This window comes from Pomacea canaliculata, linkage group LG10 (assembly GCF_003073045.1).
Source record: "Pomacea canaliculata isolate SZHN2017 linkage group LG10, ASM307304v1, whole genome shotgun sequence".
NCBI lineage: Eukaryota > Metazoa > Mollusca > Gastropoda > Architaenioglossa > Ampullariidae > Pomacea > Pomacea canaliculata.
This window is the reverse complement of record NC_037599.1, coordinates 6,703,442-6,991,799: the sequence shown is the minus strand read 5'-3', so window position 1 is coordinate 6,991,799 and position 288,358 is coordinate 6,703,442. Positions and strand designations below refer to the sequence as shown.

The 288,358-nt window shown below is 42.1% G+C and overlaps 12 protein-coding genes and 3 long non-coding RNA genes across 26 annotated transcripts in view; 6 read left to right on the top strand and 9 right to left on the bottom strand.

Moving 5' to 3' along the window:
* Positions 1 to 2,180, bottom strand: part of LOC112573672 (apolipophorins-like) — a 16,437-nt gene extending 14,257 nt beyond the window's left edge. Inside the window, 3 exon segments of the mRNA XM_025254242.1 lie at positions 1 to 433; positions 812 to 987; positions 1,361 to 2,180. The exon segment at positions 1 to 433 is cut by the window's left edge and continues 2,408 nt beyond it. The gene's annotated coding sequence lies outside the window, so the exon portion shown is untranslated.
* A 1,931-nt stretch (positions 2,181 to 4,111) lies between these two features.
* Positions 4,112 to 23,705, bottom strand: LOC112573150 (apolipophorins-like). Its single transcript, XM_025253244.1, has 20 exons — positions 23,315 to 23,705; positions 16,043 to 16,084; positions 13,017 to 13,177; positions 12,552 to 12,796; positions 12,183 to 12,335; positions 11,774 to 11,972; positions 11,402 to 11,535; positions 10,826 to 10,947; positions 10,246 to 10,411; positions 9,644 to 9,823; positions 9,041 to 9,190; positions 8,130 to 8,273; positions 7,757 to 7,983; positions 7,361 to 7,556; positions 6,855 to 7,086; positions 6,505 to 6,637; positions 5,443 to 5,625; positions 4,982 to 5,243; positions 4,582 to 4,729; positions 4,112 to 4,305 (listed from the first exon to the last, which is right to left on the bottom strand). Exons 4-20 carry the CDS (start codon positions 12,585 to 12,587, stop codon positions 4,247 to 4,249), a joined length of 2,724 nt encoding a protein of 907 aa, XP_025109029.1. The 5' UTR covers positions 12,588 to 12,796; positions 13,017 to 13,177; positions 16,043 to 16,084; positions 23,315 to 23,705; the 3' UTR covers positions 4,112 to 4,246.
* Positions 23,706 to 48,792: 25,087 nt separating this feature from the next.
* On the top strand, positions 48,793 to 133,421 carry LOC112573775 (glutamate receptor ionotropic, NMDA 3A-like). Of its 5 annotated transcripts, XM_025254373.1 has the most exons (11): positions 48,793 to 50,328; positions 50,568 to 50,690; positions 57,368 to 57,944; positions 109,387 to 109,985; positions 112,523 to 113,570; positions 117,871 to 118,004; positions 122,016 to 122,166; positions 122,591 to 122,881; positions 126,053 to 126,172; positions 126,408 to 126,484; positions 126,977 to 133,421. In XM_025254373.1, exons 3-11 carry the CDS (start codon positions 57,543 to 57,545, stop codon positions 127,980 to 127,982), a joined length of 3,828 nt encoding a protein of 1,275 aa, XP_025110158.1. In that variant the 5' UTR covers positions 48,793 to 50,328; positions 50,568 to 50,690; positions 57,368 to 57,542; the 3' UTR covers positions 127,983 to 133,421. The 5 variants fall into 5 exon arrangements, with proteins under 5 accessions (XP_025110158.1, XP_025110156.1, XP_025110157.1 ...); XM_025254371.1 differs by having other exon boundaries at positions 48,793 to 50,690; XM_025254372.1 differs by having other exon boundaries at positions 48,793 to 51,229.
* Positions 98,679 to 103,761, bottom strand: LOC112573776 (nucleoside diphosphate-linked moiety X motif 19-like). Its single transcript, XM_025254375.1, is given in 4 exon segments — positions 98,679 to 100,470; positions 101,172 to 101,376; positions 103,008 to 103,706; positions 103,708 to 103,761. Coding segments are annotated over 4 exon segments (1,053 nt in total). The 5' UTR covers positions 103,747 to 103,761; the 3' UTR covers positions 98,679 to 100,360.
* A 21,840-nt stretch (positions 133,422 to 155,261) lies between the features above and the next one.
* LOC112574280 (endochitinase A1-like) lies at positions 155,262 to 162,057 on the bottom strand. Of its 4 annotated transcripts, none has more exons than XM_025255255.1 (2): positions 161,591 to 162,057; positions 155,262 to 159,355 (listed from the first exon to the last, which is right to left on the bottom strand). In XM_025255255.1, the coding sequence occupies exon 2, from the start codon at positions 159,070 to 159,072 to the stop codon at positions 157,618 to 157,620; it is 1,455 nt and encodes a 484-aa protein (XP_025111040.1). In that variant the 5' UTR covers positions 159,073 to 159,355; positions 161,591 to 162,057; the 3' UTR covers positions 155,262 to 157,617. The 4 variants fall into 4 exon arrangements, with proteins under 4 accessions (XP_025111040.1, XP_025111039.1, XP_025111041.1 ...); XM_025255254.1 differs by having other exon boundaries at positions 161,680 to 162,057; XM_025255256.1 differs by having other exon boundaries at positions 161,731 to 162,057.
* Positions 162,058 to 165,297: 3,240 nt separating this feature from the next.
* Positions 165,298 to 171,073, top strand: LOC112573667 (tetratricopeptide repeat protein 4-like). The gene is made up of 12 exons (XM_025254236.1): positions 165,298 to 165,570; positions 165,900 to 166,077; positions 166,182 to 166,290; positions 166,611 to 166,772; positions 166,970 to 167,047; positions 168,154 to 168,221; positions 168,638 to 168,694; positions 169,035 to 169,121; positions 169,370 to 169,572; positions 169,930 to 169,996; positions 170,469 to 170,530; positions 170,926 to 171,073. Exons 2-12 carry the CDS (start codon positions 165,922 to 165,924, stop codon positions 171,008 to 171,010), a joined length of 1,134 nt encoding a protein of 377 aa, XP_025110021.1. The 5' UTR covers positions 165,298 to 165,570; positions 165,900 to 165,921; the 3' UTR covers positions 171,011 to 171,073.
* Positions 171,074 to 172,936: 1,863 nt separating this feature from the next.
* LOC112574198 (digestive cysteine proteinase 2-like) lies at positions 172,937 to 178,539 on the top strand. Its single transcript, XM_025255084.1, has 10 exons — positions 172,937 to 173,096; positions 173,851 to 174,009; positions 174,346 to 174,518; positions 174,789 to 175,026; positions 175,525 to 175,717; positions 176,189 to 176,382; positions 176,880 to 176,971; positions 177,403 to 177,564; positions 177,706 to 177,895; positions 178,186 to 178,539. Exons 1-10 carry the CDS (start codon positions 173,051 to 173,053, stop codon positions 178,371 to 178,373), a joined length of 1,635 nt encoding a protein of 544 aa, XP_025110869.1. The 5' UTR covers positions 172,937 to 173,050; the 3' UTR covers positions 178,374 to 178,539.
* A 1,299-nt stretch (positions 178,540 to 179,838) lies between these two features.
* LOC112573307 (transmembrane protein 59-like) lies at positions 179,839 to 185,635 on the top strand. Its single transcript, XM_025253537.1, has 7 exons — positions 179,839 to 180,012; positions 180,226 to 180,331; positions 180,622 to 180,725; positions 181,194 to 181,377; positions 181,647 to 181,808; positions 182,503 to 182,642; positions 183,216 to 185,635. Exons 1-7 carry the CDS (start codon positions 179,869 to 179,871, stop codon positions 183,345 to 183,347), a joined length of 972 nt encoding a protein of 323 aa, XP_025109322.1. The 5' UTR covers positions 179,839 to 179,868; the 3' UTR covers positions 183,348 to 185,635.
* Positions 185,636 to 185,948: 313 nt separating this feature from the next.
* Positions 185,949 to 190,977, bottom strand: LOC112573310 (protein nanos-like). Of its 2 annotated transcripts, none has more exons than XM_025253540.1 (3): positions 190,856 to 190,977; positions 188,352 to 188,690; positions 185,949 to 187,641 (listed from the first exon to the last, which is right to left on the bottom strand). In XM_025253540.1, exons 1-3 carry the CDS (start codon positions 190,919 to 190,921, stop codon positions 187,462 to 187,464), a joined length of 585 nt encoding a protein of 194 aa, XP_025109325.1. In that variant the 5' UTR covers positions 190,922 to 190,977; the 3' UTR covers positions 185,949 to 187,461. The 2 variants fall into 2 exon arrangements, with proteins under 2 accessions (XP_025109325.1, XP_025109326.1); XM_025253541.1 differs by lacking the exon at positions 190,856 to 190,977 and adding an exon at positions 189,175 to 189,753.
* On the top strand, positions 189,877 to 253,757 carry LOC112573311. Its single transcript, XR_003101207.1, has 3 exons — positions 189,877 to 189,987; positions 196,320 to 197,008; positions 253,638 to 253,757. It is a non-coding gene; the product is annotated as an uncharacterized LOC112573311 (long non-coding RNA).
* LOC112573309 lies at positions 192,955 to 202,895 on the bottom strand. 2 transcript variants are annotated; one of them, XR_003101206.1, is made up of 4 exons: positions 202,143 to 202,895; positions 197,600 to 197,915; positions 196,397 to 196,932; positions 192,955 to 195,921 (listed from the first exon to the last, which is right to left on the bottom strand). XR_003101206.1 is itself a non-coding variant. In XM_025253539.1 (4 exons), exons 2-4 carry the CDS (start codon positions 197,643 to 197,645, stop codon positions 195,901 to 195,903), a joined length of 603 nt encoding a protein of 200 aa, XP_025109324.1. In that variant the 5' UTR covers positions 197,646 to 197,915; positions 198,592 to 199,246; the 3' UTR covers positions 192,955 to 195,900. The 2 variants fall into 2 exon arrangements, 1 of the variants encoding a protein (XP_025109324.1); XM_025253539.1 differs by lacking the exon at positions 202,143 to 202,895 and adding an exon at positions 198,592 to 199,246.
* On the bottom strand, positions 232,331 to 237,490 carry LOC112573312. Its single transcript, XR_003101208.1, has 2 exons — positions 236,546 to 237,490; positions 232,331 to 236,265 (listed from the first exon to the last, which is right to left on the bottom strand). It is a non-coding gene; the product is annotated as an uncharacterized LOC112573312 (long non-coding RNA).
* Positions 253,661 to 259,569, bottom strand: LOC112573308 (alpha-amylase-like). Its single transcript, XM_025253538.1, has 11 exons — positions 259,042 to 259,569; positions 258,571 to 258,694; positions 257,633 to 257,803; positions 257,012 to 257,135; positions 256,471 to 256,608; positions 256,093 to 256,299; positions 255,485 to 255,613; positions 255,069 to 255,178; positions 254,411 to 254,531; positions 254,004 to 254,082; positions 253,661 to 253,801 (listed from the first exon to the last, which is right to left on the bottom strand). Exons 3-9 carry the CDS (start codon positions 257,707 to 257,709, stop codon positions 254,516 to 254,518), a joined length of 801 nt encoding a protein of 266 aa, XP_025109323.1. The 5' UTR covers positions 257,710 to 257,803; positions 258,571 to 258,694; positions 259,042 to 259,569; the 3' UTR covers positions 253,661 to 253,801; positions 254,004 to 254,082; positions 254,411 to 254,515.
* A 4,611-nt stretch (positions 259,570 to 264,180) lies between these two features.
* Positions 264,181 to 275,524, top strand: LOC112573950. Of its 3 annotated transcripts, XM_025254667.1 has the most exons (8): positions 264,182 to 264,385; positions 264,603 to 264,711; positions 264,830 to 264,938; positions 270,016 to 270,647; positions 272,074 to 272,226; positions 272,686 to 272,827; positions 273,247 to 273,337; positions 273,900 to 275,524. In XM_025254667.1, the coding sequence occupies exons 4-8, from the start codon at positions 270,110 to 270,112 to the stop codon at positions 274,167 to 274,169; spliced, it is 1,194 nt and encodes a 397-aa protein (XP_025110452.1). In that variant the 5' UTR covers positions 264,182 to 264,385; positions 264,603 to 264,711; positions 264,830 to 264,938; positions 270,016 to 270,109; the 3' UTR covers positions 274,170 to 275,524. The 3 variants fall into 3 exon arrangements, with proteins under 3 accessions (XP_025110454.1, XP_025110452.1, XP_025110451.1); XM_025254669.1 differs by lacking the exon at positions 264,830 to 264,938 and having other exon boundaries at positions 264,181 to 264,385; XM_025254666.1 differs by lacking the exons at positions 264,182 to 264,385; positions 264,603 to 264,711; positions 264,830 to 264,938 and adding an exon at positions 265,837 to 266,463.
* A 9,500-nt stretch (positions 275,525 to 285,024) lies between these two features.
* On the bottom strand, positions 285,025 to 287,764 carry LOC112573928. Its single transcript, XR_003101303.1, has 3 exons — positions 287,751 to 287,764; positions 287,203 to 287,300; positions 285,025 to 285,529 (listed from the first exon to the last, which is right to left on the bottom strand). It is a non-coding gene; the product is annotated as an uncharacterized LOC112573928 (long non-coding RNA).
* Positions 287,765 to 288,358: the final 594 nt, after the last annotated feature.

Here is a 288,358-nt window from a genome sequence, read left to right as displayed (position 1 = left end):
GACCCTTGTTGTCGTGGTTCGCACGGACAACCACCAGGTGGTTGTCATCGTCATCAAGCGTAAGAGCTAAATTAAGTTGCGAGTTGAAGGTGTCTTCTTTTTCCTTGCGTACTTCGCCCTTGACATCCAGGACCTTGTCTCCGTTGATCTGCGCATGCGCGGTGGCCGACATCGGAAACTTTCCAAATTTGACGTTCATGAAGGTCTGGACTTGAATCTGAGGATTGCTCATGGACAGACTGCTCCTTCGTGTGATGGCAGTCTTGGTCAACTCGTTTTCGTCCGAGAAGGAGTATACTGGTCTTTGTTTAGCATCAGCGACACGGACATTTTCATCATTTCCTTACTCTCTTCTCTGTGGAAGTGAAGTTCAGTCACGTGATTTGTCTCATTCTCTCCCCACGGACCACTGAGTGCTACATCGCAGTCCGCCCTACCGAGGAAATCAAGCAGGGCTGAGTTTCTTTAAAACTATTTCAATCTCATGCATATTACAAGGCATAAACAAAAGAAACCAAATGTCTAGAGAACTGAAAGTAAACATGTAAATATTACAGAGACACCATCACAACATAACTATCCTCCCTCACCCCCAGTCGAAAGAAGAGCTAAGAATCCAAAAGGCAAGGTAGTAAAGAAGATTAATCAGGGTCGTTGTCAAAATTTTGAATCACACAGTGCAAGTCGATACGTAGCTACTATTGCCAGCTGCTCTTGTCTTTCACTGATAGACTGTTGTAAAGACAGATAAAGAGAAGGAAAGCACACTTTCTATGAGAACTACAAATAGCTGAACATGAAGAAGTCTTACGTTTTAGTAACAGCATTGAACAGGCCACCCACACCCAGCTTGACCGTCTGTGACGGGGACACGGTTGCGGTGAGGGTGGTGTTCAGCTCGTGTAGTGAGTTCTTGTGTTTCCATGTCAACGTCGCAGGCCACTCTCTCTGTGGAACTCGAATTGTCACGGAGCCATCTGTGGAAATCTTTGGAAACAAAATATTGAGAATTAACGATAATATGGTAAAGTATTCTCACTACAGAATAGAACGTGAGAATGATGGACGGGATTGCACGACAGCAAGAATATTTAAACCACTCGTTCCACACCCCTGGGAACAAGAAGAAAGCAAAAGCAATCCAATGTCCATAAGAACGACAACAACAAATCACAAAATTACAAGGACATAGACGCATAGACAAGAAGATATGAGCACGCGGGGGGTGGGTAAGGAATGGTTGTCTGAGAGACAATATAACAAAATATAAATCTAATATAGAAAATAATAGGAGAGGTAAAAAACAAAGAGAGAAAAAATGTTTAACAAGACAATATAAATGATATGGTGACATTCTTACCTGAACATGAACTTTTCGTGAACGATGCCTCCATGTTTACGGAATACTGGTCTCCATTGGCGTCCATCAGTGTTTGAGTCAGGTACTTGATTCCATTGTCATAATGGTTGAAGGAAAGCTTGTAGGTCTCAACTTGCGGGATGCTGGAGGCAAACGAAGCAGATCCTTCAAATTGGCGCTGCACAAGATCCCCTTTGCTGGCGCCAGAGAGCTTGACTTCCAGGAAGTGTTGGTTAAAATCTCCTCTCAAAGGACTCCTCTAGTTTCCCAGCTTCGTCAAAGTTGTGCAAAGCCTCGAGTGAGAGAATTCTGACAGGGTCGAATGGAGTTTTGACCCAAGTGGTCAGCCCAAAACTTTTCTTGGTGATAGGTAGTGGGAGGTCGAACTTGACTGAGACCTGGTCGTTGTCGCGCCCCGGTACAAGCTCGGCGATGCACGCTATCCTTCGCGTGCTGTTCTCGAACTGCAACTGCGCTTTCAAGTGCTGGTAGCCCTCCAGTGGTGTGAACATCTCCACCATACCGCCGATGTTCACCTCATCCGGCTGCAGAGTGTCAGCTATCTCCACCGCCACTCCGACCTTCTGCGTAGGATCCGCGTCAGCATCCCACTGCACATCTGCCATTGCCCTCTTCACTGCCTTGGCTCTGTCGCTGCCGCCTTCCAGCCTTCCCGTGATCCTACGTTCTGGACACGTAAAGTCCACGGTCCACTTGCCGTACCGTCCTCGCTGGATGTCCGACGTGTATTCCACGCTGTAGTTTCGTTTTTCCCACTGCACCGACCCTCTGCCGCGCATTCCGCGAAGAGCGTAGTTACCCGCGAGGTCCAGCTTCCCAGTTCCGAGGTTGTGCAGGTTGATGTCGCTGACCATCTCCATGGAGCTTTCGGTTGGGCGTTTGAAAGACACCACCAGTGAGTTTTTTTCCCCCTTCTGAAGCTGTGCGAGTCCTGAGAGAACGTAGTGTTTGGATGCCTGCAACGAGAATAGAATGTTTTGTCCACCTTCTCACCGACGTTTGCTATCAATTATCCACAGCAGAAGAAATAATGAAGAATAGGAGAAATAAAGAAGTAATATGAATGAAAAAATGAAGCAATAAGAAATGGAAGAATGAAAGACAAAAAGAAACATTTTGCAGAAAGCTCATTTAAAAAACTGACCTCGTCCTTGAGGCTGAGGATCGGCGTTCAGTTTGACGTCACGGCCCGGGTAGGTGAGGTCGACGGTGATGTTCCGCTGTTTCTGAGTCTGGGCGAGTCGAGAGTGGTAGACGACGCTGTTACCCTTGCCGTAACGCACCGTGAGGTACTGCTCAGCCATCTGCTTGTTGTGCTCGTGTTTACCGTTCAGGTGGTAGTCGATGTCCTGTGACATAACAGGTGAGCTTCAGTGACGTCACGGACCTGAGTCACACCTACCGATGTTATTTTCTCTCACTGTTTTAAGAACGATGTTGTACAAATTTCGAACATGAAAAGCACTCTCTTCTATTTTGTCTTCTCTTGTTTTCATTACCTGTCGACCGAGTTTGACTGACATTCACAGGCTAACCAGCACAAGCTTGCTTTCATTCACTCCTGCTATCCTCAACACCCGTCTTTACCTTCTCCGGGTAGCTGGCCTGCATAGTCAAGACGACCTGAGCTTCCGACTCCTTGATTTTATGGCTGACGCTGGCGGTGATGGCCATCTCTTTCGTCTGGTCCTTGAGAAGCTTGACGTTCTTTCCGTGACGTAGCTTGACTTCCACCTTGGACAGGCTGGTCTTGTAGCTGCCCTCACCGTTCACCAGCAAACTGGCTTCTGGGAACGACTTGGAATCCATATTCCTACGCAACAAGAGCTTTTACAAGCACATGGTTTAACCCCTCGGCTACCCGCTCCCTCCATTCCCTTTACCTATACACCTAAAAACAGAGTACTTGCTGAATTTTTTTCTAGCCTGGTAGTGAGTTCAATGAGCTTGAACTGGACCCCACAAGAAACAAAAACAATTCATGAACTACAAGGGCAGTAGAGGAGGGGAAAGAGAGAAAGAAGGGAGAGGCAAAGATATTATCTTTTTTCCTTAAGAAATTAAAAATCTTTAGTGAAACTAAATGCCACGATGCTACTGCACTCTGAATGATGCAACTGTTTCATCAGGATGTGGACTAAAGAGTACTCACATGGTGAAGCTGTACTTCTGAAGCGACGTGGTGCTGCGGTCGTGGACCTTCAGACCCAGCTTCAGCTGGTCACGTGGCATGACGGAGATGGCGTGCACAGTGTAGTCCACGTGGGTGCGTGCAGTGACCAGGGCCCCCTTCTTCCTGGCCGGACCGATGTCGGTGGAGATGTGGCTGGAGCTCTTCACCGTGATGAACTGTGACACAAGCTTGTAGTCGACTTTGTAGCGCATCTTCCCTTTGCGATCGCGCATGCTGATGGAGACTGAAACAGGATTCAGCGACAAAATGATGAATCTTTATTTACGAGGGTAACAGAATAAGCAAAAAGTTATGATTACGAATTGCGGGTGTGTCTTGACCTCCTGGTGGGCCAAACCCCTGAGACCGACTCACCGAACCCCTAGGGTTCGATTCGAACCCGGTTAAAAACCACTGGTCTAGTTTTAGTTACTCATTATCGTACTTAGCTCATTGTTAACAAAACCATTTGCTTACAGTCTGTAGCGATGGGTTTTCTGAGAACGTCTTTGATCTCCAGCTCCAGGCCCGCCTTGAGGTGCTTGTTCTGCTTGTAGTCCACGTTTCCCGTGAAGAAGACCACCGTGCCCTCCGGTGACGTCACAGTCAAGGTGGGCGACAGCTTGGCACTCGCCTCGTTCTTCTTCTCGCGCAGCTCCTTGATGAGATGCAGCACCACGCCATACTTCTGGTCAGCCGTGAGAGTGACCTCCCCTGACGCCTTCATCATCTCCTTGGTTTCCTCCAGCCACTAGGGAATTTTGACAGTTTCTGAATGACTCATGTGCGTTTATCCAGTAAAGGAAAATGTGTGAGAAGAAGAAGAAGAAGAAGAAGAATGATGATGATGATGATGATGATGATGATGATGATGAGATGATGATGATGATGAATTGGAATGGTAGTGATGATAAGACAGCTAGTATGCTAGATCGCGTTTTAAACTTTAAATTAGTGAATTGACAGCGAAAGCAAAGACAATTAACGATGTCAAATACTATTTACTATGAAATCAACTGTTTCCTACATTTCAGATTTGCTTTTTTCCATGGTGACAAAAGTCCAGCCTCTAACGTCTTCTCCTTGAAGTTGAGGCTGTAGCTCAGTGACGTAGCACGGTCCATTTTCGCGTTCGGTGTCTCCAGCAATACTTGGGCAATGGAAGATGAGTTTGTCTGTAAGTAATTATTGTACGTAAAAGCGACATAACAATCGAGGTGCATGAATAAAAATAACATTAAAAATAACAACAAAATTATTGCTCATCACAATGCAATCTCATTTTTGTCGAAAGGACCTTTGGTTTTGGTGTTGTTGTCGAGTCCATGAAAAGCTGACGTGCGTCGGTAACGAGATTCCAACTCGAACAGTATTAAAGACACACAGGTATAACCGACTATAATATGCAGCACAGTGCGTCATCTCACCTGTACTTGTTTTGCCAACAGCCTGTGCCCTGAGGGTAGGTCGTTCTTCTTCAGCGTGATAGACGCAGAGATGGCCCCCGTGAAGGGGCAGTATGGGGCATCTAGCACCTGTCCCCAGTCGGGGATGGAGACCGCTGCACACATTTCAATGCCCGTCAGCTCCGAGAAACTCTCACCAGTGCAGGAGCTCGCAGTCTTTGGGTTCTCTGCCAGAAGCGACTCTTCCTTCACGCTTGAGTCATGTATCATGAAAAACTTGGACCTGAACAAAAGGATCACTCATTCAGTTGCTCGTGAAACAGAATGTAAAAGAGAACAGCATCTTTAAGAAATGAAATAAGATCAAATTTTAAACAGAAGTCACACTTTGATTAAGTTAATCATAAGAGTTTGTTGAACGTCTTCGTAACCCAAGGATATCAATGAGAAATTCATCTTCAAATTTCTGTAGCCTCTCTTACTGAAAGTCGAGGATCTCTAGCTGGTCCTTCGGGAAGTCAAAGTTCAGACTGAAAACCTGTCCGCGGGCGAGGTCCATGCGGCCCTGGAACGCCGTGCTGGTGTGAAGACGGGACGTCATTCTAAGGCCAACCTTCGTCAGGAAGGCATCGACGCTCATCGCTGCCACAACCTCTACTGCCCCGCTGTCAGGAAAGAAACCCAAGACCTTAGTCACAGAGGACAGAAAACGTCAGGAAAAAATCCAACCAATATTGTCCGATATCACTTCATGGAGAAAAAGCTTTGAAAGTTATCTCAATTCTGGGTAAATTTACATTCACGATTTCCTAATACAAGGTTACAGATGTTTATCTGACGCGAATAGAAAAAATGATTCTCTGAATTGTATGAGAAAGATTTATATTGGAATTACATAATGTACAAAGCCTCTTTTTCTTGTGAAAACTATATTACTGTATTATCTTTCGAGTGCTGAGTAACATATTTCATATTTAGAACCTGAAATAATAATTTTCCAGTCCAGACAGAACGATTTTGCAATATACCAAGATTAAAATGACATTATACTTAGCGTAAAATCTGGGATATCGGAGACGAATTTCGTTACATTCTAGTATATCACACTACGAAGAATAAAGAAAGAAAAATATTAATTCCTAAATGTATTTTAAACACCCGAATGCAAGTAAATTTAATCGTCTCTTCTGCTGCACAAAAACATGAACTGAGAAAGTTTTTTTTCAATTTATAAAGATTATTTGTGATAGCTTTGATAAGTAATGTTGCTGGTCATGTAAATGCTGTGAACAAGATTATTAACATCTTCGCCATCATTAATATCATTATTAAGGCTTCCTTTTATACATACATATTTACTCTTTTATTTACTTTTATTCAAGCTCTCAGTACATTTATTTATTATGAGGAAATTGAATGGGTCAACTGCTGTTGTGTCCAATGCCAGTTCCTCCTAACCCCTCAAAGAATGACTGAAGAAAATGTGTGATGAAAAGATGACACAAGTGTTTTATGGTAGAGATAAAACTTCATGAAGTCGTTACCTGGGTTGTAGACTAGCGGAGATTTCGAATGCTCTTTGCCTGTCTTTAATCTTAGTAAAGTCCATCTTGCCAGACGCTTTCAGCTCCACCGATGCAGACCCATTCAAGGTGAGGTTGAGGGGCAGTCCCACAGCTGGCCAGACACACAGACACGCATCTTCATCACAACACTCTCTCTTCAACTTGTATTTTTCTGTTTTTCAGTACTTGATCTTCACATACCATCATAATGGGATAAAACAATCAGAGGAATGAAAAAAAATTATTCTGAATGTAATGTAACGATATCTTGATCATGGAAAGTATAAGCTTTACAGCAAGTCTATCGTCACGTGATTACATCCACTCACTTGTGGGAATGACCAGGGTGGAGTCCAGGAACATGGCGCTGTGTGAGAAGGAGAACTGTTCGTTCTTGGCCAGGCGCTGCAGGATCTCCTCGAAGTATTGGTTGCCCCCCGGGCCTCGCATCCGTTCAAGATTGCTGCTGCTGCTCCTGTCCAACATGGTGTACGCCACCTCGTTGCCGAAGACCCGCAGGTACAGCTGCGCGCGCAAGTCCTCTTTCACGCCCCCTCCATACTGCAGGTGAGGGAGGAGAGGTCAATGATCGAAAATAGCTTGGAAGACGTCATCTGTCTGTGTGTGCGTGTTTATGTGTATGAGAATCCCTCTACCATCCACACACACACACTGACTCAAATGTCTTCATCCTCATACTCAACCCACGTCATTACTCCCTTTCATAGCACTGCAGTACAAAGTGTCTACCATTGAGTTGTTGACATCATACCACTGTACTATGTTAGATGTCATACACTGTGCAATGGCAGAAGTCATGACATTATTATATTACCGTAGATTTCACAGTGGCCATTTTCTCCTCATTGACTTCCTTGGAAACGCCATACCCCCCTTCAGGTCTCCAATCCCTGCCTCTGTAGCCCAGGAGGGAATCCAGCAGGTACTGCAGACCCTGCACACGCCCTCCCACCTCCAGAAGGTTCACGGATTGTCCGAAGAGATCAACAGTCAAGTTCATCATGGCTGACCTTAAATAATAATAAAAGGCATAAAATGTTATCAAAAATAAATAAATGCACCGCGTCAGAGTTGGGAATCTTTTGGTACCTTCATGCTAAACTCCATGCCCACTCTCTATTTTGTTTGTGTTTTCATCCCGTCTGTTGAAGGAAGGGAGATGCATGTGTGTTTGTGAGTTAGTTAGACTGGCACTGGTGCACTTTCTCACCGGGGAACAAATGAACTGGGCGACCAGATGATGTTGCTCTCGTAAACGCCTCCGAGGTTGAACTTCTCATTAAAGAACGAGACTTCGTAGTTACGAGAGTATTTCCGCCTGTCCATGCTGAACTCTCGCTGCAAAATCTCGTTCTCCAAAAGGTCTCGGATGGCCTGCTTCGCGGGGCTGCTGGTTTCCAACAGGTTGGTGAGGTGTGTCCACACAAACGAACCCACCTGAAAGTACAAAGATTGTTTTGCCATGGCTCTAGACAATGTAGCAGCCTTAAGTCTTTTTAGCATGTCTACGTTTGTTACATCTCCTAGATTTGGCAAAGGCTGTCTGATTCACACACACACACAGAGGAAACATTTCTACTGACCTGGTTCACCTCCTCAGACAGAAGAGCGTCTCGCACCTGCTGCACGACACCTTCTGTGGGACACTGCATGGCGGCCAGGTAGGCGGCTATACGAAGCTCCGCATCTTCATTCACACGGAGGAACGTCTGCAGCACGTTGTTCCTCTAGCGACAGGAACAGGGGAGTGACATGTTACTGACACGTACACAACACAGGAACACTGGGGAGTGACTGGCTGTCACTGACCGTGGAACAGTTAAGGGAGGAGCATTACGAGTGGTATCAATAGGAGAAACGGTCATTAGGTACAACCTCATAAGATGATACACAGACTGTAATGAATACAAACAACTAACACACACACACACACACATTTATCCCCTCTCATCCCATTGCCACCTACATATTTAACTCTGATGCACACGCAGTGACCACTCCCTAGTGATGATTTCGTGATTTGAAACCCATTTCATATGCAGAGCAGCATCAACACACATGGACAGGGGGCATCAATCATACTTCACATAAAAGAAATTCGCTTATCTCCCTTCTCATCTGAAAACATTTGTGTATAAACTATACTAGTTGTTTGTTCTTCCTGCTTATAAATATAAAATCCATGGACATTTTTGTCAATCGGAGCCAGAATTTGTTAGTTCACATATAACAGGAGTGGATACCGGCCAAGTTCCACATATATCATATCTGATGGTGTACAGATTAAAGATGTCATTTTTTCCCTTTGTCCACAAACTGTTTAGCCCCCTTGAAAGGAACTTGGTTGTCATAAAAGTCAAAACCCAAGTATACGTAGCAGTTGACTACTTCTAGACCGTTTCTCCTATTCTCCCAAATCCCCTTTTCTAAAGACCACTACCTTAGAGCTTTTTATTTACTATTCGCGAGAAGGATGGTGTCTAGAGAATCTCACATCAGCAGTGCAGGGCAACCTTCTGTAAGCATCCACTGCCGCTACTCGTACGTCCATGGGCAGACTGCTCTCGGTGAAGCAACGTTGGAGATGCAGGGCCACCGTCTCTGCTCTCCCGATGTTGCCGAGGGCTCGCAGCGTCAGCAGAACCTGTGATGACGTCAGGTGGCGATGTTGAGGAAGGAAAGGAGAAAGGAACGATGTTAAATAACGAACTGAAGCCAAATTACGAGTATTCGCGTAACCATTGTCACATGCATAATAAGAGAAATGAATACACCCCAACATACCCGAAAATAAGCAAATATACATAAATGAGAGGCATACACCCACAAGCAGAAGAATCACGTGGATACAATAGAAAGCAAGACAACAATTTGGCGAAATAATTTTACGATTTTGTGTGCAATAAAAAATTCTGTAATGTGCATGATTAATCTTATAACTCTGAAAGATCAAGCGAATGAAACAAATCAGTAAGCTATTGCATCTCTAGTGAGCACAAAATTCACACAGCCTTCCCTGCGCCCCACACAATCAACACTACACAAGAATATCAATCAATCAATTAATCAATCAATTAATAACAGTGGCATAAATTACCTCTTTGAAGTTGTCGTCGCTCACTCGACACTCCAAACCTAATGTCCCAGTCAGCGATGCCAGCAGCTGGACCACAGAAGGTTCATCTTGACAGCCGGGATTGTGTTCACAATAATTGTTGACCAACGCCGAGACGGGAAGAAGCGCTTTGGTCTTGACTTTGGTGTCCGAGATGAGAGCCTTCACGTGAGAGACAAACACCAAGTCACGTCAAGAAATAAAAAAAAAAAAATCCCAAGATTTAAAAGAAATGTTGCAACTGTTATTTAATTAACCAAAAATAATGTCACTGCAACTTCAAGCTCAGGCTCATATTTTTTCTTACCTCATTGTCATATTTATTTTTGTAATATTATGACATATTGGGAGTGTTCATATAAAAGAAAGCATTGATATGCTGAGGTTTTACGATCAACGATAACCAGAAGCATCATACATGTGAACCGTTTTGCAACGTCGAAAATAAACTTGGTCGTTGATCTCAAAACACCTTCACTTTTTTCTGTAAAGTCTTTTTTTAATCATGTAAGATTTCCTCCTTCTGAGTGCACAAAGGGTGATCCTGCAGCTGTCTTTGAGCTAACATCCACCCAGTCCTTTACCTGAGCAGCAGTCACGACCTCTAAAGACGGGTTAGGGAGGAAAGCCAGTGACGTCAACCACAGTTTCTCCTGCGCATCCTTGATCTCTTCTGTCCGCAAGATGTCGGCCATGAAGCTGACCGAAGCTGCTGTGCCCGTCGCTGGCAGCGCGTTTAAGAAGAACTTTCTGTAAAATACGAATGCACCGCCGATATTTTACATTTAAAAAATTTGTTTTTGTCATTGACTTGAATTGCATTGAATTGAATTTCTTGAATTGCAGCCATTTCTTGTTCTTTCAAAAGTAAGTATAGTTCGTGAATTTTTTTTCTGGACATGCGGTCAGTCATGAAGTTCACCTTTGTATCAGGCAGATCAAGTTTGAGATCAGTAGCAATACACATGTAGCTGTGAACTTGTTCATGTGAGGGAGGTACGCAGTGTGAGAAGTTTTAATAAGACACTGTAATTACTGTGAAGTACAAATAGCATTTTCTTTAATTACATTTCCAGGTCTTCCTCTTCATTGTTCATTAACACATTCTTTGGCATAAACCTATTGTGAAGTTACAACCATGTCCTTCTGTGCCAGGAACTGTACCTGGCTCTCTCAGAACTGCCTCCGCAGACTTTCTTTCGTTGAAGCAGTCTGTCCACATCCTTGAGGTCCGAATAGCTGAGGTCTCGCATCATATACACGAGCTCTCCGTACAGACCAGGAACCTGTAAACATCGGACAGACAGGGTCAGTGACGATGCTGTGTTAAGAAGGTACGAGTGAACTGACCAGGGACAGGAATAATTCGACAGACAGGTCGGTGACTTGGTTCTGTGCTTCGGAGGTAAGAATAAACATATCAGCCACTTTAAAGTTATTGTACACAGGTCAACATCTTGGTAATGTGTTAATGAAGTAAGAATGTCGACACCCTATTAAAAACGAACCCCTGTACAGTTAAGCCTCATATCCCTTCAAATACAGAATTGCTGTTTGATATGATAAACAGTTAAGACAAACAATGTAGAAATAATCAAGGAGATAATTTTAGAAGACACAAAACACGAGTACATTTCAAAATAAATAAAATAAAAATTAAATGAAAGGCGTGATGAGTATTTAATGTCATAGCATCAAGAGAAGAAATAATAAAGGTCAGAGAACGTGGTGATGCTTGACCTCCGGTCTAATGTCGTCTGCTGTGGCCGAACAGATCTCCTCCAGCTTGGACTTGATGCCCTCAGTACTGGACTCGGGGACGGTTTGTCCGTGTTTGTGCTCAAACAGCAGAGTTGTCTTCTTGCTCACCGGACCTGAAACAACGTCACGGCACACTGACTGTATCATGGTGAGTCAAGAAGGTCAGAATGAAGACACTGAATTAGCTATGTCTTTGTCCAAAGTCAACATTTTGTCCAAAAGTCCTGTGAGGCTACTTTCTTCAGAGGAAAGTAAATACGCAATTTTATGTTCATGCTTGCGTATATTTAAATATAAAAGAAATAAAGAACACGGATGTGCAAAACGTCACTGTAACGGGCACAAGTCTACCTTTGCGAGTAGTGACGCCACTTGTGTCTCGCTGGTACGTCAGCTTCTGGCTGGCCTCCGTCACAGCGCCGCTGGCGCCTTTTGAAAAAGGTCTGAAGACGTGAACCTCCTGGCAGTTGCTGCTGACCAGTCGACCTTCTTTGGAGATGGAGTGACGACACTCATAGGTCGTCTTCATTAGCGGCAGCGACTGGATGGCCTGCGACACGCCACAACATACGCATTTTCTTGTCACTGACTCTCTCAAGCAAAGTGTTTGATTAATACGGCGAAATGTTTTACCCCGAAAAAATTGTCGCTGACCTATTACCCTCAGTTATCCTCCGAATTTTCTCTCTAGTGACTATACTTGTTTGTAATCTACGTCAGTGTGATAACAAGATTCCATGTAAAGATCCCGAATGCTCACATTTGGCGAGGTGAATGGCGTGCTCAGCATGGAGGTTCTTGCAGATTGTCGGTCTTGACAACTAAGGATGTCCTTCACCTTGGTGACGGTCAAGGACTCGTAGCCCTTCTCGGTCACTTTGTACATCGTGAGACATCGCCCTGTGACGTCAACCTGAGGAAAAAACATTCTTGAGAGGCGGTGGACGGAGCGAAACGTCAACGTTCATTGTATCAATGAGGATGTCTTTTATTACCCGTCTCTCTCAATACTGAAGCTTTACACACGGGAAATTGATGTCATCCATAACCTGATGAGTATTCAGAGACCGACCGAGTGTCAAGCAAAGGCTTGAGTCTGTAAATCCCCCACATTGTCCCTCATGCTCACCTCCTCGATTTGTTCGTCTCGATCCAGCACCTGCATGGAGTTCTGGAATGCCGTCAGCACACCTCTCTTGATGTTGAGGGCCCACACGTCATCCTGCTCATCAGGGCAAACCTCACCCACTGCCCATCGTAGAATGCGAATCTAAGCGGCCGTTTCTCTAGTGAACGGCGAGCAGGCGACGAGGCTGCTTCCACCATCCGGTTGGGGTCGTCTTCGTGAGACCTCGTAACTTTGACATCAGTCAGCTGAGGAGCAAGTAGAACAACATCACGGTGTTCATACAGAATATACCCTCGCAGATGCACACACATACAAATTAGCATAACGTGCTACGTCTCGCTTGTGTGAGCACACGAAAGTTTGAAAATAGTGTTGTTGTGACTCACTGACAGCCAACCAACAATGTATTGTTGTAATGTAGCCATGTATTCCTGGCGCATGCAAGATAAATCTGGAGCTCCTTACCCGCAAGGCCATCTCGCAGTTGTCCAACACCTCGATGAGGACATTGGCGTCGATGTGGATGGTGGCGGCGTTGTCGGTGGCACCCGCCATCGTCGTGCGGGTCTCCGCGGCGTAGCGGTACTCGTACGTCCTTCCGGTCTGGTACGAGAACTTGCTGGCTTCTGATAAAGAGTAATATTCCCAGAATGGTAATATAAGTCACAAAGTGTGCATTTACAGAATGATAATGTCAGTCATTGAATAATATTGACAGGATAGTGCGTGACAGTTGATAGTTCTGGCCTTATTAACAGCCTCTCTATTTTGCTGTCCGGCCACTTTCCATTTATCCTTCTATCTGCAAGTGGATAAGTCTGGTCCAGCAAAGCATACAAAAGCTTCTCGGAACTTGACTTGCATCGAGATAAGAGCCTTCAGAGCTGACATCTCGGCCTTGAAATTCTATAGTGACAACATCTGTACAGGTCGTCTTCCGAACGATGTTGACCAGTGTTCTTCCACTGATTCTTCAGTCAGTCCTGAAAGGGCCTCATATCTATTCTTGATTTCACAATTAGTGAATGCCAAGTCAAAAGAACCCACCAAAATAGATAACAAAGAGGTAGAGAAGGCAGTCTAGTAACAACAGATGGAGATACAGAAAACAATGTGAAGAACAGACTTACCAAACTAACTCAAGAATTTGCCATGCTAAAAAGAAATTTGGAAGGTCTAAGCTCTAAGGAAGAATACGAAATTCAGAAAAAAATCAGGCAAAAACTAGAGACCTTTCCAGCTAAATGTTTGAGGAAACTTTTCAATTACTAACGAAGAAATTCTTACAAGAGCCACCTGCACAAAACATGACAACCACTATATCAATTATCACTATAACCACAAAAGAAACATGGCGAAGGTCAGTAGAGAGAAAAAAACTAAAAGACCAGAAACTGTCCTGGAGCAGCATAGCTAAAGTTGCTGCTGAAAGAAAAAAATGGAGATCTCCAGTGGATGACTTCTGTACCACCTTAGGTACAAAGAGGACTAAGTTAGATATGTATATATTTCATGTCCCTTTGGTAACAGAATATGCCTGATGACCATGTTAAGGCATTGTCTGCCATTAAATGGCTGTTGAACAAGATGTTTTGTTTTGTACAAATTGTTTGTATCTCCCCCATGTCAAAATAACCATGAATCACTAGCATTAAAAATGTCATGTTATGTCTCCCTTCCCCCCGCTGTTTTATCTTTCCCATTTCATTCCAGTACCGTGGAGCCAGTGCATCGCACCTGACAACACCTGTGTTAGAGCCAGACAACAACAGCGTGTTTACTACTTCACTGGCATTTTACCAGCACATTAGAAAGACATTTGGAAATTCCCTGGAGCAGATTGACACAAAACCATCACACGCTCTTAACACTATTATTTTTTCCAGACATTGTGTAGCTGTACTTGAGTGCATAGTTAGCTACTGCTACTTCCGCTGAATCTCTCGACCGGATGTGGATGTGTCCTGCTTCCGTTTCGCTAAGACCACGAGACAAGCTGTCAATTGTCTCGAAAGTGCAGAGCTTACGTGGAAGGGCAAGAGTGCAAGGTTCAAAAGTATGCAGCTGTGATGTTTGTACTCTGACCCTTATTTCTCAGTATGACCGGTTGTTTGTTTTCTTTTATTTTGTTTTACAGCCTGATTAATTTTTTTCTTTGTTTTTATTTTAAGGATGAGAAAGATACTTGTGTACTATTGTTTTTTTCTGTGCATATGTGTATGTAAGTATGTGTGTGTGTGGGTGGAGTGTGTGGAAATATATGTGTGTGCGTGCACGCACCTGTTTCACCCTAGAAAAAAACCGACATTCATTTTAAATGGCGATCAGACGATAATCGCTGAGCTGCTAACCGAGCTGCTGATTATTCCAGGAGTGTTTTCCTGATGGCTGCTTGCTTAGAAAAGGAAATGACGAAAAAGAAATTCGTTTATTTTTTTTCCAGAAGATAAAGCCCTTCCACTTTCTTTGTTTAAGTATTTGCATTCAAAAGCACTAAGCCGTGGGTTTGATGACACATTTGTTTGTTTGTTGTTTATGTATTTATTTATTGAACTGGTACGTCGTCTTTGAGGCCTCCTCAACGTGCGACCACGTTCAACAGTCACGTTTCTCTGATGCTGCGATCACGTTGTCTCGCACTTTTGTCTCGCGTGACTTCTTACCCACAGCCCCTACCCTGTCCACCGAGTGCTGACGCCCTACAACTTCTGAGTGACACCCTCTATCAAGGGTGGATAACGCTATCGCCAAATGGAAGAACCAGAGGGAGGTTAATCTCTCGTCCTGGGGCGTACTTATGAAACGATGGTAACTCGCTGTCCCGGGGAAATCAAGTGCAAATGTCTTGTCTCCGTAGTTACAAGGCAACGCCAAGACTTCGAGGGTTGGTAACCCTGGAACCGTGGTTATAAAGCAGTGGAAAAACATTGTTATTATCCTCACTGTTAGGAACGGGGGAGAAGGAATAATTCCTTGTCTAGTATTACCTAGGGGAAGGAAGGACGAATTGAAGTGTATTGTCGCCAGCCAGGTGTGTCAGTCTAGATGACACTCATTGCTCTGGGTTACGGACACTGTTTCGTCGTCAGCCTGGCATGCTGACCTCGTCAACCCCAGAGTTTTTCAAGGGGGATTATCCAAGGAAGTGTATTTGTGTGAATGTGAACGTTTCTGCACTTCACTGACCGTCAGTGAGAATTTAGGAGCTACTGAAGTAACATTGGTTTATCTAGATTGAATGACGGAGAGGTTGAGTCATCAATGACATTGATGTGCTATTTATGGTTTGCAGTCATGTACATGTATTGATATGAGTGACGTCAACTTTGATAAATAAAGACTAGAAATATCTTCTTCTGCTTCTAGAGGTCAATTCTTCACATTCTCTCTTTGACTTTCTCTTTCTTTCTTTTGAAATCCCTATAACTGTCAATATTTCTTTTGTATCTCTTGGCCTCTCTCTTTCTTTCTTTCTTTTATACTGATCGTACCTGGACATCTCGAAGCACAGCTGGACGGCAAATCAACGGACCCTGAAATACAAATAAATGATATAATCTGCTGAACAGTTTTTAGTACAATTCATGCACACTCTTCATGCACTCAGTGCCATTACACCAATGCCAATACATGTTTACACATGACGGCCGCTCTCTCTTTCTCTCTCTTTCTCTCTCTCTCGACTGCTTACTAATCAAAGAAAAAGGAAGTTATTTAATGAGGTTTATAATGAGGTTTATAATGAGGTTAATGAGGATAACAATACTATGCTTAACTGACCATTTCCAGAGGAAGAATTAAGAATCTAATTATCCCTGTCCTCAGAACAACATATGGTCGCATGACATTTAATTACCGTGCATGAAAACAGAAAAACTTTTTTCTTTCCATGTCCCCCACCTACCCACCATACAGTTCTTTAAACGTACACTAAAAGCACACATCTTTTATGAACATCCCTCCTATAAGCGGACCACATAAATACATAATGGTGATTCATCTTCTAACCCTTTCTTTCGCTTTCTCGTCTGTTTACTATTCCCCCTTCTTGTCTTTCTCTGCAGATTCAAGAAACTCTCAACATTTACTATTTGTTACCCGACTTCTCTTTGAGTCTTCTGTGTTTTGTCCGTTATTACCAAGCAGTGATGTTGTTTATCTATGTCTCGTTCTTGTCTCAAGCGCTGAGAGCATGCTCCTTAATGAGCGTAATGATGCGCTATAAAAATCACGCGTCTATTATTATTGTTGTTGTTATTATTATTAAACGTAACATTGTATTATCATCGTTGTCTTTTTCCGCTTTTTGGGGTAAATAGCCCTTTAATAATCAATAGAATGACATCATTACCTCCTACCACTACCACTCTAAGATCTGAAGTGACAGCTACTTCTGTGTCTCCCACCGGTGCCCGTATCTCGACAACGATAACAAAGATGATAAAGTGAGCATTGGATGACGGGAATAAAGGACGGATATGAACCAGAAAGATGAAGCAATAGCTGTTCTGGTACACTGGCCAAAGGAAATAAAAGCACACGTAAGCAAAGCACCTTGCCGGACTACAGCAACTTCAGCAACATCAAACCGACTCCGACCATCCACGAAATAGAACCAAACAAATCATCAAGAACGATAACACAAGGAAGAGCACGTCCTACAGACTCAGTAACTACGCTAATCAGAAATGTGTTGCTGTTAAATCTAATAATGTTTGAACAGAGTATTAGATCCTACCACTTACCCCACACTTACATACGAATTACAGACACACAGCACTTTGACGAGCCTCCGCAGATGAAGATGAAGGAAAGTGGAGACTTGATCTTCATTTGTAGTTAAGATGAGCAACAGAGATTTTTTTTTACCTTCGGCAGGTCAGAGGTAGCAAAGACAGTGGACGTTAGACAGCAAGTCCGGAGAAAGGTCCTTCTCAAGAAGCTGAATGATGACGTCGACAACACAACACGTACAACCAGAATGGTCTTCTTTCGTTGTTCACAGATTTTCCAACCAAAATATTCATGTATTTACTTTTTCAGCTTCACGCAGACATGTTTAAATGCCTCTCCTTATGACGTATTTATTTCTCGATAATGACGTCGTCCAAATGACGCACAAAAAACGTAAAACCAAGGACACAGCACGTACAAGAGACAATAGGAGAGGAGCGACTGTTGTTTTACGCCGAGTCAGCAACTAAGACTATATCACAGCAAGAGAGAGACAATACGAAGAAAACAACAACATAGTGCATTATAGACTGCATGGGAAATTCGTTGGTATTTACTCGGTGGCGATTTTAACGGCTATAATCCTATATCACTTGACTATAAAGTTGATGTTAGCAATGCTATTCTCACAGTGGTGGTGCTAGTGGTTGTTGTTGTTGTTGTTGTTGTTGTTGTTGTTGTTATCGTTATCATCTTATATTATTCGCGGATTTTCACCTATTGCGGGAGTCTCTAGAACGTAACCCTCGCGATTGGTTATGGATTACTCTTTTTATTCTCACACGAATATGTATACACCACTCTCACACATACACAGTATTTCTCTCTCTCTCTCACACACACACACATACACACACAATGTCAGCCATAATAAACTTTACAAATAAAGTTCTCTGCAGTCAACAGGATTACATTACTATTACGAGATCCTCTCATTCAGTACAAACAGTCAAGCACAAAAACATATTTTACCCTTCTCCCTTGAAAGCCTGTAGCAGCTGTTACAAAAGGTCAGAAGGTAACAATGGGAACTGCGCTGTCAAATTAAATATCTAGCTGCAGACAAAAATAATAACATCCAAGCTTGCACTACCCTTTACTCAGCCACGCAACCAATCTGCACATCCGCTCAACTGTGGGAATCAGTGGCAAGTCCCTTCTGTCAGGCTGGCATCTCATTAGACGAATAATCTCTTAATTTTTGATTTTTTTAACATATTTAGTAAAAAGAAATTCATCGTCTGTATATTTTACTCTTGTTTATTGATATATTTCTTTACTTTTGGTTTGTTGTTGATCTCTTTCTTTCTTTACTGTTTTAGTTTTGTTATTTTTATGCTGTGCTAATAAAGTCAGGATTTTTCAAAATGATTTTATATGTTAATCATCCACTCTTGCAGTAAAGAGTGCTGAAAATACGTGACTCACTTAATGTGGTCTATTGTCTCATATACTTTCTATGGAGTCCAGATGTTTTCGGCATTCTGAGCTGCAAGAATACTAGGTAGAGGATATTTGAGGTTATAAGAGAAACGTTTTCAAACAAGAGGTTAAGTGATAATGATTCCTACATAGTTTAAGTTCTGCTGACTCATTGTGCAGCGTCTGTCTTCAGTTATCATATCCCACTTCTTAAAATGCTTTTCTTGGACTAGAGTTGCAGCACTCCATCTGATGTCAGAAGAAGATAAGACTTCTGCATCATGCCTCTGAGGCAGACGATGAGATGTATTCTGATTTACTCGTCTGCCTAAGAAAAAACCCTATGAACTACGAACAAAACCTTCTTTCTCCCTCTGGAGTAGATGGGAAATCCCCCACCCCTTCTCCACCCTCCCAACAGCCTCACAAACACTGGCAGAGCTCACTGCTGACGTCATGCTAGGGCTGCCCCAGTAATTACAGGTCAGTGCACCGCTCACACATTGCAAGCAGCGTCTCAGAAAAGCTGCCATCGCTGTGCCCTAATAACTGATGGAAACAGTTTCACAAAGAAGTTAATATAACGACAGGTTTACAAACTGTATGGCAACAGCAGTGATCTCCTTTTGACAACGGCACGTTTATATTTCATTGTATCACATCATGACTGTAACCATTTGGTGGATACCCTGATGTATATATATATTAGGAGAATATGATGTATTATTACAATAAGAATTGTCCGTTGAATCTAACTATGGCAGCCGAGCGCGAATTACTTTGATGGTCAGTTCCAGCCTCCAGGGGTGGACGCATACAGGAGGGTGTGGGTAAGGAGAGACAGACAACAGAGTATTACGAGCTCTGGCATCCGAACCTAGAGTGGCAGGGGGGTGGCTTGGTGTGATGTGTGGCGCAGAAATGTTTTCTCAGCTGACCCAAAGGTCGGGAGAGGATACCTGACATAGGGGGCAAAGCAAAGGGAGGTAAGTTGTATGGGCATTGTATTACCGAGAAACGCCCTGTATTCAACTCATACAAGTTATCACCCAAAGACTTAAAAGAAAATGGCTAGGGAATAAATAACATAAGTATGTGCCCACAACACTTCTTCTGATAAATAATTTCACCTGTCGTCAAGAATGGTAAGCAAGGAAAAGAAATAAGAAATACTAATCATAATATCCCTCTTTCCTTCGTCACTTTTAACTTCTCCTACAAACCAACATTAAATGCTTTTGATTTATAGCTTACATTCAAAACTGTACAATTTACAGCATGGTCTTCTTGTTCTCATCTCAAAGCTTCATCAAATGTGAATTACTTCTGCGCTAGACATCAGGCGATGCCAAAGGAACGCATTTTCATTGAGAAGTTCTGGTCCTACATTCCAAACAAAATAATAATAAAAAAAAAGGGACAAGAAAAACTGAAAGGCAAAGCTACGATGCTTGCCACTGTACACCCGGTTAGCACGTGATGTGAGCCAGAGAACGGTTCGCAGATTCCGCAGTCTGCTTACTCGCTTTTTTGATGTAAGAATAATAAAATTGTTTGCGCTTGTCGGCTGTGACGCAGATATGGGCCAAGAAAAAAAGAAAAAAGAAATATAAACAAGACGCTTATCTCTTGGCTGCTGCCTCTGTAACTAAAAACAGGGCCGTACTATGTCTTTACTTCACATTTTTCTATTTGGTTTTGTGAGCTTTATTTCGTTAAGTCTACACCCGATCACAAGTTCCGAGGTAAAGGAGTATAATAAACGAATTTACAAAAGAAAAAGAAATGAAAAATAAAGAACGAATAAACAAAGAAATAAAGAGAGGACGAATAAATAATAAACAAGAAAGAAAAAGTAAACAAAAAAAGAAAAAAAGAATAAACAAAAAAATAAAAGAAAGAACAAAAATGAAAACAACAACAACAACAACAACAACAACAACATGGCAACCCACTCGTAACTGCGTGCTTTGATCGCTGTAGCTTGTTTTCTCGTCATATCTTTATAGCTCCTCTCTCTCTCATTTAGATTCCCATAATTCCCTAGAAGCAAGCTACACCAATCGAAGCGCCGCAGTTACGATGTGTTGCCATGTTGCTGCAAGTGCGTTAGCACCGCGTCATGAATGGAGTTGTTGCGAGCACATCGTTAGACGAGAAGTCTCTGGGGTGTGGATGTGTTGATGGAGGGGGGGGGGACCCTCCTGACACTTTACAGTGCACACTTCACGCCCTGCCAGCCTACAAGTCTTTCTGAACTAAGCATGGGTTTCTACGCAACACTGGAATATCAAGCTTCTCCCGCCATGCCACCGAGTCTCTGACAGTGCCTCGTTAGAAAATCATTCACTCTTTTGCATCGTTGTCTCCCTCTCTTTCTCTACACACCCCATCTACAGGCATATCTACACACAGAGCACATGCACTCTCACACACACAGAAAGTAAGGAAAAATGAAAGAGCTGTACAGCGACAATTCATTTAAAAACCAATTGTGTGTGAGTTGAAAGAGGCATGCCTCATGTCTTACTACTCAGACATTTTGTCTTAGACACACTTCCAAACTGTAAGCAGGTGGCCATGGCAATGGTGAGTGTCCGTTCTAACCTCCCTGTTGTTGTTGTTGTCGCTTCAGCTTGCCACTAGGGCTGTGTACTCATCTAATACAGAATTGTCATTATGCTTTTAACTTATTTGCCCACGAGAAGGTGGCGAGGACCATGGGGAAACGAGTTGCCATCTAGAATGTGTCAGGTCAGTGGGCGGCTTTGACTTGTAGTTCACGAAGTAGCATCCGCCATCAGCTCCGACGTAGAAACGTTTGCGGCTGCAATGTCAGGCTGCTCAGAAAGCTTCCCGCTGCAGCCAACCTCTCCTTGGCCCCGAGTAAAAAGTTTTATGATGGAGAAAACAAGAGGAGATAATTAAGCACGAAGTGCAGGGCAGTTCCTCTCTCCTCGTGCATGTGTGAGGGAAAGAGAGAATTGTCATTTCTCCTTCTTCCTAAAATTAGCGGCAGCTACGCACCGTGTGAGCTGTGCCTCTATCTACATCTGTCATCTTATTCCACAGAGTGCGACGGAAGTGAAACATGGCCCTACCGTGACGTCACAGGATGGCGGTGAGAATGGCGAACTCACAAACTTGCATTACTGGACTGCTGGCAGACGATTTTTCTCCAGTTAACTACTAAAACGAGGCATGAGACGACAAAGCTTCCGGTTTAGTCACATTCATTGTTTAGGCTCGCCGAGACTAACAGCGGAGAACTTCGCAAGAGGCTAAGCGTTGGTCTTGGTAATCCTTAGTAATCCACCTATACACGTCCATGGGTGAACTAGTCAGTGACCGACACGCTGCTCTGTTTACCATCTGTCTCTCTCCGTCACTCACACAAACACTCATTGTCGAAGGAGAAAGAAGGAGAAACAAAATCTTTCGTGTGATAATCAGTAAGGTTCGCGGATGCCCAAAAGGACGTGACCCCGATGACTGTAAGATGAGACAAGCAGATGACGCAGCCTGACCACAACACACTGGCTATACCAGGGAGTGATTATCTATATACATAAAGACATAATCCCTATAGCAGGCCAGGACAATGTTAATCACTTCAAAGACTTTACCAGATACGGGGCTGCAAAGGTCATGAAAGGAATGAAAACCGGGTTGAAGGACTGGGCAAGGGTCAACATTCATGTCTGTTTTCATGGGATAAAGCGCTTTTTGAAAATCATTATCACAGTTGCAATGACAACGAACATGTCAAATCAATTGATAAATCGTGATAACGAGAATGGTCAAAGACAGGAAAACTTTTGTGTCGAACCTTATCTTGAGGTGTCTACCCAGGGAAGATTTAAACATAATCAGAGTGTATTACAGGATATAATAGGTGGAAAGCTGAAGGAAATGAATAAAGCGCAGGAAGAAGTCAACGCACGATTCCGTGACAGTGACATCTTGATGCTGACTTATTTCACTTATTTATTAATTACAAAGTTACGAATTAGTAAAAACACAAACTCTTTAGGGGCCCAAGAAACAAAAATTGGAAAAGGTGATTATAGAGTCAATGATATGCATATCGGGTAATTGTTGTTAAGGTTTGAATTAACGAAAACAGGTTATGAAGGAGAAGCAAGTATCAATAAATTTATAGAAATGACGGTCTGACATTTGACGAGCTTTTTGAGTAGCGAAAGAGAGTGTAAACAAACACTAAATAAATTTCCCATAAATATTCTGGTAAACGCACTTTTGTACAAACTTTATTTTTAGATTTTTATTTTTTTCAGAGGATGGTGCCTATACTATGCGATAGGAGAGTGCTAAAATGACTGATAAAGGTGTTGAATGTCGAATTCTTAAAGTAAACAAACGTGTGCAATCTACACCTCAAACTTATTTTTGCTTCTTGTTTGTTTGTTGTTTGTTTGTTTGTTTTCTTGCTAATGGAAGTATTTTTAAACTAAAACATGGCTTCACAGCAAGCAGGTCTTCAGCCAGACACACTCCCACGAATCTGTTAATCAAGTTTTCGTCTGCGCACTCACTTCAAATAGATAAAGATGGAGAAAAAAAAAATTAAAAAAACTGGAACTGACCTGCAAAGACACCTGGCAGGACCAAGAGAAGGAATATTACACTGGCCTCCATGACCCGGGTACACTGAGATGTCACCCGAGGGTAAGCCTGCGATAAATCCTGTGACCTATGCGTTGAACTCACTATTTTATAGGCAGGGGACGAAGTCCAAGCGGTGATCAGCCTCCTTCCTCCGCCACTTGACTGAGCTCTGGAAAGTCGCGCGCTGGCTTCTTCAGACCCACTACACGCACTGGGACGAGGGAGGGAGGGAGCCAGGAGGGATGGAGGGGACTGGGAGCCAGGAGGGAAGGAGGGGATTGTTATGGTCTACTACGTCACAACTTTCAGGCCTGACGATAGATGGCGCTACTATCTAGGACGATGCAAAACTCTAGAAGGTGGCGAGGGTGATGATTGATGATGGTGGCGAGGAAGGTTGGGTTGTTTTTTTTTTTTAAAAAAAGTTTAAAAACCTGAGGCTGATGGATGATGGGATAAGGTCAGCGTGAGGGAGATGTAGGTCGACGAGGAAGCTGCTGGCAGCTTGACTGGGCAGCTCGCGATAGGGTTCGCAGCACGCGAAGGCAAGTATATCAACACGGACGAACATTCGCAATCTCGGGCAGAGTACGGCAGGCCAAACGCTCGCTCACTTTATCGTTCAGCTGAAAGTCTTCGCTTGATAACAGATATCATCATAGAATCAGACCACCAGCTAGTATCTTTATATTTAAAATGTCCCAAAACTAACTCTCTTGAGAAAGAGAGAGTGGAGTGGGTGTGTACGCGCATATGTTCAAACGATGTTTTGCGAACGTTTGTAAACCTTGCCCTGACACAAGTTTAAGTGTTTTCAGCCATGGGTGACGAGGTGTAGTTTTGGCAGAAGACCATTTCTTGGTCCAGCATGTAGGAGACACGTGCACAGGTGGCCTTGAACTACTGATGCACTCTTCCTTCCATGAGGAGGGTAGATGGGGTGGGGGGAATCAATAGTTCATGACCTGAACTCTGGCGTCGCAGCAAAACAAAGAGGAAGAAAGTAGGTTAGTTCTAGACATCTCTTAACTGATACAGTCAGAAAAATGTTTTTTAAAAAAAGTGGTGGGGAGGAAAAAGGAATCGCCAGTGTTAGTGCCAATAATCTGGGCGAACTCGGTCGAGAACTGATATAAACCACTTGTTAGTGAAAAAATATAAATGTATTTATATAGCGATGCTCTCACATAGGCATGCATCCAAAAGCTGTGTGTGTGTGCGAGAAGGAGAGGGGGAGGGGAGAGGGAGCGGGTGGCTGAGGAGCCAAGGAAACAGCTGCTCGTACTGCTTACATCTCGGGGCATCCTGTGCCTATCAGCTGATTCCCAGCTGAGAGCAGCGCCTGGCAAACTGAGAGTATTCCTCCTACACAAGCTTCATGAACACCCTGGCTTTCTGGAAAAAAATAGTTTGTGATGTTGAATGTTCCCCGCATTTATCAACTTGTGGATACATGTACTTCTTTTTTTTAAACTATAAGCCCAAACGCTTGTCTTAAAACTGAGCCGGAATTTTGCAAGAACCAATATGCACAGAGAGAGACCATCAACACAAACATCAACATTGTTTTGGATGATTTACGTCGTTAAGGTTACAGCCAATGGGGAAGCGCGAGCTGGAAATATAATTATGTTATTTATGCATATCTGTAAACAAACGTGATGTCACGAGTTGACCTCTGAAAGGATATTTTCATAAATAATATCTTTGCACTGAACTTTAAGTCAAACGTTTGGATAAATAAACAAAATTGCACGCGGCTTGACCTTTCACATTTCCACTTCGTGTTGTTCAGTGCGCATAACATCATTTTTTAATCATGGCGAGGTACTGATGTCAGTGAGAGACAACTTTGACCTTTTCGGTAGACACTGACGATTTGTCAGGTCTTTGTACTAGCTGTAGATAAAAGGTTTTACTTTAATCGACCTCTGTAAATGTTTCTGATTTGCCATTCTTTAACAAACTCATGTGCGTTTGTGGTCATTGCCAAAATTGGTGGTGGACAAGAAAAACAAGCAAGTGCAAAAAGAAATCCTATTTAAAATCTCCAAAAATTTAACAATCAATCAATGTCTGAATCTTCTGTCGTGTCGAGGCTGTGAACACAATTCTGTAAGGCAAAATGCAGATGAAACGCGGCCCTCGAGTGAACCCGAGAAGTTGTTTCGCTTTATCTGAACTCTTTTGCCAGGAAGACAAATTGAAATGTAAAACATTATCCGCTGAAGAGTGTGGACCATTTCAAAGCCACTTCCACTGAGCGAGTTGAAACAGGGCCAAGAAAATTCGAGTAAAATGGAACAAGGCTGCAAGAAGACTGTCGAAAGTGGGTCAGTATTTCATTTCTTCATCTCGTTTTCTGTCCTCTTCTCAAGTGTGAAATTCACTCCGTGGACGAGAGAAGGAGATGGAGACTTTAGAGAAAGCTTGCACTTAAAGGTCTACTACAGAGCAATTTGTTCCCTAAATATTCCTTGCCCTGAGTTCAGAACAAGGTACTTTTTCTACAATTCTGAGGGAATAACTCTGCTTTGTTTATGAGATACAAGTCTGTAAACATCACCTTATTTCAGAGTCAGATAAACACACTGGTGACATGTATGTCCTCAAACAGGTGAAATTAACGCATGATTTCCTCTCTTCTATTAGTTGTATCTTGTATCCTAATTGACCTAAGTGTATCCGCATCTTTTCGTGACTTTCTCCTCTTTCTTCACATGCTTGTGCTTATAGTCTCGTTTTTCGAGAAGGGAGAGGTGATCACAGAGTTTATTCACTCAAAATTTGCCAAAGATTACCTTGAATTAAACCCTGGTCAGTAACCTGCACTCTCAAACACATGAAAAACACAGAGGCATGCGATGGGGGACACCAATGGTCAGGACCCTCCACTCTACAAGACATTACAGACACTGTGCGTGCGGCGGTAGAGACGATGCGTGCAGGGCAGAAAAAGGGGGAGGAGAAGGGGAAGGGGAAGGGGAATTTAATTACCTCGTGAGAGACGTTATCTCCCTTGATTTAAAGGCGCTAACACACTGCTGTAGCTGCTGTTTGTGTTTGTAAACCCCAGTTGTGAGTGTGTCTTCATATGAATGTTTGTAACTACCATTTGTTTGTCTTGAGTGTTTGTATACAGCATATGGAAAGTTTTATAAAAGTTTGTGCGTAATATATGTCTTTATTTAAATGTTTGTACATATCCGAGGAAAGCGTAAATTATTTCTATATTGGTATATATATATAATGTCACATAATTAGCTTAAGGCATGCATACATACAATAGAAATATACTCTATAATAAAGTAGTATTGTTAGGAAATGTTAGGAATGGCCAGACATTGCAGTCATTACTTAGTCATTCTCCCAACAGTAGTGCCCTTGTTACAGTTCAGACTTTCCTGCAGGATGTCATCTGTGTACATGTATCCTGAACAATGACAACAGTTTAAATAGATTGTGTGTTGGAGACGGGGGGAGAGGGGGCAGGAGGAGGATGAAAGAGGTCATCGTGAATGTTTAATTGTTTATGTACACCTTGTGACTTACTTCTGACAACTGACTCAGTAATGTCACCTGCTAATGTTGACTAGACCCGACGGAGCACGTGGGTGGTGACAACACAGCTCGTCTAATAGCTAACCCCAGGCAGCTGTGTACAGCTGGTCTGTCAGCCTGTACAGAAGACAGACACAGCTGTCTGACACTGTGGCAGTCGTACGAGAAGATGGGTGAGAGTGGTGGGTAGTGTAAGGAGAGGAAGGACTGCTGGGATTAGGGAAAGAACCGAGAGAGAAGATAGTGTTGATAAAAGCAGTGGGGAACGTGAGAGAATGCTGGAGTGTGAGAGGGAGAGAGATGGAGAGAGGATAATGAAACAGAGGGAGGAGAGAGGGATAACAGAGAGAGAGATCACGTTGATAAGGTGCTGGTGCACGTGCCTTGCACACATTGCTCCCTTTTTAACGGGTTTTTTTTTTCTTTCATTGGTCCATTCGATGGCGACAAAAAGCAATCCTTTCAAATTCAAGAAGACATGATGAGACGATTCTAAAAACACTTGTATCATGTGTGCGCGCGCGTTTATGAGTGTGTGATTGAAGAAAGAAAGTCAGAGACAAAAGCAGGAAAGAGTGAAGATGACTCCTGTACACCAAAGCAGATGCAATATAGTTTTCATGCAATGTAGTTTCAGACGATAGCATGCACTCTTACTGTCACTCTTTCTTCTTCTACGGGCTCAAAGTGCAGATCTACACAAACATACGAGAAAGCTGAGGAGTATTCACCCTCAAATGTGCCTTATGGAGTCATCATCCTGGCAACCATCCCCCAACAACTCTAGACACACAGTTTGTTGCTTTCTGCAGGCTGGATGCCTCATGTTGACATTATCTTCATATACATGAATTCTACATCAACATAAAATTTAAACTCTTGTGTGATGATAAAAGTAGCAAGATATTGAAAATCTGCGTAAGCAATCAAAAGGAATCGTTTTGTTATGCTATAAAAGTTTATAATATAAATGAGTGAGAGAAAAACATTATACGAATTGAACTCGCCTAGGAAAGTGCACTTATTATAATAAGTAAATTACACCCACCTCCTTCGTCTCCTTTCACGTAGTGTGTATGTGGAATCTTGTAAAAGATTTAACAACCGTAAAATTGAAGATCTTTTGACACTTAAAAACATATATTAGATTTTAACTGCCCTTGGGGCTGCGAACGCCTTGCTGAAGCATTCCAAGGGACATAATACGTGTACTTCACATAAAACCTCTCAGTTGTTTCCCTTCTTTCTTCCAGCGTTAACTGTCTATGCTTTCTCGTAATTATTTCTTACTTCATTTTTTCACTTTCTTTCTTTCTGTGCACCTTGGTACCTCATTTCTTCCTTTATATTGCAATTTTATGCCTCTCTCTATGTATAAAACATAATAATAGTTACACATGTGTATGACAACAACAAACAAGCTCACCAAATAAACATCATCATCGTCCACAAATACGCACGAAATAATGCCATAATGAAATTAAAATTGTAACAATTACAAACACGTACGTTACAACAGTATAATCAATTAAAAATATTAGGAATTATTTTAATAGCCTTATACATGTTCCTTATACAACCATAGCAGATGATCAAGTTGATGGTCTCCTTCGCATCATATCTGAATCTCCACGAAAGGACAATTCGGGGACCAGCCACAACAAGGATCAGCTTCCACTGAATCCTTCACTTCAAATCTCACTTCAAGAGATTTCTCATCATCTGTAACCATCTTTCAGCATATTAACAATTGGTGCTAATATTCTAGCCTGCATTTACTGCTTAAAATCGCTGACCAAACATCTGATGACGCAGGAGACCATGATAATAAATGGCAACGATACTCGAGAAATTCCGTGGTTTTGGCAGAAGACATTTGGATTATATATGTGTTTATATAGAAAAAAATCTGAAATTTGTAAAAGAAACGGGAAAAAGAACACGACGAGTTGAAAGTAGCCGAGGGCTTGCTGGTGACGTCAGTTCCATTTACTGAAAAACTCGCAGGACACGTTGCGTTACCTGGGTAGGCTTTTTATTCCATTCTCCCTCTCTCCCCAAAAAAACATAAGACAGGAGGTGGTAAAGGTGTGAAGTTTCTTTTTCTTTTAAGTCTCTGAGGCAACTTCCGGTTTCAGATCAACAGCTCTCTCCTCTCGCCGGATGTAATTTCAGCTTAAAATACTCTTTCACTCAGATGTGTATTGGTGTTTGCACTGTACGGCAGCTGGCACCACAATAAGCATACATTATCCTGCATTCTTTATACTTGTCACGTAAATTTACACCAGCTGCTAGCTAGACATTTAGTTACCGGCTCCAGCTTAGCAGACGATGCAATTTATTTTTAGACGCGCGGTGGCCGCTTGGAGCGAGACACGCCTCGCTAAAGAAGACAGATGGCCGACAGTTCTGGGCGGGTGCGCGGTGCCAGACTGCAGGACGTCTCTTCAGGACCGGCTGACCTCTCACTGTATAGTGCCTTTAGTACCCACCCTTGGTCCGTCTACCTTCCCCCATCCTCTACCCCGGGCTAGAGACAAAGGACTGCGTGTCACCTCATCACTTCCAGTAGGGACCATGTTGCCGATGAAATACTAAACTAAACCCAATAGAAGAAAATTCTGCATACAATGTACTAGCAATATGTAAAAATATTAGAAAAAAGGAAAAGAAGAAAGAAATGGAGGAAAAAAGGAAGAGATGTAAGAAGACAAACAGGAAAGAGAAGAAAAAGAAAGACAAAAGAAGAAGAAGTGGTGCAGGGCGAGGCATGTCAACGTATCACAGGATCTGAAGATTAAAGTATTGCTAAAAGTCTGGATGATAGAAAAAACCACTATCAACACACAAATCGCATTAGCTGTGCACTGTGATGTCACCGCTCGAGCAGAACTTGCGACTGTGGGTCGGTGCAACGGTCGGCGGGCCGCCAGAGACAAAGCCGTTGATTTTCGCGGCAATAAACGTCACCGGATCTAGTGGAACGTACAAAACAACACATCAATGACGTCACTGCAAGTTCAGCCTCGCCATAAATAGTTGCAATGGAGCTGTAAACAGCTGGGCCTCCTGCACACCGGAACTAAGTGGGGTTGCGATTCACAAAACACCATGTAGGTCTCCGCCACCGTCTCAAATTGTTGGCCAATTTTTTGTATCCAACTGACCTACAAATCCTCATTCAGTTTGGCCCCAAATGTCTGGAGACTTTACATTTTGCTCCGACACTTGGCCTGCCATCTTTGAAACTGGGATCCCTGCCTGTGTTCTCATATTTGATATCGATAGATCGATGGCGTATGGCGGTCTGCCTGTGACTGGAGTACAGTTATGCCAGTGAGTGACGGGCCCTCAAGCACCCACACAGCTGTTCGCTCGCCATGGCTGCGCCGCCATCTTTCCGTTGACATGAAGTCTCGCAAATTCTCGTTACGATCGCCACCTTCATCTGCAGCTGTAGTCGTATCCAGAAGCAGGGCTAAGCACACCCGGGAGGAGAGGGGAGGAAATGAGGTCAGATACATCATGCCGCAAGCCGAATAATCTGTGGTAATCATCCCCTGAGGGACCCTCCTCCACGTTTGTTGGTGATGACTGCATTAGCTGTTATATATACCTCCCTCCGCTGGTCTGCAGCCTGATTATCTGTGCTCTTGCTCTTTAAGCAGAAGGTTGCCGGTTCGAGACCTGCAAAGGGCAATATATCTGGCGAAGTCTTTTTGTCCTTCCTTCAGAAATGAATTCTCGGTTTATCAGATTTGATTTCAAGATGAAAGATGATAAGAAGGTGACAAGGGTCAAATTACTCTGAAGTAGGGAGTCCTCTCCTGTCTCCACAGTCTGCCAGGTAAGTCTTGTCCTGTAGCATCCTGCTAGCGCCATCCCGCCCTCTGCCCACCTCCTGGCTTCCTTGCTGGTCCTCCACGTGTGCGCGCGCAGCTGCCGGCGACTGTAACCACACTCTGTCTGTCGCTGTCTGTTACAGATGTCCTTTCCAGGATGATTACAGTCTGCAACCTTTCCTGCTCTCCTCCGACCTTGCCTCCCCTGCCCACTGTTTCCTGCTGACCAGCTCTACAGCTACCCACCGTCTCCGAAGAGACAACATTGTTAAGGAGATTGTAAATTTTAATTGTTCAGAGTTCATTGCCAATCACAGCATCAATAATTTTTTCAGTGATAATTACGATGAAAGAAACTGGGAGCATGATGCTCTAGAATGATGACACGCCGAGGACTCTCACAAGAGGAGCGCACAGGACTTTTGTTTTGTACACACACGAGCATTTTTATTTTGTTTTGAAGCACTACCCATGCATTATTATTTGTAATATATCATGCTTGATATGAGCAGTGGATACAATGTTTTTCTAATGTCATATAGAATTGATTGGAAATGTTGAACAACCTGACACTGAATCTTTTATTCCTCTCTCACAGACTCTCTCACTCACGCACGCAAGAAATGGTGAAAGTAGAGAGCTACTTGACTGGACAAAGAACACAGCTGTGAGGATATAAAGGAACATAAGCATTGGGGGACTTAGACATAGTGGTGATTAGTTCACATGATAACATATCACGTGATTAGTACAAGCTGCTGAGAGTATAAATTAATTTGCACGTGCTGCCTCAGTCATGATCATCAACACTTTGTTAACACTTTCTCATGGCTCTCTGACCGCATCCCGATGCCTGCTGTCTCTTTAGGCAAGCCAGACATCATCAGTCAGGGCCGCCTGGACCAGTGGCCTCATTCCATCCTTCAAATCATTCTTTTTGTTTGTTTAACATTAACTCTTCTTTCTTCCTTGCCTGTCTGCCTTCCTGTTGGTCTGTGTGGCTGAATTCAGACACCAGCCTCCAAACAAAGGCGTGCGTGTGTGTTTGCGTGTCTGCTCATGAATAAGTCACATGGCCTACCTTCCCTTCTTCCTTTGACAACTGTAGTTAATCTATGCCAGGTGTGTGATCATAATAAAAAAAAAATTTAGGGAAATGCCGAAGGTAATAGTGGTGAGACAACTTTTCCTCTTTTAAAAAAAAAACCCACAAAGACCAGAGTTAGCCTTAACGTATCTCGCTATTAAAGCCCTACCCCTGAGAAAATTGTTACATACATTCTGTAACCGTTTGTCCACACAAGAGTAAGAGTAGCCTGCACTCTGACATCATCTGGCCTCACGAACACGTGTTGACAGTTTTGTAACATTTTCTTGTTTTACAGCAAGAGGCACATCCTTTCTATTCACACCAGCGGCAAGCAAACAGGGCTTAAACGATTGGATTGCATAAGAGTTATTCAGGCCCCGAGACCCACTAGGCCCACTAATCGTGCCGCTTGATTGTGGAGGAAAGATTTGTTTCCTGTCTCCTCCATGGCCGAGCTGGCGTAATGTAACGAGTAATGGCTTTCTGCCACAACAACAAACTGCGGCACGAAGCATTACATAACCCAAATCCTATTCACCATTCTTGGTAACACAAGTACCTCGGCTGATTTAATATCGACAAGGCAGTTGCTGGAGTATTTATTTATTCAGTTTTAATGTGCTAGTGGGGATCACGGATCCTCGAGGGCCTGTTGCGTGAGATTTATTTTATTTAGGATGCGCGTGTAATCAAAGAAACAGAAAATATTCTTCGCCTTGGACACATGTAACACAGTCTTACCTGGTCTCTCCCTGGTTACAGGAATTTCTGGGTATGTGATGCAAAGACTTACATCATAATCAAGGGTTAAAAGATTCTAAAATCTTGTACGGAAGACAGTTGTTCCACTTTATCTGCCTTCCCCGAGATAAAAGAACTGAAGCATCGTCTGTGGTCCCAAGGGTTGTCTCCTTTGCTTTAAACATAAAATCTGATTAAAGGTTTTATAATAATACACATAATTTTACTTCACAGAATGCAATCTCTACTTCCCTCGTTTTCACGCATTACCGACAAGTCCTACAAGAATAAAGAAAGTCTCTAGCCTCATACCCTGAACCTGAACCGACATGACATCATTGCTAATGGAAGCCCGGATGTGAAGTACTCGACGAGCAAAATCGATCAAAGAAGTCTTCCATTAACTTTTATACTTATCAATGTGGGAGTAGGGGGCGGAGGAGGAAAGAAAACTCGAGGACCGTTTTCTATGAAGCGACCGAATAATAACGAGAAGACGAAGGAAGAAAAAAGGAAAAAAAGAAAATAGTCGATGAACGCCTGATTGAGTGAATCCAAGCGAGCGACCGATCATCATAATCAGCCACAGCAGCGCGGGACGTCCCATCGAGCTGTGCAGCAATGCTGTGCAGCAAGGCATCGTAGGCAAGCTGCGGCAAACACAGCAAACTAATTATGCTCCACAACACGAGCACCAGCCCCTGGCCGCCATCCATGTCAATCTTGCCAGACACACGGCCAGCCATGTTCGCTCCACCAAGTCAACCAAACCCGTGTTTCGCGTCCGCCAAAGGCGTTCCGTCCTCGTTAACTCATTAGGTCTGCGCTCCCAATTCCAGTCCACCTTTTTTTTTCTAGTTGTTAGCTATTACTAGCTTATTCAACATCACTACAGCCAAGCCACTGAACTCAGTGCTGAAAGAAACTAAGAATGTGTTCCTCCCTACCCTCAAGGAGTAAAAAATTCAGCTTTTCACATATCGTCAGCTGCCATGTAGTCTGAGGGAAAATATTGAAAAAATAGATGTTGGACAATGGATCGAACAGTGACAGGATGATACGGCTAATGAATGTCCGTGTTGTGGGTTGTTCGTACTGAAGATATGTTGTATTATATTTATGAGATGCTATGTACAAAATTCTCTTCCATTTTTAGCAAAGCCTGTGGTTCTGCCTTCGGACAACAGACAAAAGATACGTTTGTGAACAGGTCTGATGAAGGTTAATTGAGAAATTTTCATTAGTTAATATGTAATATTTAAGTGTCTGTAAGGTCTTTTATCCTGAAACACTCTCAGGTACAAGTGTTCTGTAAGTTCACATGTAGGAGCCCTGATGCCATGACCACGTGACTCCCTCAGGACCAATCAAAGTCTTACACCAGGCGTCATCATGGTCTATACTTCATTAAGCACTATTGTGGCGTGAAACTCGCCAGTGACAGCCTCCACCTACCGGGAGCTAAGACAGTTATAAAATATAAGTAGTTTAGCTTGACTGCTAGATGTCAGCCGAGAGACAGAGAATCATTGCCAGTGACATGCATGGCACACTGACACCGTGACTTAAAAAAAAAAGACAGATGCACGAACAGCAGATTATCACGTAAATTATCGGAGGAGGGGAACGCGGCAACATCAACTGAGGTCAGAGGTCAGGCAAAAACAAGCCCTCGTGGGGTGGTCGCTGCCTTCGGCGATGGCATGACGCCATCTCAGTTTCGTTCTCAAATCATACAGGAAAACTCCGGGGTTATTCTTTACAAATGCTGCCTCTCTATGAATACATTATCTAGTGAATGCTGCAATCTTCTTGCATGCAACTAGTTTGGAATTCATCTATTCCAAACCCCATCATTATCGCTGATGCGGCGCTTTCTTTCTTTCCTTTTTCCCATCTTTCTTTCTTTAGTTTTCTTTTTCTATTTTCCTTTTCTTTATTTGCTTTTCTGTCTTTCATTTATTTCGTTTGCTCATTTTTTTCCCCCTTTTTCCCTTTTCATCTTTTTTTCGGAAATTTCTCTCATTTTTTTTCTCTTACCTCTTTCTTTACTACTTATTTCTTCTTTGTTGCATGCTATCTTTCCCTCTATTTGATTTATTCACTGTGTATGCGCTTGTGTGTGTGTGTAATATTCTGTTGTTCTATCACTTTGACTCGTTCTTTCAATCTTCTTTATTATTTTATATAAGATTATTTCAAATTGACTGAGGGTATGAACAATGACTAACATAGTAAGATGACTAAGTATTCTCGGCATCAACTTTCCATCATGCAAGCATTTCGATTCATGTACACGGGGGTAAATACCTCGTATAGTTAGCGTCTTGCCACAGGGACCTCCAGGCATTACTTTAGACAACAAAAACAAATGAGTCTGGTACACACAGAACCCCAAAAACCAGAACAAATGGATTTTTGCCTCCGATAATCCTCGGTCGTGTCAAAAGCAGACGATTAAAGACTCACCGAGGAATTTCCCCTCACAGACAAGAAGACTCATCAGAGAATGATGAAGAAGTCGTACTTGGAATTTTTCTTTCTTTCTTTTACGATCAGTGACCAGGTCAACGAAGACAGACGAGAAATTTGCTGACCCCAGGGGAGTGAAAGGTCAGGGTCAATTAAGTAATCCTGGCATTTATGGCAAAGTCCTGACATTGAACACGTCTGACGGGAGCGATCACAGCATTCTTGCTTTGTTTATTCTTACTTTCTCATTTGTTCTTGCTTTCTTTCTTTTTTGTTTACTCCTTCCTGTCTTTCTTTTATTTTTTCCCTCTTTGTTTCGCTTTTCATTTCTCTCTACCGCATGATCCCCAAGAGGCGAGATGGCCCTCAGACACGACATCACTTTGACTCATGGCTGTACTGGCCTCCATCCGGGCTTGTGCTCAGATTTGTTTTCAAGCACGATGCGATCAAATTACAGTTTACAGGAGGTCCGGCGGGCGAGGGCAGTGGGTGCAGGGAGGAGCAGGGCATTAAGCCGCCGTCAGGATCGCGCTTGCAATTGCAGTCTTCAGACCATCTGAGGGTAAACAGGAAGAAAACTGTTGTTGATGTTTAACTTGCACATCGCAATAAACATACGATTTTAGCACAACAGAGGCAGGGAGGAGGAAGAGAGAAGAAAGAAAGAATAAAGTAACATTAATGAATGCTGATCTCCTCCCACCCCGAAAATGAACACTGTTTCAAACAAAATGATTATGGTGAGAGAAATGTAAACATACTCTTACTATAAATCTATGAAGTTTGGCGCAAAAAAATGTTTTTCTCAAATTTCTAAACAGAAACAGAGAGGATTTTCTTCAATGAAAAGTTTTATTTGCTGCTTTAACTAATTTTCACAACGACATCAGGAAAGGCGTCCTCTCTTCGTGTGGAAGCTCATTAGTGATCAGGCCACTAAGGTCGTCTGTGTAACGACAATGAAAGTAGATGATGGTAGACCTTGGCAAGCTGAAGTCCTAGATGACCAAGTCACAGAGGTCTCCATGATCCTATGGTAGGGAGGAGGACGAACTACCTTGCCGAGGATGCTATGATACTTCATTTAGGATAATAATAATAAGGAATGTAGGATTCAAGACCAGAAGTTTTGCCTCTCTGTACAAGAAATAAGGTGTAGCCGTCTGTGAAGAGCAAACCTAACATAAAAAAGCTTATGAAGAAGGACTGACAGAGGAGAGACATTGAAGTAGGTGGGGAGAAATAAGCGTTTTACGACGAGCCAGCAATTAAGACTAAAACATGGCAAGACAGCCAGCCTGTAAACAAAAGCGTGCCCGAGACGAGAGCTGAACCCAGGACAGCTAATCTTCACTGGAGACATAAATAGGAAGGTACATAAGAGAAAAAGGAAAGAGGAAGGAGAATTATAGAAGGAGAGAGAGATGAAAAAGACAGGAGAGAGAGAAGACAGACAGGTAGAGAGTGAGAGGATGAGAGAAGAGAAAAGACAGGAAAGAGATGCTAGGGGCAGCAGATAGCACGGCTCTGTCAGTCATGTGTGTCGTGAATATTAAGGCACGTGTCTGCGGAGAAAGAACGACAGGAGAAGACGACTCGCGGTGGAGCGAACGTGCTGCGAGCTGTGCCTGTCTACCTTTATGTACTCAGCCTAATGGCTTCTCGGGGGAGGAGGAGGAGGAGGAGACGCCCTCGCCTGACCAGTCCCCCACCACGGGAGTGGCCTGCAAGCTGGGAAGCAGTCGCGTGAGGGTGGTAAGGGTGGAACTAGGGGTGGAGGGGAGAATGGCTCGGCAGTGGAGCGCTGGAGATGGAAAAGGGAGGCACAAGAAATTGGGGGACGGGTCGTGTTGCAGGAGTGTATGCCATATAGCTTGGATTCGATAAATCTCCTCTCGCGTCAGCGCAAAGCAGAAAATCGATGTGAAGGAGGAAGGTGTGGGGTCAAACTTTTTGCCAGAAGAGGAAGAAGTCCACCCTCGACACACGCGCGCGCTCGCGAGAGGCAGAGAGAAACACAGAGGAGAGAGAGAGAAGGGGGCAGGTTAATCTCGCATGACGGAAGGGTGCGGGTATTTTCCTGGAGTGGGGTGTACTCCTTGACGGGAATGGTCGAGAGTGCAGGCGGATGAGGGTGGAAGTCGTCAAGAAATGTAGGAAGATGTGTAGAGAACATGCGGAGGTGGAACTGCAGTTTGGAATGGGGAGAGGGAAGGAGTGGATGAAGAAGGGAGGAGGGGAAGGGGAGACCGGGGACTTCACGGTCTGCGTGTTTTAGTGTCCCTGCTCAGAGATGCGGAATATTTGCCATCCGTCTCCAGCGCCTTTCCGATGCTTTTCACCGGCCAGCCGCACACCGCTCCTCGCGCCTGCCAGCCGTCCATCTTGGGCGCGTGTATCGAGCGCCTCGGACTCTTCCTCCCCCACCACACACACACAGACACACAGACACACAGACACACAATCAGATCGGTCGTCAAAACGATTCTACACAGGTACATGTGCTGTCATCACAGATTTTGTCCTCCCAGTCCACTCCATCAGAAGAGTTTTCTCCCCTTTCCCACCTCTCTCTCTCTCTCCATCTGTTGTTGTTTACGCTGCTGTAGTTCCAGCCGCACAGGAGCTACAGAGGAACTCAAATACCGGATTACAAACAGCTCACAAAAAATCTGCCCCAACCCAAGAGCCAGAAAGATAATAAATCTTTAACCTTTGTGTTGACAATTCCAGCACTAAGTGAAAATACATAATTTAATTAAGTGCAGAAGTCATTTATTTCCATGTGACTGAAAACTGTCGTTAAAATGTAAGCGAGCTGGGAATGGGGGCGAGGTGAGGAAGGAGGGAAAGAATCTAATAAGAAGAGATGGAGTGAACGAAAGGACAGGATCCAGAGTTTACCTTGATGTCCTCTACTGCCATCATGACGAGCAGGACAGACGTATTGACGGGTTCGATTCCAGACGGAAACAGTAACATCTTGCTGCTTTAGTCACAGTGTACCACTCCAGTGACATTTACTTTTTGTCTATTAGAAAGAAAACAAATGCTGCAAAGGAAATTTTCCGTTCACCGCAAACCAGACAGGTAAGAAGAAGGCATTAGAAAACAAGAGAGGCAGGGCGGAACAAGAAAAATCAATCAAAAATTAAACTTCGCAGACAACAGACACACAGATATTAAAATATATTAAAGCAACAACATACAACAAAAATAGGCAAAAACCTTCATATGACCAAACAAGTGCAGGAGGGAAGAGAGAGCATACAGGTGATCACTTGAGTGGATGTGTGTGTGTGTGTGTGTCGGTCCCTGTATATGACTGTGTGTGTGCGTGTTTGTGTATTTGTTCACGTTCACACATCGAATGTGTACACACTCACATAGTTGTTCAAGTGAGCTCAAAACCTTTTCCAGATATTTTAACAATGAAGGGAGGTATAAAAAGAGTAGGGTCACCAAAGGACCAGTACAAACGACGACTACGATATCACCACCAGGGATTCAAGTCTCTACCTACGAGTACCCGGCTGTCTGCGAGTGAACGCACGTCACGTGGGTGGGTTGAGCTCTGGCTGCTAAACAACCATCTGGGAGAAATTAATCATTGCCAATTTATTGGCACTGGCTGCCAGTATGTCTGATGCAAAATACTTCTAGAAATATTTAGCTTGAAACACTGGCACGAGCTGTCGACGAGTGGATGGATTTCCCTGGAGAATCAGTAATGAAGGCATGACTACAGGCGCGACTTATGGCTGGTATGGCGAGAACATCACCAGACTAATGTCAACGGGATTTTTTTCTTTTTCTTTTTTTTCTTTCACCATCCGGGCTTTGCATTCCGTAAAGTATGAATTTGGAATTAGCGATTGGCCATTCATGTCTGATGAACCGACTGAATAACTGAAACAGTTCTCTTTCGCGTTTTGATTCCCGTTATTTAGGACAATAAGGTATTAACCAATCCGAAACCGCTGTGATCCTTGTGTCGCCATGGTGCTACCAACTCATGACGTCACTGGGGTGTCACATCATCATTCAGGCTGTAGTCCATGGGAGGGCAAGGGGGCGTCGCTCCTTCGGGATGTGCGTAGAGCACGTGGTGGAGGGTTTTTTTTTTTTTTTTTTTTTTTTGACTTTGCGAAAGAGAATTGCACCCTGGAATTGGTTATCGACAAGTGTGGAATCCAGAAGCGATCAATTTTTGAACGTACTGCCGTCTGTTTGCGCAAAGCTAGGGGCGGACAGAGTGCGGTTACACTCAATTTCAACTGTCTCTGCTGTACCGGCGGTGTAGCCTGACAGCATGCACCCTGCTCAAATTCATTCCCCTCAATCAAATCTGTACTTTTGTGCCACCGCTGTCCTTCCAAATAAATCTAGGATTTTGTTTTACAAGAGTTTTGTAACCTTATCTTTATGTGAATCAAAACAATGTAATCATGGACGTGTAAAGGTGGATTGCTGTCTGTCTGCCAAGACCAAAGCTTAGCCTCTTGTGAAGTTCTCCGCTGTTAGTCTCGGCGAGCCTAAACAATGAATGTGACTAAACCGGAAGCTTTGTAGTCTCATGCCTCGTTTTAGTAGTTAACTGGAAAAAAATGCCATTTTTTCTCAATTCTACCTCTATTGTCTTCTCGCTCTTTCTTTCTATATGCCTCTCTTTTTGTCCACCCTCCAAACTTTTAGTCTCCCTCCCACTCGCCCCCTCACACACTCTACCTCTCTGTCTCACTCTCTCCCTGACAAGAAAACGTCATGTTTTCTTTTTACAGCAACTTAAAACAACCTCTGGTGACAGATGTAGGTCAGCTGACATCGTGTGAGTCTCCTGAGGGCTCTGTCGCTACTAACCCACCTGCTTCTGGCAGCGGAGCAGCTGTTGAGAAGCCCTGCATGCTTAACTAGGGCAACGCTAATGCCAAGGGAGACCATCCAAAGGTAGAGTGGTGATGGTGGGGCGACAACCAGCGCGCTCTCAACTGTCAGCGAGAAACCACTTCTGGTGTCGCACCCTTGAACCGGAAGCATCTCGGGCCTGCCTTGTATAACTCGCTTAACCTCCCTGACTGTACCCTACTGTTGTGAGCCGTTTAGAGGCCGCGGCGTGTCCCTGTGACTCGAAACTTTGAGTAATACCATCTTGGAAGATGAAAATTATGTAAGGGGGGAAAACGGCATGTGTGGTGTAGGAGTATTTGATGAAGTTTTTTTAAAAATAATAATAATATATATTATTGGGACTGATCAAATACAGTAACAGCAAATGAAAAGTCCTAATATCCACGACGTAGGAACCCTCCCGACAGACGACCTACCGTGAAGCTCCAGAGAGACTCCTGCTGGCACCAGCGCCAAAATGTATGAGTCATAAGCTCAGACTAGCGGAACAGCCCAACCTCAAATGCTGCAGCACAAGAGGGCATGGCCAGCAGGCCGGCCCTGTCAGTGACGGGGATGAGAGCAGGATTGAAGAAGACAACCAGAACGTCGGTAGAGGAGGAGCGGGGGGAGGGGAGTGGAGAGAGGGAGGATAGGGATGGGTGTCGCCTTATCTCGCGCCCAGCCAATGCTTCGATTACGAGGCGATGTCGAACGTTTTGGTAAAGGATGTCGCAGAGAATATGGAAGACTTGGTCCACAGCCGTCAGACAGCTGTCAGGATTTTTTTCTTTCTTTTTAGGGAAGTTGAGGGTGGCCGAAAGAAATTAGCTTTTACGCGAGTTCAGTTATATTTGACAGCTGTTGCGATTGAATTTGATCGCTATGCTGTTCGGTTTGGTTTTTCTAGCCCCTATTTGTTGTGTGTGTGTGTTCAGTCCACTTCATTCAAACGTTTATCGCCATCAGCTCTTATCGTTGGCTCACACTTTTCTTGAAAAACCACTGAAACCGAGTTAGAGACAGATTATCCAGTTATACTTTAAAGCTCATCATATGCCTTTACTTCTCACTCTCTGCGATCACAATGAAGATGCGAAGAAATAATTACAACAAGCAAATAAAAACTTATGACGCTCTGTGAGAGAGAGAAAGTAAAAGCATGGACGTGTATAGGTGGACTGCTGTCTGTCGAAACCAACGATTAGTGTCTTGCGAAGTTGTCCTCTGTTAGAAAAACTAGCTATCCTCTGCATATTAATACTAGGGCAAGCTACTTTCGGACACAACAACAACAACAACAACAACAACAAAAAACGCACCAAGTATGGAAGTGTTTGTTATTGGAGACAATTTTACCATCCTGCAATCAATCATAAGAATATAATGACAAAAAAAAATTGCTAGTCACGATCAGTATTTCCTTTTTTTTTTTTGAAAAGATTTAGCAATGAAGCTTTTAATTTGGAGTCTTGTTTTTTTTTGGTTTTTTTTTTTGTTTTGGTTTTTTTTTTTTTTGATTTGTTTGTTTGTTTTTTGTTTTTGTTTGTTTGAGGGTTTTTTCTTTATTTTTCTGTTTGTTTGGTTGTTTTTTTCGGGGGGAGGCGGGGTGGGGTTTGTCAAAGGTGTACGCAGTACTGATGTAGCCGTCTTGTGTTTGTTGTTGTAGTCGCTGCACACCAGTACAGACTAATGGATTAGGAGCAAAAATGAGAAAGTTTACTTACTTCCACCGACATGCACAAATTTGAGCAAAATGAAAAAAATGAAGATGCAGCCGCTCCTACAATTACCAGACGCAATCAACTGCATGAATATTTAAGAGAGAAAAAAAACTTCTTCAAACAGCGGCGACAGTGTAGACAATTAACATGGCTGTGTCCGTGGACTTGTAACAGGAAAATTTGTATGCAACTAATGGCTCCTCCTAGATGACTGGGTGGGATGCGATGATGCTTGTGATGCTTGTTACTATATTTAAACATCGGCAGGACACCCTGACCTGTCAATCAAACTCGAGTCACCCTGATCGTCCTGCTTCCCCACCCCGACCCCTACCCACACCCCTACCCCGATCACAAAAACACCTGAAACCCGTCATATTCACGTTCGTTAAACATTTCACGACATCATAAAGTGAGTTTATACAATTTCACGTGAGTGAGGGAAGAACGAGCACTCTAAAGTAAGTCGTGGAGTGTACTGACAGTTATCGTTCTTGCTATGGCAGGCTGTTCGCATCATGACTCTCGGTTTTCAGGTGCAGTTTATGCGATGCACCGAAGACTATACAGCGATAATTATTCTTTATTTTATAACAAATTTTAACATCTGTTTTTCAATACCTAGTGAGAGCGCAGGGAGGAGGATGCTGTCCATTGTGGCGGTTCCCCCAGTAACTGGCCTATTAGCTGATGCACTTTAATGCCATTAAGCTCCTGTGCTTTTCAATAAGCCTTTATTAGCCAATGGCGTTGATCGCATTAGTGCTGATGGACCGGTGCAGGGTGGAGGGAGGGTGAGGAGAGGTTCTTTTGCACGCAATCAGCACGTGGCAACTGTGCGAGATTTTATTTTTATTATTATTTGGTGGTTTGGAGCCGCTGGTGTGCGCGCTGGTGCACACACGGGGGACACGGAGGAGCATTGATTAATCACAGGAAATAGAAGCGGGGATTTTTTTTTTATTTATTTCTCACTGATTTGACAGCCGAGTAATCTGCACCTTCCGTCTTCACTAATATCATCGACGTCAGGTCTGTGGCGAGCGGTTGAGGGTAAAGACGAGAAGACCTGTGAGTGCGTGTGTGTGCGTGCGTGCGTGCGTGTGTGCGTGCGTGTGTGTGTGTGTGCGTGCGTGTGTGCGTGCGTGTGTGTGTGCGTGCGCGCGCGTGTGTGTGTGTGTGTGTGTGTGTGTGTGTGTGTGTGTGTGTGTGTGTGTGTGTGTGTGTGTGTGTGTGTGTGTGTGTGTGTTTCGGGGGTGTGTGTGTGTTTCGGGTGTGGTAAGTCCAGAAGTCTACAGGGATGGGTAGGGCGCCGGGTCGACCGAAGCGTGTCTCTCGCCACGAAAACATTTTGTTGTTCGCTTCATTATCTCTAAGTTAATTAACCCTCGCCTTTTCTTCGACCTCCGTCTCTGGATTATTTTCTTTAGCCACCCCGAAATGTTGTTACAGCAACAGATTAAATATCTCTATTGACCTCAGGTTTTATACCTCTTTATTCATTTACGTACCTTCACTAGGCAGACAATATCACAAGAAAATGTGAGTGTGTCATTCTAAAGGTCTGATTTGTAACTATTAAACAATCACACCATTTGCTGTCACGTGGGTCATCCCAATAAATAATTCAATTCCTAATGTTAATCATCAAAATGAATAATTACTATTAGCGCTAATGGGTTTTGTCGCGCGTGCCAGCAAGTTCACGTGTAGGATTGCGAGCGCGAGAGGGTTAATTAATCAACAGCGTCTTTGCGCGTCGGCACCAATTGATTCAGTGCTTTGAAGATTTCCTCTCCCTCTGTCTTCACGAACAACTCCCTTCATTAGACTTCGCGACGTGCAGGTGAGATAGACTAGAGACCGGCCTGGAGGGAAGCTCTTTGCGATCTGGCCCCAGGGTAATTCCTTTTTCTTCAGTTTTTCACCTTTCAGGAGCTAAAAAAAAACGAACAAAAAACGAGGTTCATCAATCAAGCATATTGTCTCTTGGAAAGGGAGGGACAGGAATAGCCAGTGCTTTAGAGTTCACGTACCAGCTGATGTGTATGTGAGGTAATGAAAATATATCTGAAGTCGCCTGTCTCAAGACTCATGTCTACTTTGGTAAGTCTGGTCTAAGAAGTCGATTTACTGTTTGCGGAACCAGGTGGTTCGTGCGAACCTGGTCACTGCTTCAGAAATTCCCTACCTCCGATACATCCCTATCTTTTATATTTATAACAAAATGGAAAAGGAGGGAGAAAAAGAAAACTGTACCCCACCTTCCACGTGTCCTAGTCACAGTTAACCACCTACAGCTCGCCTTTCTCGAGGAGCAGCTAACATTTTCATTTCATTTTATTTATTTATTCGTCTGTCGCCGCGTGCCGTCGGCGTACAAACAAAGAGTTGGGGGGATGTGGGGCAGGACCTCGACTCAACAGTCCAGCATCAGGCATCTGAGTGGCAGGCCTCTCATCCCGGGTGCCCAGCTGACGGCTTGATTGATGCGTTAAATATTCATTCGCTCACCACGCAGCTTCCGGTACGTCCTTCCTGAGGTGGGCGAAGCCAGAGGTCAGACACAGGAAGTACAGCGAGTCTCAAGGAGTTGTCGGGAATGTTTTACCTTTATTTATATGTCTCGCTTGATTTGGTGCAACCCATTGACCTTTCTTTCTCTCCGAAGGTATTAAACTGGTTCTTGTTTATGTGTGGAAAGTGAATGCGTAGGAATGTCTATATGTGGAAACTTGGGGATTTTGCACAGACCTTAGTATTCATCATAAATGTTAGTACACCCCTGAATATGTCGAACTATCCAGTTTGATGTCAAAAGATACTTTTTTTTTAGCCCTTTTGTTAAATGGGTATGGTTTGAGGAGTCAAGGCAGAGAGGGATAGATAAGTACCGCAAAAAAGCAGGTCCCGAGTCAAAGTTTGTTATCTTAATTAACACTTCACTCCCCAGCGATTCAAGGGAATACCTTTACCTTTCATAAACGCGAAGTTGAGCAACAGATGGATTGAGAATCAGACAGACTGACAAACGGATGGACAGGCGTAAGAGCAGTGGAAAGGAGAAGGACGCCTGAAGACAAACCAGTATTTTAATTTCTTGCGTTGAGCTAATATCGCACCTTGTCGGGAAAAAGTTCACAGAGGATCTAGCACATGCAGTTTGACAATTGCCAGCTCTTCTGCCACACACAGATTGGCAGACACTATTTTCTGTGGGTCCGTAGATTGCATTCCTGTATTTGGACCTCACGGCCCTCACTAAAGCTCGCTGATGTTTCTTAGTCGGAGCGTCGGCGAAAGGACGAGGCGCTTTCCGGCAATTATCGCAGTCACATTTGGAGAGTGAGGACGAGAAAAATCGAAATTTCCCCAGTTTCTTTCCCTCATATTCCCTAAGTTTGATTGTTTCCCCTGTTTCTTCCCATCATATTCCCCGGGTTTGAATCTTTTTGTTTGTTAATGCTGGCCGAGCGTGCAAATTTGCTGCCTTCAGGTATGTAGCAAGCAAACGTCTATGATGAGAGTTTCTTTTTTTTTTTTACAGAAGTTAAATGACTTACATTAGTACATTTTGCTGTCATTCTGTGTGGGTTTAGTCTACGAACGCTGAAGAGGATAGCGCTGTAGGTGTGCATCTAAAAAACCGGAAGTAGGGTATTCACCCAGATTTGTGGAAATACAATCCTGCGCTGAACTTTACCCAGCTGCTAGAAAAAGAAAATAGTCGTAACCATCTAGTCTCTTCACTTTCTCGAGCAGACAGGTACTTTTCATTCAGCTTCCAACACTTAGAGGCACTTCCGGTGCACTAGATGTCGTAGAGACATGGCGAGCATCCTCCCGGGTGAGAGCGCAGTAGGCTCGGCTTGCACTGTCCACTAGAGGACCAATCGACGACAGCAGCTTCATCTGAACGAGGCTGTGCCTTTACACTCATCGGTTTGCTGCTTGGGAAGGATGTGGGGTCGGGGTGGGGAATCTGTCAAGCACCCGGACACGAGACACCCCGGTTACCGGTATTGGAGATGACGCTGTCCGTAGACTTTGAATGATTCTGTCGACGCCTGATTATGTTACCGTGTGTTTGTCTTCTCGCTTTTTCTCAACAAGTCAATATCCTAGACGGATTCCGAAAATAGTTCGATGCATGAGAGCCGACCCATCTCTTCTTTTTTTTCTCTGGCTCTGTCCTTCTTGTTGCTGTTGGCGTCCGTCCTGGATCCAGACTAGGGGAACGGTCTCTGGGTGAGGGAAGGATGTAGTTTTGGATTTTTGTCGAGAAGCCTGCAGGCGCGTGTGATGTTGTGTGTGTGTGTGTGCGCGCGCGCGAATGGACAGAACAAGTCTTTGATGTTTGTTTGCTCTTCATCCACAAGGTGCATGTTCAAGTACACCCTGAACAGCCTTTACGAACCGATTTTTCACAGGATCTGGAAGACCACACGCCCTGTTGAAATGCCAGGTTCTGGTGCGGGATGGACGTCTGGTCTACAAGCAGAAGACACTTTCCGCCCTTGTTTCACGGGTCACCCTCCCCATCATCCCCCTTCCCCACACTCTAGTACTAGAACTTGTCTCCACATTTCGCTCCATGCAGACACACAGGGGAAACTGAGTGTGAACACACTTCACCTCTAAACCTCCTTAACCGGAACTTCGCCAATATGGCGCGCGCATACATGTTGCGGGTTCGAGACCCACACTTCTCTTGCACAATACGGATTAACTGTTGGAAACACCCCCTTAAAGTCCAGTCGAGCTTCTTTTGCTTTTATGTTTATTCATTGATTTATTTTTTGTTCTGGGAGAAAAGCTGTAATGTTGTACATAAACACCCAGACTGCAGTCACGGATGTAAACATTTAAGAAAGTGGAGAACAGTGAAGTGCAATCGTTATGTCTTTATTCCGTTCCGCAATGGATTCTTCTAGCAACATGCCCTGGGCGCTCTTTGGCATTTGTTCAAACAGTAAAACTTGACCAAATTTGGCGATCTTCTTTCCTTTTTACTCCCATCTGGATCACTCACAGAGATGGAAAGATGCAAACACATCTCTTGCGATGCTGGATGTACAAAATATTTCATTTTTATTTCTCCTACTCTTCTATTTTTACAGATGTGATATCTTAAATAATTGATCAAAATCAGTTTCTTTGCTTCTAGTGAACAAAAACGAAAAAAGGATGCCCACCATCCGCCATTCTTCCTTGCATTCTTCCCTTCATCTTTCCTCGTCCAGCACTCCTGACTGTTTTACACAATCTCGAAAAATATCACTGATCGACTGGAATGCTTTTTTATTTATTGGATATTTCCTCGAGGGTTTTCGTCGCCTTTATTTTGGTTTGGAAAGATCAGCTTAAGATTTATTTACACTTTTAATAAGACTTTTATTTAGGAGACGGATTTAATTTCTTGCTCCCTCGAAAGTCTCCCAGTCAACAGCAGGTCCACTCCTTCACTTCTTTCCCTGTTTGTTACGGGGCTGACCGCCTTCAATAACATCTTCGGCAAGCTGTCATGTTAGACAATATGATCAAATCATTCCAGTTTTGCTGCTTGGCAATGGCGAATAGTAACTCCTTGGAGATTACCAAGCAGGTGACTAGGTTGAGAACGAAGTCGTTCGTCGTTTGCTCTCTACAGGATACATTGAGGAGTGTCCTAAAGCATGTCAATTCGGACACCTGGATTCAATATGATTGGCATTACAAGCGACTTGTAAAGTCTGAATTTAGTGCGAAAGCTGACCTTTCTGTTTTCTCAAATTTTGTTGAGCTGGGTCATTGCTACTGTGACCATGAGACGTAGGACCGCTGGACAACCACCGTCCTTGCAAAGGGTCTCTCACAGATAGTTAGAGGATTGCATTTCCTCCAGATTGACCGTTCATCCGGGTTTCTGTCTTGACCCTACTCTTGTCATGGCTAATTTCCATTCCATACACACCCGAATAGTCCGCGTGCTTGCACGTGAGGGTCTGTAACTAGCTCTTGCTGCCCGCCATCAGATCAATGTCGTCAGCGAAGCGGAGGTTACTAAGTGGTCTCCCCCCGATCGACACGGAGGTGTGATGGCCCTGGAGTGTATCGCTCATCATTTTTCTCCAGGTAGATGTTGAACAGCAGTGGGGCGCAAACCCACAGTCGTGGGAAAGAGCTTACCCACGGTTACTAAAAAGCACCAAGGTCCTGGAGCTGTACAGTGCCTTGATCGTCTGTGCAAAGCCTTCCTCCATACTCCATAGAGCCTTCAGTATCTCTTCTCTACCACCTTTGACCAGCTCCGCTCAGACATTGTCCACCTCGGAAGTCTTGATTCCTCTCAGGCTCTAAATGGCCTACTAGACCTCTTAGGTCCACTAGGTCCTTAGGTCGGCGTTGGTTTCCAGGTTGTCTTGGAGGATGTTCGGGAAGTTGTAAATCTCGGTGCACACTCCGTCCAGCGGTCTAGAACATCTTTGCCACCCAAGCGCAGGCGGCCCTTGCTGGCTTCGCTCACAGAGCATTGTTGCTGGCCCTCGCTGGTGAGGGACTCAAACAGGCGGAAGGCCTTCCGGTTGTCGTCCCAGGCCACACCGTCATCAATCTCACTGCATCTCTCCTCGACCCAGGTCGCCCTGGATGCCTTCATGCTGTTCCCTATCTCGCAGCTCACCTTCCTGTTCCCAGTAACTGTCTCAGGGTGTTCCAGCCCCTTTATCATGCAAACTCCATTTCTTGGATGAGAATTGTTTTCCGAGGAAAGATGGCGATGCTCATGTCACATGAAGAAGGATTGTAAATGCCTACCAAAGATAAAGGTTAGATATAAGTTGTTTGTGGCCAGATGCGCCTCCTGACACGAGTGCTGATCCTTTCTATTTACAAATGTTTGTGAAATGAGGAGGATTCTTATTGCTGGCATTGTGTCGTCTGCGACTTTCACAAAGCATGGACAGAGCTGATGCAAATGTCAGGGGAACCCTTTGTTGTTGAAAATAAAATGCAATATATAGCTATCAGTCTGCGTACATCCGGGCTAGGCCTTTTAGCAAAGTTCAAAGTGCACCAGGAAGACGATAACACTTAGAGGATGGCTTCTCTCTCTCAGATGATGTAAAATTATCGCATGAAAATCTTAGGTCAAGTTGTAGCACCTGGTGGTCAAAGCTACATTCTCGGATTAGAACATCATGAAAATGTCTGTTATTTATTTTGTGTTTGTTTTTATGTGTTGCTTTACTTTCTTAGTACTTTGCTTGAAGTCAACGACATTCAATAAGCATCTCTCTGTCTCTCTCTTTCTCTCTGGTGAACGAATGCTGTACAGGAGGAAAATAAGAGTTCCAATTCAATCTCCAGTAAGGTTTCTTTTGCAGAAAGAAGTCAAGAGTGGTCGGCTGTATTTTTTCTCTCTTTGAAGTGACGTGCATGTTACACAAGAGGAAAGTTTGGTACCTCGTCTTCTCTCACTCCCTCGCTCGCTCTCTCGCCTGCTCTGTCTCTCGCTCGTCACGTAAAGACGTGCAAATCGATTTTCTCCACGTTTGCTCCCGACATGAGCTCATTTAACTAATGGAATAAAAATTTTAACTCACAGACCTACGGGCGCAGTTAGAAAATCCTCCTTTCACTTGCTGAGTTTGTTTGAACGAAAGCCTTCCTCGGCGAACAGACAGACACGCACCCGCGGACACGCACAAGTGAACGACTGAAGGACAGACACCACGGATAGACAATTCATTTACTTGCAGGTACAGACAAACAAGCAAATAGGAATAAGACAGAAAGAGAAAGAAGAATATAGTAACCACACCTTTTTTTTCATATTTCGTAAAGTCGATCGTCTATATTTATAAGTAGGTAGAATTTATAAGTAGTGGCTTCAGCCGTGCCGAACGCTTGAAAAAAAATCTTTAAAAAATCCCTGGAAAAGTTTAGCAGAGTTTAAACAAACAATCGCCGACTCCTTGCATCGCATGCACCAAGACATGGAGGGTCGAATGTAGGGGCGGGGAAGAGAAGACAGACGAAGTGGAATTTGATGAAAAATAAACCCCCGCAAGGACTTCTTCCCCTCCACCCAAAGGACCGCAGAAGCAAGGACCGTACAGCTCAGTAACCATGGTTTCAGTAGACCCAGGGTCTGGACCGCGCGGGTGTAGGAGAAACATGAAGGAGCACGGCTTACTCCACGGAGGAGGAGAGTGGCGGCGCGAGGGAAAGGCATGATCGAACCCCACCTCTACCACCTCCACTACAACCACCTCCACCACCACCACTTCACCACCACCACCATCACCACCACCACCACCACCAGAGAAACGAAGGACACGACGAGACGGAGGTATGAAGGCGGCTTTGAGGCTGCTGCCCCCGTGGCTGGTCCAGCGCTCCGGCGTGCGGGCAGCCCTCCTCCCCTCGGAAGGAGAAGCAGACTTCACGGCACGAGATGCGCCGATATGTGCTGGCTGGCACTCGCACACCGCCATTGATCCCAGGACTAGCGTCGTGGAGAGTGTGAAGGCCGTGTAAGCTCGCTGGCCATCCCCAAGTTCCGACGCAAGACGAGAACGGAAGGGAGTGAGCGAGCGAGCGCGCGCAAGAGAGAGAGAACCCACACACGCGCGTGCGCACTGATAACTATTCACACGAGGAATATTTACATCGACAACCGCTCACAGGTTGAAAAGAAGAATTTATTCGTACTTCTGTGACGTAATCAACGGTTCTTTTTTATTTTTATTTGTTGGCTGTAATATCTGCGCTTAGTGACTCCCATTAGAACCAAATCGCAATTTTATTTATTTTTTCTTTCTTCTTCTTTTTTTTTATTTACTGATTGCGTGTGCGTGGAGTGTTTGGTTTGGAGCTGTGGCTTCTTACAGCCGCTTTGGACATAATTCGACACCTGCTTCTGCAGCTTGTGACGGTTCTTCCAAGAAAGGCAATCGCAGACGTGGAGCAATGTTGCTTGGATTGAGAACCAGGCAGGCCACAGCCAGTGGATTCTGTGGATGCAATGAATCAAAGCCGAAATTTTCAGGTAAGGTGGCAGTTTGTGATGTCACTTTCATGATGGAATATATATTTGTACAATTGTGATAAAATTCTTCTAATCTTTCAAGGTTTTCAAGTGGATGATATTCACGTGTAAGCAAATGCTTTTATCTGTATACAAGTGGGAAGAAGTAAAACATTCTCGTAGTACTCTAACCGAGCAGCGATGCAGACTTATTGGTGAATTGTGAATTTAATTTAAAATTAGTACGAATGCGATAGAGTAATATCCACCCAGTCAGCGACACCAAGTGTTTGTGGAGACCTGGAGTACGTGGGTACGTGGCAAGACGTGACACAACGTCAAAAGCCTTGCGCGTATCTAACCGCTAGGCCATCAGACCATCGGGAGCTCGGAATATGTTCATCGGGGACAACTGTCAAGCTGAAACCTTTTCTGGAGAAGCTTATGATCTGGCGATGAGAGACTGATATCTGTGTGAAGAGCGAGCATCCGAACTTGAGCCACCCTCAGGGAATATGTGTACTTGTAATGGAGACCGACTCGCCCTGATGTGTGCAGAGGTAAGTACACTGAAGCAAGTTGTCCCTTCGGTATACAGGCTTCAGAGAAAAGTCTCGAAGTTTAGGTCGTAATGCAGCTTCAGGAGAGAAACTCTTATTGAATGGTGTTGGAAAAAATTCCATAGATCAGTGTGTGTCTGCTTAGGTAGGGTACTGTACTGTGACCGAGGCCAGCAGACCAGACCGAATCCTGACGGTTGGTTTAGTCTGCAGGCCAAAGTGAAGAGGTGTTTAGAGGTTTGCGGCAGTTGGGTGACGGATAACGGATGTCAAATGTGAAAAAGCTAGCAGCAAGCAATAATTAGCACCAGAGAAGTGAGAAGATGCTATATACGTAATAAAACAATCACCACTCATCAATATTATCCATCTTGTTATATTTTGTTGGACTCTCCTGACTGAAGAAGTAGGTTTTATACCTAATTCATGTCTGTCTTTCTTGCGTCCTCCCATCTTCTTTCTTCCTGGTTTGTTTTTGCCGTGGGTCGTCCTTCTAGAGCTGGTGTGAGTCTGTAATTGCTGGATTAAAGTTGATGTATCCTTTTGATGTCAGAGAGCTACATTCTGCATGCCTGCAAGTCTCCCTGCCTCCTTGTCTCGGTCCTTCGTCTCTCTGTCTGATCTTCTGCCTCGCGGCTCTCTACATATCTTTGCCGTTACTTTTTAGCCAATCTTTACCATTTACACAGAGAAAAATAGAGAGCGAGACAGAGACAGTAAATAATCTCACAGAAATGTTGACAAATTAAATTGATTGATTAACTGATTCTTCATTGAGCTACATGTAGCATCTACATCCTAATATTATATTCCCTGCAGCGCTTGACGAATCCTTAAAATCCCCAAATCGATCCAACGATCGATCGGATGATTGCACGATTGAGAGATGTAGTTCTCGGTTTATACAGGAGTCTCTTCATTTTACTGTCTCTCTGTCTGACGGCCATCACACCTGCCGCTGCCTCCTGGCGGCAAGGGCCACAACTAGCGCATGTTATTAGCGAGTGATATAAACATTTACTGCCAGTCCCCCACACTCTACAAGAACCAATACTGCTGTATGCTGCAGACACACTGCTGGAAACCAAACCATCAACAAAATAATCCCTAATTTGCATTGCGAATTGGTGTAGTTGAGGATCTGGTTTGGCCACGTGAAGACGTGGTGGACAATGTCAGGAGTGATCGTGAATGGGAGGCGGGGCTGACTACTGATAAGTTAACAGGCAACAGAATGCTGGGTGGAGATGTATGGGACTGGTCAGCCTGTCCTCTAATTGCATCTGTAATGAACAACCATTTCTACCGGATGTCTGTAAGGGATGCTGCTTTGTCTGTAACCACTTCCTGTCAGTGCTTGTACTGCGCGATGTCCATGTAAGAAGATTCAGGTGCTTAAAAGTCAACTTATTTATTTATTTATTTATTTATTTATTTATTTATTTATTTATTTATTTATTTATTTATTTATTTATTTATTTAATCATCAAAATGTATGTTTGTTCGTATAATCATTACCTCGTTGAAGACTTTCTGCTGGAGCTATCTGTAAGCAGAAGAACCCAGACCTGCTAGCTCTTAGTCACATCTGAACAACACCCTCTCCATTTTGTTATTCTGAACGATTTTCTTTTCTGTGAGTGTGTTGTTTTTCCAACTTGGTGATTAGAAAGCACACGAGCCGCCTTACTTCTTGCTTGAAAATCAGGAAGCTTGGGAAATGAAATCAATACATTTTTCCTTGGAGCTACGTCCGCGTAGCATAGGCCTGTCGATCAAAACCCATTGGGACACTTCATGTTTCCATTTTTTCTTCTCTTTATTCCTTGTTTCTATGACAACCATTAACACTATTTTTTTAATTTCTTTCATACGTTGCATTCGTGTCGTCAATTTTTGTCCTTCATTCATTCAGTCATTCATTCGATCATTTGACTGGCCATTTTCTTCTGTACCCTTACTGTCTTTCTCTTTTAATTCGTTCGATTTTTGTTTTAATTTGTCGGTCTGCACTGTAATCATTTCTATTTTCTCCCTTCTTCAGTTATTTTTTCTCTTTTTTTTCTGTCTTCTTTCTTATTAGAAACACAGCTAACTCGTTCGTTGATGTGCAGGAGAAACTTACTCCACTATCATTAACTCTGTTGCTAAGAAATTCTTGGATGGAGACAGTCCAGTGATGTCAGATGTAGCTTCCGCAGCAGACCCCCTGTACTGTGTTGCTGGAGGCGGGGGAACAGCTGCTAAACCATCTTTTATTCCTCCCTTTCCCAGTCCAGTGCAGGAGAGATAGCTATATTTAGTCAGACAAACCACAGGTTACCTCAGTCTTGCCATTTGAGTGGCCTCCCTTGTGATGGGTATCATTTGATTCATCCTTACACTCCAGCTTTGGCGGCGGAATTAGCAGTTTGTATCTGTCTGTCTCTTGTTTAGCGGACCACCGTCTGATCGTGGTGCAAAACGAGATAAGCCAGAGGATGGTGAGCTAATGGATAATGGTGACCGGGTGAGAGTAAATCATCCATTCAGTAGATGTTTCCAGGAACGAAAGGGATTTCTGTTCATTTCATTTGTTCAGGTCTTGATATCCCAACTGTCGCTGGTGTTTGTAGAAATTTTCTTTCTTGGACGGAAGGTAGGGGAAGAAGGGTCGCGATTTTTAATCGCGTTTATTGACATGTTTCCCATCATTACCTCAGTCTCCCTGTACCATACCCTTTGCCTCAGTGTCCTTATCTGTCTTAGCATCCCTCATTGCTTTAATCTACATCGTCTTTCAGTCATTATTCTTCCTTCCTCACTCCACCCACGCATCTATATGTACAAATATATTTATGTCCATGAAGTAGCTGGCCAAGGAAATGTTAGTGACGGAGTCGTGATGCTGGTAGTTGTTGCTTGTTGTCTGACCCTAACCCTTCCTTCCTACCCTACATCAGATCCTTGTCCTTGTTGTCCTTCCTGTTGCTTTCAGATGTCAACGCCTACCGCCTCGTTTTGACGGCTCGGTCCTGGAGGGAAAATGAGAATATTTCAGGCAGGAAATAGAGGGGTCATGGCTGACAGAGACCTGCAAGAGAATAGGAGGAGGAGGAAGAGGATGGGAGGGCAGTCGTACGAAGGGAGACAAATAGCGATTGCAGAAATCAATGAACTATTTCCAGTCCCTCCGATGAAATCGCCTTCTTGTAAACTGGCCATTGTCGTTTCTTTTGGTGATGTCTTCGGGGACCTTGCAGGTTTCTGCACGTCTCATCACTTTTCCCTAAGGGAAACAAAGTCAGCGAAAATGTATTTGTTCGTTTTGTTATATCCATCCTTTTTTCCTTTTTTTTCGTTTTGTGAAGTTTACTGTTAAAGTTAAAACTATTAAATGGAATAAAGGTTGTTTAAGCTTGGGAAGTAGGAGTTCCAGAGACTTTTTTGAAGACCAAGAATATTTTTTTCCCAAAAATAACTGTGATCGAAATTTACCAAGCAAATCCATACAAAGTGTGTGTCGATAGAGCTTCGTGTAATCACAACGCCTTCGGAAGAAAATTAGCGCAGTGCACACGCGATGTGCTTCTTTTAAACTGAAAAATAAATCTGTGAGAAATTTGGCCTCGAAGGGATTTCTCAATCTTGCCAGCTTTTTGCCATGCTGTCAAGTGAACACTTTCGGTGCACCTTTTGAAGACTTTCAATCAGAATGATGTCCCTTAGCCTGACCGTTTGAGGTTTGACTCCTCTCTGCGTTCTTGTGGTTGTCTCCGTGGATCTGTTCACTGTTCACTGTTCAAATTTCAGATTGTATATTGTCACTTTGCTTCGTCTGGTGTACGGTTTCATTTCCTCAATGTCCTCTCCCTTGACTTGTTTCTCTCTCGCTGGAACAAAGAGTTTCAAACAATGAAAACAACTCACTAAAGCAATGTCCTGATTGTATGTACTTCCCTACGAGGATTCTGATATTTTCTCTGATTTTATCAAAAGTTTTCTAAGATTTCTGATTTTTTTCTGATTTCTAAGTTCTCTGACTTTTTGTTTTCTTATTCTTCATATCTGATCCATATGATGCGAGCTTTTGGTTTTAACATCCTGGCATCTTTTGTACCCAGCAGTAAGCATGACTTTTGCCTCAAGCTATGCCATCTTCCTGTTCAGTGTCTGAATTTCTTTTTATATAAATTTTCTTGCTGTCTCCTGTCTGTCCTAGAATATGTGTTGATATTGTCAAGCAGCTGAGCCAAGCATCAAATGACAGTGAACAAGTGAGCTGGTTTGTTCCCATAATCCATTTTTTTTTAGTATACTGAGATTCAACACATGTACACTTGGAATATACAGGTGACTGTCACTGTGCCACCTCGGGTCTAGAAACTGTTGATTCTTATATTATGTACACAGCACAAAATAAAAAAAAATGTATATTTTACTTTAAGAGGCATTTATCTTTAAATTCGTCAAAAATATGATAGCAATTTATTGGCGACCGCATGAAATGAATTCGGTTTCATGAAGACAGGTATCAACCCCCGAGTATGGGAGCTTTCTCATCTAACCTCCAGCTTTACATTAAATGCTAACCTCGCCTCTTGTCTATTTCGACACATTTTTTTCTTTTGTCAGACTACAAGGCATTACTTGATCTTTTGTCCATAGCTACCAGGCACATCTTTACCTATAGTCAATAGCTACAGGGTTTTGTCCATACCTACCACGCCATGGTGCTACCTTTTGTTAACGACTAACGAGAATGGACTGTATAGATGTTTTTTGTATAAACAAAACATTATGTAGTTTGGTTTGCACGCCGATTCCTCCAGCTCCTGTTCCTGGCCAAGCATTTCCTCTCTTGATAATGACAGACAGACCACGAAATATTGTCTACTTTATGGGGATCGTACGGCAGACCAATTGCCTATCCTTCTGAGACAACCCCTCGACTGGTCTCCATCCATTTTTTTAATTCCTCCATCCCTTTTGCCGATGTTGCTGCTGCCAGAGAATGAACGCTGGCGTCATGGCAGCGCACTCAGACTTTCACTGCTATTGCACACTACTGTCCTTTGGTTGCGGTTCCTTACTTCCGGTTCCACGGCGCGGGTCCAGGACCAGCAATCTCTGCGCCGGCTGCCCAGACACTGAATCTGTCTTGTAATTCTGCAACTGAGACGTCTGTGTATTCGGATCGCGGAGCTTGAGGAGTTGACAAAAGAGTCTGGAGGGGTAACTACGCATTGAGTGCCCTCTAGGGGTTTCAAAAGGCCTGCTTTTGCTATGATTGATTCGACTTACGCCCTGAAAAAATGGACCAGGTCTTCAGTGGAGAAGTTGAAAGACTGATAGTTAGGGCCTCATTGTCCATGAAGCTGGAAGAACAGGACTGCTAGTGTTGATGTTAAACATGACGGTCTCTCTCTCTCTCCTCCCTCCCTAGAACACCCCCTCTTCCTTTCCTCCCGGTCCCAGCGCATGACATCATGTCCCTGTACTTCCCGATAGGTTTAAAGCGAAAAACTCTAGAGGCCTCTGTTCAAAACCATCCTGTCTCACATCTATTATTCACTTTGACTATGATGCCCGTTGCGTTAAGAGTTTACAGTCACGTGATTTCGTGAATAAATAAATCCCTTTCTCAGGCTCTGTCATTAGTAGATGAATATTTATAGCCTGATGTAAACAACGACTCTGTCAGCCACTTGCTTCTGAACTTACTCCTACAAAGCAGAATGTTCGGTTTGAGAACTAAAGCTGGGAAAGGTATTTTTAACAATTTCGTTTCCAAGGTTAGTCGCTTGAGGCTAGAGCAGATGAAAGAAAATTAAGCAGCATTGTCAAACGGTCCTGTTCTCTTTGTTTTTTCATGAAAAGTAAGGACAGGGAAACGGCCATCAGTTCTCTGTCTTTCTGCTCTTCCGTTGATTTTCCTGTATTTGATGTATTCAAGCACTGAAATCCAATTTTGCTGCTGTCCTTCCTGCAAGCATCTGCCAGATGATTCAATCTTTTAAGCAGAAGAAGCCATGCTTACATGGGTAGAAAGACACAGGATCACACACATATATATATATGCACAAGCATGCAAACACACACCACGAAAACAAGCTTTCCCTGGAAGGGTCACATGTCGTGTCACGTGTCTGTGTCAAGGTCCCGGCCTGCAGCACTTTCTGTGAGAGTCCGGCACCAGCCGCCGCAGCCGCAGACCGCCCAGCGATGTGATGGTGTCCGTCCCAGGAGCTATGAGGCAGCCTGTTCACGTGGAAGCCAGGGCACCGCGCGAAGGGCACGGGGCACGGGCCGGGCGCAGGGCACGGGCAGCAGCATGGCGCAGGTAACAGTGCGCGATCTGCTGCTGGTCGTAGGGGTCGCCCTCATCGTCCTGGGAGTCTGCACCACGATGCGCACAGCCACGGTGGTCAACATCACAGCCGTGTTCGAGGAGGAAGACTTCGAAGACTTCCAGGCCGTCTTCTACCGCACTCTCAACGACTTCAACAACGCCAGCAAGGATATCCGCTGGTTCGGACATGCCGTCGTCGCCAACCAGGATGTGAAGGAGACCATCTCCGCCGTCTGCAACCTCATGGAGGGCCGTCGCAGCTCCTTGCATGTACTCATTGTGTTTGGCAACGTCTCGACCATCCAGACGATGAACATGTTGTCGCAGACCCTAGGGATTCCCATGATGGGCTACATGACCAACAAAGGCGACGGGTACATTCAGGTAAGTTCAAGTTATTTTTCTCTCCTTCATAGTACATTTATTTTTATCGCTTATTCTAAGCATGCAAACATTTTTAAAATAATTACTTCATATGATATTATTTATATATAAAATGATATCATATCTATATATAGTTAGATGGTTGGCATCATCTTTTTAATCGCTTCGACATCTGTCTAAAACATATTTCTCTTTTTTTAATACAGATTTGTTACTGTGAAATGCTGATCTTTAAGTTGTGCCACAGTTCCTTTTGTATCTGTTCTTCAGTCTGTTTCTCTATAGATATATCTATGCACATCAAGAATTATAGTTATTTGTGTCTGTCTTCTGTCTTCTCTTCATCTGTGTTATTATCTTATCTCTCCATTATCCAACTATTTTCAGATGTATGTGGTTGGAAGTTTTTTCTCTTTGTGCCATTAATTGTTGGTTGTGAGCACGTGGGTCTGTAACTTGATTCGGAACGTGTGTTAGATGGACACAAAATGTCAGACTGACCCCGTCCGCCGCCCGACCCCTACATCCCTGAAGTGCTTCCCCTTCTTTGTAAAGTAGGACTCAAAGCTTATGTTTATGTATGACTTGGTCACAACTAACATACAGAGGACTTATTCCTGCATGAACTGTCACTCAGGTGTGTCTTTCTATAAAACTTTCAGCCCCACAGGTACTCTTCTTACGTCACAGAAACTGACCGGTGTTCTGAAGTTGTTTTTTTTAATTTTTGTGCACAGTTAATAATGGTCGCCTGAAGGATATAATGCTACATACATATAGAAAGTTAGTGTTTTATTATTTCTACGTATATATATATTCACCTAGAATATGGGGATCATAATTTTACGAAAGGTGCATAAGTAGGTTATTTTTAATCAGCAAACAACACATGTTCAATTAAGCATTACACATAGTCACACAATCTCTAATGTGATCAATTGAAATCACACACACACACACAATCACACTCTAATCTCATCAATTGAAATCACACACACACTCTAATTTGATCAATTGAAATCACACACACACACACACACACACACACACACACACACACACACACACACACACACACACACACAATCACACTCTAATCACATCAATTGAAATCACAAACACACACACACACAATCACACTCTAATCACATCAATTGAAATCACACACACACACAATCACACTCTAATCACATCAATTGAAATCACAAACACACACACACACACAATCACACTCTAATCACATCAATTGAAATCACACACACACACACAATCACACTGTAATCACATCAATTGAAATCACACACACACGGGGAAGCTCTGTCTTAAGTCAGCATCAGCCCAGCAGACAAACATCTACACTGTGGTCGTCCTACACCAGCAGCCGGGATGCTGCCTCCCGACCCTTGCAGCTTCCTATTGATTATTGGTATCTACAGACTCGCCGGCCGCTACATTATTCATTGACTACCCTCCCTGACACGCCTGTTCGTCTCCCTGTACGTCTTCATCAAAAGAAGTGGAACCTGGACAGGACCAGGACAAACCCGCTTGACATCTGTGAGCCAATTCACCCTTTACCCTAAACTCACACCATGGTCTTCTTCTTCCCTCTCCTCCCTGTCATCCTCGTGCCGAGACATGTCCAGGTGATGTTTGACTTCCGGGGTTCTTGAGCGCATGCGCAGAGGAAACAAGCTAATGAACTGATGCACTAATTTGTGTCTCGTATCGCGATAACCTGTCGTCCGTGATGGCGCTACACGGTCGTCGTTATCTGATGAATTTCCCTCACTTCAGGATGTGTGTCTGACCGAACTATCATTGTTGGGAGAGCCGTTAACATACCCTGAACGCAGATAAATGATCCGTTAACGACCTGTGAGTGTTGTCGACACGTGTGGCCAAAAGGAATGTGTGAAGAAAGAATATTAGACTAGCGACGCCCTGTAAATTAATTTTAAAAAATTTTATTTTTGTAACAAAACTGTCTGACTGTCATATATTTTCTACGCTTGAATAAACGTGCACGTACGCGCGTGCGAACCCACACACACACACACACAGACAGACTCCTGTCGCTCACTCGCGTGCATATTATGTAGACTCATGTTTCATGGAGTTTTCCATACATAAATTGCAGATAAACATGATATTGTAATCTGGGCCTTAATGACATGTTTATACACAGAACAGTAGGTAAGACAAGTCGTACAAACCGTCCTTGGGTAGTTAGGCAGGGTAGAATACCCGATAGTTAACTCTGTCTCTGAGTGACGTGACAGTGTAGGATACCAGATGTGTAAAGAGGTAAAGTGCACAATACCCTGTCTGGTCATGCAACAGTGAGGTGGATGCTGGCTTCATCTGCCAAGAATGCCACAATGTAGACTCCTAGAGAAAGCATACATAATGCTGTTACTGCTACATGAACAAAACAAGAAAACATAGTTGCATTTTATTATGATATTCTGTGTAAATATCGTAAATAAAATGTACATAGCACTTAAGTCGCAAAATCATGTCAGCTGACTGTGCTGGTATTTGTCTTACTTTATTTCAAACCTCCCCTCTATCCAGTATATCTGAAAAGAGAATCTACTGATTCCCGTCCATTAGCCATCTCTCTTTTATTTATTTATTTTTATTTTATTTTATTTTATTGTTTTGTGTATGTAACTTCCTGCCATTTGCAATCTGTCTAGACACCTGGCCATGTATTTTTCTTTCTTGCTCTTCTGCTTCCCTAGCACTGAAAGTGAACCTTTGTCTTGGGTGAGGGACTCGCTTCTGGTCATTGCTCACTGAGGTCCCTCACATCAACAATATCTTTCTTGAGTGAAAATGCGCTTCTTGTCGAGAAATAAGACACCGAAAAAACACTTTTATCTGAAAATGCATATGCAGGTACACAAACACACGCACAATCACCCATCTGCTCCGCCACTAACCTCTGACCTCCTCTCCTCCCACACAAAAGCAGCTTGTTGAGTGTGGATAAACAGGAAGACATAAAGAAGGCGAAAAAGTCTCCATAATTACACTCAGGGTGTGACGGGACAAACATTAGCAATGCATACATTCATGAATGAACCAAAGAGATTTATTACATATCCTCACACAAACATACTTTTTCTGTTAATATGATGTATCAATTAATATTTTATTTATATATTTATATTATTATATTTATAAATTAATATGCTGTGCTTGCATTCCTATATGCAAAGCCCCTTGAGTCTGGCTGATGCTGGAACAAGGCGATATACAAATGTGCTATTTATTTATTTAAACACTTAAATAATACTTGCTATTGGTGCTTCTGCTTCACAATTGTACAACGAAAACAAAACAAAATGTAAAATTTATGCATACTAAGAAGTTTACTATGTATTCGCGAACAAAAAAACTAGTCTATAGTTTATTACTACAAATATAATAATTATTAATATTGTTATCAATAAACTCTATCGAGGTAATCAGAAAAACGTTTAAAAAGATTTGTTCCTAGTGAGTTTTGATGGCATCCACTACACAGAATACGCAGTATAATCAGGGTTTCAAGTTAAGAACATCCGGGCGTGTGAGGTTCTCCTGATTGTTCTCCAACCTTCTTGGAAGCGGTCCATGTTCTTGGCGACCATTGCAATGTCTTGTGAGACGTGAAGTTGCGAAGTTGCACGTTTCCAAGCTGGCGATCCCTGGGGCTACCGATGACATTCTCACTCCCGTCCCTGCCCTCAGCCCCTTTTCTCAATTTGCCGACTGATGCCAGCAACGTTTTGAGCTGCGGACCTCCCTTCCTTCCTCCCTCATGCATTATGCACACTCGAGAGCCGGCAAGCTAGCAGAAGGGGGCAGCCGTGTCAGTGGCCAAAGACGCATAGAAGTTTTGTAATTAAATTGTTTTGGGGGCCAAGTGTTTCTCTGGAGATCTGTATCAGAAGGCATGCACACTAAAACCAACTTAACACGCTACAATGTAGAGGGCAAAGGTTGTTCACGTGCGCTTCCTTGCATGTTGTCTCTTAAAGATCTGGTTGGGTGCAACTTTTGTTTTTGTTTGTTTGTTTTTGTTTTTGTTTGTTTGTTGTTTTATTTTATTATTTTTTTGTTGTTGAATGATTTGGAAAAGTTCAGTACATGAGAGTACTGACCAAAACCTGCAAAAATACCACTTTTCCTTTGTCGAAATACACGCCTACACCCAGAGAAAAAATTAAAACTTCTGGTCAAGTTTGTTTGGGAGACACTGAGACTTACTCATTCCTTAAAAAATGTTACACCCGCAGATGCTAAATATTCTATATTCATAACTTTACTAACATTTCAGGATTGTAAAGACAAGTAACACTAATGTGGCTGCTGGTGTAGGATGGATAAGTGTTGTCTGTTGTTTTGGGGTATCATACAAGCCAGGCAGTGACGGGGGATACCCGAAGCAGCTTTATTTCTCCCTTCTCTTTTCTCTCCTCACCCCTCCCCTTTTAGTGGACTCAAGGATGCTCACACTCTCTCTCTCTCACTCTCTCTCTTACATACACACTCACTTACACGCTTCACTAGCCTACACCATTCACAAAGATTTTATGATCCGATTCGATTACCCCGCAGAGGAACAGTGCCAGACCAATAGAATTGCGAAGGACACTCTTAGGGTCCTAAACATCAGCTTCAAAGCAGCGCCTCATCAAAGGGCACGTGGGTCTCAAGTGCAGAGTAAGTTGCGAGGCGGAAAGGTGGAGAAGATATAAACCATGAGTGTGGTCTAATATTAGAAGTGGACCAGATGAAGACACAGGACAAGACTTCGCGAACGTTCCATGCGTGCGAACGGGGATCTCATTATACCTTGACGCTGACTGATTCATGTCTTTCCAAAACACAGAGCCTAGAAGTTTAACTCAGAAGTGATGGGGACACTGGGGTCATTTGCGTGCAAAGATTCTGACAGAAATTCTGAACGACGCGCCGAGGGATTGAGAGAAAAAGCCTCGCGCTTGACGTCACTTGGGTCGTTAGCTGTGGTTGTTTACGTGCGCTGTGGCCACTGGTTTTTTGAGCGCAAGAAACGCATCAATAAAATTTGAGACAGCACTGAGGCGGTCAGTCTCTAGGGGGATGAAAGGAGGTAGTATGGCTCTCTTAGCTAAAGTCTTACTTAGTCTTAGCTAAATCGTAGAAAAGTTACAGCAGTTTCGTTATTGCGCTGTTTGTCCTCATGAATGACTCGTTTGACGATATGTAGAACTTGCTATTTGACCTCTGTTTATATATATTTGTGTGTGTGTTGTACACAACAAGACTTGCTTGTCCTGATGTGCCACTCACTGTGTGAGGGCCTTGTTTCCCCATGTTGCACAAGGCGGGTGAGCTAATGCTTAGATAAACATACAAAACCTGAGGTTACGCCTAGGGGTGGGTTGAATAAAGGTGACAACTCAGATGCATTGTTGACCTGGGGAATGTCACTGAAGTTATTTTACGGTTCTTGCACTCGTGCGTTTGACCTGACACAACGGAGCCATTCCTACATTTAAACCTTGTATCTTAAATCGTTGAACATTTTCTGTTTTCATCACCAACATCTTCATATCGTTGCTACCAAAAGGAGTAGAAAATAGACTCGATGTTCTCCCCTCCCCCATCAACTACTAGTTGATCCAGGTTTTAAAGGGATAAAGCAACAATAAGAGAAGAAGTTTCTGCTGAGGGATAACACCATCGGTAAAGAAGGCTTGACAAAAAAGAAAAACTTTATAACAGTCATGGGCTCAGAAATGTTAAAAACAAAGAGGATTTTAGAAAACCAGAGCATGACGATGAAGAACGTTTTGTAAATTTTAAGCAGAAAGACCTCAGTGATCCGACACTTGACAGGTTTTAAACATTCTTTTCTTGCAACTGACATCAGCAATGCTGGACTAGGAGTACATTGGACAGAGAAGATATTTAAAAAAAACAACAAAAATATTGCTTCTTTGCAACAAATTATAATAATTATTATTTATAGATGATGATGACGATAATGAGAATGAGGAGGATGAGGAGAAGTAGGAGAAGGAGGAGGATTAGGATGACAATGAAAATGATGGCTTCAATGACGATGATGATGATGAAGGTTTTCCTGAAGACCAGACAGCTACAGAATGGTTGAAAGGAATGGACGGGTATGGACAAGATAAGATGATACATCAAACATGTCAACCAACACCTAAAAAAAAAAAGCTCAATGTTGCTGTAGGACAGTGTCCTGCCAATACATACCATCCTGTCATCGCCATTCCGCCATCATTGTCACCCAATGAAGTGTGTAATGGAGGTGTGGAGGGCGCTGACTGCCGGCTCGGTGTATGTTTGTGCCCAGTGTGTAGTGTATCGATACGTCCTGTTGTATCTGTAGCTCAGTAACGTAATCAGCTGCATCCCGAGTACCGAGCGGGTCCTCCAGAGGTAGAATTAAGTTAACACCACGCGAAATTGTTTCCTGAGAGCCGTAAAGTCCTAATCTGCTGGCAAAGCCCGATTCCTTAAACCTCTAAAGCCAGGAGCCACCAGAAGTTGAAAAGGGTAAAAGGTTAGTTTGGGCACTTCCGGTCGTGTCGCCTAGTAGCCTAGCCATTCATTATTGGTCGTCGAAGGCCTTGTAGCCCTGGAGCAATTATTTCAGATGCACGAGGTGCAGGGGTAATGAGAACTGTATCCACCTTTATCCTCGCTTTTCGTATCATGCACGCTGGCTTTTATCTCAGGTCGTTGGCTATCGCTGGCTTCTTCTGCTGGCCTGATATACAAGCCGGTCGTTGCCCTCACAAGATGGCCATGGGGAACGAGAGTTCAGCATCTGAATATGCTTGGCTTGCTCAATCCTGCGCACTCGGCATGAATGGGCGCCAGTAGTCTGGAATGGTCTTTGATATCAGCAGTCATGCATGGCACAAGTCTTGTAGATCATGGACACCATTATTGTTGAAATCCAGGTTTTGGATGCCTTTGATCTTCAACTCCAATAGTCATAAATGTCATAGTCATTCGTTTCAATACTCTTGAATGCCAGTGTTGTAATTCAATAGTCTTGAATGCAATAGTCTTTGATAGCTCTTAAGATGTGCAAAAACTTCACTTTCTGTTTTTAAAATGTAAATATCACGAAGCCATCATGAAAACAATTTTATTTCTCCATTTTATTTTGTAATAGTGGAACCAGCAAATACACAACCATTATATGAGAATTTCGCTGACGAATCTATTACTGGTCATTGATGTTGATAATGTAACATCCACTTTAACCCATTATGTGTCTCACGTTGATTTTAAGCACTCCATGATAAGATTGAAAATAAATCAGCAGGACTACACAAACAATAAATTTCCATGCAGACGAATATTTTCCGTGCGTCAGTTAAAAAAAAAAAGTATATAATTATTATTTCAACTTCTTATACAGATTTACAGATATTTAAAATATTAAAAGCAAGTATATGTTGTCAACCATCTAAGCAAGGTAGAATATTTTAAAGATACAATCGTGTACCTAAACACGTCTTCAGCTCGCTTTTCTAGAAAACCATTTCTTTAATTTACACGATGAGTAAAAACGCAGAACGCTATCAACAGTCCTTCATTGTGTTCTTATATTTACAAATGAGTACAGTATCTGCAGCTGAGCCCGATCAACCGACTCGTTGACAGAGAAGGAAAGAAAAAAAGAAAAAGAATGGTGGGTATCGATCACGTCAGGTTTCTGCAAGACTTGAGGGCCAAATGGGAGGCCATACTTGTTTCCTCTTTATTCCTCGCCCGCCATTCGTTGGCGTCAAAGAAACAACGGCAAATTTTTTTTTCAACTGAAAAGGCTAAGCAACGTGTTAGAAATGAAAATATTTTCTTCCACCCTTCCACACAACAAAAAATCCAGTTGATCTATCCACCCACCCACCTCTCCTCGTGTGCACACATGCTGTGTTTACTCCCGCGTTTATACAACAATTACTTTCCGAGCTGCTGACTTTTTCTGTTTATTTAATTACAGACTTATGCAATCTCAAAAAAAGGAGTGGAGCCAGCCAGACTTCTTTCGCTCGGATCCTTGCAGCCTCTTATTTTTAACGCTTTTCTCGTTAATGCGTCAGGTTGTCCCAAAGCCCACGATTGGACGGATGTCTCAAAGTTCAGGGAAGACGAAGAACTGATAAAATGAATGTGTTGACTGTTTTCTTCTTCTTCTGTTCCTCTCTGAAAAACTACATGGCCAGTCCACTTCTGATAATGAATGCAGCAATCTTTTTTATGTCTTCCCAGGAGCAATATAACCTTGTTGTCGGGGCGCGATGTGGCAGCTACCCCTATCTCTCCTTTAGTCGTGGGTGTGGACATCATCTTGGTAGCGAACGTCACCCGCCACCACAAAATGAGTCTTAAGTCGGAAATTTGAGATTTTTTTAAACTGTATATTTCAAAAATGTAATGTTTTGACATTTCTTTTGATGATAAAGTTGTTTCTTACTCCTAAAATGGAGTTTGTGAGGGCTTGAAGTGTGCAAGTCTGATGGCACAAAGTTGACCCTAATCACCTCACGGGGTGACTCCTTCGAAACTGTGCGACTTCAGACTTATTTCGTGGTGGGAAGGTTTCAGATGTATTCATTACCCGGTCATACGGTGAGGTGTGAGCAGTGGCACCAATCCCATCTTTTCTACCCAAGTATATCTGATTCTACCCAAGTATAAGCTTCTATATTGTCAACTTGCACAAAAGAGTTTTACAATCTGTGTGACTTGCTTGTCAAGACGCCGATCATTCTTCAAAAATCATTCCACAACATCGACTTCAGTTTCAAAATTATTTCATTAAGTATACCATAAAGTTGCGACTAGGGCGGTCCTCTTGCACAACTGCTAGCACCTGTCGGCGAAAACAGTGAGAATTGACTGTCCTGGGTTCAGATTTCGCTTCAGGCAAGATGTTGTTTATGTGTCACGTGGCTTGTGAAGCAAGTGAGAGACAAGCAAGGAAAGTGTTGGGTCTCACCTGTCCTAGACATGGTGGACAACCTATGTTTAAGTGTCTGCAGCAATATGGCCGTGGGGCTCCTTAGTTTGATTATTTGTTGCTTGCTGCTGCTGCTGCTGCTGCTGCTGCTGCTGCTGCTGCTGCGGCGGCGGCGGCGGCGGCGGCGGAGGCGGCGGAGGCGGCGCGTTTACACCGTCCGCCTTCTCGCATCTTCTCGCATCAACTCGGCACCTCTTCTCACTTCTGACCCGGGCACGCACCCTCGACCTGTGACCGCTGGTACTTGCCGCATAATCAGTGTGCAGGCAAACAGCGTTAATCACTTTATCAGCCGACTAGAGTGCGCGGCGTCACCCGCCTCCCCCCATGGAGGTGTGGGACAAAAATTAATCTTATCGATGGCGCACAGCTCCAGCGGGACGAGTGGCCGGCCCTCCTGCCTCTTGGGCCTGTGAAGTTAATATCCGTTATTTCTTTTGTGTCTGGTGATCATGACCTTTCGAGCCAATCCATCAGTAGCGGTCAATAACACGGCGTCCTTCGGCCAGAAACGTGCTCTCACTTAGCCAGCTCTTACTTAGAAATGATGAGCTTGCGAGGGTTGTGATACAATCAGAAGGGGAGGCGAGGTGGGGATTGAAGGCGTGGGCTCCAATGGCTGCAAGTGTGTGATTAGAATTTGTGCGTGTGTGTGAAAGTGTGTGCGCGTGCGCGCTCGCGCGTGAGTGTGATGCTTTTTTTTCAGTGGATAAGACAACTCACAAAGAGAAAAAGTCTCTTGAAGGGCTCACCGAACCTCAATCAGCTCGGTTGAAGTTAACTGACCATCATTAACCCTACCTTCCAAAATTGCGTACAAGTACGAAAAATGAGAGGAGAGACTGAAGAAAAGTAAAGAAAGAATGTGATAGAAAAAGACGGAGAGAAGAAGGGGAGCAGAGGGAAAGAAGAAAACAGAGAGGAATAGATTTTCAGGTCCTTCATTTTCTTGTAACCAAGAGAACTCTGCTCCGATTACTTCCCCTACTTGGGGTCTCAGCTAATTGATGTTATTTTGCACCCGGCGGCGGGAGGACGCCCCTGGATGTCTTCCATAAAAGGTTTGTCTGTGTTTCCAGTCGTTAGGTGAACGTCACTTACACGTGCATGTGACGTCTGCATGCGCACGTTGTGTGCCTAATATCACCGAGTGTGCGAGATGGACAGCACCCTTCTCCTTCCACACACACACACAGCTTGCAGGAGATCAGGAGACACGGTGGCGATCACAGAAATCGTTTGGTCTACAGTCTTTCAGTCAACTGCACTTGTGGAGCATCTCCTCGTCATGAAATTTACTGATTAACCCTTTTCTCGCCAAAGAAAACATTGAACTCCTCCGATGAAAGGGTACCTGTCCACCCCAGGAGTGAGCGGAACTGAGGAGCTGGACAACGAACGTGAGGGCGTGATTGTCGGTGTATACAAGGTTTGGTCAGGACAGTCAGACCCTTGTGTCTACCCAGGTACCCGCCATGAGCAACACAGGACTGTCGACTGGAATCAGTCAATGAATGATAAATGAATGACAAGTATCGGGGTAACGATGCATTACAACAACGATATCGATACATTACTGACACATCGACACAGCACGGGATATCGATTGAACACCGAGGTATCGATACTGAAGTCTTGATACAACACTTGGAGTCCAAGTGTTGCTAACATTTCCATCGATCTCCATGGAGACCCAGGACAGGCATCTGTGCGTGCACACGACAGTTGGAGGGTGGTGGGCTTACAGTGGGAGGTTTCAATTAAGCTCGCCCTATGCGCGTGCCCTAAACAAACAGCACAACATTCCCTCTTAAGGAGGAAAAGCTGGATTCAGCGCGAGGCCGCCTCCCTGCAGCTCGACTTCCCACATTAAAAACTCTGGAGACAAAGCGCGGCACCGTACGGAATCGATCACACGGTTACTACTCGCCGTGGTTCTTTCTCTCCCCTTGGGAACAGCTGAACAGAAATCAGTCTAACTGGGGATACCTGGCTGATTTAATAATAACAATAATAACAACAATAACATTTCCTCGCTTAGCGATGAACTCAATTCCAAAAAAAAAAAAAAGAAAAAAAACCACCAGGAGACAAGAAATACATTCTCACAGTTGCAAACTGCAACAAAAAACGGATGGAAGAGTTCAGAGAGCTGGGTGGAGGAAAGAAACTACTGGAGGTATTCATTTGTGCTTCTGATTAATAGTCGTGCTCCTGTAAACAAATTTTCCATAAAAGTAATATAACTCCCACTTCCTCAACACATTTTAAAGAACGAGTAGATTTTCTTAAAAGTCTGAAAACCTTGTTGCAAACGGATGTTGTCACACCATGCCGCAACAGTCACTGTAGTTATTGTCCTCTTGGTCTTCAAAACACGAAATGCATTTCCTCCATTCCCAGCGGGCTTCACTTTATGCGCCGAATCCTCTGTTGAGTTAATAGTGAGGATTCCCAGCATGGCGTCTTGAGAAATGTTCCTGGAGTCATCAGACGCCATCTTGGCTACCCAGAGCTGCAAGCAAAAACAAATTGATAGCATCCCAGAGCCAGTGCCTTTTCATCTGCTGGTTAATGCGTGCTAACACTGTAGAACAACATAAAAGTGAGTAAAAAGGTAGTTTTATGATCGGCCATTTCCTGGTACCAGACTTGCAAAAGTCTCCATAAAGACAGACAACACAGGGTTCCTTGAAGATTTTTCAAAAGCAAGTCTGACCTATCCGCACTTCGGGTATTCACTACACATGTAAATGTCTCCCTCTGTTACCTTAGCTAGCAGCAGGTCAGGTGAAATCATCATCAGCATCAGCCGGTCCACTCGTGGGGACCGATCCGCCGGTTCCTGCCGTCGGGGAGACCTGATGTAACGCAGCGAAGGTTTGTCACTGGGTTATACGGAGCTCGGGTGAGCAGATATATCTGGTCTCTCGTTGGGTTGGCCATTGCTTTTTCTGTTTATCTCGATGTCACCCTGTCTCCACTTAACCCTGGAACTTCTTCATCCTTGGAGATCATGGCTCCCAGGTGGTTGAAGTTTTGTACCTATTCTAGATGTACACCTTTCATGACGATCTCTGTTCTGTCGTGTCGGATGGTGTTCACCATGACATTGCTCTTCTCTGTGTTGATCTCCATCCCGTAGGCACTTGAACTTGCTTCTGAGTTTGTAGGCTTCTGTAACTTGCTGTTGCTGCCTACCATCAGATCGATCTCGTCTGCAAAGTGTACTTTACATAGCAGCCTCCCGCCGATGGAGGCTGGATGGTCTAGGAGGGTACTGAGCATGAGACTATCCAGAAACAGCACCGGAGTCAAAGATCAGCCCTGGCGAACGCCATCCGTCGTCGGGAAGAGCTCTCGCATCTGATTTTTGAGGAGTAAAGCTGACCCGAGGAAAGTAAAACTTCCCCCGAACGACCTACAGCACTTAGGGGACGACCTTTACTTGCCCCGTGATAATAATGTTAAATATTTTGAACAAGATTTTTCAGCGTCCAGCAGGAATACAATCTACATTTTCATTATTTACCACATCACTTGTAATTGTCACGTGATCTGTCTCGTGCTAAGATTAATTACTATAAAAAATTGTCGTGGTTATTCATAACCTATGTTATTCCCCAACATTCCGAGCCCTTGTGAAGCAGCTCTTGGCGTGATCGTTGCAATCGTTCAGTTATCTGCCCTTGTCAGTGCCAGATCCTTGTACTCACCCATGACCATGTCTGCTTCCGCTTGTGTGTCATTGACTGAATTTTGACCTACTACTTACATTCCAGCAGCAGTTAGGCCATCTTTATAAGCAAAAAGCGAATGTCTAAGTGAAGAAGAAGAAGGGAGATAACTCATCTTTCCCGTTGGCTCTTCCTGTGGATGCGCGGTGTGTGATGTGGCCAGAAGCTGTGCCGGTAAAATATACCAGGACTGAGTGACTGACAAGAATGTCGTCTCCAGCTCAGCCAGGGTCACATGTTCATTGATTTTCTCAGGGACTGGATGGCACAGCCTGAGTCCCGTATGTAGGGGAGCGACACCATCTGTTGTCTACTTCAGTGTGCGCATGCGCATATGCGCATGTACATGAGCATATATTTGTATATAGGTTGCTGGACCGTACATGCCACGTGGTGATATTGTCACGTGACGACGAAAGAGCCCCCTAGCGGACACCTGTGAGAGAGGAGACCTGGAGGAAGTGTTGAGGACAAGAGAGGATCTGTCGAGCATCCACGTGCACTGACATCCAGTTGCTGACGACAGGGCAGATACTTGCATCTGATGAAGCAGCTGCCGTGACAGTTATCTGCGTCAGGCATTTCACTTCAACGCGGAAATTGTTTCCCGACCAGCAGGTGGCGCTCGCTGTCGGAAAGCCTGACTTAATTAACAGGAAGCTAAGCGAACAACACGGCAAACATGGCGATCAGAAACTCAGGCAAGCACTTATATTGTGGACAGGAAATGAACCTGTAGAACCCAAATCAACCTGTAAGCAGAGAGAAATAAGTTCAGGCCACGACAATGAGCTGTGAAATCTCATCCCCTCCCTGAAGCGTTGCATTCTTATTAGAACTCTAGGGGAGCAAATGGCACATTTTTATTAGTAGAGCTGTTAGTTAGATGGTTATATTAGGTGATTATGAGTCGTTTTGGTGGAACATTTGAATGTGTTGAGGTATTGTTGTTTTGCTGTTGTGCTTCTATATATAGATGTATCAAATTGCCTTAGGGACAAATAAAGTCTTATTTAACACCTGGTAATTATTTTTTGAAGTAGGTCTGTGATTGCTAGGGGAAATAACATTTTGTCTCGCCAAAACAATGAAGTTTAGTTCTCCTGTGTTCAGTTTTCGTCTTCGGGCCTGCACTTCTTTCTCTGCATGTGGAACCTGTTTACAGGTCTGGCTGCTTTGTTATGATATACCCTTAGTTTTGGCTCGTCAATCCTCACTCTTTCACATAAAAGCTTCATTCTGCTATGAAGCTCACTTTGTGCTGTTAAACAACAGGACACATCCGCTTCATGCTACCCAGACATTTAAAACCTTTCTCCTTAGCTATACCCTGATTTCAGGAAGCCAAGTGTGGACACCAACCTGGAAGCAGGGAAGCACACATACTCGTCTCCAGCGCCATGACAGAAATAAAAGCCTGCTTCCCGCTGTGTCAGTCGCTGCCAGCTGAAAGCTGCAGCTGTCTTTGATGCGGCTGCGATCGGTCAGCTGCACGTGACGGCGAAAACGAAGCTGGAAATGTAGTTCTCGGCGTGTGCCTGAGATGACCCTCGGTTGCCTTTGGCTCTTCTCGAAGGTGGCATGACTCGTCGAGAATAGCATCGAGAATTTGGACTGATTGCACTTTCATCGCTGCTTCTAAACAGCAGAAGTAGAAAGAAAAAAAGGGGGATGATGCTTAAAAAAAATTGAATTTTTATGACCAAGGGCTTAAGCCTGATTGATCATAAAACTGAAAGTTCACTGCGCTTTTTTTGCGGGGGGAGTTAGCTGTTTGTTATATTTATATATTATTGTCATGCTATGCCTTTGCATACGTAGGAAGACGACAGACACACAGACAGACAGACAGACAGACAGACTGTGTGCATTCTCTCTCACATGAGGGTGTTTGGGGTCCTGCAAGGTCTTGGAAAGACTCCCATTTCGTCAAGTCGTCGAGTGTCAAAAGCATCTCAGACACAAACACCGACGTCCCCTTCGCACACATCGATTTTGCTGGTGGAAGCCATTACAAAATTAAACAGTCATCCGAGAGCAGATATGGTGCATGCACCAGCTGCAGGGCTCGCTCACAGACGGCCGCTGTTGAAGGAATCAATCAGAAAGGGTTCGCTCCCCAAGTTCTCCACACAACACTTACTTCTTTCTAGGTCCCGTGTCCAGGGATCAATAGCCCTGATGGGGTGGGGAGGGTTTTCGGGGATGGGTGGGTTATGGGAGAAGGTTTGCGAGGGATGCTGTGTGTACTTCCAACGTGTTTACTTTTTTCCCCCAATCACAGTCTCTAAGAGTTGAAGATGTGCAGCATCCGGGATACATTTCCTGATGTTGGTTTTGGCCGTAGGGTCAACGCAGCGCAACACCTATTGACGAGGGAGGGATGTTGGAGGAGTTAAGTTTAGTGTGGCATGACATGAGGCTTTATTTAAACAATAAAAGCGTGGAGTTTCTATTTTATTATTTGTGGGTGTCCGTGTACGGTCGCAGAGTAAAATACATAAATAAATCTAGAAGCATTTTGTAGCAACGCATACAGGCAACAACACCACATGGCAGTCACGTGATGTCCACAATTTAACTCTGTGCTCTATGCCATGACAATCTGTAATCTGACATACAATGACAAATTGCCAAAATGGCAGAGCAGTTGATGACTGGTAAAGGGAACGACGACCTCTGCTTGCACGTGACCACGTAGAAAATACGTCGCGACCGTTGGCACGTGATTGGTCGGTGGTTCCAGAGTGGAAGCGGGTGCAGGAAACCATTTACCTCGCGGATGCAGAACCTTCCATGAATAAAGACCTAGGGCGACACCATCTGCCGTCTGTCTACAGCAGTTTTAGTCAGTCACATGGTCTGAGTTCATCTGAGGGTCGCGTGCACTGTGCATGCCTGTCCTTCAGTTGCTGAAGAAGACAAGAAGAAGGATGCCTGCCTAAAACTCCAGTAACTACTTTTTTTTCTGAAGTGTCGAGGCTTAGTTTTCCTTTTATCTTGTTCACGCAAGCCACACTTTTTCTTTAGTTTCCCATCAGCCTCACCTCCTTCCGTCTTTGGACACTATGAGGTCTCAGAATCCCTTGTCTTAACCACTTTGAGTTTGGTTCAGACATTTTCCCGCTCGTTCCAAGATCTGACATACTCTAACGGGTAGCGGGTAATTTCCGTTTGCCTTCTACTAAAACAGTCTTATTTAATGGACACATGTTGTCGAACGTGGAGTAATGGCACATACACACAACATATGAAGACCATGAGTCCAGAACACGGCTCCCCGTGGGTAGGTGGAGGGGTATCTTCTGTCAAAAGACTGAGTTGCTGTTGAACATAATGCTGCCCAGACTTTAGTCAGAAGGTGGACAAGACCTGGAGAGAAGATCTAAGCTGAGGTGAGTGGGTGTGGGGACATGATGGCGAGGCGAAATAAGAGAGGAACAGCTGGCAGAGATGAGTGATTGAAAAAGAGAAGAAATGATACACCGCTGCCATTAACACGCGACAAGTCTCAAAGGCTCTCCTCTAATCAGAGTTGGATGATGCTGGTAATGATGCGATGTAGAGGAAGAGGAGAAGAAAGAAGAGAACTGGGAAATTTGTGGAGGGGCAGGGTAGAAGAAGAAGCCATTCAGATGTTAAAATACATTATTCCTCTCGACTCTTTTGTCGCGGTGTAATCCCTGTTGGTTCTCTTTTGATGCTGACGACGATGAAGACGAAGGTTGCGATAGGCGGTGTTCTGGATACTAGATACTAGAAACATTTGCCTTTTATCAATTAACCCAAATGGCCGAGCTGCCTGTCTTCCTAACTACACAACTATATTAGGTTTAAATTTACTTTATTGCTTATAAATTTTATATTCCTTGAAGTATTTGTGAGATATCAAGGAAAAGATCGATACAAATCACCTGTAGCACTCGATACGATTTTTTTCGATAGACTAGCATTGACAATAGAAATCTTAAGTTCATTGCTCGACAAGCGGAGGCCTCTGGAGTCATTTCCGATGATATGTTGGTAAGAAGTGTGGACGGGCGTTAACTGAATCCACCGATGGCGAGCCAGCCAATACTACAGGGACCGCGAGGACTTTGGTTTCCCCGCCGTGGCAAAGAGGAAACATCGAGAAGGACTGGAAAGCTCGAGTAAATCCTCTTGGCTCTGTGTAGCCTCCATGTGACAACAACCTGATGCTCCGCTGGCACGGCAAACACGTCAGATGGCGTCAGAGCCACGTACGGCCTCTAACTGATTTGTGACCTCAGGTCCCTTAACTCTGCGTTGACAGCTCCCTCATTCTAAGTGTTGTCTTTGTTGGGGTCATTGACAAACATTTGAAAATTGATATTCATACTGAGTGCAGGGCAGACTGAGCCGACATCAGACCGTGAACTACCACTACCTTCTCCTTGCTCCCTTCAACCACAATCTTGCGCGCGCACACTGTCGCGCATGCGCTCTTCCGCCTGGAGTGAGGGTTGCGCACCACAAAGAGGTTGCGTGCCAGACCACACTTGTCCCTTCAAGCAGCAACTTTCATGTTACTCCTCGGACACTGCAATAATGGCTCCCAAGATACTTGGATGTACTACTTCCTGTTAAGTTAGATACCGTGTTACATCAAAGTAACTCGCCGGCTGCTGTCGGCATTAGTCCCAGAACTTCTTTCTCGAAGAAATTGTATTGCCACTCCTTCTGCCAAAGTCTGGTCCACAACGGCGAAAAAAGAAGGTATGAAGAGATTTACATGAAATAAAACGCTTGGATTGCAATGATCATGTGAACAAAGACATCATGACATAAACAGACGTATGTTCGTTCCCTCTTTCATAAATCAGTTGACAACTTATAGACATACAAAGATCAGTATTCTTTTTCTTATTAAAAGATGTGATTGACTGATTGGTCTACTGACTGAATGACTGATTTAACAGAACAGCTGCGATGATGGAACATTGGACAAATTTTATTCACACGGTTCTGGGATGTGTGGTGCCTTTCCAGAAGTTGTCCCACTAGTGTTCAAACACAAATAGAAACGCACGCAAACACAATTTCCAGTTTTATGACATTTGCCTAGGTTTTCGACAAGCAAAAAATAAACATTCCAAAAGCAAAAGAAAGACAAGACGAAGAAGTCTTTTGCCTGACACGATGTCAGAAGAATATAGATTTTCTGCCCCACATCCCCTTCCTTCAATTTGCCTTCATCTGAAGAGAGTTCATACCAATATTTCATATACGATATTCAAAAGGCTTGTCACTGCTTTGTTTTGTAAAGCTGAAATAACCTGTCAAGTCTTCTATGAAAATATCTTAGTCTTGATCTTCCACTGGCGTCCTGTCTGTTCCTATGGATGTTCTTGGTCCTCTTCTGATCTTTCATCCTAATCGTTTGTTCCTGGACACGATTCCCACGGCATTCTGGGATAAAACAGTAGCTTTCTTTTGTTTCTATCGGCTTTTTTCTTTCTTTCTTTCTTTTGTCTCGTCTTCGATTCTATGTTGTCTTTTATTTGGACAAATGCCTTTACTAGCTTTAAAACAGCGGTGGAGGACATGATTCTTCTGATATCACGTGGAAGAAAGTACGAATAGTTCTTCATCACGGAATCGAAGAGAATGAAGCCCACTTGAGTTAGTAAATGAGTTAGTGAGTTAGTTAGCACATCACAAACTGCAAATACAGGCTGCGAGAGGTCAACTGTATGACCTGCAACACGTAGGAGTAACTCCATTCTCAAATGTTACGGCGAGGCAATAAAGGAAGCTTCCTGCTCATCAGTTTTGATGTTCTCTCTCGTCTTAGCCTGCAATTGCCTCTGCCACAATCTTCGTATGGATCCGATAAAGAAGAACATTCAAAGTGACTGTCGCATGACCCCAAATAAAGGGTTCCAGCAACCCTTAACTTCTTTGCAATGGCTTGGCTGGGGCGAAATTTATGGTTTTGTGAGTGTGTTCAATGATTGATGGCAGGACAACAGAGAAAGTGCACTTGGTAGTAGTGTCATGGCCTTTTGAAGTTAAAGCCGATGAAGTGTCCTGATGACAGGGCACTGCCTCTCAATATGGTCTCCCTCCTAACCCGCCTCTCTCACTCGGTTAACAGGGATCCGACAGTCTTATGACTGAGGCACAGCGGGCGTTCACCCAACCACACATCACCCGATGTGTGAACAATCTGATTTTAAAGCAGGTATGGATGTCATTTTTTCAAGTATTTACTTGCTTATATTAGTTTCTTCAAAATGGCTGACGAGCAACTGCCATTGCTACATCAGGGGTTGAGTAACATAGATAAATTGTATATGTGTCATAGAGAACGAGTCGCCAAGCTCCCTGAGAAAAAGGTTGAACTGAGATGGGAACCAAAGACTTGCAGGCACCTTGCGACCTTAGCTGCAGAGAAAGATGAAGTTAGAGGCATCTCCACTCAACCTCCCTCAGATCACGCACCCGCGCGTGAGACCGCGCGAGAACACGCTTGCGCACGCGCAGTTGCCACCTTCGCAGCGTGATAACCCGAGCGGGGCCGAGAGAGAATGCAATCACGAGCATTAAATGCTTGCGTCACACCAACGTCACAGTCAAATTGCATTTTCAGGGGCCCTAACTGCCTGTAAGCCCCGACGAGACCTGGAGAATGTTAAGCAGCCACAGGAAGCAGGGAGATGGGGGCAAGGGAGTTACCCCTCCTGGTGGTCAGCGAGCTGGCTGGCAGAGTGGTCTCGAGTGGCCGGCCCCTCCTGCAGTTGCTTGCCCTTGTCTGTGGGGTCGTCTTGAGGGGGAAAGGGCAAGGGGGGGGAGTTTCAAATCTTCCCTTGCACGTGCTGCTGGTGCTGAGACAGAAAAGGAAGAAATAAAATCAAGGGTCGGCATGGTCTCCGCGGTAGAGCCGTCTAGCTGACCTTTGGTTTAAATCCACGTGTAATTAAGAGCGAGGCTGCAGCATCCCTGCATGCAGAGGGTCCCTGGCGGCCGGTGGAACCCGCTGCTGGCCTGATCAACCCTCTCCCGCTGTTCTGGCAGTGAAATTACAGCTCCAGCAAATTCTTGCATGCTTTGAATAGTAACTCGAGAACCTCGTTTAGAAGCGGTGTGTTTGTGTGTGCATGCGCGCGCCACACACGCAGACAGAAAGATAGAGATTACAAAATGAAAAAAAATGGAAAAAAGTCCAAAATATACAGTCATACAAACGAAGATAATTTTTTCTCATAGCTCATAGTTTTTACCAGCCACGTAGGTAAACTACACCCAAACCTGTCTGTATCGTATAAAGTGGTCACTCAAAGAAGTTTTCTAACAGACTACGTGCATGTAACGTCTCCAAAACGTAGCAATGATTTTTAAGTACGTTTACTGTTGATAGACAATGAAGGGTGTGTGGTGTGGGAGTGGGGAGGACTTAATGGAAACAAATATCACAGTATGTTTGTGCCTCCTCCCTCCCAACCACCAGCTTCCAATATCATTTATTTCAAAACGTCAGTGCCGGGAGGACAGAGCAGGGCCCTGGAAGTATAAAAGGGTCTGGAGGTAATCTGGCATTCAACCCGCATCCGCACGTCAGCAGAGCGCGTGACAGCTATGAAGAGAACATACCGAGTGCAGCTTTTTCCCGACCTATTATTCACCGCATGATTCACCTGACCTTTGTCAAAGGAGAAAAAAGTATTATTAAAGTGGCTACCAACACCGGCGAATCTCTGTCTTTTCTCGGAAAATTCATCCCCTCCTCTTCCATTCCTTTCCTCCCCTGCCTCCCACAGCTCTCCTCGTGCGCCGTTTCCGTAGTTACCGCAAGTATCCTCTTGCGTGTCTACAACTTTTTTGCACTGACTTTTTTTTCTCCCTTAAAGAAGGACCAGGCTTTCAATTCATGATTTGAGCTGTAGAGTGCTAACGCTAAAGATACGCTAACGACCAATTTGCTACCGATGGAAAAGATCTCTTGTCACGATTTGGATGCTAATCTGGACTAAAAACATTTTGGAGAATAATCTGAAAACCAAAAAAAATCCAACAACCCCGCTAATCTGACGACCACATTCCGACAGCCCAAGGTTCAACATATACATTAAAAACAAGCTGTCCACTTCGACCACTACACAGTCTGGTTGTTTTCCTAGATTATGATTTACTTGTTGGACATGGTAACAACATCAGAACACGATGTCCTGTCAAAGAGTTGGTCTCAGAATGATGACAACATGATTGGTAGCCGGTAACAGTTGGTAACAGAATCAGGTGCTTGAGTTTGTTTGTCAACAGTGTGATGCACGCTTTAGATAAGCTCGCCGATCATCTGAGAGTTGGGTTCAGCCAGTGCATGAGGTCGGACAAATGCATCCGTTACAGTAGGGCTTAGGGATGAATTTCACTAAAATGGCAATAATGGACGATTATTGGCAATGAAAACTAAAAATTATGATAACAAAACAGAAATTAATTTCTGTTCCTTGAGACTCTCCAGTGTATTGAATTCTGTGGTATTTCAGTTTTTGTTTTTTTTTTTTGTTTTGTTTTGTTTGTTTGTTTGTTTGTTTGTTTGTTTGTTTGTTTGTTTGTTTTTGTCTGTTTTGTTTCATTAGGAGTTTTTTTGAATTTTAGCTGCTTTCGAAAAAAAAAATCAGTTTTTTTAAAGCACAGCCAATACAATGATTAGCTATATAGCTAACAATAGTTATCTTCCCTTTCGTCTGCCTTTTTGTCTATGTAATCTCATTTATATTTCTAGCTTTTCGTTTTATTGTGACTGCCAGCATCTCTTGTTCTTTGCTAGAAATAACATTACAGTCTGTCTACCAGACAGTTTACTAGTTCATTGGTTATTTATCGCTAATCCTATTTTTAAAGATTGTATTAGCTTCACTATTTTCCAGAAGACAGATATTGTAAAAGCATCATCAGTTCATTAAACTACTGAACATAACGGCTTGATACAACCCCTGCATAAACAGAAAGTGATTAATTCCTCCAACTTTGTCTACCTTGGAATAGTCAAATGCAGAAGTCGATGAAGAGGAAATGTGCCTGCAGCCTGCATTTCCTCGCGCGGGACATTTATTAAAGCCCATCTTCGCTGAGGCGACGACTTTCCTCCCGTCGTCCCTCTCTCCAGTATTTAGAAGTTCCGGGGATGGACGGCGGGAGGAATCTGTCAATGTCTGCCCAATGCGGTCTTGAGTACTTCTGGGTGGGGAATCGAAGATCTTCCAAATGTTGCCACCGCGGTAGGAAGAATCTCCTGGGGGAAAATATCCTTCAGCTGGCAATAAATGGAATCTTCACTGCATACGGTTGAACTTGCATCCGGGCCACCTTCTTCATCCGAAGTAGTCGAACCATGTAAATCGATCAAGCAATGCCAGAGGGGGAAATCAGAGTTCATTAATAGCTCAAAATTGTGTGGATCATCATCATCATCATCATCATCATCATCATCATCATCATCATCATCATCATCATCCTCATCCTTATCATCATCATCGTCGTCGTCGTCGTCGTTTTTTACCGTCTCTTTTCCCTCCATTTCCTCTGTTTTCTTTACCACACTATCACGGTCAAATAACTCTATCATCGGGTACATGATTTCCTCGGTACACGTTCCCATCCTTGTTAGACGATTGAATAAGCAATTTACAGCATCGCCGAGGAACATTTCAAAGCATAGGTGGTGGTGGAATTAGTAATAAAGATGCTAAAAAATGAAGTTCTAAAGCCAGAGTTCAAAGAAATATGTCTCACGGGAGAGAAGAAAAGTGGTATTATTTCCTTGCAATCCGAGAGCATAAATCATAAAGAAATTAAAGGCAAGACCCACGACACCGTTCGCTCGGTCCCCAAGCTCCACATCGTAAGGCAAGAGTTGAAAAGCTTGGCAGCAGAAGGCACTTCATGTTGGCAGTAAATTTCCCTGCTGTGACACATAACACTTTGATATTCTCACTTTTATCTCCCCCAGCCAGCGATGGCGGTTTGGGAGGAAACAGCAGCTAAAATGGCGAGTCCAGCGGCAATAAACAATGGGGGCAAGCTGCTTTACTGATGTGTTTTGTATGTCGGCCCACTGTTTTGTCTGTGTATTCGGGGCAATTTAGACCTTTGTTGTCTCCAAGAAGAAGAGGAAAGGCAACAACCTCATGTGAGAATAATTTCTGTTCGTGTGTGGAGGGAGTGGGAGTAGGGAGGAGGGATTTGTGTATACGTGTATATTTGTGTATACGGCAAAGGATGGGGGTAACTGTCATCAAAATCACTTATTTTTACGAAGTTCTCGTCAAGCATGTATTTCTCGAGGAAAATATTAGATGTTGGAGAATCTTGGTTACGTTCTACAATCTAATTGAAGAGAGGAAATAGCTAGCCTCATTTTCAAGATGGTTTGGTTAAAAAGCTGTCACTGGTGTAGAGAAACACACCTTCGTGAGAAACTCAATGCGATCAGATCGTGAAAACACCATAAAAATAGAAAAAAAACTCAGAAAAAAAAAAACCAAAAAAAAATCCTTCTGCTTTCTGGGATAAAAATAATTAGACGTAGCAGTGCACATAACACTGAAACACCCAACGGGTGATCACAGATACAGAGAACCTCACCACATGTACATAGACAGCCATGTACAACACACACATATATATAAACAAACAAATATACTCAAGATACACGCCACACGTACATAAACATAACCACACTGATGATACAAGTTACGTATACATAGACAGCAATATGCAGGATACACTTCACACCTACAGACAACCATACACTTCATAAAACATGTACGAGGAGAGAAAGGCACAAGAAGATAAGTTTGGAGTTAAAGTGGGGAGAAAGGGAAAGAGAAACAGAAAGCAGAGGTCAAAGGTCACAAACAGAAATCGTTAGTTGAGAAACTTATCTCCTCAAACTGACATACTATTATGTTCGCTCAGCATCCCAGTGTCTCAAAAAAAAAAACCTGTAATGTGCATTTTGTGGATTTTAAGTTATTTTTTGTTAATCTCCATAAATACTGCAATAACTGTTATGATAAGATTTGTAATACTGAAGTCTTACGTGTTACTAATCTCTTCTCGCTGTAGATGGCGGTATCGCCATTATTTAGAAACAGTCTTCTGCCAGCTTGTCTCTGCTTCGATTTGTCTTCTTGTACTCCTTCCTTTTATCATGGACATCATCAAATCTTCTTACTGGCTTTGTCTTCGACATTTTCGTCTTCAATTATTCGTCCTTTAAAAACAAAAAAGAAATTTTGACCCAAATGCACTCAGAAATTAATATCTGGTTTTCAAGTTGTCTTTCTTTGTCCAAACTCTTAGAAAGGACTGTTATTCACAACGACAGCATTCGTCTGTTAACAGTTCTTCCTTTCAGTCTGTCTATCGACAGTACCATAGAACTGAAACTGTTCTTTGTTCACATTCTAAAAGGACTTCCTGGTCATTCCATTCTTCTCAACACCTGTCATCGTTGGTTTGGCATCACTGAAAAGACTCGCTTTCCTATAGTTCTCTCAGTCCAACCATATTCTAATGAAGTGTTCTTCAGAGTTTGTCCTTGGCCCAGTTCTCCTTACTCTCCACCGGTTTTACTTTTCAAAAAAAATGCAACAACTGTTCATGACAAAGACATACAAGTTGAATTCTTGTTACTTTTGTATAATCGCTAACAGTTAGTAATAAAATCTCATATAATGCATCGTAAAATAATTTTGCATAATAAAATTTTACCTGTGGTTACATTTATAAGACAAGACCATATTTTTCATCATTTTTCAATTGGAAAAAAAGGTTTTGTCTGATAACCCAAAACAAAGTACAAGAGGCCAGCAAAACAATATACATTTAAACAACGCAATATCTTATGCAAATGTAAATAAAATTTAATAAAATTGTGGTAATTCCAAGGAAAAATTGAATGTACATTAATATTTTTTATATCTAAAATGTATTGTCTCCAGAAAAACAAACGTTCCTTTTTGGTAATGTAATGTTGATCATTGGCATTCATCAGACCATGCTAGCAATTATTATTCATTAACCAAATTAAAGATATTTCAATCTCTGTGATTCCTTTGGCATGTTATTTTTAATATCGTAAATATTTTTTTTTTAATAGTTTATTATACACCAAGTCTATATTTGCATTTGATTAGCAGGTTGTTGAGACACAACCCAAAACAGAGCACCAGTTCATGCACGGCAGTCCTTTCTATTATCGGCAACCTGTCATAGTCGATTCCGATAAACTGTTGTGATTTCCCCGGTTAATTACGCCCGAACGATTGCGATGCTAGTCCTGTGCGGTGCGAGCTATTTTGAGATCACGTGACTGCGCGCACTAATCACAACCCTCGTGCTCAGCGTCACGCGTCACAGCCCTTCATTACGAGATCACAGGCCGGTGGAGCCGACCATGTCGGCGTCGGACACGGGACTTGCCTCAGTCAGGAATGTTCAATTAAGACAGCGCCTCCGCGAACATTCCGTGTCCATACTGCCGTGCGGCCATCTTATTCAGGGGGAGATCATTAGCACGCACGGGCGGCGCCACTAGTTACAGTATAATGCGATCAATGGGGTAGCGTGCCACCCCTCACCTCTACCCCTCCTACCCACCCTTGGCCAACTACTAAAGCAAAAGCCAGAACTGAAGTGGGTTTTTTTTTAAGGTGACACGTGGTTTTGCGTTCAGTACAGGTGCGGGGCGTTGTGGTCATTAATTTTTATCCTGAGTAATTCTGAGAGGGAGGAACAGTTTTAGCTCCGTGTAATTAGTTGTCGAAGGCATGACTGGGAAGAGGATTCCATGTAAGCTACTTCGTTAGCATCTTGTTCGTGTCCGCTACACATTTCTCTCTCTTTCTTTTTCTCTCCCTCTCTTCTCTCTCTTTATTTTTCTCTTTCTTTTTCTTTTTTCTCTGTCTTTATTTTCTCTCTCTTTCTTTTCTCTCTCTCATAATATGTGTCAATAGTTCAAACTTTCTCCTGGCGGCATCCTGCTCTCCAACTTCATTACTTTGATCAACGCCCTTGTTTTCTCGATGTGAGATGGCATGTGAACATTTTCTGAATTTATTCTTGCATTACCGGTTTCCTTAGGTCACACGGGCCTCTGGTAACTTGACCTCAGCTACTGACCTATGTTTTGTCCATCTTGTATAACTGTATACAATACTGGGTGAGACCATATTAGGGACTTAAAAAGAAATGCTAAGACTCACATCCTGACTACAATAAATTTGCCTTCTATAATTCTACAGGTAGGGGTCTTTGAAAAAGGACATCCGTTTAGTAGTTTTTATTTATTTATTTATTTATTTGATACAGTTTTTAATTTTTGCCTTTGTCACGCATAAAAGAAGGTAGAATCAGTTCAAATAATTTGTAAAGCAACTGAATCGACCTAGGAAAAAAGCATTGAACAGATGGACAGATCATAACTTTAAAGGTTAGAACATCTGAACGAATGACTGGTTGCAAGATGGATGGATAAACGAGATCTGTGGAGAAAAAAGTAAACATTAAGGCAAAATCAAGAACAATACTTGTTGGTTGGTACGTTGATTGACAGGTTAATTAATAGGTAAGCGACTAAATAAAATAAGACATGAAGACAAATATAAAGGGGGTCAATGTATTTTGGGATGAGATTTAATTTTTAAAATTAACGAATTTCTTCTTTTGATGTCTTCTTTAGAATGTTGATAAAAAATATTTTAAATATGGAATGCAAGTGATTGATCGACAACAAAAAAGTGAAGACGATTTTATTAAATAAATTCTAGAAACATAAAATTCATTTGATTCTTCCCTCTCTGACCAAACTCTCTCTCTGCACATGGAACCCCGCAGCAGGTCTGTAGAAAATGGATTGCTAACTACTTTGGAAGGCAAATGAAGTAATGAATGTGAAATGGAAAGAAATGAACAAGTCGGTGAAGTAAAGCTTTTTCTATTAACAAAATGACAATTTTAAGTCGGAACCTTGTAGTAATACAAGAAGTTTTAAATCTCTTATTTACTTCATGCATCAGGGTTCTTTCTTAGCTCATCATCTCAGCCTCCTCGTCGTTGTTAGCTCTGTTCAAAACAAGAGACTGGCAATCACATATAGATATATTCTTTATATAAACATTTCTACTGCATGAAATACTGATCTATAAGCACTCTATCTATTAATCTTAAAAAGTCTGATGTTCTGACAGAGATATTTGAAAATACTTTTTTTCTGATAAAAGAGGGTTTTTCTAGCATCTTCTGTGTTATTACAAGCACGTAGGTAGATACAATACACACAACTAGCTTTTACAACCCTTTACCCAAGTCTCGTGTCACAACGAGACTGAAATTATTGCGAGAACAGAAACTCTAAATATTCCACCGAGTCGTCGGCAGTTTATTTCTGTGCCTAACGTTGCTATGGTGTCGCCATTGTCGTGCTTAGCAAGGGCAGATAATTTGTACACGGGGGACACCAAAAGACGTTAGCGGCCGGCGGTGGGACCAGTCTAGGGTGTGTCTTGGATTTGATTCAACTAGTTGTTCATCTCTCCATTACGGTACCCAATCGATCCAGGCGCATCCTGGAGGAGCAGGCAATAACCTCGTTCTCACGCATGCTACTGCCGACCTCCGCTACACACAACCCATGACCATCCCAAGCCAATCATTCCACAATGTTATTAGTATTAAATAATTTAAATCGCACTTATGATTTAAGAAAATGAGACTGGAGGAAGTGAAACGATCAACTTCCTCTTCCTTTCCATCATTTCTTTCCGCCGTCTGTTTCTTCCTCCTCCATCTCGTCCAGCTCCTCCCTTAATTTTTTTTCTTATTCTTTATTTCCCCACTCCTAATTTATTCTGTTTTCTTTCTGTCTGACAATCCCCCTTCTGTCCCGGTCCCTCGTCTGTCGTGTTGTCCTTATGTCTGCTGACGTTCCTCTCACGCAGCTGCAAACTCTTCTTATTTCAAGAGAGTAAATTACATTAACAACTGCGCCTGACTCTTATTTCCACGCCGCAAATTGTGTTACACTCAATGCTCACATTTTTATCCTATCTACAGTTGAAATCTGCATGTATATTGCAAGGCTTTTGTCTGGAGATACTAGTCAATTAGGTCCTTTCCTGTTGGCATTTTGTCTGGGGCAGCTGGTCAGGGTACACGAGCTTACAAAATTTCTGTTTTTTTTATGAAATAGTCCCAGTGGAAGTGCTTCTTGTACCTCGGAGCTGCGCTACTTGCACACTAAATGATTACAAAACCTTAGTAAAATTATTATAATTCTGTTCAAGTTGTCCTCGAGGAAAAGGGTGACAGTACTTTGTCTCATACACCCTGTTAAAATATAGACATTGCCTTATGCACCCTGTTAGCTCATGAACCATTGGTCCATAGGGTGGAGCAAGATAACTGAAAACGATGGTAACGACAGTGATTTCTTTTTATATTTATTCTTTATCTATTCTTCCCTCTGTTTCCAATACATTCTTTGATTGCCTCCTTATCCCATCACCTTTAAATATGAAAACTTCATTTCATTGGAAAAATCAACCGTCATGTAAGAATCTCCCAAACCAGATAAAATGTCCCCTCCCATTGTTCCTATTGTGATAACCTCGCAAGCAAATTTGTCCGTTATTTGTCTTTTATGACTTGTTACATGTCTGATACAAGCTTGGGACCAAATTACAACATTGGCTTCCAGAAAATAGCCGCCCTGCACACGTGTTTAGCTTGTCCTCTTTTCAGTCTTGGTCAGTGCCGATGCCCAGCCCGAGCCGATGTGGTTGGCGGCTACAGCAGTCGAGCTAATGAGTTCACTTCCTGTCCACTTTCCGCAGTAATTATTAGATCTCCTGCCAGTCTTTGTCAGTGTTACAGAAATGGATCGGGGCAGGCCGAACGGAGAGTAACGGATCGCAAAAGATGATGGTGTCTACCGCCGGCAGCGGTTTCCCACAACTTACCTCCCCTTCCGCCAACCTTTTGATAGTTAAGCCCCTTTGCGCCCCTTCAGCTGCAGTAAACTACATGGTGTAAGGACATTAAGTGTGGCTCTTAGCAGTGTGGGCAGTAATGGCTTTCGCGCATACAAGCTTAATATGTCTGGTAAAGACCGAGGTGAGCTCGCTCCACGCTTTGCGAGGGTTTGACGCGAGCTGACGCACGTCTGCAGGATGCAGCAACATTCTCTAAACTACCAAATGGTAACCTCTACCTGACACTTGCTATCAACAGTTTAATACGTGTTCAAAGTAACAACAAATAAATAACAGATTTTATTTAATTAGATGTTGGTGGGTCATCATCTTACACACTGGGCTATTTGAGATAGACTGACTGAGAGCGGAAATCGACTCGTAGTTTTATGAACATGTTCGACATAAAATGTGTGAACATATATGCCATAAAGATATTAACTGAACACGACTCTTTTGTGACGCTCTTGGTTGGTTTGTTTGACAATGAGCCACTCCATCTCTCTGTGTAAAGCTCCAGCTTAGCGACTCCATCCACCAGCCTCCAGCTGACGAAGGAAGAATTCTACAGAGCGCAGAATTTGGGGAAAGAGGGTAGATTATTTTCCCAACCGGCAGCCCAAGAAGACGATGCGATCAACAAACATTCTCTGGATCCGACCTTCACAGCCGGCATCAGAGTCAACACAACTTGTCTGGTGCGACCGCACGACGAGCTGAGACAGCGAAATGGATCCCCGTGTACACCGACAGCTCCAAATTCCCAGAAAGTCTCAGACCTAATTCACCTCAAGAGCTCTGTCGGTGCCACTTTTTTGATGACAGACACAAAGTGGCAAAAAAGAAAAAAAAAACTCCCTTAAAACTTAGAAAAGGGGGGTCAAAGGTGAGGTGTGGCCTCATGCTTCGGAGTCTTGCAGGAATTACACTCCAGACGGTGAGAGATCGATACACATCGATAGTTTGATGTATCTGTTGATCACTCCCCGGATGCCTGAGATTATGCTTGTGCTTCAGCTGCGAAAAGATCGACTCGATCTTCCAGCTTCAATTTTATGAGAGCGATGGAAAATGATGGCGTGGCACGAAAGAAAACGAACTTGGGGAAAGAAAACCGCGTCTGTAGAAAAGTGAAGCAACACCGAGTGGGTGCTTCAACATCTTTTCTCGATTTCGTGTCTCGCCTAATGTATAGAATAATGAATGAATTTTCTTCGTGAAATGTTTAAAAATACTGCTGGTAGACTGTCTATTTGATGAAGAATCTTCAGTTCAAGCAACAGAATCAAACATCTGTTTTTCTGTACGTGTGTTTGTGCATGTATTAGTTCCCTTCCCCCACGTCTGTCGCCCCATTCCTCGCACCCTCCCTACCTTCTATCATTCCTTTCTGTTCTTCGCTCCCTTCCCTCACCTCCCCTTCCCTCCATCCCCGTCGTTACTCTTGTCCCTAAACGGTCCCGGGGTCAGTTTGCTTGACGTCAACAAACTTTGGCCTGTCTGTCCGGTCTGTCCGGTCTGTCCTGTCTCTCCTGTCTCTCCTCGTCTGCGTGGTCTTGGAAACACTCTTAACATGTCTTTAGCCCTAGTCCTGCATCATTAAAGGAGTAGTCTGATGGATTAAAAAAGCTAAAATATTCGTATTTCTTTCACCTTAGTCTTTAAATACATCAGTGTCAGAAAAATTATGGCTGCTATTTCTCCTTTCGTTTCTTTTTTCTTTGTCGCTTTCTTCTTTATTTTACTTCCTGGTTTCTTTCTTTAGGTTTTTCTTTTTTGCCCTCTTGTCTGTCTTCTTTTCTTTCATTCTTTTCTATCCTAATATTACACTGTATTTATTTACATACTTTAATTCGAGGTTACCAAATCCTTAAACCTTGAGAGAGACGCAAAATAAATTCTGTTGATCGTATTCTTGAATTCTGGGCTCATTCTTGGATTAAACACCATGGTGATGACAATAGTAATGATTTTAATTATGAAGGTTGACATTATAAAAGCTATATCGTCCATGAATGAGACTCACATGTAGAGATACTCATACTGAAGAAGCACGCACAAGCAGAATGACACACACACACACACACTGAGACATACACAACCCAAAACATCAACATTTACTGTCAGACTCCACTTTAAGATACGATTCAGATGCATGTGTTGATTTACCAGAGATGTAAGTTTTCTGCTTGAGTAGTGCGCGTGAACTCAGAACAAACAAACACACACACACACCACTGTCGATGGTGTCCCAGAATCCCTCTCCCTTCAAGAATATTGCCAGTTGCCGCCCCCCGGTAGAGCTGCGGATTCAGTGAGCCGGAAAACAGACGGAGCAAGTGCGGGCAGATGCCTCCCCACCTTCTCCAATCGCTATCATCCGTCATGCACTAAGGTGCTCACAGTGTATTGACACAGGCCAATCGCCGCGAAGCAGATGGACTTTTCAGGTGGACTTTCAAGCGCGAGACGCCGGGTCCACGACAGAAACTAATCAGAGCTGATTGGTCCTTCTGCTTGGCCGCGCTCTGCGATTACCGGAGATTCCACAGGCTGTTTCCTTCTCAGTTGCTCTTCCTTCCCCTCTCCCCCAATTCAATTTCTTTTCTTTCTTCAGTCTTTCTTTCCTTTCTTCTATATATCGATCTAGTAATCTACTATCATCTATTTTTTTTTCTTCATGAGGTGGAAATAAATGCTCTTCTCGAAGTACGGGCTTGTAGATGTTAACATTGAGTGATGCTGCATTTAGCTTGCAGCCTGCATCTGTGTGGTGATGCGGGATGATGTGTCCACTATCTAGGTGAGGTGGGTGTTTAACGGGTACCAATCAAATTATTATTATTATTAATGGCTCTAGGAGTCACTCCCACTCCCGGCCAACAAGTGGGTCAGTGTATAAACTCTGACATAACTACGACCTACGTTCAAAAATGTAGGACAAGTGAATCGATAAAAGAAGAACGGACAGAAATGTTTTTATTAAATTAAGGAAACAAGGATGAGAACAGAAAAAAGGTTGGAAAATACAAACGAGACAGCAGCTGGGTGCGCTACACAATCCAGTTAGGTGTAATCAAATCGCTTGACAGCTTATTAAATAAAAGACACAATCTGCCAAAAGAAATAGGACGTTACAAAGGGGCAGGAACGAGCAACAAATCCGAAGAGACATAAGAAATCGCTCATAAAATAAAAGAGTAGCCATTACTGCACTCTCCTTTCCTCAGAAACCTCAAAACAACATCCATTCGTCGTGAGTCCAGCCATCTTGCGGTTAATGTTACCGCTAGACACGGCCTGCTTGATGGAAGGTCTCCAGTATCCATTTCACGATGTCCTCGAAAAAACTGCGCAAAGTCCTAAGTCCACTTTTCATTTGTCTAGATTTATTTATTCGTTTATTTATTCGTTTATTTTATTTTTATTTATTTATTTATTTATTTTACTATGGAATCTAGGTTGCCGACAACATCAGTCACACCCACACTTGCTAGAGGGGTAAGCAAGAATACTAATCATAAACCATGAACTTGCTCCAAGTCTTCTCATTGACCTGCTGGTACTGGCAAACGTATCTTACATTCAGTCGGAAGTAAAAGTCACCAACGCACGGACACGGAAGACAGCGCCACGAGTTAACGTTCCTGGGTCATGGGTCAAAGGCATGCGAATGTAAAGTCTTTCAATAAAGGTGTGTGTGTGGCGAGGGCAGGAGGATGTACATCACTGCTTTCAAGCCTCGGCGTATGAAGACCCAGGACCGTGCAGACAAATGGGTGATTCACGAACGGTATTCGGTGGCTGGAGCGTGGAAGGTCGAGACCCCAGGAGTCGGCCATGATGATATTTATGATAAAGTAGCATGCAAACGATTCTATCCTTGACCTAGACGCTTGACCTCTCGATGTGGTGATATTCACACTTTATATTGCACTCGTAACCGCACACCCACGCCAGACTACGAGGCACCCAGACGCAGTAAAAAAACAACCATCATATGTATAGCTATAATATAATGTTTAGAATTCTCGCATGCCCCTCTATCAAGTGTGTGTGTGTTTGTTTGCTTTAACGATCTGATTATGTCTACACCTTTATTGCAATTTTACACAAAGTATGGCAATGTTATTTGTTTTGTTTACTGGAAGATCGTAGGCTGTGGACAGTAGGTGTGCGTTGCTCCGGATCATATTTATTTTAGGTGGTTTTTCCGCGTTTAAAGATGTTACCGTTCCCTCCAGACGAAAAAAGCTACACAAAAGAAGCTGCGAAATAGACAATCAAACGTAAACAACTTCAAAAACTGGGAACATTTTCTGTTAGAGCGAAATACAGAGGGGAAGGAGAGAGGGAGAGGTATGGGAGAGCAAGAAAGTAGGGTGCAATACTCCTTTCATTCAGAATGTCGTGCACCCGGTGGCTAAGATAAGCTAAATGCTGGTCCTTGATGACATAAAGGGTACAAGGTTTCTCTCTTTCACCACACGAACACCGAGGATGGCTCAAGCTTATCTGACGAAGCAATACACTAAAGCTGACGAATGGAATCACAGCGGGAGGAGGAAGCAGCAGATAGCGGGCCGAGAGAAGCCACAATTAATTATGGCTTTGTTTTATGGCTTCTCTCACAAACGAGGCATTTTTCATCTGTTCTCCATCTTGTTGTCCATCCTTCACCTTTCTCGCTGCATTTTCTTATAGAAGTAACACTTAGAAGAAAAAAACAGGAGACATGCCCTTTTCTGCACAAGCAACATGTACAAACTGCTTACAAACTGCCTACCTCTGTTAACTTTTCTTATTTCTCTCCAAACAACATTATGTCGTCTACACCTTGTCCCTGACTCTAGATGTCGGAGACCTTCCCTCGACTTCTCTGGAATTTAATTACGAGGGTGACAGTCTGGGCTGACTGCTAACTCCCTACCGCACCCATTAACACCATCTCCTGCGTCTAAGAACATCTAGATACTGATTATCTCTGCCCATGCTGACTTTACAATGAAAGTCCCAAAAGAGAAATTATGGACGAGACACATCAGCGACTTGCTGTGGCCTCGGCAACCAGGGGCAGTTGGTTTCTTGCAGGCAAGAAGGAAGGCAGTAAAACACCAGAGACCTGTCTCACCAACAGGCCGCCATATCGCGTGCTGTGCGGGACAGCCTGCCAGCTCATTATCTTCGGTAAGTGCCTAGTGTTGCATATTATTGTAAAAGCTATCATCTACAAGGCAACCCGCGCAGCTTCCTTCGTGAGGACTGGCTGCGGTCAACCTTGTCACTCATGAATATGCGCCTCGGACAAGAAGCATCTGCTGGATGAAATGCCCTGCTTTGGGCTTAAATTATCTACTTGCGATTACTGGTATAGATAAACACCGGGCTGATGATTGTACTTTAGGCTCCGTGGGTAGAATATTACCAGCATTTAGTTAGCCGTTGTATGAATAAAATTCCCAGATGATCATTGGTCCAGCATCACAGCTGTTGCCAGATATTATAAACAGGATTAAGACTGAAATAATAACGAAGATCATACTTCTGAAACGCCAAAACGAGAACAGAGTTAAAAATGACTTTTCTTTACTTAGAATAATGTATATCTGTTCACAAAAAAATATAAAGCTCTTGATATTGTGTCTACCCCGTGTGTGCAACTGAACTAATTGCCGTGTCTTCCGAATTTCTTTTAACAGGGGGTAGGTTTAATTCTTAAAACCTGCATGCACTCCGTCCTTCCGTCCGCCCGTCCGTTGGTCAGTCTGTCTGAACGTATATCTGTTTCTCCGTTTCAGTCTGTTGGTTAGATATCTTTCTCTCCGAGCTTTTCAGCTTGTTTGTCTGTCGGCCTGCCTGATTGCCTGCCTGGCTCCTAAACTGCCAAATAGAATATTTGTTTCGCCAATATTCTGTCTGTCTCTTCTTCCCTTCGGAGATATTCTGTCTCCATCTCTGAACCTCTTTCTTTCCTTTTCTCTCTCTCTCTTCCTCTCTTTTTTCCCCGTCTATCCCTCCTCTCTGCCCCTATTCAATGAAGACGTATGAATGCATACGATCAGTCAGCAATAGTAGTAGCTACCATAAACATTCTCACGATTGCAAGTACTGTAGTTCACCGTCGTTTACCAGTAACTACCTTTCTCAGCCCCGGTCTCTGGCGTGTCTTGTTGCCGTAATTGTGAGGTAGGAGGTTTCTAATGGCGACCTCGGGGATGCATAATTGTGAGTATGCGGTCAATAACTGTGAGGCCGAGAGGAGGGGTTCAGTAAATTACGAGGTAGGAGACCGCGAGTTCTGAGCGGTGGGCAGGTCCCATAACTGCGCGGAGGGGAAGACAGACGCGCGCTTCCGGCCCGCCAGCGTCACATCCGCAAGGCTTCAGCGGAATAGCTTGTGCGTAGCCTCCCTTGACGGCCGCCGAGCGTTCCACGAACATCACGCCAGGCTCACCCGGGGTGGAGGTTAACGACGGGAGGCGGGGCCGTTAGAGAGAGATTAAGATTTCGACAACTGTGCAACCTGTTCGTGAGGAGTCGCATGTCACGTGACAGCAAAACGCGATTAAATATCAGCTTCACGATGCATCACTAAAAGCGGGAATAAATTTGTACAGGATAGAAAATCAGTTATCTGCAAAATCGAATGCTAACTTTATTTAGCTTATGTTCGGCTCCATGAACATAGTGAACATCCTCTACATAAAATGGGGAAGACCCAGGAAACGAATGATTGGACAAGATATCGCAGGCGCAAAATAAAACTGATGGAATATGTCAGTTCTGAGAGCAGCAGGTCAGCTGTTATTTTTTTCAGAAGACGGCACGTGACCAGGCACTGTGTTAGAAGATGGCAAACATCAATAAGAGTTCAGTTGCAGCTGAAGTTTCATTTCTGGAATTAAAACTTCCCGACAATATGCTACTTAAAAAAGTAAAAGTCACAGTCATTCTTCTTCTTGTTCATCATCATCTTCACTGGAGCATAGGGTCGCAACTTGTATCACTGTCGAATAAGTCATGGTCATGCTTCTCAGATTTTAACAACCATGAAAAGCAAAGCTTGCTTAAAAACGAATAGCGAAAATAATAAGAGATGTATAGTGTGCGCGTGCGTTGGTATTTGTTCGACGAAGACAGAGAAAAAAAGAGAGGGGAACATGTTGTTAGATAAACAAACCGAAATTAATTCAGGGGTCAAGTAACAATCAGGATAACTCTCCCTGGAGGATTTTTACTGCATTCAGCCTTTTTCCCTGGAGAAAACTTTGAACTGGTTTTATTACTTGCATGATAATTTATGGGTTGTCTTTCTTTACTCTCGTGCACCTCGAGAACTGTGGAACAAGAAACAGATGAATTCGCCAACATCGGAACATGTCGTACACGCAGTGACAGCCGTGAATTTTTTATTTTTAACTGAACATCTCCTGTACACCCTGTCCTCCTCTTCCTTTCCACACCCCCATCTACCCACACTAGCTTAAAACCTTTGTTTTTCTCGCGATTAACTCAAAAGGAAAAGAAAGAAAGATCAGGGGAGGCATTTGGAGGCTGGGCTTTGCAGAAGCAGCAACCCTGGTGGGCGCAGGCCTGCAGCAGTGTAATTGTCAATAATATGACAAATTGCGAGAAAACACGCAGACATAAATCCCCTCTGCAGTGAAATTTTATCTCGTGCGGTTGCTCACATGCGATTCGATGGAGGCAGGGAGTTGATGCTGAAAGTGGCGGCTGTAGTTGGCATCGCATTGATTTGTCTGTCTGTGTGTGTGTGTGTGGTTGTGTAGGTCTGTCTGTCTGTCACTAATATTGCAAATCAATAGCAAACTCCTGACATCCATTGAGCACTGATGTGTGGAGCTTATTGTACACCACATCGCATGTAGCCTGTATTCCACAACAGATACTCTATACAGCGGTTCCGTTTTGTCTCCACACTTTTGCGCCTAGGGAGGTCAGACTGGTTCGAATGGAAATTTTTTTTTCAAGAAAATAACAGGGAAGGTGCGCATATCAGTTATAGTAAAAACATTTCTGCTGTCTGGTACAGATCCACCATAGAAGTCATGTGCAATAAGGTGGTTTAAAAGCTAACTAGCAATGTTTTCAATAGTTTACCGTCTCTGTTTCACGGGTTTGCTTCTCCAGCAGCTTTTTAGTGCCTCAGAAAATAAAAATAAAATAAGAGTGAGAGAGCCACAAACAGAAGTACAAAGCAAGAGACACACAGAATGACTGGGTGAAGGACAGCCTTTGCTCCTTAAACATTTATTTACTTATTTATTTATTTATTTATTTATTAGGAAAAAGAATTCTTAGAAGGTGAAAGGCACTCAGACATTCTTAAATCAAGGTACATTAAATGTATTTGACCAATCAAATTATCTAAAATAATCAAGCTGTTCTAATAAATTACAGAAATATATTTTTTTCATTAGTAGCACGAGATCGAGAGAGAGATTGCGCTTTGCGTGTATGTGTGTGCTCGTGTGTGTGTGTGTGATGCTTTTTTCTTATACTGAACTGAACTACTTATTTGTCTGTAAGAGGAGGATATAACACTAATAATGTGACTTTTAAGATACTTACATGTGTGTGTGTGTGTGTCCATAATAAGCATGTTTTATTCATTAATGTTTCTTAGTACGTAGTAGAGGTATATCCAGAGAAAAAGGCATAAGGAGAGGGTAAGGAGGAACAATCACTTTTTTCGGCGGGTGAGGGAATAGAGGAGATTCGTGGGTGGTGAGGGATTGTTAGAGAGTATTGGATACCAAAAATAAATAAGAAAAACCTTCTATTTTTCTGCGGTGTCGTGGGGTGAGGAGGGAACCGAGAGCGCGCCACGTGCACATCAATGCACTTCAATGTTTCAACCTGCTAGCTGAGGCGCGTGGCCGCGTCTAATGGAATGCTGCTTGCCACAGTCAGCAGTCGGCGAGATTGACCGCCATCGGGTGCCCACACCCACCCTCACCTCCCAACACTCAAAAAAAAAAAAAAACAAAAAACCGTTGCCGCCACGGAGTGAAAGACGTACAACTAAACATTTCTCCCATCGATCTGCCATGGTCTCCACATTTCGGCCAGATTCCGCAGCCCGAGTTCCAGGCTTGCCGTGACCCCGCCCAGTTGTGAGAGGTCTGGTTGCCAGTGGGAGGAGGGGAGGTGAGGGATTGAAAAGTGATGGTGAGGGGGGATTGGTGTCGGGTAATGGGGAGTTGAGGGGAAGGGGGCACGTGTAAGGCATGCGCTTTGAGCCCTCATTCTCCCGCCAGCATGTATCTCTTGTGATGGGACGCACGGTTTTCCTCCGATCAACGATTCCAGCTGTCCTTTTTGACCGTCTTCGCGGTTTCCAAAGCCGAGTCTGGCACGAGTCCAGGCACTGGCTAGGATCGAGGGTCGACAGGTAGAGAGTGGACACGAAGTATGATGGAGTGAGCGAGAAACGGACGTCAAGTGATGGAGAATTGGTTTTTATTAGTAGTAGTAGTGTGCAACACATATCTGCATTCTCACCAACAAAATGCATGTGAATGCGCGAACACAGTCAGAGAGAGTCGAGGAGAGACGGGTTTTTTTTTTTTTTTGTTTTTTTTTTTTTTTTTGTTTTGTTTTTTTTTTTTTTTTTTTTTTGTTTTTTTTTTGGGGGGGGGGAATTTTTTTTTTTTTTTTTTTTCGCTGAGAGTGGTGAGTGAGAGAATTTCCAAAAAAATGGATCTCTGCTTAATCTCTTACTCACTGACATTTCAGGATCCAATAATAATAGGTTAAGAATTGTTATCAACGAGAGAAATACATTATACCAGAAGCAGCATTTTTCGTGAAACAGTTAACAAAGAGTAGATGTGCCATTTCCCTCATGCCAACGGGGTCCTGGCTGTATCACGTGACGAATGTCGGCGATCCAATCCAGCAGAAATGTAAGTCGCGCTATTTGGTGATCCTTCGTAAGCCGGCTATACCGATTTTTTAACGAAAAACTGCTGCAACCAAAAGAAAACAAATGGGCTATCATTTACAACTATCCTAAACTGTGTTTCCAATGGGAAATTGCGAGAAACCAAAAACAACAAAAAACAAATCAATTTCGATGTCAGATAAATTCAGGCAGGCTTCGCGAGTGAATTGATAAGTCGGTGAACAGTAAATGCGATCCAAACAAATAAATACCATATGTCACTGCTTTATTAATATTAATCACAGAGACACTGTCATGCAAAGTACAAAACCGAGCTATTAAAAGAATTAAAGTTGATGGGTTTTGTAGTCGATGTTGTTGGAGGGTGGGATGGTAAAGATGTTTGTTGGTTCGAATCTTTATTAGTTTGTACGCTTCTTCTATGATCGAATAAGAAGGACTAAATACCCCTGAGATTGTGAAAGAATAAAGAATCTCAAATCTTGAAAAAAAAACCACTAATTCGAGGATCAATTTTCAAAAAATTTCTACCTACACGCCTGTCACACATCTATAACTTAAATTTATTTCTTTCTGAATTTTCTCACACAGTTCCTTAAAAATAACAGTTGATAACTCAATGCTTTCTCGACATCAACTACAGTTCAGGGCACCACCCTTTCCTGCCACCATCCCCCTTCCCTACCCACATTTCTACGAATGTATCTTCCATTTATCTCCTTCTGTCCTCCTTTCCAAAATCTATTCAAACACTTCAGGCTTTGTTAACCCCCTTTAACTCATACTTCCATTGCCAGTTGTGTTTTCAAACCTCATATTTTCGTGCTTGAAATACCAGTGTTTCATCATCTTTCCAATCTAATAAGCAGTCTTCGCGTTTTTCATGACTAAATAATATTCAATATCCGAAATAAATAAATAATACATGGAATTGTACATCGTAATATTCCATAGTTCGCTCGTCGTTTCCAGACCTAGCCATTGTCACGAAATTAAGCTGTGAATCTTCTGAGTCAAAGAGAGTGAAAAAAAGAGGTAGACAAACAAAGTCTAGGAATGATATCTGGACGTTTAACGGATGAGGACGTGGGTTGGACGCAATAGTGATAAGGGGAGTGAGGGCGGGTGTTTTACACCGAACCAGCAACTAAAGATATATCACGGCAAAACAGCCAGCCCTCTGAACAGATGCCACATGCAAAGAAAGTGTGCCCGAGACGAGAGCTGAACCCAGACAGCAAACTTTACTGTATGTTTGTCACCTACCACTGAATGACAAAAAAGAATAATATAGCGAAAAGGCAGAGAAAACTTATCTTTAGTTATAATCATAAACCATTCAACAGTTTAAAAATAATTAACTAAGTAAATAAAAGCTCCTCCTTTAAAATAATGCAGCAAAAAAGCCTGGTGGTCGGTAACCGTTTTTTTTTTTTTTTAATGAATAGGAAAAACAGTAGCACTTAGAGAGGGCTAACGATTAAAGTCCCTGTCCTGCAGGTTGATTCCTCTCAGGCACACAGAAGTAGCTGTTGCAGCAGTCAGAGAAACAGGAAAAAGGTCTACCGCGATTATACGGCAGTCGACAGAAAAACGAGGCCATGGTGTGTAAGCCCGAGAGTGGATGGTGGGTCTGTTGAGAGGAGGGGATTAGCAAGAAGGGAGACAAGCGGTGAGGAGTGATTCTCGACAGTCGCAAACAGATCGATCGCACAAATCCATCGACACCCTGCCAGGCCAGCCCACACAACTTCCTCTGCTGCGTTCTCCATCATGATGTCTTCCCTTACCCTATTCTTCCCTCCAAACCTTTACTTTAAAAAAAAAAAGTCAGCCCCCACCCCGCGCCAACCCATCATCAAGGGAGGTCACCACTGCGCTGATGCCAGCGGTCAAGAAGATCATTAAGTGTCACTAGAGCCCTGCCATCATTAAAATCCCGTCGCTTGGTCTGACTTTTGACATCCCTGCTCACACTGCCGCGCGCTCTCTCAAACATGCTGCGTCAGCACGCAAACATTTTTCTCTTTCACATTTTTATATCACAAATATCAAAAAATAATGTAGACAAAATTGACTGCAATGTCAGTAACATTTACACAATATTTGCAATAAAGCATAACAAGAATCCTGCACCCATGCATAGTTTAGTGTGTCATCTTTGCCTTTACACCATAGGTTACATTACAAAGATTAAGCAAACACAGGACAAGCTGTCAGACTTGTAAAATCCTGTGCACTACACTGATCAGCTTTGGATATTTTTGCTTGGATCTTAACAGCTGATTGTGATCTTGGTTGCTGGAAGCCAGTTCCACAATATTCTTTACAAAGAATTCCAGCTGCTGAGCATAAGAGCATACTAACTTGCTTGTCAGAATGAAAGAAACTGGATTTTCATCTCCAGCAATCTGGCATTTCTAAAACATTAGACATTAGGTACATGGTAACTAAGATGCAGGATTAAATGAAATAACAACCATCATATAAAATATTACATTTGTTTTCTTCATGTTAAAAATGTAACTAGAAAGAATAAATTGTTTTTTTCTAACTTAAAAATGGATCAGAAACATTGTCATTTACTAATTTGTAAATATTTTTATATAGAGCAGAAAACCCTTAGTAAATTGTGGGTGCCCGGTAGTGTAGTAGTTAAAACACTTGCTTGTCACCACTGCAGCAAGCAGCTCAGGGTTCAGATCTCATCTATGAATGTGACACCTGTCCACAGGGCTGAGTGTCTGGGGTTTTCTCCGGGTTCCTTCCCCTTTCCTTTCCCCCCATAGTGCGAAATACTAGAAGGTGGAAGCCCTTTTGTACTAAATAAACCAACTGACCTTAGAAAATTTTGTAAACAAAAATATATTTTTTTTAGCTACAAAAAAAAATTAGAATAATAGCTTAGGCAGAGGAGTTATATAATGTTTAGCAATGAAAACCTTTATCTCACTTTTTTATGTTTATCACTCTGCATCTATGATAGTAAATTATTAGACAAGCATTGCAACTAAAACTTATAACAGTAGTTGACCTAAATGCATTTTCCAATAATTGTTTCTAAATAAAGAAGTTCATGAAAACAATTTTTACAATAAGCTAACATGAATAAATAAACAGCTAGGAATAAAAGTCAAGCCACAAAAATTATCTGGGGTTTTACAGAGCACAAAAAACCTGTGCCCTGATGTCATGTTGAAAGACTTTTAAACCTCAAAGGAGGTAAGTTACCTGAGTAAAAATATTTTATGTGTCCTGTGTGATTTCCTTTGAAAACATTTATAAATCACATAAGTGTTGGGATAATAAATGTTATGACATGGAGTCTTTTAGAACACTGACCTCAGGGCCTTACTATCTGAAAGTGATGAATGCAATTTGTTTGTTCCAATTACAGTGTTTAAGATGTGGGGAAATGAAAAATAAATTATTATAATTTCTTTTGCATTTTCATTTTTATAGCATGCTAAACTAAAATATCCCTAAACTAATCATCAATAATTCAACAGTAGAAGTAAACAGAGTAAAAGCAATGATAAACCAATCGACATTTCCCAAACCTCATAACTGTGAAGCTGGTGTTACTGATTCAAGATGTTCAAAGTAAGAGTTGCTGTTCAGTGGGGATACATGGCTGCAAGGCAGTTCAATGTTGCAGAAAATATTAAGTTTTTTCCAAGGTACTTCAGATGGCGTGACTATCACACGGTGTATATTTTGACATGTCTGAAACAGTTCAGATATTGTCTCCTTGTATACACATTTCTCCATCTGACCCTCGGCTTAACATCAGCTGGATACAGACTATCTCCTGTAAAATATCAAAACAAATATAACTAAATAGGAAGACAACTTTATATGGTTTGACAGGATTTGTAGTATTCTATAAATCTGCTTACCTTTATACTACTTCCACAAAATCTAGAAAGTTTAAAAATGTGCTGTCTTAGTCTTCCATTAAATCCTCCTGCCACACAACACTTTTTATCATGATATACAACAAAACTTAAAATTTCAAGTCTATCAAAAAGCCTAATAACTTCTTGGTGAGAAAGACATTTGCTAAAAAAAAGCAGTTTGAAGTTTTATTTGAATTATCTTATGATAGTTTGGTCCTGAATATACTGAAAAAAACAGGAAGATGCAAATACTGTATAACATTGTAAAAAGTACTGTTATATTAAAAGAAAATAATTATTTCAATTGAAATGATGTATATAAGAAGTAATAAAGAAATTGACGATTACCACAAAAAAATTGAGAATTAAAGTTGGGTCTGCTATACACAAAAGATAGAAAAGAAGACAAGAACCTTCACATCTGGTCCTTAATCTGCCTTATGTTCAAACTACAATGCCAAAAAAATTCTTCAGAAGCAGTAGTCAACTGTTTAAGAAAAGAAAATTAAATACTTAAAATCCAAATGAATGCTAACCAACCAAAGTCTATTCAAGCATCAAATAAAGATAGTGAGACTGAACAGTATATAAAGTGTACTCCAAAAATGCATACCTGGCATTAACATCATAGATCCATCAGCACAACTAATAAGCACAGGTAACCATCGTCCCACACGATACTGACTTCTATGCCAAGAAAATTTTAGCAGATCAGAAATGTTGAATCTAATTAGTCGAAAAGACTCATATAGCTGTGGAGGTGCAATGTTTGCTTTACCATCCTTATACTGGCTCAGGAGAAAAGATGGTGAGGTCCACTGCAAACAATGAAAATGCTTGTTTAATGGAATTCAAAGAAAATAAATACTGTTTCCCATCTAAACTTAAAGGATTTTTAGTCCCCCAGATAAGATTATAAAAGGTTTTACTGAAAAGATACACATAAAAAGTACACATCAAAATACAGGTTAACTTTAGCTAAATTATCATTATATTGACATTTCATTTAACTATGAGCGATGTGTTAATGCATGCAAAACTGTACCACTGATGAAATTTCAGCTTTCATTTGTCTGAATTATTATATCTGACAATATCTTACAAGATGAGACCTCAGACCTCTCTCTTTTATGTTGCATAGTCACAAAGCACAGATGCAGCCTAAAAGTTTGTGAAAGAAGAACTGGATACACACAGTAACATAGGGCCATGTACACATCAAGCAACTAGTTGCTAGCTGTAAGTTTATCACAGAGCTGCCAAAGAAATACTTTAAAATATTAAAGCATTTAACTTGAATACTAGGTAGATTTGACTATTAAGCACTGGTTTGAGCCACACCAGGGCCCATGACTAGAACTCCTAACATTCCCCCTGCCCATCCATTATCTGATTTATCAGAGAAGGTACAGTTGCCAATGGATTCTGCCTTCTACATGCCTTTTCCTACACAATGAGCCACATACCACGAACTAATATCCCTGGCCTGCTGGCAGACGATTTTTCCAGTTAACTGCTAAAATGAGGCATGAGACATACTATTTACTGTTGCTATGGCAGCATTTGTTGTTGTTGTTGCTCCTAAGAGTGTTATGCTTTTAAATTAATGTATTATTAAACATCAAAAGTATTATCAAGTGGCCTCATAGTCCTGCATAAATACAATTGTGAGTGGGGTTTGAACTTCAAGCTAACTGAAGATTATGGACCTACAGATCAATTATGAATAATAAATCCAGCTACAACCAAAGAAAGAGCTCACTCTTTTAGATTATCAACTTTCCCTCAAAGCATAAATAATAATAATGAAATTAATTTAAAGCACTTCATCCCACCATCAAAGTTAGCTCAAAGCACTTGATGAAAAAATATAAACACAAAAAGAATAACAATAATAACACATGCACAGATACATGCAACAAAACATGCAAACGTATTAGCTACAGAATGCCATTTGGCAAGATGAAAAATATTGTTTGTATTTGCTCTCAGCCTGTACAGTCTCAAATTATAAATAGATTTCAAAAGATTTTAAAATAATGGCTAATTACTTTCTCTATTTTTATACTCTTTGGCATATTTTGTTTTTAAACATTGTATTTTTTTATATTTCTTTGATCATATGCAGCCCAATTACCAGGCTGCACTTTTCAGCACTGATACTTCCTTCTTTGCAATTTTTTAATTTTACAATTTACATTTATTTCTTGCAGCTTGTGTCATGAAACACAGGTAAAGTTACATTAGGGTTAGCTATGGAACAGAAGCATTGCATGGTACTTAATTGGAAACAGGCACAGACACAGAAGGTTAGCTGGTAATTCATAAGTCCATGAATTATGAAGAGTCCACAGCCACAGTTATGAAGGGAATCCTAGGCTTATAGGAATTGAGTTGAAGTACAGCAAACACAAGACACGGATGCACTTCTGGTTTCTAATCTGAATACCTGTGAATGAACGGTTTCTCCTTCATCTTCTACAGCATGTGGTTTCCCTTGAACACAGCAGATAAAGAAGGCAGTGTCAAATCGCCTTCCCTCAAATGTAGGTGTAAGCCAGTTTGACCATTCATACAAAGACCAAACGTCAGGTACTAATTTAAGCTTCTGACACATTCTTAAAAATTCTTCTGGATCTTTGTCCACTTTGCTACGCCATTCATTGATCACAGACTGGTCTTTGATAAAACCAGCTTCACTAGGTTTGTCCCATAAATTTGGCCACCAGTTATCTCGATTTTTACTCGCATCACGCACTAACAACACGCCAGACTCTTCAAAGGTCTCTCGTATAGCACAGATTCTGAAGGCCACTTCACTTGGAATGTTTGAAAACTTTGGTTCTCTTATACGACTGAACATCGGCGTACCCTCTCCGCCTCTCTGTAGAAAATCGAAAATGTTTTGTCTCTGATCTCGACCCAAGAAATCGAACACTCCGATCCACTCTGAGGAAAAGTCTACGTCTGCAGCCACGCCACCAGGGAAGACATACATGTTTGGCATGAATTTACTTTTAGGACTTCGTTTCAAGAGCAACATTTCATAGTCTGTTCCCTTCAGGAGAGAACGCCTCTGTGAATTGGAGCCGTTGACGAAGACAGGTGAAACAATCTTGCTTGGATGGCATGAAGATATAAGAATTAAGAGTAGATGCTTCTCTCCAATGTTTCATGAGTGCTGCCATTGTTAAGAAGACAAGATAGCAGCCTAGGTAGCCTACCGACCTGCTGTTGTACACATGAACTTTGATCTCGAGGAGTGTAACGAGAGTAGTGTCCCCTGCTAGAAAGTTACTGGAGTTACCTTTCTTGGATTTCTCTTCAGATAAGTGATCTAGCTCTCACCTGAACGAAGCAGCAACAACAACAAATCCAAAACAAAACGAGGACAATTCTGTACCCACAGTTAGAAAAGAAAAAGTGAGAGTATTGCATTTCTACATTTAATGAATTAATAATCATTAATATAATATATTCCATAATAATAAGCAATACGAATGGTCACATTAGCTGCATTTGATCAGATACTTCGATCGATTGCTTAAATTGGATAGATTTTTGTCTTTTCACTATTTGTTTTGTTTTAAGTATAGATAATGGAAAATAAGAATTAAAATAGTGATTGGACAGTGAGACAGCGAGGAGAATCATTTTAAGCCGTCAGTCAGAAAGTACTTCAGTGCTTATTGCACACCAAACCGTACGAAGGCCAGTCTAGTTCGTAAATTATCCTATTTCATTCTCCAGTGCGGATTCATTTGTTTTGTCAGCCCAGGGTATGATATGATTAGTTCAATTACAAACTAGCGGCGTATAGAAATACTGAGTCAGTCTCAGCTGCTTCCTGCTAGACTTGCATTTTGAGACAAATAATTGGGCCTACTTCTAGACTGCCATCTTCATTCGTTCGCTATCGACCTCGTGAATGCCAAGTGTACATACAAGTAGTGGAGCTTGAGACCTCATCAGCGCGCGTTTTATGTAGTTGTCACACATACACACACTGGGGATTTGGCAGAATCCTCAGAACCAATTGCATTTTGGGAGAATTCTGTCGATGTATTACTCAGTTCGATGGGCGCGTAGACAGATGAATACAAACATATTGCTGCATAACTATCTGAGAGAGTGGAGCTGGGTTCATAGATGTGTTCATCAGGCAACTGTCATAGTCTAAAGATCATGTTGTTGTATTTGGCCTTTTCAGCTACATAATCTGCTTGGCACTTAAAACTACTTTTGTTAAAATTTGCTCATGTTAAAAAATAAAACTCAGGCCGAAAGCGTCACAAATTGTATGATAACCTCTCCGTTCTAACAGAATTTTTATTATAGTTCTTTGATGAAGACTGCAATACTTAACAGTAGGAAACTTTAATTGTTGCTTTGGCAGCAGCATTTTAATGATCATGTCTGGAATATCCTTTCTTCCTTTAGACTGAGTGTTTGATCATCTGCCTGCAATATTTTTTTTCCAGCCTCTTTAAAGCTCACACATTCATTGAAGAGAGTGAATTATCAATGGCAGATGAAAAGTTTAAGAATAGGCAGATGAAATAAGGTTAGACAGAAGATCTGTGTGAACAGCAGACTGGTCTGCTTGCTTGGCTGGCCCAGCTCTTTCTTTTGCTTTCTCTGGCGATCGAGCTTTGTCCGTCTATGGCTCTCTCTCTCTCATTTTTCATCTCTCTCTCTCATTTCTTGATATTATATATATACGTGTGCAGTCCCATTAGTGAGAACGTATTATAGTAATGGAGCTGTTTGTTCTAGCCAGTACATAGGCAATATCTTTATTTTTAGACTTGTCACTGGTTAGTCTTCTTTCAGCGGCAGCGTGCCATTACTGACGTGTCACTGTAATGGTTAAGATTGGAGTTACAGCGCCAGAGGGTCATGTCACTCCAGCTTTCAGACCCTCATGTCTCGCTATCGATTCTGCGTCGTCAAAGTATTGTTTCTGTCTTGGAAGTCTCTGTAGATATAAGTCTTTCTATATCTTCTAAACTGGAAACTATTTGGTCAAAGCTATGCTGTGGTCACACTGTGGGGAACAGGTTCTGCGTCTACAACAATCGTACGTGACATGTGCATCTCTCACACACTCTCTCTTCACACACAAACACAATTGGAATGACAGTATTTGAAATCTCAAAGCTCAAAGTTTACGATCTCGGGATCCTTTCTGCTTAAAAAGTTGAACAGTTATAGGCATCTCTGATCTTCCAACAGAAGGAACTTCAAGCTCTGAGGTCTGACACAAGAATCATGGGGAGAAACCGTTATAAAACAGCCCAGAACATAGTTCTTATCCAGCAATATTTTTCTACAATTCTTTTAATACTGCTTTCATATCGTATCAAGTTTTGCTAGCTTGCGTGTCATTGTCATGCAAACGATAGCTTATGACCGGGTGCACGGACTTTCAAGCCTATCAGCCATGAGCTTATTAACAGGCGTTGCCACACCACTCAAACTTCCAACTCAGCTCCTCAGGCTGCCACATAAGCGGAAAAGACGAGTATCAACCGGAAACTAATATTCTGTTTTGTTCGGTTATTTGCTTCAGCTGAACTGTTGCAAACAGGCACTGCATGTCAGACTGCGCACTAGAGGCTCGTGAAGGGACAGCCTCTTAAGCACGGCCTTGGGGTATTCTGGGTTGTCTTTACAAGCAAGGCCTGATCTAAAATCTTCAAGGTTTCGAATGTTCACGAACTTGTATTACTGGACTGCTGGCAGACATTTTTTTCCAGTTGTCTGCTAAAACGAGGCAGTTGTGTCTAAAGCTTCCGCGGTTTATTCTCATTTCAGATTATCTACTAAAACGAGGCATGCTACTATAAAGCTTCCGGTTTAGTCACATTCTTTTTTAGGCTCGCCGAGACTAACAGCGGAGAACTTCGTAAGAGGCTAAGTGTTGGTCTCGGCAGACAGCAATCCACCTATACACGTCCATGGAATGTTGATTGGCTCTGTTTTCATAGGTGGAATAGCAGAGAAAAGTAGTAATACAATGGAGAGCAGTGTATTGGATTTGAAAACAAGAGCTAAATCATTACTAGATTTAGAATTACTGAAGCTCGAGCAATTTTTTCAAACGGAAAGGTCATGGGTGACTATCAATGACATTTCTAGAGAACTATCCGTTTCACTAACTCCTTTTCTGGTCAGATGTGTTTTATCGTGTGACAACGTCCTCATACTATACCCATTTCACACCATCTCATTTCAGAACATTGTGTAAGACTACACCACTAGGATCAGCTCTCATGGGAAAATATAAATGAGATGAGATGGGCTGTTTCAGAGACACCATAGAAGTACCTCATTCTAATGCCGATGTAACTCTTCAACGGGGTTCTTAGACACCACATACTGACCCCTCTGCACCGACATTTGATTTCCGGATAAAGACGTACACTAGCCCAGGAGGTAGTCTGGGTGTTGGGGTAGGGGGAAGGTAAGAGGAGACCATCTCAGTCTATCAGGCTGGCGTTGCAGGCAGTAATGATGATAGCAACCGTTCTGGCGTCTCTCAAAGAAATGCATTTGCTTGACGACTTTTCAAACCTCACGAGGGAGAGAGCTCCTGTAGGCGAATACGGATCGATGGAAGGCGAGGGTGTGCGGGGGCACGACACGGCGGGGGGTCAGGGGGCATGACAGGCAAGGGGTAATCGTGGCAACACGCAACACGTGCTGCTGTCTTGAGCACACTGACAATTAGGTGTCGGGCCAGCTGATGTTGCAGTTCTAGCACATCGTGTAGTTCGTGTTCATGGACCGTCGGACTTCATCTGACCGACAACAGCCCGGCACCTGTCTCACTCGTCAGATCAAAACAAGTTGCCGACAAAATTACTCAGGCGTGCAACGAGAAATATCGGATCAATTTTATGCACAGTTCTTTCTCTTTTTTTTCCCTCCCTCTTTCTTTGGACAACAGAATGTGCAAACCTGAGGTTTCGTTTAACCTCTGTCATGCTAGACAGAAATGGCGGAAGAGTGGGTGGAGTTATGGAAAGCACGTGATGTCACGTGGCCAGTCTAACTCTAACCCTAAGCCCCATGTCATTCATTTTTATAGCGCCGCCCAGTAACCTTTTATACCCGCCTTCACATGATATTTGGTAAAGTCAAATTTGTTCCCAATAGGAAAGGTTCCTGTTACTGTAGAATGTTATACTAGCGCAAACATAATTAATAACAGAGTAATCTACTAATTAAGGAAAGCCGTCTCAGGCACTTTATCATTATGAACTCTCTGAACTTGATTTTAATGACTGTAAGATGCTTTCAAGAGGTTTGTCCAGGATCTGGTCTAAATGGCTTTTGTTTTGGTTTGGTTTGATTTGATGTGCCTGAAAAAGAATATGCCGCCATTGCTTTTCATAACAGGTTTTCTTAAATAGAATTATACATAATTGGTGTGGCGCTAAAAGCCTCAACCGCTCGGCATAAAACAGCAGATTGATGGTTGTATTGCTTGAAGTACTGAGGGTTTACTGGCGTGATTGACTGAACATTGACTTATTAAAATAATTATAAAGGACAAAAGTATTTAACCATGTATACCCGCTGGACGGTGTACTTGTATGCCGAAGTAATTAAAACAGAAATTTCTAATTTGATCAATTTACTCATAATCTGCCTAACTGTGGCAAAAACAAGTGAGAAATAACGCGATACAAGAATCGTATTACGAGCAAGAGTTGGAGAAACAAGGCCAGAGGGTGGTATTCGAATCAAATCATGCTAGTTACAAACTACCAAATTTATTTTAAGCATCTTTATTGCCTGGCCCTCAACACGATTTTCTCAGGTACATCAAAAGAGTTGATCCTCCCTTTTCATTTACGGTTAGTGTGCGTTTATTGCAAGGGTGTAAGGAAATTTGAATACACTTTCCTTTTTTCTGACTAATCTTTTCATTTCTTGCAATTTTAAGAGTCCATCGTGCTGAATGAAATACCTGCTCTTGAACGCTCTGCACGCTTCACGTGCTCATTACTTGGCGTGAGTTCATCCAATCAGCGGCTTGCAACACCTCGCAGTTGTCCTCGGTCACTCATTTGTTCAGGCAATCCAAGAAATCAGTAAAACATAATAATTAGGAAGCACAACGCCTTTTAAAACAAATCAACTATTATGTTAGTGCTTTGTGCATAACTATTCTTATTAGTGATGTTGATATAATATATTTACAATAACGAATGCATTTGATCAAATGAAAAGGTTTGAATGTGATGCCTTTGATGCTGTTTGTCTGTCTCTGTCTGTCTGCCAATTATCTTTTCGTGAAAGTGTGTGGTTTCTGCTTCTTTTACTGGGTTGCAGCTTAAAAATTTATGTCACTGATGTATGCTGCAGCAAAGTGCTTGATCTACTCGAGTTTGAGGTTTATGATGGATTGAATTTTGCCGTTGCTTATACTAGAAATTATTTGTCTTGAAACTTTTTTATTTGCATGTTCTTTATGCAATATAAACTTTATTTTAATAGGCACACACTGAACTGTTTCTTGAAACAAAAGTACATTTTATAATGGTAGTGATGTACTGGGGCACCAAAGAATAAGTTTCTTCATTGTTTATCGTAGAATGCTTGCCTAGTTATGTACTACTTTAGTGTTTCACAGTTTTAACTTACAGAATACAAACTCATAACTTCTGTGAAACTGTTGTTTGTTGTCAGCATGATTGTTACATCAGAAATTCTTTTTTTTAAAAGGACAATAAATAAAAAGGAGAAATTAATTCATTCTGACCTTATAACATTCCTTTGTTTATTTTATTCTATTGAACATGTACTTTTTTCTGCAGGTGCACAACCCCTTCTACCTTAGTCTACAGCCTGCAAACACCCACATGGCCAGGGGACTGGTGAGTCTTCTATCTGTCAACTACTGGTACCGGCTGACCATGGTGGTAGAGAGCGAACTTCGTTATGACGGTTTTCGCGACACTTTCCGCCGTCTGACCAAGACAGACAAGTGGCAGATCGAGGATGAGCTCTTCCTGTCGAGAGGTCTGTCGGACGAGGCCATCAAGCGCTCCCTGCAGGCGCTGAACCCAAACGTGTCCAGGATCTTCGTGTTGCACTCCAGCGCCGCCATGGCGCACAGACTGCTGGCTCTCGCCCCGAGCGTTCTCAACTCACACAAACAGTTTGCGTGGATCGTCACGGGTAACGCCTACACCCGCAACGAGAAATTCCTGCGGAATTTCCCCCTCGGGACCAAAGCCTTCTTGATGAACCAAGACGTCCGGATGGAGGAGCTTCTCAGGGATACTCTGGACTTTATCCTGGCCGCCTTTCAGGAGAACCAGCAGCTGTATCTGTCCAAGGCGACCTGGCTGCAAAGAAGCTGCTGGTCTCTCAACGGGAATCCACCCTTGCCGCATAACAACGAAGTGTACAAGTAAGCTTTCAATTTATGCTTCCCATGCTCGAGATTCGCATTCGTGCGCGTCAGACGAGTCCGAGAACATCAGACCAAGACAGGAAAATCGCCGAGGACACGATACCAACATGTGGCAAACAAGTCTCGCGGGGAGAGTTATGCGACTCACTCTGCTGCTCTAAATTCTATGCAGTTCTATTAGGAGTAACAGCTAATTTCAAATGGTTCAATCTATTATTCTCACAGAGGTTTACCAGATTAGCATATCAAATCGAGCACAGAATTTCAATAGCATTCCGACTACCCATTCAACTTTATACCATCAAGAATACGTGTGGTGTGTGTGTGTGTGTGTGTTAGAGAGAGAAGTGTTTTTGTGTTCTATATGGTTTGCATTCAAATCTTTATAATTTTATTTGATAAGTTTATGTTGATAAATGCAAGTTGATGATTGGAACTGATAAATGAATGGAATGTAACGGCACACTTCCTTGAAAACGGCTGAATGTAATGAACATTTACCTAATGCTCTTACATCTGTAAGACTTACTGACCTAATACTCTTACCTGTAAGACTCACTAAACATTTACCTAATACTCTTACCTGTAAGACTTAATGCTCAGGAGAGTGGATATTAAAGTGTAAAAATCACTGGAGAGCGGCTTGGGTCGCTCTGCTGTCAGATCAGCAAAGGATGGCTGCTTGATCCTCATCAGAAACAACAACTACATTGAACATGCAAAAAACAGCTACGGTGGAACTTTTTTTTATAATTATTATTTTTTATATTTTGGCGGCAGCACAGATCGAAAATCTGCTGGATAGTCTTTCAAACAAACTCGATAGAATGTTGTCAAACCGAGTAACCCACGGAAGCTGGCAGATATAAATGACAGATTGGTCTCCAGGCACATCCAGGATGTCCGGACATAACGATGTATCTGGGCAGGCGCGTGCAGTGTGAAAATGCATTTTAAAAATGTCTCCAGGGTAGGTTGGGAAACTTGTTCAAAATCTAAAACATTTTCGAAAGATTTTCTAGATAAATTGGCATTTTAAGGAAATACAGACCTGGTGCCGCAAAGCACAATCGTGTGTAATCTGTGGTCTGATGGGGTACAATATAATACAATATAATATAAATGGGGTACAATATAATTTGTAAATATACAAATACCAAATACAGAACCTGGCGACGGTCAGTACAGGTGTCGAACACAGTTGTCGAATTGGATGAGTACTTCGACCTACTTTCCAAGGAACCCAGATACCCACCCCTCTGGGTCATGCATGTGGAAAGAACCTGTAGTTCGGAAGTTATGATTTAACTCGAAATTCTGCTGTGCTTCAATTACACTGCACCCTCCAGAGACATCTGGCCTCGGTGCAAAGCTAATGACCACATGTTTGCCCATTATTAACTAATAACATTGTTGATACAAGGCGCGAATGAGCGAGTACACACTTAAAGATTTTTTTATACATAAACCTCGCATGATTACAATCCTCATTCGTCCATCCCTTGTTGTAATACAAAGAGCCTTTACCTCGACCAGACGAGGTTACAACAGATGTCATTCACAAGTTTTACAAGCAGGACAATCAACTTCTGAATGTTCACTAGTACAGAGATTTACTTATTTCTGTGCTTGGTAAATACAATAGTCCCTCGGAGCTCTAGAATGTTCTTTTAACCCTGTGTATTGGCCTAAAGCATACAGTCCTCACCTTATTTAGAACATTATGTAGCATGTAAAATGTGGGTATGAACGGATGGTTCTTGAGATTTAAATTTAAATTAAATGGTTTCTGTTATTAAACAGTTAATCATAAGGACAGCACAATATAGTTTATTTTGCCATTCTTTTAAAGTGAAAAAAATTTAAATATTTCTTTTCCTGATAGCAGAAAAAATTGAACATACCGTCGATGAAGAAGCCTTCTTCAGGGAGACGGCTGTCATGATCAAAATCTGTTTAAACAAAGTTTTCTTTGTCCAGCCAAAAAAGCTTCCAAGCTGTCATATTTAATCGCTGCTTCGCTAGAGAATGTCATTAAACAGTCGAGAGAAAAAAGCGATAACAAATCAAATTCCTGTGTTTTCCAACTTTACCACATTTCCGCCGGATAACAATCTGCTAGCAGCCAAAACTAAGTTTTTGATTCATGTCTTATTTATTTTGTTTAAAGTGAGATTTGCCTCACACTCTTTTTTAGTCACAGAAAATATTATTTCCATTTTGATATATCATTAAATAGCTTCTCCCTACTTCGTTCACTGTCAGGAAAAGTGGTTCATTGGTCGCAGTATCACGTGGTGCGTAGCCTCAACAGTCTTACCAAATCATATACTTGGTTTAGTCTTTTTTTTACATAATTAAGAAGACATAATATGTCCCCCTCCTGGTAATGTTTCATATTAACTAATTGATGATAGTTCTGACCGACGAACGACTAAGGAGAGAACTTACAATCAGACAATCTAACAACCAAAATAACAGATTGTTAAAGAACTCACTGACGACCTTTGATGATGGTATTCTCACTGTTGCAGTGCACTCAGAAAGACAGTCATGCACGGACTTACTGGAGAAATGGAGTTTGACGATGATGGCTACATGAACATCTCCACCTTCAGAGTGCGCAATCTTGTCTTCGACGGCCGCGAGAAGGTGTGGCAGGATGTCGGCTGTGTGCAGGGCCGAGAGGTTCGTCCTTTTGGCATCATCTGGCCCGGAGACGCCAAGAGTCTCAAGTCTCCGACGGAAGGGAGGAAGCGATACCGGGTGGTGACCAACCCCGTGCAACCTTTCGTGATGACCGAGGCGCCGCATAAGGATTATGGCGAGTGCATAACGGATACCCCGTGCCTGAACCTGACCTCCAAGCAGAAGAATCAAGAGCATGTCCTCAGTGCCATCGCAGCGTATGAGAGTGGTTTGGGAAACACCAGTGGTTTGTACAGTATTCAGTGCTGCAGGGGCCTGACGATAGACCTGCTCAACAAGCTGGCCAGCGATCTGGACTTCGACTTCACGCTGTACATTGTACAGGACGAACAGTACGGCCAATGGAAGAATGAGACGTGGACCGGCATCATCAAGGACCTCGTCGACCACACGGCGCACTTTGCTGTGGCTGCCTTCAGCATCACACGCGCACGACAGAAAGTCATAGACTTCACCCACCCTTACTTCTTCTCCGGCTTTTCGGTGCTTTATTCTGACAGAACCCGGGAGACCAGCATGCTGGCTTTTCTTGAACCCTTTGATACTTCTGTGTGGTTCGCCATCTTCGTCAGTGCAAACTTCACAGCCGTGGCGATGGCGTTGTTCGAGTGGAACAGCCCATTCGGCCTTAACCCCTGGGGCCGGAAGCGGAAGCAGAACTACTCCTTGGCTTCTGGTCTCACTATGGTATTCTCGGTGTTGTTCGGTCACACTGTGAAAACGAAATCCCCCAAAGCGTGGCCGAGCAAAGTAATGCAGAATTTTTGGGCTTTCGCGGCCATTTTTATCATCGCTTCCTACACTGCCAATCTGGCGGCTTTCATCGCCGGCAAGCACGCAGGGATCTATTACAACGACATTAAAGATCATAGGGTGAGTAGTCGTCAGAAATATCCGTCATCAAATCGTCGTATGCCTTCTGTCCATGGCAGTAGAAAATACCAGAAAGGAAAAAAATAGTATTGTGATTCTTTGATACACATGTCATTTGTATTTGTTTGTTTTTGAGCTTTTGTGAGGAGTTTACTATCACGTGATCAATAGCTCAGTTTTGACTCCTCTGTCCCATCTGACCCTTTATGAAGGTTTCAACTGCATCCACACACACACGAATGTATATAATTCATATAACTTGTAAAAATCGGGGATGTTAGAACGAGATATGAATACATTGGTCCAACTAGCCAACAGAATCCATTAACTCGAAATTTCTGTTTTAGCTGTTGGTTGCCGCATTAGAACCACTAAATCCATGTCGACAGCATTTGTGTGGAGGCCATGTTTACTCTTCATGTCAGAGTTCATCGTGATTGTCTCTCGTACACGAAGAGTGTATTAACGCCTCCAGAGAAGGCCTTGACCACATGGTGATGATATCAAAGGAGTTTGGCTTGAAGTAATGTTACCAGGGAGGTAGCAATGGAGCCTGAAAGAATTGGATGATCCTCTAGGTGCAAACGAATGTACACCCTAGAGTTTTGCATATGATCTGAGACCCCTGTCTTTCGTCTAGTTCATAGTCTAGCCCGACTGTTTTCTCTGGGAAGTAGTGGACCTTAGGTTGGTGTTTTAGAACTTGAGCTTCAAGCACAGATTTATTTACTCTATAAAGTATAATTCATAACAAAATCAGAACATTTCATGTAAGCTTGCAAAGCGAATCCCTATTGATTAAAACATCTTTATTTAGCTATTGACATTAAAAAATAATTCTTGAAAATAATGCTTTCAATGATGAAGACCAAACAGTTTATTAGATTATTTAGTGGTTCACGGCAACAACAATCAGACTGATTACTGAACTAAACGGTTTGGTTTCGCTCGTGCTAAAATCCAAAACAAAGTTTCTATAAATAACAGTATGATTGCTGGAGCTTTGCTAGTACAGAAAATTAGATGCTCCTGTAAAAACACAAGTTTGAATATTCTATCTTCAGAAGAAAAAAATTCCAAAGTATCTCTCCCTGCACAGCAAACCACAGGAAATGAATTTGAAATGATAACTAGTTGTTAGCGACAAACCAAACAGCAGGCTCTCACATAAATGGTTTACTGCACGGTTTTCTACTGGCTCCGGCCTCTAGCACCGCGCGCTTACCGAGGGACATCCATCTTGTGAGCGACATTGCTATTGATTGTTTCAGCCCATGGGAGACCCCAGTCCCAGCCAAGGGCAAAATATGTCCAACATTTATGCAGTCATATGTACTTTCTCTGAATTTGTACGTTCTTCAATCAGCAGAAAGTAAGTGCAAGCTAGTAACTTGTTCGTGAAGGAAGACAGGAGTGGACGAGTGGGTCAGCCGCAGAAGACTTTCCATTCCTCCCTCCCCCCGTTCCATGCACTTACATCAGTCTGAAGACATTCTCGGCCAAACAGAAAATAAGTTCCTTCCAACAGAGATAAGCGACAATCGATTGGTGTTTTCCTACAAGACACCAGAAAGAACCTCAGAGTTGTATTTCTTTCAAAATGTCCGCTCACTGGTGTCTGCTCCCCGTTCCAATAACAACAATCGTTCTTCTAGGTATCAGACGGGGTTACACAAAAGTATTGAGAGGTTCTAGTGCTTGCTGGAGTTTTTCAGCCCTGTTTCTGCTTTCAAATGCTCTAGACCTTACTAAAGGTGGCGAAGCTTTCAATCAAAACCAAGCTTGCAGCCATGATGGAGACTATTCTGAGCATCACCTGCTCCTCAGCTTCCCAGTAGGTAGTCTGCACACAGGGATGCACTAAGTACTCGAGGGTCCGTCGAGCAGAATTTTACACATGTTATTGGATCTTGAAATAGATTTTTCTCCCCCGGAGTTTGCTTAGACAGCATTTAATTTTCCCATCGATTCAGACGCCAGAAATTCGCCGCGTACTTGACAGATATAAAGAAGGTAAACATAGGGAACTGGTGATCGTTTCAGATAAGTACTACAGTAACGAGCTTCCTTGCTGATCATTCCAGCTAAGGTTCTACACATTGCCTCTCCCTCTCTCCCACCTTTGATACTACTAGATGTAACACTACCAGAATCTTAATGTTTTAGGAAAAGAAAAGGAGTATTGCATAAATTTGTTCGTAAATAATCACATGCAAAGAATAGTACTACTTTTATAAATAATATAAATGAGGCCTTCATACTTAAAGTCATCACAATACGCATCTTCCTATTCGACTGGTGATACAAAAGGTATAAATTTTGAAAGAAAATACCTCTTTTTAAAGTTTCAGATCGTTTGCCATTAAATGAAATATTTGGAGACGTTTATATCACAGAGGCTTTAATAATATAATCTCAGAATTAAACAACAGTGTAATGTTTCCCATTGGATGTCAATGGCAGAGGTGTTAAGCTGCACAAAGTCACCAATATGCACAAAAAAATCAAATTTTGCCTGATGTGGATAAATTATTTTCAGCACATGTTTCTTTTTCTATAATCTAGGTGAGAAAATGTAAAGAAAATATTTCGCACCGATATCAGATGTAAACTGTGTTACGGAAGACTAGGTCTTTGGCACGGCTTTCAGTTGGATGTAGTCGCACCGTGTGAGGCTGATATTAGATGTTATCAGTCCTTTGCTGACGACCCTATTACTACCAGCACAACGTGCCATTTCCCGCTAAATGTCACTGTCGCACACCGGGCACAAAGGGCGGAAGGAGAAACAGGATCTGACCTCTGCCATACAGGAAATGAAGGGCGCTGGGCTTGCATTTCCAGAGCTGAGAGTGGACAGTCGCATTGGTTCGCCTTTACTCGTTCACAGATAGTCTCAATACCTCTCTCTCTTCTTCCCCCTCTCTCATAAAGTAGGTGTGAATGGTGGGAAAGACAGATTGGTGAGTGAAGGATAGTTTAAGTATAAACGCATAAAAGTCTTTGACGAGGACCACTCATCTTGTTTCGTGGCGAGGTCTTCCCTTCAGGTCCTGTCATATGAATAATGGACAACCGTCTGACAAACGTGTTTGGCACAAGAGGACTCCTGTTCAGATGACTGTTTCTGAAATTGTTTTGTTTGCGATGCCACAAGGAAGAATCCTAATCTTTGTGTTAAAAAACTGCGGGATATTTGCCTCCTGCCATTACTGCTCGTGCGACACAAACACGAGGATCGTCATCAGATGTAACACAGTGTTACCTTCTGAAATTTGACTGAAACTGAAGAAATACTTTGCAGTCGAGTCCCGCATTTGACGAGAATTTTCTCTATTTAAAGATAACCATAGATGGATTTGAATTAATTTTTTTTTTTTGTCTGGATATACTAGATTTTCTCAACTTCTAGTGGGTCTGCAAAATTTCAGTTAAGATGTGGAGGGAAGACACGTCAGGCAAAGACCCCAGCGTAGGTGTGGTGTTAGAGGTTTCGTTGAAATTAACCGGCAACACGAGGGGGTGTGTGTGTGAGAGAGAGATAAATCGCAGTAATATAATTTCTTCTCTCGGCCGCTTCAAAATTATTATTATGATGATTGACGATGGATGGTGAGGATGATTGATGGATAGTTAATAGCTGGTTGGCTGGAGGTTTCATGACTGATGGTGATGATGATGGTAGACGCATGTAGATTCAAACGTCCAATATATTCATATTTTGTGAATTACTGACTCCTACGGAATTACTGGCTGACTCCAGACGATGCCGAACTCCGAATGTTGTGTTCTTGTGAATCTCTCTGTGTTACCTAGTTATACAAATTGTCTCTTACTGTGTTGACTCTGTAGCTTACATCCCTTGTGAACGGTCGATGGCCTGAACAAGAGTTCTTTTTCTCTTCTCACTGTCATAAGTCGGTGTCTATTGTTAGCAGACTGGGTTACTATTCTCGTGCAGTATTTTGGGATCCTTTACAGATCATGTGACGGCTTGTGCACGCATTCAATGTCAGATTATGTCACATTAGTGTATGAAGTGCATCACCACATGTTCAGAAGAGAGATGTCAGACTTTCCAAGCTTCCAACCGTAAATGTCCCGGACCTCTTACCCCCTGACACACTGCATCTTTCAATTCCTTTGTCTATCCGCTCCTCCAATTAACCATTTCTAAAATAAATGTGTAAAAAATCTAGTTTACTAAAAATCACCGGTCAGTCATTATTTTTTATATATTTTTTATTGCCATGTGCATTGAAGAACATGGATATTTGTTTGTTTGTGTATCTGTCGGCAGTTACTGTCCATTCGGATTGGCACACTGCAGGGAAGTGCTGTGGACGATTTCTTGAGGCGCCTTCAGTCGAAGCTGTATGATGTCTCCAATAGAAACCTCGTCCCCAAGACAGACGTGGGCATCGACTGGGTCATGTGAGTACATGGTGTTGTCTTCCAGAAAATATTTCAAAATATGTGACTTTATTTCGCGATTGTATGAGTGTGCATGTGTGCGCGCATGCGTAAGTGAAAATAAGAGAGATGTGCTGTTATGTGTGTTTATGTGTTTGTCACATCCACATGGTCTGACACGTAAATAACGGACTTTGTACAGCTTTCCCGACCGGCACAACACAAAAATATCCATTCAAAGTGTGTTTAGACTTTAATGTCATTCTTGAGGTATCATGTAATGTCTTATGAAATACTAGCATAGCAGACAAGTCATTTCCTGAAAATGATTGATAAAACTGTTTTGTATTACCTTGTAAAACTTCCTTATTAAGTCTGAAGAATATTGACGACAAAGGCTTTTTCTAACAATCGAAGAAACATCGATTTAAAAGAAATTCGTGTTATGCCCCATTGTGAAATTTATTTTCCCAATGTGTATTGCAAGGTGGACATTTTTGTTTAGCATGATGATAAGTGAACTTGTTGGAACAGCCCATTGCTCGGTTGATAATATTTAAGGTTAATAGCTACTCCTGTCATCTGAGATCTTTTGAGTCTGGATGGATTGGACCTTGTATTGGGCCGATATGGTAATAATTATGTGAGAGATCGATTTGGTTTGGGCTGAAATAACAGGCGAACCGTAGAACAAGCAGTTTCTTTCAAAATGTTGATATATTTAATTTATTTATGACATTTTGCAATCGTAATGTGTCGTAATAGAGTTCAAACTGTCGGTCGTAAGTCGGGTTGTGAAGTCGTAATAGAGTTGACATTTATGTAGCGAAATATGTCCGTGACAAATATTTGAGTCGTAATCGGGAAGATATTAATAAAGAGGTTTTAGTCTATCACAAACATTTATTCCCAGGCACTCCACATAGGCATGTCCCTAACCTAGTTGACTGTCTAGTCAGGAATGCGATTATTTTGCTCACGCCTTTTAAACTGTGAGATATCTCTTGGGAGTCTCACTAATCCACACGCACCTTACGCTTGGTCATACACACTAGTGCACGCCCTCAGACACGTGACCACGGCCATAGCTTGTGGTATTCCCGACAGGCTACACTAACACTCTTTCGCCAACCGAAGAATTACGAAGGGTGCGGCTGCCCACCCCAGGGTGGCGGAGTCGTGTCTCCCTTCTACCAAACAGCCTGTAGTCGCAGGGTGCTGGTGTCTGTACAGTCAACGCCCTCTATGTCTCTCGAGGTCCTCACAGCCTCCATCTCGACTCTGCCTCAGTCTCAGGGAAGGTGGGGGAGGCGGGTGATCATTTAGTACTATGGCTATCTGACTGACCAGTCGACTGTGTGCCGCATTTTATTTAGACAAACTTTCGCCTTCTGGACACCTAGGACCTTGAAGACAAACTGTACATTACGATAGGGAGTCAAACGAAACGTAGCGGTCATCGAGCAAATGCAAGTTAGGTGTCTGCTATGTTTTATTTGACTGTTTCTTACAGTTTCAAGTCAGCAGTCGGAGAGTACGAGGACACCGGTAACTTTAAGAACAAACCTACACGCGCACAGTTTTACAAGAGGGACAATTAGATATTATATTTTGTGGACCAGCTATGTGTCATATAGGTTAGGGTTAGGGTTAATATTCTGTTATTTTACATCTTTTCTTGAAATTTGCATTTGAAAAATACTTTGGTCGACTCACATTGTGTAGGATAGTATTTTGAGGAAAAGAATAGCCAGCTGCTGTAGCATATGTCTCGTGTTCTGTAATTTTGTTGGCGTTTCTCACCTGCTACTTATTTACGGCTATGGAATCAGGTGTGTGTGTGCCTGTGAGATTGCGAGTGAGCGAGAAAATAGGCGCACGTGCAAATGAGTGTGTGAGAGAGTCTGAGTCAACTATAAATAAATTTGGAGCTGGAAGGGATTTCATTCATGCACTGTTGTACCAGAAGATGAAACGGTAGAGTTCTATTGTTCCTACGCTGTTGCAAGAAAATAAATAATATTTATGATATATATATATAATTTTATTTTTCCTTTTCCCTACTTTCGCTTCTGAATTAATTTTTTCTTACTCCCTGAATAAGAATAAAAAGCATTTATCAAATCTCACACTGACAGCTAAGTAACATCATAAAATTTGATATTCGGGTATCAAGGACGAAGAAAATGAGTATCAGAGAGCTAGAAGCCAGGCAGCAAGTAATTTAATGGAGACAAAACATAGCCATCAACAGTTACAGTGTCAAATAACATTTGGGGCAAAACATTTCCCTCCTTTTACCCTTTCTCAGTGGACTGTGTTCTAGAGGGAACACTAGCCATCTTAATAAAATTACCGATTTATGCAGTATCTATTCATCAAAGAATCACAGTACCCTACTAAAGCTTTCATGCTTACAAGAGCTGGCATTGAGGGTTGTGACAGAGACACCATTCAGTGGTTGTTCATAAAGGCACCCCCGGGGTAGGAGGATACCTACGAGATCACACCATTCATGAACCCTCGGTCGACCGTGACGCTCGTTTTGCTTTCCACCGTCTCATCGCTGAACACCAGTTGATGAAATCATCGCTCTCATTAATCTGATTAAGGTTTGGCAGCTTTCCAAGCCACTGTTGTTGTCTCCCTGACTTTATTCGACTTGCTGACATAAGAGTTCTCCGGGACTGGCTTAGGAGATGGGGAGAGCCTCAGCAATCAATAACTTCTGGTGGTCTAAAAATTATTTCCCTTAATTATACAAAGTTTTGTTTTGTTTTGTTTTTCTTCTCTGTTTCTTTATTCTTCTGTTCTTTGTTCTTTTTCGCACTTTCATCTTCTTCCCTTATTTTTTTTTTTTGATTTCACAGAGAACCAAGAATTCGATGACATAATAGGATCTTGGAGTACTTCTTGTTGTTAGCTTCGCCTGAAATTACTTTTCTTGAATGCTTATCTCGAAAACAACATCGTTTGGCAGTCTTGCATACCACCACCATCTGAATTTTGAACTCACCTTGTCGACAGATATTATTGGACTAAATGTATTTAGTTTTCACACATTTAGGTGAGCTACAGTCTGTGCTCGGTGCCGTTTTCGAGTTCCTCCATTCACAGGGCAGACAACTCTGAACAGGTGCGAGAAACTTGTTTTACTTGATTACCGCACGTGGATCTTCTCATAGCATGAGGTGTACGAAGGGTTGTCTACGCCTAACATGGTCTCTACCATCGGATTCTTGGTCTTCAATGAATCAAGTCTTGTGGTTGTGTTCGCGTTCCTTTGTCATCTTTTCTTCTTCTCCTTCTTCGTTTAGTCGAGTTTTCCATATTTTAGTTTTTCTGTTTTAGTCGCCTATAATTTGAAGTTCATGAGTTTACGTTTCCATGCAACTTAGGGTAAAAAGTTGATCTCTCTTTCTCTTTATTTGTGATGTTTGAGCACGATCGAAAGCGCACTCATGTAAAAGAAAACCTATTTAAGCGGAACGAACAAATGACTGACCTGGGATTGGTGATGGCAGCCATGATGGATGAGGCCGTTATGTCCAGTCACTTAGCATGAAGCACCGCCATGGGTGCTCGGCTTACAAATAGGTGTCCTACTGGATGACTGGGAGTCCTACTTTGCCTCGTGCAACTTGAGACCGAAATTACAACCAATATTTATCTTATAATTTTTGTAATGAATGTAACAGAAGGTTTCGGCGCTCACGTGCACTCACTGTAGTAGGTGAACCGAAGGTTTCAAGTATTGCTTGGTAAGAAACTCTGTCTTATGAAACACATTCTGAAATATCTGTTATCATCATAGTTATTTTTCTTTTTTGAGACGGGTAGGATATTAAATTATATTTCTTTTTTTTTTTTTTTTTTTTTTTTGCTAATTATTATTATTCTTTTGCTTCTTTAAACATGAATGCACGTGTTCGTATGTTACAGAAATCGGGATTTTTAATTTGCTTTAATACGTCATAGGAAAAATAGTTTTTTTCATAATTCTCATTAACTTGCTTATTTTCGTTATTTCAGAAAAGGACGACTAGATGCCTATCTGGGGGACTATCCCATTTTGGATTATGCACGCGCTCACCTCGCGCCTTCCTGCGAGCTCAAACTCATCTCCAAGATTTTTGGCGATGATCAGTATGGTCTTGGTCTTCCAAAGAACTCTCCTCTTAAAGTCAGTATCCAGACAGTCCAGCACCTGAATAGTGCATGAATGCAGCCGTGCTTAGTGGGTTATGTCAATAATGAATTTAATGTTTGTTGGTGATCCCTGAAAACTGCTCTGTGATTATTTTCGAGGTCATCCTTAGTTTTTGTCAAACAGATTAATAGTCCCTACTGCCTCTTGGGTGATATCTTATACTCACATCTTCATTCTTGAAAGTGATTCTATCAGATGTCAGGTTTTTGATAAAGTGTCGCAGTGCCTTTTGAACATATTCTCTCAGGATTAGATAACACGCTTTCGCACTTTTAACTAAACAATTATTTTGTATTTATTTCTCTTTGGTTTTTGTTTTTTCTTTTTTAATGCGTTTGCAAATGCAATTATGCAGATATGAATGGTTGCCGTTTCAGTGCTTCTTTCTCGTTGCCAGGCAGCCCTGAGCAAAAAGATCCAGGAGTACCACGAGACTGGCTACGTGGACGACCTCAAGGATGTGCATTTCGCCGACGCCCACTGCTTCAAGAAGCGCATCTCCGAGGAGGACTCCAAGCTGGAGGTTGGCCACCATGCCGGCCTCTTCGTCATGTTGTGTGTGGGCTTCGGTGTGGGGCTCTTAACTCTGGCCCTCGAGTATGTCATCTTCAAGTGGCTGGTGCCCTTCATCAGGGAAGCCCCGAGCACCAGCATTTGGAAGAGCGTCCACCTGATGTTTTTCAGCCAGGTAAGGCTCTTCTGTGCGCTGAGTGTAAGGTACAGTGAACTAACCCTATCAGATGAACACCTACTATGATCTGCATTCAAGCATTCGACCTCGACTTTGATGGAGGACTCGACATGGAATGGATAGGAACCCATGGGGTGATAGGGCAAAATAAATTTACTGTATTCATTCATCAAGATTTAAATCTTCCTCTGAATATCTATTGTATGTGAAGTAGCAAGTGTTTTCAGTGTTGTCCATAGGATTGTTAATACCATGGGAATCCACGGGAAACGTCGTGGGATGGGACGGGATGGGAAATTGCCATGGACGGATGACGGGATAGAAAAATATGTCCCATGGACAACCCTGGAATATACTCTGCCAACCGTTTACACTTACATCTTCGCTTACTTAACAACATGACCCCACAGTGGGGTTAAACATAATAAAGGCTACATCTGTGGTATATCATTATATAAAATTATGTAATTTTGAGTAAAAATATCTTCCATTAATATGCTCACTTTTTTACGAACCCCATTTCATTTTTACAGATTTACTCTACATTTTCTCTAGGATATCCTAAAGACTATAGCGAAACAGTCGTATATTTTGTAATTTAGGGGACTTTGTATTCTCTTGCTTTGCATTATTGATATCCTTTCAACACTACAGTTCAGGCTGTGACTTCAGTAACTAGTTTACTCTTTTTCTTATCATTCCTCCACTGAGAATGTTTATCGAATTTCACAGGGACTTACGAACAATTATCTTTAATAATCTCTTCACATAGGGTGTTAAATTTAAAGACTGATATCGAAATACTTAATAAGGGTTCAGACCTTCCTTCCTCCTTCACTTCCTCTCTTTTTTTTTAATTCCTTCTATCCTATATTCTTCTTTTTTTAAATTTGTTTGGAAGAAATTTTACCTTTGAAAAGAATGATAAAAACGAACAACCCTAAGCTCAAACTTTCGTGGATGCTTTTGAATCTAGAAATGTCCTATCTTAAAATTAAAAAATAATAATAATCGAGAATAGTGTTTACCTCAAATATTAAAAATATTAGATTAGTAATTGTGGAATCTGTTTTTAATATAAAGAAATATTTAAAAAATACTATATTGTTGTGCTGATCTTTGGCAGTGTAGCATCTCTCGTTGAAACAGTGTTTTGTTTACGTGTAGTTGGTGTAGTGTACAAACACTGACAGTAAAATCGTCTGATGATGCTACATCCTGTCACGTGATGACCTAATAGGTAGTTAGAAAGGCTCAGTCCTTCTGACTCGTACCCAGGCCAGACAGGAACTACAAAACCCCATCTCGGTGCCAGCATGCAAATCAAAACTCCACAAATATAAAATAAACTGCTTTTGGCCTCGATTTGAGAAACCACTAGAGATCTCAATGTGAGGGACCGCCAGAGGTCTCCCTGCAACTTCCGCTTCCCTCGTTGACGGTCATCTTCTCCTCAGTCTTACGACAGGCAACGGGAGGTCACTGGCCCGTCATAATTGTCTTTTCTTGATCTCTCGAAAATCTTTCCCGTGTTCGTGCAATGGCTTTCTTGATTTACTGTCTCCTGGCAACAGCCAAGGCTGTTTTGATGGTTTCCTTAATGATGCGCTTTACAGTGTGGAAGCTACATTTCTTTGGGAAGCTACAGCCATAAAAAGACTTCTCTCCCATTTTATGTCAAGCTGATAGTAGCCTGACTGCTCCTTGGCTATATCTTGAGCGTCCAGAACTCCAATCCTTCAAAGACCTTAACCCTTGGGACCCAAGAAACTCCAAGTTTTCAAAGTACGCATTTAGTAAAATTACTAATGTTTAAATTAACTTTGAAACTGCTTTGAATAAAAACTATTCACTTATAAAATTTATTATTTAATCACTTGAGCCAAAAAAGAAGTTGCAGGAAAGACAAGCAGATATCTTTCATCGGTGGGACCTTCACATTGTCGGTCTTCTCTTTATTTTCTAATACATCAAAATGAGAAATTCTTCACCAAGGACTCTTGTATTTTTTTATTATTGAAAACAAAGTCCGACCGAGTTAATGCCAACGATTGTCTTGTCGTGGTTAAAATTCATTTCTTAAGGGGATTGAAAATATTTTGCTTGCGTTCTACTTTCGATCCCCTTGTTTATAGTTGCAAATAAATATTTCTCCCAGAGCAGAAAGCGATTGAATGATGTCCGTTTTTTCGCAAGTTGTCTTCTTCTTGCCAGTAGGGGGCGCATCATATCGACCGGGTAAAAAAAAAAAAAAGGTGTTGGGGGGTGAGATAATGAAATCGGCGCGAACCAGCGCCATCGACCACAACGGTTTCCCTGTGGCAGAGTTCAGAATTTGTTTGTGCCCGAAAGAATGATGGCTGTATCAAACCCTCGGCACTGAACCCGCTAGTTTCTCCTTTGGGGACAGGAGGAAAAAGAGAAGAGGAAGACAACAAAGAAATAAATAAATAAACTGCTGGTAAAATGCATGTCTTTCTTCTTTTGAAAGTCCTCGGGATTATCTTGAATTTCCAACATAGTGTTCGCCGTGCAGCGGTCAATAAAGGAATTTTGATATTAAGATAACACCACACCAAACACTTTTAGTAAACTTACAGATGCAATATGTCCCGCATCATCAAATGGTCTCCTATTGTACTACTTCAAAGAAAGATTCAGATCAGCATCTCGACGAGTATAAAGGCCTTAACATCGCTGATCCTGAAAGTACTGAAGAAAATAATTAAATCACTGGTCACTGGTGGCCAAAAAATAGCTGGTGTTATGAATCATTTGTCTGACTGCTGCCAGCACAAGCAAGAGAGATGTTAGAACATTATTCAGTAAGAACCAGAGAGAGAACTATTATCCAGTGGTATCTTCGACAGAAAACTTCGCTGGACACTCAGGCCATCTCTGGAAAGTATATGCCATGAAGGACAAGAACAGCTTGAATGTATTGTATAAATGCTCTGAAAGACTGTTGCTAGTTTAACATTTTTTTTAATTCACAAGTATATTGGTCGCATGACTCCAAATGTTAGAGTGAGCTTTTAACGAAACTCTTTTCTATCCATCTCTGTCTGTCTGTGTGTGCTGTCTGTCTGTCTGTCTGTCTGTCTGTCTGTCTGTCTGTCTGTCTGTCTGTCTGTCTGTCTGTCTGTCTGTCTGTCTGTCTGTCCACAGCGCCTACACCGCATCATCACAAGCGTGGAGTTGGTGTCTCCGCACGACTCCGCTCGTGAGATGCTTGGCATTATGCGCAACAGAGACTTTGCCAGACTCTTCCAGAAAAGTACCATCAGGGTGAGCTGCAGTGATGGCTTTCCATGATTTTTAAATATCGCTCAGAACCATTGACATCTTTAATACTTATTTTCTTTCTAACCGACAAAAGTAGTGACTTTTACTACAAAACTCATTGCATCGGAACTCACAAACACAGGGACTACGAAACAGTAGCCTTAAACCAGGAGTTTGAAAAAAAACTTTTCTTATCAATATTGTAAGGAGTATGTATATTAACTTTCTTTTCTTTCAGAAAAACAAACTTGCAGAAAATGCGAAGGCTAAGCGTTTGAACAGGAACTTTTATGATATCGTGGAAAAAGCGAAATGGTAAGAACCCTCAGGTGGCATTTCTGCTTTGACCTCAATCAGACAAGAGGTAGTCTATAGTCCTTGTGGAAATTTTCTTAAAAGTCAAGAGCCTGATGTAAATAATCTTTCCAGACGTCAGAATCTGAATGCCGCTCAATTTATGTATAAAGTTGTATTCTCGCCTATTTTCTGAAGGTGATTATTTTGACTTTAATTTGCAGAAAGCATCAAAGTATTGCAAGAATGGTATTTGAGATGAAGTGCTTAGAGGGTATCTTTCTTGGCATTTTATCCCTTTATTTGCTTTTTATATATAATATTTAGCAATGAGAGTATCATGATTGCCAAATAAAATAGCCCAAAATGAAAAGGTGGGGATAAGCATAGTTTTCTGTATAAGTTGGACATCAACCCTTGAAACTGATCATATTGATGTAAGTGGAGAAAGGTATTTTAGAGGGGAGAGTATTTTCCTTTGTGTCAGTCTGTCCTTACTCTTGCTGATTGCAGGCTGCAAGACATGAAGGACAGCGGTCTGATGGACGACTCAACCCTGGACTCCCCGACCATCATCGAGATCCCCTTGAAGGATCTTGGCGCCAACGTGGACTTGGAGCAGGCGAGGCAGGCCGAGGCAGCAAACTCTCCTGGCCGAAAAGGCAGCACAGACAGCCACCATGCAAACAAGATGACAGAAGAGGAAGAGGAGGAGGAAGAGGAAGAGGAGGAGGACAAGTCTGACCAGTGTTTGCTGGGCGACCCGGCCAGACGACAGGAGACAGGGGACAAGTCTTGCAGCTACTCGGACCTTCTGAACAAACTCCGCTCACTCGACGCTGGGTCGGGCTCGTCTGGCGGCGACTCACCTCGCGTGCGAAGCATGTCAGCTGGTGCTGCCTCGCCCAGACCCTGCTCATCGTCATCCTCGTCGTCACCGTTCAACGGAGCCGTGGCCAGAAGGCCTCAAGTCTCGGCCCCTAAGCCCGCGCTGGCCGCGGCTCGTCGAAGCCCGCCCCTGCACGCCAGTCCCTCCAGGGTTCGGTTCTCAGACTCTCTTCCCAACGGCTCGCTGGTGAGCGCACGGTCCGCTGAAGGCTTTGGAGGGCGTGAGCGAGACCTCTGTCGTGACCGTCGACGCAACCTGGACACGGAGTCCACGGACAATGCAGCCAACAGTCGGCTGGAAAGCGGCTGCCATGGCAACCTGCACAAGACCTTCTCTGACGACACTCACAATTTTTCGTCGTCCTTGAGTAGCAAGGCGCTCCTGCCGAAGGAGAACAGTGTGGTGCGATCCTTGCTGCACAAAACAAGGTCCTACCAGGACCACCTGTGCTCCGTTGATGTCACTCTGGAGGGACCCGTGTGCCTGGAGGCTATGACCAAGGAGGAACTGCTTCTCTTGTGGAAGACGTCTGAGCTGGATCTCAGCAGAAAACTAGACAAGGCTTTGAGAGAGAAGGCGAGACTGGAGAAGAAGTTGGCGCTGTTACAATACAAGCAGTCACCAGTGTGAGCGAGCACGTGGACAGTCCTTCGGCTTTTCCTCAGCCCTCGGCATAGTCACGTGTCATGGATGGGCCGCGTGCAGACGTGACGAGGTGACAGCCATGCCTCATAAGGCAGTCATATCTTGCTGATGACGCACAAGTTACCTATTGATGACCTGAGTCCCTCAACCCAGAAGCATCGTGAAAAGCAATCTGAACGTCTCGGTTCAGCTCGGCTCGGCTAGCCCCATCACCCGCCCTCGATGGATACTCCCGACCAGCCTTATCCGTCTAGACAAAGTGTTCGAGTTTGGAAGTGTTTATGTGTCAAAGAGTTTCAGTGTTCGGCTAGTGGATTGGTTATCTTGAAGAGCTTCTGCGGGTATGGGGTTCAACTTTGTTTCCTTGCTTGTATAGGTCCAGCGACTTTCTTCTTTTAAGCACTCGGCAACAGCTGAGTGAGTTTCAACGGGTAAAGTAAGATTCCGTGGCTGATATAATGGTCGTCTTTGTTCAAGTCTGTGAGAGATCAAGCAAGCTGAATGTTACATTTTTTGTCTGCCACAGAAAAATTAAAGATTTTGACTCCACAAGGTGTGGCTAAAAGTCTATCACTCGTCAAGGTACACCATTGTTTTCTTGCTAGTTTTTAGCCTTTTAGATGTTGGTCTTACGACTGTTGAGCAGCTGCTCAGACAAAGTGTTGATGTAACTTGTCTGTTTCCATCACAACACGCAAATTAAAGAATAATCTGGTTAATTCTTGGATTGCTCTACTAAGATGAAGATGTAAATGGCATTTTATGTGCGTTTTTAAAGCTAAGGGTTGATAGTGTGGGGACATTTCTTGGAGAGGGGAACATTTCCCCTATCATTGAACTCCAGAGACAGACTGTTTGTTCTTTGAAAGTAAATGTGTGTTTGTGTGTGTGTGTGGACTCTTGATGTGAGTTTTCTGTGTGAGACCGACTGTCTGAGATGAAAGCAGATGTAAGCCATGTATATATGCATGTCTGCTGACAGATTGTAGTGAAAGTGGATGGTGGTCACCTAGGACTAGACCTCATGTGTAATAGTACGATTCCAACAACATAGTGTAGCGCCCGTCATTTTGTCCACAAATATTGTATTAGCCGTTTAACAGTTAACTACATCAATATAGGAACTACTTACATTCATTTTGTGTTTTAAAAATCTCTCTCGGCTTAGGTCATGACTCACAACATGTGGATGATGTTGTCTTTGGTCTTGTGAGGATGTTCATATCAGGAGGCCTTTCAAGTTCTTTATGAACGAATTCACGTTTTGATTACAATGGATAAGATAAGCATATTCCTATAAAACTTTTTCGTTTTTGTAAGGCCTTCTTAAATGTTGCATGAAGTCCCAAATATTTTATATTATTTTTGGTATGCTGTACTTTGAGTTCTTTCTTTCAAATTTATCCAAACGAAAAGCGTTAACCGTTGTTGTTTTTTAAATATCTGGTGATTTCCATGGTCTTTTTATCCTCCAATGTGTGTGTTCCTGAGATGTCTATATTTCTTGACAAGATTTATGTTTACGGACGATGTGAGACGAGTACAATGAAGAATACTTTGTGTGGTTTGAGAGTCCACAAGGCAAGGCTCATAACTGATTTATACCAGTGAGTTGTCGTTCGTGCTTTGAGAAAGTCTCCCCGTTTGGTCTGGAATTGACTCAAGTGACAGACGGCTTAAGTGAAGAAAGATTTTAAACATTTGGAAAGATCATACCGCCCTCCACATTCTCCATTTGAATAGCTAGCTATCTGTTTGTGTATCTGTCTATCTTTCTATTTATCTGTCTCTCCCTCTATTTGTTGCTACATGTGAGCATTAAGAAAAGAATACACGCATCCTTAGAACGCAGACACACACTTTATACAAACAAAAACAAGGTTGAAGACAGTTTAACAAAATTGTACAATTATTTGGCGACTTCTCAAAACAGAGTTTTTCCCTGGGAACCTATTTCAGCTGTGACAGATGAATAAGATGGAAGGAAGGAAATAAGGAATAATTTCAATGTTCGGGGGTGGTAATAGAGCAGATTAGATGAGTATAGTTGTCTAATGTCTGTGCATAGGATCTTCAGGTGTTCAAACGGGATGATGACGAAGCAACAGCGCATAAAGACGAAGACGGAAAATGTCTTCCAATATTTTTTATCAAGCAAATAATGTTATGGTTTCAGAATTTAAAAAAATCAGTGGGATTCATGATGACTGTGTGTGTCATGAATGGAGGTTGTGTGAGGAGCACGGCTTGGAGGAAGGGGTTGGCTTCTGGATATACTATATACTAAATGTTTTGTGATGTTTACATGTGATGTAACATAAGCTCAGTAGCAGAGGAAGGAACTACAGAATAGTGCTTGTCTACCACAAACATCGGGATGTTTAGAATCTTTCTTCCTCTGTTTCTTTCTAACCTGTCAATAACAAAATCTGTTCTTTCTTTCTTTTATATATTTTCGATATGATTGCCTTTCTGGCTGACTGCAAAAGGAGTGACAAAGCATCCAACTTCTTTCTGCTTTTAATTGTTGCTTTTGTTCAGTCACCTCGAAAATTCTCTACTTACAACCACGTTTACTACTGTACTTGTAAAGGTTAAAGGTTCTGTCACAGTTTGAAAACGATAAAGCTAGTGATGTTCCATATGAAGAGCAAGGATCTTCATTGCTTGTACACACGGAATAGGGAGATAAAATATGGGTCAAAGGTCAAGGCGTTGCCTTTTTTCTAATGTCTGTTTTAAACATATTTCCAGTTCATGTTGTTAAGCTCGCCCTAAAATCTTGTTCCCGTCGTAAGCTTCGACCTCAAGCTTTCTGTAATGACTATGATCATAAAATAGGATCGCTTTTTGGAGTAGAAAAACTTCCCTCACTTGCTCTTTTTTTATTTTCTAACACCACAAATACTTCACTCTAACAGCTAACATCTTCGCCTTTTATAAAGCACATTACTAATATAAATGTTAATTTGGCATTTGTTAATCGTCTCACTAACATGTTTGAAGACTACTGTTATGTATGAAACAATAAATATTAATCTCAGACATTTTAATTCTGATAGGATCAAGAGCAGAGTGGCAGAGCTTGTAAGTTTGCTAAGTATTAGAAGTGAAGACATATTACTCCACCTTTTATAAATATTTAACATGTGCATCTGAAACTGAGTCTGAAATTTTGAACCACTTTTTCTGCCATCAGTAGAACTTTGTGTTAAGCTGCTGGAAAGTTTCCCACCATAAGAAGGCTTCGTTCAAACTAAAATTTCAAAAAATGGAGGAATGAAAGTGCTCTTGCCAACTATTTTTTGCTTGCACATAAAGATATTATTCAGCAGCATTAATGAAAGTGTAAGACTGTGAGGTCCAGCTTGCAATCTGAGTGTGTATGTAGGTGTGTGTGTGTAAGTATATCTGTGTGTATCTATCTGTGTGTTTTGTGAGTGTGTGTGTGTGTGGAGGGTGGGAAGAGAGTGTTTGTGTCAACATCTGTTCTCCCGGTGTAGGTCAATGCATCTCTGAATACACGGCTATCAATGAATGTATGAATGAACAGAGAATGTATTGTGCATCAATCCTAAATCCTCCATAAAGTCTCCCCTCCTCTCTCTCTCTCTGGAGAAAAAGACAAATTTCCTGTTCAATAAACGTTTGTTTGTGAATTGACTCCAAAGTTAAATGAAAATGAAGTAAAAGGAAGACAGAAATTCTGGAAAAGCATAAGAAATTTTCATTTTGATGTATTAGTAGAGCTTCTGGCAAGGGAGAGGGAAGGATGGAGTGAAAGACTCTGCAGCTGCAGCTTCTCTCTGCACATGTCCCTGTGTCCTTCAATTTCTCCGATGCAACTAATGAACTAATGTCCCGAGTGCCAATTAATGAAATGCAGTTTTGTGGGTAAATTGTTTCCTGAAATGGTGGAATAAATTTACAAATTCCCTTTCCTCTCATTTTCTTTTTGTCGTTTATCTTTCCTTTTGCTTTTTTTTCTCCTTGTCAATGTAAAAAGAAAACCGCGGTCTTGTCCATGACATACATTATTCTTCTCAAAAAGTGTTTATACTCTTTAAAGAGTGTTTGCTGAAATATCACATTCTATCGAACGTTACTTGTTTCTCCATTTTTTTTTCCTCACATTGATATCAAACCTTTGTTATTGTTTTGATATGTAGTAATAACTAGTTTTAACATAGGAATTCTGTTAACTATTATGGTTCAGCCATCATCATGGTAACACTATCTTTGCAACATTTTGTGACATTTGTGTTTACAAACAAAACAAGTTAAAGAAGCCGTATCTTGGGGAGTATTTTGAGATTAATTAATTAACTCAAAATAAATCTTACAGTGTTGACAGCATTCTATCATGTAGAGGATGGAGTGGTTATTTTGTTCCCCTCACCCTCAAACTAAAGGGAATTATCTGGAGTAATTCAAAAAGGTCCAGTGTAGGCCAGACTCCCTACTAATGTATTCCTTGTCTAGACACCCGAGTGAGGTGAAGGGGGTACAATTGGGCATATGGTGTCTTACATCCCACTTGACCTTTCTCAGTCGCAGAGATGTCCAAGGGGTACTTAGACTGTCTGAAAAGGTTGCCAACTGTCCTGTTAGCAAACATGTGGTAAATCCTGGACAAAAAAAGGAAAGATATGAGATGGTTTAGCAAAAACATCCGGACTACTGCCAGCGAGAAAAAATGGCGGGGTGATAGGTCATAGGTCATAATCTTCCACACTATGATAACAGTGATGTTTGACCTATGATCCGTGGGTTGATATCCACATTATGGATGCCCTTTGCACTTACAGGCTAGATTTGTGCAGGTGATAGGGCTGAAGGCGACTTCTGAGTAATTTAAATGGAATATTAGTCACAGAAAAACTTGGTTGTGCTTTAAGCTTTTATTAATAGTATGCAACCGACAAAATTTGCGAGCCCCTATTTAAAACAAGAAAAATGTTAAATAGGAAGTATTTAAATTGATATGAAACACAGATGACACTGATACAACATCTCAGAAGGGATCTCATTTATATAGAATTGTTAGTAGGATAGAGTCCAGCATAGTCATAGGAGTGTGTCAAGTGTCTAATTAAGGAATAGAACCCCACAAAGAAAAGATAAAATTCAATTGTTTAACTCTCCTTTATACCCCATTGTTTTGAGATCGAGACTTTTTGGGTGAAACGCCTGAAATATTTGGTTTGTTTGATTTTGGCGGCTGACTGTTAAACTGTGAAATGTTTTCATCGTCAACATCGTCTTGGAGGCGACACGGAGGGCGCTGGCTAATGGAGCCCCACTCTGACGCAGTTTGAAATGTTTCAGCAAAAAACATGATTATTTTCATGAAACCCATGTTCGTTTTTAGCAGATTTAACTGACAGTTTGCCACAATAAAACACGTTACCTCACTTCGCAGTGATGGGATTTTAAATTAGCTGCCTCTGTTCTCTTCTGCCCCTTGGTGACTGGTGTAATGATGTTGTCTTCCCATGCGTGTGGATGCTTGTGTGGGTGTTATGCATGTACACGATGTTTGTTTGTGTGTGTATGCAAACACGTATGTAAATATGTATTGATAAGTATCTATGCAATATCGCACACATACGTTGTCAACTGTAGACAATAACCTTTATTTGTAGAATTAATTGTCTGTGATGTTCTAGTCCTCCCCACATACACCTCCTCATACATACACCAGCAACTGCACAGACGACGGGTAGACGACTAGAGTCTCGACTGGTTCTGTCCTAGTTTCGTTGACCGGTCCTCTTAATGATCCTTGGTTGACCAAATGGGGACACAACTCCCTGTCACTCAGCAAGGCCAAGATGGAAGTGCTCCGATTTCTCTCTTTTGTCCACAAGCGAGGAAGATTTCTTGCTTTCTTCCAGAATAATCAATCATTAGAAAAGCCACGGTCATACAAAAGTACATTAACCCCCTTAGCGCCAGCCGGTCGATGAGAAAAGTAAGGTATAATTTATTTTTTGAAGCTAGATGTTGCCTCTATTGACTTCTAGTCGTCTGGAGCAAGGCAAGCTGTCATTTCTCTGTCAAGAACCTCAATACTCAGATGTGGACGAACCAAGATCCCGATTCTAATAGGGATGTACTGCTTACAATAAAACCTCGAGCAGCTAGTGGACTTGGTGCAAACTGTAACACTTTTTAAATAAATATCATTACCTCACTATTTAGTCATTTATTTATTTAATCACATTTGTCAGGATTTTCTCTTCAAAGCTTCACATGTTGTTGATTGAGCACAGCTATACAAATGTTATAAGAAGGGCCATTTAGTAAACCAAACTGTGACAATTATGGTTTCCCTGATTTGATGAGACAGACTGCTCGACTGTTGCCTGGAGATCATTCTCAGACATCTGGCATAGAAAATGTCTCAGATAGGAAATAATGCTGCTTCAAGTTTCATTCTTTTCTACTATTTGGAAATTAACTATTTTAGGGGGAATGAATCCTCTAGGAAGCAAGAGTGAGGATTCTCTCCTTTAACAAATCTTCCAATTTGTGGGGAGAATTCGGTGAGCAATTTAAACTGCACGGCTATTGCCTGGTAATTATTCTGAGATACCTAGTATGGAAAATGTCTCAGGTATGATGTAATCTGTTTCTAGTTTCATTGGTATATTCGTTTTACAACTGAAGGTTTTGGGGGGAAAACAATCCTCTGAGGCACCAGACAAAATTCTTCCCACAACTGAAGATTCATTGCCAGAGGATTATTGTCCACCAAATTGGAAATCTCCAAACTAGAACCCAGTCACAAATTTCCAGATACTAAAGAAAGGTGAATCGTTTTGTATCGAGCAGCTATGTGTATAGGACGAGGATAGATTCTTTAAAAAGAAATAATTTTCACAAAAAAAGAAGAAATTAAAGAATTGATGCTACGTTTAGTTTTGAATTCAGCTGACTTGTTTTGTCATTCTGCATGCAAAAACGAGGGTTGAGATAACCTGAAGGGGTGTCATTCAAACCCTGTGTTTCGAGGACCACGGGGAGGACCTGTCGGTTTGGCTGACATCAGGCTTGACACCGAAGTACAACAGCGTGAAGTCCGTTGCCCGCGTGCTGTTGCACGGACGGCAGGCGTCCATCCCCGGTCGCCCTTATCACGTCTCTGCAGGAGGATCAACCTTCAGCACCGGGGGCAAAAAATAGTCCAGAAAGTTCGTTAAACGCGGCCCGTTCCCATTGGTTACAGAAATGAAGTTTTACCAGTCCCAGACCAATATTTCGCAACGTCCAGACGCCTGCAGACGTAAGTAGTCGTTGCTGTCTTTCTGCTCGTGTCCCTGTTCGCTTTCCCCCATCCCCAATCCCCCCACTCCCCTCACCCACGCCATACTTTCAAGCTAAATTACCGAAGGGAGGACGGCAAGCCTTGCAACTATGCGCTTGGTGTCCCACAGGTTTGCGTGTCTTGAGGCCATGAAAGGTCAGTTGGGCGTCGACGGCCTTGTTCCCAGTCCAGCTGTGTCGAGAATTCCCCCTGGGGAATATCGACAAATGTGCTCACAGCTGACTGACGAGTAAACACCTTGAAGTCTTGGCTGTGGCGGAGTTCTGGCTCAATAAGGACGGTTTGCAGTTGGCAATGATGGGAAGTGGGGGTCAGAGAGTTCACCGATCACCATTGGTACAATTTTTTTCTGTAAATTGAATAGGTAATAAAGTTACAGCTTACTTAAGAACTTAGGAGAGCTCTGTTTGTCTTTTTTTTCTCTGTGTATTCGTGAGAGAGAGAGGGAAAAAAGCTCTACTTTACCTTAGTCGTTCCTCATATTTATTTGTGTTTCAGTCTGTTTTTGTTGATGTTTGTTTGTATGTCTCTGTGAGCTTGTTTGTTTTGACTTTTTTTGGTCTGGGTTTCTGTTTTCTTTCATCTGATCTCAGTCCACCTGACATAATTTTGTTCCCGGCTGTATTCAGGTGGTAAGGTATCAACCATACTTGTCCCTGGCTGACGTTTCCAAACCCTCTCCCGCCCCCTGGCGTGGTTGTCGTTCTTGTGAAGCTACTTACAGCTTTCGCTACCATTAACGGCCTATGGACTCGCCAAGTCATGCGCACCCAGCATCACAGCCCATTACTGTTTATCGAGTCTACTAGCTCAGGCCCTGCTTCTCAGCTGCAGGAAGGTTAAAGGCAAGCAGCCGCTGGCCAGCAATGAAAGGGTTATGCTTGACGAGACACGTCAGAAAAATTGCTCGCACGAGGCAGTCTAAACAGTCTCCGGTTAATGTGCTTGTGTCCCGATCCAATTTTGCCTTATTGAGGACCTAGCCGCCCAGCAAACGCTGAATCCCGCTCCAGACAATCCAAGCTTTAGTCCGCGCCTCTTCCTCTCCTCGTGTCCTCCTCCTCCTCCTCCTCCTCTTTCTTTTGCCCTTTGAGGGGCAGACGACCGATCGCCCTCGTTACAAACACCCACCAGCCTCCAGTCCCAGCTCCCTCTTCAACCCTTCGATCCTGCCCCAGAATCTGACTTTTGCGAGGTTGTTTATTGAAATATTTTTGTCAGAGGCACAATTTCCAAATTTTTGCTTCTTATTTTGATTATGTTTTGTCTCCAACTGTTGCTTGTGTGGTAGATTGTATTTGTTATTTTTTTTATTTTAAAAAGTCTTTCTGACTTCTGCATATGCAGTGTTGTCCATAGGAATGGGAATCCCATGGGAAACGTCCCATGGGATGGGATGGGACGGGACAGCACACACTTGTATTTCCCATGGTAGTCGATACTTGATATTGCAAAATAAATTTACTGTTATTTCATTCAACAAGGATTTAAATCTTTCCTCTGAATCATCTATTGTATGTGAAGTAGCAGGAATTATAGAACAAAAGCCGAAAAGTGGTTTTCAGTGTTGTCCATAGGATTGTTAATACCATGGGAATCCCATGGGAAACGTCCCGTGGGATGGGACGGGATGGGACAGGCATAAATTGCAATGGGACGTGATGGGATGGGATAGAAAAATATGTCCTATGGACAACCCTGTGCATATGATTCTTGTTTTGAAGTTTGATTAGGGAGTGGAGTGATGTACGTACGCAAGTCAATAAGTATCTTAAAACATTCTTGCATTCCTCTCTATAGTAGTAGTAGTAATAGCAATAATAATAATAATAATAATAATAATAATAATAATAATAATAATAATAATAATAATAATAATAATAATTTTATTTAGTATGTAGGATAATCACAATAGTTCGCTTCCAAACAGTATGCAGGTAATGAATATCCTAGAAACCTTTTTAATGCTACCTTACTTAAAAGGGAATGTTCCTTAGGCATATTAACATTTGACTGGTGCTCACAGGGAAACCGTTACTTGCTTTCGACCGAATCTTCAGAAGCTCTACTCTGATGGATGAGGTACTCCCACACTTCACAACTCTCTATCCTACCCGCAGGGTATGTGGTCTAAAGAGGTAAATCCCTAAGGTCCCTGGCCGACACACCCGGAAGCCTCGAACCTCGAACCATCCACTGTATGGCGCGTGAGATGTTCCTCGTCTCCTCCAGTCCTGCTCACAAAATCAACAAAGAGATCCTTCTAATGTTCGGTGCCAATAACACGTCGATCAATAAACATTTATTTATGAAATGTTCGTGATGTGAGAGGAGTGCAAAAAGACACGCCTTTGACAGATGGCCGGCCAAGAAGTTAAATTTCCATTAGCCCCCTGTCGTCCCCCTCCGCAGGTCAAACGGTTGCTGCCTCTCAAGACACTCGTTCTCTGTGGAGGAACATCGGAGACCGCTGTTCAGGCCGCATCATGCTCTGATGAATTTCAAAGGATTGTGGGAACCTTCCTCTCGGAGCAAGATATCTCGGATGGGACTGAGATCACACTGCGGAGATAACCGCTGAAGGACGGCGCAGCCGCTGTGCTTACCTCCCTTGGAGGGTTTTCTTTTTAATTAAGGTTTGTCAGGACATTAATCTTTGCTCTGCACTGACCATACATGAAGATAAAAGGCCTGCAGTGAATAAATGTGGAGTGTTTTATACATTAAAGCTGCTCACCTCTTGCAGGTTTACTTTTTATTCATTATAGCTAGGTATGCTCTTCCATCGATTGCAAATTAAAACAGAAAACAAATTCCTTCCAGTACGTTTTTCAAAAGTGTGAATGGAGCATCTGCATCCTTGTGCATTTAGAGTACCTCGGACCTCACCCTCCATGTTTTACTGTTTCTACAGTGACCCAGCTCGCCTTCTCTCATCCTGATGTGTTTCTCTAAGTATTCAATAAACGGAGCACTTGCAGTCGCAGCAACGGTCAACCAAGGTTGTGCCCCTGGAGGTCAGCACCAGTCGTGCATTCGAATCACTGTTCAATCACCCTTTCGTCTCCGCCTTTCGTCGCTTGAGGAGTGGGTGAGGCCTCTGTGGGCAGGGTTGTAGATAACAGAATGCGCCGTGGAAGTGAGCAGACCGCCAGGCCAGACCTCTATGGAGAGATTATGGTTCTATCAGGTTCTGGCACCAGCTTTGCATTTCATCTCAGCCACGTGGACTAGGGGGCAGATCGTAGGAAAAAATATTGGACAAAATATTGGAAATGTGTTTTAGTTAATTTTTAAAAAGGATTTAATATTTTATAAACACGAGAAAAACGAGAGAAAAAGAGAGAATAATTAAAGATTTATTTTCATCTGTCAGGGTTTGAATTCACATTCATTTGCTGATATCTAGTGCCAGGACCGTTTACACAAATAAAGATGTATTAAATATCCAAATGATGAGATGTATACTAAATACCCGGATGATGAGATTCAAGACTTCCTGTACGTGCACAAAGGTCAAACCCATGACGTCAGTTGGAACATGGATATGCTGAGGTCACAAAGGTCACAGCCAACTGGAGGCACGTGAGGCCAGTGTTCTAATATGACGACAGTGAATCGTCGTTACCATCAATTTCTGTTTATCCGTATTTTAAAACGAATGCGATCACAGGCTGACGACCCGTTAGTGACGCTAGCTGTAGATCGATGTTGGAGAGGGCGGAATCTCATTTAGTAGCGCTCGCAAGCAAAACAAACAAAACAAAGGCGGTCCCCTTCCTCCAATGATTTGGTGATTAGAAAGAGAGGCGTTTGAGAATAACACCATTTTTGAGGGCTAGGATTTTTGTGATGGCGATGCCCATCTCCTGTCCCTGTTTCTCCTTCTTCAACAGCTGAAGCGATATTGGGGTGGTGGTCTTTAGGGGAAACATGCGGCGGCACACGGGTTTTGAACTACCGTGCATTCGGCTTTAAACGTCGATGCTCTGATATATTTGGACATCCGCTTCCTCGTGCAGGCAGGAGAGAATAGTGACACATTGCACGCGGATACCCGTTCAGACAACTCCTGTACACGTGGTTATGGGTGTCTAGGGATGTCTACAAGCAGGAGGCTACATTTCTTCTTGTTACCATTGTAAGTCGCCGACATCCACTGAAGACTGTGTGAGAAGGTAGGTAGAAATTATCATCATCTAAATTGTAGTAAATTGAACTAATGCAAAATATCGAATGAAAAGAAGGAAGCTCGGCATTTTTTTCCGGTTATCTGCATACAGCTTTTCTGCTGTTACTTACGACTGGTATCTGCTGTCAGAACCAAGCGAGACATTTGCTTTTAAGACTAGATTTATTTCAGTAAATTTTCCGAGTAAACTTTGCCTGGATCAGAGAAAAAAGGAACAAAAAGCTTTTTCCTGAAATAAAATTGGCAATAAACGCGAATCCAGCATCGACACTGAGCCATACTTCTAGACAAAGGAGGTTGTTTAACATGCACTCTTCTGTATGTCCTTTCTTCTTTTAATTTTCCAGCCTGTCTCTGTCTCTCTCTCTCTCTCCTTTGCTTGCTGACTGTTACCTTAACGACTCATTCCTGTACACAATATTTGTGTTCGAGGGCGTTCTCTTTGCTTGTGTGTCCCGCAGATTTTGATGCTCCCTTGGCGTGTATAATTTGTCGTGGGTCTGGTGGTGTGCATGGCTGTTCTGGCTTTGATCACAGCCTGTTGGCAGGATGACCCCGGCTACCTCTAAAGAGATGTTGACGCGCGTTTCAAGTGATCAGCTGATCAAAGCTGCTTCCGCCCGCCTGCGCGCGCACATCTTCCTGAAGCCAGTCCGCAGCATCGCCATTCTTCGGAGGCAATCAACGTTTAGAAGAAAATAGCAAGCCTTTGAAGTGTTTTCTAGCCATCTGATGTCTCTTTATTCAAACTGTCAGTTCTCCTAAGTGCTGTGCTAGGGAGGGTAGTAGTCTGTCTCGTAACGCTGCTCTAGTCCCGGCTACTTAGGAGCCGCTTTCAAAGGACCCTGGTTTCTATCGGTTTCAGATTTGAGAATTTGGTTAATTTATTTTTTTACTTAAAAATATCTCACAGATGCCAAATCAAACGCATGTTATAGGCTACCTTTGTCCCAGCGGATATGCACACCCGGGTGTGTTGACTGTACACGTTTATGAGATGATGATGATGATGATGATGATGATGATTGATGATGATGAGGAGGAGGAGGAGGATAGGTAGCTTCAAGCTCCATGATGCGTGATTATGTCTGGTTCTGTTTGCCGCCTATATTTTTTTTAAACTACAACCAGAACCAAATTCTACACCATTAACAGAGACAGCGAAAATTATAGGCCTGGCCCCTAATTGATTGTTCTTCTTGTCGTGATTCGCGGCACAATCAATTTTGCTTGGCGCTTCCCCAAACGAGATTACAGTGCGCAAGCAGTCACGTGACACGCTGAAAGCAAAAAATCAGACCTCAATTTGGGGGACATCCGGTTCAAGGAGACGAGCCTGTTCCAGGCATGCGTCAAACTCACGGCCAAGAGGCTTCTGATTGGCTAGTTAGGGCAGCAGTTGTGACGAAGTCAACCTTCCCAGGATTCCAACAAGCCCAACCTTGGGTTTCGTCGAAAGTGTTTCCTCCAAGTACTCAGACACTTGGACGCTGTTCTTCTCTTTATAATTATCTCAAAATAAGTCTTTTTTGAACATAAACATGGCTGCCGCTACTGCAACAGAAACACGAGAACTATCTTATTGACACTCTGCTTCCTAGAGAGACTGGAGCTATCTCGGCATGTGTTCGAATCCTGGCACAGTTATCTTGACACTCTGTCTTGTAGAGAAACTTATCTTGAAAATAAAGTCTCAAAACTGAGCAAATTCTTACCAGAGGATATCGAAAAGAAAATATTTTCTAAAGTCGAAAGTTTGACTATAACTGATCCTGACTTCCACAATTATTGTAATGTATAGTTTGACCAAAACAAACAAAAAAATATGTAAAAATACTGAACTTTATTTATATAAAGATCTTCTGGAATCGTGAAACCTGTCTATGTATGAAAATTTATGAGAAAATATTCCTGCTTGGCATACATTAGGTAAACAGGCCTGCAGGAATCAAGCCCCAGGGCAATCGATGGAAAACCTTGTTATTCCTCCTGCTTTCTTTCGCGTGCTCTGCCCCCGTCATTTTTCATTTCCTTCCAGGGCTTACAGACCTGGGGCCCGGGAGAGGAAGCGAGCGGGTCAAGCATGAAAGAAGGATCGTGCCCCGGCAAACGCTGTAAATGAAATTCCACCCCGCCTGTACCTCGCTCCTCGAGTGCATGGAGATGCCACGCAAACGTGGCCCACGGTGTCAAAATGGCTGGGGCAGAGCCAATTTGGCCCAGCGGCCTAACTTGTCCTAATATCTTAACCTAATTTAAGGGCATTACTTCTCATCATCAGCGTGTACGGATGTTCACAAAAATCATTTGGCTGCCGGGGTATTATTCGTTAGTCTCAAGTTTAGCAATCGCTTTACCCGCCCTCGCAGCCTTTCAAAGCTCAGCCCCTTCCCCACTTCTCCGCATTATCTCAATTTATATTGCTTTTAAGCCTCTCAGTAATTTTTTTGTTTGTTTTCTTGTTCACGTTTGGGAAGATTTTTTTCCCCTTTAGCTTCTGGGCTTTGAAATGTGGTCTTTGAGGTTCTGTATGTTTTCATTTCTTGATTTTAAATTGATAGAGATATCCTCCTTCATAAAATGCACCCACCCTATTGACTAAGTATAGTACGTAGTATAGTCTAGTATATAATTATAGAATAGTCTAATGCATAGAATAGTCTATCCTATAGTATAGCCTAAAGTATATAGTATAGTAATTAGTATATAGTGTAGTCTAGTAAATAATATAGTCTAATATATCAAATATGGTCTGATGTATAGTATAATCTAGTATACTGTATGTAGTCTAGTCTATTATAAAGTATAGTCTGATGACAACAGCGGTGGGCAACGATGGTCAAGGGCAGTCCGGCGGCGCAACTGTTAGCGCCTGTCACCAATACAATGAAGGTTTGCTGTCCGGGATTCAGTTCTCGTCGCGGGCACACTGATTTCTTTCTCTACATGTGACATCTGGCTGCTTTGCCATCATATAGCTTTAGCTGCTGGCTCGTCGTAAAATACCAATCTATTTCCCCCAAGGCAAAAGTCGTTTCGTAAATTTATGAGTAATCTGCGATCGACAAGTCAGTTATTCCATGATGGTCAAGTTAAACCTGTACATCAGTGCTGACACATCGCCGAGCTACGCGTGATAAGTGCAAATAACAATAAAGTTTTCATGCATCATTGACCCTCAAAATGCTGCATTGACACGAAAATAAAGGTCAAATTACCCCTACATTTCAGCATTTACTCATCAAAAGTGTCAATCCTCGCCATAAAATCTCAGCATTTACCCATATTAAGCGTAAATTATTTCTCGTTTATCATTCGTTTCATTCATTCATCCTTTGTCGTGTACCAGCTGATGGCTACCCATGTGTTGGACCACCAGTATCAGGGGAATGGATGAAGCGGGTGACAAGATTTGCCACTTAGGCCTGTACGCAAGTTGTGTATGCTCAGTCCATTCTTTTATTCTAGCCTGCCATTGTCGTTTTGCCGTTGACCATCTTCCAACGTATCCTGAAGGACAGTCTTACACAAAGTGTTGTGTCAGGTGACCTGGATAACCCATACCAGTTTGCATACCCTCCTGTTCAGTAAACATCCGTAATAACTGTCAGTGTCCCCAACTTCAGCATTTGGTTAAAAGAAGCATCAGGGCTGCCATCCCCTCCCACTGCCACCACCAGGTGTATCCCAAGAGCGTATAACCCTTGTCATCGGTTGATGATTGGGTTCCTGATCCAACAGCAAGGATAGGATCCATACGGGCAAGACTGCTGGTCAGATCATTTTAAAGTATGTATGTTCAGTTCACTGTCTTTTCCCACTTGTTCATATACTTTTATTCAAAAGCCCATATGCTTGGAGACAAAGGAGGGGTACTTAATATCTTGGAAAATGAACAAACCTTAGAATGTCTAGCAGTATAAACACACGTAAGATAGAAACAATAATTAAAGATATATTTTCTGTCTCATCCATTGTAAAAGTTCATTTAAAAAATACTTTGTTAAAATAAATCTTGAAATTATTTTGCAGTGTCTGCTAATTTTTGTTTAATTAATGATAACCTCTTTATAAAAGAAACAGACAGCTGAAAATGTTCAAGGGAAGAAACTGCATTTTTTCCTGACTAACTTAATTGTGAGAGTGTGCAGACTTGTCTCCCCTGATGACATAGGCGTTACATGTTCACGCTGTGTAGACGACAATACCTGCTGTCGGTTGTTCTCTGAGCTTCTAGTCTTACACAAAGCCGTTAATTTACTGTCGTTGCCAGGACTGCCAAGCGACTGCTGCATCACTCAACCGCCGCTGACATCACAGCACTGCTGCTTCACTTGTCGCATGAAATATTTCGTCTGCGATCTGCGTCTTCTGCTTACACATGTTATTAATCTGCCTTCAGAGACAGATGGCCTGTTCGCAGCACTCTTGTAAGCAGTCTGGGATGTTTCAGGTGTCAGTCATTATTCTTTGCCCACTTTTAAGCCGCGCGCTTTTTATAGTCACGAGAGGAAGAAGGCAGAATAAATGACTGGAGGTGCAAAGCCACTTGCGGTTTCTGTCTGACACCCTTTTTGTTTTCTTTTTTGTTTTTTTGTTTTTCCTTTTTTGAGCATACCGGAGCCACTGAAAAAAGCTTTGTAAAAATAAGTAATTTGTAAGGGCATTATTTTCGTGATATTATTTTCCCTGTTTTTGCAGAGGTGTCTTACTATATAAGACATAATTAAACATCACGACTGAAGGTGGAGACAACTTTGAAACTTTTGCATTGTGTCCTTTTCTCGCATTTAGTAATATCTTGAGAAAAATTTCAGCCAGGAGTGCTTATGTATTTTAAAGACTTCAGGGTGTCACCTCTTTCTGTGTTTGATATTTCAAAGTTCGCATATCGGGAACAGATGATTAGTCTTTGGTGTTTCACAAAGTGTAATGCCACTATCAGTGATATACTGTTGAACATTGCTTTGAACAACTTAATTCTGTGAAAACGAAGTCCCTCCAGTGAAATGCTACTTTGGACCGGAATTCCCTAAATTGGTTAGGATCCTGAATAGTTAACATATTACAATGTTTATTTCAATGTCAACAGAAAGAAGATCGTCGAATGTTGGTGAAACATGTAGTATTTAACTAATGGGTTCTGTTTAAATTGAAATAAACATACAATTAGATATCGGGAGAAACTTTCTAAACTGTGATGACTTGAAATAAACAAAATAAACTTTTAAAACAGTTCATTGAAGTTTTCAAAAAGTTTTTATGCTGATTTTGTTAAACTCTGAATTATTGTTTGTTTTTCGAGGATAAAAGAAGGCGAAAGGGTTAGGGCGAAAAAAACTATGGTTTTGAAGTTAATTGTTATGCATGCGACCATATTACCTCCTCCTCCTTCCCTCCCCTCTTTATCCACCTCCTCCTCCTCCTTCTCCTAATATGAGCAGTAAACGTTGAATCACTTGAATCTTGTACTCGTTGTGGAAGACGTCCCCCCCCCCCAGTCGTATCCAGTTCTCGTTCTTTGATCGAAGTGGAAAGTAAATTAGATCAGCAAGTAGCATGTGTTCCAACAAGTTCATAAATCAGGTTTGGTTTTGGTATCATAGTCCCTCATGGGTTGACTCCACTGGCGTCGAAAGTAACAACATGTACCTCGGGGTAGCTATCATGCAAGATAGATGATGTAGAAGCTGATTGTTGCTGGTCTTACAGCCTTGTCTGTCTCCATCGGAGGTGGACAACAAAACGATTCAATTACCCGGCAAGTTCTCCAAAAAGATCCTACTGAAACACTTTATTTGTTCCTCTATTTCTCTTTCTTTTGCTCTGTCTTATATAAAGACACACAGGCGCTCAAAAAATACACACATGCACACAACACACATGCGCACATGCTCGTTGATATGTGCATAGAGAATAGACAGAAAAACAAGCATACTTTACACAGTGACCAGTAAATCTTTCTGTCAGTCCAAGAGTCAGGCAATCAATGTGTTTTATTCCCAATGTGTCTGCATCTATTTTGCGATATCGCATTTTTAAAAGTCATAAGGTCTGAGCCAACAGACCAGCTAACAAAGCTGTTGACGGATACATTCAAAAGACATTCAAAGTGACGAGGGCAGAGGAACAACAACAACGATAAATGCTGACCTTTAGAGCCTTATACAACAGTCTGTCTGAAAGGAGAAGCTGCTCCGCTCGGCTGACTAGATGAAGCAAAACAAGTTGGACATCATCACAAAGGACTGCTGAATGCGAGCACAGAATACAAATCGTACAGATGATAGTGAAATCATTCATGAAGGGCGTAGCATGTTCATCTGTTTGGAAGGATGCAAGATTTAATCTCGTATGTCATTTCTCCTTTTCCGTCTTTCGTGCATCATTTGCTAAATATTTCAGATTTCAGCGTTTGATAATCGCATCATCCTTCGGGAGGCAGAAACGCTTCCGGCAGTACATGTACCCTCGTTTGACAGGTGGTGTCGAGAATGACCCTTATCCTGCTACTTGACGTCAGAGTTGACGAGGCTAAAAGGTCAATAGGAGATGATGAGGGTGTCGTTGCACACAGGAAAAACAAAGATATAAGGTGTGATGTGGGTGGATTTGTGAGGGTGTGTTTATGTGGGTGTGTGGGTGAGAGAGAGAGTGTGGGTTTGAAAGAAACATGGGGGACGACACTTGATCAACAATAACCGGAAGCATGTCAACAGACAATTCACGTGGGTGTCTTCTTCACGTCCTCTTCCTTGCGAGCGCCCTCTGGCGTTAAAGCATTGATGAATAAGACTACTCTGAGTGAACTAAGACAACACTTGTTAAGGACTGTTAATCTTAAAATTATGAGGGTGGCTTGCCTCTTTCGTTTACTGCATCGAGAAGGTCGTTTAAATATTTCGATATCTAGCCTTAGACCTTAACCTGTGGTTCACCCTGTGTCTCTTGCTGCCCTGCCTGCTACCCGCCTACAGGATCTTTGTTTTTCCACCGGACATACTTTACCCACTTTTGGACACAGTGTCGCAGTGGTTTCACCTGGGATGAGCACTGAGTACTACTCATTAGTCTTCCGAGCTGAGCCGTAGATGTACGGCGGCACCCACTACTACAGGGGTGGGGAACGTCCGTATACCGCCCGCGAAATCATTTGATCCGACCTGCCAAGGGAATTGCAGATTTCAATAAATTTGTAAGTTACTTCATGGCAACATAAATGTATATTAAACAAATAATCAGAGCGTAGACTTTGAGGGACAAGCAAGTAAGCTCCATTGAAAGGCAGCCAGGACATGAACCAGCTCAGAGGACACAGTGCCAGGCAGGCTGGGATTGGACACCTTGCAAAGTGTCAATACACTGGGGCGAAAGTAAAGCTTGACCTAACAGAAACCACTAATTTTGTATGGCCAGCGAATGATGCTGTAAAATATCAAAACGGCCCTTGGAGAAAAAACGGTTCCCGACTCCGGCACTAAAGTATGGGACAGCAGTCGGAAAGATGCCTTCACGGGGGAGGCAGGTGGCGGTCATGTCCAGCAGAACTGCAATAACCGTGAATATCAACTGAAGTTGGCGGCATTGTATTTGTGTGTGATTCTCTCTCTCTCTCCTTCCCTCTGTGTGTGTGGTAGTGGACTTTGATGTACAGCGGCTTGCGGCATCAAACGGGGTAGTGTCGCACCGCTAAGGTTTCTGTCGAGGGAGGGACTGTATCTGCTTTCTTCTTCTGTTCCAGTCTCTTCTTTGATCTTTCGCATTTATTTTTGTCTGATTTCTCCATGTCTTCTTCCTCTTCAGTGCTTGCCTTCTCTTTCAACCCCCGTAACAAAACAGAGCGAACACAAATAAATGCAGTTAGTACCGTTGACCTTCTGTTTATTCCTGTATTAGTCAAGAACTTGTAAGGTTTGTAGGGTGGACCATGAACGTTCGTTGTACTGTCTCGTCACACCCTCTTGTTTCTGTGCTTCCAAGGAAGAAGGATTATGAACTGACCTAGAGACTTCATTAGTGAGACAAGGCATGTCGAGGATGGTGTTCACTCAAGCGTGACAGCTTTTTGTACATGTTAAGCAGGTGTGTGAGAATGTGTGCTTGTGTGTGTATGTGTGTGTGTAAGTAGAATATTGCGTCTACATACTGTAGTGTATGTTTGTTGTTCACCCACTCTATGAATGTTTTTATGCAGTTTACACCTTTTTTTCCCCTTGCTTTATTCTCTCACTATTTTCAAATGTCTCTTCTTACAGAATTAAAACAAAGTTTTGTTTGGACAAAGTTTCTTTTTATTATTCCTAAAATAGTAACAGTCTAACTAACGGATTTCGATAATTTATACGCCTTTCAAAATGTTTCCAATGCACCAGTTACATCTAACGACAAGGATGACCTTAATTTGTTTAGAATGAATGGAAAATATTCAATAAAATTTACCCAAAACCTGATTGCAGAATAACTCACAAAATATAAAATAAAAGTTGTGTGGCCGCTTTTTTAAAAAAAAAACTCTTGTTTGTGACGAGAATCTTTTTTTTCCCTTCCAGATGAAAAGGTTGAGCCAAGAAACTTGACCCATTGGTTTTCGCACAGTCAATTCTTTTGCGTTGTTTCCAATCATCAGACCAAAATGTCTTTTGTTGCTCACATTGCGACGACAACGACAACGACTAAGACAAGCGATACGCGAATCTCGTGTGACTGTTTCGGACTCTTCTAGGACCTGTGGCCTCTGGAGGTGTGGGCTGTGACAGCTGTGTGACAGCTGTGTGACAGCTGGACTTGCTGCTGGCAAGACCGTCAGTCGTGGCAGCTTCTCTTCTCGGCCTCGTTACGTTTTGCTCACTTTGGTCGTCGTGACATTAACCTTTGACCTTATAAACAATGATTGCAGTGTGTCTTTTCACCAAAGCTTCTTGCAACATCTAAAGTGAAAATAAATGCGTAAAGCTGTGGTAAACAACCAGTAAACAACCAGTAACAGGATATTTCACTGGCTTTGTGCATTAAAAAGAGATTTGTAACCACTGTTGACCGTGGTCTCTCAAGCGTGCACTCAGTAGCAGAAATATCAACAATTATTTTTAGCGGTGTTTGTGTTGTGATTCTTATTCTGAACAAAAGCAGAAAAGTATACTATCTTTTCGGAAAACTCTGTACAGAACAAATATTACATAAAAGTAAGAAAAGCATGCGATGACCTAACACTATGGATATAAGAAAACCTATGAATTTATAACACATATAATATAATTACAAGTAAAGGCATAAAAACATGTTCTAATATGCTATGGAAATCACACAGTTTCTTAGAGAAAAAAGTCCAAAGAGACAGTTAATGATTCATTCCTCGCATATTTTTTGTAAAATATCAGTAACCCGGCAAATAAAAACTATTTAGCTGTTTGCAATTGTATATGCTGCCTAAATATAAATATAATTCTTGTTAATAGCAGTAAATAACAAAAATTCCCAGAACAGTGATGTTATTAGCACTCTTGGTAAGCACACTTTGCTAGCTGGTTGTAAGATTACTAATTTCATAATCATACTTCGTATCTGATCCTCTGTGTCAGTTTGAGACATTATCAGTCACATCTGAAAAGCACAAAACAGTTTAGTCGAGAGGATGTGGTCTATAGTCACAGGCTCACTACACCAGCCATTCTGCCAGCTCCTAGTCACCCTGCACTGGTCCAAGAACTCTGGGAATACAAGTGTTTGGACACAACAAAGAACACCTGTGAACCACCTATCAAATGTGTTCTGTTTGAAACATGACCAGTGGTCTGAGCAAACAGACCAGCAGCCCACGTGTGCTCTTGAAGAACATGCTCGATGGAATACAAAAACACAGCTCTCAGAAAGTTTCCCCAGAAAAAGTCTTAATGTATTTTAAACTGAACACGTGTTTGAATGTCAAACAATGTACACGACTATAATATCTACTTTTTAACATTGCACAGAGCTAAAGGAGACATTGCACAAGGAATCTAAAGCCCAAGATCAGGTCCGTTACTCTTTGTAGACAGGACAGGTCTCTGGTCTCGATGTCCTGTTCCCTGAAGATGATCAGCCTGGCAAACGTCTGGTCCTTACACAAGCGTTACCGGACTGCTGTCCAGAAGATTTGGCAGATTCTGACCGGAGGAGTCGATAGGGTCCGTGCACTTCCAGTAGCACCTCTCCGTGTCCACAACGCTGCACTGGTGAGTGGCACAGACTTGACAGAAGAGCTCCAGCTCCGCTTTCTCGCATTTTTGCGTCATGTTCGTCCCTGTGGTCGTCGATTCAGGTGGCGGAAATAGCGGCGGAAGTTGTCCAGAAGCCACCAGTGACCCTGACCCCGACACTAACCCCAGAGACATGGCCGACGTCTGGCTGAACGTGGTCAATGTCTGCAGGAACATTAACAGCAGCGACAGCGACAATGTGCACGTCGTCATCGTGGCCATCATCGTTGTGAACGCGGTCTTGCAGCAGGTGACAGAGTTCCACTGGATGTGGTGTCTCCGAGAACACTTGACTGATGCGGAGAGTTTTTGTCGAGGGCAGCTTGTAAACTCAACAACTGCAGGAACCGTCGAAGCACTAAAATTATTTTTGTAAACAAAATATTTTGAAGTTTTTTCCCTTGTGACTGAGAACTCAGCATATGCACAGAGCTTGATAGCAAAGACAGCTCTTCAGAGTTCTAAATGGACGTTGCGCTGTGCTCGTGTACGTTACTGCTTTCTCCCGTCCTTCCTTCAACAGTCACCATGAGGATCAAGAAGGTCTTCACCGAATTTCTCAAACGTGGACGACAGGGTGTGAAAATGCCGACAAAGGTGATAGAGTGATCGGTCTTGATCTGACGTTGTGGCTCTGTCGACCTCACCTGCAGCTTTTATACACAAGGCTGTTCCTCCTGTCCTGCCACCCCTTCCCTTCCTCTCTCGTCTTTGTCAGCGGGAACTACACATGTATGGTGACCCACTTGAGTCTAAATTTTGCCTCCAGCAGGTGGGCGGGATGAGTCGGCGTTGCTAGGTGTGGCAGCTGAGGTCGTGCAAAGTGGATATTTTGGTGTCACCGAAGGACCAGCTAACAAATGTTGTTTTTTATCGCTGGAAGCATTTTTAATAAAACATGTAGTATTTTTGGACGCTCAATGCCTTTTCATGGACATGATATATACTTACATAATGAAAACGTGGGTCATGTGTTAACAAAATTATATTGTCGTCAGCTGATGAGTGGAAAGGACGATGGTCTTACAATAAGATGTCAGTAGCCCCTGTCTCTTTTTTTTTTCTCTGTCACTCTCCCTCTATCTCTTTCCATTTCTTCGTGATAAATATTAGAAAGATTATGCTCTTATATTTCCAATAGCTGTTATCTCATGTGATATGACTCCATTGTCTGAATGTAATGAGAGAACATTTTCTTTGCGTAAGTAGAAGTAAGATAAGACTCCCCAGCCATCGTAGTTCAAAATGTTTAGATATGTGTCAGAATCTGTCACTTCTTTTCTCAGATTACCTCCAGCCCAGCAAAAACCTAAATACATAAATCAAACAGATGCCTAAATTTGACTCGAAATTATTATTATTCATCGCTAATACAATCGTCCTCATCCAGTTTACATGACTTATTTGTCGAAAGATGAGGGCAACGGTTCGTTAACCCGCTCAGTGACAAACGGACTGGTGCTGACACTATCAGCACGTGACACCCGTGTCCTACTGTTCGTGATGGTCACACACGCACCCTGAGCCCTACTGACGCACGACTCTACCCCACATTTCTTTGAAGTCCACCAATAGCCCAGGGCGTGGAGACAAAGAGGACATTAATTCTTTTGATGGCAAATTGGTTCGTTCGAGCCTGTCACACCTTGACGACAGTCGTTGCGGTTATCAGATGGATGATGTCCACAATCGCTGTTTCATCAATACTACATCAGGTGTTGGCCTTGTAAGTACACTTTAAACAGTTCCGGGAATTTCGATCTCAGGGAGAGATAAGTATTTGAGTATGTAATTAATGGGTAATATTCGCCTACGCTCTCAAATAAATTTATTTGTCGGAGATAATAATCGAAGACTTTATTAATGTGTTATGCACCTCTTGAACCTTTGTTACTTCTAGGCAACCATATGATAATAAATAAACTAATTAATATTAAATAGATATTGACGAAACAAAGTCTGTAATGAAAGTTGTAAACGAAATGATAAAACTGATGTAAAGTTTGATGGCCATGTGTCAAGAGAATGCATTTTTTATTAACTGATGATCCAATATTACTCTTCTCTTTAATATTATTTCTGTATTTTAATCTTCCTCTTTGGTGCTTAGAAATAATAAAATAAAGACAGAATGGGTTGTTATTCATTTTAATATTGTTGTGTCACAGACGTGGATACATGTAGGTTTTCAACCTCAGAAATATTCAGGTGCCATTTCCAGGTGCCATTTCACATTTTATCTCCTTTTTTCTGCTCGTCTCTCTTCGTCGATTTTATTTCTCTTTTTGTCGCTGACGTCACAAAACGAGCATAACAGTCATCACTCTTCGTCTTCAAAGCTCACACCACCCTTCCAACCTTCACTTCGTCGCCGTTTTTGTTGCATTTAATTTTGCTTCCACTACATGCTAGGGTGACAATATACAGAATTGTTTATTTTATTGTCCTCATTGACATGCACAGTAAGCCGAACTGCATCAGAGATGTTCGAGGCATTCCGGTTTGAATGCACTCGTTAAGGTCCTTGCTTTCTTTGCACTGACTGCACCCGGTGAGCCACCCTGTCCAAAGAGGAGAGTTGTCTGCCCTTCCCGTCAGGTGAGGCGACGATCACGACAATGAAATGCTTTCATCGGTCCATGGGTCCGGAGTACAGGGGTTAGTCACTAGGACTTGGCTTCACCCTACAAGGTAATGGCGGAAATCAAAGGTTTAAATCGTCATCCTCAGACACCAAGTCCTGCTCATCCTTGTGAATGAGACTGTCATGACCTCCCCCTCTTCTCGCCATGGTGCGGAAGAACATGCCCGTGAAAAGACAAGGGCTGGTGAGGAATGTAAGACAAAAGGTGGCCTGCTCCTTCCTTCTTGAGTCAGTGTTGCTGTGTTATTTTTACAAGGTTGTGCCCCTCCACCTTCCTCCACCCTCAGAGAGGATTGGGAGGGCGGTTGCTATGTCGGAAGTTTTATTACGAAACCTGACAGCTCCGTCACAACTGGAAGGACACTGTATGCAAATTTGGCTATAAGAAAAAAAAATAATAGCAGTTCTGATCTATGTTTAGAAGCCTCCTTCCTGTAGCGAGTCGGCGAGGAGGTTTGAGAGATGTTGCTTGTCCTGGACGGGTGAGCATGCGTGGCTGTTGGCGAAACTCACGTTACAGCCCACCCCGTAGGCTCATGCATAAACATACACGCACACAAACACTCATGCACGAACGTTCACGCTGAGACACACACACAAACATACACAAACATACACAAATATACACACATACACAATATATATAGAGTTGCAGCCTCACGCACAGACACTAAAAGTCACGCTTGAATGCTCTGGCGAGGGAACATCTACAGACATAGACGTGTAAGTGCACCTCCATGCATAATGACACCTGCAACCACGCATGAGTAAATACCTGAGGAGCCACTGTCAGACAGAGAATGGACACATCTGTCAAAATGTCGGCATGCGCATGCTCCGTGACTCACTGCCTCACCTCACTCGTGAAGCTCAGGCGGCAACGAGCCTCACCACAGCCAGTGAGGAGCACAGTTGCTTTCCTTGCCGACCTTATTTAGTTAGCAAAGTGCAGACGTGCCCCTCACTGCACAGAAGTCCCATCATCTGCGGCGTGTTTTCGAAATTTATAAAATAATAATAACACAGTGAACATACATAGCGCCATGTCCCGGTACAATGAGCAGGTACATGGAGCTTTACAGAATAAAACACACTCAGACATATATAGATGCTCGCAATAAACATAATATGATAAAAGATGTTAGCCAGAAGTTGCACAGTGGGCACAGTTGATTTGAAACTGATATATATATATCTGTGACTGCCTTATAACCGTCATTGAGTAGATAAGTACAAGATCAAACTCTTCTGTTATCGTTTCTTTCTCTTCTGCCCATTCTCTACCCCAGTTGTATTAGACGGTATGTTCATGAACTCTACATTAATTGCACTTCGAATCTGTTGTTGCTGTTGTTGTTGCTGCTGCTGCCGCTGCTGTTGTTGTTGTTGGAGGGAAAGTGCTTCCACCTCTCGGTAATATGGCACTGGGGGGGGGGATTTTTTGGGGTGTGGGTATGAAGCATGTAGGTGTAGGGAGGGGGTCGCTGTCTTGTAACGCCGCAGGTGTTGTCTATTTTGTTTGTGTACTCTTTCCTTGTTTGTAATTAGGTTTGCCGAGTCTGTTTTGGTGGTGTGCTGTGCTGGTGTCCTCTTTTCTTGCTGCTGTCACTTTTTGTGCCTAGGAGGCCTGTTTTATCCGCATGGTGATGTATAGTTTTAATTTTTAGTCTTGATGTTAGACGGTCTTCTGTAGGTGCATATAATTTTTTTAATTATGTTTTACAGTTATCATCTTTTTCTATCTTATATTAGTATAAAGTTTGGGTGGCTTGCCGCTACTGATGCTACTAATGAAAATGTTTTGTGCATAGTTGTTTTGGTGGGTTGAGGCAGCTATTAGTTTATATTTGTCTAAGAAATGTTTTAGTTCTTCCCTTTCTAATTTGTTTTCATTACACTTCAACAGCACATGTCTGGTGTTTAGTCTATCCCCACGTGCACATAAATGGGGTTCTTGTATCTTGTTAGTTATTGTCCATTAAGCCTCATTCTATGTTAGTTTGTTCAAACCTATTTGACTTTAATAATTTCAGAGTGTGACTAGGCTGGTCACCTAATCAATCTCCTAGTACCTTTACCTTCATTTTCTATTTCTCTTACCACCTTAGTTTTATTGGTGGTTTCATGGCTTCTCTCTGCTGGTGACATGTTTAGGGTGGTGACTACAGGGTTTGGGTCTTATTTTGTCGCCAATTTAGTTACTGGCTGCTTTGATGACAAGTACTGACTACATGAAAGTTTCTGTCGGGTTTCTTGCCCTTGCACTGTACAAAGAACCAAAGTCCTCCATCCTGGGGCTGACAGTCATGCTGAGGTCAGGCAGCACCATGGGGACAGGTAGGACATGGGGGAGTGGAGGGCCCACATCTGGTGCAGACAGTCATGCTGGGGTCAGGCAGCACCATGGGGTCAAGCAGCACAGGTAGGTCATGGGGGAAGTGGAGGGAGGGCCCACAATGTGAGTAATGCAGACGTGAAATTATCCTACTCCACCCAAGGTCCGAGAGGTCGCCAGGCATTGCGCTTGCTTGGAGTGACAGACCTGTCACGTGACATTACATTCCTTCCATCTTCCAGTGTGGAGCATCACAACCTAGTCTGGCATGCCAGCTCAAGTAATACCAGACATATGTGTGTATGTGTGTGTGTGTGCACGTGCATTCCTCTGTGTTCATGTTAACTGCTGTCGGCATGTTATTCTACTGCTATGTTTTTAAAGTGCAGTTCTGTGAACAGTACAAATTAGAACAGTTTACTAAATCGTGTATCTATACTGTCTGAGTATGGGGCTAGGAACTGTTTATTACAAAATTAAATGCACAGATGCTCTACACTCTGCATGTCACACGTGAACAAGACAGCATTATACACAACTGTGTTTATTACTCGTACAGAGACATGAGAGAAACAAAATAATAAATTGGACAAACAAGTGTTTTGCAAAACAGCTGTAAAACATGGATGCAGTCTGTTAGTAGCGATTGCAAACGCGAATAATTAATTTCCAGCACATCACGAAATATTGAAGTAATAAAAAAAAACAATTTCAAAACTGGACAATTGCATGTAATGAGGATAATTGATGAACTAGACACAAGCAGCGCATTAGAACATGCACACGTGACCTGACGGTTTGAACCAACTGTGGCTTACACCCGCGGTTCTGAACCGGTGGTATGCGTACCCTGAGGGGTACGACAGGGTGATGTAGGGGTACACAGCGACATAAATACACACACCCCATTATGAAGATAAGTACTTTGCTCGAGGTACCCGCGGACATACTTTCACACTTTGGGGTACAGTCGCGAAAAGGTTGAGAATCTCTGGCTTACAGGAAGCTTGTTCTCATACTTAGCGTGAAATGACATAACACTTGAGGTTTATTTTGTAACACAGAGCAAGATTTTAAAACACTCGCCACCTATTCATCAGTTTCATTTATGTAAACGAAAAACGACATATCTGTTTATACCCCACATCTCTGATCGCAAGCAAACAGGCAAAACAATTTATTTATACATATATATACATGTTAACAGTAAGTATTTCAGGGCCAGGCTGCACGACAGTTTTCATATTCTTCTTTTAGACAACATCTAGTGTAATTTTCATTCATCTTCTGCAATGAATGCTCACTTTCACTGTCGACCAGGGCACACGTCCATGCAGATCAGGTTCGTACACAGCCACACACACACACATTCTGTCATTACACAATATAAATTTATACAAAAAGGTAAAGAATAATGTGAAATGCAAAGAATTATATAAATATCTATAAGTAGCTATTTTTTCTTATAAATCGAATTTTCATTGCAACTTTTTCTCCTTTCGAAAAATAAGTCATCGTTGGACTAACTGGTCTGTGTCCGGCACTATATTTTGTCAAACGTAGCACCAGTAGTACAGTCAGTCTGTATGTGTCCAGTGACTGAGATTCGTTCACTGAAAATACAGTAAATCTGTTGTAATTGATTAAATTAAGTGTTAATCGATCTTAAATTTAGTAACTCTGACATAAACGCGAATCCAGTCCACGCAGACATGCAGTAAACATGGGACTACGAGAAAACAACAACGCCAACAAAATGTCAATCTTAGTCTCTATAAACACTTGTATTCCGTGTCACAGATCCTTTTATGATCTATCATCATCGTCGTCGTCATCATCGTCATCGTTGTCATCATCAACATCATCAACAACAACAACAGACGTAGAACAGTCCTTCTCCATCGCAAGTAATCATTTCTGGTCATTATTACATCGGACCCAGCAAGACATGAATTTTATGTTTTATTTTTAGGAAAATGTTTCCATCCAGTGAAAATTTCGCAGAGGAGATGAAAAAATGCCCTAAGAGGAATTCACTTCACTCATTGTGTAAATGAAATGTTATCTGGCCCTCGATGGACAACTGGGACAATTAGCTAACTGCTAATTGTTTTCTCTCGGGTCCCGTGTAACATTTAAGACTTCGTTTAAAAGGTAGGTTTACGTCCGGTTTATTTCACACATGTAGAACAAGCCGGTAAGACAAGTTCTGTATGCTGAATATTCAAACTATGATACATACATGAAGCAGGAGAGAAGACACACCGTGAAGAATGTGACAGGAATTGCACCTTTCTGTTTGTACACACTTCACCGACTCCAACACTACAAACACCTTTCGTTCTGTTTGTTTGTCAACGGGCCATACACATACACAAGTAAACATACCTTGATTACCATGACCCCACAACATAATTACACGGAGTTACAGAGCTCTAGTAACTGACATTGCAATGTCTGTTTATGTCTGTCAGGTCGGCAGTGTGTACATAGCTGTAAGAATCGCAAAATGTTTATCAACTATTCTTTCACTCCAATATTTAACATAAACAGTCGTTGTCATCGCCTCGAAAGGTTTTTTGTTTTGTTTTGTTTTGTTTTGTTTTGTTTTTTTTTTGTTTTTTATTTTACTTTTTGGTCTTCTGTCTTTGCTCTCTTGGACACCTTGTAGTTATTATCGAACATCTTTTTTATGATAAACATAAATAAGGAGGTAAAGGGATTCAAAATTTGATACGAACGGAAAAAAAGAAAGGAATTGATAATTCTAATCCAAACATGAAATTAATATAAAAAAGAGTCAATGCTTCATGGTGATACATGTTGTAATCAGATTTTCTCTGCAGTGAATGTCAGAATGTCTAATGGCTGAGTGGTGCGAGGCTTATGGAGCGACCATTCCAAAGCCTTCGTCGACATAATGCACCCGGCTGACTATCCGGGTGAGCGCTCCGTTTGACGATCCTTTCGTCAGCGTCTGGAACGTGTCCATCAGAGATGGGAAGCTCGCTTCCGTTGTCGCCTCGGTGGTAGTTTCCGTCTTGATGGAGCTGTTAGTAGCAGAGGTTGTAGCAGCTGGAGGAGCAGTCACGGACCCCACGGAGAGTTTGTCAGCGGAAGTGACCTCCCCTGCTGACGCGCCTGCACCGGAAGTACCATGCTGCGCTTTGGAGTCTGAAGGTGATTCTCTGGCAGCTGAACCTTTCGATGCAGCGGATTCGTTGGAACGGCCATACAGTTCTTGAATCTTGCCGATGATATCGATGAGGCGGGATGTGATGTCGGCCAGACCCATCTCCTTGCCGGTGATGTTTGACCCAGATGCGCTAGATGTTGGCAAGACGGGCGCTTCCGCTGCACCTGTCTGCGCTTGTACCTGGCTAACGTCACGTGGTGCACCTCTAGGGACATCGGTTATGACGGTGGCGTTTCTCTCTCTGACGTCATCTCCCAAACGTGCGGAAACGCCGTTCACAGACGCTTTGGTGGTCGATGGCGGAGTTGCGTCAGCCACCTGCCTGGGAGTGACGGGCTTTGCCATGGTGTTGGAACTTTCAGCAGCCAGTTTGGTGCCCGAAGACAGACTGGCTGACTGGCTGACGTCACCGGATGCTGAGGGTGCGTGGGTAGTATTCACGTTATTACTAATGTCCGTCGAAACCCTGAGGTTCTCCGTGGGGCTGCTTGTGGTCAAGGCTAAGCCCACGTCTTTGAAAAGTACACCTAAGGTGGACAGCCCTGGGTGCTCCTGTTGCGGCAAAACCACCTCTGAGGAATCGGTACCAATGGTGGACACGGGTGCACCTGAAGCTGGCGGCAAGAAAGACGTTGTCCCGCTTAGCTCCGAGTTCCGACCGCCGCTCGGCGTGGTCGTGACCACATTATCCCTGTGCCAGAGTCGTCCCGATGGCGGAGGCACCGAAGTCGAGCCGTTGACAGACAAAGTTGTCTGATGCGAATCTGCTTTTGCAATCCGCGGTGTGGTCGTCGTCGCCGTCGTTGGTGTTTCGTGGTGGTCGTCCGCCGAAAGAGAGTCGGCGCCGAAGAGGCTAACATCGAGGCTTTCCACGGGGTTGACCTGGAAGTGCTTCTCCCGAATGACCGCAGCGTTGGTGCTCCCTGCACCGCCGTCTCCGCACCGGAAGCCGCAGTTAGCAGTATTGATACACAGCTTTCCCCCGCACACACCCGCTATCATTTTGCACGGATCCCGGGCGCATCCGGAGGAAAAGCCTACACCCGCCTCCACAGGCGCCGAGCCCGCGAAGTTGGCGAGGACGAAAAGACAGAAAGCTTTCAGAAGATGACACGTGGCTGGGCTCGTCTTCCTGATCGCCATCTTTAATTTAGGCGAGACTCTCGTCCGTTTAAATATTTAGGGTTATCTCCCCGTCCAGTGAAAGACAACCAGGGTGCACTGGCTTTGTCCTGAGCGAGTGTCCGCACTTCAACCACAAGAAAGTAGATTTTTCGTATTTTAGGTGGCAGTAGCAGGATGGGTGTGCCAAAGACACGTGACTGTCTTCTTCTAATTATTTCCCAGAGACTGAACCAGGCAAGAAGCAGCAACTGTTTCTTTAAAGATGAAACACAAGTAGACAGGAACTGGAGAGGAGTTGATTCTGAAAAATATGAATTGCGACAGTAAGAATGTTGCAATATTAAAATCGGAAACGGGACATAACAACCATTACAGATCATTCTTTTACGGGTACATCTTTACATGTCTTTACAGCTACCTGCATATCAATAATAATAATAATAATAATAATAATAATAATAATAATAATAATAATAATAATAATAATAATAATAACATGAGGCCACCCGTGTGTAGCTTGCTTCACACTCACTGGGAAGTTGACTGTTGTTGAGAGACGACTTTCTCTTAGACTGACCATCCTTTATCTTCATTCATCCCCCGTTTGTTATCCTCCATGACAGGATTGTCTGTATGACAGACGGTCTTCACTCATTCTGTTTCTATTTTGTTGGTCCTACATGACAGACTTCCCTATGTTAAGCCGCGAAGCCTATATATGCTTAGAAACGATACATCTGAGAGATGTATGACCGGTCACTCCTAGCGGGTTCACGGACAGGTCATCATAGAGAGACAGAGTCCAAGACCTTATTTCATGTCACCTTAAGAAGTTGACAGACTGCGAGCTGTCACAACATACGTGATGTGCTTTAGTTTGAGAGAATGGCAACGGGGTGGTGGACGTGGGGCAGTGGATTGATGTTGATGAGAATCCATGTTCATGTGTGATCAAATTAACAAGTAATAGTTTCAAAAGATTATGTTCTGTTTTTCTACCAAAAAAGTAAGAGCAGCTATACAAATCCAAACTGTTTGCAGAAATTAAAAAAAATTGTTCGTTCAGCAGTTACAAAACAAAGACACGTACAAAGAAGTATATTAAAATGCCTTTCATTTTCCACCTCTCCTTTAAATTTCTAAAAAGTGAACAGGCAATGACTACAGAGCCGACATGACTACTCTCTGAGAAAATTAATTATACTCGAGAAACTACTGCAGTCGCAACATACCGTGAGTACGGGCGTCTTAAAGGTCTAGTAGAGATCGGTACAAAATACTATTGTTCAAAATGTTGGTGAATATCCTCTTTGCATTCACATGATACATCTCTACAAACATCATCATGTACAGAAAGAGGATGAACGGCATGTTTGTAGACAGCTACACATGATTGTCATGATTCCAGCTCTCCCTGAAGCTTTCACAGATAACCCCATCAATGGACAATCCTCACCTCTGTGTTGTTGCTCATTCTGAGGATATTTATGCGTGTATCTGGAGAACAGAGGAGGGTAGGCACTGAATTACTCAGTCATTAGCAAACAACCAAAATCAACTCACTAAACCTTTAAGCCCACGACTGTCCTGCGTGTCCCCGTGTCACAAGTGTCTCTGATGTACCAGCAAGACACAGACTGAAGACACAAAACCAGTTCTTGATGCATTCAACGTAGACTCAGCATGAACAGGAAACAAGTGCTCGTTCCTGTCACATGCTGGGATGTTTCAACAAATTCCTTGCATACATGTCTGAACTTCTGAAGACAGACAATTCGTAAAAAGATAAAATGCTCAACAATTTCAGGTATGTAAACAAATGACTTTACAAAAAAATAAATCAAATAAAAACCTGACTTAAAAAGAAAAAATTGTGCAAGGTTGCATCCAGCGTACATGAACTGTTTTATTCTCGGTGTCGGGGTACAAGAAGTGAAACTATAATGCAGAGAGCTTCAGAACAGCTCCGAAGAAGAGTTTTCAATAGACAACGGGTTTTTCATCAGGCATGATATCCAGGGTTTTTTTAAAACAAGTTATTACTATGAGGCGGTGTAGAAAGGTCCAGAGCAAGACGCCGACAAACAGCTCCATCAGTCAAGTTCTATCTAATTATAAACCTGCTTGTCACAACCACACTGAGAGTGCGGATAAACAATGTTCACTGCATCCGATGGCAGCCAACGTGTTTCTGCTACTGTGTCGAGGACTGTTAATACGAGTCCGAATATTCACCGAATTTAAACGAGTAATTCACTCACTCAATGGCCATCATCCTACCTGCTTCCATCTCTTCCACCATCTCAAAACGCACGGCCTTCCTGAACTCCTAGAGGGTCACTGGGAGTGTGACCTTCCCCATGTGTCCTAATGTTTTAAATTACATCGAGTTGTAAAAACATTTCAGTCAAAACTCGTTTTAAATGCGGCGAGCCACTGACATACTGCGTGATTCGTTCGTTAACTAATTTTCTCCGATGTTTGCCTCCACTTTTTCTCTCCAACCTTAAGTTTTAAACACACTTGCAAAACTTACTGACTGTCGTTGAGGAAAGTTGCAGAAAGCCTTGCACCGTTGCATGATAGATTGTTATGTCACTGTGTGTATAAAATACTCCTACTCACCAGAAGAGAACTGATGCAGTGGGCGCTGTGACTTGGAGAAGGTGTACAGACCTTGTATGCTCCTCCTCGTCTCGTGAGGTGACAATGGGGGGAGCGGTGTTTGCTGCTGTGTAGTTTTGTAACCAACCCGCCCTTCCCTCGTCCAATGCACGCGCGTCGCGTGCCCACTTGCCGTCAGCACGTCTTGCATCTGACGTCCGCAGATAAATTGCGTCCTGTCCACGGCGCCGCCTTGTCACACGTCCTGCGCGCCGCCATCGCGAGCCTACCTTCTGTTCCTCGTGTACACCCGGTGGTCGCGGCTCCCTCCCGTTGTCAACGCAACGGTCAAATGAGCCACAAAGCTTGCACGGTCCACGCAGGTGACTGATTGGGATGTCTGGCCGCACACGATGGTCGGTCTATCGTGTGGTCGTTGAACTGTGTCTTGTGTTTCTTCGCTTCTTTGTTTGCTTGTTCGGTTTTGTTTGTTTGTTTGTTTGTTTGTTTGTTTGTTTGTTTGTTTGCTCGGGTGTTTGCTATTTCTAGTTTGAGGTTTCTTGCCACATGTAGATGTCACAGCTTTGCAGTTTTATATATTGTTTATATTGTTTATATTCTTGTTACTGTGAATGAGGAACGTCTACCGCGCTGGACCTGGCGTTGATGGCCTGACGCATTCAGTTTTCCATTAATTAACAGTTGGATGGGCACGAACGATCTTGCAGTCTGAATTATAATCAGATATTTATTTCCTTTTCCACTGAGCTCGTAAAAATGCTGTGCAAAATGATTTAAAACCTCACAAATTCAGAAGTTAAATTAAAATCCTAGCTGAGCTCACTAGTCTGCCTACTGGTATATTTAACTTTTCACTAGTTTTTATTTGTTCCATTCCGTTTGAGTCTCTTTCTACGTGTCAATCTGTTTTTGTTTTTTGGGGGTTTTGTGAGTGTGTGATATTCACTTTAGTTTCCAAACCTTTTATTTGATTAGTTTGTTTCGTTTTCTTTCATTCATTGAAAATCCTACATAGCATATACCGCATAATTTTTGTTTATCAGCTTATGCTCGTTTTTAATTTATAAACATTAGCTACAGCAAAAACATAATTTCCCTAGATTCCATAGCAAGCACCCCCCACCCTTTCTATCTTTTTCCACTCATTTAGCAATCTTTCATTTCTGCCCTTCATTTGTGTAAGGAAGAGAGTTCCTTGATCGTCTAATGACCGTTGCGTGTGGGAAGGAGACCTCATCTTTTCAAATGTTCCATAAAAGAACAGAAAAAAGACTTGAAGACAGAATTAGCTTCAAAACCAATCCACCCAGCTTAAGTGTCTGGTCCACAAGAATCGACTGGAACTCGCCCAGCATCGTCGGTCCATGTCTGCTGGTCTCATCTTGATGTCAACCAGAATACTTTTTGCGTGAATCAGGTTTCAGTCGTCGAGTGAGATTTTCTTGACTGTTGATAAATCAGTTAAGACGGGAGACGGGTGGCAATGTCTGTGTGAGCGCTGAGTAAAGGGTTAGAGATATATTTTACTTTATTTACTAAGTTACCCTATCTTGTTTTTGGTTATAGTTTTGGTTATGAATGAATGAAGCCCATATTTACTATGGTTTATGTAGTAATCGAAAATATTTTAAATTTATGGTTAGGCTCTGCTAGCAATGTCACTGATTTATGGCAATGTTTATTGGTCCTTTTTATTGTTTTCAAGAGGATGTAATCTAGTTTGTAATAACATGTGTGGTGCGAAGTCAGTCACCAGATGATGTGCATGTAGGAGGGTGTTCATATTTAGTTATCTGTGTTAGGCCTCATTCTAGCTATTTTGGGTTGTGGAATATATTGGATTTGGAGAAAGGCAGAGTATTACTAGGTTGGCCATCTGTCTTCAGTTCCTTATGAAAGAGTTCCAATAAAAGAGGTTAGTTACCAAACCTGTTTGGGGGATTGGGTGTTGTTGGTTTGTGGGGTGGAGGTCCTATAGAAAAAAGCAAAACCTTTGCTATGTTAGAGGAAAGGGGCATTGCCTGTCCGAGATATATATATATATCACCTAATATATACGGTTTAAAGTGTCAGCATTTAAAAGAAAAGTGTACGATACCAGCCTGTCTTTCTCTCTCTCTCACACACAACACACACCAACACACGCACATATCTATATTTCACTCGGGCAATTTGCGTCATAAGACGACAACATCGGCAAAAATATTCCCAAAGCTTTTGCACCATGCTTAAAACTTAATTTTTCACCCAGGTTGTGGGCGGAGGGCCAGAAACTGTTGCTCACTTTATCTTTATTCTGTCCAACAGGAAACATAGGATCTAGGTTAACAAATGCAAACTTTTTTGGTCATTCCACCTTTCATAGCTGACAGATTAATAAAGAATCTTGACTCTTGAACAACAGAAGATGGTGTCTATGGTGGTTACATCGACGGCTATTGTGATGATAGCGATGTGACATTGAGGTGGTGAAGAAAGTATGATGCCCTCAAACTGTCTTTAAAAACTCAACTGGCAGCATGAGCTCCAGTTGCTGGATAGATTGTTATCCTTAGTTATAATAAGTGCCCAATAGCCATCACTATGATAGCCATGGCATTAATATTCCACAACTCTAAATTCACAATAGCTATAGCCTAAAAAGATTACAATTATTATAAAACTAAAATTTAAGCAGCGAGACACCTGTACTTCCCTGCAATGTGTCAAAATTGCTCCCTAGACGCAGAATGTCTGCTAGCTTTGAATATTTGAGTAATTCACGGCGCTGTTTAGCTATTTATAACTCTAGATAATGCTTGCATGTGCCGACTTAGAGCGTGTGAACAAAGTCTGAGGGTGATTAATGCATGATCAACCAACCGCACTGTGGATTAATTGCGCTTAGTTAATGCTTTTGAGTTTCAGTGTTTTTGTCAATAATATGTGTGTTGTGCGTATACGGTTGTATGGGAGTGTAAATATTATCACGGACCCCCATAATGTAGGTCCGTGCATACCCCCTGGTTCCCAGGCCTGACGAGAGGGTGGACAGGATCATGGTCTGGTGTACCCGGGCCCGCGACTGTAAAGGGGGTCCCGGCCTTGGTCAGTAGATTTTTTTTCCTTCTTCTTTTCCTTTTCTTTTAAAGAGAAGTAGTCGTAACATTCCTCAGTCTGGGAATTTTTTTCTATGGAGCAGAGTACAAGTTTAATTGATCCTTTAACGTCATTTTTCCGTATTTTACGTGTAAACAACTATATGTTCAAGCATTGATGTAGATCCTAGTGCACTTTTCCTAATGTTTGTAGTCTATATTACGTTGAATGAAATGTAGGTATTGACAATCGAACTGTAAGAATATTATGAGTGGGAAAATAATTGATGATTACAATTACAATTAGGGGCCCGGAGAGATCGTCTACCCCGGATCCCGTTGCTGGCTTTCGGCTGTCCTGCTGGTTCCTGCTCCACTGGTAATTAGAAAAAATTCCATTCCACATTTCGTATCAGCTTATTTTCAGATACGCACTTAAAGCTTTTATGCCAGTTTTGTCTTTCTCGTGCTAACTCTTCCTCACTCTCCTCTACTTCCAGCACAGCCGGGCGTTGATGAATTCAAGGGAAGCTACTTCCATTCTTATGATAAAAGGGAAATCACTCTTATTAACTTTCTACGAAGCATTCACATTTCATAAATTTATTACATTATTACGTCATAAGTATATGTATTTAAAAGTGCAATATTCTTGCTAGCAGGTTGGTATAAACTTCTTGGTTTTAAGTAAATCTCTCTCTCTTTCGCCCACCCACCGCCGTGGTTGGATTTCTGTTACTGCTTAGCGTGAAGTCGGCGTGTGTGAATCATAAGCTTCTAGACCCATCGATCAGTGCACAGACCTTCACTAAATGTAAGTGATTGCTAACAGATCAAACCACGTGGTTTCTTTTTAAACGTATCTCTTAAGAACGATCTGTTTCGCTGGTTATGAGAGGGCGTCATTCTCGATGAGCATAATCTATGTAGTCATCACTCTCGCGTTTACGTCTAGTATATTATTTAGTTTAATGGGTTTGTTAAAAGCTAAAGGACTCTTCTCAGCTTTTTACCATATTTGTTTCTTAATATTTATTCTTAAAGGGAATCCTTGGAGTAAGTTATGCTCATGAATATATGTGAACATATAATAACCACTATTTGTAATTGCACACAAATTGATAAACTTTGGAAAACATTCAGCTACCTAGTACCTTGAGTCACCATGAGCAAAAAGAAGTCTATGACTGATGAGGAACGGACAGCCCTGGTTCAGAGGCTGCAGGACGACATTGAGGACTTTGTTGCTGAGCGATCAAAAAAGGCACAAGAAACAGGGGCAGTCGGTGACGATGGAAAATCAGTGGATGATATTATTCAAGTAAGTAATAAGACATAGTATAATACAATCAGAAACAGAATCATATTGTTAATACCTAGTAACGAATTGAAAATAATATTTATTTATATATTTATATTTTGCAGGAGCTTCAAAATCACCCAGCATTCCTGAAGGAGGTTGATTGGTCTAAACCACTGTCCCCAGAAATGGAGGCACTCATGGCCATCAAATATGAATCTGAAAATCCAAAGGGTTTGTTGCTAACACCTTTGAACCTTACACTTTAACAAAAATGGCTATTATTATTCATGCCAAATGCAGGTAAATTTTTATTCCTGATGCTTTCATTGCATATATCAAAGAACACTGCTGAGGATATAACTATTGTTATTGCAGACATTTTTACTTTTTTTTAAATAGCATTCAACTTCAGCAAAGTTTGCATTATCAGAGCAAGCAATTTTACATTATTGGTGGTTTTAGATTGTACAGATGATGTTACTGTTTTTAAAACCTTAAACAAAACTGCATATTTGGTTTTCCTCCTTAAGTTTTTACATTTAATTTCACAGCCCGAGCTGAGAGCTACCGTGAGGAGGGAAATGAGCTTTTCAAAAAAAAAGATTACAGAACAGCTATTGCTAATTACACCGAAGGAATTAAATCCAAAAGTCCAGACAGGCTTCAGAATGCAGTTTTGTATACAAACAGAGCTGCAGCCCACTATCACCTTGGTAAATAGTCTCTGGCCCTGTTTTTTGAATGTCTTAACCGCTGTTTGAAATGGCATATATATTCTACAACAAATTGTAATTATAGGACTATTTTCTAATATTGTTTTCTAATGTTGTTTCTGTTTTAAAATTTGCATTTTTATAAATAAATAGGATCTAGGTATTTGATACTATTTTTTTTTATTTTGTTGGGACAGGTAACTACAGGTCAGCATTTAATGATTGCATTTATGCAAGAAAATTTAAACCCGATCACATGAAAGCGATTATTAGAGGTAACTGTTCAAGTTTCTTCCATATTTTACTTTATGCTCTCTTTATGATTTTCTTTCATTAAGACAGAAGTGCTTTATTCTGTTTCCTATTTTTTTAATTATTTATAATATAAAATATTTCGATTGTGAAAGTTGACTAGAGACTATTGTGTGGTAGGAAAAAAATTAAAAAAACATTAACTTTAATAATTGAGCTATGCTACCCAGAGTTACTTTAGGGGATATATTTGTATTCTAGTGTGTAATGTTAAAGGGAGACCATTCTTGATATAAACGGGAATATTTCAGCAAAACTTTAATGTTGTAAAAACTGAACACTGCAGACTTTCCAAGATGATTCCCTGAAAGTAATTGTAAAGTGTGATCATAAAGTCAGTGAGTAGAAATCATAAAGACATTACTAAAGACATAAATTATTACAAGATATTTAATAATCAAGCTAATGTGATATCATTGTGGATTTTATAATATATTTTGTTGAGTACAGTGCATGGCACATATAACATGTAATGTATAGCCACAAACATTACATGTCCAGTCTCATGTTGAAATAAAACCAGTACAGTGGTCCAGCTCCATTTATATGCACTAGTAATCAGTGCAAGCTGTCTACAAATGTTCATAACTTTCATCTCTATTTCTGGTAAAGTTCTGTCTTGCATTTCAACAATGTCATTTGGTTATCTCCGTCAGTCTCCACAAACCTTTATTAGCCTCAGGGTTAGGGGTATCTGTTATTGATCTTTTGATCACTCCTTATTTCTATTATATGTAATCTGTAAGTGTAACCATTTCCGACAGTGGAAAGAAAGGAAAAAGAAATATGCTTCACACCAACCACTTACGTGAAACTACAATATGTGTATAGTAATTAGTTTAAAAATATACTCTATGCACTGTAATTGTTCCATTAAGCATTGCATCACCAAACAAGGCACTGTCTTTGGTTAGTCAACATTTTAAAAATCTACTTAATAGTAATCTACTTAACAGTAAAAATCTACTTAATAGTAATAAGTCATACATTTTTTCAGAATTTCTGTAAAACTCATATTAACATAGACACCTAATTTTGATTTTGCTGTTGACTTTTGTATTGGTCCCAGGTGCACTCTGCAGTGACAAAATGAATAAACATGCTGACACCATTAGCTGGTGCAAAGCAGGATTGATGGTAAAAGAAATATCAATTCTTATACACACTTTTATTTTGTGATAATCCTATTGGGAGTTTAAGGGATTTGAAATATTCTTAAATGATTTTAATATTGGAAATAGACATTCTCACTAATTTTTTTTTTTTTTCCTCAGCACAACACTAGATTAAGGCTTAAAGCAGGGCTTCTGCTTACGCAAAAAATTGCGTACAGTACGCATTAAAAGTTCGGAGGACCCCTTCAATTTTCATCAAATTTGGGCTAAGAACAGGGACCCCTTAAAAATCTGAAGAAGGGGTCCCTGGGACCCCAAAGAATTTAGCCTTAGCAGAAGCCCTGTTAAAGCTTGCAAATTGTGCAATTCTGTGTCTAAGAATATTTTTTAATTGTCTTGTTTTCAGCCACTGTCTAAATGCTTTGTTTGATTTTCCAGCTAGACAGTGAAAACAAGGAGCTTTTGGAGATTAAACTGAAAGCTGAAAAGGCTAAGGTAACATCTAGTTCTATATTTGTATCTACATCTGTAAAAGTGTAGGTATATAAATCAGCACAAGTGCATGCCTGCATTTGTTTTGTTTTTTTATAAGTTCTATCTTATGATTGTTGCTAATAGCTTGAAGGAGTAAGTAGCAGTGTTGATGTCCTTTCAAAGTAATGTTGACTGACCTTTGAAGTCAGGTTCTTTTGTATTAGTGCAGTGAGCCATTAGTTAGTTATAGAATAATTGCTATTGCATTTTTAAATGTACTTTTTTTAATGAGCAGCCAATCTTGTCTTTGTATTGTTGTAACATTTATTTAAGTAATGTGGCAGTTGTCATTTGGGAACAGCGTTTACAAGAAAGAGATGAACGCAAGCAAGCATTCAAGGATAGAAAAGAAGATGAAGCCACACTGAAGCTTTTAAATGTGATCAAAGTAAGTTATCTTTGTAATTCTGTAACTTGTTTTATCCATTAGTAAGTACAATCCAGTCAGTCATGGAAATTTTAGTGTTTACTGGCAAAACAATTAAAGACATGAATAACTGGTTATCAAAATATTTATTTTTTAATCTTTAAGTAGATCTAAGTAATTGTTATTTAAACAAAGTATCTGTTGTGATGTATCTGTTATATGGTTCAGCTAGAGATATTGAATGGTATTTGTCTGTGAATTTGTACCAGGACCGCAAGATACAGCTTGTGTCTTCCACAAACAGAAGAAACTGCTCATCTTTCCCCAAATCTGCTGACCAGCTTGGACCCCTGCATCCTTCTGGTGCTAGTGTTCGCCTAGATGAAAAAGGGTGTCTGCACTGGCCTGTTTTGTTGCTTTACCCTGAATATGCCCAGACTGACTTCATCCAGAACTTTTGTGAGAACAGCACGTAAGTTTTCCCTTTTTTTTTAACCTAGATTTTGTCTTTTCATATATATATTAATATATATATTATTTATACTGTGACTGAAAATATTTCCATGTGTTCTTGAAAGTAAACATTGCCCTATTCAATTAGTTGTACACTTAGATCATTTATTTCAAAGTACTTTCTGCGTGCATGGTATCTACTATTTGCCAGATGTTCATTTTCTTCGACCAGCCAAACAGTAAAGTTTTATTTCCATTATAATTTGATATTTTTTTTTTAAGGTCACGGTCTATCTTAGCAGCTGTAGTACTGCTTTTGCCATTTTTCATAGTGTTTAAAAATCATCTGTTATGCTTAATGTGTTACCTGTTATAGATTTGAAGACCATCTAGTGCAGATGTTTGGTCCAGATACAGAACCACCTCCATGGGACATTGAACATAAACACACCTGACAAATTACAGGTAGGAAATCACACTATGATGACTTCAAATTACCTTAGAAAATACTGGCAGGTATTCATCTCATTTTTCTTATTTTTATTTTGAATGACATATTCATGTCCAAAATTTCTTTGACAAAGGTATGAATTTGCCAAGGATTGAGTTAGCTGCAACCTAGAGCAGTTATTAAATCTTTATGTTTTAAACTTTAGACCATTTCTTTGATATACATTCCTGGCATGTCTTTCAAGAAAATTAGCTAATTGAATTAGGTATTAGTTGCAAATAGATACAGTGTTCAACTTTAAATCAGCCAAGAAAAAGGACATTCTCTTACACATGCTTAAAAATCACAGATGTTCCTAAAGGAAGGGATTTCAAAACAAATGATACTAAAGAAGCCTGCCAGCTAAAAGACTTTCCAAAGACTAAAGCTGACAAAATTTTTCAGTTATATTTTGAAGACCATGAGAAGGAAGTTTATATCCTGTAAGCAAGTACAACACTCTCCTAGAGGTGCTGCAGCATAAAAGGTAACTTTGCTTTTTTTGTGGATGGGGGAAATACATAGGTAAAAATTTTAACTTTCCAACTTTCTAGCCCTCAGTCCCTCTCCCCTCCTATCCTCTTTCTAGTGTCAAACATAAATGCTCAAAACTTATATATAAACCAAGATTAAAGCATAATTATAAGTATATGCACACAAACACACAGACCTTCCTCCACATGCATTCGATAGAACTTCATAAACATGTTGGTTGGCCTGGTAAAGCATTGGCTGTCGTGTACACTTAACTCCTGATTTGAATGTAAATCCCTTACTAATTTGTTTTCCTGTATAATCTACATATTTTTTTCCTCATACTTTGAAATCAGTTTCTCATTGATGTGTCACTTTCAACTTTTTTGTTTTTCTTTTCAACTTTAGGTACAAAGTATTCAGAGGAACACCTTCATTCATAGTTATTCCCATGGATTCACAGTTCCAGCAAGAGTTCCTTCAAAAAATATAAGGTTGCAAAGCCTTAACAAAGTTTCTTTATTACTACATGTATTGTGAAATGTGAGTATGCAGACAAAATAAAGATAATACTAAAAATGTCTTTTGCATTATTGCATTGGAGATTGCAAGCAGCTGTAACTGGCTTGATCAGGGTGTTATACCTTTATTACTCTGTCCATGTGTATGAGCACAGAGTTACGCACATATACACAAAACTGTGCCCTCTTCAGCAGCTCTCACCATGGACCTATATCTCTACTGGACAGCTTGCAGAAATAATTTTCTGCATTAACTTATAGAACTAGGCCAAAGCACAAATCTCTAACCAGTTTAACTATCAACATCAAGAAGAGTGGACAATGCGAATTTTCGTGTTAATGAAGGTATAAAACTGGAGCTATACGTCTGTTGTGTTTTCAGTTTATTGGCTTGAGGTGTTGGGAAGTGGAGGTTGAGGATTTTTGCCTAAATAAAAAAAATAGAAAGTAATTAGTAACAAATTTATTGCAAGTATATTTTTGACTTCAAAAACTTATCACGTTTATGGATATTAGACTAAATGGTTTGCTGAGACCTAACAACTTTGCTAGATGCTTAAGAGTTGGTCTCAGCAAGTAGGCAGCTGTCCAGCACTCTCACATTACTAATGCTAATATCTTGCATTCTAGATTGGCAGAAATTTTTTAAAGATGTTGATGCTCCATAGCTTGGAACACATAGTTTAATGTGCTCATCTGTGGAACAGAAAGTTCCTGGTTTGAGCATTACTCAAGTCCAAAGCCAGAAAATTCTTCCTGCCTACCTAGCAAAAATTGGTTACATAATTTATCAGGAAAGTAAACTCAGCGGAAGCAGAGAATTGGGCTGTTTCAAAAATTGTGCAAATACAATCAACAATATTTTAACGCTTTTCGGGATCAACCAAAAATGTCCTTTTCAGTTATTTACTGCATATACATTTTCATTGGCAGATTCAATATCAAATGCCATTTTGAATCCCCTAAAAAAGCACATGAAAACAATATACTGCTTTGGAATATTAAAGGAAAAGTTGGACCAGGGGTGTAGACGCAACATATTTTCATTTTTAACATCATGATTGTAGAAAAAGCAGCTGTTGTCTGGCCTGCGAGATTTTATATCATGTCCAGTGCGGCCCTCGGGCGAGAAAAGGTTGGGCACCACTGAGTTTACCCACCATTTTACTAAACAAAACTGTTCGCTTGGTGTATGCAGAGTTCATATATTATAATGGCGAATAAACTTAATTTTTCTCATAAAACAATCTTTTAAATTCAAGATTTTGTCATCATTTTATTATGAACTTTTCCCCCCTATTTTACTATGCAGAGACGTGATCACATCACTGATATACCTATGATCATGCGATGCACTTGCGGGCTGCATTAAAATGAAATTTGTAGTTGGGGAATGAGCAATATATGTTCACCCCTATATTTATATTTGCTAAAAAAAAATGCTAAATATAACCAGACGGTATAAACAAGCTTCTTCGGAGAACTTTATGCTCATGACACGAGAGCTCTCATAATGACAGACATGTATCTCGTTAAAGGTCTACGCATGCAGAAATAACAGATGGAAGGACTGTCCTTTGGTCTCTCGCTCTTTGAACGAGCTAAAGCAGTTGAAGATCAGCGTCGCATCGCGGCATGGTATATTTCCCATGGTATTTCCTAAGAGGATGTGGGCGGATGAAAAATGAATCACCTTTCCGGAAGTCACGAGATAACGCACTTGTATTACTGGACTGCTGGCAGACGAATTTTTTTTTTATTTTTGTTTTAATCGCCAGTTAACTACTAACTAAAAGGAGGCATGCTACTACAAAACTTCCGGTTTACTCACATTCATAGTTAAGGCTCGCCAAGACTAACAACGGATCAGTTTGTAAGAGGCTAAGCTTTGGTCTTGGCAGGCAGACAGCAATCCACCTACACGTCAGTGACGAGACCGATTCTGCGATCATATGACTTACAGAGGGCGGGTCATGTGGTATGCCCAGATCACATGATCATACAGTGACAAGATGGTGCGCACGGTGGTCTGCTGTTCGCTTTTCTTCTCTTTGTGCGGTAAACTTTTTTTTTATTAGCAAGATTATTTGGCTGAGGGCGAAATCGTGTTTTATTGTGTTTATAATGTATTTTATTTTGTACGTATATTTTGTGCCTTTTTATTAAATAAGGACATGTCTGTGGAAATCAAACTGTTTAAACCGTGCATTGACCTTAAATGGCAATAATCAAATCATTTTGGAGTTAGTTTTTTATTTGTTTTAATTGTTTTGTTCGGGGGGAGGGGTGTAGCATTCTGAATATTTTGAAACCGACACTCTTGAGCTAATTTTTAAAGCAAGTTTGTTTTTATTTAAGTTTTAGCTCAAAGTGCAGTATATATATTTTAATAAACCATTATAACCATTGTGCTTCCTTATTTCTGAAATGCTGTTGTAGCTATAAATATTTGCCTCTTGTAACAGATTATTATTCGAAAGCCTGAAAATTTCCGCTGAAGTACTTATACTTTGATTAAATTTAGATTAGCAATTAATGGCCTGAAGTATCTTGCCCTGACTAACCATACAAAAGTATTTATTATATAGTTGTAAAGAACTCACAAAGATATCTTTGAAAGCTAATGAACTCAATTATAATCTTAACTGCGCTGACTAAAGCATTTTTGAAACCAGTTTATTTCTCTACATAAATGTGCATGATCTCCAGTATTTATAATATGTTATATCTGTATATCTGTTAATATAGTGCTTTAAAGGACCATCTTTTGTTTTTAATGCTAATAACTTTTCATGTTTCTTTAAACCAACAGCTGCATCAGCAGTTGTCAAATTTAAAGTAGATCCACCCACCTTCAGCACTTCATACAAGGCATCTGGATTCCTTCGTTTGCCATATGCTGAAATTGTTGAGCCTTTTGATGTGTTTTATGATGGACCAAACAAGCGCAGTCGTATTGACTACTACAATGGTAATTTTATTTAGCAAAATGGCTTAATTTTTATCACAACATTTTAATTGTTTGCTTTGGTGAGTTTCGCCTTTTCTATGCTGATCATGTTACCGATTAGTGAATTTGTCATTTACTGCAAATAATTTTAAGAAGCTATTGGAACTTAATAATAACAAATAATTTCAGACTAAATTAATTGGTTGGTTATTTTTAAGATTAATGGTTAGTTTACCTATTTATGTTATGCATGGTTTTACAATTTCCTCTCCATGAAGTTTTTTCTGAACATCATTATATATCATCGTTTTCTAACCGTCAACCATTCTAATCTATGAGTATACATTTCTGCATCAGGTTTAACAAAGACCTTTCAGCGTGGAGACATTGGAAGCTATGGGGTCTCATATAAAGTGGCTTTTATGACTACCGACAGTGTTAACAACAAGCTGAGCTGTTTCCTTGTTAATGGTACTCAAGATGCACCATTTGGCCCCCAAACCATTTTTCCTGATACAACAGGTTTTACTGTAAGCAGGTTACTTTCTTGCTAACACAGAAAGGAGAAACTAATTAGATAGAGATAATTTTGGTTTCTTTTTCATTCCTCCATTTTGTTTATGTTTCTTGTTTTTTTTTATGCTTCCATGCATATGCTAGTGCTTTGATACTTATCACAAATCCACATGTGTCTAAGTAAAAATGATTTATTCCAGTATTTGAATTTTTTCTCATATTGGTAAGTTTATTCAAAATCTTAACTCAGACTTTTTACACAGTCAGTTTTACCTGTTTTGTAGGTGGTAGGAGTAGACATCATTGATGGGCAAGCCTGTGAAAAGTGGCAAGAAGTCATTGTCAATGGAGAAAAGACCAGCACATACACGCTATGGGTAAATTCTGCAACATTGAAGCCAGTACGATATGAAATGATGGGATATGACTCTCTCTTGGGCTCTCACTATGACAAATATATTCTGGACTACACTGACTACCAGCCTGAAACCATATTTCCAGATGGTATTTTTACACCAGGAAGTATGTACATTACTGTTGGCTTATATAACAATGTAATCTTGGGATATAGTAAATTTTAATGATAAAAATGTTTAATGTCCAAATCTTAACTTGTACAGTCCTGGTCCTTTAATTTTTATTGAAAGCCTTAAATGTTTACTTTAAGCTGTTTTTGGCAGTATTTTGTCTTTTACTGCATTTTTATCTCATTAAATCATATGGAAAATCAAAAAAGAAAAGAAAACAATCCATTTGTTCTTATTAAATTCTAAAGTTTTATCAATTTTAAAAAAAATTAATATACTTTATTTATTTTGTCTGCTATGTGCATTTTCATAGATTTTTTAAATATTATATAATGCACTCTCATGTGCTGGTGTTTTTGTACCTGAAGAATGGTATTGAGACTATTAATGTCATCTAGGTTTCATCTTAGACAACTGAAATTAATATCTAATATGCGCAGTTATCTTTCTGTCAGATTACTTATTTATGTGGTTGTATTTTTTGATTATCCAGACATAAGCTGCACCGGATTTCCTGGGCCTGGAGCAGACCACTACATCACTCTCAATCCTATGCAAGAATTTGTGCATCACATAGATGAACACACTAAGACTATGTTTATGCAATTCAAAGAAAAGCATAGCAAAAAATATGTCCACAAGGAGGAGCATGCCAACAGAGAAAACATTTTCAGGCAGAACATCCGGTCAGTCAACAGATCCATCTTGCTGGAGTACAATTTTAATGCATTTACTGTTTAGACGTCATTAATAAATCTTTTATGTTGTAGCTTTTTCAAGATTTTTTTAAGTGCGCTAACTGGCATTTTTATGCAGTTTCAAAATTTTTTTTATTCAAAGTACAAAACTTTATATTTGTTTTTATTGTTGTAATGGGTAGGGATTTTTTTAAGTTTTAGTGATCTTCTTAAGAAAAAGACTCTATTGAGGATTATGCTTGATTTTGGAACACTGAGTTTTAGAATAATTTTCATCATTCCTGACAAATTTATTAATATTCACCATTTTATTTAGTAGCCTGTGCTGAGATATCATTTGGATGAATCCTTTGGGTAGGGATAGTGGTTGTAGATTTCTTTTAAAAATTTAATAACTTTTATTATTATTGTTACTTATTAACTATTTAGAATTATATTCATTTTCTTTTTCCCTTTAAGGTACATTAATTCCAAGAATAGGGCTGGTCTTCCCTACCAGATGTCCATTAATCATCTGGCTGATAGAAGTGACTCAGAATTAAAGATGCTTCGAGGATTCCGCCGGACAAAAAACTACCCAGGTGGCCTTCCTTTTAACAAAACGGAATTTGCTGGCATGCAGATCCCTGACCAGTTTGACTGGAGGCTGTATGGTATAATTACATTTATTTTTCTCTCTCTGTCACTAATTAAAAAATGTTAGTTCCCACAAGAAAATTCTATTTTGTGTATTCATATTTAAAACTACCTGCTATTCTTTCCCTAAACATTTTCATAATTAACCTTGAGTTCTTTTCTTCATTTTTTTTTAACTTATCTCATCCTATGTTGATTTCAACATTAATGAAAAAATGGTAATTTTTAATCGTTTTTGTGGTGCTCTCATTCACAGATAATATCTTTTTGAAGACTGTCTCTCCATCTAGTAGTAATAAGAATTCTGCCCTTGAAGATTAGGAAACAATGCATATTACACAGTGAACTTTTCAGCATTTACCAAGGTTAATATTTACTATCTCCACATTGTATCTTCCCATTTGTGAAAGTTATTCTTGTACAGCTGTACTTCTTTTCTATAAGGTATCAAGTATAAAATGTGCAGTTGGATAAGTTTTTAATACATCTGATCCTTGCTATTCTTGGACACTAGGAGCAGTCACTCCAGTAAAGGATCAGGCCGTGTGTGGATCATGCTGGAGTTTTGGGACCACTGGCACAATTGAAGGTGCTTATTTTGTAAAGGTCAGTTTATTAATGTATTACCAGCACCATTTTGTTTCCTTCTTACTCCCCTCTTTTACACTTAGAACCCAAGACATACTACTTGTCTTTTAGGGGTTCTTCACCCATCCTTCTGTCTAAGTATTAGCTTTCTTTAGATTCTTAACTTTGAACATTTTATGTACAGGATCCTCTGAATCTACTTTGAGTATATTTATTACATTGAAATGGAAGTAAAAGGAATCAATCTGAGATGTGTCCTTTACATTTGCAGCTAAGTTTATTGACTACATTATGTAAAATGAAGTCCTGATTGCCTCCAAGATTATAATGACCAACAGTCATAATTGTGGTTTCATAAAATATCAAAGCAAGTGACAGTACTTTCATTTCACCATTGTCTTGCAGATTATGGTTATGATATCTAAAATAAAGTCTCTTGTTTCTTTCAGACTAAAAAACTTCTTAGGCTGTCACAGCAAGAACTGATAGACTGCTCATGGGGTGAAGGCAATAATGGCTGTGATGGTGGTGAGGACTTCCGCTCCTATGACTGGATTATGAAGAAAGGGGGAATTACTACAGAGGACCAGTATGGGCAATATTTGGCTGTGGTAAGTGGACTCTGTGTAGAAACAGGCAGAACACATAAATGTCAAATTATTTTTTATTTTATTTTGTGTGTTTAAAGAGCTTTGCTCTATTAGCAGTGGGTTCAGAAATTTTATAATAGTATATTGTCTCTGTGCTACCAGGATGGAAACTGCAAGGCAAACTTAGTCAAACCTGAGGTGCAGTTGTCTGGCTATGTCAATGTCACTCCTTATGATCAAGATGCACTGCGCATAGCAATTGCAACCAAAGGACCCATCTCTGTTGGCATTGATGCTGCACACAAATCTCTTTCATTCTATGCCAATGGTGTCTACTATGAACCTGCTTGTGGTGAGGCTTTTAGATATTAACCACCCAATAAATTAAGACAACGATCAGAAAAAAGAAAACTAAACTTTCAGCTGACAAGAACTAATGAATATCTAATTTTTCTACTGGTTTTTTAGATTATAAATTCTTATGCAATTGAGTGATTAGTGATCAGTCCACCAGGTGTACACTCTTCATATCATTTCAGCATTAGTTTTTTTTTAACAAGAAAAGCAGATTTTATAGTGGATGGAGGTGTTTGCTAATTGCATCTTTACACTTCAATGACTGTGAAATTTTCTTGAAAATAGGAAACAAACCGGATGATCTAGATCATGCTGTGCTAGCTGTGGGCTATGGTACTCTGGATGGTGAGCCTTACTGGCTTGTCAAGAACTCCTGGTCCACATACTGGGGCAACGATGGATATGTCCTGATGTCACAAAAGGATAACAACTGCGGCGTGGCTACAAGTCCCACATACCCCATCATTGCATAGACATCTGTTCATTCTGTTCACTTTCTAAACTTTCTTCAGTTCTTCCCAAATGTTCCCTTAAATATTACTTTTAATTAATGTTACCTGTTGATTAATGTGAATTAATCTGAATGGTTGAGGTGTAAATGTCTTTTTCTATCGAAATAAAACATTACAAAATCTCAAAGCTCTCTTTATTTAAGCTTGGAGTTTGTTTTAATTTGGGTTTATAGCTTTCCTATAATATATAATATATAAAAATATTATTTCTTTACCCAAAAACACAGGAGTTTGTTTTAGTAATGTTCATGTATTCAATCTATAATTACATTTTAGGTTGAATAAAGATAATATAACTAATGATATACAAAATATTTAAATTACTAGCATGTGCACAACACTGAATTAAGTTAACTCAACGGCATTGCTGCACAAAGAAATTTACAAACCAGATAAGCTAATGCAACAGAAGAGACAGCCAACTATAGTTGTGAGTACTTGAAGAGGGAAGAGTCCATAGCTATATTTGTGGATAACTCTCGCAACTAAAATTGACTTCTCATGCCGAAGTCAGTGCAAAAGACCACCAAACCGCTGGTACGAGGAATATGATGATGCAGGAGCTGAACCATATATATATATAAGTTGTCGTTTACTTATCTCAATATGAGTTTAGTTGTTTATTGTTAGCTCAAATTTTCCCAGTGAATTTCAGATGGCGTTGCCCACCAAGTGCAATAGTCTTTTTTTTTTTTAATTGTTGTGTGTAAATATATTTCCCTCCAATGTTGGGGCGCAACGGTTAGAGCCTGTCACTAATACATTTAAGTCTGGTTGTCCCGCTCTCTCCCGTTCAGCTCTCCTCTTGGCACGCTAGCTGTTGTTTCTCTATTTGTGGCATCTGTTTACAGGGCTGGCTGCTTTGTCGAGTTGTACCGTTAGCTGCTGGCTCAGCGTAAAACACCTATTCAACCCCTCTTCTTCCAATGTGGTGCTGTTTGTCTTACATGAATAAAAAGATACACATGATATATACCTTAATTGTGACCTCATATTCCCCCAAACTGCCCCACCTTAAAAAAAAACACACGTATGTGGCTAGTGCAATAGAAACAGTTGCCTAACTAATTGCTTCCCGCTAATTAAATTATTTCATGCTCTCTTGTGAAGTCCAGCTAAGCTTGTTATACGCCCTGTGTGGACCATAAAGGTTTTTTTTTTTTACTATTGTTATCAATACCGGATCGCTGGAATAAACACATTCTTCAAGACTTAGGCCAAGCCGAATTGTGATCTTCCTTTCCCTGGAAGACTAGCTAGCGACATACCAGGTAGATGAGAGTGATACTATAAAAAGATCGAAAGTTATCAAGGCCAACTTCACGGTTGGCAGTTCGCGTTCGGACAAAAGCGATTTCGAAAATAGAACTAGTCGCTGATTGTCTCCCTTACTGTGCACCTCTACCACCTGACTTCAAGCAGCCAATCAGACTCCAACAAGCGATCAACAGAAGTTATGATGGCTGCGTTGCAAAACATTGTGTTGTTTGTGTTCGCTGTCCATTTAGTTGGTTCGGAACCATCTTCATCAGCCCTCGAGAACATAGATTCATGCGAGGACAGCTGTGACAAAACATATTCGGGACACACCTATGAAAATGTGAGAGTTTAATCCAATAACTTAAACTTATTTGTGTTTATGTGGCATGATCGATGATTTAGACCGACAGTAGTCAGTCAAGGAAAACGTCTGAACGTATTATATGCTCCATGGTGGTCATGTATCAGATTAAAACACACTTAACATGGTTTTTAAACCCAAGGAAAAATCAATTTTCTGGGCAATCTGAACTTATGTTCCAATTTTTATCAGGGAGAACAGAGCATTAGTTGCAAAAGAGGATGCAGATTTTATTCCATCATGGCATTCGTCCATAACAACGAAGATGTGAACGGCACCCTTGCTGATTGCCAGTCAAGTAAGGTGTTTTGTCGTTAGTTAAGGCTTATATAGGATAGAGTTTTAGGAGAGGCCGTTGCGCTCAAAATATACTTTCTTTAAACAGGAAAAGAACCATTATATGAGGCTAATATTTTTGTGAGAGAAATAGAGTAGTCATTTTAAAAAGAACGATTTTATGTATTTAAATAAAAAAGCAACAAAACTATAGATTTGTGATTCCAAATGTGCCGAATAGAAGAAAATATAGTAAATTATATGGGAAATGCAGCCAAAATGGTATTGATTCTGTGCCTTTTGTTTTATCAGGCTGTGAAGAGTCGTACACTAATGCAACTGACGACAGTAGTATCTGCATATCAGGATGCCGTAGCCAAGCTTTTATCGCCCAAAGTGCTGCTTCGGGAATTGAGGTAAAGAATAGATATTAGGTAGGCTGGTAGAATACAGTTATGTGCGTCCTTAGGCTGAGAATTTTGCCTTTTAGGGTTTGTCATTGTAAAACTATGTAGCACACGGAAGGCTCGCACAGAAGTGAAATCACTTGCGCATTTATTCTGTTTGTGGGTGTTTGTGATATCATATGCATATAGTAAATGTGTCCACCAGCAGGAGCTGTCACATTAAATTTTACAGTTGCAAGGAGTTTTATGCACTGTTTACCTTGTTTTACACCATGCCATTGTCTTTCTGCTAGTGCATTTTTTTATGTATGTTATTGTGTGCTGTTTCTGATAGTATTCTGCTCTCCCAGAGATAATTTTTAAGTTAAGTTTTGATGATTTCTGCTTTTTTCCTGTATGGAGAAGACATTAGTCTATGTGGCCACAATCACGTGCTCAAAAATGGCTGATTTATTCAAAACACAATTGTGTGTGCAGGATGAATCAGAAGTAAGCATCCTATATCCACTAATGTACATGCACAGTGTATACAGTAATATGATAGACAAGGTCTACCGTCAGTTTGAGGTCACATGGTCACTTTTTATGGAAGCAAGAAGTGGACAGCTGATTGTAATGCGCTCAGAGCCCCATATTGTTGATTTTGTGGTTGACATAGATGGTAAGCGTTGATTTTAAATATTGGAGTGGGAGAGGATGGCTGGATATTTCTGGAAAATTGTGCATTAGAAATGTATTGCTGATCTTTTAAAATTCACATGACTGCTACAGATGGAAGTGCATTATTCAAACTGATTACATTGAAACTATGCGTTGTTTGCTCATTTATAGTAGATTTAGTTCACGGCTATGAAAGTTAAAAGGCATGATATTTTTTATAAAATGAATAAACTTGACATTTTTTAAATGATTGTAACTTTTTATTCTTAGATATCCAGGAAGCTCTCCCTAATGCAGATGATAAAACTAGTGCATATCTAGAAACCAATATTGCTGGACAAGATAATTCTGCAACACCATTGCTAAACTTTAGGGCTTCCCAGATAAGAGCTGCACAACAGCTGGATGGTAACCTTCAGATGGATGTTGATGGTAAGACACTAGTGTTTCATCTATAATTGCTAAAAAAAAACCTCCTACATTTGGTTTTGTTAGGTTTTTGTTTTCTGTATTTAGTCTACAAAAATAATTAGTATTATTATGTACAACTTGGTTGCCAAATTTTTATTTCCTGCAAATAATCTGAATAGTGTAAAGAGACTTTTTTTTTAAGGAATTAACAATGAAACTTAAGTACAATGCATGTTAGCATATCAGAGTTATGGTCAGTAGTGTAAAAGGTACTCTTGTCTATCTTGTTTATGTGATGAGTTTCGATGATGTTTATTGTGCAGAAAATTGTCTTGATATTTAACTTGTCTCTTCTTTGTGTGCTCAACGTGATATGACCCCCTTCCTCCATTGTTTTCATATCATCAAATAGAAACAATCTTCTTTGTATGCCAAATTCAAACACTTATTAATACCTGCTGTTAAAAAAAACCCACTGAAATGTCAAACGTTGGTGTCTTTGCTAGAAATTCTAATTCTTTATCAGTCAGATTAGTTCCACCTAACCATAAATCAAAGAAATTTTTTGAAAAAGTTTCTGCTGCCATCCTGTGCGATATGCATGATCATACAATAGGTAATCAGTTTTTAAACATGGTCAGATTAACTCAGTGATCTTAGAGGTCAGAGCCATTTTGAATTGATGAATATAAGAGAAATTGTTTCTTTTAAACAGAAATGAATCATGGAGATTGGCTTACATGCGTTGCTAGAAAAACTGGCATTGCACGCATTGTCCTCAGCTTCCTCATCTTGGCATGTGCCATTGTCATGATTTGGTTCTGTCTCACTGCTGCTGCCACTGCTCCTGAGCAGGTAAGACATCATTTCTGAGGTGTTCTTATTTGTAATTGGCCACAAATGATACTGATGGAACAAATGATGACATATAAAAACTGCTGTTGTATTATGCTTGGTCCTTTCTGAACATGGGTAATGCAGCCCTTCATCACTAAAGATAAACTTAAAATGTGACGCATGGTCCCAGGAATGCAAAAGAAAGGAAAAAAGTGGTCCTTTCTCTTTATATAAGCATCTATTTTACATACTTTGGAAGATTATTGCTCCAATTACAATCGAGTACAGAGTCCCTGAAATCTATCAGCTGTTCCAAATTTTTTCATGGCTATGCCACATCAAAAAGTTAAATTTGTTTGGAAAGTTTGCAACCTGGTTTTGATCCCAACAAACATTTAAGCGTTTATGCTGCTGGCATATGCTTCTTTGTTGCATTATGCCTTGTTCTCATTATGTCTCAATTGTAATATTTATTTTGTGATGATAGATCACAGTATACTTTTGTGGTTTTGATACTGCATTTCATTTCATAATAATTGGACCTATTATGTGCCAGTTAATCAACATCAGTCATGTCATATTGTTCTGCAGAACCTTAGCATCAATGGAGACCTGGAGTACTTGAGCAAGCTGTCAGGCAAAGACCGGTTCAAACTCCTACACCCACAGTCTCAGGTGGAAGCAAGGCCTCTCCCCATCAAGATTCGCATTGAGCAGATCTAACCATCCTGTCCTTACATTTCATAGTTTTTGTTCCTGTGATCATTAGGTCTATGCCTCTCCCCTTCAGACTCCCATTCAAACAATAGTTTTAAAGTCAGGTGAGGGGAATAAAAGGAAGCATTTTACTTTGAGGTACATTTGATGTGCCAATGTGATGATTATTCTGGTGCATATTTACATCCTGCATTCCTGTTGAATGGCTTGGTCATTGTCTATACTGTTTGGGATTTCATATCTCATCCATACACTTTGCTACTGTTTTGCCTTATGCATCAGTTTACAGACATCTCTCTGCATTATGGAATAAAGAATAAAGCATTACATCATGTTTTTTTTAACTGGAGACCTGTGTAAAAGAAACAGAGATGTTCTTAGAAATCATAAAACTTTTGTGGGATACTGAGGAACTGTTATTTCTTAGTCTTATATGTGTACATAATATGTATTTAGACTGTAATGAGTTGCAATTTTCGTGTGTGAACTTTGTCTAATTTGCATTGGTTATTTGTTAACACTTTCCCAAAACAAACTAAATTCTACATAAAGATTTGTGATATTTTCTTTTTTGGAGGGTGAATAATGCTCTTGTTAATGTTAATATCTCTATTCCATTGCATTGTAATTGTAATGACTTTATATATATATTGAAAACAGAGCACACCTCCCATTTAAATTGCCCATTGGGACAAATAAAGTTGGTTATTGTTAATGGGCAAATAGGTCATCAGTATGTTCCAAGCTTTCAATTCCCAGTCAGACTCCACCTTTTTTTTAAGAATTAAGTTTCATAATCAAGAAAACTCTTCCACTAACTCAGTTCTTGATTTTCATCCATAAACTTTGTTATGGTGTCCTCTGTTTGCCGATGCTTGTGTTCCATTGTTGTTGATCTTTGGTTCATTTGCAATCTTTCATTTGCAGTACATTTAATTATTCATTATCATTCATTGAAAGAAGCAGGAAAAAATTGAGTAATGCAAAAATTTTAAACTAAAGAATTATCTTAAAATGTCTTACGAAACAGCTATGTAGAAAACCAATAACAACACTGCTATAGGTGTAATCTAGTTTGAAACATCACTGTTTTCTCATGTCTTTATGTTGTCTATGTCCTACAAATTCTAAAAGTAACACTTCAAATTTATTTCACCTGATGATGTAAATTAAAAGTCTAGAGTTTGTACTTTATAAATATACATTATTTGTATGTGTGCATGTGTGGTTTACTGTTCACCAAATTTTTTCGTTTGCAAGTGCAGAAAATTAACGTTTGCACAATATTTCTTATGAAGGACATGAGCTTTGAATTATTTTCTTTAGTCGGAGCAAAATAAGAAGAGTGCAGATGTGAGAAACCCAGATGAACTTAATTATGACACTGTGGAATCAAGAAATAAATACGTATCAAAAAGGGGCAATATTATTTAGTGAGTTTTAATGGGTACACATTAAAAAAAAAAAACAGTAGTAAATACCTGTAGAAATACTGCCGTATTTTGTTTTTTGTTGGAGAGAAGGCAGATTGGATTAATTGCTGTACATAAAATAAACATGAAACGTTCATCTTTACAACTGCTGGAAGGCTATATTTTGCTCAGCATATTGTGAACAGTTCTGAGAATTTTTTTAAAATATTATTTTCTGTAGGATTTGCACTGTAGAAAGAATTGCACATTATGGTTAATTTGAAATCACAGTTTTTCTGCTTTCCATTAAGAGATAAAGGAGCATTAATGATCACTATTAATATAATTTTTGCAAATCTGTTCTAAGCAGCTGAAAGCTATCCTATTTGAATGCCAGAATAAATAGCAAAGGGATAGCAACATTAGCTCACTTTCCATCGCAGCTCATGATCGTTAAAAAAATATAACGTGATGTGTTCATTTTTAGGGCTTATAAAACCTTTATATTAGTCTAATGCAAACATTGAAATATTTCCAATTTGTAAAGCAATCCTACGATAGAAGAACTGAGAAGTTACTGGTAAAGAATAAAAGCTTGAAGAGACGTGATGCACTTTGTAATAGTTGTAATGCTACACACCTCAAATCTAATCCTTGAATTTAAATGGAAATAGCTCTTCATACAAAATTTATGTAAAATTGAAACTCCTACAAAAAATGGAATGCAGATCTTGTAACATAATCACCAAACCAAGTCTGTTTTGGCCGACCATTCACATTCATTTTCTTTTTATAAAAATCATTTTTAAGAGGTGTTGGCTATCTGTGTCCAATAAACTTACGGCAGTGGGTGTATTTCTAATAAAGGGTTATTAAATCTGAGTTTTGTCTTGCTTTGTGTGATAAAATCCAAAGTACTGCATCTTTTTCTATTCATTCAACATTTCCATCTTTGCTATGTGCTATTGTACTCTGTGCACAGCAATTCACACATCACATTTACGCACATATTGTCCCTCTCAGCAGAAATACAATTTCACACCTTTGATGCTGCCAGCAATATTTTAGTCCAGAAAATACACATTTAAGCAAAAATACTCAACTCCTATGGAATTAAAATTACTAATGATCATCTTATACTTTATACTGTGACAGCAATGCACGAAGTGGTAATGATAGGCTAAACACAACATGATAAAGCCAAGAGGATTTATTTTCAAGACTTGTCATGCAATTCTATGTGCCAACAATGTTTGTTACACAAAAAACCTCCCTATTAAGACTTGCTAAAATCCACCAAAATTGCGTCATAACAGTTATAGAGAAACTAGTCAGTCCACTTTCATTCCTTGAACCATGACTGAAATGTGTTCATTTATATAAATGTTTTAAAAACCATATATCACAATGCTTTTCTTTGTAGTGTTTGCTTTCACTAGGTCTTGTTTATTTATTTTGCACTTGAATGAAGATTTATTGGGTAACTCTCCTGGTAAAAGCAATTGATCAGTACATGTGTACTGTAGTAAACAATGATGCTTTTTTAAAATAAACTATATTTTTGAAAATGATTTTAGCAAAAGGAACAATAAGGCACAAGCAGTCACCAGAATCTTATTATTTTTTAACACAACTTCTACAAAAGGTCTTTAGAGAATCACAATTGAACTGAACTAATAAAGAGAAAAAAAATGGAGGCCAGGCATTTTGATCAGGAAGTATATTGACCCACTGCCTGAGTCCAATCAACTATTGCATTTATGCACCATTGTAAGATTTGTTCTCTGAATGTATATTGTCAAATGGCCATTTTTGTTTAAGATGTTGACTAAACTTGTTTAAGCGATGCATGACTCCGTTCATAATATTTAACATTTAAAACCACTTGTGTCATCAGCAAACAAATGGACTTAAAGGTTTGGATTAATTTGACTTCTGGTATTGGATCGATGCATACTTACATAGGACAATACGCTTATGGCAGGGTCAACTCAGGTGGGTAGTAGATATGACGAGTGATGTGGTTTGGGTCAAAATGACTGATGACCCAATAAACAAGCAGTCTTTATCAAAATGTACTTTATTTTATGTTATTTCTGCTTAAAGTCATACTATAGGACAAACTGTCAGCCCTTTTTAACGTGACCTTTTCAAACAGTTTTGAATAGAGCAGAAACTGTCAGTCATAAGTCGCTTTAGGGAGACAGTTATAATAGAGATGTGAGGTTTATTTAGCATATCACATCTGTGACAAATTTTGTGTTTTGTCTCAGAGGGGGTCACAATACGTAAGGTCCTAATGATGAGGTTTTATCTTGAAAGATAATTGTTTTATGCAACAAGTCTGTTATTTATAATAACTATATGGTATATTTCATACCATAAAATGGATTTAGTTTCTTGAGAATTATCTTAATCTCTGATGTAAAATTTTATTTGGAATTTTAGCCTTGTATGAAAGTCCAATATTCCACCTAGACTGAGAAACAAACCGTAAGATTATTAATCCATACATAGCTTACATCAAGGTACACAACTGCGTAAGACTTCAATAATTTTTTTAAGTGATAGGTTGTTTCCCTTGCATTGCTAGTGCAACATGGCCTCTCGAAACATGCATAGGACACATAAAAAAGTGCAAAAGAAAATCAGTATTTGTCATCAACAATATGGAAATGATATTTACTCCTGCAGAGCAATTTGTATCACTAATGCTTCTGGGTTCGAATTCCACAGCTTGTCCTACGGGTACGAAGACTGTGTATCAGTGAGGGACTGCTTCCAGCGAAAGGGCAATGGCTCTCTGTGTGAGCCAAATCTCCTGACTGACCACACTTGGGGCAGGTGTAGGCACGAAGGACAGGGCAGATCACATTTCCATGGATATCCTTGTGAGATTACCAAGAAAATAAATTTATTTAGGTTATTTTACTTCTTTAAAAAAGATTAGCTCCACAAACAATTTATACATCAGGCCTATCTGTGTTTATTCTTAATACAAAGCTTTTTCCACTGCATAGAAAACTCTGCCTAAATCCTGCAGAAGAGCTACAAATCATATGAAGAACATGATATGTTTGCATTGTTGTTGTCAGTGACACAGCTGACACAATTAAAGAAGTTTCTTTGCACTTGCAAACAAGATCACAATAATATTAATTCATCTTTACTTAATCACACTTTTTTTTGCTGGTTGATAAAACCTCCAATATTTGTATACAATAGTTTAAAAAAAAAGCTATTTATTTTAACTGTCAGAAAACCCTTTTGCATTTCATGGATGGGAAATATTAGTTTAATTTATATGGCAAGATATCTACATTTGTACTTGTCATGTGATTGGTACATTTCAATCTACTGACATACAAAATATCAACACTCTGAACATCATCTGAACATGTCAAAACAGCGACAGCCTAGTAAGGCTGGTATTTGGTTGTTCTGTAAAGGCTATTTACTTGGCTGCAAGCCTGTAGACTAGTAACACAAAAGTAGGGGCATAGTCAAGTTATTTTCAAAACTTTAAATTTCTCCAAGCCAGATACTAAAGCTTGGACTTAAGTCTCAAGACTTCCCTTTCTAGATTTCTCCGGATTACCTTTAATTTGTGTGTTGTGTAGAACTCTCGTGTTTCCCCATTCTTTCGACAAAAAGCACAGGTGATTCCAGAGCTTTCTTTCTGGTAAATGTCAGTATCATCATCATCCACAGATGCTCTGCGCCTGCGCATCTGGCATCGGGCTGAAGAAACAGATCCTGATACTTGGCTAGTGTTAGATTTAGTGATGACAGGTTTAAGTTTGCTTGAGGGCAAAACCATGGTGGTAGCTCTGGATGGGACAACAGGGACGCATGATGAGTGAGAGACTTCAGAGCTTACAATGACATCTTCACATGCTTTTGTGATGGGTCTGCATATGCTGTGCTCCTGCATGGACTGAAAAATAACAGTAATAAGAATGGGTTGTTAAATGGATAGTGCAAAATTAGGATACAGAAATAAACAAATTTTCAAATTCAAGGCATTATTTTATTCACTTCATGTCTCAGCCAGTGTCACACAAAAGTTCATGTGCATAAAATCTACCTGTGCATGCGCAAATATTTTTTTTTATATTTTGGAAGATGTAAAGTCTTAGTTTATCAGAATATGCCTGTGGAGAAATTGTAGGGATAAAAGTGAAACATGCGGTTGATAATTGCCGAAACAACTTATAAACAACTTTTTATTTTCTTCTCTGAACATGAAGATTTTTACTTCAGAGGATAGATGGCCCAGGTCTTTTGTTCTTAAATGATTGAGTAGGGATGGACAACCTTGCAACACATATTCTAGTGTTTAATGAGGGGCTCCAGAATCTCCAATTTAGAACTTTGTGAAGAAATTATGTTTTCTCAGGAAGTAAATTCTATCTGATTACTTGTTCCTCCATGGTCCAGTGATAGAAAAGGCTCCTGCTGTCATATTCCAGGTGTTGCTGGAGTCATTTTTGTTGTCTATAATTGCCTTTTATAACATTTTTCTCCTTCACAAATCTCCCTTTTCTTGAGCTCTGTTTGTTTTCTCCCTTTTATAATATAGTCTCTCTGCTGCTTTGTTGCCTCCTATTCACTTTGAAGTAGATGCTTCGAATCTTGAGAACAGTTTTGTTTTCCTCCCTTTGTTGTAGAGGTGGGATGGGCTGAGTGTGCGTGCAGAGGTAGCTTTATCTCGGCTCAGCAGCTCCCACCCAGGTCTGGCCGACGGAGGCGGGCGAGCTTATCACCAGGCTTCCAGACTTTCATTACATGTTCCTATTTGCTGCTAAGCGCCAGCGAAAGGGAAAGAGGCTCAAATTAAAATTACCAGACGGTTGTGTCAACATTTCCTGACAATCTTCTTCGACCCACATTGTAAAGTCTGCTTCACTATTATGACCTTTAACCTATTAGTTTTTGAAGATGAGGCTCCCATTGTCGGCAAGTTGTATGTCTTATGAATTAATAAACCTGTGCGTCTTGCTAGAAGTTTTTATTTTCTCTTTTTTGGGTCAATTTTGCGTAAAACGGAAGGAGATTTGCTTCAGCGACTTCGACTACAAAAGCAAAATGGCGCATGGAGTTCACGACAACAGCTGAATTATCAAAAACAGTCAAAGCGCCATTTTTACATTTGTACGGAAAAACAAAAGTAACACCACTTATGTGAATGAAATATTTGTGCCTAGAGCCACTGTGACCACAGAAACAAGAAGGTAAATGTTTGTTTTGTTTTGTTTTTGTGTTTTTGTTGGTTTGGTTTTTATGGGGAAGGGAGGGGTAGCAAAAATTTAATTAAATTTTAGAGTAAACCGGCAACAGTTGCTTTCAGGCAACGGTCTGTAGCAAATAATGGTGTAGTCTGTAAACATCAATTTAAAATTATGGAGATAGTCGTCAATTAACCGTCAAGACAATAAACAACTCAGACACTATAGAGGACTCTGATCGAGACTCGTACCATCCACGACTGACAGTGACTACGGCAGCTGAGGACACGATTCGTGTTACTGCTGATAAAGGAAAACGGGTATTTTCAGTATGCATAAAAACAATGAATATTTTAGGGGGAGGGGACAAGTCTGATGTGATTGTTTTCTTAGAAGATATACAGCATTGGAGTTCTTGGCTATGGACAATGCAACTGTAACAGCTATTTCAACAGCGAGAAAGCATGCAATCATCAATTTTCTTTTCTTCACGCAGGCAAGCAAGATATTAATTCAGTAGCAAAACACTGTTTCAGTCCATCTAAAGAGTTTCCGAACGCCGATAAACTGTTCAGCTGATTACAACCTAAATTCCTTCCCGTTCATTGGTAGGAAAGTGCTTTCACCTAATTTTGTACTATGAAGGAAAAGGAAGGGAGCATCAAACGGAGTACCTGGAGAAAAATCCCGACGGCCAGTCCTGCGAACAGGTGTCACTGCGTCCCGAGACGAGATCTGAACCCGGGGTGAACACCTGGATGACAAGCGAGCACTACACTACCGGGTACCCCATTCCTTGCCTCGCTCACGAAGACTTTAGAATTTATTTCTCTTGGCTGTGTGCACTCATTCACACACTCTATCCCTCTCTCACCTTTCTAAGTAATGCACTGCCGAAGATCTCTCGGCCTCCAAACAGTGAGTACTCCTGGTCGCTCATTCTAGACCGATGGCTCCAGTGACAATGCTTTTATCCGAGTTGGTCGATCTACGAGCAAAACGCTCCACCGAGGGGCTGGAAGGGTGTGATCTGGATGGGGAGGGGGGTATGAATCCCTCTGCAGGTCCACGTTTGTAGCTGGGATCGTGAGTGGCGCCACATCGTCGGGAGATGTGGTTGGTGGTGGTGGGGAGTTGTGCGGGAAGTGGGGGTTGCTGCCGCTACAATTTCGGCTAGCCTATGATTGTACCGCCACTGAGCGTTCAGCAGTTGCTTTGAAACATTACCACTGATTTCTTTTTTCTCGCCGATTGTACAAAGCCGCCAACATAAAACGGAGAAATAGAAGATTAATTTCAAGGTCAAAGTGAGATCAAAAGATGCCCCAACCTTTTGTTGAGGTTTTGGTCTTATTTGTTTCAAATTTGTCTAGTTCCCTACCCTTCTCCCAACAATGAAGAAATTAACTTTTGATGGCAAGCCTAGTTAATAGTATACAAAAATTATTTAACATTTCTGAGCAGAGTTAAGGCCTGGAGTGCAGAGCTTACGCTCATCAGACGAACCATAGACATAGCATAGCATAGACACTGTCTGCCAATCTAGAATCATACAACATTCCCTGCCTATTTAAGTGGTGTAATGATAAGGCTACGCTTGCCAGACATAGTGTTGACAACTGAGAACCCAGAGAAAGAAAACACTAGCCAATGAAAGCCAAACCCTTTATAGCTCATCCTTCTTGGGTCCACCACCACCACCAGCCCCCATTCTTGCGAGGAGCAAGTGGCTAAAGGTTCGTGAATGCGAGCACACACAACTTGTGTACGAAAACATAGGAAACAATGTGCGCCAATAGTGCGACAGCCCCTCTTGGTCTCTTATTTACACCCAAAGCAACATATGTTACCGTGTAGCCGCGTGGCTTTTTCCGTCGCATCACTTTGCCGAGTGAAACATGTCGTTGCCGAGCAGATCGTCCGAAGGGATGTGTGGATGTGCCTTAATTGTCACATATATATATATGCGCCGCTTCCCTTATTCGATTTCCCTCCCTTCACACTTACAAACGAAGATGATGGATACAGCAACAACAATAAAAAAGTGTTCATTATCCATTATCGTAAAAGAATGACGGAGCTGACATCAAAGGCATATATTATGCGTAGAAAACCATCACGCCCGATGATGATGGTGATGAGAAGGACAAACAGAGTAGACAATAATTGTGCAGATGAAGGAAAAGAGAAGCACACATTTGTAACGGCAAATGTTCCAACAGGAAGGGCACTCTGCCGACGCGATACGTTCACGTGCCTCTACGGAGCAGGCTGAACTCTGGGAATTCTGGTAACCCTGTTCTGAACTGGGATTTAACTGGCAAAGGAAAGCCACATCTGACTTGGGGTTGAGAAAGTTTTAATTCCAACCGCTACTCTACACGCTTTATGGGGGCCATCTGCTTGTTCTGATGTGACACCTCTTCTTCCGTCTCGCGCGTTTGACCCCACAAGATGCCAACACGTCATGCAAGCTGTGGAGAGCCTGGTGGTGATGATGTGAGTAGCTGTGCGTGTAGGGGTAAATTGCAGTGTGTATCTGTGTGTAGCACGCCTGTTAAATTGTGAGATGCAGGCCTCACAATAATGGTTTGGAAGGGAAACTGCTTCCCGCTGTCGGAGGGATGGAATTGGAGGTTAAAGAATGAGCGCTTGCCACGCGCGACACGTGCTGAAGACGAGATCCCAGCTCGTCTATCGCTCCCCTTTATTACACACACACACTGTCACTCACCCCACTGCGCTATTTTGTTTCTATCAAACAATTGTCTGTTTCAACATTGTGAAACAAGACTATACTCCTGTTAAAAGTCACCGAGTCTCGCGGAGAGTATGTACATCGCAGGGGAATTCTTACTCGGTTCACATTTTGTCTGTCGATCCGCTCTCTTCCATGGTCGCTGATATATATAAAAAAAACTCCCAAGCCTCAGCAACGATATAAATATATAAACCAACCACTGGCTTCACTTATCGTATAGAGACATCACTTTATTCAAAAAAAGGAAAGTTGGGGGGAGGAGGTCACATCAGCAAAACAATCAATCTCTTTAAGCATAAACTTTTATTTACATCTCGTAACTTTTTGACTAGGTTTCACTATCATCATTCACACCTTGACGCACGTCACCAATCTGTACATGTCACATCGCAGTATTTACATACAGACCGATATATATATATGGACAAATAAATTAAAGCTCTCACTTTCTTACAGCGTTAGTGCGTGGCCGGACATTCTCGCACGCAGACACGCAAACTTGAAATTACATTTAACAACGGATTTGTTAAAAAAAAGTCTATAATACAAGAATGGTTTTATGCACATGCATTGTTTTTCTGAAGAACAATGTACAACAGGTACGAACGTTATCAGGTATTGAAAGTGTTTTATGGAGCGATGCTGTTATTCTTCCGTCCCTCGTATACTGTCCTGTCTCATTCCTGTTGTAAGCGCTGAGAGCATGCTCCGTGCGCTACACAAATCTTTATTTATTATTATATCGCGCCCAACTTCTTTACAAAACTTTCTGCTCTAAACAGATGTCCACTGTGTCCACTTGAAACACGTTCACTTCCTGCCAATCACGACTGTCGATTCGTCATTTTCTATGAGCCCGGTGAGGAGGAGTTGCTTTTATCGCCATAACATCGGTTTCACGAAGTACCGTTTGTCCATTTCCGCGCGCTAGAACTCATCGTGCAGTCTCAGCACCTATGTTCAGACGTGAGCATGGTTATCTGTTCCCATTTTCTTCACTTTCTTGCAGTTTCTTCTAAGATAATTTAAAATGTGGTAAATTAAAACAATTTAATGCGATATAACAAGGTAGTAAAAAAAAAAAATTCAGCAAGAGTTCACTAACATCACGTGTGGAATAAAACTGGCCAATGTAAGTTACAGGAGATGAAACTTTTGTAAGAAAATGATTTCAGATAACGACAGTTCAAAGATGGTTGCATTTAAATTCAGGAAACCTTTGGTCAGCAGAAGGACTGCCCTTACATCCAAGTTTACAAAAACTGCAAGTTCAAGTTAAACGACTGATTTAAGCCAGAAAAATGAAAAATATATTTTCCAACTACGAAGACTGCGGTTCTGTGCCAAGCCGAATTCGGCGGACTGCACCCAGTTTGACCTTTGGATGTCATCTTGTTTGACCTGTAAGCTGATCGTGCCACATCTCAGAAAACCGCTTTCAATAAGTCTACGGTTTCTTCAGGTAATTTTTCCCGAAACTGGCCACTCGTATCCTTAATGTCAAATCACAAATCTTACGCCGTCGTCGTCATTTCTTAGAGGGAGGATGTAGATTGCATCTCGAACATCACAGGAAGCTGCAAGAGAGACGTCACCCCCTGGTGGGAGTAGGGTAAGCAGGTAGGTTAAGCAGGTGTCTGTGTAAAGCACTGAAGAGCAGCGTGAGTAGACTTTATCACAGCATTGTTTTGTTAAGTCTTCATATCATTTTTCTGTGTTATCAACAGCTTTCAAAGATTCCTGGTCTTGTTTTACGCAAAATTCAGGCTAAGGCAAAAAACATTAGATTAATGCTCAAATTAAACTAAACACAACTGCCTAGGTTACATCCTCTTTTTTGTCTCTCTGAAAGAAACATAAAAAGGAGATTTTGTTAATATATTGACGATATCGGTCAAATTTGTTCCCATATTACCGCCATGAACTCGCTCCCATACCCCCTTATCGTGATTATATGTGATATTTCTTCTATATATTGTAATGAAGGTAAAGGCTCATTCCCAACCGCACCCGAAAAAATGGTTAAATTCTGCATTCTCCATTATTTTACAAATGTTTGTCGGAAGTCAAGCCACGGCAACGGTGGGCAGTGACACAACTGTGCTGTTCTAGTAAATTCTAGACTTGTCACCAGTTATAGTCTTACAGACAGTGTGCTGTGAGTACCTCATGTGTGTGTAGGGGTGTGGTGCTGGTGCTGGTGTCCTAAGACGTAAGAACGTATATATGCAGCTAACAAGTGTCATGTACCGCTTGTACAAAGCTGCTCGCGAGATGCAAACAGTTAACTTTCTTTGCTGCCCAGCCGCAGAAAAGAACCAGCAATTCGCTTGTTGATGCGTTGTTGTTGTCGTCGTCATCGTTACATACTGCAGAAGAGCCGCTGCAGTTGTTCAGGCACATTGCTTCCTTGGCGTGACGTGGCGCCCATGTCCCCTCATCGACAGTTCTTTGCCGTGCACTTTGGACCTTTGTTGGTGCAGAAGCAGAGGTTGCAGTCTTTCCAAAACTTATCGCCGGGCTTGAACTTTCCACACGGTCCCTCCTTACTGGGGACAGGGTAATAGATGGGCATGTCGGTATTAGGAATCGGCGGCGGCACCATTATTGGTCCCATCGGCCTTCGAGGGATAGCCGAGGGCTTCGCCACCGCCACAGCATTGTCCTGTTTGACCTCCTCGTGACGATCGCCAGCATCTTTGTCGTTACGCTTGTGAGATGTGTGATGCGGAGTCAACTGGGGCTGGTGGTCGCGGTCGTCGTGGGGATGGTGGCGGTGGTTCTGGAGCTCGTCACTGCTGTGCGGTTCGCTGCAGTCGCGCCTGCTGCACGTGATTTCGTGGCCCGTATCGCTGCAGTGGCAGCGCGCACAGCCCTCGCGCCAGTGCGTACCAGGGGTGCAGCTGGTAGCAGGGGCCCTGCTGGTGGCGGCTGACGTGGTTGTCGACGTGGATGTTGTCGACGATGTGGTCGAAGGTTCTGTCGGGGATGGACTCGAATCGTCGTCGATGTCCAAGGGAAGGTAATGATCGAAGTCAACCTCGGTGCTGCTTGCAGCCAGGTTGCCATAGCGACAGTCGCGCGTGCGCTGACAGAAGACGACAGGGTCCACACGACACGTGCAAATGCTGCATCCCTCTTCCCATGCGTGCCCCGTCTCACAGTCCATTCCGCTGAACCTTTAATCAGATTTGAAATAAAAACGTTTAATGAAAACCATTTACTTTCTTTTCTGCTTAATTATTAGTTTGGTAAGCACAAAGCAAAAATCAGTGATTACCGAGAGAAAAAGAAGAAAATGAATCAGGTAGAGTGTAAGAAAACCAAGACTACGAGAATATGAGTTGAGCAGAAGTAATTGTTCTTCAGATAGACATACGCTGTGACAGAAACATCTTAAGAAGGACCGAAAATAGAACAAATTAATAAACGAGTCATCATAGTCGTGATATACTAAAGAAGTTAGACTACCAGTTTATCAAGATTACGCAATGTGATAAGTTGTATCAAATGTTTGTATTTTGTGCATGGTGTCAATGTCATTTTTCAAGCATTTTATTGGTTCTGTTTGAAAAAGGAGGCCCTATGTGGGATGAATTTTCCTCCTGATGTCCCATATGACTCATCCTGCTGTAGTGTCCATGCTGGACTTACCGAAAAGTTGTCGATGAAGGCTGTCACTACCGCTGGATCGCCGCAAGTGATGGCGCCATCGACATCACAGAAACAGCGCAGGCTGCCGCCGTACCAACGCGACCCCAAGCGGCAGAGATTGTCCGACATGATCAACAGTTCTTGTGAGGTGTCCTCCTTCTGGCTGTCCTGGAAACCAGTAAGATCCTCTTTTCCGGATATGGATATATCCCCGTGCTTCTCCGCCTTCTTCAGAGCCTTGTGGTGGCCGCCCTCTTGTGCCCTGACGAACTCGTACGTCACATCCGGAAAGCGCAGGTCTAGGCGGTGGGCAGAGAAGGCGCGTCGGTCAATGACTTCGGCCGTGCAGGACGGCACGCCGTCCGGCCCGCAGATGCAGCGTTCGTCCGCCAGGCAGGGAACCGGGTGATGGTGGAGGTGATGGCAGGTGGCGTCCAGGCGACATGTGATGCCGTTGCGTCGACAACGACACTTGTAGCAGCCGTCAGACCAGCGCTGGCCGACGAGGGGACAGGGCGCAACTTTCTTCACGAGACCTGGTACAGATGTGAATGTCGGGATGTTCCCTTTAAAGACTGTTTGCACACAGATGAGCTCTCTATGCAGATGGATGTGAGTTACTATTTATTTTTTATTTCATCATTCAGGTTACTCACTTTCTAAAACCGTTCTTTCATTCTGTCCTCTGTGTGTGCATGCGTGAGTTGAATGAGATGGATAGAAAGACAGGCTGCGAAGTCAGTGTTTAGCCACTCAATCAGCATCTACACGTTAACAAAGCTAAAAGAAGCTGAAAGATTAACTGTGAACTTTGATTCCTGCCCCCACCCCAGTCTACCTCTTTTATAGCTGATCCACTTACTGCTCGCACTCAGGTGTAGCGTTACTCATCATGTAAACGACTAGAAGTTCACTAACAAAAGAACTTGGAGGCTGAAAACAGCAATGTAAGAAATAGTCATGCGGACGAATATCGAACGCTCCGTGATTCAGTGGGTAGAGATGACGAACAAACTGCTGACCGGGTGGAAGGGGGGGGTGGTCTCGGCTCTGCGTCATCGTCGTTGACGACACGTGCTCGGCTTACTTTCAACGTCTAATGGGGCTACGACGGGAAGGAAAAAAAAAAAACAAGAGGGGAAAAACCGCGCCTTTGTTATAAAAGACAGCCGGGAAGTACAGCTGCACTCGAGCAGTACTCACCGTCACAGTCTGAGCTGGAGCACTGAACTCCATGGCGGGTGCACATGCACCACTGGCAGCCGTCGAACCACTTGTCCCACTCGGCTCTGGACCCATCGCAGCCTCCCCCAGTCGCCGGCACTGGACTGCCGGCAGGTAGAGCATGGTGACCGCCAGTATAGTAGCCACTGTCGCCAGGTAACCGTATCGATATTTCGGAAGTTCCATGGGCCCACTAGCTCGAGAACGACTTTAAGAACGACTTGCTTCCTTTCCTTATCTATCGTTGGAAGTACGTTGATCTAGTCCTTTTTTTCTCTCTCTTAAGGCACTCAACCTGCAGCAGAGAAATAAAGCATCTTTTGAAAGGTGATAGAAACATAGCAGGAAGCTGTCGAAACATGTTTCTCGTGTACATTTTTAGAATTCTTTCAACACAGTAGTAGTTGAATTCGCTTGAGAAATACGAGGCTTTAAAAATACGGCGCAGTAGGCATTACAATAAGAGCATTCTGTTTACAATGTTTACATTGAATACAGCGTAAGCGACCAAACAAGAGGGAGCAATAGACAGAACGAAGGAACAGAAATACAGACACGCGTATTGGTGGGATAAATGCGGCTGCCCATGTTTCCAGAACTATTTTATCTTCATTGGAACATAAAGTATGTGTACATAATAAAAACGTGAGCAGGTTGTCGGCTCAGAAAGCAAGGAAGTCAAAACCAGGAGGCGCTTCACCGACAGATGCTGACAGTGCTGAACCGTTTCCGCAAACATCTGGAGTTGCTGAAGTCTGGTTAAGTAAGGTCGCGTCTTCAAACACAGCTCTAGGCTTTGTGAATCAGTGAATCCCAATCCTTCCTCCACTTGAGCAAATAACATCGCAGTCTACCCTACTACCATCGTCTAAGGCCATTTCTATCTGCTAACACTATCCGTTCAGCTACGAGTTCATGCACCCGAATACCATTCATAAAGTGCCTGACCCCAGAATGAGGTGAACAAATACCTGAGCTAGGGTAGCGGATCCTCAATCAAGTCGACGATAGAGTAGAATAAATAGCTTTAGCAACACTCGTTAGCGTTTCTTCAAGTAGTAGTGGTGGCTGCGTTGAATGAGCTGAACAGAAGTTGTGAGAGGGAATCCTCGGTCAAGTCTGTGGTGGTGTTCGCAGGCTCGGTCGTGGCGATGCGAGGCTCTTCGCTTCAAGGAGCATAAGAAGTAAGCTGGGATTTGCTGCACCGCCGGCTGTGGTGGTTGTACGGACGACAATCCAGCGGGCCCGCCGTTTATACCGTTAGGCTCCAGCGTCTACCCCACCCCGACCTTCCCCCTTCTCTCTCTCCCCCCACATCAACCCGAACTCTCCTGCTTCTGCCCATTCCGCCCTCCAGCGGCGCTACGCAAATGGCGAGTGGGGAGGGTAGCTGGCGAGTCGCGGGTATCAATGACGGGCGGCGGATTGCACTCCGTCTGACAATGGCACCGAGGTCAGTCAGCATCCGTGCCGCCTCACACGTAACGGGCGCGCGTGAGCGCGCGAAATACTCGCCTGCTGTTGGCAAAAAGTCTTCCCCCCTGCCCTCCTCTACCTCCCATCCACTGCCAGAGCCTTCTCGCACTCTCAATGTGCACCAAGGCAAGACAACCCCCCTCCCCCCCAAAAAAAAGAAAAACAAACAAAAACCCTTTTTTTCTCTTAACGTAAGGTATATCTACGTTCACTTATGGAAAGGCCACTGGTTCCAAACAGGAGTTACCCCGTTATGTCTCCCAACCTCAAGACTACCCATACTCTTAGTCCCACCTACTCTCACTAAACACAGGCTTGGTTGTAGGAGTCTACATACACGTGTTTATTCGGTATCTGTTGTGATTTGGGAATTAAGTTAGGAGCAGACATGAGAGAGTGGCCACAGTTTGCATCAACAAGAGAGAATGCAGTTCAAGGCTACTTGTTTTAGTCTGTTTCGTCTTCCATGAGCCGCAGGAAGTGTAAACAATGAAATGCGTTGCCAGAGGCCATAACCGTTGCATGTGCTGGCGCTGTGCCATTCGTATGTGACTTCTGTTTGTACACAAGCATCGTCTTTTTCACTCACTCAGATATGCAATTTCTGTTTTATTGTTTGTTCGTATACAATGCGCAGAGAGAGAGAGAGGGTTGGGGCATCCGGTTCGATTTTCGCTGGAGAACAGGAAAGTTTCCCTCGTACGATACATGTGCCCTGCACACCATCACTTGAAAGTAACCGCGAGCCTCTTGCCTTTTGCGCCTCGTAGTCGAGCCTGCCGGCTATCGCGCGCGCTCCCATGGCAACGCGTGCACTTGCCTCCTGCACGAGTGGGATTCTGGCACGTGAAGCCAGCCAAGTGATGCTATCACACCCTCCGCGCGGAAATCCCACTATTTCAACACTCATTCTCGCGGGCAGCCATGTGAGTCGAGAGCAGGAAAGATGAAACTTTCAGCAGAATTTTTTTATGCGTGTGCCTTGTCACTGGGTCTGCGTGTGGGAGGGGGGTTTGGGAAGGGAGGGGGGGAAAGAGTGACGAAAGGAGGTTACAGAGGTGGAGGCATGGGAGATAAGCAAAGTTCTCCCTTCCCCTTCAATGATAAATGAAATGTGATACACGTCTGCGACTGCTTTTTAAAAATGTGACATTAGGAGTGAATCAGATAAACATTTGAATGAGAGAAGAAAAATGTGTGTGTTGGCGAGTGTATGTATATGTTGTTGTGCGTGGTTGTATGGGTGTGTCTGAGGGACAGAGGTCTTTACCGCTTGCTTGGTGTCACCTCATTTTCGGTTGAAGACATAGTGACGTACTTGCACTTTTTCTGAACGATGTCCTGCGCTAAACTATTTGGTTACCTAAAGTGCATGTCACACATCAGTGAGAATCGGGTGTCGTGGGTTTGGATATGGGGTATGAGGCACTTGATCACCGGGCTGACTGTTGGTCTTTTTCTCTTGGTGTCATGTCCACCCTGTTTGTGTGAATGAGTCTCCCATTTCTTTATTGAGGAAATATTAATTTGTTTCAAGACGTGAGTGGCGGGGGGTATAAATATAAGCCTCCACGATTATAAATTAAGCATACATTTAAAAGAACACAATTTTTGGCCTTGTGAAGTTTAAAATATCAACTCCAGATCAGAATCAACACAGTCAAAGTTGAGATCGCTCACGTATACCTCTATCCTTAAGCTAGTCTCACATCTGTGTTCACAAGAGCTCACTACTATCAAAACTATTACGAAACTAAACATGTCCAAAATCATTGTCACCAGTATGTTTACCAGTTTCCCACAGGTAGAGTAAAATATTGACAGCCATTCAGGGAAGTCTCTTATTATTTACAGTTGTAAGATGGCGTGTAATTAATACACCTAACTTGAGTCATCACAGATAGTAGATAATGACCAGGATCACCGTATATCATCTTGTTTGACATTGTGTGTCTCGTGGAAACGTTTCTTGAGCGCTGTAGGCCGCTGGATTATTTTTCTGACTGGACACCTGTTTGTTAGCGCAGTCTTGCTGACAACAGAATATAATCGCTCTACACCTCCATCCAGCACCCTTTCCCCCCGTAAACCACTTTAAGGAATGAATGCCAAGCCTTACTGGGGGAAGGGAAAAACTCTCCTTCAAAAAACAGTTTCCAAAATCTGATAGTTTTGTATGATAAATGTTGTGTTTACACGTGCATGATACGCGGAAACAAAGATTTGCGGGAGATGTCAAGAAAGTGGGCAACAGTATTGCTTTTCTTTTCTTGTGTTTGTAGCTGCTAGCATATTCGCATTCAGAACTACTTTCTGTGGAATCTTCACGATTTTGTATGAGGTTCAGGAGGCCAGGGGTCACAAACTTTGCTTCGATAACGGACTTTCCGCATGAAATCAGTCATATAAATGAAAAGTGAGAGATGTCTCACAAATAAATTGCTTTATCCGTAATATTTTTTTTCAAAATTCACAGTAGCAAAATTTCCTATGGTTTTGAATATAAATCGTAACAGTTTTGATAGCTTTTTATACCGGGTGAAGGTGTAAAGGTTTAGCGTTCACCTGGCTGACAGTAGGTTTCGTTAACTTGCTCACATGTGTTTTCTCACTGGGTGCTTATTAAAACTGTTTGCATTATTATAGAAGCTCCTCCGCTTCTCTAGCTTAAATGGTGGGTCGGATGTTTACCGATGAAGCGGATGCTTGAACACGTTGTTATGCTAGCATAGCGACTCTTCAGGGCGAGCTTACCGGTCTCCGCGCAGCGATACACTACTCTTACCGTTCCCACTACGCTTACGAGTGCTGACATATCTCTCTACTATCCCTGCCTTTACCGAAGACAGACGTATGCAGGCATCTACATACGCCTCTGTATACATCTTGGCATGTGCATGCCGATACCGTCTCTTTATAAAGCTTTCAGAACGCAGTGCATGGACAGTTGTTATTCTAGTATGTTCATGTTACATCCTGTGCTATGTTGTAGCAATTTGTCATGTTTGTCCTTGTTTAGCAGAAAGCATAGAACACGTGACCATACCTTTAAAATACTCGTCGTCGTGCATGTGCGTCTCCCTGTTAGCGTCCTGCTCACAGCTATACCACTCCGGTGATTCACTAAACAGGTGAGAGAGCCCAGAGTGACGAGCGGTGACGTGAATGAAATCAACAACCAGGTAACAAACTGTGAGATTTCCTTTCCCACAAAAATGTTTATATCGTGCGGTCACATTGTCAACAGCACAACCATGTACTGTGTCGTATGCGCAACCGTAAGTGGCCAATTAATTCCGCTTCGGTAGTCGACACAACAGTCAGGAAGCTTACCTTGCCCCGCAAAACACACCCACCCTGTGTGCGAAGTACACTCGTACACCTGGCTCATCTCTCTGGGTCTGTCGTTGAGTGAAAAGGGGTCTCACTCTTTTCTCTAGACGCATGGTTGAGTTGAGGTTACTGGTGCAAGTTTTTTAAAGAAATGCAGTGTTGCATGAATCTGGCTGTCCTTGCCTGTTCCAGTTCTTTTTCCCTTCTTGATTTTCTGGTCAGCACCCTCCAGCGGGGAAAAATGTCCGTTTACCCGACAGCCACCCCACCCACCAAATCAACACGCGTACGCGGACAAGCACTCACGCGCGTACGCACAAACACGACGCAAAGCACACCTGTGAGTTCCGACAAGGAGGCGCAACCCTTTCAAGCACATCAAGCAGGTGTGACGGCACTAACCGTGGCAGAGGGTCGGTCATCCATTAGACAAGCCCAGCACGTCTCATCGCCCGCACACAGCGACAAAGCTGCAAGAAACAAGGGTACCCTACCCGTAGGAAGGCCACTCCAACCCTATCGACAAGCGGTCCGTTATGTCGCCAGCAAAGCTTTGTCCAAACTAAGCATGCTCCCCCAGGCCCCAACACCAACCACTCTCGTGGTCGTAAACCTTCACTGGGATTTACGGGGCACAGCTGGTTCTGTTCTAGGACTTACCTTCTGGGTTCCCTCTGTCAGGTATACCACACAGTGAACAAGTAGGCAACTGTCAGGCTGGTCATACCGTGTGGACCAAAACCTGAAAAGATTCAGAACACATGACACTCAAGCACGTCTTGGCGAAGGGAAGCGTTCGGAGGATGTTGCTGTCATCTTTTTTTCTGTCACAAGTGGCACGGAGATGGGGTGGGGACAGTAGGGGGATCCCACTATTGTTGGTTTAATAATGGCGCGCTAAGGGGCTGGCCTCGGAGGCAACTCCTCCATCGCGCCTCATTCACGGTCGTAAGGGGTCCTTCTCATCGTGATATCACCACTCTGTCGGCTTTTCTTTCCTTCTTTTTTGTTCTTTCTTTCTCTGTGTGGACGCAAAAGTACGATAATTGTGAAGGTAATAACGTGTAATGAGCTTAACGATAAATACAAAAGTCGATTCAAATTAATTTGTTCAAACACGTTCTTCTCTAGAGTGTTTCCTGTCTTGCAAGTTGAAACTTAAAATGTTACTGACAAAGCTTTAGTCGTAGGGGTGGACAGGTTTTTGCAAACTGTTTCTCTACTACGTAGAGCAAAGTCCACCACCAACAACATCCACACCTCCGCCGCCCATTTCTGTTGCAGTTTGAGGTGGAAGACTGGTGTCATCAGTCATGTGACCTTCTTCCCGACAAAACATGTTTTGGGGGGAAGGGGAGGGATCCGGGTCTGTGTTACATGAGCAATTCACATTCCTATGTCTGCACACAAAGGTGTCCCTTCACACTTCACAAGTTTTGGACACTTGAACATTGAGAGAGGATATACAGCTGTAAGCAGCCCAGGAGTTCACAAGCCTGCACGTCATATACACAAAAGTCTCACTGCAGTTACATTCTTTTTTTGGGAGGTAAGGGGAGGTTAGTGGTGGGTCACGTGGAAGTGAGACAAACGGGGACACGACAAAGCAAATGCACATGCCCGGTAGGCGGCCGTCGGCGACAGGGATCGCGTTAAGACATCTACGTGAAAAAATTCCGTTTGTTTGCTGTCTGTCGGATGTCTCAAAAGACATTGTAAACTGACAGGGTCAAGGGTCACTCCTGCAGAAAGGAATGTGAAAGTCAGCCTGACCTGCCATTGCATTCGGAAGTTTATGAACTCAGTAAGGCATGTCAGAGAAATTGGGAGGAAAATAACCGTCTGTAGGACAGCTGACGAATGGAAGAAAAGAACACAATTATCCTAAAAAAAATAAATTGAAAAAAAACGGCGCATTCATACATATGTTTCGTGTCAGAAACGACCAAGGTGTTACTTTATCCAGCTTCAGAAACAGGAATACCGGAAACTAACAGGAAGAATAAAGTTATCTTTTATTGTCGCGCAGCCACCTTCTGGACGAGTGCTCTTACAAATGCGTTGTACGTCTGTTTGTACTAGCTGTGTATAGTGTAGTATGTCTTTGCAGGTCGCTTTCAAAGTAGAATTTCTTTTCGCTTAAGAGCTCATGGAGATGAGGGCGTCATATGACGCCACAAACACTACTCGGTGTCATGGCAACCAATATGACGGATATCGCACCTCTGTGACGTGCACGCCGCCAACTACGCCAAGCATTGTCATTGGTTCCGCTGTTTGTGCTGGGGTGGCAGAGGGGTGGAAGGTTTCCAAGTCTGCTGCCAGTCTGTTTTGATCATCCAAGGGGTATGATCACTTCTCGGGTAGGGCTACCTGTGATAAATGCATGACACAGTAGAATAACGTGGTTCCATTTAAAAATCGACAGCCAACCAGGATCTACATCCATCCTTTGACACGTTAATTCTCAATTGTGCTAAAAATATTCGTAGATTGTTTGTGCAACGTGAAGGAGTTAAAGACGTTTTCGCGGTAATAATTTTAATGCTGAGGGTTTTTAAAAAAAAAAAAAAAACTGATAACAGGATGCATTTGACAAACCTGTTTGGGTTTTGTTTACGAGGGACTTGGGGCAGTGAAAAAGCACGCTGTTGTGGTGATGCAACTGGGGAATGGAGGGGGAGAAAACTTTTGAATGGCTAACCGTGGCTTTTGTAAAAGTTACAATAGCGCTGTCTGAGGCGCGGAGGAGTTGCGTAGTTGGCTTTAACATACGGTTGTTGCTGGTCAAAAAGCACTCGCAATTCACGTGGCATGGTTGTGTATTCTCCCTCTACTATGAGCGTCGTGAAATGAATGAATGGTTTTTGGCACTCCTCCCAAAACCGCGTGTGACCTAGGTCAAAGGTCGAGGCTGCCTTTGCAGATTCCTTTGTGCACACTTGACGTCAAAGACTGTTGCAGTAAAGTGCCACGCATATAAAATCAGACATTCTTTATGACTTTGTTTTACAACGGACACGAGACTGGTCATAACCTCCAACAAAAGCGGAGATCAGCTATGGAAGCACAAAGGAATTAAAACCACAAACCTAGCCAGAACAAACCACATTTTCGCTCTGCAGCCAACCGGGGTAGGGGTTTGGGAAGGGATCCGACGCAGTCGACAACAAAATAGTTGATGAAATAAAACGGCACAGTCTGTGACGGAGCTCTGCTTTTACTCAGCAGCCACAGTTTGAAGTGTAACGGTGCCTTGCTTCCTTCCCTCCCCCACCTACCCTCGGCCTGGAATGCTGGAAGTGAGGATGTGCTGGAGTCACGCCAAGCTTACAAGTTGCTCGAAATTGCTAAAGAAATAAAATATGAACTGAATGCCCGTGTACGTCTGTTAAAAAATTAGCACGTCGTTTGTCACGACAAGAGATAAACATTTTTTTTTTCGGGGAGGGCGGGGTAGGTGGTTGTGATGGGGGTGCAAGAACTGAGAGGATCTTTATATCAGCCCACATTTCCCATTTCCTGCCTTCTTTTTTTCTCTGTCTGCATTAGTGCTTCTGCTACATCACAATCTATTAATTACACAATACTAAGGTAAAAACATCTTCATTAGACAAGAAACAAGCTCAAAATTTCTTCATAAACTATTATCATTATTATAAATTATTATAAACATATCGTATCATGTAGGCCAATAGTCTTACACACACACAGTCTCATCCCAGTCTTCTTATTTGTAAGGAATTCTACTCCCAAGGACTAATATCTTCACAAGCATCTTAAGAGGAACATATCACTGTAAACAAGACCGGATGAGGGCTTAAGTAGCATTTAAATTCCTCGTTTATCTCGTTAAGTCTTCGCCTCGTCGACTGCTAAAGCCTATCTGCCTGTAAAGACACGTAGAGCAAATTGTAGACTAGTTCCAAACATGTCAGTTAAGAATGAAAGATGTTTAGTTAAAGAGAAATTGCTAAGGAGTCACTTATGAAATCTTGATTTAGTTTCAGGCGTCAAAACACACCCACACCCACACATATGTTTATGGCAGTCAGTATTTTAACCGCATTGTGCTTGCAAATAAACACATTTATTCTTACTGGAAAGAAAGAATGCGGTAAATTTCCATTTAAATACCAACGGAAGAACGCAAGGTATGATGAGATACACTTGCCTTGTCTTTCACTCTTTTACCACAGGGTTAACAGCTTACAGCCATGGGACTTTCACAGTGGCTACAGCATATTATTATTCTTACTGCTCTCTGTTGTTTGTTGGTTGCAGGACTGTCGAAAGAGGTGAGATGGGGACAATGATCCATCTCCTCTTCCGTGTGCACCCCTCGCCCTTTGCTTTTGTTCGTTGACGTTCATTTGACGTTAGGCAACGCACTGGGTGACCTTTTCTCAGGTGTGTCGGTCTGTCTCATGATTTCCGGTTTGTGAGAAGACTATAGATTAACGGTCTGTTAAGACAAAAGCCATAATTTACCACTGCTTCGTCATTTCCTGTAGGTTCTGATTCTGAACGTTCTCTGTTCGAATCAATGGACTTCATTGATTAAAAGATATTTATTCTCAAAATGTAAGCGAAAAGTCTGATCCAGTCATTAGATAGAAGCTTTTAAAGGTCTAGTTGGGTGCAATTTTTCGTTCAAATGACTGGGTCAAGTGCAGTGCAAGATACTAATTCACACGATGTGGGTGAATACCATCCTTCTTTCAACATGTGGCTATCAAAATTACGAGGCACTGAAAGAGGGCAAGTGGTGTCTCGTGTATACAAAGATAAGCCTAATTAACTTATGCCATTGTATTGACAGAAGAAGTATTTACAGGCCCGGTTCTACAATCGGGCGAACTAAGATGGGGGAAGGGTTCAGATATGACCTGACTTTTTTTTTTTCCTTTTTTTTTTAATCAAGCTCCCCTTTTGTTTTGTTGTTGTTGTTTTTTGTTTTTGTTTTTGTTTTTTTGTTTTTTTTTTCTCTCCCTTTTTGTGCTCTATCGCCTTGTCCATGCATATCATTTTTTCTTCCTTCCTCCTGTTCAACTGGATTATGATAACAGAGAAATATGTTTTGAGCGCAGTGAGAGACAAGGAAATTTTTGTTTTGAACAGAAGCTGTGAAAACAGTTTTGCGTAAATACAGAAGCTCACTGGTCACGAGGAGAACGTTTTATTATTCTTGATCTACTTTCTATGATCTGTTACTAATTAATCTGCTTGAAAGATGTACAAACAGTACAATTTACCTTGGCAACGTAAAAGCATCGATTTCCATCCTGACACGTGTTTGTGTGAGTTGTTGTTGTTAGTGGTGTGTGTTGTTGGTGGTGGTGATGTGTGTATGCAGATGTTTGAAGACATGTATCTCAAGAACGAAAGAGGGATAGATTACCCACTTAGCAGCCAAAAATTAGCATTCTAATAAGATCTTTAACATGATGTTTTTCACCTGGGCTATGGCTCGACATCCCATGCCGTGCCGTCATCAAATGTAGTTAGTTTAGTGCCAGTTACTCCTCGAGGAGCATAGGGCCGCAACTACATGGAGTAGTGAGCGTCTTTACTCTCGTCTATCCGCCATCTTAGCTATGTTTGCTCTATGACGTCAATGCCGGCTGACGTCATTCTCCCATGATGTCATTTTCGATTATCTCAACTGAACTCTGATCATGACCTGCTACAGCTACACAAAGAGGCTCTCTGATTGGCCATCCTCTCACTAGCCTAATGCTCCAAGCTCTCCCATTGGCAGCGGCTTTGAAAGTGAAAGAAAGTTAAAATTTAGAGTCCACATTGCTTTTATCTGTTAAAAAAGTTAAATGGCATCGTGTCTTTATAACACACACTAATGACATATCTATATTTTGTCAACTTGTCGGACACTATCAGTTGGATTTTATGTCACGCCGGGTTAGATTTAAGATGGGGTCATCGCGGATGTCGCCAGTGCAGGCTCCGTATCCAGACTCTGAACAGGTAAAATGTGACACCTGCGTTACGTGTTCGCAGGTTGAAAGATGCCCCCGACAGTCCAATAAATCTCTTCTCAACTTTCACATTGTGCCTTTGACACCTTCGCTTGCTCGCTGGTGTGAATGATTACCCCATGATTCATGCAAAAGCATTGTGAAAACTGAGAAGGTAAGTGATCCTATGAACTGGTGGTTGCCGCAGCAACGTGGTTGACAATCTCTAGAGCAGGGTATGAGAAGGGTGGAAGCCAATCCTCTCTGTTTCCTACTTTTTTGCTTCCTCAACCAGATGAACGATAACATATCCGTATACCGGAAGGACAAGAAAAATATTCGCAACCGTGTCATGGGCGAAAGCCCTAACCACCACAGCACCACGACACCGAAAACGATCGCCACACTGCAATGAGAAGTTGTTGCTAGATACCCAAGTGCTTCCCAATGGCAAGTCTTGCGGTATAGTCTTGTAACGTGGTTGCACGTGCTGAGGTGGTTGCGAGTGACGCTGAGTTACGACAATTCTTGGAAGTGGAGCCGTGCTACGTCACGCGCACTTTCCCTGGCATGCCAAGCTGGAACGCACGTTTATGGGAGGTAGAAACGAGAACTCGACAGTTGGCAGATCTTTATTTCCTTGTTATCGCCACAGACTGTCTGTCGACACCTGTTTAATTAACTTCCAGATGCGGGACACAGGAAGGAATAGAAAAGATTCTGTCTATTCAGGTGTCTGTAGTTCTCAGCAGAGAGCTTTTTTTTTATTTTATTTTTATTTTTTATTTTTTGAGAGCTCCAGCAACTATTCTCTCTACTGAGCACTAATGAGCAGAGAACGATTTTCAGCAATTGACATTTTTCTAACAATAATTTTGAAGAACGAATGAGATTTTACGTGAAAATGGACCTTTCGTATAAAATGTTAAACAGTTCTTCAAAATATGAAGCTGCCTAGTGATAAACTAGATAAAATTTGCTCGTTTTATTTTTCAGTCAAGAGGTGACACCTAAAATGCGTCACTATACAGAGTTTTTATATATTATATATTCACCGGCCTGGCTACTTAGCAAAGCCAGGAATGATCTCTTTTGTGTGCGTCAGCCGTGTTGCTGAGAATTCAATGATAAATCAGATTGAATCCTTTCTGTCAGCTTTACTTTCAGCAGCAGATCCTGACTTTCTATCAGTTAAGCCCCTTTCACGTAGGAGTTTATGTTAATTCAATGCATTGAAAGAAACCTGTCGTATGGAGGATATCATTCTCACTATTTTCTGTTATGTTCCTGCTCGGTGGACCGCTCCCATGTCTCGACCCTAAAACAGTAGCGAGAACATCGGTGAGCCCCTCCGACACGGACGTAAATGAAGCACAAAATAAGTTGATATGATAGCCCACGTGTGCACTTGTATAATAGAGCCAACCACCACCCGTCGCTTCCAAAAGAAAAACAACAAAAAATGTGAATTAAACAAATAGACTCCCTTTTTGAAAGGCAAGGGTTGTGACAAAACACTTAGCATGTCCGCATATGACTAAGAAAGCAAAGGTGGTTATCAGGGTCAATAGGTGCAGGGTAGGGCTAACCTAGGCTGTGACACCGAACCCACACGACGCTGTGGGGATTGGTGTGAAAACAAAAGGACCAGCTGAGAGTAGGGGAGAGAGAGACAGATGAGTAGCAAGGCAGATGAACGAATGAAAGAGAGTCTTCAAATCCCGATTCTTAATGCAATGAGAGATTGGGCGCCCTAATAATTAAATTTCATATACCTTGGCAACTGCTAACAGACAGACAGGCAGACAGACATACTCCAATTTCCAGTTGTTATATTTATGTGAGAGAGATTGAGGATCCGATATAGCTAGATTGTACATGCTGTAGATACTTTGCAACTGACGAATTTCCCTCCCATACTCTTGTCAAACATAACCTGTTTATTTATGTAGCTGATGAGTTGTTTGTGTCATTCGGTTATAAAGATAAGGTTGAAGAGCTTGTCAAAAGACAGAGTGTTTGATCGCATGTTCTGTTTTCATTGCATGGATGATGTGATTTCTAGACATAAGATTTAAAGTGTTGTTTTGTTGTTTTTGTTGTCGTCCTATCATTCACTTGCAGAGAGAGCAGAAGGCAAATAGATAAGGCCAAGTTTTTCACAATGCCGAGGCAGGCAACGGAAACTAGGTAATTCTTTTCCGATTTCCCATCACGTAGTCCGCCGTTTGTCTGCTGGCGTCTGCCCTGGGTGTACGGCTCCCCATTGCTGACGTGACGTGATTTTTTCCCCCGTTACGTCCGGAAAAGAAGCGTGTGACAGTTTTACACAATGTCTGAAAGGTAAAGAGCGAGAAAGATCGTTCAAATCGCCCCTTCTATTAATATTCTCCAGTTTAGTTCAATCCCTAGATCTTTATTGGACGTCAGGGGACTGACCGGACGCAGCAGCTGACAAGGTTCTCCCAAGGGGACCTTGGTGAATGGCAGCAAGCAGGTCCTGGGAAAGTCTGCCCACTCCTTAAGTTCCTCAGCTGATTTTTCATGTGCCAGTCTCAGATTCAGGCCTCATTCAGTGATGTCCCTGAAGGATGGTCCTGGGGCGTTCTGAAGAATCCCATGTCAAACCAGACAAGCTGGCGCCGTTTTGTTGCTGCCGAAACCCAGCCGTGCTCCTCATAAAATTTCCCGTACGAGCAGCTTGTAAACCGAGCAGTCCTTTCCGCTGTGATCGTGGTCCGGACAGTCAAAGGTTCGTTCTCAATTAAAATCCTATCAAGTACGAAAATATAAAACATCACGTCACACAAGAACATTATTGCTCCAAAGCATCAAAGAGCCGTCAATGAATCACACTTTTCACCCGTTGACACCAGGACAACGTCACACGGGGACTAAGACAGGGATGGGCGCCTGCCCACGGGCTTTCACACCCTCAGAGTCCATAAAGCAGTCTGCGATCGAGAGTCGACTGTCCTGGGCTGGTGCTAGTGCAAACACACTCCAGAGCCTCTCGAGGGCCAGTCTGTGGGGTGACGAGAGCTTAGCAAACCGGCGTGGCGCAGGCGCGGCGCCATTGGCTACTCCTCACCGACTCGTGATCGCCATCGAGAATAACGTAACAAGTGACGCACAGCGCGTGCTGATTGCGTTATCGCAGGTCAGCGCTGTGAGTGCAACATGATGTTCTCCACAGCTTATTCTGTTGCGTCACGTGGTGTTCGCTTTAACAGCGAGACGTAGTGAGGGTAGTAGTGATGTAGTGAGGATAGTGGAATTGACGTAGTGAGGATAGCAGCATTGACGTAGTGAGGGTAACCTGATGAGGGTAGTGACAGCTAACGTAGGGAGATAGCGGCACTAGTGAGGATAGCAGCCTCCAACAATTATTTTCCCCGCCCTCCAGCTCCTCCCTCCAGAAGAGTGCGATTGGGTGACGCGACGGTCAGCGCCTGTAGGGTATAAATGAGAATTTCAAGGCCTTATTTTTTTTTTAATGCAAATAAATTCCCTCTTCATTTTCCAACAACGATAGCACAAACCAGCGATACGCTTGAGAGGCTCCACAAAACTAGACGAAAAAAACCCAACAAAATGTCCAACAGGGAAATAGGAGACTTTTGAAAACTAGAATGCTTGAAAGTTTGATAGAAATCGTTACATTTGATGTGGATTGCACAGACTGGGAGGCAGAAAACAAAGATTTTCCTAATTATCAGAAAATGCCACAGTCATAACGGGGAGACAGCATCAACTTTCCTCATTACTTTAGAAAAAATAAGCAGCGTTAATAACTGTGGGTATTACCAACATTACGAAACGAATCAATTTTTGCTTCAATGTCAGTGGAATTGCATAATTAATAACTAAAGTACTGCCAGCATTCAGGTCAGTGTCAGTCTCCTTGCATAATGTAGCGAAATACTCGGACAGTTTTATAACATTTAATTGGACATACTGATCTAATTGAGCTTACTGTGTTACAGCATCGCCATTATCTGAAATTGTTAGAACATTCTAGCACACCTATAGTTTGCTTGTCATGACATTTTGCGTGAACCACATGCAACATTTTTTTAGTTTGAAGGATTGCGGGGTGTAGGGGTACCTCAACTGATGCTGGCACTCTCTGAGAAAGTGTGAGCTACGTCACAGGATTTGTGGTTGGGTGAATACACGCGCATATGTGTGTGTGAGAGAAAGAGAGAGAGAGAGAGATATTGTCAGAAAAAAAGGAAGACGTTTTCTTCGGGATGTCAGTCTAGTATTAGTAGGTGTGGTTGTCATTCTTATTTAATTATTATCCGTGTAATGATTAGTAATTACAGGGACTGACAACACTATTTACTGCCAGTCATCATGTTTACCTTGGGTGTGTTGCTGGCCAGCCTAATGAGCCAGTAAATCGCTGTGCATCACGGGACAAACAATCTCCTGATGACCTCCAATGTAGTTAGACTTTATTGACATAGTGACAAAGCGATGATTATTTTGCCCTTTGGAATTATTTTCCCCTGCAATAACTACGTGACCGGAAGCGAGCGACACAGCTGCAACATTGCTCTCGTTACGTAACAGCTCCCTGAAGACAGGCTGACAGGAACAGAAATAATCATTTTGTTCCTGTGTCTCCTGAGGTAGTCCTGTTCCCATGCTGCAATATGTATTTTCAATGTTATTTTAGCACCCTGCATTTATGTCGCTTTTAATTATTTTATTGCACTTCATAGCTTATTGATTATTATCTGCGCAAATCGGCGAGATAAATGTACAATTTATAGCAGCTGTTCATAAACTAGTTCTGTATCTATCGCCTGTTAAAGTTACTGGGAAGAGTTTTAAAAAGAGAACTGCCTGTGTAACACTAGTGAGAGTCGAGAGAAGGCAAGACCGAGATCAGGAAGAGTTTGAACGCGCTTCCAGACCTGATTCTTGCTGATAAGAACAGTAAAGGTAAAAAAAATATTTAAAAAAATAGAAATCAAGGTATGAACGGACACCGTCAATCTATGTAAGCGCACCCATTTCATCTACCCAGATGAAGGGAGTGAGACCAAAAAACATGAAACACTCCTGGAAAGTTTTCATTCATACCTGACGACCTACACCCAACTGTCCTTGCCTGCTACTCTCAAAGCCAGTATTAAAAATGCAATTTATAAAAAAAGAGCTGACAGTTTTAGTAAATGGATTCCTAACATTTAATGGTCGGGAGGAAGAACTGGCAGCCGTCCACGTGCTTCGCGATGTGAATCAGTTAATTTGAAGCACAGAAGGAAGTGCATGACTTCCACTCCGCTGCCTTGAAGCGTCTGGAATAACGAGGCCGAGTGGTGAACATATCAGACCCCAGGGGGTCAGGCTGAACCACTCACATCATTGCTGTGCAGGTACCAGGAATGAGCAGCAGTGTGTACGTTACCACAAATGAGCCAGTAAATGATGCGTCACACCAACAGGAATGCCAGTTGGGCATCGCACCGGGTGGGTCTGTTGATGGTATGTCACTAAGAAAGGAACAGTAGTACAAGTGTGAGCTCAAAACTCAGTGCAAGATATTTAACACACACACACCCCTCCGATTCTAAAATCCACTCCAACCAACATGACCATGGACATAAAGAGGTCAACAACTCAGACGGATAGGAAATCAAAATGTTTACCTTGTGAATTTTTTAGCCAATGGAAGCGCTAGGGAACGTGTTACTTCTTGGTGTACAAACCTCATCTCACGATTGTGCATGGGGGTAGTTGTAGGTGTATGTCACGAGGACGGAAAGGATGGAGTTGGTATTCACCCAGATTCGTCGAAACAGTTTCCTTAGAAATTGTACACCCCACTAGATCTTTAACTATCCGGTGGAAGACTGGGGTCGGTAGACATGAGTCCGCGGTGTGAGAACTGGTGAGTCTCTGCTGAAACCCAAAGCACCATTTGTAAAAGAAAAAAAAAGATAGCCTTCTTTTTCAAGACCATGCTGAAAAGTGAACCCTCAGGCTAATCACTTACTAATGAATTTAAACTGAAGAGCAGCTAGTGTTGTGAAGCGACGATAATGGTATTTTGAGTCCAGTTCCAATACACATGGAGACGCCAGCAGATGGAATTTCTAGCGCACAAAATTAACTTCGTATTCCTGTCAAAGACCTTACTTCGGGCTTTTTTTTATTCTAAAGATGAGGATGAGGAGGATTATGATGATGATGAGGAGGAGGACAACAACAACAACAACAACAACAACAGACGAAGAAGATCAGTCAGTACAATTGTTAAAGAACGTTGCCCTACAGACGTTTTGCTGACCTCAGTCTCTCCTGGATGCCCACATGATAGGAAGTTATTTACAGCGGTCTTACCGAGATGAGAAGTTTTGATAAATACAGAAAGGGTTGATTTTGTTAAGGACGAGTACCTGACGAACATTACCTACTTGCTTTGTCTGACTTGTCTTTTGAACCTTGACAATTAGGGTGAGCTTCTAAATGCGGCAGATAAATACAGCTAACTTCACCCAAGAAATTAGTGACTGTCGTTTGTAGGTGAGAAAGAGAGAAATAAATATTCCCATTTTTATCGCATATTTACAAATATTAATAATTATAGTGTACGAAAAGCTGGCCACTAGGGAGACGATGTTTCACAAAATGCAAAGTGGTACAGGTGGTGTGGTACAGGTGGTGTGTAATGTGTGTTTAACTTAGTTTACCTGAATGCGCGGCGCTTAAAATCAACTTTTTAAAAAAGTAAAAATAAAACTATAAAAGAAAGACGATAGTGACAAATATCCAGTTTGGAGCAAAACTGGATTCTTCATAACTCAGCTAGTGCTCTGGGTATCCGAAAGGAGATCCTTTAGTCACACTCTCAGCACATGGTGCCACCCGTAATAGAGGTTCATATTTGTATTGAAACAATGTTTCTTCCTTTTCCAATGCAGGCCACATCGTGAGACATAGAGAAGGTTCTAGAAAGCAACTCGAAGCGGAATAGGAGTTAAATGTTTGTTTATTCTGGCAGCCAACCAGCAGGCGCACTCGTGATATCCCCCAGCATCACCTCTCTCTCTCTTGCTTACTGACGGCAGGAAAGTTTTTTTTTAAGTTGACATTCTCATTATCGTGGGAAACGAAAGAAGAACACGAGCTCGCATCTGCATCAGGTTGAAGATCTCTGACGTCATTGGAATCAAGAAATCCGTTAGCGTGGGAAAATAGGGCGACTAGGTGACGTCATCATACGATCAAAAATCCCATGTCGGCCATCTTGTACACTGTTGGGGGAAATTAATTCATCATTTCCTGGTTTCACTTCAGTTAGTGCCCGAGTGTTAGACATTAAATCCAGTGATAGTGCTTTCAGAAATACTCGTTTCTGGACATTTACTGCATGGCCTTTAGACATTTACCGTATTATCTAAAATTAACAGAATTTTTTGTTTGTTTGTTTGTTTGTTTGTTTGTTTGTTTGTTTGTTTGTTTAAACGTACATGCTGATAAATGCTTTCTATCAGAGCTGTAGAGTTCTCGGAGACTTCTTCAATAAAGTCCTCCCTTTGGTCAGAGCTGACAAAATAAAACTCACGAGGAGTTTGGAGAAGTGACAGATTCTATTGTCTTGTAAAAGAAAGTAGGTTTGTCGCGTTTTAATGTTTGAAGAAGAAAAAAGATTTCCAGAGCTAAATGATAAAACGGATTGTCAGAGTGTTTGGGTAGAAAAAGAAAAGTTGTCACCGCATTGACAAAGTCACATAAAGAACAGAAGTTTGTAGCATTAAATGGACATGGCAGGCGTGAAATGAGATACAAGTAGCACCTTTGATCGATTTGCTCTCTTTTAATTAGTCTGCTGAAATGGAATTCAATTTATCAGGTAGCTGCACACCTGTTTAGACAGAACTGCGCACGTGCATCTTCACCCTTCCCTTTTTCCCGCTCGGCGTTGTCTGCCAAAGGTTACCTTCGGCAGGTGCGGGGGTGTGAACCGAGGTCACATACCTGAGGAAAGCTCAGAGAAGCAGGAGGGCAGACATACCCATGACTTCCAGGACAGATGGATATTTAAAGCTGCCTGTTCCCAGAAGAAAGTCACCTCTGCTGTCAGTTCCTGGCAGAAGCGTCTAAGTACATTTCCTTTTTCCGCGCGTTTTTTCTTCTTGTTCCAGATTTAGACGAAGCGAAATAATTCCACTTTCAAAACTATTTTTCACATTTTGGACCCAGTTATGGTATTACTGCTTCATACTCTGTAGTCTGAAAATGGTATACACAAGTTATGCAAAGATCTGACATATCTTGTAGCGTTGCGCATGAACTTCTTGAAAGGACGTGCATATGGTTCTTTACACAGAACTATCGTGAGAATTTCCTGTAATTTAATAAAGACATCAATGGCTCCTTTTATTTGTTTGGTTAATGTTTAAGGTAAGAGGCGTTTCTTTGTCACCTTGAAATGTTCAATTCAAGAGAATTTCTAATATTATGCCTCGTCCTGCCATAATGAAATTGCTGCTCATCTAAATAGATGGAGTCTGTGAGTTCCACGCTGCTTTGTCCATCCAAAGGATCCTACAGGTTTATGGATGAAAACTCTATAAGCATGCTGCTCTACTGGGAAGTTAATGTTTTAGTTCTATCAAGGCCTGCTTTGTATTTCCGTAGTTTTTCTAAAATAGTTTGGAAATTAAGCTTTTTATCTAGATGCTCTGCGATGGCAGGTGATGAAAATTGACGATGCACAGTACTGACACTAGCTCTCCTGCTGGTACACACACGCTCATACACGCACTCTGTTGATATTTTGGGTCTTTATTTATCAGGAATACCCAAAGCAGAACCTTGTCAGAAAAGTTCTCGCTATACACCGTGCATCGTCTTGTTACCTGACTTAAGCTGCAGCCATCTTGTATGCTAGCTTACATCATTTGATAACACCATTTGTAGATGATCTGATAACAGAGGAAAAATGAGCTATTGGATGAACCTTGAAATACATTGTTTTGTCATTATCAACGGATGATTTGCTTTCAAAATCAGTTTTCCTTTGAGGCAATTTTTTTCCTGAGTTACTTTCTTTTGTTCTTTATTAGTTTCTTTTTTATTTCTTTCGCTCGTTCGTTCGTTCGTTCGTTCTTCTATGTCTATCCTACCTCGTATATCTATCCTACATCATGTCTGCATCTACCGCATGTTGGTGAATGCGGTGGACTTCCAGTAAGATTAATGGTTCAAAACTCGGTTTGGTTATAAATGATGAAACACCCTCCACGGGACAGCAAATCGGTAACTGGGTTTTTAGGGAAGGGAAATGGCGACGAAGGGATGGATAATGGTTTGGCTTCACCGTGCATTTAAAAGTGAACTTATTCCTCACTGCCCCCACAGACACTATGCGTGGCACCTCTGCACCTTTAGTTTTTCTACGTTCTGATGCTGAAAGAAACAAGTATAAAAGTACATATATAAAAAAATTCATAATGTTGTGGAATCCAGACGAGAGAAGTGTAGTACGTGACCGGATCAAAGCTGGTGAAAGGTTGGCCCTGAACCCTTTTTTTTTTCGTTTGTTGGGGAGTGAGACATTTTAGAGACCTCATTTTTTCTTGGAGCCAGCTGTGTGTCTGTGTGTGTGTGTGAGAGAGATGGTACCCATCCTCCTCTCGCTCGCTGCTTTAGTGGCCTAACCACTCAGCTCTCCCCTTCTTGGAAGCAGACGTCCTGGCTACGAGCATGGGGGACAGGACGTTAAACTCAAAAGCATCATGCACGAGGAAACAATGAGTACAGTCTTAACTTTATGTAATGCCGGGCCTGGGCCAGTCACACTGCAAGGTCTAGGCCGTTTATACTGCAGGGCCTGGACCACTGGTACCCTGCAGGGTTACAACACGTTCACCTATTTCCACAGGAGGGGTCGAGAGAGTTGGAAATCCCTGGCTGCTATGGATACGAGGGCTTGCTTAAGTCAAGGTCGAAGAGATCTAGACATGACGGATCCCGATATGACATTACCAGTGAAATTGTTCTAGAAACTTAGAATTTTCAAACTGCTTGTTTTGTTTTTCTTTATTCTGCATCATTATCATTAATTGACCTAACAATGAAAAAAAAACTTCTCTGTTGTAGATTCAAATAAACATAAGAGTGATAGAAGCCCACGTGTCTCCAGTTTTAACCCTATTTGACGATATTCATCCCCAAAGAAAAGACAAATCCTGTTGAATACTGATTTTAGAAACCAAATTACTGGAACATGGTTTTAATAATAATATTTGTTTATGTATATCCATATATTCGTTTTTATCCGCTTACATTTTTTCTGCATTTGATGAAAGTAAACACTTAAAATTAGTTTAATAAACAACTCAGCGTCCTTTAGAACTTATTTATTACAAACGTTTAATAGAAAAAAAAAGACAACCCTGCCCCGCTGCTGGCCTCAAGCACTAATTACCGGCCTTTGATGGAGAAGAGACAGCTTTGCTCCGCTCATCTCTCTTGCTGGTATCATCCTCCCCGTGGTCTGTGGTACTGTGAGCTTTGAGACTGGCACTGTGTAGTGTTGATGTGTGTGCGTGTGTGTGGCCGGTTATACTCCATTGGGTGTGAGCACGATCGAATATCCCTGGACTGCTGGCAGACGATTTTTTCCAGTTCACTGCTAAAACGAGGCATGAGACAAGAAAGTTTCCGGTTTATTCAAATTTCAGATTAGCTGCTAAAACGAGGCATGATACAAGAAAGTTTCTGGTTTAGTCACATTCATTGTTAAGGCTCGCCGAGACTAACAGCGGAGAACTTCGCAAGAGGCTAAGCGTTAGTCTTGGCAGACAGCAATCCACCTATACACGTCTATGGTATGAGCGGGTGGGTACTGATGAGCCTTGGTATCTCACATTCTTTCTCTTTGCTACAAGTTACACCATTTTTTTCCATGCATTGCGTCAAGGGCCACTGCAAGAGGCGTAGTTGGCCACTTTCCCGGTCTTTTCGCTGGAAATCCTCTGTGTGTGTGTGAGTGTGTGCGCGCGCGCAGGTATGTGTGAATGTGTTCTTGCGCGCGTTCGTATGACGTCCGAAGCACTGGTGGAAAACCCAGCTATTTATAACAAGACAGCGATTGGCCAGCGAGACTGGTACTGCGCCTGGCACCGTCGTGCACGCTGGCGGTGTTTTTTTTTTTTTTTCTTCTTCTTCTTCTTATCAAAGAGAACTGTGCCCGTGTATTCCGGTAGGAATGGCAGACCCAAGTAGGTTTTAATCAAAAGGAGCTTTTTAATCAGAAGATCCCCACCCTTATTCTGGCTTGGGCTCTCACCAGACGATATCAGAGGTTAAAGGGCAGCAGGACCTCCGTTAAGAGGCTGGGGTCAGATTGGTCCAGTTGTAGTGGCCACATAGTTGGCCTTTACAGTCTGCACCTTGGAACCTGGGGCTTGATCGAGAACGCCTTACAGGAATTGGCGTCGGCGGAGCTCAGAGATCCCAAGTCTGACGTAACTCTCTTTTCTGGTGCATCCTTTATTCTCTTCCTTCCCCTTTTTTGTTACAGGAAATAAGAGTTTTTGGTATCTTTTGCACCGAGGGACACCATGATCACGATGTTCGATGTGTCGGGTCTGGAATTCCCACAAAGGGCGGCTGACACGGGTATGGCTGTTGACGAATTAGCTACCCGTTATTGCAGGGTGCGTTTTAATCTGTATCAAACACATTTTGAAGGCAGAGTGAACTCGCTGGCACTGTGTGCTCTGTTCTAAGAACGCGTGGGACAAAATGTACTACGGTATTTCATTGATGCGCCATCTGGTACATGCAGTGCGGTACATCATCAGGCAGTGCAAAAGACTGATGATGACTACCCACTATTCCATCCTAGGTCTCATACTGTAGCCTACCTGTGAATCCGTTAAGTACTTACCCTGTCAGTGTATGCCTCTATTTGTCTGATCGGCATTGCAACTGAATATATCGTCCAATCTTTTTCGCATGCGTACAAGACCTCGGTCTGGTTGTAATTTACGGCACAGAGTAAAATCGTCCTAACAGCGCTACACCAATTTTGGTCTTTTGGTTCACAACTATTGGCCCACTAAAACATGTAGGAAACAAATAGATGTGACAAAGAATAAAGAAAATCAGAATGTGTCTGTGTTTTAAGTAGATAATTTAGAATTATCCATGCTTAAGTGACTGCTATCGATATCACTCTCCAGTTCCTTTCAAAATTTCTGTGATCGTCCTCCACACTTACAGCCATACTGGTCAAAAAAGACAGACGTAAAAATGATGTTCCGCAAGCAAGGAACAAAACCATTCCAAGCAATTTAATTACAAGGATTTAACTTCCTTCTCACTTCGTAAAAGTGCACTTTTTCAATTTTGTTTAAAAGCTCGCTTTAGCTTTAAGTTTAGCTCACGTTAGTTCTGAGTCAAAAATTAGTTCTGATATAAAAAAACAAAATTAGGCTGTGTCAATTCTGATTTAAAAAAAAAAAGACTTTGGTTTTAACTCTTTTTCGTTCTACGTTTAAATAATTTCATGGTAATGTTCAGTAAGGATATTTTCACGTAAGTCGTAGTTTGTTTTTTTTTAACTCGTAGGTTAAAGCGAGCTCACGTTGACTCTCTAAGCTCAACACACTGTCAATCAAGTGTACCCCTGTAACCTTTAACCATAACTTTTCCTCTGTTTTCGTTTTCCAGTTGCTGTTGCTAGACATAGTAACGTTGATGATGAAGACAGCAACTACTCGCTTTTTTCAGGACCCTCTGTATGGTCTGCTGAACTTTTATCTCTTTCGTTTGGATTTTTGTGTGAGTGTGTCAGGACCACTAAATGTTTTGTTACCCCGACAGGCGAGTCAGTCGTGGGGCAGTGCCGTCTTCACAAAATAAGATAAACTTCCGATCCTCTGATCTTCTGTCTTTAACTTATTATTTCATGCTGTCTCACTACAGTCGTCGTGGCTCCGTACTACTTATGTCACGAGGAGTTCCGCGTTCCAATTCAACAGTAAAGGGAAGCAACCTCACACAGTAGTTAAGGGGGTTATGATTTTTTTCGGTAAATTACTTCCCTTTAGCTGGTACTCAAACCATCGTTTGCTGTCTGCCAGACCCTATCGCCAACAATGGTTAGAAGTCTCAGCTCTCGAAGATACTTTCATGAAAAATTTGAAAGAAACTGACATTGACATAGAACCAAAATTACTTTTTTTATTAAAAATAAATTTTTTTGATTGATTTATCAGAAGGTATTTATTTGTTATTACAAGACACCAATCTAGCATGTCGACATTTCGTGAAATTTTTACCCAATCCAAACAAACGAGAAAGTAAGAACATTTAAAATTGCTTTTTGTTAAGGAAATATTCGAACAAATGTGACCTCAAAATAAGTCTTAGCGATGAGGCTCGGAAAGGTGATTGAGGTCAACTCTGTGTAGTTTCACTTTTCTCGTTTCCACGTTTGATGCTTTGAACATGTAAACATTGTTTCTTGTGTCTTAATAACTAAACTGAAAATTCACAGTCGTGTTCAAATAAGTGCATACAAGGAAGTACATACTTTCGATTGTGTTGATTTGGCTCAAAATGACATACCTGACAGATTGTGCAGGTAAGTTTTAATTAAAAATAAATATAATGCTAATTGGAGAAACTTTGGATCGAGCTATTTATCCATGAAAGAAAAAAAGTCTGATAATAAATAATGTGTGTTATACGAAGCCGATACAATTGGTAAACAAGGGCACAGATTCAACACTGCTGACCATGTGTTGTATGAACGTGATAGTTTTCACAAACTCCTAATTATGGCATTACAGAATTTACAATTCTTGATAAACAAAAATAAAACTAAATTAAATATGTTTTTGCTATGATTTTTTTTCTTTAATATAAGCTAATTTATTGTGGTCTTATGGTTCTTCTTTTTATCCTGTTAATTTTCTTTCAACTGCACAATCGTTAGCGTCCCGTGAGACACCATGTTAAAATAACTCCAGCACAGTCAACATCCATTTTTCGTAATTCGTGAACAAAAAAGACACTACATTGACATGAGCTAAATACGCATGTTGGTGAGTTTCCTGACCTCCAGTTAACCAGGACGTTGTGTCTACACGAACAAGACAGACGAGAGTAATTAAGTATGTGGTTTAATGTGGCACACTGGGATTAAAACTGAGGAAGGGGTGGGTGGGAAGCGAGGATAGTTGTCGGTTAAGACCGCACGTACTTTGCCCGGTCGTTGCCCTCGGTTCGCTGTGCGTCTGACCACTTACTCTAAGCTCTGGAGTAGACAGGCCTAAATGAAGCTGGCGACATCGCCTTCAGTTCATCTTCGTAAGTTTTTAACCAGAGTACAAACGCGAGGAAATCACTTAATTATAGGCGGAAATGAAAGTTATCAGTCTCCCTCCTCCTAGACCAGCACCAGCGTATGAACATTCCAAATGGTTTGATGCTTCGTGCATGTTACGAAGTAGTTGTTGTTTGTTTGTTTGTTTGTTGTTGTTGTTGTTGTTGTTGTTGCATCGAAAACATTCTACATTTTTCCCTTGGTCTTCCTTTTTAAAAACACGGAGACAAGCAGTCGTGCTTCCTGTTTACCTATTTCCCGTGCTGTGCACTTAGATTCGCCTCCATGATTTACAAAACCAAGGTTGCTGAATGTGTTTATTTCCCTCCAGCAAGGGCAGGTGTGGTGCGTACCTGACCTGCCACATAAATATTTCACACATTGGAAACAGCTCTCAACAGTTGCTCAAGGCTTTTCCCCCAGGTAGCGTTTCCGGCGTGGAGGGACTAAGGCCGCGAGTGAAAGCCTCGAGAGACGAGTGGTCCGTCCTATGGCGACCCACACAGTGCTTCCTTGTGCCCAAGACGAAGAGCACCCCTGTGACCTCACGACAGACGACCTTTCACCGCTGTCCATCGTGGCATCCCGAGGTCACCCAAGCCGAACCGTGGGTAGGGGTGTATGACCTATCGCGTCTGTCACCCGTCGTTGTGAGTTTTCCGTCAGTGCTCGGCCAGAAGTAACTAATTCTCCCCTTCCGGTGCTTGACAGGCAGAGGGTACAATCAAAAGCTGTGTCTCTGTCATAATCGCCATTTCAATCCCGAAGTTCTTTGTGAATAACGGTTCCAAGCCTCACATCATAATCACAAATTTTTTTATCACTATCGCTTTTCATGTTGCTGGGATTTTTGTGGCGGTGGTGATGGCGCGAAGAAGACCAAAGTGAGACGCCCCAAAAAATGTCACGTCTGCCAGTTTTACCTCTCAGACTTTACAGTTTATTTATTTTCTATCATGGTTGGCACCGACTGACAGTATTTTCTACCAAAATAATATTAAGGTCCCTCAAATTCATTGATGCCGTGCCAAGATATGACTTATTTGAGATGGGCCTAAAATACTCAGGTAGCGTCCCAAGGAGCATCCTTCACACTATGAACAAACAGAGTCCAGTCTACAGCAGTTCAAAGCAGGACTCAGGACTCCTATAGCACCTATATCAAACCTTTGATCGCTTGCAGAAACCTCCCTCCCACCCGATGTAAACACCTGTTACTAGCAATGAGACATTTACTACATGGTATTGAAGAGTAAAATAAATAGTCATCTTTGTTTATATAACATTATTTTCCTTCTTGTTTTATTGTAGCGCCTTTGATTTGTATTAATGTAGTGTCTGTTTCTCTCCCTCCCCACCTTTAGCTCGATTGCTAGATGTCAAAAAAACATAGTCTTTGCTACTTCCGCTACCCTCGTATATGATCTTTACTTATTCTGCTATCCTCGTAAATAACTTGTGCTTCTTCCGCTACCCTCGTAAATGACCTTTGCTTATTGTGCGACCCTCGTAAATAAAGATTTGTGACTCGTCATTTGTCAGTCTGGCTAGACGACGTGAGGTACTCGAGCTTTACGCGGTCGGTGGCGTGGTGGCTAAAACCTGTCACCACCACATAGGAGAATTATGTGACGGTGGTTCGTATCTTGGTTCCGACTATAAGTTTTAACTTTCTCTTGATGTGACAAGAGGGCTGACCGCCAGTAGTTTTCTCTAGATATACCGGTTTCCTCTACTCTCTGTGTGTGTGTGTTTGAATGGATGCGTTTTTGTGAAGAAAGAAAGTAGTGTTCACACCTGGCAGCCCGTTGGGTGACGTCAAGTCTGTGTGTCATTGGTTGTCTCTTCTCCAAACCGATGACTCCTCTCCCTCTCTTTGTTTCTCCTCCTTCGTCTTCTTTCTGTCGTTGCCAGTGATTTTCGTCGATGGCGTTGTCAGCTGTTTTATCAGTGTTTTCATTTTGCATGCTTCTGTCACGATTTTTTGGTGGGTTTGTGTGTGTGTGCATTCGAGAGCTTGCTTTCGCTGGCTAACGGTCTCTACATCCAAGACTGTGCGATCTATGTCTCTGTATTATTTGTTTTTGAGTTTGGTCTACATTTACATGTGTCCTTTTCATTTCGAATGTGTTTTCGTGTTACTTGTTAAAGTGTATTGAGTCGACTCTGCAGTTGAGCAAGACACTATATACTATATGCATATTACTAGAAGTACAATCTATACATTTTCTTACTATTGGATGAGTGCAAGCAATTTGACTGGTAGTCACTCGCGCTGGATGATGGACAGATGTAACTGAGGGTTCGACCATTTGGCAATTCGTTGTTGGAGGAAGTTAAAGCCGATCACAAAGAAGTTCCATACCGCAATGTAATGTCCGGTGGCTCATCCTTGGAAAAGTTGTTAAGCGAGTTTTGGAGCTCCGAGAAGAAACAATTCTTTGTTTAGAAATGAAGGAAAAGACAAATGCTTTCATTGAATTTTGTGATCTCCGATGGCGTACAGATCTTGCCTTTCTTGTTGACGACATGGACAATTTGAACAAACTCAATGTCACTCTGCAAGGTAAAAATATTCTTGTTCATTAGTTGTATTTTGCCGTAAACGTGTTTGAACGGAAACTTGATATCTTGTCAACCCAAGTGAAAACAAGAAAATTTCCTACCCTGAAGTTCTTGACATTGGGTGACTGTAAAGTAAGAAAATACATCACACTACAGTGCACTTATGCTTTCATCCCTCTTTTCACTTTGTTGTACAGTCAAGTGAGGTGGGTTTTTTTGGTTTGTTGGTTTGTTTGTTGTTTTTGTTTTTGGTGTGTTTGTTGTTGTGTTGTTTGTTTGTTTGTTTTTTTTTTGGGGGGGTTTATGTTACCGGCCCGCCGCATAGTTTAGAATTGTTTACATCGGCCCGCGAATAAAAAAAACAAACTTTGCCCACCCCAAGTCTAGGCCCATGTCTCACTCATCAATGGAGGCTTGACGAATGTGATAATCGCGATGAAACGCGCGGTGAAGACCGATTCTCTTCCTCCCCAAGATTCAGCCACGTCCATCTGGTAGCCTGTGCTGCTGGCGCGAAATTTGTCAGCACAACCCTCATGAGCGATGTCGGCAACATTGAGGGGGTTGGGAAAAGATGTGACGGGTGGATGGTGTGGGGGGAAGGGTCTGCCCCCATGCTTAATCGATGCGGTTTGCCCGTCTTGTTGCTGAACCTCGCTTTGATGGCATGTCCGAGGACAGCTAAACCCCGGAGTTACATTACATATAAACCTCCGTGGCTGAACTCTGCGCTCGACTCCGCCACGCTGTCAGACAACCGTTACACAGACGTCACAGCCAGGAATTCGGTCACGCCACACAATCACAGCAGTTAACAGACCTTGGTTGTTATGGTGTTGAAATTTGTTTCCCCGGTGAGAAGTGTGTCTTGAAAAGTTTTGTTTTTCCTGGTTGGGAGGGAGGAGGGAAAGAAAGGTTTTATTTCTCTCATGGCTTTCTTTCTTCTGTATCAATCTGGCATCATGGGGTCACGCGTAAATCGATGTAAGGGTTTAACAATGTTCGTTTGTGTACCTGTTTGTTGATGTTGGAATATATTGTTTAGTTCGTTTACTCGGTGGCCAAATTAAGTTTATTTATATATATTATAAATTGTCAGATTAACTAGTCAGTCGACATGATAGATTGAAACACCATGCAAATGGATCTTCACTATTCGAGATCGCGAAACCTGAGATTAATGACCCTTTCTTTTTTCCCCTTGTGTTTGTTTGTTTTTGCTTGTTTGTTTGTCGTGTGTGTTTGTTGTTGTTGTTTGTAATACAAAACCCACCTACACCTTTTTCTCGGGGAAAAAAACTTTTCTGTATTATATTACCTTGTGGATATGTCTAAAGGACAGTCTCGCAACTTTTAATTACAGGAAATTGGGGAAAACAGAGAAACTGTGACTAATGTACGATGTCATTTTTAAATGTCATGAACGTAGGATTTTCCTTTCTCTTCGTTTTCACAACGGCGACTGTTACGAGGATTCTGCAGCCGTTCAAAGTTTGTGTTTGTGTACAGTTGTTTTCTCTTCGCTGACTCTGTTTTTGTTTTGAAGTTGATAGGTTTGTGTTAAACGCCAGGGAGCACCAGCCCCGTGGAGACTTTGAGTGACAGGCTGTGCTGCCCACCTGACGGATTGCAGGTGCTACCTGTGCACGTTTCCGGGTTGTGCCGTGCTCACCTGTTTGCAGGAATTTTTGACAGTTCTTTGCATTCCATACAAACACATCTTTCGTCAAGAACTGATGCTACATAAAAATGATACCGCATCAGAATACGAAAGCATTCAAACATGCACAAAGAAACTGTAACAAAAATTGCATATCTTCCTCACCTCCATCCTGACGTGAATCAACTTATAATTGTCACAAGACGACGCTGACGGGTTAAGTTAGTTGTTTGTTTGTTTGTTTGTTTGTTTGTTTGTTTGTTTGTTTGTTTGTTTGTTTGTTAATTGATTTTTGGTTTGGTTTTGGGTTTTTAGTTTAGTTTTTGTCGGCTGATTATTGCGCTTTCTTGAGTAGTGTTGAATGCTTATAATCATGTTTTTTCCTTTTCGTCAGTGCTGTGTATCTTGTCTCTTGAACTGTATCTTTGTTTCTTGAAGCCATGGGCTGGATTTCCCACTGTGTTCGTGGTTTATGGTTTTCTGACGGTCCTCTTCCTTGCACATTTTTGTGTTGATCTCGCTATAATTTTTTATATATATATATACTTTTGATAACTTTGTTTCATTGGTCTTACGTCTTGGCAAACTTTTTTTTTTCTCTTATTTATTTTTCAATGGTTTTGGTCTGCATTTCCTCCCTCCTCCTACCCTCTTCGCGCGCGCGCACACATTCCTCATCGTTGTCTTTCCACTGATCGTTCTGGCGTTTGCTTTTCCGACTTCACGGTGACTAACTGGCGACATGTCTACAGCAAGGCACAGTTGTTTCTTTCGAATTATTTCTGTATCTGTAAGCTCTGTGCATCCGTCATTGAGGACTTCTTCAAATTAACTTTTATTGTTGCTCTCAGCTTATGGATTCTCAGCAAGAGTCTCTGGTTACACGAAAGCGTCCTTTTGCTGCTACCACAATGGTCGTCACAAGCAACATCTTAGAAAGTCTGATATTTCCTCCCCTGTTCCTGCTGTTTCCCATTCATTTCAGTCATTTAGCGTTAAATGCCAGACTGTACCATTTGCTCTCTTCCTGCAGCTTGACAAGTGTCAGATCTGCCGAATCGAACTATATCGATCTTATTTCGACTGATTGTTCCACTGATTGTACAAAGCAGTCTACTTGAAAGCCAGGTCCATGATTTGCGTCGTGAGATCTCCATCTGTGGTTCCTCCACGAAGTTATTTTAACATCGGTGGTCGTCAGACGGGTTGTTCTCTCCCAACTTCCCATTGTGAACCCATCTGATCAGCTACCCCAGCTTCTCTGCCGTTATTTTGTTCATAAGGTGGACGACATTATGACAATGCTGCTCTATACTGTCAGAAACTGTGACTGGGATCCACTATTGTTTCAGCCGGGGTGTGAGAATGATGGGAAGAACATTGTTTTCACGTCCACACCCACCACATGTAAGCAAGACACAGTTTCAACCAACCTTCTCTTTGAGTTTGATGTTCAGGCGTGTCCATACCTCCTTCAAAACCGCTGTAGTTAAGTTCCTTCTGAAGAAGCCTTACCTTGAAGTAAAAGATTAAAAAATGCAGTTACCTTTCGAATTTGTTTTTATTTCTAGTGTTGCCCTGAAACAATTGTTAACAAATCTAACAATATCATATCTCAGTCTAATAGCATCATTCATCATTCAGACAGCATATTCATCAGTCTCATGGTATTATTCCTCATTCTGACAGAATATTTCTCAGTCTAACGGTATTATTTCTCATTCTGACAGAATAGTCATCATTCTGACAGTGTGGTTTCACAGTCCGACAGTACCATTTCTCAGTCTGACAGTGTTATTTCTCAATCTGACAGAATGCTTAGTCTGACAATACCATTCCTTAGTCTGACAGTGTCATTCCTCAGTTTGACAGAATATTCCTTAGTCAGACAGTATTATTCCTCAGTCTGACAGTATCATTGCTCAGTTTCTATATCAATCTTCACCCTTCTTTCCACAGAACAGAAAGGGCCTTGCTGAAAATCATAAATGACAGTTTGTTTGCCATATGAGAAGCAGTGTAAATACTCACCTTGTTAGACCAATCAGCAACCTTTAACACTATTGCACAATCTTGCTGTTATGGCATTTCGGGTTCTGCCCTTGCGTGGTTTTAGTCTTACCTTTTGGGTAGGACCGAGGCAGTCGTGTCATTAAACTTTGGGTATGTATTGGAGCTGATTTTATTTTGTTTAGTATTCTGTCATTTCCATCCAGCCCTTCCCTGACGACACTCAAAACTTTACTCGTGTCTCACCTCCACTTTTCAGAATTTAGAATCACGTATCTTAGAAGTTCCAATAGTTGTAAACAAATTCAGAGTTAATTATGTTAAGAAAGAAGTTTTACTGGCTCATAGAAAATCAGTCACCTGAATCAATGCCTGGATTCATCAGAGTGGGCTTGACGGATATTCCATTTTCTTTTTCAGCCAGGAACCATGGTTTCACTGTAAAGTCTATTAGGAATGTGCAGCCTCCACATTTCACTAGCCCTATCACTAGCTTTCTGACAGCCGACATCCTCCTCTGTTCCTTTGTTTGACTACTGTAATTCTCTCTTGTCCGTCTGTCTTGTCTACAAACTCCAGCAACTACAAAACTTTGCAGCAAGACTCATACTCCGAGCATGCACACGACATGCAAAATCTCTAAACATTATGATGGTGCTTACAGCCATGATTTCAGTCTTCAGATATACAGCAGACAGTATCACAGTTGTTTGACCGTCAGGGAGGGTTCAGACAGAGAGACGGAGGGAGAGAGAGAGAGTTGCAGACGAAACAAATACAGAGAAATGCAGCAAAGGTGTGCAGTTCGTTAGAGAGCTGTGTTCATGCGGTGCACCAGGTGGCGCAATGTAAACGTAATCCGGGTGATTAGACTGACTTAATTACAGAGCCAAAAAAAGCAAGGAAGAAAAGGATTCGTTAAGCTTGTTAATCTTCCAACACGTCTCCTGCGTCTTTTATGATGAAGTACAAGTCTCGGGCTAACAAAGATTGGGGGACGATGTCTGATGATTTTAAATTTTGCCTAATGTTTGCATTTTAATATCAGAACAACCTTACAAGAAAGAGAGAGAACATAGTGCGATAATCTCGATTGTAATTTTGTAGCTTAGCGTGCAATTGCCTTGTATTGTAATCTACAAACGTGAATGTTCAATGTGCAGTCCTGATTATATTAGTGTTGGTAATTAATTTCAGTTCCGCCGTTGACTTTGAAGCTGGAGGAAATGCACAAAGAAAGCATTTTTATTGGATAGACGGAGGGGCTAGAGGAGTATTTTCTCCAAGAAAAAAAAAATCTTGACGATAAAGAACACACTTAACTATACAAGACATTACAGCTTAAAGGATGAAAGAACACAAATGCGAACTAAGGCTAGATAGATTGAGAAAAAAAAACCCCGTCTACATTTGCCTACAAGCTAAGAAGAGATTAAGCTGACATTACTAAAATTGGGCTATAGAGGAAACCTAGATTTTTCTTTTAGAAAGCAAAAGCCTCAGCAAGCAAAAATAACATGGGAAAAATACATGGGAAAGTTGACATATTGGTTAAAAAGGAAACATCAAGACAAAAGGTAAACTGTGCTTAAATTGCAGATGAGGTCTCCTCTTTGTCTTTATCACTCTTACTCCTCACGTGACTGCCACAAGGCTGCAGTCACATACGCCATATATATATTTTTTTTTTAAATATTATACACTATGTCGTCCTGACACAGGCCCGTGCTGTCCACATTCACGTGCGTCAAAATTTACTACAATGCGTTATATCCTAATCTCCATTCTTTCATTTTCTTTTTAAACGCGGGTTTGTTTTTTGACAGACCTTGGGGTGCACAGGAAGTCCTGCCTCATTTATCAGCACGCACGCACGCACAAAAATGCACACATAAAAGCACACAAACATATCACATGCACACACACACACACAGACATTCACACAACACACACTTGCATGGCGACAGGGCACAGTTATGTCATAGCATACTGTGTCTTAGAGCGTTCTCAACCCCATTCTTGCTGGCGTGCACTTTCCATTATTTCCAAACAAGTTTTAATTTTTTAATTATTTTTAATGTGTGTCTCACTGCTGCAGCAGACAATCTGCTTTTCTTTGTCCGCCCTTGGGATTTCGTAGCACTTGGTTAAAAAGATAGCGCAGGGCTCCCCTTGTCTTGTACAGCGCTGCTCTGCTCAAGAGTGATATTTCATCTCTTCGTTTCTTCTTCTTTTTTTTTTTTTTTGTAGTACCACCTGTGCACGTGACGTCATGCTGTAGTAAGATAAAGCCCGGAACCTCACGGCTGTAGTGGGAGGAGATGTTAGAATCCTCACTTCTCTTTTAAGGATGATACACATTTCCTTTCCATCTCCCTACCTTAACTTCTTCAACCCATAAATTATCCCCATTTCACCGGGATTTCAACCGAGAAAGTACGCTGCTGCACACGGGTATCGAACCGGCTAGCGCACGCCTTCAGGCTCAGACGCCGCTACTCCATCTACTAGACCTCCCACTTCCCCGTGCTCCATCAGTCCCTAAGTGTCCCTGTATTTTTGTCTTCATTTTTACCTGTTTGGTTTATTTCAGTGTTTACTTTCTCGTCTCAAATGCTATGCATGTGGAATGGCTCTCTTTCATGTGCTGAAAGTTCTAAATAGCAAGCATAACGGTCTTTATTTATTTATTTCTGTCGCAAACCCTTCCAGATATGATTTCATTCTCAAGAAGTTTTCGATCTGTCATTTCATTTGAGTCTAACTTATTCCATTCAGATGTTAACTTGTTATTAATCAGTGTTGCGAAATAGTGAAATACTTGTATTTGCTGCACTCTTTGTGTCACCTCCCTAACTTGTTACGGTTAACAGCTCGCTTCCGAAGCGGGATGAATTTGCCTAACGTTTAGTCACAACCACAGAATCAAACATCGCCACACTACAAACCAACAGTTAGACCAGTCTGTAGTGACCAAAACAAACATCCAGAGAACCAAACGTGAGTTTTCAAGCATAAACAAAAATGAGACACATAGGCTATTGTGACTTTCTGTAAAGACACAAACCAGCTCTTTGTCTACATGTTTTTACATTATTTATTGAAATACTGCACTTAGAGGTCAGTAACCACTTTAATTATAATTTCCGCTCTGCACGGTAACAAGGATTAAAAATTATGGTTCTCTAGCGCTCACATGTCTGACAGACAATGATTATTTTAGATGAATTCGCATGTACAAGAAAAAAAAAAAGGAAAAAGAAAGAGAGAAAGAAAGAAAATCTTGACGAACTCATTCACATAAAATGTAACAAGCCAGCCTGGATCTCTTTCTCGCCAAAGTTTTTATTCTCCTTGCATATCAAACCAAAGATGAGCACGAGTAAAAGTCATTGGAAGATATCGCCCAGAAAGAAAAGCAATGTTACATGATTGCAATGAAAGTAAAACTCACACCCTGTTTTGCTCGATTCCAACATTTCAGTTTATACACGCATTATAGACTTACAATAATACCGCAAAAAGCGCAGAAAATACAAGATGAATCATTTCGCAATTTTGAAAAAAAATTATGCATTTCATGCATTCCTGAGATGACGTAGAATAACCGACGCGCAGCCGGCTCATCAGAAGTGATATAAGTCATCTGAGCCCAGACAAAATCCACTTTTCAAGTCAACCTAAACTGTGACACTGATGTAGCAGGGAAACGTTAAGAAATGTACAGGGAGGCGTTGGCAGATGTAATGTCAAAAGTGACTTTAAATGAAGCAGGGGTGGGGGGAGTGTTGGGAGGACTGCCCTATACAGTGTACCCAATCCAAGACAATCATGTTGATATGACAAACAAATAACAGACTGCGGCGAACCTAGTTTTCATACAAGACCTAGATGTCAATCACAGAGGGGAATACAATATCACAGCAGCTGGCGGAAATGTGCATTTTATTAGATGATGAAATCTCTTTTGTAAACAGTTTACTGCCTGAAATAACTTGTGACATGTTTTTCTTCTGAGAGAAGAAAGCATATTAGCTGAGCTTTATGTCAGAAGTGATAGCAAGCCAATGGCTTTCCACATTAGTTTAAAAACCGTAAGTTTAGTTTGAGCACTCACATGGCTGTTCAGAGTAAGTCAACAAGTAACTTCTACAGACAGGAGACAGTAACTTTAAAATTATATCAATAAGTTTATCCGAAAGTAATATTTCGTCAAAGACTCTGAACAGGCGGCTTCTAAATTCATTTAGTTTTGGGAAAAAGAGCAAACAATCTCAATGTCTCTACTCTTTTCTCGACAGCTAGAATTGTGAAAAAGACACCAATAGAAAAGCATGAATTCATAATTTTTATATACTTTAAAATAAAGAATTAATTATGAAGTTTATTTTTAACACTGTGACGTATCTTATGAATTATGAAGTTAGATAACAGATAAATATTTGGATGAACAAAACAAAAATAAGTCTGCTTATTATGTATTTCTTACGACACTTAGTCTTTCAGTCCATCATGGTCTAAGTATTACTTTACGATTATTACTTCATCATCGCAACATTCCATAGGCTTCGGTTGAGCAAAACTGTATGTCAGGCAAAAGCACAAATACTCTCAGTCTTTGTTACTTGGATCCTCTGTTCGTTTTAATATTTGTTCGTTGTTGTTGTTGTTGTTTTTTGTTTTTGTTTTTTTTTTTTGTTGTTGTTGGTTGTTGTTTTTTGTTTTGTATGTGTGTGTGTTTGTTTTGTTGTTTTTTTTTGTTTTTTTGTTTTTTTTTGTTTCTTTTTTTTTTGTTTTTTGGTTGGTTTGTTTTTTTTGTCATCTGTACTCATTTTTGATCTTCCGTAGTTTATATGTTTGTTTGTTTGTTTGTTTGTTTTTTGTTCCTCGCATGTTTCCCGTGTCTCGTTCTTGTTCTTAAGCGCTAAGAGCTTGCTCCTTAGGAGTGTGAGTATGCACTTTACAAATTTTTCATTTGTTGTTATTATTAAATTGTGTCTTTCCTAACTGACGACTGGACAGGTAACTGGCTGTTTAGGTACACGTGCACGCGTTATCATGTAAACATGAGAAACAGCTAAATTTTACAAAATGATTATAAGAATAAATCAATGAGAAAACCAATTTACTGTTTGATGAAGATATTAAGTAAACCATAAATAAAAACTCTAGCAAATAGAGACAATGCAGTTATCACAAAGAAACAAAGTGGATGAATCCTTGTTAGCAGTGGTGTCTTGCAGAACGCTGACTGATGCACACACACACAATCGTACGCGCAAACATGTGCACACATAAGCACTATGTACATCCATTTCAGCCATGCATACCTACATACATAAATATACAACAAGGTAATTCTCATCGTTCTCACTCGTCTTCCTGCTCCGCCGCTGTCGTCACATAAGCAAGTGCAGTTATTTATGGATTTGTTCCTTAACACTTCCTCTTACACTTTCAAGATATGTCACTTGTTCACGATAGTCAGCGTTTATTTTTGTGGCCAAAACCGTTACACAGACTCCCCACGCATCAGTGTTTGCCATTGCAGGACACAAAACATTAGCATCACTTTGAAGGCGATTTTTTTTAACTGAGCCCCATTCACCTTGCTTGAAGGAGAGACCTAAGATTACAATGCAAATACTCACAACTGCTTTAGTGTCAAATTGTGTCTGACTCCAGCCGTGTTCGGAAGACGGAATTCTCCCACTTCTATGGGTTTATGGGTTCATCTCTTCCAGCCTCGTTTGGCACAGTTCCCCTGTGAAAGTCAAAGGGCAGTTGCACTTGTAGGTGTAGGGGCGCACTGGAGGGGGATGGGGCGGGGAGGAGCGGGTAGGAGATTGCGGTTGTTCTGGAACTTTCACGCAGACACCTCCGTTCATGCACGGCTTCAAGCACGCGGTCTGGCAGAAGGTGCCGGTGAAGGGGGTCAAACACTGGCACCTATACCCCCCGAACTCCCCCCTGACGCACTTCCCACCGTTGCGACACACGAAGTTACCCGTGCACTGGTGGGCCCCAAGCTCCACGTTTCGCTCTACCTGCTCTCGCGGATTCTGCACAGTGGCCACCCGGATGTGTCTCGAGATCCCCGCAGAGATGTGTTCGGGAAGCAACACCCTAGTCGAGACCTTAACCGTCCCTTTGCTATGGCTGGCTCGGAAGATTTGGTTTCCGGAATCTGTCAGGGTGGCTGAGTTAGCGGAGGCGGGACTGATGACGGTGGCCGAGTCGGGTAGAAAGCAGTCCACTCCACTGATGCCCTGAGGGCAAAGACACGTGTTTCTATTGCCAACGAGAAAGCAGCGACGTTGGGGACACCTGTGAGTGCAGGGTAGAGAGCACTGCTCCCCACTCCACCCAGGGTGACACTCGCACCTAAGGGTCACTCTCAGTCCTGCGAGCAGCTGGTACCGGCACACCCCGTGCTTGCATATCGATGAGCAGGCAAGGGAGAGAATGTCGGATAATGTCGCGGAATGAGTGATGTTCCCATGGATGGCCAGCAGCAACAGCCACATTGTCGCCCGCCATGTCATCTGCAAACCCACCGCGATGTTCAGATCCATTGAAGTCCAAGTAAACTTTCCGCCAAAACTGGAATTCCAACGAAAGTTGTGCTCTGCAACGTCTTGGGCTCGTCATATGGAGTTCGAAATCCAAACTCCTTTTCTGTCTTAGACGATTAGATTAGTGTGAAGACGATTAAAGTCGCACTAGGACGCTTTCTGAAGTTCACTTTGGGTGCAAACCTTCTGTCAATCAATTACAAGCGTTTTGAACTGCACGGCGATGTTAGGAATCATCTGGCTCATTTAAAGTTACAACTCCGTCGCGGGAGTTGATGGCAAATGTAGGTGAACCGCTGCCATGATTCATCTTTCTGGCAAACAGGAGAATAACAACACGGTTGTCGTGGCAGTCATGGTGTAAATTATCGGACTCATGAGGTGTTGTGTCAAGGTGATAAATAGTGCCCTGGACGTGATAATTTAAAATTCCCACACTTATTGGCCAAAACTACAATATTTGAAAACTTTCTTCAAAATTCACTGCTGGTCTGCTCCGTGCTGAGGAAATTTTGCAGAATTCGTGGCGCTGTGGAAACTTGCCTCTTTCTGACTATAGACTGAGTTCTGATCCTGAAAGTTTTAATCGCAAAATTTTGTTTTGGTAAACTGTTACCTCAGACTGCAGAAGGTTCTTACTGTCTTACAAAATAACCTCTTGTTCGTTGAATTTTTCGTGGAGGATGAATCTGCAAACAGATTTACCCATATGCTTAATTACAAGACGTCTGTTACTCTTATTTATAAGTGGTATGGCATCATAGTGACAGAACACAAAGTATGTTACCTTTTTGTAATAGTGATTTTTCTCCAGTCCTCAAATGTTCATCTCATAGAAATTAAGCACAAAATGAAGACCAGGACGCATCCACAATTAGTCGCTAAAACAATCAAATACGAATCCAAGTGGCGAAGTTAAACTGCTAAACTCTATGCTTTTTGTATTCTATCTGCATCATCTTTGTTTACCTTTCTGGAGGTCCAGGTGAGGTGTGGGTCTTCGCAAAGAAAGCAGCTGTTGATGTGGGATCCTGGCACACGTAGTCCCAAGGTTAAATACACTGGCGAAGACCTGGTCACCGAGTCAAGGCGATGAGAACAAGGGAGGTGGCTTGAGCCCTACATCAGCGATGCGCGCGCATCCACTTGAGTAGTCGTCCGTCGTCTCATTGGACCAGAGGTTAGGTAGAGGAACATGCGGACAGCACGCACGCACAGACACACACGCGCGTCCCACACACGTTCTTTCTCACCCACACACACACAGGTGACCGAGGGCCTTTCGCTCAGCGAAATAAATTCTCATTGGCACACTGTTGCGAGGACTCGCCAGTTTCCCCCTCCCTAGCTCCTCCGCCTTACCCCTCCGTCAGCATAACGTGCGGTGCACATCGCAGACCTGTCTGTGCATGCTGTCGTCGTGGCCAAGTTCACTTTAGCGACAGGTGGGACACGCCGGAGCGTGAAGCCGCCACCCCTCTCCCCCACCTCCGACCTCACAACCTTTACCCTCCCTCACACACCTGCGGACAGATGACAGGGTGACCTTCTGCCATCTGCCAGAGTAGCAGGCCTTGGGGAGAACTTTGTGCGCGTACTTCCGCCTCGAGACTTTCGTTGCAGAGAAGCATCTCAAAATGGGCGTAACATACACTTGTCTTCCTCAGCCAGATGTGTTTTTATCTTTTATGAACAAGTGACGTGTGCAAAGTTTAAGTCTAAGATATTGTATATCTTAACAAAGTCGATTTTGCACGTGCGCATACCACTCCTGTTCGTGCCTGCGTACTTGCGCCAATCGAAGAGTAGACAACGAAATCTACGAATATCCTTATTTAAGACTACTGTAGTTAAAGGTATAGTAGGTCATCATTTTTTTTCTGACGAGAGGGTGAAGCTTGGCGAAACAAACTATTTCCCCATCCTCTCCGTTCCCAAGGCACAAACGGAGGTCACCAACGTTGACATCAGGATTGTACATAAATATATTTAAGTCTTGGCCGCAGTCAGTAAGAAAAGTGGGAACAGTTTAAATAGGTGCGTCTGGGTACGACTATAATAACATTCCGTATTTTACCTTCTCTGCTCATGACGATGTTTACAAATCATCAGAAATCATGAGAAATCGATTTTGCGTCCCTGTAGACATTTTGAAAAATAAAAAAGAAGTAGTTGCCGATTAACGAATTCATTTCTCGACTAATTTAATCCATTAACTATCAACATACCCATCTTAAAATCTTAATGGGAATGTACGAACTGAGCGCGGTGTGAGGTTATAGACAAATAAAAGAATATGTACTGTGGGGCCTTCATACCAAGTAATTTTGTAATGAGTTGTGGTAGGTCTCGTATTGTCTCGTGTACAAATGGTGTCTGACGTCTTGTGTGCGTCATTTGTCCCACGTCATTTGAAGCAGAAAGAGACGTCATATATAAACAACAAAGTTTTTTTTTCTTATGACCGAGTGAGCGGCGAAAAACAACGATCTTAGTCCGCCATCTTTATAACTCTGTCAGTGACATTCCTCTCAACTTGTGCCTCTTCGACTCGATTCACATACAAATCTCTTCATCCTCATCGTCATCTGTGGGGGTAAGTGTACGTTCGTCTTATCAACATTATACACGCAATAATCATCATACAAAATATTGAAGAGGTAGATAATTATTGTTTTGGAGCAAACATGGGTTTGTAGGTGGAAACTAGTCTGTGTGAAAGACACAAGACTGTCGTGATGACTAGGACATAGACGTAGATGTCCGCACTGGGGCTTTACTATTCAAGTAGTAGAGTCTAAGCATCCATCTCACAAAGGTAAATGTTCGCCAGACGAACAGTGAATTTTCTAAGTGCAGTGGTACCTGCTTCCCACCTACTGTGGGTCACGCTTGACGCGTGGTCAGGCCATGCGTGACGTGTGCACTACATTTGCACCGAAGAAGAATGAAGACAGTGTGCAGCAGTGGCTGCCGTCAGCACGAGTCCGTGTTCATGATCGCTCATAATCCACCGCCATGGCGCCACTGCATTTATTTTACAAATCATTTTTCTAGTCGTGCAACTGTTGTGCGCGTGTCTGTCTGTCTCTCTCTTCTTCCTTCCTTTCATTATTTCTCGTTATTTCTTCTTTTAATGTTTTCGTTCTTGTCGTTTGTATCAGTCGGTTTCTCTATTTCTTTCTTATTTTCGTTCTTTCTTTTCTTTTTTCTTTTTTTTTTTTTGTTTTTTTTTTTTTGGTTGTTTTTTATTTTACTTGTTTCTTTTGTTCTTGTGTCTTGCCTTCCATTATACTTTAGATTTTACTTATGAACCTTTTATATTTTCTTTTCTTTACATTTTCTCTCTTTTTTCATTTGCTTGCTTGCTTTCAGCCGCTAGACCCCAAGTTTCTATCGGATGTCATGCTTTCAAATGATTTTGCAGCCTTCTATAAAACTAAATACACCGATGCAGTCAAAGTGTAAGTCTTCGAATTGTGTTTATCGTTTAAGCGTAATGCAAACATAAAAACAAACTTTATTATTATTTTATGTATGCTCTGACCACTCGGTTACCCGCTTTTTGTCTGAAACATATCCATATCCACTTCCTCGCTGTCTGACCGTTCCCAACCCTCTATAGTCAGGTACAAGTTTGAAAACGAGATTTGATAGCAGCAGTGGTATAACGGGTGTCTTCTTTTTTTCTTCTATTTTTCTTTCCCATTCAGAAAAAAAACCAATGCATGAAAACTAAAATACTACTTGCGATATTCCTCTTATGATAGTTTCTCACATTCAAACAGACAAACACATACATACAGAGAAACATACGTGCATGGACGCACGTACCAGTGACCTCTGGTAACGCACCAGTGACTGTTTGCTGACGTCTGCAAAGGAGAGGTCATTACTAATGACTGTAAAAATGCAGAACTCAAGAAGTAATAAAAAAGCTTTAATTTGATTACGTTTAAAAAGTTTCCATTTTTACTCTGTGATTTAGTAACTTCTCTCACAGGTAAATTCTATCCTATCAAAAGCCTATTCAATATCTACGAAGGCAAACCGTACTTGCTCTTCCTACTGTTCAGGAGGGGTATTGTGACACCAAGCCAGTAACTAAGGCAATATCACACCAGCAAGCCCTGTAAATAGATGCCACATGCAGAGATGAGAACAGCGCGCCTGAGACGAGATCTGAACCTAGGACAGCCAACCCTCACTGTATTGGTGACAGGTGCTCACCGTGCCGCCCCTACTGTTGAGGAACATTTCTACTGTATGATATGTAAATATTTGATCTGTTAGTCTTAAGTGCCTGCTGCCTATCAAGGGTGTTATTTTCTTCAGTATATCTTCAAAAGTGTATTGAATACATTTTTAACTTATCAAAACAGCTAAGTATTTATGTGACACGATAGTTAACAGGATTATCCCGTTTTCCTTTGTGTTTTTAAAAGTCAGAGTGATTTAACCCAGTGCCTATTCTGTAAGTACATATCCTGATCTTTGTAGGGACTGGACGTTAATTCGACTTTGTCTGGATGCCAAGCGTGACGTCACGATTTTGACCTATTTCTTTGCATATCTTGGGGTCCTGTCTTGACGAATTGTTGAAGCGGCTCCCATCAGTCGCTGAAAGTTGGTTCTTACCATTTTGGTTTAGAATGCACAAGTTTACCAATATAATGTCAATAGAAAAATAGCAATCAATGGAAAATTTATATTAGTGACGTCGTGATCTTGCTGTATTTGCAAGCGTCCAGGAGCTGGGATCATTTGCCTGTAAACTTCGTAATAAAAACAGAGAAAAACATTGGCGGTTTGATGAAGGGCCAGCTATTGTGACCTTTACCAACCTTCAGATGCGTGATAAATGAGGTGCGCTGCCAGTTGTGAAGACTGCTGTCATCACTTTCTGCCTTGCGAGCGACAGGTCGGCGTCATCGTCTGCCGGAAGGCCATTGACACTGTATATGCCATCACACCACTGTTTCCGCATTCATGCCGTCCCATAAGTCACCTGCCACATGCTCTTACTTGTACTCGCAGACTAGACTTATTCCGTGACTCATGCGTACTAGCGTGACTCGCTACCAACCATGCGGAACAGCCGGAAGTAGGGGGACACCAACGTCTGATGCAGTGCTTGTTCTTAAAAGTCAGAAATGGTGTCGTCCATCATTTTGTCTGGGTTGAGGCTGGTTCAAAAGACAAGACAACCGTTAAATACTAACCGTTCTATGTCATTGCTTTAGTTACACAACTTAGTCTTTAGATGTACTTTCATCTTCCTCATGGTGTCGTTTTCTGCATGATGAGGGTGTGTGCTTCAGCAGCTGATCTGAATGCTTCAGTTGTATGTAAACAGTGTAACAACATTAACAGTTAACACTTAAACATGGAGCTCATCGAAAAATTAATCAGAATCTAAAAATCTGCAAACAAGCCGCATCGCTGTTTAATCCGTAAGTGTTGAAGCTGGGGATGAAAGTTGCGGCTTATAGTCCGAAATTTACGGTATTTGATGTATGTTTACTCGTTCAATTGAACACTAATAAGCAAGAAATAAAGTTGCATGTGTAATCGTGCTGCCCATTGTGGATATACCGGTGGCGCTGCATCACGATTAACTGAAAAAGATAGAGAGGATTGACAGACGAGAGTAAAAGGAAGGAGGAGATGAAAGAGAAGGAGCAACAGAAGGAGAATAGAGACAGCAATCTCACGGTTAACATAGGCTACACAGCTAACATCCAAAATCATTTAATAAACATCGATTCTGATCATGAACAGATACTAAACGTATAGAATCTTACCCAGCTATACCAATAACAAGCAGGTATAAAACCTCAACAAACCTAACAAATTCACGGCCCAGATCCCTTATTTCCCTCTCTTGCTGCCCAACGAATAATCCTTCCACAGCTTTATTTTTTCCGTTTTCAGTTATTGTACGCATTTTTTATCACTCTAGGTTTGGGTTATAATTAAAATGACTTTGGAGCATTCAGCAAATGAAGACGCTGAGTGGCTTCACTAAGAGGAGATAGCTTGACCATTCACCAAGCATGATGACTGATGAACATTCAGAACGTCAAGAACTAGAATGTTTGTTTGTTTGTTTGTTTGTTTGTTTGTTTGTTTGTTTGTTTGTTTGTTTGGAGGGTAATCACGGACTTAAGTTGTGATTTTCTTGAAAATCATCGCGATTTCTGCGTTGAATTTTATTTTATCATCTAGATTCTTGCCTGCTTCTAAGCACATCTAAGATCTTGTTCTTTAAAGTTTATCGTGATAACCGAAGTCATCGTTATTAAAACTGTTTTAGTTAGTTGATAACAGATCCAAGCTGTTTTAAATTTAGAAGAAACAAATCAGATTTAAAATGTTTCTGTGATGCTTGTGCAAAGCATTAAAATGACTTCAGAGAGACTTTTCTAAAGTTTCTAAATTTTCTTCTGAAGAATAATTTTAGAACAGATTTTAGGCAGACGTGAAAGCTTATGCAAGTATAATACAAATATATTACAAGAACGCCAGAAACAGCAACATTATTTGGTCTCCAAACACTTTCGCTGACACTGTCTTTGGAATGTGGAACGGAAGTCACTAGCATGTAAAACAGACGCTTCCGAAATGTCTGACAACCACAGCATGCAAATTTGATTAATTCACCCATCCCGTCTTCCCACGAGGCTGTCTTCAAACGCTCGTTACAGTTTCAAGGTCGAACACACACACACACATTTAACTTCCAGGTGAAAATAAGTTTGCTTTATGGTTGTCTGCGTTGACATTTGCTTCTTTTCTTTCTTTTGAACAAAAAAAAAAAGCAGAGCACCCACGGAAAAAGTGCATTTAGCTTTCGAGCAGGCTAAAGAATCTTTCGTGATTTTGCATGTTTGGAGTATTCTCGAACGGACTGAAAAGTAAGGAAAGTGAGTTTAAAGGGCAAGACTACCCAAATTTACAGTATAGGCCACTACTAATCTTTTAAGTCGAACTTGTGAAATGACTTTCCTTGCCCTTTAACATTACGCGACAAAGTCCCAAGTAACTTTAGTGATGCATCCTGCATCCAACAGTTAGGTTGTGGACTCTTTGTCATATTTGAACAATGAGTATTTAATCATCTGCGCGCGCACTGCGTTGCACGTGGTGCATGACGTCACGCCGGACACGTTCTGACAGCCCTTCGCCCTCTTCATCATCGTTAGAACTCGCATCGTCGGATCTTTTCCGCCATCAGTGTCCCACATCATCCCCTAACAAAGCGTGTTTCTCCGGCACTTGACTGACAGAGGAAAGCAGATGAAGAACGGCCTGCTGTCATCGACGGTCGTCTTCTTTCCTGCCAGACTCGTCGCCGATGACGCCGATGACACGCCGTGTCTGGAGGCGAGGGCTCGCTGTGTGGCCACCCGGACATCACGAGCCGCCTACGTGACATCATTGATGTGTCACGCTTGACACCAGTCACTCCTAATGGCGAACAAGGAAAAGCGCCTCCAGACTGATTGATGACAGACTATTTTGATCAGTTCTCCCTTGTTATTCCGCTCGTAACATAGCCATTGGAAGAGATCGCTATTTTTTCGGAGGGGGGGGGGAGGGATGAAGGGGAGGTAGGGGTTGGCAATGACTTTCACTTTGATTTACCTGTCCGCCCAGGTAAAACCAGAGACGGTTGAGAAAACACTTGAAAAACAATTTTGGTATGAGGAAGTTGATTAACAACTTATGGCATCACATTCTTGAGAGATTGAGATCGTCTTTAAATTATATGTCAGATAGACACCCTTGTCCATTATTTTTTATTTTCTTGCTGTTCTTATCGTTAATGTGCACTCTTCTACATCAGAGCCACAAATAATAAAAAAAAAAGTCATTAGGTGGAATCTTTCGTGTGATATATTTGCCGGTTAACAATTATTCAATGACGGTAGCTAACCGTTGTACCTGAATGCATCGGCGCTTAAATATTATTTATTATATTTATTGCTTAGTGTTTGTTTGGTTGGTGTTTTTTAATAAGGATTTTCTTTCAAATTTTCTAATGAATTCACGGGTGATTGATGTGGCTAAAGCTGCTGTAGTGTATATGGTAAATCAAGTGGATTTCAATACGAAGGTTTCAGGTCTATTTCCAAGGGAGGCTTTTTTTTTCTTTGATAAACAAGTTTGGAAGTTTACTTTTTCGTGTTTTGGAGAACTGTGTTTATACATTTTAACTCGTTCACTCAACCAGTCGGAATAACAGCGTTGATGTTTGAATTAGATTTTGAGGTTGGGTTAGGGTTATTTTTTATTATTTTGGCAGTATGATTGAGTAAAGGAAACACTTGGTTGAGGTGAAGGTTTGGAAGTAGGCAACAGCTTTGGGTTTTTCATACATATGTAGTTCAGGCCAGTAGAAGAAGTGGGTAAAGTGTAAGTGTCTTGTCACAGAAAGGTTCCTGCCACTCCGCCCTTTACAACAGAACAGGACCCTTTGTCTCGAATGTCTTAGCGGGCCTTACAGTAATGAGAACACGCTCATTTCATTTCATGGTGTCATGTACTGCAGCGTTTGTAGGCTCGTAGAATTTGTACATACGCCACAAACCTTCTGACCGCAATCTCTGCCTTGTCTGCTTTCATGTTCTGAGCACAGTCTTGACATTGTGCATCCTTTTTTGTTCTGTGCTCGGTAATTAGTGCTTCAGAGAAATGTTCATACAACCGACATTATCTGCGGTTGTCATAAGAGTTCATATGTCACTTAATTTGCAGATGTCACACAGCTAACATTTGACCTCATTTGTGATAAGGCTTCTGTCTGACGTGATGCCCGGTTGTTCATGCAAGGATGGGAGACAAGACGCTGTAGCAAAATGGGGCGGTTCGAGACTCACCCGGAACTGTGAATGGAAAAATCTACCTGTCTTTAGCTTTAATCACTTCATGTCACGAGCACGAGTACTTAACAACGCAAACATTCATGACAGTTGCGCATTCTTTCAACAAATAAAACGATTGCCTTGGCCTTCCAGGTCATTTGTGAACCAGGTCAAGGACGTTCATGAGACAAAGAATTTCCCACCCACCCCCTCCCAAACACACATACACAAGAATACAAACTACCACAATTCATCTCAACATAATCTATTACATTCCAAGGTATATATATTTGTTGTTTAGTATCCCTGGGGAAGGTTACTGCCCCTAAATTTCCCACGAAGACAATCGTAGTTGAACACAGGACAAGACCCATCCTAGGGTCCCGAGATGAGTCTGTCTAGGATGTGGGCATGCAGCTGGGCACACACAGGAGGACAGAGAGACTGTGACGTGTACAAGACACGTTAAATCAAGAAAATGTTACAAGGTTCCGGCGTTTTCTCGTCAAACGCCAGACATTAGCCCAGGGGAACAAGCTGAGTGAGTGACACTTATACACAGACCTGCTCTTCTCCTGTGAGGACGCCCTCTCCTGCAGACCTTGGCGTCTTGTAAATAGACAGAGATCATAACATAAAGTTGGAGTAGTCTAGTAAATAGACACACAGGAAAATGGGATAAGGAGGGGAGAGACTGGCCATCATCTCCATTCAGGTTCTCTGCTGTTTGATGTTGATTGTGGCAGACAAGGCTAAAAAAGTGTCTTGGATTATTTTTTTTAAAAAAAAAAAGAAAACATTGTCGCCGCTACACCGAGTGAATCAGGTTATGATTATTGCTTGGTTTTTCTCCCCTGTCCCCCCACACACATGCATGCACACAAATACACTCTTGTGTGCACTCTTTACGTCTGTGCTAACCTCTCGCTTTCATTTTCTTGTTAGTTTTTTCAGGTAGCGGCGACATGCACTATGCGCACCGGTTGTAACTGTGTGAAAGCATGCGGGCCTGTGGTGTGAAGTATGCAGACATCACTGTGTGAAAACATGCGGGCTTTGTGATGTGAAGACACGCGGTAAGGTGGCCGAGGTACAGGTACGCTACAGGTGTCATGCTCGGCACCTGGAGGGTCGGGAGGGTGGCCGGTATGTTGGCCGACGCTGCTGGCCTCAAACACCACAAGCTGCTTCCTGTTATTTTCCTGGCTTGTTTATAGTTCTGTTTACCTAAACTTTATCGGCTAGGTAGGCCGTGCACTAGACACGGGCTGCACACGCCCCTGCAAGACTATTTTTCAACATTTATAATTGTTGTCCTGGCAGTGACGTCATGTCGGTGAGTGCGCGTGCGGTGTATCACTAAAGATCAACTGCCTTGTCATTCCTCAACCCGGAAATGTCCAACTCGCTTCAAGAGAAGTCTCGTTTAACCTGGATTTTAAACAAACAACGGTTTGTTTTCGTTGTTTTTATTTTTCCCCGAGAAAGGGCTTCTTTGTATATAGTAGTATATAGATACAGAGCGTGACTATCAGCAATCATTATATTGGTTTACTCTCAGTATCAACTTCAAGCACGAGAGTAGTATAGGTATGTTCAATCCACACCTCATGGGGTGCCAGAAGGGGTGCAGTCACGTGGGGCACCTCTCCCTGCCGGGGAAGTGGCCGCCCCTTCCGGCGAAAGCTAAGAGAGGTGGCACGAGTTGTCTCCACCTTACCGAACGTGGTGGCCCGAGTCGACCACCTGGACGAGAGAGAGTAGCCTGCCCCTTACACGAGTGGTCTCCCTTGGATGCGCGAGTAGTCTGTCCCTTGCAAGAGTGGTCTCCCCCTGGACGAGACAGAGAGAGTGGCCTGCCCCTGGTACGAGTGGTCTGCCCCTGAGAGTGGCCTGCCCCTGGTACGAGTGGTCTGCCCCTGGACGAGAGAGAGTGGCCTGCCCCTGGTACGAGTGGTCTTCCCCTGGACTAGAGAGAGTAGCGCGCCCCTTGCAGGAGGGGGTCGCCCACCTTTTGACCTAGCGTCGTCTGCCATTTTGTTCGTCTTCGGATAAGCGCGATGAACAAGCAGTGTGGCCGTTGTTGATAGGGGCTGGCGTGGGGACAATGTTTCATTTTATTAATTAAACACCACGCTGTGTATCGCCTGCCTCGGAGGATCTGTAACAGCAACAACATCGTTAAAACTCATGGTTTTTATTTTTTTAATTACAAAGAGCCCGTTTCGTCAAAGCTTAGAAAAGTACTAACATGACCAAAGCGCGTAAAAGAACGCAATGGTCTCTGTCGCACTTTAATAAACTTTGTCCACCAGTCGCCACGAGGAGGCAGAGCTCTGTTTGACTGGCAAAAATATGGTTGGCACGGATAGAAAGAAAAAACACAAAACTTTTAACGCAGTTGTTTGCGAAGTCGAAAAAAAAACACACCTAAAGAACAAAACGGTATCGCAGTCTGACCTGGAGCATAAGCAGTCAGTCGCAGCTTTTAAATGTCTAACGGAGCTGTTGTCACCCCATCGGCGAGGACCTTTCGCTTGACGTACAAGTAGGATAAGGAATTTCGGTGCTGCGTGTAGGTAAACATGGATTTTAACACCGGTTTTAATTTCGGTGTTGTAGCCACCGCTGGCTTGTTTTGGCGACACTAAGAAACTTTCCACCAAAGGGCTAAACAAAAATAAAGACCAACTCCAGCAACACGATTTTACAAAGTCAGGTACGTTACTGGCGACCGACACGGAGGTGGTCTGCTGTGTACCGTGTGTTGCTGTAGTGTAAGGTGTTTGGGTTGAGGAAGGTTAGCGTGCTCAAAGTAAACCTCCAAATCAAAAGTAGCTCGATATGGAAAGAAACGACGTATCGACTGGAAATCCATGCTTCTCAACTTTCCATGACGGACGGTGTACCCGGATACACACCGCTTTGGTACTTTTCTTTAACTATCGCCCTGACACGTTTTCAATAAGTCATAGCTGTTTCCACAGTTTTTCGCATTTTGGACATTTGAAGGCGTGCGCGAGCTTGTCCATGTCGATGATGTGCATGAAATGTTGCTTGTAATGTAAAAGAAACAGAGATTGTCTCTATAAAGGTGACCGTGGTTTCCATCTGTTTGCAGCTTGTTGATGTGTAGGTTGTTTTGGAGATAATCGGGTAAGGGTTCGTCCGTACATCAACCGATAGGAAAGTCGTTGAGGGGGTAGACGTAAAACGAGGTGGACATGATGGCTGCCACCACGTATTTACTGTGGGGGCGTTCATTTAGCGCGTGCTCCACCGCGTCGTGGCTTTGAACCTCGCTGATAAAACTCAAAAATTCCGGCTTATTGCAAATGAGAATGGGTCTTTCGAACGCACAGTCACTGTTATCAGAGGCATGAACAAACAACAATTCATTGGTCTTTCTGTGTCTTAATAAAAAAGAGTGAGCAAAATTAATTTTAAAGCACTTAGTTTGAGAATCAAAAAGATCATTGAGGCGTTGGCTCCACGGAGGAGGCTCATGAAGCGCCCACAAATATGTGAAGACAGACATTTGTTTTCCGCATCTTTTATGCGTCCTAACCGAGCTCCAGTTTCTACGATACACCTCTTCGACGTCGGCGGGTAACTGCGTTAAAAGTTCGTCTTCTTCTTCTTCCTCTACACAACCCCGTGCCTGGGTTTTTGTTTTTTTCGCCGAGTGTGGTAGCGGTGGAGGTGAGGGGACCGTCGAAGTCGACGGAATCGGTGGTGGAGATGGCGCCGATGACGTGGATGCAACCGGTTGTCTCTCGCAACGTGAACCGTTTTGCTGGTGGCAGACAAGGTGCTCTTTGCGGGAAAACCGCGCCAGACACAGAGGACAAGAGAAAGATAGTACCGGAGATTGTACCTGCTGGTGAACCGTTTGGACGTGGCGAGTCAGACTCATGGCTGTATTAAAAACCGAGTCACACATCGCAATCGGACAGGTAAAGTTCTGAAAGCAAATACAAAAATAAATAATTTTTTCACTTAAACAAGAAAACACATTTTAACTTAAAAATTTGTGTTGACTAGGTGTAAAACTTACTTGAGCCATGTCGAAAAGCTAAACAGAAAAACTCTGAACAGGGATTGTCTTTGACTGCACGAGAAGCGAAGCTGAGCGTCTGATAACTTGAGAGTCTAGTGACTAATTCAACCACAGTAACCACCTTTTGTAGCCACGGACCGAACAGAGGGGAGGGGCCAGAGTAGATTGGAGCGCGTGACGCTGGTCACGAGATTGTCAGCGTCGTTGTCTACTGCGGTCAAGGGGTCATTTAGGCAACAATCACCTTTGGTTGATACGCCTATCTGGTCAAGGCAAACACGATAGAGCTCATAGTCAACAATCACCTTTTGATTGATACGCCTACCTGGTCAAGGCAAACACGATACTCAGGCACACGCTTTGAAACAACTTTTGGGTTTGTACGTAAACGCAAACACACACACTAGCTTGTAAAAGCTAGTTTGGCGATTATTTTATTGAAAAAAAAGAGACAGTGGTTGGTAGAGCTAAACTTATTTATCGAATACAGCTTAAGATAAAAGGCGGGTTGGACATTTTAGAGTGTGTAAGTGTGTGTGTGTTTATAAGGGTGGTGTATGCAAGACCTTTATTTTTCTTTTTAAAGTTAGCCTTCTTCGTCAAAAGATCGCTACAAAAACGCTACAAAGCAGTAGGCTTTTTTGTTTTTTTTGTTTGGTTTTTTTTGTTTTTTTTGTAGCGACCCTATGTCCAGCAGTCACCGCGAGGAGGTGAGGCTAAATCGACTGCCACAAAAAAATGGGAAAAATAAGAAATAAATAATAAATTTTAAAAAGTGGCGGCAGACGGCTAAATCTCTTCGAAAGGTTCATTAAAAAGTGCAGTCAGCTCTTCTGGATCCAACTCGTCGACAAGATCCATAGTGTTGTCGTCGTCAGACCAGTACGAAAGCAAAGGTGACGACAATCACGGGTCCGCACGAGCTGCCGCTATACCGCCGCTGACATCGAGGGTTGGGGTTCATCGTGGGAGGTGGAGGAGAAAGATGAAGAAGCGGAAGAAACCCACACCGGTGATGGCACGCTCTGCTCTACAACTGGTTTCTTCTCCTCCAACATCTTTTCTCCTAGGATGGTTTTCAAGAAGCCAGAAGACATGCTGAGGGTAAAATGTTGAAGTGGGTCTACCTAGGCCTGTGGTTAGCCTTTAAAGCGCTTCTACGACCGTGAAGGGCATGGACACGTAGTGTAAAGTTTAAAAGGTGAAAGGGCGTGGGGGTAGGTAGTTGAGTTGGTTGTAAATCCGACGTGTACAGACCACGATAAGATTTGCCTGTCACGAGATTGTCTGCGTCATTGTCTACTGCGGTCAAGAGGTCATTTAGACAACAATCACCGTTTGATTGATACTCTTATCTGGTCCCTCCAACATGCTAGAGAGGCACGCGCTTTTGAAACAACTTTTGAACTTGTACGTACACACGCACATGCGTTATAACCACGTTTACAAGAAAAAAAAAACTGTTCTAAAACATTGTTTTATTTTCACTTGCTTTCACTAGACTCGCACCGCGCGTTCTACCTCGTCGTAACTACACCAGCAGTAGTTGTCAAGTCTGGTAGCAAGAACTGCTGTTGGTTTTTTTTTTATAAAAAAGTCTAGGATCGACAAAGGACAAGGAAAGAATATTCTGTGACTTCTCACCTTGTACGTCTGGTATCTCTCGTCTGTAAGTCACTCGGTTCACTTGAATGACGACTGAAGTGAAGAAGACAAGACGCACTGTGTGGAACTGTTTCACTTTCAGGATTTTATCTTTTTTCCGTCAGTGGAGAGAATGGAGGTGGCAGCAGGAGCAGACAAGTAAGTTAGTCTCTTTCCGGAATAAGTGCGATCTGAGTGCGAGAAATTATGTAACAATCTGTCTCTGACAGTCTTGCATCAAGAGACGGGCAGACAAGCGCAGGACACGGAGGAGGATCACCCATAATGACCCGCCATTTGGTAGGCTGGGAGTTGGGAGGAAGGCGACCTCTGTGACACCAGCTGGCATCTGAAAGTGATACCGGGGTGAGAGGGGGCGACCCCTGATGCCAGCAGAAGTGACAGAAGGGTGACATCAGAAGGAGACTCTTTGGTGTATGGGGTACGGAGCTTTGCTCCTCTACTTGGGTCTCAGCACACACACACAGCCCCATGAAGGAAAGAGCGGGGAAGGGAGAGAGAAATGGCAAACGAGAGAGTGGTTTTGAAAATGATCATGACCATGATTAAACTGCTAGATTAATAGTAAAATAACTTAACCTCAAATTAGAACGAATAAGAATTAGAACGAATAATTAATTTTCAAAGTATTTTCCTTGTCTTGTTGCATTCTTACTTCAGATAAAATCGGCTGTTTCCAGTATTTTAACAGTAAGGTCAATCAGCAGCTCATCGTTTTGTTTTTGTTTTTGTTAAAAGATACACATTTTGCTACACTAACAAGGATTGTCAATATGATTTTTTTCCCAACAAAAATGACCTGTGAATCCTCCTTATGCTGCTATTGAATTCTCCACCAGGCTTCACCTCCGTGACATTCTGAAATCTCTATTATTTTTGTTTTTATGGCCGACCTTGTAAAAGGTATAAACCTCTAGACAGTAAGAATTCTGTTGCAAGTTATCTTTCTTGTAACAGAAAACCAGTAACTGCCTCCACTACTGCTGCTTAAAAAAAATTAACTGCCATCATTATGGATTGCAAACTTCAAGAGACACATGCATTGTGTGTTGGGGGTCACGAGGCTGTGCCACTATCCGAAGACAGCGAGATAAATACCGGAATACGTGACACGTGATTGCAGCTGCTGGTGCAGTCCAGGGACAACATAAAAACCGAATGATATGAGAGAAACAATGATTCAAAATGAATGATAAAAAAAAAGTCTCTAATGAAAAAAAGGACCAGAAACAAAGTCTTTGTAGACTCTAGAGAGGTTTTCTTGCCAAGTGAAGCGTAATTTTATGTTTATGTTTTTTCTTCTAGAAACCTATCTACACACTTTATGCAGTCGTGCACAAACAAACATGCTCTCTACTCTTTCTTTCTTCTCTCTCTCTCCCCTTCTCTCTCTAATATTCAAATGTATATATATATTCATATCTTCTTAAGTTTATTCATATACTCATTTAGAGTGTGTGTGTGCGCGCATTCCCATTATGAATTCCCCCCTCGAACGTGAACGCCAAGTGCCATGGGCATCCATCTTTCCATGAAGTTTAGTTTCATCCAACCAAAAGACTGGAAAAAGGACCGTAGATATTTTCTCTGTTGATTCTTGTTCCAAATCCGAAATAAAAGAATTTTTTTTCGGCACAGACTTTGGGTGCAAAGACACACACACACACACACGCACACGCACGCGCACGCGCATACACACACACCGACGCACAAAGTCAAACACATACGGAGAAATACAGAGACAAGTAAAAAAGACAGAAAAGTCGTAATCAGAAGAAATTAGAGCGTGGAAGAGAAAAACAGAGTTGCAGAAGGATAGCAGTAAAAAAACAAAGATGACAGATTGCGTTACGAATAAAGAAATTTTTTCGCACCACAAAGTGTTGCTGCAACACGTTGTTATTATTTCCATTATTCAAATTCGCACTTTGACCTTTCTCTGTAGAGGACAGTAGGTCAGTGTGGTGTACACGTCTGCTGTGGGGAATTTCGACAAATGTGTCTCGCTCGAACAAGGCACCTGACAGGGCAGATGTCACGAAGGAGTCCATCCAGCAGCAGGTCAGACTCCAGTATGATTGAGTTAAACAGGAAACCCGATTCCCAGTACTCCGTCTTCCCCGTGTCACGTGATGTACAATACACTCCTTCTCTGAGGTCCTGCTGTCGCATAGTCATGTGACGAATATTAACACCCACATTTCACTGTCCTCGGTCAGCCTCGTTGTCGCAACAGCTTCGTTGATTAGAAACTGATTTTTGTTACAATATTAATATTAACAATTTTAATGGTACTATGTTCGTGACAGATCCCCCGCTTTGTTCATCTTCATACCACTCTTAATCATAGAACTTAACTGAAGAGAGATAAAGATCCCCCATAGCTCTGTGGTCGTAGGGGCTCACGTAAGTGGTTCATCGTTTGTAGGGCACGATAAAATCCTACTGTCTCCTTCCGCTGCTTTACCTCCCTTGATGTATCTGTCAATGATAAGCAGCTGATGTGTGGGCAGGAGGAAGTGATCTACAGGCCCAAACAAGGTCCGATTAAGAGGTCCACACTCAAGGATGCTAACCCCCAGGTGATAATGTTCGTGACAGTCCCGTGACCTGAGGCTCGTTGGGGAGTGAAGTATTAGATACCTCCCTTTATCCCGGTGCCAATCTTTTTCTTTTTTTTTTTTTGAGTGTGTGCTCACCTTCTGTCTGTTGCTTTCTCACCTTCTCTAAGGATTCAGGTACTCATTCAACCAATACCCAGTCAACAGGAGGAAGGGGGAAGTACGCTGTCTCACAAGGGTTTCGAACCGTCTAGTGTGCGCTCCTTCGGGTTTGAACACCTTTAGCTTTAATTAGTAGGGAGTCCTCTGAAGGTGTAACCAAAATAAACTTCCACTCTGAGAAAGATGTAGGTCACGGGACAATTCTTTTATCATCTATCCTTGCTCACTCTGTCTCTCCATCTAGCCTTGTACACTGCCTGTCTGGTCTGAACGAATATCTTGACAAGTTAAGGCGTCTTCAGGTAGTCTGTTTGACCGGTGGCAGAGAATGGGTTCATCTCTAATGTACCGATGTGATTGCCGCGCATCCAATGTAGAGGTCACTAGTAAAATAATAATCAATCTTGCTAATAATGATGCTAATAGATCGAAATATGTTGATTGAAACAAACAAACGAACAAACAAAAATAAAAATATTGCTGCATGAGAGCTGCAGAAGTGGACTAATTATCTCGTAGAATGTGCATCGGTTTTAAAGTTTATTGTGTAATTTGTGACAGTAAAATGTAAAGTTTTACTTGTGCACTACAACGGAATTTCTCTTTACCATAGAAAACAAAGGGTTTTTCTTTAATATTTCAAACTTTTTAGTCATTAAAGAAGACTTGTACACACGGGTCTTGACGTGCTGCTCTTGTACATCTCACAACTTTTTCAAATTCATGGCCATTGCTGACATCAACAGAATACCGGTGACGAAGACCACAGGAACCAGAAGCCCAGAAATCAGTCATCCGACTAGAGAAGTGTCCTTAACGAAGACCTGCGGCATTCCATCGCTTAAAACCATTTCACAAGACTCGCCCCTGATGCTCAGGCGGACCTTGCTGTCAAAAGCGCTGATGTAATCTAGAACAAGAGATTGAAGCATTGTGTCCACACGTGACCAAGATGGCTTTTGTCGGGTGGATAGCTCAAACAAAAAAGGATGTATAAAATACTCGAAGATAGGCCAGTCTTATTTAAGGGAACACAAGATACTCGATGGCAGTCACTCGTAATACTGTAAGACTCACAAGGTACTCAAGCACACGCAAAACAACACCGTTACCTCCATCTTGTACTGCCAAACGGCTCAGCGACTTCCTCAAGGACACGCCCCTGCCTACGTTTGTCACCGCCACCAGCAGCTGTTACGACAGTAAAGACAACTTGAAATGATTTGCAAATTGAACTGTTCCTAACCGATGTCAAAGTTGTATTTCAAAAATAAATAAAACTATGAAAAAACCTATCCACATTACTTACTACCCCCCTTTCAGCCTCGCAGCTTGAGATTGTGTTTTCTTTCTTTCTTTATAGTATACCAACCTACGTCTCTCTCTGTTTCTGTTGGTATGTGTGTGCGTGCGTGCACGCTGTTTAATTCGCTCACCAGCGCACACTGATGCCCATGAAGAAACTTATGAGCCCGCAGAATTTTAGAATACGCAATAAGTAAATAAATAAAACACTTACCTCCGATCCTTCTCCTCGCGAGAACAGAAGCAAGTCACGATCGACAAAAATCTGACGCTGATTCTTTGCCGTCAGGATCCACGCGGGCTGTCTTCCGTGCGTGCGTCAAGGTGCTGATGAACTGTTGAGGATGACAACAGAACATGTGAAGGCTGTCGGAGAACAGGATACCAGAACATTCCTTCTACAACGAGGGTATCTCAACAATTCACAGTCCGAGGCCTCAATCCACTCGAAATTTAAGGCTAAGACGTCTTGGATAGCACCTTTCTGACTTCCATATAAAAAAAAATTATTATAAAAAATTATTAATGCCTGGACTTCACATAGGTTGGGGAAAGGTAAAGCAGGGAGAACAGATGGACACTCCTTTATAAAAAAAATATTGCCCTGACAAAGTGTGGTCTCTAAGCACCTCACCACTTTGACACCAATCGCCATGAAAGCACCACACTTCGGCTTAATCAAAGGTGTGCATAGTATTAACCTATACATCTACCTCATTAACATACTGGAGTCATATGAAGTCACTTTGAAGTTATTGAACTCCTTCACAATACTTCTGAGGCTACTTTTACTTCATCGTCGTCTTACGAATGTTGTGAAACTCGTAGAAGTAGTACACTTCGATCTCGGAAGTCTTACGCTTTGATTGTACCTTGTACATCTGAGAGTTAGTGTTGTAGTTTGGCCAGAGGGGTTCTCTGCAGTAGGGGTCGTTGCCGCCGTGGTATTCCTGCTCTGTGCCGTAGTAAATAATGGAATGCCCTTTGAGAAATATCACACAGTGTAAGCACAATATATGTACACAAACATACACGTCACAGAGGTAGACAACCAGGGAGACAGCCAATAAAGCTTCACCTTAATCTTGAAAGGCTTCTTGTATTCTTTATTCTACTCGCAAAATTATGCCCTATAATGTCAAAACCCGAGTTGAATTTGATTTTAAGGCCAAAGCAGTTTTATATATCTTCATTATAACATAATATACAATATAATGTCATGTGGATACAAGATAGCTGCAAATATCTCAAATCAGATATCTTATTTTTTCAATGAGTAGAAGATTACCTCGCCAAACAAGACGTATGTGATGGCATTGGACAGAAGAGTGGTATCGTAGGACAGGTTTAAAAAGCGTGGAAAGTCGTGGTTGTCAGCAAACAGCCCCAAAACCGTCAAGTCCGAGAAGCAGGCTGCCTACAAGGAGAAGCCACATGCGTGTAAAACGTCACACTTACCATAAAGCACTCACATAACATGTCACAGTGGTCGTAAAACACGTCTCATTGCCTGCAAAACACATTTCCAGCATTGCAAGAGCATTTGTGGACTACGGTAAGGCGGTACCACAGAGTGCATGTCATTACACAACATCAGACACAGTCTTCACAACGAGGCCACAGAGCACTGTAGTCAACTCAAGCGTCATCAGGCGTCATCTGAGTGCCTGATGGTTGAAAACATCTTGTCACCAACCTTTCTAACAAGATGACTTTCTGCGCTCAGACCCAGGAGCGACCAAAACAATGATGTAATCACAGAGAAAAACCTTCAATCCCCATTCACTATTTTTTATCAGTCACGTGACAAGCTCCCCTAATGATTTGGCCTTAACAGTAATTCCTGTTAATTCTCATAAAGGTCACAGAAAATACGTTAGTGTGACTTTGACCTACTTGTGCTTCCAGGGACTTTGAGATTTCCGTCATGGGTTGTCGCTCGTTGAAAGCTCTCCTCATGGCCCAGTACAGAGGGAAGTTAAGAACAGAGGGCAGAGGACCCTGGTACCCGCCGGTGTAGCACGTGCGGTCGCCGTTGTTGGCCTCCCCCAGCATGAACACCCCGCTGCTGGCCCAGAACTCGGACCAGAAGGACTTTTCTACCTCCGCGTGAACAAGGCGTGAACATGTGCTAACTTGCAAAAGCAGCAGCTTGTCAGCCATATACAAGCAAGCAGACAGACTTTGAAATGCTTTTTTTTTTTTTTTTTCAAGACTATGGCAGCACTGTCGAACAATTATCGATGATGTCCAACCTAAAGGACACTAGCCTACCTCCACAGCCGTATCTATGCGGTAGCCATCGAAGCCATACTCGCGCGTGATGTCGGCGATCCAGTTCAAGAGAGTGCGGCGTACCCATGGCTCTGTCTGGTTCAGGTCCATCAGGTTAAACAAGCGGCACAACTCTACCTGATGGAGAGGACAGACAACCAGAACAAGCTTTAGATGCCGTGGACTGGAATCGTTCAGCAAGCCAAGACTCGCTTGTGGCGAAAACCACGATTGATGGGATACGTATAGAAAGTTTTTCGGGAAGACAAGAACCGGGGGCTCTAGGACTGGTCATCAGCGGAAGGAGGCACATGTCTAGAAGGGACCTCTGAAAGTTGACATAACACAGGGGAAAACACGTGGAACTCTCTTTTTTTCCATTTTACTTCGGGGGGAAACAGGAGTAGAAATGTGGCATCGCGCAAATTGAGGAGGTGGAGGGAGGATATCAGCTTTTGATCATAAAGTAAGAGATTAAGATGTTGAAGTTGATAGCTGGGTTAAGCAATCTTCAAAGCGGGAAGGTGGACAGTTACTTTACCTCCGTCTGGTTCATGAAGTCTTGGATCAGACAGTGGGTGTGGTAATGCCAACTTTCGTTGAAAGGAACGAAACCTGACAGGTCTTCAGGGTCACCAGGGGCAATACCCATGTGATTTGCTACCCTGCAGAGTAACATTAGATGGCTGTTGAGGGAAATGCCTTTTATAATCCTAAGAAGTTAGACAAAATAAAGCCCATTTATCTTAACTGATTCCTGCCTCTCTACTTCTTAATGATTTTCTTTGCAAGTTGCTGTAAACGAAGGTTAAAGGTTAACCATGAAATCAGCTAAAAATAAAGAACAACTAAAACATGAAATTAAGTTTCCGTCTGCTGATAAGTTGGCAGGACCTACCTCTCACAAAGTGCTTCTTTAAAATCAGTTTGTTTTAGGGGAAAGTGAGACAAACTGCAACTCGTCAACCACTGGAGTCTACGATAGCAGCATGGTCTCAAAACACTTCGTGTAACATTTATAATAACGCGTTTTCATAGCAACGAGCCTGCTTTAATCAAGTCGGGGAATTGTGGTTCAATTTCGTTTTCCTTTCAACTTCCTTGACCTACTTACAGCATGACCCACATTCATTACGGCGCACATCCATCATGACCTACTTACACATCCATCATCACCCAGATGTCCCGCTGGTGACAGTCCCGTATCAAGTCCAGCAGGTCCTGCTTGGTGCCAAACATTTCGGGTTCACGGCGTAGATGTTTTTCGCAGCGTAGCCATGGTAATCGGTGGGGTTGTTTTCCACAAATGGCGAAATCCAGATGGCGTTGGCGCCTACAGCCCACAAACACTTCTGCCGTGAGCATCCACAAAGCCCACCCCTCAGTTTTAATCTGAGAAGCGCTAATTATTGGTAACATTAGTAAACAATGTCCGTCGTAAGTTTTGTTATTATTATATCAGCATCCTGCAGTGTGTTTCTTGTTTCAAACTTAGCATATTAAATATTATTAAATAATATGGTAATGCTCACGGCTTGTCATAACTACTCCTTCAAGGTGTATGTTAGTGAGGTCAAAGACTAATTGTGTCCTTGAGAATAAGAGATACAGGGTAGAGAGCAGATTTGTTAAAGACAATGGGACATGTAGTGGGCTCCTCTACAGCACTGACCAGTCAAAGCACAGTGATATACGCTCAGATTCTTCATCGCCACTACATTTTCTATCCCTCATTCCCGACAAGTCCCACCGTGTTTTTACTGTTTTAGTTCCCCAAGGGGTGGAGGTAGTGTTCTAACTGTGGGTTCACCACACAGCAGTGATCTCCCTTTCGTTGTTTTTGTGAGAAAGCCTCGTCGTTGTTTTTCTCACTTGATGAGCAGCGGCACAGCCGGCTATTGTTAGATATTTGGGTCTCTAGATATTCTCTGAGAGAATTGTAGGTTTTTTTTAATATAGAGGTCCCAGGTGCAAAAGAGACAGTTACTTTCGCTCACACCATACACACGCACGCACGTATACATATACAAATAAATACGAACACAGAAAAAGCTACACATGTGCACACGCGATTATGACCACATGACACAGTGTTCTAACCCAAGCCTTGAATGTAGTCCAGATGCTGTGCTACGCCCCGGAACGTTCCGCCACAGTAGTTCCTGAGGTCTGTGCACGGCTGGCTAGGAGCTGCGCCACTTGGTGAAAAGCGGTCTGTCAGTAACTACAGATTTTAATAAAATAATAATTTTATTATTATTATTATTGGAGGCTGGTGGTGATGGTGCTGTATAGTAACAGACCGTCATTACTCTGCTTTAATTACAAAATGTAGTTTGGTGCATGTTTTAGCTCATGTCAGTGCGTAAGAATGTTTTACTGTTACACATTAACGAATACGCACGCAAATACACGCACACCTACAACTCTACCCATGTACCTACCTACACCCATCATACACACGCACCAACAAGGACGGACACGCACTCGTACCAACAAAGATCACTTTTCAACAAGGCGCTCGAGCGGCACACGTGCGCAGACAATCGCCTAAACCAGGTTTCGTCTCACCTGATAGATAATCCTTGACTTCCATTCTTCAGCCGTCCTGCTGTGGACGCAGGTTGCCAGAAGAAAAGACCAGACAACAAGAACCAGCACCTGACCCGCTCCCATCATTTAATCAGGTCACAAAGCTGTAAACTTTTTCCCTCCACTTGCAAAATGTGGGACAAAAACGTAGATGAGGTGAAAAAGTTCTCTTTGGGGAGAGTCGTGAAAATAAATACGCAGGTGAGTCTCTTGAAACCAGACGGTGGAAGCCGACAGAGTCGTCTTGAGGAGGAACCTGACTGTCAAGTGCTGGCATCAGCTGACCTCCCTCACTCCCTGCAGCCTGCCGGTTATCTGATCATCTGATCCTGTTTACTAACTTGTGGACACAAGGGGACTCGCTTAGGGCGCTGTTAAAATAAATTGTTTACCCGAGATCAACGAGTCATCATGTTACATAGCAGGGACGGGCGAAAAATAGTGTTGACGAGAGATTCGATGGCAGTAGCACAAGTACGCAAAAGGAGGATGAGGGTTAGAACAGAGAAGGCATTGTCAGTAAAACGACAGTGATGCGGCAGTGACCGTGACATGTCAGTGACAGAACCACACAAAGGGGCTAAGGGTTAAGACAGGAATTAAACTCGAAATGATGATAAACTTATGTTTAACTTCCCGATGAGGTATGTTTTTGGACAGTGATTATGATCCGAACACAGCATTTCAGAAATATCGGAGACCTCAGCGTTATCGGTTGTTCTTTTAGAGAATTGTTGTGTCTACAAACATACAGCACATCCACAGAAGCACACGCACGCACAAAGGTGCTCAAGTCCTCTCAAATTGGGACACTACACCCTTTAGTAAAAGTACAAATACGTGAGATAATCAGAAAGCACCAAAATTTTGGGATAGATGTTACAAATGAATTTCTGATGTAGGTCCGAGTAGCACAACGACAGCGCAAAGATAAGGTTGTTAGTTGATTTAGTAGGAAAATGCTTTCACCTTATGACTATTTCACACTATGGGGGAGGGGAGAGGGGGAGGAAACCGGAGAAAACCCCCGACGCCCAGCCATGCGCACAGGTGTCACATAAAAATAATGTGTCCCGAGACGAGATCTGAACCCAAGGCCTCTCACTAACAAGCGAGTCACTACCGGGCACTGCGCAAAGGTAATCACCCCGTTAACTTCTTGATTTTTTAGTAAGCATCCTCGTTATGGATATTGATAACGGCAATCAAAATAAGTATTGTAATATAGCTTTATACACTGTATAATAGTAACACTATAATAATATAAATATATTCAAATATGTATAAATATTCTCGCATTTAGTTGTTGGTGCTGTGTTCTTATTTCTTTGCAGGCTCCTTCCCTGATTATTTCTCTGAACTTTTCTTCCCCTACATCCCAGCTAGACCACTCGCATAGGTTGGTGGTTGCGTTTGTAAGGGAGATAACTGTAAGCACCCTTGAATGTCATTTTAAAGAGGTAGCTTCCCTTTGACCTACAACAGCCGATAGGCAGTCTTGGGGAGGGGGGGATGTTACTCTTGGTATGGCTAGGCCCTGTCCAAGCCGGTCTGACCAAATAAAAAAAACGTTGTCTCCACAATAACTCGACAAAAATGTTTCCTTTAATAGAAACGTACATTTGTGGAGTCTTGTTGTTTCTCGTTCTCTCATTCTTATTATATCTTAGTCGTTAATGTACGCACACGTTGTTTGGACTAAATAACCTATTTAAATTTTAGGTCAAAGAAAATGAATTGTTTGTGTCAACAAATGTGCTAGCCTCTTCGGTTAAAAAAATGACGATCAAGCAGGATTTTGTGTGTGAGAGAGTATGTGTGTACTGGAATTGATCAGTTAGCTCCCTTGAGGTACGCATGTCTCAAAGTGTCTCGACAGATTTTTTTTTATTTTTACTTAAATCCCGTTCACAAAGACCAATTAGCAAATTGGTCAGAAGAGTTCTCCTGGGATAGGAGAATGGAAAAAGTGCACGGAGCATTGCAAATAGCTGGTGTTGACGAGAGAGTGGACAACAGCTGTTGTCGATGGTTCGCCGTGCATGGTTCGATCATTACGAGGAGAAAAATAACAAGTCGGCCCGTGACAGAAAATAAATTATAAGTGCACTGAGCGTGACGCCTCGCACGTGCTGCAAAACAACAGTTTATTTTTTCTCATCGTTTGTAGAAATTTAGGTTGTTTTTCTTTAGATGAATTTGCTAGTGTGAGCAGTTCCGCTAGAACCAGGCGCTCAAAAAGGAGAGATACATTGACTAGAGCACTGACAAATAAATGAGGGTTGCACGGTTCTGAAAGTTGTTTTTGAAGGGGGAAATAAAACTAGGGAAAACAAGATCCTAGATAGTAACTAACTCCTCAGGAAAGTATATATGTGATTGAAGTTGGTCAAAAGATATATGTATTAGTTTCGTGGCTTAAAATACTTTCTGCTTCCAGAAATATCTTTTAGCAGCAACAACTCCAAACGCATTGCAGTCCATGGTTTATAAAATTCGTTGTTTGGTTGTTGCAGACAGAACGTGCAGCCCATCTGGCTTGATTTGATTTAAATGTTTTATTCAAATTAAATCAATAGTTACAAGATTTCGAACAAGCAAATCCCTCTTTTCTTCATAGTTCCGCTACTCAGAAATGTAAATATGGATGAGAAGGTAAGAGCGGTGTCCCAGAGGTCTGGAAGAGGAATGAGAAAAGTCCAATAAGCATCGAGAGTTCATCTGACATTTTTACACAGATTCGAAATTTAATCAGACTACTTTGGTTTGATGTGTTTTAGGTGGCTGACTAATCAAACTTATGAGATAATGCCTCGTGATGAAAAAATGCAAAGCAATGAAGCTGCCAGTGAACTTTAATCATTGTGGTGACGTATGAACATCTATCTGATTTCATGTCTCTCTAACAAACTCATTGTCGTTGGTTTAAAGAAGGGTTTCTTTTGTCTAGCAATGGTAGAAATTTTAAAACATCCTGCTGCACCAGTCGAATAGGAACACCCACTGACTTATTCGCATCACCAGTGAACCGCAGCTTCAGTGTCATCTTAGGGAGCTCTGGCAAACTTCCCGGCATGGTATTGTTGTGTTGATCAACAATAACATTCATTTGAATAAATTTTACAGACCGGATAGCAATACCTTCAATCATAGAATATGGTCCTCCAAGATAACCATAGTCAGTGAAGAGAGAGAAAACGATCTCATAAGGATCGCTAACTTGCCAGGTCACCAGAGGGGTCAACTTCCCACGTGACATGACTCTAACAAAGTAGTTATTCAGCAACAGCAGTAATCCTTCACTGTTTACAAAAGCAGGTAAAGACATCTATCTAGGAGTTCAAGAATCGAAGTTCTCGAAAACCAAACAAATGCAATGCAGTATATTAGGGGGAGAGGCGCTAGCAGCACGGTCAACAAAGTTGTCTACAGCAGAGACGGCGCTAGGGGGATGCGGGGCCTTTATTATCTATTTTGTCCGCAATAGTGATAGAAATGTTTTGTTGATTGCTTCCATAAGTAATAAACAACAAGGAAAATACAGCCACCCTCAGTAGCCACACAGTTAAACTCAACCACTCAGCGACGATTGTCAGAGGCACAGCTTTTAACCTGGATAAAATAACTTGCCAGTAAATACACAAGCAACACACACACACACATAAATAGATTTATGTCAAAATCCTTTCAACGACCACAAAATCACAATGTCACAAATATTCACGGATACGAATATTAAGTAGTCCCCCGGAGTTTACTCTCGCCCATGTCATTCGCCCACGTCACGTGACGAAAGTCGACTCTCCAAACAGGACCGATGTAGTTCCCAAGCCCTCGTCCTCTTCTCACTCATCCGGGCTCTGGTGTGTGTCAGGTAAGTGTCCATTAGTTGATGAAGGTAGTGCCATCATCTTACAGTCAGTTGGGTACTGCGGTGTTAAAAACCGCACTTATCGCGGTGGTCGTCCTCTCTCCATCTTGCCCAACCCTCTTTGGAGACAGGTACCCATACCCGACAGCTAAGTTAATTGTCATACGTAAGCTGCGTCACAATGGTATCAAGTGGCTAGTGTGCGTTAGGCTGTCCGCTTCCTCCGAGCAGTTGAAAGTTATGCATATGCATTGTGCATGTGCATGTGAGTGTGCATACGAGCGGAGAAGCCGCCATCCCCTGTTGCCTGTTGCGCCTTCACATGACGAACTGTTCCTGTCGTCTGCCATCACTCCAAGGTGTGAGGCCGGCGTGTTGGATATTCGAGAGAATGGATGTTGGATGTCATCATGAACGCAGTGCACCCCGAGAAATTCTCCCGACGATCAGCCTTGTAAACAAGCGCTACCTTTGGAAGAAACGGGACTTTGAAGGTTTTTACAGTACTTCAAGGCGCATGCAGTGCGCATGCAGTCATGGGATTCAGGGTGGTGTTGAGTTCATCAAAACGACATTCATTCGAGAGAGCTGCCAACGTGTGTCAATATTTGGACATGAGATCATGACCTGTAGCTTTGTCCACAAAGTGAAATTGCTGAAGTTTGAATGACAGCACCTCTTGTGAAAAAGCTACCAGGTTTTTTAGGAGTTTTGTTCCGCTGGTCTTTGGAAGGTCGACTTGTGCAACCGTTTCGCACACCGAGATGTGGCTCCGATGTTTGGCGTAAACAAAGCGGCTCCATCAGAATCGGAATGTGGCCTTCACCTTGTCAAAAAGTACTCTACCTGTGGCTGGATGTCGGGTACGCGGATATGACCTGTATAGTTGGGTAGCTTTATAAAGCACCCTGCCTGTCTGGCTGTCCCCCACACAGTAATTAAACACTGTTAATTCTAAACACTCAAATTGACCTGCTCCTCTCCTTGCAGTTCGTGTTGACGGCCTCGAGTGGCAGACACAGGGAGCCTGGAACTCCTGAAACTCAATAGAACCTTGTTATTGCTGTATCTCACTGTCAGCGCTCGCTTCTTGTGATCACTGAGAGGAAACCAGTGTGTGTGTGCGATTCTTCTTGGTGATTATTATTATTAAATATTCTCGGATATAATTCATGTTCTCGCTGGTGTGTAAAAGCCGGATCCGCTATTACAAGGGTGGAGCTTTTGCACACGGCCCCTCGGTTGAGGTCGTTAAACTTTGACCTCATGGACGTCAGCGACTAGAAGCAATCGCGAAACTGCTAGACGCCAGGTATAGAGTAGGTTCTATTTTGTTCCGCTAGCCACTACTATACAAGTCATGGAGAAGTACACGAGTGACCACAGTCGTGATTCGATGGAAATATTCTCTCTTCTGCATCAATCGTTGGAAGAAAAAAGTTTTCGTTGCAGGTAAGTGTTTATTTTGCCATCTCAGTCGATCCACATCCACTTTGATTTATATGTTAATGAGTCAAAATAGCTCAATGGACAGTGCCCCACTTATCTTGTATGAATCCACAAGAAAATAATTCAAGATTGTCACAGAGGTGTGACATGAGGTTAACGAGTCAGCGCATGTTGAATGATTCACAAAAAAGGTTTGTTTTGTTTGGGTTTTTTTTTAAAGATAGCTGGAAGAGAAAAGGGAAAGATAATATAATTAATCGTCGCCAGCCAACATTTCACTTCCTTGGGAAACACGGCAAGGGAGGGAGAGTGGAGGCTGCGTTTTGCAGGTAAGATGCGTTAATCACATTTGTTTAGAGCTTCGGATTTTTTTGTGACACTTGAATTTTCGTTGTACTTTTATATAGATATGTTTAAGTAATGTTATTTTCTTTGTAACTGTCATAGGCACAGATTTTACCCTGAAGTATTTACCCTGAAGAACATGTATTTGGCCCCAGGAAGGCTGTGGTCGCTCGGGTATGACGCCTGTTCCCCTACATCAGCAGATAAACTAGTAAGACCGACAGCTTCACAACGAGTCGACCCTTTCCATGAGTGTGTGTGGTTGGGTGTTTGTTTTTTTTAATGGGATGCTGCACGTTTGATCTTGAGTAACCATAGTGATAAGCGTGAATATCTCCCATGTTCCATGGCTCTCTGTAACGATGTGTTTAAATTAGTCTCCCACACACTTGACAGTTTTATGGCATCTCGTGTCACGATAAGTCACCCTCGTTAGCGGCAACTGAATATATTCACTTCCTATCCTGCTGATGCTGCTACATCATCATCATCTGACCTCGGTTACTCACGAGTGGCGAGCCCATCACAGGGCCAAGGGGTTGATGGGTGTATGTGGGTCCTCGGGAACTGACCATGGACCGGACGTGAGACACTAAGTAGAGACGATTTTATGACAACCTGTCTTAAATGACCGCCTGTTGTGTCTTGTCTATGACTAGCTTAGGGCATCATTACTTTCCTGCTCCAGATACGGCTTCTTTCCCACCGCTTCAAAATGTTTCGCTTTCTTAGAACAAGTAGAACTTCACATCTGTTAACAACTTTCATTAATGAGGCTTTCCTGAAGTATTAGTCTCTCTCCCTTTCCTCTCTACTCACTCCGGGCATCTGGGATGCACATGTGGACGAGACTGACTGTTGCAACAATGATTTGCTTCATCAGACAACGGACGAAGTTCGTGATCAGACTGTACAACTACGCACATTCCGTGAGAGTGCACTACCTTGTGGCGTCACTACGTCTGTGTCACTCCGTGACGAGCATTGCAAGATCCGGGTTGTCGCCGATACCAACAAGACGGTACGTCACGGTTCACCCTTCAATGCTTCGGGCGTTAGTTATAAGAGGCCGTGAAGGCGGATACCCTTCACCCCGTTAACACCCTCATTCAGTTCACACACTGGGAGCGTGACGAACGTTCTTCCAAAAGTAACATCACTGGCGGGCAGATTTTTTTTTCTAATGACTTAGTAATGTTCACCTCGGGTAGACTTAGTGTCGAATACTTCTTCATATTATCTAGCTAAATACTGCCACCTCCTACTTCTGATTTCGAGATCCACGGGCACAAACAACACCATGCACAGAAAGAGTTTAGTAAGCAGATTCATTCATGGATAGGTTTACGTTGTCAAGGCTACGGCCAGTTGTGGAGATGGAATCCTCCGTTCATGATGTGTGTGTACAAACGTGATGTCACGCCTTTCTCCTCTTCCAGTGCATGGTGATGTTTGCTGGCATCTCGAGAACGGTGTGGAAGCATTCACCCACAATTCGGCAAACAGTAACCAGAAGTAAGAAATAAAGAGCTGCACCCCATTAGCCTTATAACAAGTCAAGGCTCAGGCTACGTTAGACGCCCCGCCCACTCTAAGTGCATGCCGCTCGAGGACCCGCCACGCGATCTGCCTGCTGACGTCACATCCAGGGGGTAGGGGGAGCTTTTCTTTTCATGTGACGACTGCTTTAGGATCTGATGTGACACAGCAACTTCAGGATGTGAAGTGAATGGCTGGTAAGTAGGTTTGCTCTTACTCTACAGTATGTGTATGTATACCTTACAACGTGCATACTCAGGCTCCTGCTCGCTTTGTAAGCAGTCGAGTAGGAGTTGACACACGCGCTTGTATGTATGTCTGTGTGCACAAAACGAAGTCCGAGCGCAGGACTAGCCGATCCTCAACACTAGTAACAACTGCTTAACCGTTGCATCCTCCGGAGATGAGAGGAGAGGGGGACGCAAATAAGATATTACTTCGAGAAAAGATTTTGAGAATTGTACATGAGCGCCAGGATATTTCGTCTTAAATTCTTCGTGTTTTGTCTGTGTGTTTGTCTTCCACCCGCTTTCCGATCCTTGCCTTTACCCACCCCATACACGGAGTTGAAGCCTTCGTTCAAGCTGTTCGTGTGACTGGGTGCAGGCAGTCAAGCGTGAGTATTACACGCATAGGTGATTGTCTTACCAAGGGGCACGCAAGCAGGAAAAGGAGGCGAGTGAAGGAAGAGCCAGGGGTTCTGTAGTCTTGTCGATACGATAAAAGTCGACCTTTGGGGGCCCCGCTATTTTTGTGGCACGGTAGGTCAACCCTGACATTATATACCAATCAAGTGTCAATGGCACGGTATATACTTTATAGCCTACGACAGTCCCCCAGACCCCCGCAAGGCTGCCTCCGTACACTAATGTGGGAACTGCTGTAGGAGGTTCTCCACCAGTTGACGTTGGTTGCTATGGACACCCCGACACACACAATGAAGCCGAGGGGAGATCCTACTCCTAAACCCTAACCCACTCATTACCCTGACTACTGACGTGGCAGTAGGACCAGCGTTTGCTGCTAACAGCTGGAGTAGTTTGAAAATTCTCTTGTTACGAACTACTCAAGGTAAGGGGCTGCTATTGTTACATTCAAAAGCGGAATAAATTCTCTATGGTTTCATGCCTTGACACTTTATTGTCGTATAATGTCAGGGTTGACCTGCCGCGCCTGTAAAACGTGTCATGGCGTCTGTTCTCCGAAAGTTGCGAAATTCTGTGTCAAAAGCTTGAACTTTCTTTCACTCTTGCTGGCTCTCGTGCACGCACATCCTAGAACAGGCCCATGCAACACCCACGAGGTGTTTGTCAAAAGGGGGAGAGGCGCTAGCAGCACGGTCGACAGAGTTGTCTACAGCAGAGACGGCGCTAGGGGGATGCTGGGCATTGGACAAATATTTGGAAGTCGGTACACCATCGTACATACCTGTTAGCGCAGGGCCCCTGTCTATCACCCCTGCTCCCCCCTTTCCCTGACGTCACCTCTGTTTACAGTGACCTTTCGTGTGGATGCTTGCTGAGAGGTCAGTAGGTCAGCCTCTGTTCACCCCATGATGCTCGTCGGCCAGTTCATCCTGTCGACCTCAAGTGTGTCCGGAAAGACATTACTGTCGGCCTTATTTCCGAACCGAAAGGCTTGGGCCATCCAGACGGGGTTAAAGGTCTCAAGGTGAACGTGCTTTCTACACACTCGCTGGTCTTCAAGGCAGGGTTTGTGGAGTAGTTCCCTTAGTGCACGTGATTGTTTTTTAATGTTGTGTGCAGACAGTTGCATTCTCTGACACAGGGGTCGGGAACCTCCGGCCCTTCGGCCTACGATATCATTTGGTCTGACCCGGCGAGGGCAGCCGCAGGGAGCACTTTTCGTAGCAAATAAATTTCTTAAGTGACTCATAATAATAAGGTTAATTTTAAGAGACAAGCAAGGAGCGTCCATTGCAGGACACGTAGGACTATTTTGGAGAATCATGTCTGTATGTGACCTTCGCCCCACGTCGACAGTAAACCATTTCCGGTTTGATGTGGCTGTTGATATGTGTAGCGTTCTTCTACTATGTTGGCTGTTACAATAATTTTTTTTTAAAATGATCGTCGACATTGCTGTGTACCTCAGTGTACAGTTCAAGTCTAACACTATCCTTCTATGGATTTCGAAAGGATGAGCAAATAAAGAAGAAAAATTCGTTTGGGTATATTAGTTTATTTATGCATATGCATGCATGTCTGTGTGTGTGGCAAGTCTGTAGACACTTTGTAAATACTGTACCATGAAGAAGGTTGTGTACTAAATATTCCCGATGGTGATGATATTATAAGTAGTAGTAATGTTCTTTTCACAGCAATAGAAAATTGTGCATTAAGGAAAATGCTTTGATACTGTATTCTGTAGGAACTTTCTAATATAAACATATTTTACAGACTCCAAGCACTTGTTTCCCTAAGCTTTAGTAATTTTAGTGAGGAGAAAATGAATACCATCACTAACCTCAACTGTGTAAGAAATTCCAGTTTTTATGTACGATACGTAGCACTCAGCAACCAAAATCCATCTTGATCCATCGGGTCAGCCCATACATTCAAAAGTACATTTTTTAAAAAAATTTAACAACTTGTAAATTTTTATCATTGTCGTCATTATAATCATCATTATCATGTGATGACAGTACTTCCTCAACCCCTCAGTTTCCGTCTGAAAAAATTCTCTCCTCTTACTCAAGATAGGGTCCGTTTGGTTGACCTGTTGACTCCTGGCGTGTGACCCCCATTGTCCCTTTTTTTCTCTTCACAAACGCCCCAGATGAGAAAAAAAGGAGGTTAACGCGCGCAGTCAGACGAACATCCTATGCTAGAGCGTACAGTCAGACGAACAGCTTCACCATTCAATAACGTTGACTGGTCACGCTCTCAGACGGCGCGCCGCACGTGCCCGCACACCCAAGCGCAGGAGCAGCAGGAGGTGTTGGGGTAGAGAGGAGGCAGAACAGCGTGTGCGACTACTTTTTTCCTGTTTATGTGTTTGTGAGAGATAGAGAGGTCGTCAACAACCAGGTTATTGTGCAGTGTAAATGGAGGCCGCTGTTGATGCTGTTGTTGTGGCTTTTTTACGGTGCGTCGTGAGTCCTGGTCCTTTCCCACCGCATCGCACCTGTTTGTGTCGGCGTTGGTGTTTCTGTCACCTGTTTGTATCAGAACTGATGTTTCTATTACCTGACTTTGTCACACATTCTAGTCTTCTATTTGTTTGCTCTCATCTCTACCTTTGATCGTGTATCTGTTTTGACTAGCAAGACCGCCACACTTCTGCCCCTCATTGTCTGTCATTGTCTTCAGCACTGAGCTGCCCCAACTGTCTCAGGTTCTAAACTTTTCACAGCACCGTGTCACAGGCACTAGTCCTCCTGAAGCCTGGCCCTCCTCCCTAAGAGCTGTTTGTGCAGAATGTGAACTACAAACAGTTTGTGTTCTGCTAATTAGCACAAGGGTCACATGCTCACTGCTGTTGTCCACTTCTGACTCAAAGAGTTCCAATTATTGCACTATCAAGCTCATTAAGCTTTCATGCATCGCTGTTTACAACACGTTAATGAGGGAGGCGGTGCATTGTCGCCAGCAAGTGTAGATTGTTGTCCATGCCTGCCTGCAAGTGTGTGGTGCAAGTCGCGATAAGAAAGAAACTACAGCTTTGTACTGGCTGACCCCCATCTTTAAGTTGTTTAATCTGACACCCAGTATATGTCTGTGTTGCAGATGACTTGAAACTTGCGCCTTTTCCTATGCTCTTCACACCGATAACCGGAGTGATGAGGACTCAGCCACGTTTCATCAAGCTGAGTTCCTCCTCATGCTGGTTGCCCTCCATCTCAGTTGTGGAGATGTCGCCGGCAGGACCAAACGCCAGGCCGTTGACTTCGTCATGAACGCTCCACCGCTTGGCGCCAACAACTCCTTCGACAGTTCCTTCGGTCCCTGGGGTTGCCTGGCGGAGGCTGTTTGCCAGGGACAACCGTGCCAGAACGGAGGCACCTGTCTGTTCAACGCCAGCAACTGCACCTTCACCTGTCAGTGCGCAGACGGCTCCCTCAGCGACACCTTGTGCCAGAATGTGAGTGGCCCGACCTCGACAGGCCCAGTGGACGAGAAAGACTGTTATCAAAACGGACAGATCGTGTGCCGGCACGGCCGGTGTGCTGGGAAACCTCCATTTGTCTACTGCGATTGTGATGATGGATGGACCGGTGAGTTTTGTGAAAAAGAGTGCAGCCTGAGGTGCGACAACGGGGGGAGGTGTAACGTGGACGCCGAGACTAAAGGGCAGTACTGCAACTGCATCTACCCCTGGAGGGGGAAGACGTGCAGCGACACACCTCCACCAGTCAAAGGTGGGCTTACTTCGCTTACTTAGCCGCAATGTTAGTAGAATATTAAAGTTTGAAATTGGAAATTTCTTGTCATGTCTTTGTTTTTTGTTTTTTTTCGGGTGGTTTTAGCTTTATTTGGTTATCAGTTTTGTTTACTTATATATTATACGTATATATCTTTGCAGTATTCAGGTTTGTGAGCTGTCTTAATGGGAATGCCGGACATACTTGTTTTTAATGACTTTTTAACGTTTTTTTTATTTTTTCCTCACCGCTGTTTTTTCCTCACTCTTTTGTTCCTCAAACTAAAGGTGTAGAAAAAAATGCTGTATCCTTTTAGAATGGTATAACACGGATATCCTTTAGCGCCTAATATGCTCGAAACATGTCTATGGAAATTCGTCAGCGTGAAAGACAACTAAAACTCGAAATCCCTGAGCGCCGATGATACCTGGAACTTGTCTGTGGCTTTTATTGGCTTTAGTGTTGAGGTAACTCGAGAGCGTTCCTTTTGAAACTCTTATGCCCACACCTATGCGAGGATCTGACTCCCTGCTGTTTCTCAACAAGAACTCGTCTCTTATTTTACTTTGTGTATACTAGATGTTGACTTCAAGTCTGCTTGTTGATCTCCTCAGCATCGACAGATTACATGAATTAAAACAACATATACAATCCCAGTACAAACGAGAATGAAACACAGGACAGATGAAACGACTACACACCTTTCCAGACAAGTATACAAGTATACTGAGGACGGTTATTTTTGTGTGTGTATGTGTGATACCAGTCATAGCAACTACAAATGACAGTGGGAACCCCTGTCACGTTCCTTTTCTTTTCTTCTTTTTTTTTTTTTTTTTTCTTGTTTTTCTTCCTTCTATGCGAATAACCTTGACCTCTTTTAATCAGAACACGACACCTGTCTTTTGAATTTTTCTGGAAGTACACGGTTAGTTTTTATGTTATCACCTAGATTTGTATAAAGGTAGGCTTCTACATCAACACAGTATTGTTGACTTAGTATTGTACATGCAACTATTCGTCAACACTTAGACGTATGTCCAGCTGTCAATTATCAGTCTGTAAAAACTTCAATAACCTAAAGACTGAGACCAACCGACTTATTAATAATGTCATTTTTCTTCTTACAATCCAAACACTCAAGCTATTATCGGGTCTGAAGTACCGACGTGTACGGTGCACAACATCAACGGCTGAATCGGCCTGTAAATAAATTGTAGCCTCGACATGAATGCCATTCTGGCCGGACACTAGTTGCTCTCTTGTGCTAGACTGTGGCTCTTGATTGTGTCGGTGATTGTGGCTCATGTTACAATGATTGTGTCCCTTGTCACAGTGATTGTGTCCCCTGTCACAATGATTGTGGCCCTTGTCACAGTGATTGTGTCCCCTGTCACAATGATTGTGTCCCTTGTGTGTGCAGACGCTACGTGGTCGTACTGGCTGTCTGGCGGCCTGGTGGTGGCCTTCGTTGTCATAACAGTGATGTTCGTGCTCCTGACTGTTTTCATGTGGCGCCGTCGCTTCGTCCTCATCATGAAGGTCGTCTTCTACTTTCTGCCCTACGAAGACAATGGTGGGTGAAATGTGCTCAGCAGCCAACTTCTTTATGTGACTTTTCTTATGACCTTTGCTTACGACTTAGAAGTTGTATGTCTTCAGGTCGCAATGAATAATTAGGAAATCACAGACCGTCAGCTGCTCCTGCAAGTAACTTGTAAGAGTGTAAATGGATTAAGTTAAGGAAACTTACACAACTTACTGATCCCTTTAAACAGGTCAAGGTGCTAATTTATAACAAAGACTGTGACCTGTTTATAGTTCATATTCATCATCCCAACCAGAGCCTCTTCATGGGCTAGTATGACTGCTAGTGTGTTCCGCATGTGAAAGGCGGCGCTAGCCCGCAGAAGCACATGTGTGCAGGCATGTTGTTTTTGTTCTTGATAATTTAGAAGTGAGTAAGAACGTCTTCACCATTTTGAAATTCTGCATGCCGACATCATCAAAAGAAAAATGAATCCTCTCGCTGCAGATGGCAAACTGTTTGACGCCTTCGTGTCGTATCGCTCCTGCCCGAGGACCTGGAGTTTGTCTACGGAATGCTGTACCCGCGCCTTGAGCAGGATCTCAAGTTCAAGCTCTGCCTGCATGAAAGAGATTTTCTACCGGGGAAAGTGAGTCCTTCCCTGAGAGACCCACTGTCCTTTCCTTGCTCTGTCCTCTCTCATTCCTCCATCTCTTGGATCATCAATTTATCCGTTGAATGCTGCAGGGTGGAATGATAATGGGAGTACTGACCGGCGATAACAGAATTAAGGCTTATATTACTAGCCCCTACTCTGCCTTATGTCTAGGCTGCTATACATATATATGGAGAGAGAGAGTCATTCCCATCATGCATGCTATTTCCGTTGACATTTCTCATTCCCGATGAGCTTTATGTTCTGTTTGTTACCTGTCTCTTTTTTTCTTTTTCTTTTTTTTTTTTTTGAGGGGACCTTAGCCTTAATCCCATGAAATTATTCGTTGCATTATTCTAACCCTACTCTTGTTTATGATTTTTTTTTTTTTTTTTTTTTTTTTTTTTTTGCAGCAATCGCCAACAATATCCTCTGGGCAGTCGAAAACAGCCGTCGGACAATACTAGTTCTTTCCCCAAATTACCTGCAGAGCGAATGGACAAGGTAACTGTTCACCTGAATTCTGTCATTTCACACTATTTTGTTTACCTCCTTATCGTGCCGTTTTCCTCAGTTTGAATGACCCGATAAGTTAATATAACAAACCCAAAGTTGATTCATTTCATTCCTTTAATACAGAGTAAACAAACATGTTTGTCAGCTGGGTGAACGGCTAATGTTAAAAAGACCTTTTTTTTAAAAATAAAAATTGTCGTCGATGTGTATGTAGCAAGGGAGAGCAGCCATGTTTGTTGCCTATCTGCTGTGCTTGTACCTGATTATTTCCCTTGTAGTGTTTGACGCTCCCTTCCAAGCGACGCCTGCTTATTGTGAACGAAATCATGAATTTGCTTTAAACATAGAAAAAGCTCAGCTTCCTTTTATTCGTATGGTGTGTTGATGGAGATACATCTGAGTGCGTGCTTGTATTGTTATAGAAAATAAGGATAAGGGCGAAACGACCTTACGTATGTCTAAATCATCAGTTCATGGCTCCTGGCCTTTCTGACAAGTTTACATCACACAACACTTTATACTAGATCTTGACATCCGATCTCTCTCACAGGTTCGAGTATCAGCAGGCGCAGCAGGAGATGCTGAAGAGGAAGCAGAAAATCATCCCCATCATGTTTCAGGACGTCAGCGACCACTTGGACGCCATGGACAAGACCCTGAAGACCATCCTTCAGTCCGTCACCTACCTGGACCTGCCGAAAGCGGCCTCCGACCAGCAACGCCTGGAGAAGTTCTGGAAGCGCCTGCAGCTGTCCATGCCGAAGAAGAAGGACTCCTCGGACAGCACGTACACCTTAAACAGCAGACAGGATACCCCTAGTAATATCCCTGCTTCGGACCTAATCTTGGGACCGAAAACTTCGTCTGATAAAGTTTCCGCCATCTCCGATGGAAGCGTCCATTTGGATCCCTCCCTGTTTGGTCGCAGTGCTATAAAAGGACAGGAGAAAGATAACAACGTACAGCTGGTCAGTCTTCGCTTCATCCAGGCTGGATGGACCATGGAGAGCGACACATGCCGAGGAGAACTGGAGGCAATCGCGAGGGCTCACGAGCGTACGCTGGACGGTATAATCTGAGACACCATAACAGGAGATTCTTTCATCAGAGATACCTCAAACTGAGACACGTTGATCCAATACATGTCGATCTTAGTAGCTTTCTACCAGTCATTTTGCGACTTTCTGGTCTAAGTCGACTTGAGATATTATTTTGAGAGTTTTTTTATCCGAGATATTTTGTGATCGGAGATGCATTTATATGAGATATTTTGAGACGTTTTGAAAGAGAAGCGTAAAGGGATTTTGATAAGAGGGCACACTGACTCCAGATATTTGAATCTGAGATGTTTGGCACGCCGGGACCCACGTGCTGGCGATAGTCTCAGTTGTTTCTGGCCACACATCAACACACACAGGTCTGTGACATAATATCTTGCAATGCTGAAGATTTGCTGATGTATTATATTTTTACAAAGCTCATTTCTAATTTCACATTTCGCATCCATTTTGCTCATTTCTGTATTCATTTTCATGCATTTTTATGCATTGAACTCGTGGTAACTTCTTTTCACCGATAATTGCAATCGTCATCATCCGCGATATAGATTTTGGTTTGCAGGCCATCGAAGAACCGTTAAACCATTTTGATTGATGACATCCTTAGAAAATGTCAGAGGATTCTACTATGAAGATTTTACATAACCAATGCCTCTGTCCTCTCTAAACCCCCCCCCCCCAACTCCCTCTTTCCCGAGTTTACCCGGCAATACTCTCTTCATCGGTGCTACAAACAACACAGAGGTATTGTAAGAGGAAGATGTGTGTTTCCCTTGCTGATCTCCCTCCTCTCCGGTGATTTGTATGAATTGACCAAATCCTACAAATAATCATCATTTTTACTTGTTGCCTATAATTTGATATCATTGTCCAATTAGCTCCTGTGAATGTGACAGCACAAAGTCGATTATATTTGTCTTGCTGGTCAAACATGTTGAACTGTTTTGGTATTCAGCTGGGTTTCAGCACCTTCTGTACTCAAAACTATAAGAACATTTTTTAAAAATAACGAATACTCTATTAGTGATATTTAGCTTGATGTTCATTCTATTCATTTTTTCTTCCTGGAATGCTGATACTGTGAATCTGAGATTAAAGCAACTTTATTATGATATAATTTATCTTTTTATATATTCAATGATTTGGAGACCTGAGTAAATGAATTCCTGAAAGTCATTTGTGCGATCGTTTATCTTTGCATGTCTTGTACAGCGTTTGTAACCGGTTTTGACAAATACACAGGATGAAATATGCTATGGATGAGGGCGCCAGTGTTGATGTCGAGAGCTCATTTACATTGTGAATAAGATGGACTCACAATCCAAACACGATGACGGGGATAGCGAAGATCGGAAACAACACTACCTTATACGGCGACGTGTTAGATAAATAGTAAATGTGTAGAAGTAAAGGGGGAAAGGGAACAGGACTAGCATATCTGCCTCAATCTATGGGAATAACTCGTTACGGAGACGAGGCCAGGACCTAACATCCATATGCTCGTTGTTGTGGAATGTCGGTCGTGCTTGCGTGCCCGTGTGTGTGTGTGTAGACCGTGAAGTCCGTGCATTACATGGGTGAGTGAAATAACCACATTCCTGACTGTCAGACAGCTGACGAGGCTAGAGGCATGTCCTGTGTCGAGAACCTAGGAATCAATCGCTGTAGTTTTTTGCGATTTCTTGCTTAGTCAAGGAATCTCCTTCGGGGGTTGAAAGGTGGGAGGTGTAGTTGAAAGACTTCGCTGAGGAACAGGGAAGTTTCCCTTCTGTGTTTGCTGCACGAGATGTCTGTGTGGGCCAGAGCAACTAGAAACAACATAATTCACCTATTCGAGGACCATCGTATCAGAAACGGGAGTAATTTCCTGAGTACTTGCATCTGTGTGTCCGTTTACTGTGTAGGGGAGATCATTACTCGTTGCGATACAGCGAGAAATAACTTTTGCGTAGTAAGTTGTGAGCGTACGTTTCTGGACATTACGAGTACCATGAAGAAATATTGGCACACGGATTTACATCATGGAACAGTAAACCCAGCAATCATGGTAAGTTGTGCTTTGACCTTTATTTGATAATTTTAGAAAAACTTTTAAATTTAAGTTTCAGTGTGTCGGTTCCAGTAAGGAGAGATAATGACATTCTCCGAACTGTAAATAAAGGGCCAAAAACCTTCCATCTCGGGAAAGGAGCTAGATGCATCCCTGGTAGCGCCGAGACGGTCGGTGACAAAACGTTAGAGCCTGTCACCATCAGTGAGGGTTTGGTGTCCTGGGTTCATCTCTCGTCTCCGGCACGCTTTTTTTCTCTGCATGTGGCATCTGTTTACAGGGCTGGCTGCCTTGCCTTGACATAGCCTTAGCTGCTGGCTCGGGGTAAAACACCAAACCGTTAACGCCGGTGTTGATTATCGTCTGAAATCGTTCATTGGTCTCGTGTCCTCTTGTAATGTGTTGTGATTTTTGCTAAATGTTCCTTTTAGGTTCAAGATAAAAGCAACATTTTACGCCATCATCAAAGAAGGACACGTTATTGCACGTGCAGGTATCTTTGAGATGTGGGTCTGTTTTTGAATGTTTATTTCTTATTTGTTTTGTGTGGGTTGGCAAGTGTTTGCGTAATTTGCTTAATTTTGTTGTTGTTGTTTTTTTAAATTGTATTTTACCTCTTCCTTTATCTTTTTAGTTTTTGTTTAGCTGGTTGTTTGGTGATTTGGGGCGTCATGTGAATTTCATCTGTACATTAGCATCTCTACACTAGCCAGAGGGACCACATCCGCATGTAAAGATCTCGCCTGCACGGCTGTTCAGTCCAGGGTCAACACGTTCTCTGTGTGTCTAAGTTCAGTTGGGTTTTTTTTTCTGGACAAAATGGAGGTGGGGGTATCATCTTTGAAGACGAAGGTCAGTGTCGAGATACAAAGAAATCGGGAACAATAAGCATTGGCCTTCAGGGTTGAATTTAATCTGTAAACTCAAAGAAACGAAAAAGAATTCATTGTCCTCCTATGCTGACTGCGATCTGACGAGGCCGGAGACTTTAAAAGCTACGAAGCTAACCAAACTCACAGCAAAGAAAAGAAATAAATTTTAAGAAAACAAGACAAATGTTTGAAACGTCACCCACCTATAGCGAAATACTGCGATGTTGTAGTAGTAATAATAATACGAAGACGAAGAAAAGAATGGTGTTAAGATAATACTGCTAATAATAACATGCTAAAAATAGCAACAAACTAATTGTAATAATATATTCTTATAAACAATGGTAAATTGTCAACGACATCTCAAGATTTTTTTATGGTAATACGGCACACGCCAGCTATTAGGGCGGCGGCAGCCCTAGTGAGCATCTCTGAGCTCGTCTTTCAGGTGAGCGCTCGTCACGGGAGACGTAGCGATAAAACTTGTGGTCTGAACTAACTGCGCCCACGTGCGTGAAGCGGCTATAAACAGTCCGGGAAACGGGTCCGCATTAATCCGCTAACTACTTTTTTTAGGAGGAAACGTTTTATCTGCAAATAAGTCCCAAGGAAGCTTTCTTCCCCACCAGTAGTCTAACGTGAAACTAGCAAAATGAGGAAGAAATTATAGGCATTAATGTCAAAGGGAAGAATCCTGGAGCTGGTTTTTTAATTTTAAACTGTGGTTTCAAATATCATTGTGCCGCTTCCCAGCGTGGTTAGAACTGTCAGTCAGACAGTCCAGGCAGTGAGGGCGAAGTCGAGGAGAGTCGGAAAGTCTGGAGGATAAAGAGGGTAAACGGATAAGAGATGGGGGGAGTTTCTGGGGAGGTGGGAGGGGAGGCGGAGAACTATTAACTATTTGCACGTGCTCACGTGCTTCGCTGAAGATGCAATGATAACGGGGCAGGTGGGGAGGCTGGAGTTACTTGCAGGTAAGGTCAGAGCGGATATCTGGTCAAGGTCTTGACAGTCGACAAGGGCCCTACTCCGGTCCTACGCCCAGGTTGGGTACTCGTGAAGTTCAAGGACATGTCTTGGGGACGAGGAATAATGGGAGACGCGCGCGCGCACACACACACAGATCACTGGTACTGGGTTCTAGAGTTTTCAGAAGAATGACTTGTCTGAAGCGTGCAGTGTTTGCTAAAGTTTGACTGTCGAAAAAAAAATAAAATGTGTCTCATCCCGAGAAACGAACCGATTACTTTGGCGCGACTTAATTTTCAATGGTGTTTCTCTTCGCGAAAAGTTACAGTGTAGGATCCGCCACCAAGCGCCACTTGTTTAACTTTTTATTTAAAATACTGGCAAAAAAAATCCAGCGATAAACGAGGCCTCAGTAGTTCGCTGGTTAAACACTAATGCAGCACTAATTTGTAAACTGAGAAACTATAAAGCGCAGCTGCTGATGATGGAGTTGGGGAGGGGGAGGAATAGCGGCCTACAAACTTCATTTCTTTTTTGATATGTGCCCTAGGATGCGACTGAAGACGAGCATTAAACGGGGCGTAACCTTGTGGTTATAACTACAGGCCAAGGAGCTCAGCTGCGGAGCAGCATTTTGAAGAGATCGTAAAATGGTGGTGGGGATTGAACCCCTGGTTGTCCGCCCAACAGTTATGGGAAAGGAAAGGTAGAACTCGGTGGAAGAGGAGTAGGTATCCACTTGCAGGTTCCCTGCTGATGCGGCCAATAGAGTGTGGTAGTTTACCTTTTACCTGTCAACGGTGACAACTCCTCAGGAAACTTTTCTACCAATCACTTCAGATGCTGATTTCTGTCGTTGCCCAGTTGGACTAAACTAAAGGTAAAGGGTATTGCCTACCGAGCTCAGGGGCTCATGGCGGGCGGATGGAGGAGCCTAGCATCCCCTTTCTGATAACCTTCACCTTGCCTGATGTCCTGTGAGCTGCTGGTGGTGAAGGGTCAGAAAAAGAGTGTAAAGCATAAGAGTAATTTAATTATTATAACTTGCTCTAGCTAATAAAGCTATTAAAAATATATCGAGGTAAGCCTTAGATGTTGGGAAATGATCCTGCGCTTATCTTAAGGCCAGCCTTTGTGATGGCATGCCCTCTTCATCCTTTTTATCTTTTCTTCTCGCCAGTAATGTAAAGTAATTATAAAATATACATTTACATAAAAGATCGCTTAACATAATTCTATAAACGTAAATTGTTCATAAATTTCAGATCGGCAACACATTAACATATTGCAGCAAAAAAAAAAAAAACAAACAAAAAAAACAAAAAAAAGTTTGTACAAAGGTTTACAGGAAGCATAAAAAGCCCTTCATATATTTCATATATTTTCCAATATAGTACAATACTACCTTATTAATCCGCAAGGGCAAGTACAATGTTTTTATAATTAAATTTTTCAGCCATGCCTGCTTTCCATGTATGCACAAGAGCTCTGTCTTCCCGCAAAGGTACACACATGTACATGATTATATCTTTATTAATTATGAGAAAATTAAGAAAATATGCTTAGTCACTTCCTTAAAGTCTTCAATTTAAATCTTTCACAGTCATTAAGTAGCTCTTGAGAACTATTCCATTAGTATTCGATGTTCTGTTGAGTGTTTAATGGAATAAAGTATTTTAACGCGACAAGTCCCAGGATATATGTTCTATTCAAGTAGCTCAATATTTTACACACTCTAAAGATATTAGAGACTGCAGACGCTGATCAACGCTAAAAATATCGAGTTCAAGACTCAAATCGAATAAATTATTCGTGTACACCACAAATTTTTCAGGATTTGGTGTTATTTTCGAACAGAAATGATTTTAGCATATATTAATAATGACGAGTACAGACTCCGTTTGCATGTTATGTTGCGTGTGTGCGTGAGTGTGTGATTTTTTTTAAGGGGGGGAGAGGGGTAAAGCGCCATGAACTTGTTCATAAGGCCCAGATATGGGCTATAAACGTTTAATATTACACCGTAAGCCACTCTGAAGGGTTGTAACTCTCTCGAGAATTCTTTCAACGCTGCAATTTCGCAAACAGCTCTTATCTCCCTTATCTGCCTCTAGCGAGGACGGGCACAGCCCCTGGCAGCTCCGATTGCCAAAAATGTATGGGTTCCACACAGTTCTTGGGAAAAGGTGTATGCAACCCATATTTTTCAGGATTTGGTGCTGCAAGCGGCACATTTGTCAGGCGCATAATAGTCTCATCAATCTTCAAATACATTCAAGGAAAGCCTAGCAGTCTGAAAGAGCGAAGGGCAGCCAGGATGTTAACACCTTCACTAACTGCTTGTCCCCAGCAACTGCTCGGGGATTAGGTTACACCTGAAAGCACGCGCTGTAGGGGTGAGTTACCTGCAAGCGTGCCTGACGCTTGACAACTGAAAGAAAATGTATATCGTGCGTAAGCATCTCGGGTAGCTTTCAGCCGCACTGTGGAATGCGTTTGTTTGTAAACATCGCCGCAATAAATCGTTATTGGCAGAAAGTGGAGCTGTCCGTGCGTCGACCCGCTCACGTGCAGCTGGTGACGACGGGGCGTGGGCGAGGAAACTGCGGGCGGCAAGCGTTTTGCGTGTGGCTTGCACTTTGACATGAGGCTTGAACTTTGCACTACGTCACGTACTCGTCAGATTACCTACGGGGCAGCGACTGTCATGTCCAGGATGTTTTGTGAAAGTTGACCAAACACCATGATGCCAGTTATAGAATCAAGAAGTTTTGGAAGTGAAGTTTTAAAAATCAGAGACAATTTTTTTATTATTAAAAGGCGCACATGAGCCGTAGTGATGAAGCGAGGGCAAGTTGTTGTCCTGGAGCAACATTATGTAAGGAAAAGCGTATTGTTTCCGAAGTTGTAAGTCAGTGTACAGAGACTTCAGATGTTTTACCCGTGGAACCATAGTCATAAAGCGGTGGTAAAGATGCTCTGCGGTTAAAAAAAAAAGGAAGAAGTGCCCGCATGATGTAGGCATTGCAATGTGACTATGGAAACACGATTCTTTTCCTTGAGTTTCTGATTTTGTTCCAGAGAAACAACTTCCTCTCTCTTCGGAAGTGCGGGTCCAGGAGTTAAAACAAATTTAGCATGTTGTCCGAATTAAATTCTTTCAATTAATTTGTTTAATTCTTTAGAGCACAATACTGCTAGTTATATGTTACAATTGCTAACTGCTTGCAGTCTGTATCCTCATAATATTTTGATAGATTTAATCTCAAACCTTCAAAATTTAGTGCCTGTCACCAATACAGCGAGAGTTGGCTGTCCTAGGTTCAGTTCTCGTCTCGGGAACGCTGTTGTTGGTTTGTTTTTTTTCTGCATATGGCATCTGTTTACAGGGCCGGCTGGCTTGCTGTGATATAGCCTGAGCTGCTGGGTCGGCGTAAAACATCTAGCTCTACCTCCCTCAGTCCATTTGTCTCCGCACACACACACCCACTTGCTTTATGTCTTTCTGTGCTAGCGTTTTGGACGAGTTACCTGGGCAAATGCATTAAGTAATTATGTGAGGAAAGTTAACAGGTCATAGAAACATACATAGAAGCTAAACAGTTCGTATTTTCTCTCTGTACCATAACGGAGATATGACGATGACCTTTTTTTAGGACGCTAAACAAGAACGACATGTACAGAAATTATGATTTTTAAAGCATGTCCAAATCGACGAGCAATACGATAAACTGGAAATGCAACACCTGTTTGGGAGTGTGGTTCCATGATCGTGTTTTTGTTGCTTTACAGTTATTTCCAGAGCGCGCTCTCTCTCTCTAGCAACTCTCTCCCTCTCTAGCACTCTTATTTTGTCTTACCCTCATCCCCCACCCTCATCCCCCACCCTCATCCCGTCACCCTCAACACACACAAAGGTTTGTCACTGTCTACAAGTGTTTTATTAGCAATAAAAACGCTCTAAAACAGTAAATAAAATTACTTAATAAATTTCTTTCATGACGAATTTTCACAAGCAGTGTAACATTTGTTTGCCTTTTATTGGCAATAAAACTCTTATTGGTGGTTTCACAAAACACCGGAAAACATTTTTGGGGGGCCACCCAGCCGGGACTCATTAAGGAAAAGCATTCATGTGGTTCGGATAATTTTCTTGACTCCGCGGAAAGGACACGAATGGAGTGTTTACATGTCGGATTGGAGTTTCTAAGACACGCGTGGCTCGAACCGGGGCGCTGTCTGTTCCGCCGCCACTGCCCATGTCCACTGCGCTGCTTTGTCTTTTATTATTTTCGCCTTTAGGGTGGAGGGTGGTGAGGGTGCGAAACAAGATGTGAATATAGCCACGTGAGACTGGGCTGGTGGGGTGAGAGACAAGCTGACTTTGAACCTCCCTTGTTACCCACACAAAAGGGTTGGGGGTTACAGGAAAAGACGAGAAGATGAACGAGAGAAGGTGGAGCAAGCAAAAAATAAATATATAAAAAACTAACCAAACAATAAAAATACACAATCTATTCCCCCAAAAGAACAAACCAAAATAAAAACAGATTACTTGCCATGCGCATGCGCTGTACTGAGGTATCCTCTCGTCTTTTCCGGTTCTCTTTAAGACAGTGTCATTGAGCGACAGTCGTCATCATCAAGACAGTGCGTCACAGAGCTACAGTTGTCATTATTAAGAAAGTGAGTCACAAAAAAAACTACAAATAAAACAAACATGGCTCCAGTGAGCGCCGTGAAACGTTGTGATTCTAGCGTCAACGACGACCGTTAAATTAGATGGACCACCATCTCTTCCGCGACAGAGACCATGGAGACAAAGAATTAGGCGAGGTTTTGGATGTGTTCCATTATTTTTAATGTTGTTCTTTCCAGTTTTAACCTCCATTATAAAGCTTCACGTAAAATATTTTGCACAATATGGTAGCGCCTACAATCTTCACTATATGACAAGCGGCAAAGCTAACAGACATCACATGAACGTATCAACTTTATTCGTTTAAGTATGCTTTTATTCCGAAAATGTCTACTCCATACTTCTGAACAGCCAAATTTACGAGGAAGACTTACGAAAGCAGAATAGCGTCACGCTATATATATTATATAATATAGACTCTTTACATATATAATAAAATGACAGCGTGTCTGCTTTCATAAGGTTAAATATATGTATAGACAGATTTATAAATCGTTTTAACCCTCTAATCTTTCTTTACCTCCCATCACTGTGACGAAAAAGACTTTAGCGTGTTCCAGAGGCGAACGGAGCGTTTTCAGAGCCAGGGGCCGCAACCCTCCGCTGGTCACCAGCAGTTAATCTTCCATAAAGTCAAAGTAACATTTTAGTCATCTAGCAATAAAATCAGGAAAGTAAGAGAAATATACGTGAATTTAAAAAACTAAGAAAGATAAAGGGATCGAGATGACACACGGAACTGTGAAAGACCAGACGACAACCAAAATAAGTGGATAAGACAGAGCCAGTGTGGCATAAAATGAGAACAAGTGAGCTTCATAATAAGAATATTTGAGTTTTATAAACAAAATTATCCTCCTTCATCTGTCAACCATCTAGCTCTACCTCCCTCAGCCCATTTGTCTCCGCACACACACACCCACTTGCTTTATGTTTTTCTGTGCTTGCGTTTTTTTCTTTATTAACTTTCTTTTTTTCTTTCTTTGTAGCTTTCTCTCTTTCTTTCTCTCTCGCTTTCATTTCGTTCTTTCTTTCTCTATTTCTTTGGCAAGTTCAAGCGAGCAACTATACCCGGATGTCCTTTCTCCTTAGTTTTCATCAAGCTCCACCTAAGCATTAATGTCAGAAGATTACAAGCTTGGCACGTGCTTGCGGCCTCCGGTCTACGGTCATGCGCTGCACGGGTGCGGGTAGCCACGTGTCACCCACCCGCAGGCCCTCAGCGAAAATAGCCAATGGTCAGCCGGCACTGGCCACCACGCACCCTGTCCACTCGCCCCATGTGTCTGCAGAATTCTGCTACCAAAGGTTAAATGACAAGATTTTATTTGGGGAGCTGAAAAAGAATGAATGGAAAATATCGTGCGCTTTTTAGTCAGTTTGAAGGTATAATAAAGGCAAAATAAAACTGTTTAGAATCTCATACAGCGTGTGATCATTTATTTTCATGTCTGTTCAAATGCAAACTATACAGATTCATCAATGCCATGTAGAATAATGTAAAAGTAAGAATTACGTGTGAAGAACAGTTCACTGATTAAACAAATCGTACTAAGGGGTAAGGCAAGGGGACGTGTGTAGTCCTGTATTATTTTCTCTCTTTTTCAATGAATCGGCAATTAATTTAGAAAATAGTTTTTAAATGATTTAGTTATTGGCTTCAACAAATAAAAAAAATTGTAAAGAATTTAGCATATCTTTTCTATGCTTTTTTTTCAATTTAGAAAGTCTACAGTAAAAGATTAAGCAATTGGTTTAAATGCATTGTTTGTATTTAACCTTCATATATATATATATCTATTTTTGAATGTAATACTTTACTATAATTGTCACTTTCTCCCCCTTCTAAGTAGCAATGGCCTTTAAATGAATAAAACAATCAAAAGTTCATGAACACATTTAAATACTCATATAATTAGACATACAGATGCTTGCATAAATGCATACTTACAATCACGCATACATGTTTATTATTTTGGTTTTCTATAAACCTGATTTGATCTGTATTTGGGGATTTCGCGCACACGTGGTTTCTCTCATCCCTTCCCCCACCCCATTAAACTGCAGGAGTCGCGGAACACGTGCGTGTGGGGCTGTGTGCGTGTGTGAGCGGTGGTCTCCGCGCACTTGGACACATTTTATCCACAATGGCGTGTGTGCCTGTTTGTCTCTGCTGGTCTGTTTAGATCTGCTGAGAGAAACACGGGTATAAACATTTTGAGTTCCACTTAACATCTATGACCTTCCCGTCAGCGAAGAATCCATTTACCTGCGGAATTATTATTTTTCTCTCCACAGTAGGTTGCGTTCTTTACCTTGGAAATGTTTCTCTCTTTTGGTCGTCTCGACAATAAAGCTCGGAACCTAATGAGTCTGATGTCAGGCCAAGCCGCGGGAACTCGGCCCGTGTATAGGGCACGCCAACTCTCGTTCCCGACGGAAGCAGCTTGAGGCCTTTGACAGACCTCTCCACAATAAATTAATGGGTCGGTCTTCTGTTTCTTGCTTTATCTCTGCTGGATTCTGAAGACCCTGCAACCGCATGTACCAACGTTCACCTGTTTTGCGCAAGCGGTGGCACCGCCTGCTGGTAAATGTTCCTAATACCGAGCCCTAGCAGAGTTCGCATTCAGACATGGACTATTTATCCCATGGGTAAAATTACGCTAACTTGGATAGAGAACTAGCGTATTGAATTAAACACACAGACTTCTGGCTAACTTTCTATTTATGAACCACTGTAGTTGAAGTTTCCTAAGCCACCGCGCAGCGAGACTTCCAGATTTTGAAAACTGACCCCTGTATTCTTTATCTCTTTACACTGCATCATCAACCAGAGCAACAGTGAAGTAATGGTCGTATAGATAACATCTTTGAAACTTCATTTGAATTGATCAGTTGTTCTTTTATGACTAAAAAGCTAGAAGTGGTATTGGTAGACTGTTTGCGGTATTCAATGATGCATTTGGTCATTCTTTCCCGTTTTCTTGTAAATAACAAATGTTCGTTTTCAAATCACTTAACAAAACTAACCAGCTTTTCACTAGAAAAAAATTATATACATATATTTTTTTTCAATCGAGCCACCTTTGCTTCTATTAGTCACATATTATGTTCTGTATATGTGGCTATTTCTTTACGTCTCACGCACAAATATAAAAAAAGAAAAAATCTTGAAGGCACTGAAGATTCTTTGAGCCTCTACACAAAATGAGGTGCCGGTGCCCAGCAGAAACTAAATTAGAATAAGATTGTAATGACTTCTAGAAAATTATTTTGATTTTTCAGCCAGAAATGAACAGATTGTCTTCTGGGACAGATAAAGCCGTTATGCTCTTTGGATGCATGCTTTTAAAAAATAACCGATTTTAATCAAAAGCAACAATACAATCACAGGCAGAAATCATGCACATGCACCTGCACATTTCATAGCTTACAACTTCCTTCAAAGATAGTGCAAATGGCTGTAACATTTTAAACCCGCCATATTCTGCCATCATTAGTAATTGGCAGATTGTCAGAGTCCTGAAAAGTGAAGCATAACTACTTCTGCAACATCTTCTTTCATGGCCACCAGCGAAAAACAAAATCTTTTTCTTTGTGACCTCCCAAAAATCTGGGCAACTGCAGAATTTGTTTATAAGATGGTCACAACCTGCCCATTGTAGCATATGTATTGTTGGTCGTAGCAGATCACCATGCTTGCTAAAAATGAATAGGATGACCGATAATGACAGGTCATCACCTATCTCACTCTCTCTTCAGAACATCTCGTTAAACTGGGGATTGATATACAGGTCATCTACAGTTCCAGATAACCTCAAGGGTCATTTTTGGTTCAAGACAAGTTTGTGATTACTGATCTGATCCAACAGAGCTGCTCTGATGTTAGTGCATAAAATATCTTCAGAACCCATCTTCTAAATCAGTATTGAGACTTTGCACTCTGATAAAGCCTGCCATGCTCTGCCTCTTTCTTTATTGTATTAGCACACCTGGCGGTAAGTTCTGCCTTCTTCAACTGAAGTTTGCACTGGTTTTTCAGCAGCTTCTCTGACAACTTCATCGGCATAAGTTTCTTCTCTTGATTGTTATGACTATCTTAAATTTCTCCCCGTGATATGGCCTTTGCAGCTGACATGATGCTAAGTAACAACATACTAATACACACCACTGTCCTGTTGCCAGTGGAAGGTATACAGTACCTGGCTACTTTATTGGTGAGATGGATGTGCTTCACCATGATGTTGATCTCACCTCTCTGTTGCTGTCCATACTTGTCATTTTGCAAGAAGTCCGACAGCTGGGTATGAATAATAAGCAAAATATTCTGCATAAACACATCTATTTCTCAGCAACTGACGCAAATGTAGAAAGCAAGCAAATTAGCCTTGTTTAAACTGTACTGTACATTTACGCTCATTGAAGAAGAAAAATAACTCCTAATTTCTTGTTCTTGTTTTCCAAGCCAGTATCAAGGTTGAAACGATGTATCCATAAAAATTACCCATTTTCTCATAATCAGCATCGCATCAATAGAATTGAACTTGTAGTCATGTCGAGCAGTATTTTTTAGATCAAAACTTTTAAATGAAATCATGAAAATACCATTGCAAAAAAATTCAACCCTCTGTTCCTTATTGTGGCACGACAAGGACGATTTCTGGCTTCCGATCAGTTTAATTGTTTAATTTTCTGACAACATTTTTACATTAAATGAACCTCAAAGAATGAAATAAATGTAAGAACTTACCAACCATCGTTTTCAAACGGAGCGGCATAAAGAACAGGGGAAGAAACTCCCCCCTCCCAAACTTTCTAAATTGATCTTGTTTTCGCCCATGGGGCGATTGTCAGTGGCGGACGATTTGAAAGTATTTTTTCTTCACATTAGAAATGTGTGGGTGTTAGTCTCTGAACAGAATTAATATATTGTTCAAGCTTTTTACATTTTAGAACACTTTTTGAATCGAAAATCTTCAATCCTCAAATTAAAGCCTGTTCTCTCCCCTTGATTACGACATTGTCTATTTTTAGATCGTTTAATCTCACGTGTAAGAATTCAATGCGAAAGTGTAGTGGTACTCCGGCCATCACCAACTTTTGTCGCCGCGGGCTGAAGCAGATTTGGGTAATGTAGTTCAAAGCCGTTTTTTTACCATTTATTTTGCATCTCTTCATAAAATAAACCATGCCATTTGATAAAAAGAACATAATCATTTTTTTCATTGATGTGTTGTTGTTCAAAACATAATAACGATAATGTTTAGTGTGTTGGAAAGTAAGGGATCGTTCACGAAACTACGTCACAATCACAACAGGAATACCTATTGAGAGTGGCCTTCCCTTAGCTCGAGTCGC

What these genes read in the sequence shown, in the direction of transcription:
- LOC112573775 (XM_025254370.1), top strand. Translation starts at nt 57,249, where the DNA reads ATGGGTAGAAAGACACAGGATCACACACATATATATATATGCACAAGC. An exon ending in GTGGGCATCGACTGGGTCAT is followed by an intron (nt 118,005 to 122,015) that starts GTGAGTACATGG and finishes TCGTTATTTCAG; the next exon opens with AAAAGGACGACTAGATGCCT. An exon ending in TCCAGAAAAGTACCATCAGG is followed by an intron (nt 126,173 to 126,407) that starts GTGAGCTGCAGT and finishes CTTTTCTTTCAG; the next exon opens with AAAAACAAACTTGCAGAAAA.
- LOC112573308 (XM_025253538.1), bottom strand. Translation starts at nt 257,709, where the DNA reads ATGTTTGGCACCAAGCAGGACCTGCTGGACTTGATACGGGACTGTCAC. An exon ending in ATCTGGGTGATGATGGATGT is followed by an intron (nt 257,136 to 257,632) that starts GTAAGTAGGTCA and finishes GTTACTCTGCAG; the next exon opens with GGTAGCAAATCACATGGGTA. An exon ending in CAAAGTCCCTGGAAGCACAA is followed by an intron (nt 255,614 to 256,092) that starts GTAGGTCAAAGT and finishes TTCTCCTTGTAG; the next exon opens with GCAGCCTGCTTCTCGGACTT.
- LOC112573950 (XM_025254669.1), top strand. Translation starts at nt 270,110, where the DNA reads ATGCTGGTTGCCCTCCATCTCAGTTGTGGAGATGTCGCCGGCAGGACC. An exon ending in TCTGCCCTACGAAGACAATG is followed by an intron (nt 272,227 to 272,685) that starts GTGGGTGAAATG and finishes CTCTCGCTGCAG; the next exon opens with ATGGCAAACTGTTTGACGCC. An exon ending in GAGATTTTCTACCGGGGAAA is followed by an intron (nt 272,828 to 273,246) that starts GTGAGTCCTTCC and finishes TTTTTTTTGCAG; the next exon opens with CAATCGCCAACAATATCCTC.
- LOC112573667 (XM_025254236.1), top strand. Translation starts at nt 165,922, where the DNA reads ATGAGCAAAAAGAAGTCTATGACTGATGAGGAACGGACAGCCCTGGTT. An exon ending in TGAAAGCTGAAAAGGCTAAG is followed by an intron (nt 168,695 to 169,034) that starts GTAACATCTAGT and finishes ATTTGGGAACAG; the next exon opens with CGTTTACAAGAAAGAGATGA. An exon ending in CTCCATGGGACATTGAACAT is followed by an intron (nt 169,997 to 170,468) that starts AAACACACCTGA and finishes TGAAGACCATGA; the next exon opens with GAAGGAAGTTTATATCCTGT.
- LOC112573150 (XM_025253244.1), bottom strand. Translation starts at nt 12,587, where the DNA reads ATGCAGGTGCTGGATCGAGACGAACAAATCGAGGAG. An exon ending in GAGACGAACAAATCGAGGAG is followed by an intron (nt 12,336 to 12,551) that starts GTGAGCATGAGG and finishes TTTTTTCCTCAG; the next exon opens with GTTGACGTCACAGGGCGATG. An exon ending in TCCGCTAGTCTACAACCCAG is followed by an intron (nt 5,626 to 6,504) that starts GTAACGACTTCA and finishes CTTTCCTGACAG; the next exon opens with CGGGGCAGTAGAGGTTGTGG.
- LOC112573310 (XM_025253540.1), bottom strand. Translation starts at nt 190,921, where the DNA reads ATGAGCGACCAGGAGTACTCACTGTTTGGAGGCCGAGAGATCTTCGGC. An exon ending in GCAGTGCATTACTTAGAAAG is followed by an intron (nt 188,691 to 190,855) that starts GTGAGAGAGGGA and finishes GTTATTTTTCAG; the next exon opens with TCCATGCAGGAGCACAGCAT. An exon ending in ACACAACACACAAATTAAAG is followed by an intron (nt 187,642 to 188,351) that starts GTAATCCGGAGA and finishes TAATCTCACAAG; the next exon opens with GATATCCATGGAAATGTGAT.
- LOC112573309 (XM_025253539.1), bottom strand. Translation starts at nt 197,645, where the DNA reads ATGTGCACCCGCCATGGAGTTCAGTGCTCCAGCTCAGACTGTGACG. An exon ending in CTCCAGCTCAGACTGTGACG is followed by an intron (nt 196,933 to 197,599) that starts GTGAGTACTGCT and finishes CATCTGTACCAG; the next exon opens with GTCTCGTGAAGAAAGTTGCG. An exon ending in CCTTCATCGACAACTTTTCG is followed by an intron (nt 195,922 to 196,396) that starts GTAAGTCCAGCA and finishes ATCTGATTAAAG; the next exon opens with GTTCAGCGGAATGGACTGTG.
- LOC112574198 (XM_025255084.1), top strand. Translation starts at nt 173,051, where the DNA reads ATGGTGCGCACGGTGGTCTGCTGTTCGCTTTTCTTCTCTTTGTGCG. An exon ending in AAGGTGCTTATTTTGTAAAG is followed by an intron (nt 176,972 to 177,402) that starts GTCAGTTTATTA and finishes TGTTTCTTTCAG; the next exon opens with ACTAAAAAACTTCTTAGGCT. An exon ending in ATGGGCAATATTTGGCTGTG is followed by an intron (nt 177,565 to 177,705) that starts GTAAGTGGACTC and finishes CTGTGCTACCAG; the next exon opens with GATGGAAACTGCAAGGCAAA.
- LOC112573307 (XM_025253537.1), top strand. Translation starts at nt 179,869, where the DNA reads ATGATGGCTGCGTTGCAAAACATTGTGTTGTTTGTGTTCGCTGTCCAT. An exon ending in CCTTGCTGATTGCCAGTCAA is followed by an intron (nt 180,332 to 180,621) that starts GTAAGGTGTTTT and finishes TTGTTTTATCAG; the next exon opens with GCTGTGAAGAGTCGTACACT. An exon ending in TTTTGTGGTTGACATAGATG is followed by an intron (nt 181,378 to 181,646) that starts GTAAGCGTTGAT and finishes TTTTATTCTTAG; the next exon opens with ATATCCAGGAAGCTCTCCCT.
- LOC112574280 (XM_025255255.1), bottom strand. Translation starts at nt 159,072, where the DNA reads ATGGCGATCAGGAAGACGAGCCCAGCCACGTGTCATCTTCTGAAAGCT.